Genomic DNA, 288358 nt, shown 5'->3' with positions numbered 1-288358 from the left:
TGTTGTATTATTGGAACTACATAAGTGTATCACTGAGAGAATTATGAATAAGTTAACTCTCCTATTTTCTTAATCTCTTGTATATTGTAGTAAAATGATAAGAATAATTTATAAAAATTAGTTGATATTTTTGACGTCTATTATGATTAGATTGTTTTAGAGTATATTGCTTGTTCGGCCTTTGGTTTGATGGACGGAGGGATTTTGAATGAAAACAATATTGGAAAGTCTTAATAAAACATTTTAGCAAAATAATAGATAAAAGTATGTCCTAGTCACGGATGTCACTAGTGCCAAAAATAATCCAGCAAACTTGGAAGAAAATTTTATCATAACTTTACAAAACTTCTTCTAAAATTCTTATTTTGAAGTTTTCGATCAAATTTTTGTGGTTATAATGAAAAAATGTTTTTTTCTTAGAATGAACTAATTATCCCTCCTATTAGCGAAATATTTTTGGGTGTATTAAAATCCTTTGAAATTATATTGTGTCGAACTTTAAATATTTTAATGATTTTATCTTGAGCCAACAAGGGAAAGTTACTACTTCTACAAAAAAGTGAGAACTAACTCACAAGTATGAAGAAACAAAAAAATTGAAATGTTGAAAGGTTTGAAGATTTCACATTATTTTCTCAATATTTTAAATCTATAGATTTTTTTTATTTCTATAGAAAATTTTATTTTTATAAATGTTACTAGTTTTTTTAAGCTTTTTTATTTTTATATTTTATAAATTTTCAAACTTTTATTTCTATAGAACATTTTTTCAAAATTCTATTTCTATAGAAAATATTTTCTATAGAAAATTTGGTAATTTTTTTTTCTATAGAAAAGTTTGCTAAAACTTTGTAAATAAATAAATTTCTCAAAATTTTATTTCCATAGAAAATTTTGTCAAAATTTTATTTATATAAAAAATTTTGTCAAAATTTTATTTCTATAAAAAGTTTTTTTTTTAATTTTATTTCTAAAGGAAGTTTTTTCAAAATTTTATTTCTATAGAAAAGTAGGTCAAAATTGTATTTCTATGGAAAATTTTCTCAATTTTTTTTCCCTATAGAAAATTTTCCCAAAATTTTATTTCTATGGAAATTTTTCTCTCTATAGAAAATTTACTCAAAATTTAATTACTATAGAAAAATAGGTCAAAATTTTTTTTCTATATAAAAGTTTATTAAAATTTTATTTCTATAGAAAATTTTTTCAAAATTTTATTTCTATAAAAGATTTTGTCAAAATTTTATCTCTGTATAAAAATAGGTAAACAATTTTTTCTATAGAAAAGTTTGTTCAAATTTTATTTCTACAGAAAATGTTTTCAAAATTTTATTTCTATAAAAAATTTGGTCAAAATTTTATTTCTATGGAAATTTTTCTCAATTTTTTTTCTCTATAGAAAATTTACTCAAAATTTTATTACTATAGAAAATCTTCTCAAAATATTATTTATATACAAAATTGAAATACCTCTTATTTGGAGAGGAATGTTTTGAAAAATCTACTAAAATAGCAAGATTTCTACCAATCTACAAAACAGTATAAAATCAACCATTTTGGGTAGAATTCTACCATCTGTGGCAACCTTGGTCCTAGTCATTAGGACAGTCTTTGGGTAAAGTCCAACGATTCAGAGTTGTAAATGGTACCCTACACAATAAATCCTATTAAAGAAATTCGAAATTCAAAGATTCGACTTATTTTTTACTAAATTTTGAAGAAACCAATTATTGCAAAACACGACTTTTCGCCTAGGGATTATAATTAGAATCAAAAAGTCGACTCTTCATCTTTACAACTTTTGAAATTTGGAAAATGCGTCTATTCAAGGTTTGGACCCATTCCACTGTTTCAAAAAATTGAAAAAGTCGATTTTACGACCTTTCGACTTTGAAATTATAAAAGTTGACTTATACATTTTTTTTTTGGAAATAATTCGATTTCATATTTCTCTCATATAGTCCTTGGGAACCACCGTGGTGCAATGGTTAGCATGCCCGCCTTGTGGGTTAAAACCCAGTTTCGACCAAACACCAAACAGTTTTTCAGCGATGGATTATCCCACCTCAGTAATGCTGGTGACATTTCTGAGGGTTTCAAAGTGGTTTCTCTAAGTGGTTTCACTGCAATGTGGACACCGTTCGGACTCGCCTATAAAAAGGAGGTCCCTTGTCATTGAGCTTAACATAGAATCGGGCAGCACTCAGTGATAAGAGAGAAGAATCGGGCAGCACTCAGTGATAAGAGAGAAGTTCACCACTGTGGTATCACAATGGACTGAGTAGTCTAAGTGAGCCTGAAATATCGGGCTGCCACTATACCTAACCTAACATCATATTGTCCTTTTAACCCAATATCGAGTTATCGATTTTTTCCCTTAAAAAATCGAGTAGTCGATTTTTGCCACCTTTAAGTATTCTTTAGATTCTATTTTCAAAATTATTTGTATTTATTTTATTTATATAAAATATTTTATATTTTTAAATCATTATGAGTATCCAGGGAATTTTTTATTTTTACAATAAAAATATTTTTTGTAGCCATGTCATTTTTTAATCCACATCCAATTTACGGAATGAACCATCAATACCAAATAGGCTATTAAAATCAATGGCATTGCCTTGGCGCAATTTTTCATCGGTACCATATTCAGCATTTTTCTTAAAATGATCTCTATAAAAGTCCAATTTTTTCTCCCAATCATCTAGAATTTCTGGTATAGAGCCATTTTCACCACCATATTCTTTAGGGAAATATTTCAAGGGAATTTCTGTTAATAAATCCAATTTAGTGCCATGGACAAACATCTGAAATTGTATTAAGAAAATAGAAATCTTTGTAGAAACAAATATACACGGGCGAAAGTTCGGCCAGGCCGAAGCTTATGTACCCTCCACCCCGGGATTGTGTACAAAGTTCCAATCATCCATAAACGAATTACTTGGGTTGTGGGTACAGGGTAGTTTAAACCTTCCCAATATTGTTTTCTTATTTATAAGTTAGTCCATATGGAGTTTATGTTGAGTCAAAAAGCCATATTGAATACCTAAACTAATAGAAAAAATTACGTTCAATAGTCGTGAACGGACGGTGACAAAATGAAACGGAAACGTTCACAAAAAATCAAAACAGAATGTTCACAATTTCGTCCACGGGCGTTCACGATTTCATGAACGGCATTCGTTTTTCTTTGGCAATGAAAAGTCTTAAAATAATGGTTAGACGTTATTATGGCAACTCCTCGATGGTGCAGTGTGCTAAGGCGACTGTAAACGCGTTTGGTGCAGAGAACACAGGTTCGAATCACGCTAGCGGTTTTTTTTTTAATTTTGTTTATAAAGTCGTACCACTATGTTTTCAGATCATGAACGCTGGTACTTGTTTTGACAAACGATGGTGGCATTTTATCTTCGACACCGCCTGTTCTCAGTTTGACACCACATGTGTGTTGATTCACTTTCATGAACGAATCGTTTTGAAATGAGCACGCCGTGCATGATTTTTTTCTATCAGTGTTTATAATCCCCTTTATTTGTTGATCACTTTATATAGAGGAGTCTACAAATAAATATGAAACAATATGAACCAATTTTCGCTTGGTAATTAGAGGGGAAAACTCCAATCAGATCGGATGAAATTTATTCCTCCGTGAGGCTTCAGAATTTAAATTTTTGGGGGTCTATATATAAATATGAAACATATGGATAATTTTTTGTATGATTGTTAGCATATTTTAACATCGTATTCCAAATTTCAACCAGATTGGATAAAATTTGCTCTTCCAAAAGGCTAAAATCTGGGAATTGATTTTTATGGAGACTATATAAAATTATTGACCGATATGGACCAAATTTTGCATGGTTGTTAGAAGGCTGTTATAGTAACATCACGTACCAAATTTCCACTAGATCGGATGAAATTTGCTATTGTAAGGTGCTATACCTAAACGTTTTAAGTTGATAGCTTGTTTCGTTCGGAAATTAGCGTGATTTCAACACAAAGAGGGACTGGCATCGCTAGATCGATTCAGAATTTCACCACGAAACAGAATTCAATTTAAAGAGGTAAAACCTAGTCACTAGTCTCTACTATTCCGAATTCTTTGGCTAGGTCAGACTCTTTGGCATGCTAAATAATTTTCGAATCATTCTCGTTAAATCTTTTTCGAGACATAACCTTTCTTGAGTTACAAGACAATAAAGTTTTCAAAAGAAAAAATTGGACACATCGAATTACATTTCAAAGTCCCTCACACGTGAGTCTGTACACGTGTACACCTCCATTAACTGGGCGAAGCTATAACCTACCCGATTGTTTGGCCGAAAATACAGGATTTAGCAAATTATAGATTTTCTCAAAACTCACGGGGGTATTAAAACATTGGTCACATATCGAACTAAATTTCAAAGTCCCTCACACGTGAGTCTCTACACGTGTACACCTCTATTAAGTGGGCTAAATCTAACATAACCTACCCGACTTTGTTGTTTGGCCGAAAATACAGGCTTTAGCAAATTATAGATTTTCTCAAAACTCCCGGGGGTATTAAAACATTGGTCACATATCGAATTAAATTTCAAAGTCCCTCACACGTGAGTATCTACACGTGTACACCTCTATTAAGTGGGCTAAATCTAACATAACCTACCCGACTTTGTTTAGCAAATTATAGATTTTCTCAAAACTCCCGGGGGTATTAAAACATTGGTCACATATCGAATTAATGTTCAAAGTCCCTTACACGTGTGTCTCTACACGTGTACATCTCCACTATACGGAGATGAATCTAACATTACCTACCCGACTTTGTTGTTTGGCCGAAAATACAGGCTTTAGCATATTATACATTTTCTCAAAACTTCCGGGAGTATTAATGAAGTGTGTGGCCTTGGGCCTTAAGGGAACTGCTTGCTCACTGAAAACCGTAAGTTTTTTAATCATGGCAGGGCTCATATATAAATAATGAGGCATGGTGACATTTTCCAAATCGTTAATAAGAATAAGTCCATTGAGGAGAGCTCTATCATCTTCCAGTAGTAAAATTTCCTGCAAAGCATAAACCACACGCATAACATCTTCACCTGGATACTTATCCACAGGAAATTTTTGAATACGCATTAAAGCAATACGAGGACCATTTTCATTAAGAGGATTTGGTAAGTAAAGCAAAATTCTGAAAGAATAAAAACAATGCAAACAAATGTTCGTCTTTTTTATGTAATCTACATACCCCAAACGAAATAACTCCCGAAATTTGGGATCATCTACGTCGAAAGTACAAAATAGTTCTGGAAATTTTGTCCTCAATGTATAGAATTTATCAATTTTTCCTTTGGCCTTTTCCAAACTGTATTTACATCCACGCAAAAATGCCACCAAAAACTGATCATCCATGTTAGCCTTTAAATGAGGCTGTTGTTGAATCCATTCCTTGAGAGCAGCCAAATCTTGGGACATACGTGAAGGCACCTCACCCAATTCAATAGCAGCCTTTTGCAATTCTTCACTTAGAGGTCTAATATTGGCCATGTTTAGGAAATGGTCAGTTAGCAAAAACTGAACTGTAAATCGATCATTTAGCTATACTTTAAAGTAAAATCAAATGTTATCGCCAATCCAAACTAATGTTTGGCCGATAGGTATGGGTTATAACATCGAGAGAGTGTAGTGTGCTGGCGATAAGGGCCTGAATGGTGGTAATCTATAGATAAGTTTTAGTAAGTTAAAAATATTCGAAATTGTTTGAAATTGATAAGCAAAATTGCTATTGCAATATCTTTTTGCATCGTAACAGATACAAAGATTTCTTGTCCATTTTTCTGATACAAAAGTTTTTATTTTTGACCAAAAGTCGAAATCGTTCTGTGCTAAGTTAAATTTATTTAACTACGGACTGTTTTTCAGTGTACACAGTTATAAAAATTTTATTCTTATTTCCTTTACCATAGGAATAGTGGGGCGAGGGAAGGTCATTAAAAAAAACAGCCCGTACTTGGACGAAAATTTATAGGGTAGTACTGGTATTATAAAAGAAGAGAAGGTGTCGAGTTGATGTTGCTAATAGGGTTGATCAGGCGAAATCCACAAGAAGGGCTAGGACCACAAGAGGATTGCCACAGGGAGGTGTAACATCACCTTTACTGTGGCTATTGGTGGTGAACGCAGTTTTGATTGGGCGGAGCAGCAAGGACATCAAAGTGGTGGTATACGCGGATGACATTGTGATACTGGTATCGGGAAAGTTCCTCGATACGATTTAAGATGTGCTATATGAGTATTTGCAGTATCTTTCGGAGTGGACTCGAGGATGTGGTTTAGGGGTGAACCCTGGGAAAACAGGGCTAGTACTTTTCACCAGGAAAAGAAAGATTATCGGATACAAGGATTCTGAGGACAGGGGACGAAGTTGAACCTCTCGAAATCAGTAAGGTACTTGGGCGTTCTCTTGGTCTCTAAACTGAACTGGGTGGAGAATACTACAGACATACTGTAAAGGTACTTGGCAGTTCTCTTGGGCTCCAAACTGAACTGGATGGAGAATACTGCAAAGAGGGCCTATGAGGCGTTGTACTCTTGTCAGAAATTGATCGTGGAAAGATGGGGAATGAAGCCTTTCCTTTTTGGTTGGCTTTATATCGCGATTGTAAGACCTGTGACCACATAAAGGGTGATACGGTCAAAATTTGGTCAATATAAACTTTCTTTCAACTTTGCATTTAGAAAACCTGAACACCCCTCATTTTGAAGGTGTGTGTGTGTGTGTGTAGAATGTTGCTCCTATTTTGATTTTGGAATTCACTCTTCAGTTATCAAAATGCCGTCCAAGCAAGAAGAGCAGCGTATCAAAATTTTGCTCCGCATCGCGAAAATCCGAGCTACTCGCACGCAAAGCTGGCAAAATCGCTAAAAGTTGCCAAATCTACCGTTACAAATGTAATTAAAGTGTTTGGGGAACGTTTGTCGACAGCCAGGAAGTCTGGATCGGGGGGAAATCGAAAACCGGAAGCCGCTGAGACGACAAAAAGAGTTGCCGGTAGTTTCAAGCGAAACCCTAACCTCTCTCTCCGAGATGCCGCAAATAAGCTGGGTGTATCGTCTACAACCGTGCATCGATCCAAAAAACGAGCCGGACTATCGACTTACAAGAAGGTAGTGACTCCAAATCAAGATGATAAACAAGGTAGCAGATATTTTCAAGCACATAAAACTGTCAAAGTTCGCAATGAAATATCTGGTTTGGCAAGCCATCTGTACCTGTGGCTTGAAAAGCAGCATTTTCATAGCTTCCGGGACTGTCAACCAAGAAATTTACGTGAAAGAGTGTTCGAATAAACGTCAGCTGCCTTTCCTGAAGAAACACGGTTGTTCCGTACTGTTTTGGCCGGATTTGGCATCTTGCCATTACGGTAAAAAGGCCATGGAGTGGTACGCCGCCAACAACGTGCAGGTGGTTCCCAAGGACAAGAACCCTCCCAACACGCCAGAGCTCCGCCCAATTGAGAAATGCTGGGCTATTGTCAAGCGGAACTTAAAGAAGACCAAAAAAACTGCTAAGGACGAGCAGCAGTTCAAGGCAAACTGGCTTTCTACGGCGAAGAAGGTGGACAAGGTGGCTGTATAAAATCTGATGGCAGGTGTCAAGCGTGAGGCCCGTCAATTCGGATTTGGAAGAGCGAAAGCCTAACTGAATATTTTTCCTGAATTTTATACTAATTGAACTTGAAAAAGAAATTTAATTTGAATTTTTAAATAAACGATTTCACCGATTTACACGCGTTTTCCCTTGACCAAATTTTGACCGTATCACCCTTTATAATAATTTTTTGAAATAAAGTACTGGTGGTTATAGAAATTGGACTTGTATTGTACGAATAATTCTTATGGCCATTTTCATGTAGCTCCGTTAGTGCTATGTTAGCTAACGAACTTTTAAATCGCACTATGGACATATGGAAAAAAATTTTCACAAAATTTTATAATTTTATATATATAATATATAGAAATAAAATTTTGACTAAAGTTTTTTAGAAATAAAATTTTGACAATTTTTTTTAGAAGTACTATTTTTCTATAGAAATAAAATTTTGACAAAAATTTTCTATAGAAATACAATTTTGACAAATTTTTTTTTAGAATATATAGAAATAAAATTTTGACAAAAGTTTTTTAGAAATAAAATTTTGACAAAAGTTTTTTAGAAATAAAATTTTGACAAATTTTTTTAGAAATACTATTTTGACAAAAATTTTCTATAGAAATAAAATTTTGACAAAAATTTTCTATAGAAATACAATTTTGACAAAATTTTTTTTAGAAATAAAATTTTGACAAAATTTTCTATAGAAATAACATTTTGACAAAATTTTCTATAGAAATAAAATTTGGACAAAATTTTCTATAGAAATAAAATTTTGACAAAATAAAATTTTTGCAAAATAAAATTGCAAAATATACCTCTCCAAATAAGAGGTACATCAATTTTCTATAGAAATACAATTTTGTCAATTTTTTTTAGAAATAAAATTTTGACAATTTTTTTTTAGAAATAAAATTTGACAAAATTTTCTATAGAAATAAATGTTGACAATAATTTTCTATAGAAATAAAATTTGAGAAAAATTTTCTATAGAAATAAATTTTGAGAAAAATTTTCTATAGAAATACAATTTTGACAAAAATTTTCTATAGAAATAAAATTTTGACAAAATTTTCTATAGCAATAAAATTTTGACAAAATTTTCTATTGAAATAAAATTTGGACAAAATTTTATATAGAAATAAAATTTGGACGAAATTTTCCATAGAAATCACATTTTAATTTTTTTAAGTTTAGTAGATTTATGGTAAATTTTTCTTCGAATTTTGACAGATTATTTTTGACACGAGTGGCAACCGTGGATGTAATACATGAACTAATTTATAAAGAAACAATGAACGTATCTAGACGGAAAAACCTTTTGACGCCAAATCATGGTCATTCTTATTTATTTATTTATTTTATTTATTTATGTGTGTCATTTTAGTACAACAAGACATAAAATCTTATAAATGACTGTACTAAAAAAAATAAAAAGAAAAAAATACATGATTGTGCAACAAGTAAACAATAATCAATTAAAATTTTAAAGTTTATAAAATATAAATAAATATGTAAGTTTTATAATTGTAATAAAACTGAAACATTTTTGTGTCTTTGTAATATTAGAATCTTTGAACTACGAATATAATTTGTAGAGCTCATTTTTAAATGCATTAGCATTGCTTAGTATTTGTATGTAATTTGGAAGAGAGTTCCAAAGACGTGTCGTAAAGATGAAAAATTGCCGTTCAGAGGAGAGTTTCTTAAACCGTGGTAAGATCAGTTTTTTACTATGGTTTAGTTAATTTTTCGTAAAAAATTAGTTCACTTTTTTTCGGTGTAGTGGTACTAAAGTTTTTTGACTTCACTTGAAAGAGATGCTATACCATCAAAAACAATTATTATATATAACAAATGTTATATATAACCTTGAAGGTAAATTAGTTCAAGAATGGTAACCACTTACTAAATACATTCTCTGCATTTCTCCTACACTGAAAAAAATATTGACCTAATATGGAAGATTATGCAACTTAAATTTTAGGACCCGAAATTTACGCAATGTTAAGGACAAAATTCTTTAAAATAATGTCATTTTAATTAAATGAAAGTTTATAATCCTTGCTTAAAAAATTTTTTTTCATTAAATTTAGGGCACAAATCTTGAAATTTTGCATCTCTCTGCTGAAGTTGTAGATCTTTGAAGTAAGGCAAATTTTCCTTGAAATAAAGAAAAACATTTTTAATTTAAAGAAATCGTCTTTAACTCAACTGACTCAACTGATATTGAATTTTTAAATTTAAGATAAAATCGCTTCAAATATAGGCTAACACGTACTTTAAGGATTTGCATCTTTGGTTTAAAGTTTTTTTTAGCATTAAGAAAACTGTCTTTACTTTGAAGTATTTATTTTGCATAATTTGGATTTTGAAATTGGAATTTGTTTGTACATAAATATCTGTATTAATATATCGCAAAAAGAGGATAAAAATTCGGTGAATGAGATCTGTATCCAATTTTAATTTTATTGGTCCTAGATTTAAAGCCAGGGAGGTCCGTCAAAAATGTCTTTATTTTAAAGAAGCCGCATCTTTGGCTCGGAATCAATACCAAAATCCTTAAATCTTTGGATCCAAGTAAACTTTTTTTTGAGTGTATATAATGAAAAGTGGTTTGGTCGCATTTGAGGAATACCAAAAGTCGATTTTCTTTTCTTTAAAGTCAATCAATGGAAATGAGTTCAAACTTTTATATCACTAATATATTTTCCGAAGTGTTGCCATTGGATCCGTGGACCTTAAAACCCGCTTGATATCCAATCATATTATAATTTCCCTGGTCATAGATACTCGTTTATAGTTTAGTGATCTGATTTGCTTAATAAATGTATTAATTGTAATGAGATTTTTCTTATAGAAAATTAATTCAATAATTTGTCATTATATCTAATGAACTTGCAAATCTATTAAAATGTTCACACGTTTCAATGGCAATTGCTGTCCCAGCAAAAAAAGCGTCGCCAAACAAGTAATGAAAATTTTCTTTTTGAATCCGGTAGTGGTACAAAATTGACGCAGAGGCGATAAATTTAACATGGGCTTGTCATAGGACGGAAGTCCTCCATTTCAACAGCCGTTGCACTGAATTTGCATCACTTCTTTAGGTGTGATCCGAATTCAATGTTTGGGTTGTAACAGGTTGGCTGATAAGTCCCCGGTCTGACACATAGATGGCGTCGCTAGTATTAAATGCATATTATTTATCGCGGCAAAACGGCCCCATATGAAGAAGAACAAGTATATACGGCCGTAAGTTCGGCCAGGCCGAATCTTATGTACCCTCCACCATGGATGCCGTAGAAACTTCTACGAAAGATGGACTTTTTGCACGATACGTAGAGAGCCAGAATTGAAATATGGGGGTCGCTTATATGGGGGCTATATACAATTATGAACTTGATATGGACCAATTTTTGTGTGATTGGGGATCGATTTATCTGAGGGCTATATATAACTATAGACCGATATGGACCTAGTTAGGCATGGTTGTTAACGGCCATATACTAGCGCAATGTACCAAATTTCAACTGATCGGATGAAATTTGCTCCTCCAAGAGGCTCCACAACCAAATCTCGGGATCGGTTTATATGGGGGCTATATATGATTATGGAGTGATATGGACCCCTTTTGGCATGGTTGTTAAATATAATACCACCACGTACCAAATTTCAACCAGATCGGATGAATTTTTCTTCTCCATAAGGCACCGGAGGTCAAATCTGGGAATCGGTTTATATGGGGACTATATATAATTATGGACCGATTTCAACCAATTTTTGCATGGGTGTTTGAGACCATATATTAACACCACGTACCAAATTTGAACTGAATCAGATGAATTTTGGTCTTCCAAGAGGCTCCGGAGGTCAAATCTGGTGATCGGTTTATATGGCGGCTATATATAATTATGGACCGATGTTGACCAATTTTTGCATGGTCATTAGAGACTAGAGCATTGCATGAGAACATTCATTCATAACGCACACAACTTCACTCATGAAACGGTTCGATAAGACTGAATAATCTTCGTTGATCGAATGAATAAAATGAGAACACTGGCTTGATCGAATCGGTTCGAATGAATGTAAATGTATGAATGAGACATGGTTTGAATCACACCCAATAATTCAGTATCGAGTGAATGTTGTTGTGACGTCACATCATTGAAGTTGTGCATTTGTTTCCATTCTCGGTCGCAAGCAAACATTCGATTGCATTTGGTGAAACGGGATAATCGAGAATACTCGAACATTTAGCGGGAGTTTCGGGATTTTGCAAAGTTCTCGAGTATGTTATGACAAAAAATGGAATCATGCTTAATGAGAAAAGAAGTCATACAGTTTGTGTTTCTTTAGATATAAGTGTGTAATTAATAGTTAAGCTTATTGACGATAAAATGAGTAATTCTAACAAGGTAAATGTTTAAATTTGTTATGTTTTTATATGTAAATAGCAAAAGTAAATTTATTTTTGTATTTTTTGTCTGTTTTTTATACCATCCACCCTAGGAAGGGGGTATATTAACTTTGTCATTCCATTTGTAATACATCGAAATATTGCTCTAAGACCTCATAAAGTATATATATTCTGGGTCGTGGTGAAATTCTGAGTCGATCTAAGCATGTCCGTCCGTCCGTCTGTTGAAATCACGCTAACTTCCGAACGAAACAAGCTATCGATTTGAAACATGGCATAAGTAGTTGTCATTGATGTAGGTTGGATGGTATTGCAAGTTGGCCATATTTTATCAAAATTTTTTTTGTATAGAAAATTTTATCAACATTGTATTTCTATAGAAAATTTTATCAAAATTTTATTTCTATAGAAAACTTTGTGAAAATTTTATTTCTATAAAAATTTTTATCAAATTTTTATTTCTATAGAAAATTTTATCAAAATTTTATTTCTATAAAAAATGTTGTCATAATTTTATTTCTATAGAAAATTTTGTCAAAATTTTATTTCTATAGAAAATGTTGTTAACATCTATAAAAAATTTTATCAAAATTCTATTTCTATAGACAATTCTATCGTATTGTATTGTATTTCTATAGAAAATTTTGTCAAAATTTTATTTCTATAGAAAATTTTGTCAAAATTTTATTTTTATAGAAAATTTTATCAACATTATATTTGTTTAATTCGGCTTGAGGTCATATGAATAAAAACAGATGTTGTTTTTTGGAGCTGTATTTTTATTTAATATTATCCAATATTTCGAAACATCTCCGATGTTCGTTTTCAGGGAATTTTTTTTAGAAGTAAAGAACAATGAACTTATTCGCAAACGAGTAAATCTATAAAAAATTTTATTTCTATAGAAAATTGTTAACATTTTATTTCTATAGAAAATTTTGTCAAAATTTTATTTCTATTGAAAATTTTGTCAACATCGTATTTCTATAAAAAATTTAATCAAAATTTTATTTCTTTAGAAAATTTTATCAAAAATTTTATTTCTATAGAAAATTTGGTCAAAATTTTATTTCTGTGGAAAATTTTATCAACATTTTATTTCTATAAAAAATTTTGTCAAAATTTTATTTCAATAGAAAATTTTGTCGACATTTTATTTCTATGGAAAATTTTGTCAAAATTTTATTTCTATAGAAAAAGACAAAATGTTTTATTTCCTTTAAATACGAATGCCCCTTATTTTTTATACGAAAAAGTGAATTGCATTTTTAACGATTACTTACTATAATGCCAAAAAATATCATCCCAAATGTTTCTCCTAAAAACTAGAGCAATATTTTGTTTTGCTGTTAATACCTTTTTACATAGAAATGCAGAAGGTTTTGTCCACTTTATGTTATTTTTTTTTTTTTACTTCATACACAAACGCCTTTCCATCAACTTACAACTAAACAAACGTACAATACATATAAAAGTTGTTGTTATTGTTACTACGTGAGGGCAAAAAAAGATTCGAAATCCTCGATTCCTTCACTATGTTTTCGAAAACAATTTGACTCGTTGTGTTTGATCCCGAAGACTGAAGTTGTTTGATTGACCGTTTCATACAACACAAACGAGAACGAGTTATGGTTGTATTCGAACTTACAAACATCGGTCCAAACGGGAACGACTACAAATCTCTACCTTACATGTTGGGCTTCGAGATGTTCTCGAACACAAAAATATATGACCGATGCAATGTTCTATTAGAGACCATATACTATGAAATTTGCTTCTCTTAGAGGCTCCGCAAGCCAAATCTGGGGATCGGTTTATATGGGGCCTATATATAATTATGGACCGATGTGGACCAATGTTTGCATGGTTGTTAGAGACCATATACTAACACCATGTACCAAATTTCAGCCGGATCGGACGAAATTTGCTTCTCGTAGAGAATTCGCAAGCCAAATTTGGGGGTCCGTTTATATGGGGGCTATACGTAAAAGTGGACCGATGGTATTGCAAATGGGCCATTTGCAATACCATCAGACCTACATCAATAACAACTACTTGTTCCAAGTTTCAAGTCGATAGCTTGTTTCTTTCGGAAGTTAGCGTGATTTCAACAGACGGACGGACGGACATGCTCAGATCGACTCAGAATTTCACCACGACCCAGAATATATATACTTTATGGGGTCTTAGAGCAATATTTCGATCCTATGGTGGAGGGTATAAAAAAGTGTAGTTCTACCAAGACAACGCACCGTGCCACAAGTCATTGAGAACGATGGCAAAAATTCATGAATTGGGCTTCGAATTGCTTCCCCACCCACCGTATTCTCCAGATCTGGCCCCCATCGACTTTTTCTTGTTCTCAGACCTCAAAGGATGCTCGCAGGGAAAAAATTTGGCTGCAATGAAGAGGTGATCGCCGAAACTGAGGCCTATTTTGAGGCAAAACCGAAGGAGTACTACCAAAATGGTATAAAAAAATTGGAAGGTCGTTATAATCGTTCTATCGCTCTTGAAGGGAACTATGTTGAATAATAAAAACGAATTTTGAAAAAAAAATGTGATTTTCTTTGTTAGACCGGGGACTTATCAGCCAACCTGTTAAATTACAAAATTCTGTGATATTTTGTCAAATAAATATTTTTGTATTATTTTTTTATAATTTTTAAGGGATGTAACGCTTTTCGGAAACGTTTGACCTCAAATATTTTCAAAAATTCACAATTTTTTCAGATTGGATTAAACATTTTTTTTCGACAAAATTTAAATAATTTGTTCCATTTTATGAATTCTTGCTCAGTTTTTAACCTATTTGAAACAAAAAAGTTAAAATTATCCATTAAAAGTATGAAAAACAAACAAGTTATAAAAAATTGAATTAAAAGAACTTACTGGGTAGTTAAAATAAGGAAGCTGTGCCTTTGGAAGAACTTCTAAATTTTTTTGCTGGGATAGTAAGCAGTTATTGAACTGTGCTACCTACTAAAAGCCATTTATTTAGATACTGGCTTCAAAAACGATCAGTTTATCTGTGAAACACTAATGCAAAAGATGGCAAAAATAACACCACTTGAACCACATTTACAAAAAATTGCCAATGAGGAATTAAACGAAGTGGAATCAAGAATCGAGCAAGATTTGAAGGATATACGAAAATGGTTGGAGCATCAACCTCATCTGAAAGTACGACAAGATGATCAATTTCTCATACAATTCTTGAGAGGATGTAAATACAGTTTGGAAAAGGCCAAAGAGAAATTGGATATGTATTATAGCTTGAAGTCGAAATTTCCGGAAATAATGAATGTAACCAATGTGGATGAGCCGGAGTTTAGAGAAATTCATCGTTTGGGGTAAGTAAGATTGGAAACAGAGGTTTTTTTTGGGGGGGGATTTTGATGATTTTCGCAATTCTTTTCTTTTAGATGTTTCCAAGATTTACCTTTACCTTTGAATGGAATTGGTCCCAGACTTATACTTTTACGTTTCAATTTCTCCACAAGCCAATATAAAATTGATGAAATCTGTAGACCTGGATGCGCCGCCCATGAAGTGATGTTAATTAATGATCCCTATGCTTGTATTTGTGGACTTTCCTATATAGTGGATATGGGTCAGGCCACTGCCAATCATTATTTACAAATGACACCGAATTTTTGCAAGAAAATGGTAACATTCCTGGAGAAATCATTGCCTTTTCGTATAAAATCGGTGTATTACGTTAATGTAACACCAGCTGCTCAGCAATTTTTTCGGATCCTTTTTCAATTTGTTTCGGAGAAACTTAAACAAAGAGTAAGCCGGTTGCAAGGACTATTGAACGATTAGATGATTGTTGATGTCTTATTAAAAATTTCAGATTAAAATTTTAGGCCATGATTTCAAAGAACTACATCAGTATGTAGCTCCCAAATATTTACCAAAGGACTATGGTGGCGAGCAACCTTCATTGAGTGAATTGGCATTGGAATACGATAAGATCTGGGATACTTATAGGCAATATTTCAAGGATAATGCCAACTATGGAAGTGATGAGAGCTTACGTCCTGGTAAACCTTTGGATATTGATGGCCTTTTTGGTGTTGGTGGATCTTTTAGAAAAATTGCTGTTGATTGATGATTCTCGGTATTTATATGATTTTCATGAAATTTCCCATACGTTATATTTTGAATAAATCAAAAACGTTTGAAGTGTAAATGTTAGCAATTGGAAACTTTTTGGCGATGCCTTTAAATGCTACTTTGCCACGTTTTGTTGTGACATATTTTCATTAAAATCTTCACAAATATGCACTCAAAAACAAAAGTTTACTTGGATCAAAAGATTCTGACATTCCCTAAAATATTTTGCTTTTGAATCCGAGCCAAAGGTGCAGCTTCTTTAAAATAAGGACATATTTTTGAGGAGCTATTTAGCTTTAAGACTACATAGAAAAAAAATATTGATCTAAAATGAAAGATTATGGAACCTAAATTTTAGGGCACGTACTTTCTTTCAAATAAAGAAATTTTAATTAAAAGAAAATTTAAAATCTTTGATTTAAAAAGACCCTTCTTTAAGTTTAGCATACGAATGTTTGAAATTCGCGTCCCTCTATCAAAATCGCATGTCTTTAAACTAAGGTAAATTTTTGTTAAAGTAAAGAAAATCAATTTTGATTTAAAGGAATAATCTCCCTAAAAACTGGATCGGTTTATCTGAGTGCTATATATAATTATAGACCGATATGGACCTAGTTAGGCATGGTTGTTAGCGACCATATACTAGCACAATGTGCCAAATCTCAACTAAATCGGATGAAATTTGCACATGGAGTTGAATAAAGGTTCTGAATATTCATGCTAATTTTGCTTGAAATCGGTTCAGATTTTGATATAGCTCCCATATATAACAGGTTGGCTGATAAGTCCCCGGTCTAACAAAGAAAAACACATTTTTTTGTCAAAATTCGTTTTTATTATTCAACATAGTTTCTTTCAAGAGCGATACAACGATTATGACGACCTTCCAATTTTTTGGTACCATTTTGGTAGTACTCCTTCGGTTTTGCATCAAAATAGGCCTCAGTTTCGGCGATCACCTCTTCATTGCAGCCAAATTTTTTCCCTGCGAGCATCCTTTTGAGGTCAGAGAAGAAGAAAAAGCCGCTGGGGGCCAGATCTGGAGAATACGGTGGGTGGGGAAGCAATTCGAAGCCCAATTCATGAATTTTTGCCATCGTTCTCAATGACTTGTGGCACGGTGCGTTGTCTTGGTGGAACAACACTTTTTTCTTCTTCATATGGGGCCGTTTTGCCGCGATTTCGACCTTCAAACGCTCCAATAACGCCATGTTATAGTCACTGTTGATGGTTTTTTCCGTCTCAAGATAATCAATAAAAATTATTCCATGCGCATCCCAAAAAACAGAGGCCATTACTTTGCCAGCGGACTTTTGAGTCTTTCCACGCTTCGGAGACGGTTCACCGGTCGTTGTCCACTCCCCGGGGACTTATCAGCCAACCTGTTATATAATTATAGTTAGGCATGTTTGTTAGCGGCCATATACTAGCACAATGTGCCAAATCTCAACTAAATCGGATGAAATTTGCACAGGGAGTTGAATTAGTGTTCTGAATAATCATGCTAATTTTGGTTGAAATCGGTTCAGATTTTGATATAGCCCCCATATATATTTCGCCCGATTTTCCGTCATATGACCGTAGAGGTCAAAGTTGTAATACGATTTACGGGAAATTTTGCACAGGGAGTAGAATTAACATAGTAACTATGCATGTGAAATTTTATTGAAATCGGTTCAGATTTCGATATAGCTTCCATATATATGTTTTTCCGATTTAGGCAAAAAATGGCAAAAATACCCTCATTTTCCTTATTAAATTGCCACTGCAAAGTCGAAAATTTGTAAAAATGACTCAAATTGTCCTATTACTCGAATACACATCTATCGACCGATAATCATAAATATACTTTTGCGAAGTTGCCTCAAAATTGGTTCTGATTTAAATGTACCTCCATATTTTTATACCTTCCACCATAGGAGGGGGGGGGGGGGTATATTAACTTTATCATTCCGTTTGTAACACATCGAAATATTGCTCTAAGACCCCATAAAGTATATATATTCTGGGTCGTGGTGAAATTCTGAGTCGATCTGAGCACGCCCGTCCGTCCGTCTGTTGAAATCACGCTAACTTCTGAACGAAACAAGCTATCGACTTGAAACTTGGCACAAGTAGTTGTTATTGATGTAGGTCGGATGGTATTGCAAATGGGCCATATCGGTCCACTTTTACGTATAGCCCCCATATAAACGGACCCCCAAATTTGGCTTGCGAGGCCTCTAAGAGAAGCAAATTTCATCCGATCCGGCTGAAATTTGGTACATGGTGTTAGTATATGGTCTCTAACAACCATGCAAAAATTGGTCCACATCGATCCATACTTATATATAGCCCCCATATAAACCGATTTCGATTGCGAGGCCGCTAAGAGAAGCAAATGTCATCCGATCCTGCTGAAATTTGGTACATGGTGTTAGTATATAGTCTGTAACAACCATGCAAAAATTGGTTCACATCGGTCCATAATTATATATAACCCGCATATAAACCGATCACCAGAGTTGACCTCCGGAGCCTCTTGGAAGACCAAAATTCATCTGATTCAGTTGAAATGTGGTACGTGGTGTTAATATATGACCTCAAACTCATATGCAAAAATTGGTCGATATCGGTCCATATTTATATATAGGCCCCATATAAACCGATCCCCAGATTTGACCTCCAGAGCCCCTTGGAAGAGCAAAATTCTTCCCATTCGGTTGAAATTTGATACGTGATGTTAATATATGGTATCCAACAACCATGCAGGAATTGGTTCATATCATTCCATAATTATTTATAGCTCCCATATAAACCGATCCCCAGATTTGACCTCCGGTGCTTTTTGGAGAAGCAAAATTCATCCGATCTGGTTGAAATTTGGTACGTGGTGGTAGTATATGATATTTAACAACCATGCCAAAAGTGGTCCATATCAGTCCATAATCATATATAGCCCCCATATAAACCGATCCCGAGATTTGGTTTTGGAGCCTCTTGGAGGAGCAAATTTCATCCGAGTGAGTTGAAATTTGGTACATTGTGCTAATATATGGCCGTTACCAACCATGCCTAACTAGGTCCATATCGGTCTATAGTTATATATAGCCCTCAGATAAATCGAACCCAATTACACAAAAATTGGTCCATATCAAGTTCATAATTGTATATAGCCCCCATATAAGCGATCCCCATATTTCAATTCTGGCTCTCTACGTACCGTGCAAAAAGTCCATATCGATTCGTAATTATTTGTAGACTTGAGTATATATACTTTTTGTCTAATATATACCACGTATGGACTAACTCACAATTTAGAAAACGATGTTAAGAAGGTTTAGGATACCACAACACCAGTAATTCGATTGTGAATGACAGTCTTTCGTAGAAGTGTCTACGCAATCTATGGTGGAGGGTACATAAGATTCGGCCTGACCGAACTTACGGTCGTATATACTTGTTTTTAGTAACATTGTGCTTCATCCCAGGGCATTAGCCGATTTAAATTTTAATTCTAGAGATTTTGTAGAAGTACAAAAAATCGGTTAAGATATATATATATTTGTATATGGGAATATAAACCTTCATGAAGGAGTTGTGATGGTAACACAAATTTTGGTCTACAAAGTGGTGAAGGGTATAATATAGTCGGCCCCGCCCGACTTTAGACTTTACATACTTGTTTTTTATTTCTGTCAAATATTTGCCCAGTGTGACCATACCGTTAATTAAATACACGAATCAAATGCATTTTGTACCTCTACGCTCTTTCATAACACTGAGCTGAGCTTACATAAAAAATCTTGAGGCAATCAGTTTTATACCACTGCTACTAGCACATCTATTAAAGCCAACTTGTATGAGACTCCATATCGTACACTAGTGAAAAACTTGTTTTATGGCAAATAAAATATTTTAAATTTCACGATAAATTATTGTGTGTTGTAAATATTATATATTATATATAAAATTGATTTCAAAAATTACTGTGATTACTCCACTACGATTGCGATGGACCTTAAAAGTGAACGCTGTGTTTCTGTATTGCCATATAAATCGATTAAATAAATTGATTACAAAAACAACGGTAGTAGTCCATCACACACGGCACGAATATGACTTTGTAGCATTTTGACCCATTCCCGGCAAAGCGCGGTCTTGAGATGACCGACACTTTGGTGCAATGGTTAGCAAGGCCACCTTTCCTATAAAGGGTCACGGGCTCTACTCTACTCTACAGTTTCTACTCTCATTAGTGCTGGTGATATTTCTGAGTGTTTTAAAGCTTCTCTAAGTGGTTTCACCGCAATGTGGAATGCCGTTCGGACTTGTCTATAAAAAGTAGGTCCCTTGGCATTTGGTTAACATAGAATTAAGAGAGAAGTTCACAGCTGTGCTATGGCCAAGCATATTTGGCGAGAAAAATTTTGTTTTCTCGCCAAATATAAAATGGTTACCGAAATCAGATTCATAATGCCCGAGAAAATAGCATGGTTGCGATAAACACGTTATGTTTACCGTACAAAAACATTTTGCTATAGAAGGTGATATGGACTGAATAGTCCATAGGTGATAATGGACTGAATAGTCTATGTGGGCCTGAAATAGCGGCTTGCCACTATACCTAACCTAACCTAACCTTGATATTTTTAGAGCTAATCTTATCACATCTAATCCACTGCGTCTTGGTCTCCAAAATGTCCAGGGCCAAAAGTCCAACATATTGAGATTCGGAGATTTTGGTGGCCATTGTCAAGGAACCTCCTTTTCAAGCCACTCTTTGCTGGAGAGTGCTGAGTGCCATGGTTCTCAGTCATCTTCTAAATTGTAAGTTAGTCCATGCGGGATATATAGTAGACAAAAGAAATGTCTATTAAATACGTATATATTCAGTTCTCGACCGCTATATATATTGGGAAAAAAATAATTACTAACACGAGTCTACCAAGACTGGCAGATTTTTTACTGTTTGGTAGATTGGTAGTATTCTTGATGTTTTGGAAGATTTTGCAAAATATTCCTCTTCAACTATGAAATGTTCATAAATTTTCTATAGAAATAACATTTTGATAAAATTTTCTACAGAAATAAAATTTTGACAAATTTTTCTATAGAAATAAAATTTTGACAAAATTTTCTATTGAAATAAATTTTTGACAAAATTTTGTATAGAAATTATATTTTGACAAAATTTCCTAAAGAAATAAAATTTGTACAAAATTTTCTATAGCAATAAAATGTTGGTAGATTATTTTTGGCTCGAGTGGCAATCGTGATTTTTCTGTGATTGGGGATCGGTTTATTTGGGGGCTATATATAATATAGATCGATACGGACCAATTTTGGTATGGTTGTTATCGGCCATACACCAGCGAAATGTACCAAATTTCAACCGGATCGGATGAATTTTGCTCCTTCAAGAGGCTCCGGTGGTCAAATGTGGGGATCGGTTTATATGGGGGCTATATATAATTATGAACCGATATGGACCAATTTTTGTATGGTTCTTAGAGACCATATACTAACACCACGTAGTAAGTTTCAACCGGCTCGGATGAAACTTAGTACGTGGAGTTTCAACTCTAAGAGAGGCTCCGCAAGCCAAATCTGGAGATCGGTTAATATATAATTATGAACCGATGTGGACCAATTTTTCCATAGTTGTTAAAGACTATATACCAACATCATGTACCAAATTTCAGCAAGCCAAATCTGGGGGTCCGTTTATATGAGGGCTATACGTAAACGTGAACCAATATGGCCCATTTCCAATACCATCCGACCTACATCAAGTCGATAGCTTGTTTCGTTCGGAAGTTAGCGTGATTTCAACAGACGGACGGACATGCTTAGATGGACTAAGAATTTCACCACGACCCAGAATATATATACTTTATGGGGTCTTAGAGCAATATTTCGATGTGTTACAAACGGAATGACAAAGTTAATATACCCCCCATCCTATGGTGGAGGGTATAAAAATGTTTTGTGGGTTGGGAGAAAACCAAATTTGGTAACTAGCCACTTTCGTGCATACGGAATAAATCTTTGACTCTTTCCAATATAACTTTTATTTCTGTATAACTTTTTTCTGTCAGTGGCTTTAGTCCAACATTATATATGTTCAGGTCTCGAGCACGGTTTCAACAATTGCGGCTTGGATTTCGATCAAATCTGGCCTTCACTTTTCGGATCATTTCTGCTGGTGTTACCGTTAGTTCATTTTATGGACGCAATGCAACACTGCCAGTATCACGGCAACGAGTGATGGTACAAAAAACCAAAGATTTATTCACAATTAAATGCTGGAGGGTCATTTTTGGTTTTCCAGCCAAGTATAAAGCAATGACAGCATTAAAATGCTTTAAAATTAACTGTCACTGGAATAAATCTGTCAGCTGTCGGTCAAGCGGTTCAGAAATGATAGTAACTTTAAATTGGTTACAATAAATATCAGCCACCCGGGAAATGTTGGAAGGTCTAATAAGGTCGGATACATTATATTTGCGACTATCCATATTTTTTTCATATCCAACCAGATTGTAGCAGTGTTAGGCTGTAGTAGTACAAAATATTCATAATTATTTTGCCAACTCAAACATAATTTATTACAACTTATTTTTAATGAAATTTTTTAATGAAAAATTTCGCTAATATAACGAAGGTTTTTATTATTTTCTATAGAAATAAAATTTTGACAAAATTTTCTATAGAAATGAAATTTTATCAAAATTTTCTATAGAAATAAAATGTTAACAAAATTTTCTTTAGAAATAAAATTTCGGAAAAATTTTCTATAGAAATAAAATTTTGAAAAAAAAAATCTATAGAAATAAAATTTTGGTAGATTATATTTGGCTCGAGTGGCAACCATGATTATGAACCGATATGGACCAATTTTTGTGTGATTGGAGATCGGCTATATATAACCATACACCGATATGGACCAATTTTGGTATGGTTGTTAGCGGCCATGTACTAACACCACGTTCCAAATTTGAACCGGATCGGATGAATTTTGCTCCTCCAAGAGGCTCCGGAGTTCAAATCTGGAGAACGGTTTATATGGGAGCTATATATAATTATGGACCGATATGAACCAATTCTGGCACGGTTGTTAGAGAGCATATACTAACACCATGTTCCAAATTTCAACCGGATTGGATGAAGTTTGCTTCTCTTAGAGAGTCCGCAAGCCAAATCTGGGGATCGGTTTATATGGGGGCTATATATAATTATGAACCTATGTGGACCAATTTTTGCATGGTTGTTAGAGACCATCTACCAACACCATGTACCAAATTTCAGCATAACATGGTTGCAGCAAACATGTTACATGATCACCATCCAAAAATAACATTTTCCTCTTGAAACATGTTTGGGGTGATCATATTCCTTCTTTGGGTATGCTTTTAAAGTTGTGCTTTTGGAACAACTTCCAAATTTTTTGCAGGGTATGTAAAATTCGGCGCTGAAAGGGTTAATATGAACTTATTTACACATATTTCACAATCCTCAATTACTGCCATGGCAAACAAGTTCATTGGTTCAATGAAAATCTTGGGTAATTCGTAATAACTTAACTATCGACGGCAGTTAAACTTTATTACATTCAGAGATAAGATGGCAAAAATATTCGCACTTAGTGAAGAGTTACAGAAAATTGCCAATAATGAATTGGGAGAAGTGCCATCGAGAATACCAGATGACTTACAAGCCTTAAAGACTTGGATACAATTACAACCTCATTTAAAAGTTCGTGATGATGACCAATTTATTATACAATTCTTAAGAGGAAGCAAATACAGTTTGGAAAAGGCTAAAGAGAAAATTGATTTATTTTTCTCTTTAAAAGGAAAATATCCTGAGCTGTGTAACATCACTAATGTGGATGATCCTAAATTTCGAGAAATGAATGGAATGGGGTAAAAGATTTTATAAAGAAAAAAAAATTAAAAAATGGTTTTAATTGCTTTCAACAAAAAGTTTCCAGTTATTGCCAAAACCGCTCAATGGCCTGGGTCCTAGGATAGTGGCTATACGTTACAATTTTTCTACCGATAAATATTCTATTGATGATATATTTCGTCAAAGTTGTGCACTTCATGAAGTCATGATGCTAAAGGATCCTTATGCCTGTATATGTGGCCTCATCTATATTGTGGATTTTAGTGAAGCCACTGCCAGTCATTTCTTGCAAATGACTCCAAGCTTTTGTAAAAAGATTGTTACTTTTCTAGAAAAATCTATGCCTTTACGTATAAAATCGGCCTATTATATACGAACTTCCGGAGCAGCTCAACAATTTTTTAAAATTTTATTACCTTTCTTTTCGGAAAAATTAAGACAAAGGGTATGTGTAGAAATACTGCAAAGATATAGAGTGAAATTGATAATATCCACATGTATTTACAGATTCATGTTATGGGTGATGACTTGGAGGATCTACTGAAGGATATACCTCCTGCATATTTGCCTAAAGATTTTGGTGGTGATCTTCCTTTATTGGATGAATTGGTTGATGATATGGATAAATTGTGGGATGAAAATCGTGGCTATTTTGAAACGAATGCCTTATGCGGTTGCGATGAGAGTTTAAGGCCTGGAAAACCTATGGATTTCGATGGCTTATTTGGTGTAGGTGGGTCATTTAGACAAATTGTTGTGGATTAATTATAAAGTGGATTTATTATATAAAAACTTGGATTTTTTTGGGGGGATCCTTATGATATATTTTTGTTTTGGATATATTTGGAAAAATTGTTCTATACTCGTATATACGATTTATAACTAAAACTGAATAACTAAAATTTTTGTATTGCAAAATATGTTCTTTTGTTAAATTTGTTTGTGATCCTTAGACTATTCAGTCCATTGTGATACCACAAGTGGTGAACTTCTATCTTATCAACGAGTGCTGCCCGATTCCATGTGTAGCCGAGTCCGAACGGCATTTCACATTATGTTGAAATCACTTAGAGAAGCTTTGAAACACTCAGCAATGTCACCAGCATTATAGAAATCAAAATTAAAATTTTGGATTTCTATAATGCTGGAATTTAATGTCGCAAAAACAAAAGAAAATCGCCAAAAAACAAAAAAAAAAATAAAAATAAAAATTAAAAAAAAATCACCCCGCGAGGATTTGAACTTGTGCCCGTAAATATATTCCATATTCTAGGACGCATATTTAAGGAGCTATGGTTGATTTTTTTCAGGATTTTCTTCGAAATTTTGATTTTTTGGGGGTGGTCATGAATTAAAGTCCTTTTGGCTCTAGGACGCATATTTAAGGAGTTATGGCCAAAATAACTTTTTCATATAAAAATTTGGAATTTTTCAAGATTTTCATCGAAATTTTGATTTTTTGGGGGGTGGTCACTAATTAAGGTCCTTTTGGCTCTAGGACGCATATATAAGGAGTTATGGCCAAAATAATTTTTATACCCTTCACCACTACTGTGGTACAGGGTATAATAAGTTTGTGCATTTGTATGTAACACCAAGAAGGAAAAGTCTGAGACCCATCGTTTAGTATACCGATCTTCTTAGAATTAAATTCTGAGTCGATTTAGCGATGTCCGTCTGTCTGTCTGTCTGTCTGTCTGTCTGTCTGTCCGTCTGTCTGTCTGTTGATGTATTTTTGTGTGCAAAGTACAGCTCGCAGTTTTAGTCCGATTGTCCTAAAATTTGGTATGGGGTCCTCTTTCGGCTCAAAGATGATCCCTATTGATTTTGGAAAAAAATCGGTTCAGATTTAGATATAGCTGCCATATATATTTTTCACCGATCTGGTCATAATTGGCGTGTATATCAACCGATCTTCCTCAAATTCCGTACATCCGAATATTTTATAAGTCTCGAAAACCCTGCAGAATATCAGCCAAATCGGTTCAGATTTAGATATAGCTCCCATATATAGCTTTCTGCCGATTTACACTCATTTGCCCACAGAAGTCAATTTTTTGCTCCGATTTAGTTGAAATTTTGCACAGGGAGTAGAATTAGCATTGTTGCTATGCGTGCCAAATTTGGTTGAAATCGGTTCAGATTTAGATATAGCTCCCATATATAGCTTTCGCCCGATTTACACTCATATGACCACAGAGGCCAATTTTTAACTCCGATTTAGTTGAAATTTTGCACAGGGAGTAGAATTAGCATTGTAGCTATACGTGCCAAATTTGGTTGAAATCGGTTTAGATTTAGATATAGCTCCCATATATAGCTTTCGCCCGATTTACACTCATATGACCACAGAGGCCAATTTTTAACTCCGATTTAGTTGAAATTTTGCACAGGGAGTAGAATCAGCATTGTAGATTTAGCTCCCATATATATGTTTTTCTGATTTCGACCAACATTTTCCTTGTAAAATCGCCACTGCTTAGTCGAAAAGTTGTAAAAATGACTCTAATTTTCCTAAACTTCTAATACATATATATCTAATACATATATATAGCGATAAATCATAAATAAACTTTTGCGAAGTTTCCTTAAAATTGCTTCAGATTTAAATGTTTCCCATATTTTTTTACTAAAATTGTGTTCCACCCTAGTGCATTAGCCAACTTAAATTTTGAGTCTATAGATATTGTAGAAGTCTATCAAATTCTGTCCAAATCGAGTGATATTTAAATGTATGTATTTGGGACAAACTTTTATATATAGCCCCCAACACATTTGACGGATGTGATGTGGTATCGAACATTGAGATCTACAAAGTTGTGCAGGGTATAATATAGTCGGCCCCGCCCGACTTTAGACTTTTCTTACTTGTTTAATATAAAAATTTGATTTTTTTTTAGGATTTTCATCGTAATTTTAATTTTTTGGGGATGGTCATGAATTAAGGTCCTTTTGGCTCTAGGACGCATATTTTAGGAGTTATGGCCAAAATAAGTTTTTCATATAAAAATTTGATTTTTTCAGGATTTTCATCGAAATTGTTATTTTTTGGGGTGGCCATGAATTAAGGTCCTTTTGGCTCTAGAACGCATATTTAAGGGGTTATGGCCAAAATATATTAATTTTTTTTTATTTTAGGATTTTCATCGAAATTTTGATTTTTTGGGGGTGGTCATGAATTAAGGTCCTTTTGGCTCTAGGACGCATATTTAAGGAGTTATGGCCAAATAAAGTTTTTCATATAAAAATTTTATTTTTTCACGAATACAAATACAAAAATTGGCAAAATACAAAAATTTGGAATTTTTCAAGATTTCCATCGAAATTTGATTTTTTGGGGGTGGTCACGAATTAAAGTCCTTTTGGCTCTAGGACTTTATTTGGTTTTCATCGAAATTTTGATTTTTTGGGGGTGGTCACGAATTAAAGTTCTTTTGGCTCTACATTCAAAAAAAAGTTTACTGGGATTCAAAGATTTTGGTATTGATTCCAAGCCAAAGATGTGGCTTCTTTAAACTAAAGAAATTTTTTAGTGACCTATCTGGCTTTAAATCTAGGACCAATAAAATTAAAACTAGGATACAGATCTCATTTATAAAATTTTCATTCTCTTTTCGCGGTTTAGCAATAAAGGTACTCATGTACAAACAAATGCCAGTTTAAAAATCCAAATTATAACGGATATTTCAAAGTAATAAATGTTTTCTTAATTCCAAAAAAAAAAACATTAAACCAAAGACGCTAAATCCTCAAAATAAGTCTTAGTCCATATTTGAAGCGTTTTTATCTTAAATTTAAAGTTTCAATATTTTTATATATAAGCCTTAGTTGAAAGACATGGGACTTTAACGGAGGGACGCCACCGTGGTGCAATGCCCGCCTTGCATACACAAGGTCGTGGGTTCGATTCCTGCTTCGACCGAACACCAAATAGTTTTTCAGCGGTGGATTATCCCACCTCAGTAATGCTGGTGACATTTCTGAGGGTTTCAAAGCTTCTCTAAGTGGTTTCACTGCAATGTGGAACGCCGTTCGGACTCGGCTATAAAAAGGAGGTCCCTTGTCATTGAGCTTAACATGGAATCGGGCAGCACTCAGTGATAAGAGAAAAGTTCACCAATGTGGTATTACAATGGACTGAATAGTCTAAGTGAGCCTGTTATATCTGGCTGCCACCTAACCTAAACCTAAACGGAGGGACGCAAATTTACAAAATTTGTGTCCTAAATTTAATGAAAAAATTTGAAGCAAAGGTTATAAACTTTATTTTAATTAAAATGTTATTATTAAAAAAAATTGTCTAATCCTAAAAATGAAACGATGTACAGCATAAAAACAACCTTGTGAAAAAATATTTGATAAACAAATTTGCTGCGAGAATTTCGGATAAATTCTGGTGTTGTTACCAGTTGCAACACTGCCAGTATTATGGTGAAGAGCAATGGTACGAAACACGAAAAATTTGTTTACATTCAAATTCTAGAGGGTCCTAGCGACTTATGGTTTTAAAACAATCACTCTCTCACGCTTAAATTCAATAACGAATTACTTTATTTCCGAATTCAATAGATCAAAATGTTTGTGCAAGCTTGTAATCAATAAATCAGTTGTCATTGGAATAAATCTGTCTCATAGCAACTTAAAGTTAGTTGCAATACATATAAATCCCACTGTATAAATACATAAAATAAAACATACACAGAAAAAAATATCACCAAAATATTTCCAATTAAAAAGTTAATTGAAGTTGAAAATTTTTTCAATTAATAAATTAATTGATACAATTAACTTTTTAATTATGATAGAAAACATTAAGTTCATTAAGTCAATGATTGAAAATTTTAAAATTTTTAATTAAAAAATTAATTGATACAATTAACTTTTTAATCAAATTCGGAAGACTAATTCAGTTAAAATAAATGCTGATTTTTTTTTTAATTTTTAATTAAAAATTTATTTCAAACAATCATTTGTTAATCCAAATAAAAACTCTAAGCCAATTCAGAAAGTAATTAAAAATAGTTACCTTTTTTAATTAATAAATTAATTGAGTTTTGCAATCAACATCAATTAAATTTTTAATTGAATCAATTAAAAAATTAATTGAAATTTGCTGAAAAAAATCAATTAATTTTTTAATCAAGAATTTTTTCTATGCCCAATTAAAACTGTGATTGATACTATCATCTTCGTGATTGAAGACATTTCAATTAAACAATTAATTGGATCAATTAATTTGGTGATTGAATCAGAAAAAAATTTTTTTGTGTGTACACGAAAAAATTGAACCCAAAACAAATTGATGCAACGAAACATTCGTTGTTTAACAGACATCTCATTATAATAATGAAAAATTTCATTATATTTAGGAAATTAATTCATTGCCTCAATTGTAATGATATATTTCGTTTATATAACAAAGCCTTTTCTATCAGTATGTATTGGAAAAATTCTACATTAACTTTTGTTTGTATAAAATGAGTAAGTTTAATAAAATTTTCTTCAAATTTCATGATTATTGTGAATACACAAAAAAAAATCTGATTCCATCACGAAATTAATTGATCCAATTAATTTTTTAATTGAAATGTCTTCAATCACGAAAATGATAGTATCAATCACAGTTTTAATTGGGCATAGAAAAAATTCTTGATTAAAAAATTAATTGATGTCATTAGCAATTTTCAATTAATTTTTTAATTGATTCAATTAAAAATTTAATTGATTTTGAATGCAAACCCCAATTATTTTTTTTTAATTTAAAAAGGTAACTCTTCTCAATTACTTTCTGAATTGGCTTAGAGTTTTTATTTGGATTAAGAAATGTGCATCACTTTTTTTAAGTGGCTTAGTCTTCCGAATTTGATTAAAAAGTTAATTGTATCAATTAATTTTTTGATTAAAAATTTTAAAATTTTCAATCATTGACTTAATTAACTTAATGTTTCTATCTTGATTAAAAAGTTAATTGTATCAATTAATTTATTAATTGAAAAAACATTCAACTCCAATTAACTTTTTAATTGGAAATATTTTGGTGATATTTTTTTCTGTGTGTTTACGTATTTATGAAGAATAAAGGAAAAAATCTTCGTAAAAATATTTCATAAAAAATTCGAACATTTCCGTACACATTATGAGGAAATAGCAACAATGAAATCAATTAATCGCCTCTATCACCAAATTTTCCAGATGGTCTATAGTAAAATTTATATAGCCGTATTTATGATAAACATTTTTATATAAAATCTTTATCTACCTTGAGGCTTTTTCACACAGTTCAGACCACTTTCGTTATTCAATTTATTATACCCTCCACCATAGGATAGGGGTATATTAACTTTGCCATTCCGTTTGTAACACATAAAGTATATATATTCTGGGTAGTTGTTATTGATGTAGGTCGGATGGTATTGCAAATGGGCCATATTGGGCCACTTTTACGTATAGCCCCCATATAAACAGACCCCTAGATTTGGCTTGCGGAGCCTCTTGGAGGAGCAAAATTCATCCGATTCGGTTGAAATTTGGTACGAGGTGTTAGTATATCATCTGTAACAACCAAGCAAAAATTGGTCCATATTGGTCCATAATTATATATAGCCCCCATATAAACCGATCCCCAGATTTGACCTCCGGAGCCTCTTTGAGAAGCAAAATTCATCCGATTCGGTTGAAATTTGGTACGAGGTGTTAGTATATCATCTGTAACAACCAAGCAAAAATTGGTCCATATTGGTCCATAATTATATATAGACCCCATATAAACCGATCCCCAGATTTGACCTCCAGAGCCCCTTGGAAGAGCAAAATTCTTCCCATTCGGTTGAAATTTTGTACGTGGTGTTAGTATATCATCTGTAACAACCAAGCAAAAATTGGTCCATATTGGTCCATAATTATATATAGACCCCATATAAACCGATCCCCAGATTTGACCTCCAGAGCCCCTTGGAAGAGCAAAATTCTTCCCATTCGGTTGAAATTTTGTACATGGTGTTAGTATATGGGTTCTAACAACCATTCAAAAATTGGTCCATATTGGTCCATAATTATATAACATATAGCCCCCAACTAAACCGATCCCCAGATTTGAACTCCCGAGCCTCTTGGAAGAGCAAAATTCATTCGATTCGGTTGAAATTTAGTACGAGGTGTTAGTAAATATATCCTCTGTAACAACCAAGCAAAAATTGGTCCATATTGGTCCATAATTATATAACATATAGCCCCCATACAGCGTTGCCAATTTAGCTTTTTTCCCGCTAGATTTGGCTTTTTTTGAAGACGTTTAGCGGGAAAAAAATGCATTTAGCGTTTAGCTTTTTTTCTGGTTTTTTTTCATGACCCTTTTAGCTATTTTTGGCTTTTTTTATTTTCGACATGTTTCTATTGAAATATGGATAAATCGACGTTTTTATCTAAGCCTTGCTGCAAGAATAAGGGTTTTCACATATTTCAAAGCTCAGTTGAAACATTAATAATGATTCCAGCCATTATGCGGGCATTTTTGCAGCAAATACACCTTGTTGTAAAGTTTTTTCATTATATACATAAAAGTTATCGTAAAATTTAAATCTACTATTACCATACAAATTTGTTAGATAGACTGTCAGTAAATTATTGGGAATATTATCATTTGACTCGTTTATCCTTTTTATGTTATTATAATATTCTAAAGTTATTACGATATTACTAAATTAAAATAGTAGATGTGAATCGCTTTGTGCACTGAAAAAGTATTGTCGTGAGGCCAAAGATTTCATCGCCTTAAAATGCGAACGAATTTTAGTTATAATAGCATTTGTGAATTTCTTTTATATAAACTGTTTTCCTTGTCCAAAAGACGATAAAGTCGTTTTGTCCTTATAATTAAGTGATTCAACTTAAAAATGGGTATGTTTTCATGAAAGAAGGAAGAATTAATGAAATAGTCTTTAAATGTGAGGAGTTTTTGCATCTTAACCACAAACCAAAATTGCGTTCAAAAATAGAAGATGTTTTTCAACACTTTATTTTAAAAACGTATATATACAATAATTTCTACTTGAAGTCGAGTCTGAATTTGGAAATTTAAGTTGGCGTTAGCACGTTTTTAAAGCACTTTGATAGCTCATGAAGAAAAGGAAAATGTTTTTACTGGGAAATGTAAACTATAGGTATTTTTTACAATTTAAATAATAGTAATGTATTTCGAATTTTTCACAATTTCAAAACCAAACTAAAATTTTATTTAAAAAAATGACAAATCATTTTTTTACCAAATCCAAAGCATGCTTAGATCATTTAATATTTTAAAATAACAAGTAAATAAAATAGAGATGTTGGGAAGGCAACTCCCACAAAACGAAGGACTTCCAGTAAAAAATTTGTGATAGTAATCAAAATGTATCGAATACGCAAACAGAGCTACTATGCCTTAGATATTGTTACAGTCTCACAGAAGTGGAATTAAAATGAAAATAATATGCATTGTAAGTGAAATAAAGCCTTTAAGTTTGTTAAATTTCAATCAAAAATGTGACTTTTGATACAAAAAACTTTAGCTTTTTTTCTAGCTATTTTTTAGAACTTTTTAGCTTTTTTTAGCTATTTTTTTGGGCAAATCTAGCGGTTTTTGGTGAAACAATTCTGGCAACGCTGCCCCCATATAAACCGATCCCCAGATTTGAACTCCCGAGCCTCTTGGAAGAGCAAAACTCATCCGATCCGGTTGTAATTTGGTACGTGGTGTTAGTATATGGTTTCTAATAACTATGATAAAATTGGTCCGTGTCGGTCCATAATTATATATAGCCCCCATAAAAACAGATCCCATGATTTGACCTCCGGAACCTCTTGCGCTAGTATATAGCCGCTAACAGCCAAGCCACAATTGGTCCATATCGGTTTATAGTTATATATAGCCGATCGACAATCACACAAATATTGGTCCATTTCGCCAAAAATAATATACCAACATTTTATTTCTATTGAAAATTTTATCAAAATTTTATTTCTATTGAAAATTTTGTCAAAATTTTATTTTTATAAAAAATTTTGTCAAAATTTTATTACTGTAAAAAATTTTGTCAAAATTTTATTTCTATAGAGAATTTTATCAAAATTTTATTTCTTTAGAAAATTTTGTCAAAATTTTATTTCTATAGGAAATTTTGTCAAAATTTTATTTTTATAGAAAATTTTGTCAAATTTTATTTCTATAGAAAATTTTGTCAAAATTTTATTTTTATAGAGAATTTTATCAAAGGTTTTTTTTTCAATAGAATATGTTGTCAAAATTTTATTTCTATAGAGAATTTTATCAATTTTTTTTTCCTATAGAAAATGTTGTCAAAATTTTATTTCTATAGAAAATTTTGACAAACCGAATTATACACGTATTTAATCGGTTTTTTGTTTGTTTAATATATACCCCGTATGGACTAGCTTACAATTTAGAAGACGGTGTTAAGAAGTTTTAAGATACCTTGTCATCAGTAAGTATTACCACAACCCAAGTAATTCGAGTATGGATGACAGTCTTTGGTAGAAGTTTCTAAGCAATCTAGTAGAGGGTATATAAGAATCGGCCTGGCCGATCTTACGGCCGTGTATACTTGTTTTTTTTTTTTTTTTATCACATTAACGAGCAAATTAAAGCAATATTTTGTCTTCAAATAAAAGAAGTAAACTAAAGAGATTTTGTCAACAAAAAATCATATCAGTTCTAATTGATCCGTTCACCATTACTCGTCGATCGGTATTTTAAAAAATTTCAGCATAAAAATGGTGTCGATAATACCTCTTAGTGAGCATTTGCAGAACATAGCCATAAATGAATTGGGCGAAGTTCCATCAAGATTATCCGACGATTTATTTGCCTTACGACAATGGCTGAAACACCAGCCTCATCTGAGAGCTAGAGATGATGATCAATTTTTAGTACAATTCTTAAGAGGTTGCAAGTACAGTTTAGAAATAGCTAAAGAAAAATTAGATTTATATTTTTCCTTGAAATCTAAGTATCCAGAAATGATGAATATGACCAACGTGGATGATCAGAAGTTTCGACAGGTGCATCGACTGGGGTGAGAATAATTGAATGTATATATAAATTATTTTTTTTTTAGCGATACTTTAGTAGCGATTTGCATAAGTTAATAGAGTTATCGCGTCGAAAGTGTATCGGTATCGCGTCGAAAGTGTATGAAAAAATATATCGGTCCATGAATAAGAAGGTCTGCCCTTGCTCATTTTGTTTTTCTTCAAGAATATATACACTAAAAAAATATACACCGTTCCAAAGATTGTTTTTTTTTTTGCCTAAATTATTTTGGTATTGACACTTTTAAATTTAGCTTTTGCGTATTTAATACTAAGACAAAAAATCGTAATTTATTAGTTTTTCGTTTGTAGAAATTCCGCAGAATTTAGATCATTGTTATGTTCTTCATAAACATGTTAACCGCAATTAAACAACAAAAAGGTAAAAATTATGAAATTTTTCAAGAGAAAAAATCTTTACAATAAAGTCACAGTGTGGCGCAAGGTATAATTTATGGGATCAATTTTATCACAATGGACTGAATAGTCTAAGTGAGCCTGAATCTTAATCGGGCTGCCACTTTAACCTAACCTATGGGATCAATTAATTTCGTGTTCGAAAAAAATATGTTTTTCTGTGTAAGAATACAGTGTCTGTCAAAAAGAGGACGAAAATTAAAAAAAAAATCATAGCTGTATCCTAATTTACGGCATTTACTAGAAGTCTTCCTAAAATATGTATTTATTAAGAAAAAAATCATATTTGGCTCAGAATAAACACGAAAATCATTAGAGGAAGGTTAAAATCGTTGTATACTAATTATCTTCTTTTAGGTGTGGTTTCAACTCTTTATTGCTTTTACAAAAAAAAAAAATAATCGAATAAAGGGCTGATTTCATTTATACTGATTTTTTTGTGATTTATTAAAACCAAATTTTCCTCAGTTCTATGGATTTTTTTAGTGTAAAGATACCCGTACTCAAGTCAAATCTAGCTAATAAAAACTCTACTCGTTTAAACGGACTTCAATGACAAGTTTTTCGAAATTTTAGAAGAAAAAATCTTTTTATTCGATGACATAAACTCCGTGTGCTTATTTTTATACCCTCCACCATAGGATGGAAAATCATTAGAGGAAGGTTAAAATCGTTGTATACTACTTATCTTCTTTTAGGTGTGGTTTCAACTCTTTATTGGTTTTACAAAAAAAAAAAAAATAATCGAATAAAAGGCTGATTTCATTTATATTGATTTTTTGTGATTTATTAAAACCAAATTTTCCTCAGTTCTATGGATTTTTTTAGTGTAAAGATATCCGTACTCAAGTCAAATCTTGCTAATAAAAACTCTACTCGTTTAAATGGACTTCAATGACAAGTTTTTCGAATTTTTAGACAGAAAAAATCTTTTTATTCGATGACATAAACTTCGTGTGTTTATTTTTATACCCTCCACCATAGGGTGGGGGGTATATTAACTTTGTCATTCCGTTTGTAACACATCGAAATATTGGTCTAAGACCCCTTAAATATATAAATTCTGGGTCGTGGTGAAATTCTGAGTCGATCTAAGCATGTCCGTCCGTCTGTTGAAATCACGCTAACTTCCGAACGAAACAAGCTATCGACTTGAAACTTGGCATAAGTAGTTGTTATTGATGTAGTTCGGATGGTATTGCAAATGGGCCATATTGGACCACTTTTATGTGTAGCCCCCATATAAACCGACGTACAGATTTGCCTTGCGGAGCCTCTTAAAGAAGCAAATTTTATCCGATCCGGTTGAAATTTGGAACGTGGTGTTAGTATATGGTCTCTAACAACCATGCAAAAATTGCTCCATATCGGTCCATAATTACATATAGCCTCCATGTGAACCGATCCCCGATTTGAACTCCGAAGCCTCTTGGAGGGGCAAAATTCATCCGATTGGATTAAAATTGGTACGTCGTGTAACTATATGGTCTCTAACAACCATTCAAAAATTGGTCCATATCGGTCCATAATTATATATAGCCCCCATATAAACCGATCCCAGATTTGACCTCCGGAGCCTCTTGGAGGAGCAAAATTCATCCGATCCGGTTGAAATTTGGAACGTGGTGTTAGTATATGGCCGCTAACAACCATGCCAAAATTGGTCCATATCGGTCTATAGTTATATATAGCCGATCCCCAATCACACAAAAATTGGTCCATATCGGTTCATAATCATGGTTTCCATTCGAGCCAAAAATAATCTACCAAAATTTTATTTCTATAGAAAATGTTGTCAAAATTTTATTTCTATAGAAAATTTTGTGAAAATTTTATTTCTATAGAAAATTTTGTGAAAATTTTATTTCTATAGAAAATTATGTCAAAATTTTATTTCTATAGAAACATTTTGTCAACATATTATTTCTATAGAAAATTTTGTCAAAATTTTATTTCTATAGAAAATTTTGTCAAAATTTTATTTCTATAGAAAATGCACGCAAAGAAAAAAACGTTTTGAAAACGTGTACCGAAAACGTTTTCCTTTTGTTAGAGTTTTTTGAATTGCTTCGAAAATTTTAAACTTTTATCACCAAAAAAATCGTTTGTTACAAAATTTTTATTTTTTCAATAAAAAAATTTATTTTTTAAAAATTTATTTTTGAAACAACAACACAGTCCATTTCGTTTATATCAAACACTGTTCTTTTCTGACTTTAGGTCTTTAATAAGACACATTTTACAGTTCAAAATTTAATATACTACAATGTAATGTTGAACATTTTTTCGGAATCTTCCGAACATATCTGGAATATATGTAAACAAAAAAAAAAAACTTTGGTCGGAGCAGGCATCGAACCCACGACCCTTGGCATGCAAGTCGGACGTAGCAACCACTGCTCCACGGTGCCAAACTAAATGTTTGTTTCTGTTAAATAAACTTTGTTTATTCGGTTCGTGGGCGCCGCAAGCTATGCTATATAAATATAACTTATATGGATATTTATTAACAGGTACATAGCTCAGTGGTTAGTGTGTTGGCTTACAAAGTGCATGGTCCGCGGTTCGATTCTCCTTCCAGGCGAAAGGTAAAAAAAATTTTAAAATTTATAAAATCGTATAATTTCTTCTACATTGTTGGTATTACAGGAACTAAGAACTAAAAACCATCGTGGGTGTGAGAAAGATGTGAGAGAAAATGCAATTTGCTAGAAAACAATGTTTTTTGTTTTTTGAGTTTGTCTTTATGAAATTGTTTTTACATCCTGGAAAAGAATAAACGTTTATCACAAAAAGTATATACTTTTCTTCCAAATACACTTCCTTACAGGGAAAAGCAAATGAGAAACGAACTTTGTTTGTCTAAAATTTCGTTTGGGATGAAAGAATTATTTTTTTGCGTGTGTTGACATAATTTGGTCCATATCGGTCAAAATATACGTACTTAACTGGCCTTTTGTTAGTTTAATATATACCTCGTATGGACTAACTTACAATTTAGAAGACGGTGTTAGGAAGTTTTAAGATACCTTGCCATCAACTAGTGTTACCGCAACCCAAGTAATTCGTTTATGGATGACAGCCATTAGTAGAAGTTTTTACGCAATCCATGGTGGAGTGTACACGGCCGTATATACTTGTTTCAGTGTACACTCCCAATTTGTTAAAGGTCGACGATATGTAGCCCATAGCAAAAGTTGCAAAGCAACAATTTTTGATTTTTATGACTCCCATATTGAATGCTTATTAATTAAATTGCTTATTATATGAAAAAAAAAAACAATATTTTATTACCTCAAACAATATGAAAATCATTGCAAGAAATCATTTGATTTCAAATAGGGTATTATCGTCTCTTTAAGCCTAATCCCCTCAATCTAAGCTCTTTCAGCTTAATATTGTGATGCGTAATAAATGGAATTTCTCTTGATACCCTCATCCAGAATTGAATTTTTGAATATTTGTATCAATTTGCGTCCGAATACAAATACTTTGTGTTTTGTTCCATCACAGCTTTGCTATCCAGTATCATAAGAAAAACAGGTCTATTACTACAAAAAAACAGGCACAATTTTTATTAAAGACTCAGTTAACCCAGTTAACATTTTCAATATTAAAATCGTTTATTGACATCACCTACTTATCTCTACTTAACAGAGAAGAAGTGTTGAATTATGAGCTGTTCGCTTAATAATAAAAGAAATCAAATGCCATATCAGAGAGATGAATATTAAATTTATTCTACCTCTCTTAAATGAGTAACTAAGAAAGAAAAATGAAATTTAAATTGATATGTTGTCTCAGACCATCGTCATACTTCAGCAATAAACATATACTGGCCGGAACTATGAGAAATGGATAATGAAAAAATCCCAGGCTGAAGAGAAACAGTTTTACTCTTGTAGTGGAAACCATATAAACCCAGTTTAAATTTTGAATATTCTTTCATTTATTAACGTAACTTCCTAATCATCTTAACGAAAGAGAGTTTTGAGTTGTTCTCCTAATAATAAGAACAATAAAATGTCATATCAGAGAGATGTCAATTGAATTTTTGCTACCTCTCTAAAATGAGTACTTCAGCAACAGCTGTGGAATGATAGAAAAATAAGAGAACTGAAATTTAAATCGTTATTGTCTCTCCATAAACATATACTGGTCGGAGATATGAGAAATCGACTACGAAGAAATCCGAAAAAGAAGATAAACAGTTTTGTTATTGTAGTGGATAAGATGACCTAATTGACATTCAGATATCGGAAGTATGGTAATTGTGTGTTCTTTTGGTAAGCAATGCATTGAATCTAGTTTATCAAAAGGACAGTTAGTCCCCTAGCCCCGCAATCCACAGCTAGATTCGTTTTTGCTTTTTTTGTTCCTTTGAACCGCCAGCAAAACCCACAATAAACACCTCTCGGGAACTATTACAATTCAAATAATTAACATCGACAAAGGAAATAAGAATTAATCATTGTGAATCTTTGTTATTTTTTATTTCATTAATAAAGAGAATTGTAACAATACTTTTACTTCTCTCCTCTCAGATGTTTCCAACCTCTTCCTAAGCCGCTTAATGAAACTGGTCCAAGAATTGTGGTTTTCCGATTTGATTATCCTGTAGACAAATATAGCATCGATGATATTCTACAGGCAGGTATTGCCATGCATGAAGTATTAATTATGGAGGATCCCTATGCCTGTATCCATGGACTTATCTATATTATAGATTATGACCATGCTACTGCTAGTCATTATCTACAATTAACACCCAATTTTTGTAAAAAGCTTGTATCGTTTTTGGAGAAATCTATGCCATTGAGGATAAAATCACTTTATTATATTAATACAGGCACAGCTGCTCAACAATTTTTTAAGATTCTTATACCATTCCTTTCGGAAAAAATGCAAAAGAGGGTAAGTATATATTTCTGTAGAAAATACATAAGTTCGTTACAAAAATACAAATTATTTGTGAAAAAAAAACGAAACGAGAGAGGTTACAATAAAAAAATAAAAAACTTTGAAAGAGCCATTTTCAGATTGGAAGTGGTTCAAAATCGGATCAGAAGCATTACAAAATTTTATATGCACGCATAGAAGGAATATGAACACCTCAAATATGTTTCAAAGGAAACATTTTTAAGATGATCACAATCCTTCTCAAATAACTGTTTAGAAAACTATATATAGCATATTGACTACATTTATTAATTAAATTTTTCATTTCAGCTTCATGTTATGGGCCACAATTTGGATAAGATGCGACAAGATTTACCTCCACAATATTTACCCAAGGATTATGGTGGTGAATTGCCTTCTGTACAGGAACTAGCTGCCGAGTATGATAAAACTTGGGATAAATATCGTGAATTCTTCAGAGCGAATGCCAATTATGGAACGGATGAGAAATTGAGACCCGGCAAACCTTTAGATATCGATGGTTTATTTGGTGTTGGAGGAACTTTTAGAAAGCTAAATGTTGACTAAGCCATGTAGTAAATTAGAATAAATTTTTGTAATTATGAACAGATATCTGTTTTATTTATATATAATAAACAAGTAAGGAAAGTCTAAAGTCGGGCGGGGCCGACTATATTATACCCTGCACCACTTTGTAGATCTAAATTTTTTATACCATATCACATCCGTCAAATGTGTTGGAGGCTATATTTAAAGGTTTGTCCCAAATACATACATTTAAATATCACTCGATCTGGACAGAATTTGATAGACTTCTACAAAATCTATAGACTCAAAATTTAAGTCGGCTAATGCACTAGGGTGGAACACAACGTTAGTAAAAAACAAGTAAGGAAAGTCTAAAGTCGGGCGGGGCCGACTATATAATACCCTGCATATCACATCCGTCAAATATGTTGGGGGCTATATATAAAGGTTTGTCCCAAATACATACATTTAAATATCACTCGATCTGAACAGAATTTGATAAACTTCTACAAAATCTATAGACTCAAAATTTAAGTCGGCTAATGCACTAGGGTGGAACACAATTTTAGTAAAAAAATATGGGAAACGTTTAAATCTGAAGCAATTTTAAGGAAACTTCGAAAAAGTTTATTTATGATTTATCGCTCGATATACATGTATTAGAAGTTTAGGAAAATTAGAGTCATTTTTCGACTAAGCAGTGGCGATTTTACAAGGAAAATGTTGGTATTTTGACCATTTTTGTCGAAATCAGAAAAACATATATATAGGAGCTATATCTAAATCTGAATCGATTTCAACCAAATTTGGCACGCATAGCTACAATGATAATTCTACTCCCTGTGCAAAATTTCAACTAAATCGGAGTTAACAATTGACCTCTGTGGTCATATGAGTGGAAATCGGGCGAAAGCTATATATGGGAGATATATCTAAATCTGAACCGATTTCAACCAAATTTGGCACGCATAGCCACAATGCTAATTCTACTCCCTGTGCAAAATTTCAACCAAATTGGGGTAAAACTCTGGCTTCTGGGACCGTATTAGTCCATATCGGGCGAAAGATATATATGGGAGCTATATCTAAATCTGAACCGATTTCAATAAAATTTGGCACACTTAACTATACTACTAATTGTTCTTCTTGTGCAAAATTTTAAGCAAATTAGGTTAAAACTCTGGCTTCTGGGGCCATATAAGTCCATATCGGGCGAAATATATATATGGGAGCTATATCTAAATCTGAACCGATTTCTTTCAAAATCAATAGGGATCTATTCTGAGCCAAAACACATACTTGTGCCAAATTTGAAGTCGATATGTACATATTATAAATGTACCTGCAGAAAGACGAATGAATTTTAAGACTGATACGGACCATTGTGCACATATTTATAGAAATATTGTACAAAAATATAGAAAGACAGATTAGCTTTTAGTTGTAAATATACTCCCTTGTAAAGAGGTTCACTGTTCTTTAAATTTAAATGTAATTATCTGTGTTTTTCATGTAATGATATATTTTTTTGTTAATGTGTTAAATGTTTTTTCTTTTTGTTTAAAGTAATTTCCCTGAAGACGAGCATCGGAGATGTCTCGAAATATTGGAAAATTTTAAATATAAAAATACAACTCAAAAAACAACAACATCTGTTTTTATTCACATGACCTCAAGCCGAACTAAGCAAATATCATTAAAAGTTTAAAGGTCAACTAATTAAAACAACGAAATAAAATTTTGACAAAATTTTCTATATATATAAAATTTAGAAAAAATTTTCTACATGTATAAAATTTAGACAAAATTTTCTATAGATATAAAATTTTGACAAAATTTTCTATAGAATTAAAATTTTGACAAAACATTCTATAGAAATAAAATTTTGGCAAAATTTTCTATGGAAATAAAATATTGACAAAAGTTTCTATAGAAATAAAATGTTGACAAAAGTTTCTATAGAAATAAAATGTTGACAAAAGTTTCTATAGAAATAAAATGTTGACAATATTTTCTATAGAAATAAAATTTTGACAAAATTTTCTATAGAAATACAATTTTGATAAAATTTCTATAGAAATAAAATTTTGACAAAATTTTCTACAGTAATAAAATTTTGACAAAATTTTCTATAGAAATAAAATTTTTACAAAATATTCTATAGAAATAAAATTTTGAGAAGAATAAAATTTTGAGAAAATTTTCTATATAAATAGCATTTTGACAAAATTTTCTATAGAAATAAAATTTTGACAAAATTTTCTATAGAAATAAAATTTTGACAAAATTTTCTATAGAAATAAAATTTTGACAAAAGTTTCTATAGAAATAAAATGTTGACAAAAGTTTCTATAGAAATAAAATGTTGCCAATATTTTCTATAGAAATAAAATTTTGACAAAATTTTCTATAGAAATACAATTTTGATAAAATTTCTATAGAAATAAAATTTTGACAAAATTTTCTATAGAAATACAATTTTGATAAAATTTCTATAGAAATAAAATGTTTACAAAATATTCTATAGAAATAAAATTTTGAGAAGATTTTCTATATAAATAAAATTTTGAGAAAGTTTTCTATATAAATAGCATTTTGACAAAATTTTCTATAGAAATAAAATTTTGACAAAATTTTCTATAGAAATAAAATTTTGACAAAATTTTATAGTTTTTTTTTCTATGAAATAAAACATTTTAAGGGAAAATAAAATAATGAATAGTTTCCTAAACTAGTTGCAAAGTTTACCGAATTGGCGAAAAATATTTGCTAGAAATAAAATTTAGACAAAAATTTCTACATATATAAAATTTAGACAAAATATTCTATAGATATAAAATTTTGACAAAATTTTCTATAGAATTAAAATGTTGACAAAATATTCTATAGAAATAAAATTTTGACAAAATTTTTCTATAGAAATAACATTTGTACAAAATTTTCTATAGAAATAAAATTTTGTCAAAATTTTCAATAGAAATAAAATTTTGTCAAAATTTTCTATAGAAATAAAATTATGCTAAAATATTCTATAAAATTAAAATTTTGACAAAATTTTTCTATAGAAATAAAATTTTGACAAAATTTTCTATAGAACTAAAATTTTGTCAAAATTTTCTATAGAAATAAAATTTTGACAAAATTTTCTATAGAAATAAAATATTGACAAAAGTTTCTATAGAAATAAAATTTTCACAAAAGTTTCTATAGAAATAAAATTTTCACTAAAGTTTCTATAGAAATAAAATTTGGCAACATTTTTCATTGCTTATTTGGCTACGCATTTTTTTCTATAGAAATAAAATTTTGACAAAATTTTGTATAGAAATAAAATTTTTAAAAAATTTTCTATAGAAATAAATTTTTGACAAAATTCTATAGAAATAAAATTTTCACAAAAGTTTCTATAGAAATAAAATTTTGAAATTTTTTTTATATCTGTTTAATTTAACGTCTATGTATATACGTCCAAATAACGTTTTTACACCTCACTGCCGTGAACTGAGCATATGTTTTTCATTGAGTAATATCGGCCTGCGACTGAGTGTCGTTGAATATATGCGCCTATATTTTTGATCAAAAACAAATGTTTAATCAGATAATATAGCCGTGTTAGATTGTTTCAGTTTAACGAACAGCTTGAATGAGGCTTAAAGAAAAGCCGGAGAGAATAAACCACATTGATTTCTCAAGTAAACAGATTAGAGGCAGCTGAAGCGATGTATATGTGACCTTCGACATTTTATAACAATAATTTATATAATATGAGCTACTATTAAACTGAAATAGAGACAAATCAGTTTGCTTTGGTTTTAATGATTTTTAGGATTAAATCTGATTCAAAAACTGAGAAAAATTTCTGTAAATATTTTAGATTCTTATTTCATTAATTTAGAATATTCAATAATTTTTATAATTAATTTAAAAGCCGTAAATTATATCAAACTACACTCAAAAAAAAATTGAACTCTCTATTTCACTAAAGTCAATTTTATTTTGTTTCAGTTCATGGAATTAATATGTTTGGAGAAAGTTTCCTTTACTCTAATATTTTTTTGCGTACGTTAATTAAATGAACTAAAAAATGGGGGAAAATTATACACAAATTAAGGATAAAAAATTACTAAATTCGTACTTCTCTCAAAATAATTCATTATTTCTTTAAATTTGTAAATTTTACTAAAAATGCGCCTTGATCTTGAACTTCGTATGGCACTAAAGACATTTTTGCAATTTTGAACTCCATTTTTTTTGCTTTAAACTACAAAATTTTCTTTAAGAAGCGAAAAAAAAATTAATTATGCCTAATAAATTTTCTTGAATTTGTCGAAAAATATTTACTTATTTTTGTGTGATATCGGCGTGAATTTTCTAAATTTTCTTAAATTAACCAAAATTTTTCTTCCTAGTGGGATCACTGTTTTCTCAGTGTAGGGATTGCCATGAGAATCAAAAATTTAACTTTTGACGTTTTCAAAATGTGGAAAAGAACATTTTTGACTTTTTGTTAGACGTACACTAATGATGGTTTTTTGAAATGAGCACTAATTATGGCGAACTTTACAAAACACCATAAATTGATTTCGAATGACCCTAATGCACAAACCTCGAGTGTCCATATTGTTTGAAAAAGAAAAAGTAAACATTGAAACATTTGTTTTAGTTTAATCATAGTATTAAGATCATGTTAAGCAAACAATTTTATTATTTTTCCAATAGATGGCGTTATATGCCTGTATTTTGCGTTGTATATGTTAATTCTCATCTTGAACACAATTTCTTATAGATCAATGGAACATTGAATCTATTCTTGTGTGTTGAAGTCAAATGTTAATGACAAGATTTTTACATTCTCTTGATAAGATTGAGACATACAGTAGAATGATGCAATTTTATTTTAATTATTATATTAATTCAGTTTTACTATTCTATGCTCAAAGTAAACATGGCAAATATAAAAGTTCTCGACGAAGAATTACAAAAAATTGCTAATAAAGAATTAGGCGAAGTTCTAACAAGAATTCCCGAAGATTTGGCCATATTGAGACAATGGCTACAAAAACAATCTCATCTTAAAGCCCGGCAAGATGATCAATTTCTTATACAATTCTTGAGAGGCTGTAAATATAGCCTGGAAAGAGCTAAGGAGAAGATCGAATTGTATTATACACTTAAAACAAAATATCCCAAGATGATGAACACCATTGATGTGAGAGAGAAGCGGTTTCGTGATATCCATCGATTGGGGTAAGTTAATTGATTATGAATATGATTATTCAGTTCGTACGCTCTTCACCAAAGGAAAGGGGGTATATTGACCTTCTTATTCCGTTTGTAACAGTCGATCTAACGATGTCCATCCGTCTGTTAAAATCACGTTAACTCCGAATAAAACAAGTTATTGACTTCAAACTTGACATAAGCAATTGTTATTGATATAGGTCGACCGGTTTATCTTCTTACATCGATTGTTGGTTTTCGTGAAAATCCCATTTTCGGTGGACCGGTGTTTTTAAGGCCTCAACAACCAGCTTTCGGTTTTTATATTTTCATTGTAAAATTGCCAATTTAATGCCAAATTTACGCAACTACATCTCGGTATTTTAATAAACTGCAATGCAAACACCTCCAAATAGATGAAACGTACATTACGCACGCAAAGAAAAAAAAAACGTTTGGAAAACGTGTACCGAAAACGTTTTTCTTTTGTTAGAGTTTTTTGAATTGCTTCGAAAATTTTAAACTTTTATCACCAAAAAAATTCGTTTGTTACAAAATTTTTATTTTTTCAATAAAAAAAGTTATTTTTGAAATAACAACACAGTCCATTTCGTTTATATCAAACACTGTTCTTTTCTGACTTTAGGTCTTTAATAAGACACATTTTACAGTTCAAAATTTAATATAGTACAATGTAATGTTGAACATTTTTTCGGAATCTTCCGAATATATCTGGAATATATGTAAAAAAAAAAAAAACAAAAGCAAAAAAAAAAAAAAAACTTTGGCCGAAGCAGGGATCGAACCCACGACCCTTGGCATGAGAGTCGGACGTAGCTACCACTGCTCCACGGTGCCAAACTAAATGTTTGTTTCTGTTAAATAAACTTTGTTTATTCGGTTCGTGGGCGCCGCAAGCTATGCTATATAAATATAACTTATATGGATATTTATTAACAGGTACATAGCTCAGTGGTTAGTGTGTTGGCTTACAATGTGCATGGTCCGCGGTTCGATTCTCCGTCCAGGCGAAAGGTAAAAAAAAAATTTTAAAATTTATAAAATCGTACAATTTCTTCTACATTGTTGGTATTACAGGAAAAGGTGTTAAGAACTAAAAATCCTCGTGGATGTGAGAAAGATGTGAGGGACAATGCAATTAGCAAGAAAATAATGTTTTTTGAGCTAGTCTTTATGAAATTGTTTTTACATCCTGGAAAAGAATAAACGTTTATCACAAAAAGTATATACTTTTCTTCCAAATACACTTCCTTACAGCGAAAAGCAAATGAGAAACGAACTTTGTTTGTCTAAAATTTCGTTTGGGAGGAAAGAATTATTTTTTTGCGAGCGAGTAGAATTAAAAACAAATGTAACTTTTAATAAATTATCGAATTTTTTGTGACAATAAAAAAAACGTGTTTTTATGAAAACCGGTTGAACCTGTTATGCCGGTTAATTGTTTAAAAAAATCCGTCCACTGGTTTTGAAAAAAGTCCGGGTTTTAAAACCGAGAAAACCCGGTTTTTTTATCACTTTAGTCCAATGGTATATAAAGTGGGTCATATCGGTCCAATTTAAGGACTAGCCCCTATATAAACGACTTCGCTACTTCATTTTTCGATGTATGGTCGGGGAGCGTAACCCCCCCTTTGCCTTTTTAAGTACAGAAAAAAAATATCTCCGATTAATTTGAAATTTACAGAGGGCGTTAGGGGAGATTATGAAGTTGCGAACCTAATTATTATACCCTCCACCATAGGATGGGGGGTATATTACCTTTGTCATTCCGTTTGTAACACATCGAAATATTGCTCTAAGACTCCATTAAGTATATATATTCTGGGTCGTGGTGAAATTCTGAGACGATCTAAGCATGTCCGTCCGTCCGTCCGTCCGTCCGTCGGTTGAACTCACGCTAACTTCCGGACGAAACAAGCTATCGGCTTGAAATTTGGCATAACTAGTTTTTATTGATGTAGGTCGGAGCCACCGTGGTGCAATGGTTAGCATGCCCGCCTTGCATTCACAAGGTCGTGGGTTCGATTCCTGCAAATTCCGAACACCAAAAAGTTTTTCAGTTGTGGATTATCCCACCTCAGTAATGCTGGTGACATTTCTGAGGGTTTCAAAGCTTCTCTAAGTGGTTTCACTGCAATGTGGAACGCCGTTCGGACTCTGCTAAAAAAAGGAGGTCCCTTGTCATTGAGCTTAACATGGAATCGGGCAGCACTCAGTGATAAGAGAGAAGTTCACCAATGTGGTATCACAATGGACTGAATAGTCTAAGTGAGCTTGATACATCGGGCTGCCACCTAACCTAACCTAACCTAACCATGTAGGTCGGATGGTATTGCAAATGGGCCATATCGGATCACTTTTACGTATAGCCCCCATATAAACCCATCCCCAGATTTGACCCCCGGAGCCTCTTGGAGGAGCAAAACTCATCCGATCCGGTTGAAATTTGGTGCGTGGTATTAGTATATGGTCTCTAACAAACATGCAAAAATTGGCCCATATCGGCCTATAATTATATATAGGCCTCATATAAACCCATCCCCAGATTTGAACTCCGGAGCCTCTTGGAGGAGCAAAATTCATCCGATCCAGTTGAAATTTGGTACGTGGTGTTAGTACATGCTCTCTAACAACCATGCAAAAATTGGTTCATATCGGTTCATAATTTATACAGCCCCATATAAACCGATCCCCAGATTTGACCCCCGGAGAAGCAAAATTCATCCGATCCAGTTGAAATTTGGTACGTGGTGTTAGTATATGGTCTCTAACAACCATTCAAAAATTGGTTCATATCGGTCTATAATTATATATAGCCCCCATATAAACCGATCCCCAGATTTGAACACCGGAGCGTCTTGGAGGAGCAAAATTCATCCGATCCAGTTGAAATTTGGTACGCGGCGATGATATATGGCCTCTAACATCCTTGCAAAATTGACCCCAATCGATTCATAATTATATATAGCCCCCATATAAACTGATCCCCAGATTTGACTAGATTGGTTAAAATTTGGTACGTGGAGTTAGTATATGTCTCTAACAACTTAATATTCTTAAGATTCGGCTTGGCCGAACTTACGGCCATATATACTTGTTTTCAATTGCCTGACTTTTTGAAAATTGGGCTAAAGTTATTCGATTTGCTTGAAATTTTCAGCGAGGGTTTTAGGAAACAATCAGCTTTTTTATTTTTCAAATCAACCTCCCCCCCTCCCATATTTTTTGGATATTTGGACGGGGCCCTCCCACTTACCCGACTTAATGAATGAAAATAGGGCTAAAGTTTTCCGATTTGCTAGAAGTGTTCAGGGTAGTTTGGATTTCAGAGTAGGTTAATGTGGCGTCAAGACAATCCGGTACTTTATTTTTCAACATTGGGTTGGGGATGAGGTACCTCTTCTTCTCCGACATTTTAAAATTTGAAGAAGACTGTCCCGATTTTCTTGAAATTTCCGAGAAGTTTAGGGTTGTCTTTAGACAAAACAAAACCCCTATTTGATTGTTCAATATTTAATCGAGAAAGGGAAATTCCATTTTCTAAACAAAAGAGCAAAGACTAAATTTTTCCGATTTTCTCAAAACGTACAGGGATTGTGGGTCCAGGCCGAATATTCGGCCGTATATACTTATTTTGTTTTCTCACTTTCTTCCTATTTTTTTTTAGCTGTTTTCAGGTTCTACCAAATTTATTTTATGAAAATGGTTTAAGGATTGCTATATTACGCTTCAATTTCCAACCCAATAAATACAACATAGAGGATATATCAAAAATCATTATTGCTTGGCTTGAACTATTAATGATTACTGATCCATATGCCTGCATCAAGGGCCTAGTATATGTGGTAGATTTTGGTTTAGCAACAGCCAAACATTATCTGCAATTGACACCAAGCTATTGTGAGCAAATTGTATCGTTTGTAGAGAAATCAATGCCATTGCGGATCAAATCGATTTATTTTATTAATAACTCGACAGCAGTACAAGCATTTCTAAAAATCCTAATACCTTTGTTATCACAAAAGCTAAGAAAGCGAGTGAGTTGTATAAATAAAAAAAAATTATTTAAAAATTATTATTAATGAAGTTTTGCTAATTTTTCAGCTGCATATTTTGGGATCAAATATGAAAGACCTTTACAAACATATACCACGTCAATATTTGCCCATTGACTATGGTGGATTGTTACCTTCTATGACCCAGCTTGCAGAAGATTTTGAAAAGACTTGGGATGATAATCATGAGTACTTTCAAGATAATGCCAATTATGGAGTCGACGAGAGTTTACGTATTGTCTCGGCGAAAAATCGTTGTGGCTTACTAGGCATTAGCGGATCTTTTAGAAAGATAGATATTGACTAAAAATTAAATGTAATGAATATATTATTTTGATTGATTTTTTTTTTGATTTTTAAATAAAACTAATTCTAATGTTTCTACTCAATTTTTAATAATTTAGTTTTTTGTTGTTTTTTTTTTGTTTTTTAATTTTTTATTCTATTAAAATTTTTTATTAGTAAAATTTTATTCAATTTATCTTAATTTTATTTAACCCTTTCACTACCGACATTTTCCTAATATTAAATTTTCTTCGTTTTTATACCCACCACAATAGAATGGTGGCGGAGGTATAATAAGTTTGTCATTCCGTTTGTAACAAATCGAAATATCGGTTTCCGACTATAGAAGGTATATATATATATATATATATATATATATATATATATATATATATATATATATATATATATATATATATATATATATATATATATATATATATATATATATATATATATATATATATATATATATATATATATATATATATATATATATATATATATATATATATATATATATATATATATATATATATATATATATATATATATATATATATATATATATATATATATATATATATATATATATATATATATATATATATATATATATATATATATATATATATATATATATATATATATATATATATATATATATGTATATATATATAATAAGTTTGTCATTCCGTTTGTAACAAATCGAAATATCGGTTTCCGACTATAGAAAGTATATATATATATATATATATATATGTATATATATATATATATATATATATATATATATATATATATATATATATATATATATATATATATATATATATATATATATATATATATATATATATATATATATATATATATATATATATATATATATATATATATATATATATATATATATATATATATATATATATATTCTTGATCTGGGAGAAATTCTAAGACAATATAGCCATGTCCGTCTGTCTGTTGTAATCACGCTACAGTTTCCAATTATGAAGTAATCGTGCTGAAATTTGAAACTCGTTTTTTGCCTATAGGCAGGTCAAAGTTCGAAGATGGGCTATATCGGTTCAGGTTTTTATATAGTCCCCATATAAACCAACCTCCCGATTTGGGGTCTTGGGCCGTACCGTAGTTTCTATCCAATTTGCCTGAAATTGGAAATCTAGAGGTATTTTAGGACCACAAAGAGGTGTGCCAAAAATTGTGAGTATCTTTGATATAGCCCCCATATAGACCGATCTCCAGATTATAATTCATGGGCTTATAGAAACTGTAGTTTTTATCCAATTTGCCTGAAATTGGAAATTTTACGACCACAAAGAAGTATGCCGAAAATGGTGAGTATCGGTCAATGTTTTGGTATAGCCCCGTAAAAAGGTGTGCCGAAAATGGCGTGTATTTTCTCATGCTTTGGTATATCGCCCATATAGACCGATCTCCCGATTTTATTTCTTGGGCTTATAGAATCCGTAGTTGTTGTCCAATTTGCCTGAAATTGAAAATTTGGAGGTTGTTTAGGACTATAAATAGGTGTGCATTTTCTTGCACACTTACAAGAGATGTTAATGATTCCTTTAAAACACAAGCAAAAAATTAGAGTAGTACATTGTAATTCGTTAATTTAGACTTTTAAAGGCTTTGAATTGCTTAAATAAATGGAAAAAAAATGGTTCTTAACAGGTTGGCTGATAAGTCCCCGGTCTGACACATAGATGGCGTCGCTAGTATTAAATGCATATTATTTTTATATAGTACCAACAAAAAAATGGAAAAAAAGGAATTTCGTGTTTTGATAAAATACTGTTTTCTGAAGAGAAAAAATACGGTGGAAGCAAAAACTTGGCTTGATAATGAGTTTCCGGACTCTGCCCCAGGGAAATCAACAATAATTGATTGGTATGCAAAATACAAGCGTGGTGAAATGAGCGCGGAGGACGGGCGTACGAAAGAGGTGGTTACCGACGAAAACATCAAAAAAATCCACAAAATGATTTTGTATGACCGTAAAATGAAGTTGATCGATAGCAGAGGCCTTAAAGATATCAAAGGAACGTGTTGGTCATATCATTCATCAATATTTGGATATGCGGAAGCTCTGTGCAAAATGGGTACCGCGCGAGCTCACATTTGACCAAAAACAACAACGTGTTGATGATTCTGAGCGGTGTTTGCAGCTGTTAACTCGTAATACACCCGAGTTTTTTCGTCGATATATGACAATGGATGAAACATAGCTCCATCACTCCTGAGTCCAATCGACAGTCGGCTGAGTGGACAACGACCGGTGAACCGTCTCCGGAAAGACTCAAAAGTCCGCTGGCAAACTAATGGCCTCTGTTTTTTGGGATGCGCATGGAATAATTTTTATCGATTATCTTGAGAAGGGAAAAACCATCAACAGTGACTATTATATGGCGTTATTGAAGCATTTGAAGGCCGAAATCGCGGCAAATCGGCCCCATATGAAGATGAACAAGTATATACAGCAGTAAGTTCGGCCGGGCCGAATCTTAAATACCCACCACCATGAACCAAATATTAGGGGTTCCTTTGAAATTTCAGGAGGGCTTGAGGACTTGAGGACACTTCCCGAAGATAAATTTAAAGATTTCACATATGAGGACTATATCAGATTCTGGATTTATAAGAACCATTTTTGTTTGAGTTTTAGAGGAATCATTAACATCTCTTGTAAGTGTGCAAGAAAATTATAAAATAACGTTTTGATTTGAAATCTTACATCTGTAGAAGTAAAATCTGGAAATTTTACATTGAGTTTCAATCAATTTTCATGATCAGTGCGCTTTCTACACCCTCAAGAAGTGAAGTCGGTCTATATGGAGGCATTACCAAATGGACCGATAAAAACTTAATCCGATACACATTTTTGTGAGCCTAAAATACCAGAATATTTACAATTTAAGGCAAATCAGATAAAAACTACGGTTTCTAGAAACACAAGGAGTTAAATCGGGAAATCGTTCTTATGGGGGCTATACTAAAATATGGACCGATACTCACCGTTTTCGGCATACCTCTTTATGACCCGAAAATACCTCTAGATTTCCAATTTCAGGCAAATAGGATAAAAACTTCGGATTCTAGAAGCCCAAGAAGTAAAATCGGGAAATCGGTCTATATAGAGGCTATATGAAAATATGGACCGATACTCACCATTTTCGGCACACTTCTTTATAGTCCTAAAATACCTCTAGATTTCCAATTTCAGACAAATTTGATAAAAACTACGGTTTCTATAAACCCAACACCCTAAATCGGGAGGTCGTTTTATATGGGGACCATACCAAAACATGGACCGATACTCACAATTTTTGGCGCACGTATTTGTGGTCCTACAATACCTCTAGATTTCCAATTTCAGGTAAATTTAATAAAAACTGCGCTTTCTATAAGCCCAAGAGTAAAATCGGGAGATCGGTCTATATGGGGGCTATACCAAAATATGGACCGATACTCACAATTTTTGGCACACATAATTGTGGTCCTACAATACCTCTAGATTTCCAATTTCAGGCAAATAAGATAAAAACTTCGGATTCTAGAAGCCCGAGAAGTAAAATCGGGAAATCGGTCTATATGGGGGCTATACCAAAATATGGACCGATACTCACCATTTTCGGCACACCACTTTATGGTCCTAAAATACCTCTAGATTTCCAATTTCAGACAAATTGGATAAAAACTACGGTTTCTATAAGCCCAAACCCCAAATCGGGAGGTCGTTTTATATGGGGACCATACCAAAACATGGACCGATACTCACAATTTTTGGCACACGTATTTGTGGTCCTACAATACCTCTAGATTTCCAATTTCAGGTAAATTGAATAAAAACTGCGGTTTCTATAAGCCCAAGAAGTAAAATCGGGAGATAGGTCTATATGGGGGTTATACCAAAATATGGACCGATACTCACAATTTTTGGCACACGTATTTGTGGTCCTACAATACCTCTAGATTTCCAACTTCAGGTAAATTGAATAAAAACTGCGGTTTCTATAAGCCCAAGAAGTAAAATCGGGAGATCGGTCTATATGGGGGCTATACCAAAACATGGACCGATACTCACTATTTTTGGCACACCTCTTTATGGTCATAAAATACCTCTAGATTTCAAATTTCAGGCAAATTGGATAAAAACTACGGTTTCTCTAAGCCCAAGACCCCAAATCAGGAGGTCGGTTTATATGGGGACTATATCAAAACCTGGACCGATATAGCCCATCTTCGAACTTGACCTGCCTGCAGACAAAAGACGAGTTTGTGCAAAATTTCAGCACGATTGCTTCATTATTGAAGACTGTAGCGTGATTACAACAGACAGACAGACAGACGGACAGACGGACATCGTTATATCGTCTTAGAATTTCTCCCTGATCAAGAATATATATACTTTATATAGTCGGAAATCGATATTTCGATGTGTTACAAACGGAATGACAAACTTATTATACCCCCGTCACCATTCTATGGTGGTGGGTATAAAAAAGTGTTGTTCCACCAAGACAACGCACCGTGCCACAAGTCATTGAGAACGATGGCAAAAATTCATGAATTGGGCTTCGAATTGCTTCCCCACCCACAGTATTCTCCAGATCTGGCCCCAGCGACTTTTTCTTGTTCTCAGACCTCAAAAGGATGCTCGCAGGGAAAAACCGAAGGAGTACTACCAAAATGGTATCAACAAATTGGAAGGTCGTTATAATCGGTGTATCGCTCTCGAAGGGAACTATGTTGAATAATAAAAACGAATTTTTACAAAAAAATGTGTTTTTCTTTGTTAGACCGGGGACTTATCAGCCAACCTTTTATTAATTTAATTTTAATTAAGTTTAAAATATTTTAAGAGCAACGTTAAAACTTTATCATTAACTTCTTTAATCTCAGGTTTATTGCCATCTCGGCTGTGCCACACATATTAAAAATAAAATTAATCCACATTAAGCTTTCTAAAGGTTCCTCCTATGCCCAGATCATCGTTAAAGTTCAATGGCTTGCCTATACGCAAACGTTCATCGGTGCCATATTTAAGATTTTCCCTAAGATACTCTCGATTATCATGCCATAGTTTCTCATTTGCTCCAGGGAATTGATCCACTGAACCATTTTCACCACCATATTCCTTGGGTAAATATTTTTTGGGTAGTTTATCCTCTATTTCATTAATATTCGATCCACATATAGTAATCTAAAATTGATTGAAGATTTTTAGTAAGCTTTTGGGGAGCCACTTGTGAGGGAAAACAATTTCTTACTTACTCTACATCGAATTTTTTCCGGTAAATGGGGAAGTACAAAATTCAGAAATTGTTGAACAAATTTCGGAACATTGATGAGCAAAATATGTTTCACACGTACTGGAAATGCCTTTTCATAAAATGTAGCAAATTGTTTGGCAACATTTAGAGAGACTTGCATTAAATGGCCAGTGGTTGCTTCGGTAAAATCGAGTACAATTATTACGCCATTGATAACGAAATAGGGATCATTCAGAAGATATAATTCAAACAGAGTTGCAGCATATCGAAACAATCCAACGGCATGATATTCTTCAGAGGAATAATTGTAACGAACCATAAAAATACGAGGTCCATTGTCATTTAAAGGTTCTACTAGGGCACTTATGCATCTGAAAGTAGATAAACAAGCTTTGAAATGAAATAGATCTTCAAGAAAAACCATTTCTTGGATGACAAGCAAGATTCAATGATTTTTCAGAGTCAAATAAACCTTAAGTTTATGACGAACATGACACTGATCACCACAACCGATTGGTTTTCACTATCCAAAAATTTAGACAAATACACGCAGAGAAGAAATATGATCACCTCAAACATGCTTCAAGAGCAAAATGTTATTTTTGGATGGTGACCATAAAACATTTTTGCCGCGAAAATGTTATATTCTCTGGAAAACTAAAAATTCTTTCCGATTTCAGATACATAACTTCCGAGACTATAACATTGATGCGACGTACATGTTACATTTTCGTCATTCAAAAATAACATTTTACTCTTGAAACATGTTTGAGGTTATCCTATTCCTCATATGTGTGTATTTGGAAAAATTTTTGATAATGAAAACGAATTGGTTTTGGTAACCATGTGTTATGTTTGTCATAAACTTAGCGCAGGCCAGGAGAAGTATGTCATTGGAGTTTGAACTTCCCTTGATATAGCGACAGGTCAAACCCAAGGAATATCAGATGCAGACACCGAATTTATTTGAATACAGTGAAACCTCTCAAATTTGAACACTCTGAAAACCGGACACCACTCAAAAGTGGACAATTGTCATGAGACATTTACTATATTATCACATTAATATTCACCTCTCAAACAGGACACATCCCAAGTGTGGACACAATTTAGGCGACCGTGGGTGTCCACATCTATATATATATTCTGGGTCGTGGTAAAATCCTGAGTCGATCTAAGCATGTCCTTCCATCCGTCCGTCTGTTGAAATCACGCTAAGTTCCCAACGAAACAAACTATCGAACTGAAACTTGGCATAAGTAGTTGTTATTAATGTAGGTCGGATGATATTGTAAATGGGCCATATTGGACCACTTTTACGTATAGCCCCCATATAAACCGACCCCCAGATTTGGCTTGCGGAGCCTTTTAGAGAAGCAAATTTCATCCGATTCGGTTGAAATTTGGTACGTGGTGTTAGTCTATGTTCTCTAACAATCATGCAAATTGATCCATATCGATCGACAATTCTACATAGCTCCCATATAAACCGATTCCCAGATTTGACCTCCGGAGCATCTTGGAGGCGCAAACTTCATCCGATCCGGTTGAAATTTGATACGTGGTGTTTACATGTAACATCCATGGCTTCTAACAAACATGCACAAATTGGTCCAAATCGATTCATAATTATAAATAGCCCCCATGTAAACCGATCCCCAGATTTTACCTCCGGAGCCTCTTGGAGGAGCAAAATTCATCCGATCTGGTTGAAATTCGGTACGTGGTGTTTGTATATGCCATCTAACATCCATGCAAAAATTGGTCCACATCGGTTCATAATTATATATAGCCCCCATATAAACCGATCCCCAGATTTGAACTCCGGAGCCTCTTGGAGGAGCAAAATTCATCCGATCCGGTTGAAATTTGGTAATTGGTGTATGTGTATGGTCTCTAACAACCATGCAAAAATTGGTCCATATCGGACATAATTATATATATCCCCCATATAAACCGATCCCCAGATATGACCTCCGGAGCATCTTGGAGGAGCAAAATCCATCCGATCCGGTTGAAATTTGGTAAGTGGTGTTAATATATGGTCTCTAACAACCATGCAAAACTTGGTTCATATCGGTCCATAATTATATATAGCCGATTCCCAATCACTCAAAAATTGGTCCATATCGATTCAAAATCATGGTTGCCACTGGAGCCAAAAATAATCTACCAAGATTTTATTTCTATAGAAAATTTCGAAAAAAAATTTATTTCTATAGAAAATTTTGTCAAAATTTTATTTCTATAGAAAAATTTTGTCAAAATTTTATATGTATAGAATATTTTGTCAAAATTTTATTTCTATAGAAAAATTTTGTCAAAATTTTATATCTATAGAAAATTTTATTTCTACAGAAAATTTTCTCAAAATTTTATTTCTATAGAAAATTTTGTCAACATTTTATTTCTAGAGCAAATTTTGTCAAAATTTCATTTCTATAGAAAATGTTGTCAAAATTTTATTTCAATAGAAAATTTTTTCAAAACTTTATTTCTATAGAAAATTTTGTCAAAATTTTATTTCTATAGAAAATTTTGTCAAAATTTTATTTCTATAGAAGTGAATTATTTAATCGGCTTTTTTTGTTTAATATATACCACGTATGGACTAACTTACAATTTAGAAGACGGTGTTAAGATGTTATAAGATACCTTGTTATCGGCAAGTGTTACCGCAACCCAAGTAATTCGATTGTGGACGGCAGTCTTTAGTAGAAGTTTCTTCGCAATCCATGGTGTAGGGTACATAAGATTCGGCCTGGCCGAACTTACGACCGTAGGTTAGGTTAGGTGGCAGCCCGATGTATCAGGCTCACTTAGACTATTCAGTCCATTGTGATACCACATTGGTGAACTTCTTTCACTCTTATCACTGAGTGCTGTCCGATTCCATGTTAAGCTCAATGACAAGCGACCTCTTTTTTATAGCCGAGCCCGAACGGCGTTCCAAATTGCAGGGAAACTACTTAGAGAAGCTTTGAAACCATCAGAAATGTCACCAGCATTACTGAGGTGGGATAATCCACCGCTGAAATACTTTTTGGTGTTCGGTCGAAGCAGGAATCGAATCCACGACCTTGTGTATGCAAGGCGGACATGCTAACCATTGCACCACGGTGGCTCCCTACGACCGTATATACTTATTGTTTAAATGATCAATTCATTTTTTAAACGGCCATCAATGAATTTTTTAATTGATGCTATCATTTCTGTGATTGAAGACATTTCAATTAAAAAATTAACTGGATCGTGATTGAAACAAAAAAATTTTTGCGTGTACAGGAAAAACTCAGTTTTTAAATAAATGCTAAAATTATATTATGCTTATAGCAAAAAAAAAACTATATTATTCTCTTTAGTTCAAAAAATTTTTGAGGCATACGCACAAAAAAAAATATTTTTCAATCCAAATCCAATTAATTTTTTATTTGAAATGTCTTCAATGACAGATATGATAGTATCAATTAAAAAATTAATTGAAAGTAACTTAAAATTGTAATTGATCCAATTAAAAAATTAATTAATTTTTATGATTGATTTTTGTTTCAATTAAACAATTTGTTCAATTTGTTGTTTTTTAATTGAATATTTTTTGAAACTCAATTAAGACTTTAATTGGAAAAATTTTCGAGAATTTTTTTTTCTGTGTACTTGAACCACACAAATGTATGGGTTTACATTTCGATGACCATACAAATAACTGCAATGCTTATTAAAGCGGAAGATTTTTTTAACTACGACGTAGTTCATATGGTAACGAATTGGCACCAATGAATTTTTTCTTTACTTTTCATTTCATTCATTTTTGTTTTTCTTTTTTTTTTGTTTTTTTTTTTTTTTTGAGAAGGTAGAATTTCGTAAATGGTAGCTCAAAAAGCTTAGTAAATTCTGTTTATTTTATCAACGCATTATGAAAATCTCTAAAAAAAATGCATACAATTTAGTTCAATTTTGGCACGTGGTAGTTCATTCTTCCCAGTTCACTTTTTTCTGTAGACATTTTAATGTACAATTGATTATTTATTTTCACTGCAAATGTTTCAATAAAGGTATTGGTTTTAGTCAAGCTCGAGGTCATAAATGAAAAAACTCTAGATGCTTTTTATTTGAGTTGTATTTTATTGAAGCCAATATTTCGATTTGTCAATCTTCATCAGGGCCAGTTAATTAAATAAAACAAGAGTGTATTGCACTTTACTGTTTTATGGCAATCAGTAATGTAAGTTATTTTAGATGTATAGAATTTTAAATACTTTAGAAAAAAAAAAAAAAATTCAGAAAATTTTTAATTTCAACATCCGCGGTTATTTTATTTTCATTTTAGGCACAATTTCATATAACGACAATCGAAAAGTAAACATCCTTAACCCACTGTGTGCACACTTCTCTTGGCCTGACCCATATATGCATGGTATATGGAAGATTTATTTATATACCACTTTCTTTTGGAAAAAGAAAATTTACATATTTATTTTATGTACATCCTGTTTTTTTACCCAATATGATGAATTTTCCGAAAATGCCCATCATCAGCATCGCTTGTAGCAAATAATTCCGGATATTTGGTTTTATAGGCGTAAAACATATCGATTTTCTTTTTAGCCTTTTCCATGCTGTATTTGGAACCTCTTAGAAATGTCACCAAAAACTCATCATCGGTACGTGCTCGCAGATGAGGCTGATGGCTGATCCATGTCTTGAATATTTCCAAATCTTCTGGTATCCTATCGGGAACTTCACCCAATTCTTCCTGGGCAATTTTTTGTAATTCTTTGGGAAGAGGTTTTATTGTAGTCATGACTTGCCGTTTCACTGGTTTACCAATGACTGAGTGTTTTTCTAAACAAGTTTCCCCATACCAGTAGTTTGTTTTACATTAACTTAGAATATTCAATGATCTAATACAATTGGTTCAATTGCACAGTAGTTTCGAAAGGCAAATTTGAAGTCGATTTCACTAAAACGGTGACCTAAACATTAATTACAAAAATTTGTTCACAGACAGACGGACTTAGTTGGATAGACTTAAGGGCCGGCCCTGAGCAATATTGCCAAAGACACCATGTATTTATCTAGTCTCCTTCCGGGTGTTGTAGACATATGCACTAACTTATAATACCCTGTTCCACAGAGTGGTTCAGGGTATACAAATTAAAAAAAAGTCCATAATTGTACACCAAAACCTTTGGGCTCACAAACCACATATTGAGACGTTTGAACCAATAGCTCTCCTATCAAGATTTTCGGCTTTAGAGTTGCGATCACGGAAGCCAATCGAACCCAAAATAATATACCAAATTTTGAGAAAATTTTACCAAAAAACTATCAAACAAAAAAATCTTTTTTTGTCAAAATTCTATTTCTATAGAAAATGTTGTAAAAATTTTGTTTCTATAGAAAATTTTGTCAAATTTTATTTCTTTAAAAAATGTTGTCAAAATTTTATTTCTATAGAAAATTTTTATCAAAGTTTTATTTATATAGTAAATTTTGTCAAAATTTTATTTCTATAGAAAATTTTGTCAAAAATTTATTTCTATAGAAAATTTTTCAAAATTTTATTTCTATAGAAAATTTTGTCAAAATTGTATTTCTATAGAAAATTTTTATCAATATTTTATTTTTATAAAAAATGTTGTCAAAATTTTATTTCTAGAGAAAGATTTTATCAATATTTTATTTCTATAGTAATTTTTTATCAAAATTCTATTTCTATAGAAAATTTTGTAAAAATTTCATTTCTATAGAAAATTGTGTCAAAATGTTATTTCTATAGAAAATTTTGTCAAGATTTTATTTCTATAGAAAATTTTGTCAAAACTTTATTTCTATAGATAATTTTGTCAAAATTGTATTTCTGTAGAAAATTTTGTCAAAATTGTATTTCTATAGAGAATTTTGTCAAAATTTTATTTTTATAGAAAATTTTGTCAAAATTTTTTATTTCTAGAGAATTTTGTCAAAATTTTATTTTTATAGAAAATTTTGTCAAAATTTTATTTTTATCGAAAATTTTGTCAAAATTTTATTTCTATTGAAAATTTTGTCAAAATTTTATTTCTATAGAAAATTTTGTCAAGATTTTATTTCTATAGACATTTTTTATCAAAATTTTATTTCTATAGAATATTTTGTGAAAATGTTATTTCTATAGAAAATTTTGTCAAAATTTTATTACTATAAAAAATTTTGTCAAAATTTTATTTCTATATCAAAATTTTATTTCTATAATTTTGTCAAAATTTTATTTCTATAGACATTTTTATCAAATTTTTACTTCTATAGAAAATTTTTATCAAAATTTTATTTCTACAGAAAATTTTTATCAAAGTTTCACACGTACTGGCAAGGCATTTACATAAAATGTGACAAATTGTTTGGCTGCATTTAGAGAGACTGGCATTATATGGCCAGTTGTTGCTTCGGCAAAATCCAATACAATTATTACTCCGTTGATACCTGAATATGGATCATTCATGATATACAATTCATATAATGTGGTTGAATATCGAAACAATTCATTAACGTTAAATTCTTCAGGCGAATAATTAAGTATTTCTATAGAAAATTTTGTCAAAATTGTATTTCTATAGAGAATATTGGCAAAATTTTATTTCTATAGAAAATTTTGTCAAAACTTTATTTCTATAGAAAAGTTTGTCAAAATTGTATTTCTATAGCAAATTTTGTCAAAATTTTATTTGTATAGAATATTTTTATCAAAATTTTATTTCTATAGAAAATTTTGTCAAAAATTTATTTCTATAGAAAATTTTGTCGAAATTTTATTTCTATAGAAAATTTTGTCAAAATTGTATTTCTATAGAAAATTTTTATCAATATTTTATTTTTATAAAAAATGTTGTCAAAATTTTATTTCTAGAGAAAGATTTTATCAATATTTTATTTCTATAGTAATTTTTTATCAAAATTCTATTTCTATAGAAAATTTTGTAAAAATTTTATTTCTATAGAAAATTGTGTCAAAATGTTATTTCTATAGAAAATTTTGTCAAGATTTTATTTCTATAGAAAATTTTGTCAAAATTTTATTTCTATAGAAAATTTTGTCAAAATTGTAGTTCTACAGATTTTTTTTAATTTTATTTCTATAGAAAATTTTGTCAAAATTTTATTTCTACAGATAAATTTTATCAATGTTTTATTTCTATAACAAATTTTGTCAAAATTTTATTTCTATAGAAAATTTTGTCAAAATTTTATTTCTATAGAAAATTTTGTCAAAATTTTATTTCTATAGAAAATTTTGTCAATATTTTATTTCTATAAACATTTTTTATCAAAATTTTATTTCTATAGAAAATTTTTACCAAAATTTTATTTCTATAGAAAATTTTTATCAAAGTTTTATTTCTATAGTAAATTTTGTCAAAATTTTATTTCTATACCAAATTTTGTCAAAACTTTATTTCTATAGAAAATCTTGTCAAAATTGTATTTATATAGAAAATTTTGTCAAAATTTTATTTCTATAGAATATTTTGTAAAAATGTTATTTCTATAGAAAATTTTGTCTAAATTTTATTTCTATAAAAAATTTTGTCAAAATTTTATTTCTATAGAAAATTTTGTAAAAATTTTATATTATAGAAAATCATGTCAAAATTTTATCTCTATATAAAATTTTGTAAAAATTTTATTTCTGTAGAAAAGTTTGTCAAAATTTTATTTCTTTAGAAAATTTTGTCAAAATTTTATTTCTATAGAAAATTTTGTCAAAATTTTATTTCTATAGAAAATTTTGTCAAGATTTTATTTCTATAGACATTTTTCATCAAAATTTTATTTCTATAAAAAATTTTGTCAAGATTTTATTTCTATATACATTTTTTATCCAAATTTTGTTTCTATAGAAAATTTTTATCAAAATTTTATTTCTATAGAATACTTTGTGAAAATGTTATTTCTATAGAAAATTTTATCAAAATTTTATTTCGTTTTGTTTGTTATTGTTGGCTTCTCTTCAATCGTTATTGTTATTTTTGATCTCAGCTTAAAGCCATGCATTGACTAAACTACATGTGTAGCTTAACCAAAAGAGGAAAAGTATGCTTGTCAAATTTATTTGGGCAAAGCCCTATCTTCATTCGGAAGGTTCCATTCGGAAGGTTACCATATACGCCGATCAAATGCAATGGAGAGAATTTATGAAAACCTTGAAGTCGACATAATTTTTTCATCTATCTAGAGTAATTGCAACAGAGTGACCGACGGTCATCGCTAGATCGTCTTCAAAAAATCATAATAATAAGCAAAACAATTCAAATATATTTCTTAAAAAATAAAATAAAATAGTAGCATATTTGTTTAATTGATTTAATTAATATGCAAATATTCTAATAACTCTATTAAATATACACCGTAATTGCTTTACCTTTCAGTTATTTCTATTTTAGATCGAAGCACTTAGTCTACGTTAAGTTTCCTGAAGGTTCCTCCCATGCCCAAATCATCGTTAAAATTGAAAGGTTTGCCTATACGCAAACTTTCATCAGAACCGTATTTAAGATTCTCCTTAAGATACTCTCGATTATCATTCCATAGCTTCTCATTGACCCTAGGGAATTGATCCACTGAACCATTTTCACCACCATATTCCTTGGGTAAATATTTTTTGGGTAGCTTATCGCCAAATTCATCAATATTCGATCCACATATTGTTACCTAAAATTGATTAACAAAAAATTTTAGGATATCATCAAATGACACTAAAAATAAAATCACTTACTCTACTTCGAATTTTTTCCGGTAAATGGGGAAGTAACAAATTAAGAAATTGTTGAACAAATTTCGGAACATTGATGAGCAAAATGTGTTTCACACGTACTGGCAAGGCATCTACATAAAATGTGACAAATTGTTTGGTTGCATTTAGAGAAACTGGCATTATATGGCCAGTTGTTGCTTCGGCAAAATCCAATACAATTATTACTCCGTTGATACCTGAATATGGATCATTCATGATATACAATTCATATAATGTGGTTGAATATCGAAACAATTCATCAACGTTAAATTCTTCAGGCGAATAATTAAGTCGAAACAGAAAAACACGGGGTCCAATGTCATTTGCAGGCTTTACGAGACCACTTAAGAAGCTGGAAAAAGATATAAAGACCTTGAAAAATGAAAAATATCTCCAAGGGAAAAATTTTGTTTGCACCAAAATTAAATGGAAGACAAACACAACTCAGTTGCTTCGAGGTCCTCTGTAAACCACATTTATGACATTAAAGAAAACTGTCACATATTTAGGTTTTTGGGGCTATAGTGCCTAAAAAAGTCGAGTAGTATGCTAATGGTCCCTGCTCGGACGAAAAAGACTGTTTTTCATATGTTTGGGTGTTAAAAATATATGTTTTGAACTCAATTTTTTTAACACAATATTTTTAAGTGCAAGCATATGATGTTCATAAACTAGCATAACATGTTTGGGACATATAACATATATGTTCTAACATATATGTTAGAACATATTATGTTTGGAACATAAAATGTTTGTAAATATAATATGCTTAGATGTAAACATATATTAATTTGGAAATATCCTATAAACATATATGTGTTTAGAAAGAGAGACCTAGAGAGTATGCTGCAAGTAAAATAATGGAAGTAACCAATTGGCGCCTTACAAATATATCCACACAAAGAAAATTTAATTTTTCATTTTTTTCTACCAGTGTATGCCCTAAGGTGAAACATAATATGTTTGAATAATACAAACAATATTTTATTTGGACCAATCCCGAAAATATATATGCTTGATGCAAAATGTGTTTGGGGTATATGTTACAGAAGCAATTTTTTTGAGGGTGTAGCAAAATGAGCCCCAATGCCCAAGTGTGAAAGCGAAACACAATCACATAAAGGAAATTGGAAGTAATTGGCATTATTTTTATAACGCAAACGAATAAAATGAAGTTATTTTCCAAAAAACATAATAATTTGGAGTTTTTGTTTTCCATATAATTTTTAGGGGTCATAGTGCCTGAAAAAGTCGGGCAGTATGCTCTATGTATGATCGGCCCTAGGAAAATGAGCCCCAATGCCCAAATGAAGCAGGGCCCAAAAGGCGAAAGCGAAGAAAAATCCCATAAAGGAAATTGGGGCGCATTTTCATTTGAAGTATTTGGGTTTATTTTTATAACGCAAACGGGCCCCAAAACTAAAATGAAGTTATTCCCCAAAAAACATAAAAATTTGGTGTGGTTGTTTTCCATATAATTTTTAGGGGTTATAGTGCCTGAAAATGTCGGGCAGTATGCTAATGGGACCTAGAAAACTGAACCCCAAAGCCCAAATGAAGCAGGGCCCGATCAGCCGATCCGCATGATGTCGGTATTCACCTTGAAGTGTAACCACACAACAATTGTTCCAATTCGATTCATAATTAAAGGCCCTATGAAATAGGTCTCCTTGAAATAAATCGCCAAAAATAAAAATGAAATATGTCCCCAATTTAGTCTTAGTCAGAGAAAAATAATAACGATTTTTGGGGAATTATTATGAAATAATTGGGGATTTATTTCATTTATAATTTGGGAAGCTTTTTTTCATTATGAAATATCTCCCCATAATGATACATCTCCCCATTAATGATAGTAAAAAAGCATAAGATAAATTATATTTGACTTCATTATTTATTTACCCAGGGTTATCAAGGAATGTATTGCGACTCTGGGACTGAACCATGGCAAATGGACTAATGATAGATCCAATCCATTCGATACACTATTTTTTTATTTAGGTTTTTTAGGAGATATTTCATGTTTTGGAAATAATTACAAAAATGACTTTGAAGATTTATTTCTTAATGAAAAATTCCCCAATTTTTTAGCCGTTCCACCTAAGAAATCACATGAAAATTATGAATGTTGGTCCAAAATCAAATGTAGTAATGCCTTTAAGTGCCACCCTTGTTAGTAGATTTTTGTATACAATCCGTGGTGGTGGGTAAATACAATTGCGCCAGTCCGAACTTCCGGCCCAATATATACACTTTGTTTTCTATTTTATGAACGAATGTTGTCAAAGACTTGAGGAAGCTTACCTTTAGAAGAAAGAGAAAAATATTTGTGTATACCAACATCCTTCACTTACCCTGTTTTATGAAGTTTACGAAAATTTTCCTCATCAGCATCGGTTGCAACAAATAATTCCGGATATTTCGTTTTATACGCGTAAAACATATCGATTTTCTGTTTGGCTTTTTCTATGCTGTATTTGGAGCCTCTTAGAAATTTCACCAAAAACTCATCATCGGTACGTGCTCGCAGATGGGGTTGCTGACTGATCCATGTTTTGAGTATTTCCAAATCATCTGATATCCTATCGGGAACTTCACCCAATTCTTTATAAGCAATTTTTTCTAATTCTTTGGGAAGAGGTTTTATAGCAGCCATAACTATTCTTTGAGCTTGTTCACCAATGACTGAATATTTCTCTAAGCTAATTTTCCATTATTAGTTACTCTTAATTAGGAGGGTTTCTACACTTTAAACTTTGAATATTAAATTATGGAATTCTAATAATGATATAATTAGTTCAATTACACGATGATTTAACTATGAATTGAAAATATGATATTATTAGCATATATCAGCAGGCCATTTTCCACGTTTGTTTAGAATATTTATTCCTTTTTGATACACTACGAATGAGCTTCTATCTTAGAAATGAGAGCTGGCCGATTCTATGTTTAGTTCAGTGATAGCGTTTCTCCATTATACTTTGAATTTTCGCCATGTGTCGTCTTTCCATTTGTTCTACTATCCTCCAGACATAGCGGTTTCACACCCATTGAACAAAAAACATAAACGGCGTACACGTTTCAAAACGATCCGTTCATGAAAGTAAATCAACAACACGGTTATTTACTACTCGTGACAAAACTAATCTACCAAAATTTGAAGAAAAATCTACCAAATTAAAAAAAATCTTATTTTGAAGTTGTTGATCAAATTTGCGTGGTTAGTGTAAAAATTTTGTTTTATTCGAAATGTTTTATATTGAATTTTGTCAAAATTTTCTTTCTGTAAAAAATTTTGTCTTTCTCTAGAAAATTTTATCAAAAGTTTATATCCATAGAAAAATTGTGTTTCTATAGAAAAATTTTGCAAAATTTTATTTCTGTTGAAATTTTTTTTCAAAATTTTATTTCTTTAGAAAATTTTGTCAAAATTTTATTTCTATAGAAAATTTTTCAGTGAGTGAATTACCGAATTTATTCTGATAATTGGTTGATAGTTTTGCTGCAAGTAGAGGATGGTAATGAGGAATGTGGTAATTCCGAAACAGCTGTACATCCAACCATCTTGCAGTATACAGGACTTTGTCCAAATAAATTTGACAAGCATACTTTTCCTCTGTTGGTTAAGTTACACTTGTAGTTTAGTCAATGCATGGTTTTAAGCTGAGATCAAAAACAACAATAATGATTGAAGAGAAACCAACAATAACAAACAAAACGAATGATGATAGGGAAGCACGCTCAAAAACAAACCCAGCCAACTACATTCAAATCGATGATTTGAGTTTGGCAATGGAAAATTGTTTAAATTTGTTTAGGCAGTAGCCGACTATCAAACCTTTTTTCGGAAGGTTCAACTGTAGTTCACTTTGGGTTGAGTGAATTACCCGAATTTATTCGGATAATTGGTTGATAGTTTTGCTGCAAGTAGAGAATGCTGATGAGGAATGTGGTAATTCCGAAACAGCTGTACATCCAACCATCTTGCAGTCTATAGGGTTTTGCCCAAATAAATTTGACAAGCATACTTTTCCTCTGTTGGTTAAGCTACACTTGTAGTTTAGTCAATGCATGGTTTTAAGCTGAGATCAAAAACAACAATAATGATTGAAAAGAAACCAACAATAACAAACAAAACAAATTTTATTTCTATAAGCAATTTTGTCAAAATTTTATTTCTATAAAAAATTTTGTCAAATATTTCTGTAGAACATGTTGTCAAAATGTTCTTTCTATAGAAAATTTTATCAAAAGTTTATATTCATAGAAAAATTGTGTTTCTATAGAAACATTGTGCAAAATTTTATTTCTATTGAAATTTTTTCAAAATTTTATTTCTATAGAAAATTTTATTTCTATTGAAATTTTTTCAAAATTTTATTTCTATAGAAAATTTTGTCAAAATTTTATTTCTATAGAAAATTTTATCCAATTTTTTTTTGTATCTATAGAAAATGTTATTAAAATTTTATTTCTGTAGAAAATTTGGTCAAAATTTTATTTCTATAGAAAATTTTGTCTAAATTTTACTTCTATAGAAAATTTTGTCAAAATTTTATTTCTATAGAAAATTTTGTCCGAATTTTAATTCTATAGAAAATTTTATCAAAAGTTTATATCCATAGAAAAATTGTGTTACTATAGAAAAATTTTGCAAAATTTTATTTCTATTGAATTTTTTTCAAAATTTTATTTCTATAGAAAATTTTGTCAATATTTTATTTCTATAGAAAATTTTGTCAAAATTCTATTTCTATAAAAAATTTTGTCAAAATTTTATTTCTATAAAAAATTTTGTCAAATATTTCTGTAGAAAATGTTGTCAAAATCTTCTTTTTATAGAAAATTTTATCAAAAGTTTATATCCATAGAAAAATTGTGTTACTATAGAAACATTGCGCAAAATTTTATTTCTATTGAAATTTTTTCAAAATTTTATTTCTATAGAAAATTTTGTCAAAATTTTATTTCTATAGAAAATTTTGTCAACATTTTATTTCTATAGAAAATTTTGTCAAAATTTTATTTCTATAGGAAATTTTGTCAAAATTTTATTTTTATAGAAAATTTTGTCCAAATTTTAATTCTATAGAAAATTTTATCAAAAGTTTATATCCATAGAAAAATTGTGTTTCTATAGAAAAATTTTGCAAAATTGTATTTCTGTTGAATTTTTTTCAAAATTTTATTTCTATAGAAAATTTTGTCAATATTTTATTTCTATAGAAAATTTTGTCAAAATTCTATTTTTATAAAAAATTTTGTCAAAACTTTATTTCTATAAAAAATTTTGTCAAAATTTTCTTTCTATAGAAAATTTTATCAAAAGTTTATATCCATAGAAAAAATTGTGTTTCTATAGAAAAATTTTGCAAAATTTTATTTCTATTGAAATTTTTTCAAAATTTTATTTCTATAGAAAATTTTATCAAAATTTTATTTCTATAGGAAATTTTGTTCAAATTTTATTTCTATAGAAAATGTTATCCAATTTTTATACCCTTCACCACTACTGTGGTACAGGGTATAATAAGTTTGTGCATTTGTATGTAACGCCAAGAAGGAAAAGTCTGAGACCCATCGTTTAGTATACCGATCGTCTTAGAATTAAATTCTGAGTCGATTTAGCGATGTCCGTCTGTCTGTCTGTCTGTCTGTCCGTCTGTCTGTCTGTTGATGTATTTTTGTGTGCAAAGTACAGCTCGCAGTTTTAGTCCGATTGTCCTAAAATTTGGTATAGGGTCCTGTTTCGGCTCAAAGACGATCCCTATTGATTTTGGAAAAAATCGGTTCAGATTTAGATATAGCTGCCATATATATTTTTCACCGATCTGATCATAATTGGCGTGTATATCAACCGATCTTCCTCAAATTCCGTACATCCAAATATTTTATGAGTCTCGAAAAACTTGCAAAATATCAGCCAAATCGGTTCAGATTTAGATATAGCTCCCATATATATCTTTCGCCCGATTTACACTCATTTGCCCACAGAGGCCAATTTTTTGCTCCGATTTAGTTGAAATTTTGCATAGGGAGTAGAATTAGCATTGTAACTATGCGTGTCAAATTTGGTTGAAATCAGAGGCCAATTTTTTGCTCCGATTTTGTTGAAATTTTGCACAGGGAGTAGAATTAGCATTGTTGCTATGCGTGCCAAATTTGGTTGAAATCGGTTCAGATTTAGATATAGCTCCCATATATAGCTTTCGCCCGATTTACACTCATATGACCATAGAGGCCAATTTTTAACTCCGATTTAGTTGAAATTTTGCACAAGGGGTTGAATTAGCATTGTTGCTATGCGTGCCAAATTTGGTTGAAATCGGTTCAGATTTAGATATAGCTCCACATATATATGGGCTGATTTCGACAAAAATGGTCAAAATACCAACATTTTCCATGTAAAATCGCCGCTGTTTAGTCGAAAAGTTGTAAAAATTACTCTATTTTTCCTTAACTTCTAATGCATATATATCGAGCGATAAATCATAAATAAACTTTTGCGAAGTTTTCTTAAAATTGCTCCAGATTTAAATGTTTCCCATATTTTTTACTAACATTGTGTTCAACCCTAGTGCATTAGCCGACTTAAATTTTGAGTCTATAGATTTTGTAGAAGTCTATCAAATTCTGTCCAGATCGAGTGATATTTAAATGTATGTATTTGGGACAAACCTTTATATATAGCCCCAACACATTTGACGGATGTGATATGGTATCGAAAATTTAGATCTACAAAGTGGTGCAGGGTATAATATAGTCGGCCCCGCCCGACTTTAGGCTTTCCTTACTGGTTTTATCTTAAAAGTGTTGGCAAAATTTTATTTCTGTAGAAAATTTTGTCAAAATTTTATTTCTATAGAAAATTTTGTTAAAAGTTTATTTCTATAGAAAATTTTGTCAAAATTTTATTTCTATAGAAAATTTTGTCCAAAATTTATTTCTATAGAAAATTTTGTCCAAATTTTATTTCAATAGAAAATTGAATCCAATTTTTTTAGTATTTCTATAGAAAATTTTGTCAAAATTTTATTTCTATAGAAAATTTTGCCAAAATTTTATTTTTGTAGAAAATTTTGTAAAAATTTTATTTCTATAGAAAATTTTGTCAAAATTTTATTTCTATAGAAAATGTTTTTAAAATTTTATTTTTGTAGAAAATTTTGTCAAAATTGTATTTTTATAGAAAATATGATCAAAATGTTTTTTCTATAGAAAATTTTGTCAAAATTTTATTTCTATAGCAAATGTTCTCAAAATTTTATTTCTATAGAAAATTTTGTTAAAATTTTTATATTATAGAAAATTTTTGCAAAATATCATTTCTATAGAAAATTTTGTCAAAATTTTATTTCTATTTGTAAAATTTTACCTCTTAATTGAATAGGAATAGTTTGCAAAATCGTAAACATTCCGTTTTGATTTTTCGTGAATTTTCCGTTTCACTTTGTTGCCGTCCATTTACTATACAGTCTATGCCACTGCTGAATATGTCGACTCATCTCAAATTTAGCCGTCAATCAATTAAATATGTTTATACACATCAGAAAAATTTATTTATAAATGTGGTATTTTCTGTTTAAAATTTGAACTTTACACCCTCAATCATTAAATATCAAATTGCAATAACAATTTTGCAATATTCTCCCTCAGGATAGATGAATGACATATTAATTTGATTGTACAACTATTCTCATAACCATTCTAATAACATAGAGTCGGGCAGCATTCAGTGACCAGGGAAAAGAACACCACTGTGGTATCACAATGGACTGAATAGACTAATGGTGATTTCGTTTGTGAAAAAAAGTGTTGCATACAAATGGTACAACATTTTATGGTGTTACCACAGTGTTGCCGAAACCCTTTGCAATGACAACACCGTTTGTGCGAACAAAAAAGGTGCAACACTGATATAAAATCAAAACAAAAGAAATTTGGCGGAAATATTTCGATTATTATTAACAAATATTATTGGAATCTCGCCTAACACGCAATTTTTTCTTGAACTAAGGGAAATTGTTAAAACTTTTGATTGTATATATTTTTAATGATCAGAGTACAAATTATTTACATCCTCAACATAGTTTTTAACTCGCCGTTGGTCATTTCGTCCAAGCAATGATGTTGTAACTTCTTCATCGTCGTCAGAAGAATTACTCTCCAATAGCGCATCTACAATGGTGTTGGCCAAAAAAAAAAAACGCATTTGCTTTTTGCTATTATATTAAAAATATTTAATAGCGAATTTTGTTGTCGCGGCACTAAACAACTGATAAGCTTCTTCTTGGTAAATTAATCTGCTGTGTTATGTGGCCAAAATAAATTACGGGCATGTCAAATGAATTTGGATCCATGATAAGGGAGTGATATTGAAATATTGATCGATGGAAAAAAGATTTGACATAGCTTCTTTTGGATTTAAAAAACTTGCAGATTTTAAAAACGAAACCGGAAAGTGAGCTTGTTGGATCGGTACACTGGCAATAATATTGACCTAATATGAACGAATATGCAACCTAAATTTTATGATACGCAATTTATGCAATATTCGGAACAAATTTCTTTAAAACAATGGAATTTTAATCAAAAGAAAGTATATAATCTTTGATTTAATTTAATTCAATAAATTTAGGACACGAATCTTGTAAATGTTCATCTCTCCAACTAAGGAAACTGTTTAAAGAAAAATATTTTTGATTTAAATAAATCATCTTTGGCTCGGAATCAATACCAAAATCCTTAAGGGAAGGTCCAAATCTTTGGATCCAAGTAAACTTTTTTTGTTTTGTTGACTGTAACCCAATATCATTATTCGTATTCGCTCATGAAGTCAAAACCAAAATCATAGTTTTTCACAAAAGCATTGCCGTAAATATAATTTAAATATAAAATAAAATGATAATTTTTTACATTCTAAAATACATAAACTGTCTGGGTTACTAAAATTTTGATTTTTGTTCTTTTTTTAATAAAATATTTTTTTCTATTATAAATACGTAAAAACAGTGATTTTTTTTATAATCACACCTTACCAATTTGTTCTAAAAGCATCCTTATTACCATAATACTATGATCTTATATTTATTTTTGGTGTCATATGTACAGTGAAACCTCTTAAATTTGGACACTCTAAAAGCCAGATATCTCTCTAAAGTCGCCAACTGTCGTGGGACGTTTGCTATATAAAGACATTAAGATAAACTTCTCGTAACTGGAGACCTCCACACAAATGTGGACAAAATTTAGGTGACCGGAGATATCCACTTCTGAGAGGTTTCACGGTGTAAAGCAAAGGAACTTAATCCACATTTAGTTTCCTAAAAGTTCCTCCCAATCCAACATCATCATTAAAATTCAAAGGTTCACCAATACGCAAACGTTCATCGGTGCCATATTTCAGATTTTCCTTAAGATACTCCCGATTATCATTCCATAATTTCTCATTGGCAATAGAGAATTGATCCATTGAACCATTTTCGCCACCATATTCCTTGGGTAAATATTTTTTTGGTAGTTTATCCTCTATTTCATTAATATTCGATCCACATATAGTAACCTAAAATTTATTTGAGATTTTTAGAAAACCATTCAGGGGGCTATTATGGAGTAAAAACCAAATTACTTACTCTACTTTTAATTTTTTCCGGTAAATGGGGAAATACGAAATTCAGAAATTGTTGAACAAATTTCGGAACATTGATGAGTAAAATGTGTTTCACACGTACTGGAAAAGCCTTTTCATAGAATATGGCAAATTGTTTGGCTGCATTTAGAGTGACTTGCATTATATGACCAGTGGTTGCTTCGGTATAATCCAAAACAATTATTACGCCATTGATAGCGAAATATGGATCATTCATAAGATATAATTCAAACATCGTTGCTGCATATCGAAATAATCCAACGACATGATATTCTTCAGGGGAATAATTGTAGCGAACCATAAAAATACGAGGTCCATTGTCATTTAAAGGTTGCACAAGACCACCTAAAAAGCTGCAAGAAGACATAAAGAATTTGAAGTGAAAATTATCTTAAAGGAAGGAATTTTTATACACTAAAACGCATAATGGTCAGGCTATAATAACATTGTTCTTCCGAAAAATGTATCGAACGATTTTGATGAAATTACGTGTATAGAGTTTATTTTTGGCACAAGGACGAATACTGTCGAATTTTGACAAAATCGCATCGAATTTAGATATAGTTCCCATATATATGCACGTTGACGGAAGCCACAATTGGTAGAATACTACCACAAGTGGTAGATTCTTTATTGTTTGGAAGATCGGTAGAATTCTTGATGTTTTGGTAGATTTCGCAAAGTAAGAGGTACTAAACAAATTTGTATAGAAATAAAATTTTTTAAAAATTTTCTATAGAAATAACATTTTTAGAAAATTTTGACAAAATTTCCTATACACACCAAAAAATTTGATTCAATCACTAGATTAATTGATCCAATTAATTTAATTTAATTGAAATCACAGAAATGATAGTATCAATTAAAAAATTAATTGGAAGTCAATTAAAAATTAATTGATCCAATTAAAACATTAATTGATACTGTTAATTTTTGTGATTGATTTATGTTTCAATTGAAAATTTTGTTGAATCAATTAAATTTTTAATATTTGTTAAAACTCAATTAAGACTTTAATTAAAAAATTTTTGGGAAAATTTTTACTGTGTAAAAATAAAATCTTGGCAAAATTTTCTATAGGAATAAAATCTTGGCAAAATCTTCTATAGAAATAAAATTTTGCCAAAATTTTCTATATAAAAATAAAATTTTGACAAAAATTTCTATAGAAATGAAATTTTGACAAAAATTTCTATAGAAATAAAATTTGGACAAAATTTTCTATAGAAATAAAATGAAGACAAAAATTTGTATCGAAATACAAGTTTGAAAAAATTTTTTAAGAAATAAAATTTTGACAACATTTCTATAGAAATAAAATTTTGAAAAAAAATCTATAGAAATAAAATTTTGACAAAATTTTCTATATAAATAAAATTTATACAAAATTTTCACAAAATTTTCCATAGAAATAAAGTTTTGACAAAATTTTCTATAGAAATAAAATTTTGACAAATTTTCTATAGAAATATAATTTTGACAAAATTTTCTATAAAAATAAAATTTTGACAAAATTTTCTATAGAAATCAATTTGACAAAAATTTCTATTGAAATAACATTTTGACAAAATTTTCTATAGAAATACAATTTTGACAAAATTTTCTATAAAAATAAAATTTCACAAAAAATTTTCTACAGAAATAAAATTTTGACAAAATTTTCTATAGAAATAAAATTTTGACAAAACTTTCTATAGAAATAAAATGTTGAGAAACATTTGTATAGAAATACAAGTTTGAGAAAATTTTCTAAGAAATAAAATTTTGACAACATTTTCTATAGAAATAAAATTTTGACAAAATTTTCTACAGAAATACAATTTTGACAAAATTTTCTATAAAAATAAAATTTTGACAAAATTTTCTATAAAAGTAAAATGTTGACAAAATTTTCTATAGAAATAAAATTTATACAAAATTTTCACAAAGATTTCTATAGAAATAAAGTTTTGACAAAATTTTCTATAGAAATAAAATTTTGACAAAAAATTCTATAGAACTAATATTTGGACAACATTTTCTATAAAAATAAAATTTTGACAAAATTTTCACAACATTTTCACAACATTTTCTATAGAAATAAAATTTTGCCAACATTTTCTATAGAAATACAATTTTGACAAATTTTTGTATAAAAATAAAATTTTGACAAAATTTCCTATAGAAATCAAATTTTGACAAAACTTTCTATAGAAATAACATTTTGACAAAATTTTCACACAATTTTCTATAAAAATACAATTTCGACAAAATTTTCTATAAAAATAAAATTTTGACAAAATTTTCTATAGAAATCAAATTTTGACAAAACTTACTATAGAAATAACATTTTGACAAAATTTTCACAAAATTTTCTATAGAAATAAAATTTTGACAAAATTTTCTATAGAAATCAAATTTTGACAAAACTTACTATAGAAATAACATTTTGACAAAATTTTCACAAAATTTTCTATAGAAATAAAATTTTGACAAAATTTTCTATAGAAATACAATTTTGACAAAAAATTCTATAGAACTAATATTTGGACAACATTTTCTATAAAAATAAAATTTTGACAAAATTTTGTAGAGAAATAACATTTTGACAAAATTTTCACAACATTTTCTATAGAAATAAAATTTTGCCAACATTTTCTATAGAAATACAATTTTGACTAAATTTTGTATAAAAATAAAATTTTGACAAAATTTCCTATAGAAATCAAATTTTGACAAAACTCTCTATAGAAATAACATTTTGACAAAATTTTCACACGATTTTCTATAAAAATACAATTTCGACAAAATTTACTATAAAAATAAAATTTTGACAAAATTTTCTATAGAAATCAAATTTTGACAAATCTTTCTATAGAAATAACATTTTGACAAAATTTTGTATAGAAATAAAATTTTGACAAAATTTTCTATAGAAATAAAATTTATACAAAAAAATTCTATAGAACTAATATTTGGACAAAATTTTCTATAGAAATAAAATTTTGACAAAATTTTCTATAAAAATAAAATTTTGACAAAAATTTCTATAGAAATAAAATTTGGACAACATTTTCTATAAAAATAAAATTTTTACAAAATTTTCTATAGAAATAAAATTTTGGCAAAATTTTCTATAGAAATAATTTTTTTTGTTTGGTAGTTTTTTGGTAAAATGTTCTCAAAATTTTGGTAGTTTTTTTTTTTTTTGCTCGAGTGGCAACCATTGTCATATTGTCCATCTTTACTAACCGTTCGGCGTCAAATTCGGCATAGCGTAATCTAATGTACCACCCTTTGTGGGTGCAAAATTTAATCGAAATAGTCTTACCGCCCAATTTTCCAGATTTTTGGTCATAAAACCTCTACATAACAAAAAAGAAAATCTTTTATACGCTGAAACAAAATATTTTCGTGAGGCCAAAGATTTCATGTCCTTGAAATACGGATGCGAATTGTGCTTAGCATAGAAGAGGCATTTCTCTAATAGAAAGTTTATTTCCTTGTCCAAAAGTCGATAATCTTTTCAATAGAGTCGTAGTGTTTTTATTATTAAGTAATTCGGTTCAATAATGGGTATCATGAAAGAAAAATTGTTAGTCTAAGTTCAACTTGACTTTAATAATTCAAAAAATTTCTTTAAATTTAATGGAATTGTCTTCGAAATATTGCATCTTGACTACAAACCAAAAAAGAGTTTAAAAATATAACATGTTTTTCAACATTTTATTTTAAATACGTTTTTACTTGAAACACAGCATAATTTCTACTGGAAGTCAAGTCTTAATTTGGAAATTAAAGTTGTCGTTAAAACGTTTTTAAAGGACTTTGATAGCATATGAAAAAAAAAAAACTGAAACTGAAATACATATAACCCAAATTTAAAAGAGAGTTGCGTCTCAAAAGTATCCTTACTTGAATTCCCCGCTTCTTTGGTTCAGAATCGGTGGACGATTGTTTATGTAGAAAAATTACTTCTGAATCCGAATGAGACACTCATTGCTAGCTATAACCAACATCAGCTAAGTCGGTCCTACTTTGAATGTCCATATTTCAATTTAATTAACATTTTGACAATATCTATAAGATTTCTGGCCCAGCAATCATGAAATTTAAGTTTCAGCTTTTGAGACCTAAATTTTATGACAACTATAGCTATGATTGCCACCACCGATTTGTTTTCTTCAACGACTAATCTTCCATAGATCTCATATTTCCATTTGGAAGGAGAAACATTTGTTCTGCATCTTCTTCACTTACCCAATTTGATGAATTTTTCGAAAATGACCCTCATCAGCATCGGTTGTAGCAAATAATTCCGGATATTTGGTTTTGTAGGCGAAAAACATATCGAGTTTCTTTTTAGCCTTTTCCATGCTGTATTTGGAACCTCTCAGAAATTTCACCAGAAATTCATCATCGGTACGTGCTCGCAGGTGAGGCTGATGTTTGATCCATGTTTTGAATATTTCCAAATCTTCTGGCAACCTATCGGGAACCTCTCCCAATTCTTCGATAGCAATCTTTTGTAATTCTCTGGGCAGAGATTTTATTGTAGTCATGACTTGCCGTTTCACTTGTCCACCTATGACTGAATATTTTTTCAATCCAACTATCCGATAATAGCTAACATATGCTATTTTTTTTTTTTTTTCATTTCCAAATATTCAATAAATTCCATACAATCTGATACAATTTATTCATTTGCACAGTGGTTTTGCAAAATGTACAATATAATATGATTGGATCATATCATAGAAAATGCAATAGAGGATGAATTGCAGCCCTTTGTTGAAATATGTCGAAAGATGTAGAATCTTGAAGTTTATCTAGAGACAATAACACATACACTGATAGAGAATATGGGCTTTATTGTTAAAAACATATATATTTGGGTGTAAACACAATGTTTTATAAGATTGGGTATAAAGATAATATGTTGACTACCCAAATATTTAACAGAATATATTTAGGTATAGCAAAATGATATATTTGGTTGTAACTACATTATATTATAAAGTTAATACATGTTATGTTTGGCCCTGTTAAGTTAATTGTTCCAATATAGTATTTATGATCCCAATTAAATTTAAAAATTAATAATATATGGATCTGATCATATCAATTTTAACAAATAATTATATATAGCCTCCATACATAAAAAAAATCTGATTCAATCACGAAATTAATTGATCCAATTAATTTTATAATTGAAATATCTTCAATCACAGAAATGATAGTACCAATTAAAAAATTAATTGATGCAAAATGAATTGATACTATTAATTCGTGTGATTTATTTATATTTCAATTAACAAATTTGTTGAATCAATTAAATTTTTAAGTGAATATTTTTTAAAACTCAATTAAGATTTTAATTGGAAAAATTTTCGTGAAATTTTTTCTGTGTATAAACCGATCCACAGATTTGGCTAGTGGAGATTCTAGGAAGAGAAAATTTCATCCGATTCAGTTGAAATTTAAATTCAACGGACTATTACGGAAATGTGTACCTGTTCCTATTAAATTAGTTTGAGGTACAATAGAAAATTGTACTATTAAGTGTAATAATACTACAAAAAGTACCAGTAAGTACTATATTTGGATTCATGATAATATTTAAGGGGAAAATGTATTAGTGTGTACTACAGTTAGATTCATGACAATTTTTCAAAAATATACATCCCTGTGTGTATATGTACTTTAGGAGAATTAAATGCTCTTGGGTACTAAAACTTTGAAAAAGTGTACTGAATAAATTCCAATTATATTAACCCTCTAATGCCCCAATTTTTTGGTCAGCTGATTAAATATTTAATGTTAACGACACAAAAGCACGAAAACTATACAAGAAAATTCTATACGGTAAAATTCAGTATATGCTGCAAAGCCTCTTGAACAGTTTCAACTAAGTTTTATTTTTCTTTTAGCCATTTTTGTTGTCTTAAGGTGTGTTTTACTAAAAGCTTCCTTATTTAATGAAGCACGCCTAAAGGCGGTATTGGGCATTAGAGGGTTAAACCACTGTGTTGGTGTGGGATTTCTTTTTTTTTTTGTACTATCCAATAATTACATTCAGCACTTTTCAGTAAGTCTAATGCTTTTACAGAATTACTGAAGCTAATAGAGGCTAATAACAGGGCTTGATACGAGATTAAAATAAGAATGAGACTCATGTAAGTTAAAAGCGAGTCGTTCACTATTAAGATGTAATCAATCATAAATTAATTTATGAATAGTTAGCTAGCGAGATATTTCTGCAAGTATAATTGCACAAAATTAGATATGGACATAGTTTGGATGATACTCAAAATTAGGGATTGTTATCAAAATAAAAAAGTAGACTTTTTGGAAAATTAGTAAAAATCGATTTTTCGACCTTTCGACTCTTTTAAAATTTGAGTGAAAACGACTTTTTGTTTTTTTTTTAAGTCACATAAATTTACACATTCATCTTCATCTCATGGCTGTATATATTAATCCATTTAGAATAACGGAATAACGTCGAAAGTGGACGTGAGTCAATATACTAAAATTTCAGAAGTCGATTAGTCGGATTTAATGACTCCGAGTTTTTTTTCACTACATCATAATTTAGACAAGAACAACTTCTTTTTTAATAAAGAAATTTCAACAAAAAATAATTTTCATAAAATTTGTTTCTAAATTTGTTTTTTTTTTAATCAAATTTAGAATACAAATCTTTTTACATTACTTTTTATGTAAATTAATTTAATTTAATGCTATTTTATTTAGCTTATGTTAATTTGTATACATTTAAATGTTTTTACTTAATTTATTTTATTTTTCAGATTCTACTTTAAGTAAAAAATCGGACATTTTAACCAAGAGAATTTTTTTCTAATCGTCGTGATCGATTTTGCTCGACTCCGACTCCAGCATTTTTCATCAGCTCGACTCCGACTCCGGAGTCGACTCCGGGTAATATAACTAAATCTAATTTTAATACCACTAATTTGTAGTTCTATTGTGGGGGTACCGTAAGTGGATCGATATAAAGTATCGTATTTATTTATGTGAGTATCAGTGAGCATACAATTTTGGAAAAATTTGTGTCTAGGAAATAAAATTTTGCAAAATTTTCTACGGAAACAAAATTTTGCAAAATTTTATATAGTAATAAAATTTTGCAAAATTTTCTACGGAAACAAAATGTTGACTAAATTTTCAATAGAAATACAATTTTGATCAAATATATAGAAATACAATTTTGAATAAAATTTGTATAGAAATAATATTTGGCAAAATTTTTTATAGAAATAAAAGTTTGAAAAAATTATAAATAGAAATACAATTAAAAAAAAAATTGTGTAGCAAACAAAATTTTACAAAATTTTCTATAGAAATAAAATTTTGCAAAATATTCTATAGAAACAAAATTTTGACTAAATATTCTATAGAAATAAAATTTTTGACTAAATTTTATATAGAAAAAAATATTTCTATAGTAACAAAATTTTGAATACATTTTTTATAGCAGTGAGTATTTTGAATACATTTTTTATAGCAGTGAGTAAATTGAGAAAATGTGCTATAGAAATAAAATTTGACAATTTTTTCTTATAGAAATAAAATTTTGGAAAAATTATCAATAAAAATATAATTTTAGAAAAATTTTTGTGTAGTAAATAAAATTCTGCAAAATATTCTACAGAAACAAAATTTTGACTAAATTTCTATAGAAATAAAATTTTGACAAAATTTTCTATGGAAATAAAATTTTGACCAAATTTTCTAATAAAAAAATCTATTACTATAAAATGTTGGCAAAATTTTTTATAGAAATAAAAGTTTGACCAAATTTTCTAATACAAAAATCTATTACTATAAAATTTTGGCAACATTTTCTATAGAAATAAAATGTTGACTTAAATTTTAATAGAAATAAAATTTACCAAAAGAAATAAAATTTTGAAAAAATATTTGTGTAACAAACAAAATTTTGCAAAATTTCTATAGAAATAAAATTTTGCAAAATATTCTATAGAAACAAAAAAATCTAAAATTCCATCCAAATCCTGCAAAAAAATCGAAATTTTTATATGAAAACTTGTTTTGCTCCCTCCCCTCCTCACTCCTAAACTATGCGTCGTAAAGTGAAAAAGAATCCAATTCGTAATCACTTCCAAAAACGAAATGTCAAATTCCATCCAAATCTTTAAAAATTCAAAATTTTTATACGAAAAATAATTTGCACATATCTTCTAAACTAAGCGTCATAGAGCGAAAGTCAGATTAATTCGTGATCACCAAACCACCCTAAAAATGTAAAATTCCAGCCAAATCTTGGAATTTTTTGAATTTTTGATATGAAAAACTTTTTTTATTTTATCTTCAAAACTACGCGTCGTAAGGCGAAAAAGAGCCTTATTCGTGATCACTCCCGAAAGCCTGAAAATTTATAAAAATCTTGAAAAAAAAATCGAAACTGATTTTGCTCATAACTCCTTAACTACTAAGCATCGTAGAATTCGTGATCACCTTCCCAACAAAAAAAAAAAAACTGGAAAATTCCATCCAAATCTTGAAAAATTCAAATTTTTATGTGCACATGGTATCTTCTTGCACATGGTATCTTCTTAACTAAACGTCATTGAAAAATACGAAATTTTTTATATTTAAAAGTTATTTTGCTCATATCTTCTAAACTAAATGCCGTAGAGAGAAAATGATCAATGGCATTTAGCCCCCCAAAATCTCGAAAATTTCGTCAACATCTTGATAAAAAAACAATTTTTATACCCTCCACCATAGGATGGGGGTATATTAACTTTGTCATTCCGTTTGTAACACATCGAAATATTGCTCTAAGACCCCCACAAATATATTCTGGGTCGTAGTGAAATTCTGAGTCGATCTGAGCATGTCCGTCCGTCCGTCCGTCCGTCTGTTGAAATCACGCTAACTTCCGAACGAAACAAGCTATCGACTTGAAACTTGGCACAAGTAGTTGTTATTGATGTAGGTCGCATGGTATTGCAAATGGCCCATATCGGTCCACTTGTAGGTATAGCCCCCATATAAAAGGACCCCCAAATTTGGCTTGCAGACCCTCTAAGAGAAGCAAATTTCATCCGACCCGGCTGAAATTTGGTACATTGTCTTAGTATATGTTCTCTAACAACCACGCAAAAATTGGTCCGCATCGGTCCATAATTATATATAGCCCCCATATAAACCGATCCCCCGATTTGGCTTTCGGAGCCTCTAAGAGAAGCAAATTTCATCCGATCCGGCTAAAATTTGGTACATGGTCTTAGTATATGGTCTCTAACAACTATGCAAAAATTGGTCCACATCGGTCCATAATTATATATAGCCCCCATATAAACCGATCCCCCGATTTGGGTTGCGGAGCCTTTAGAGAAGAAAGTTTCTTCCGATCCGGCTGAAATTTGGTACATGGTGTTAGTATATGGTCTCTAATAACTATACAAAAATTGGTCCACATCGGTCAATAATTATATATAGCCCCCATATAAACCGATCCCCCCATTTGGTTTGCGGAGCCTCTAAGAGAAGCAAATTTCATCCGATCCGGCTGAAATTTGGTACATGGTGTTAGTATATGGTCTCTAACAACTATGCAAAAATTGGTCCACATCGGTGGTCCATATATAGCCCCCATATAAACCGATCCCCCGATTTGGCTTACGGAGCCTCTAAGAGAAGCAAGTTTCATCCGATCCGGCTGAAATTTGGTTCATGGTGGTAGTATATGGTCTCTAATGGCCATGCAAAAATTGGTCGAAATCGGTCCATAATTATATATAGCCACCATATAAACCGATCCCCAGATTTGACCTCCGGAGCGCCTTGGAAGAACAAAATTCTTCCGATTCGTTTGAAATTTGGTACGTGATGTTAGTATATGGTATCCAACAACCATGCAGGAATTGGTCCATATCAGTCCATAATTATATGTAGCCCCCATATAAACCGATCCCCAGATTTGATCTCCGGTGCCTTTTGGAGAAGCAAAATTCATCCGATCTGGTTGAAATTTTGTACGTGGTGGTAGTATATGATATTTAACAACCATGCCAAAAGTTGTCCAATATATACCACGTATGGACTAACTCACAATTTAGAAAACGATTTAAGATACCACAACCCAAGTAATTCGATTGTGGATGACAGTCTTTCGTAGAAGTTTCTACGCAATCCATGGTGGAGGGTACATAAGATTCGGCCTGGCCGAACTTACGGCCGTTTATACTTGTTTTTCATAAAAACTTATTTTGCTCATATCTTTCAAACTAGTTCGTGATCACTCCTAAAACTCGAAATTTTGAAATGAAAAACTCATTTCATCTTCTGAACTAGAAATCGGAGAGTGAAAAAGATTCAAATTCATGATTACCTTAAAAAAAAATAAATTCCTTACAAATCCTGAAAAAAAAATTAAATTGTTTGTAAAAAAAAACTAATTTTACTCATATCTCCTAAAATAAGCTTCGTAGAAAATTTCATCCAATTCCTGAAAAAATAAAATTTTATATGAAAAACTTATTTTGCTCATATCTCCTAAGCTAGAGCGAAAAGGAGAAGTTCATTAACTTTCCCCTACCCCCCCCCCCCCAAAAAAACAAAATTGCATCCAAATCTTGAAAGAATCTAAATTTTGATATGAAAAACTGCTATTGCCCATATATTACAGCGAAAAAAATTTCACCAAAATATTTTTAATTAAAATTTTCATTGAATTTTCAAAAAGATTCAATTAAACATTTTATTGATGCAACAAATTGTTTAATTAAAACAAAAATCAATCACAAAACTTTATAATATCAATTAATTTTTAAATTGGATCAATTAATTAATTAATTAAGCGTCGTAGAGCAAAAGGGAACTCAATTGGATATCACCTCCCTAAAAAAACGAAAATTTCACAAGATCAAATTTTTTATAAAAAAAAAAACAAATTTCCCTCATATCTCCTAAACTAAGCGTTGTAGAGCGAAATGGATCTCCTTTCCAAACAATCGAAAACGCTTTCCTAATGGTTTCTTTCTTTCTAAATAAACTTCAACCTACAGACTACATAATTTAATTTTTGGTTATGTAAATTTAATTTTAAATATATTAAATCTAAATTAACTTAATTTTTTTACCTAAAATATTTAATTAAATATTTTTTTTTTTATTTTTTTTTCAAAATATTTTTTTTAACCTTAAAATAATTTCATTTTTATTTTATTTAATTAAGATGTAGTTAAGTAGCTAGTTTAATTTAATTGAAATTAAATTTATTTCAAGATTTCTATATAGCATCCCAGTAGTTACCGTACTACAAACACCCGTCCAGTTTATTCTATGTGGATGCTGAATGAGATGCATTCCAGTTGTACATACTTCTAGTATACTCGTTACTCTCTTACGTCGTTATTGGCCATATATAGTAAAAGTAATTTTATAGATTCAATTAAATTGAATAAAATAACTTTGAAAACTACATCTGAAGTGTGAAGTAATTGCCAGTTTCATTCAATTTCCTTTGTGAGTGTGGTGGGTAAACCAGTTTTATTTTTCAAATCAATCGTCACGAACCAGGCTTGTGACAAGCCTTAGCCAGTAGATGGGTAATGTCAACATATGTACATCGGATATAAACATCACATAGTGTGGGGCTAATCACTAAATACGGGGTATTTCAGTTACTATCTGCTACTATAATTAATCATTGGCAAGATAATCGACAATAGCTCAATTAAAAAAAAACTGTATGTAATATTTGAATCTATTGGAAATAAATTTTACAGTAAAGAAAAAGGTGGACTTTAGTACTAAAAAAGGGCGATCATTGGCACGGTGTCCCAATGCCGATGCAGAAACTTGCAGTCCAATAAAATTTTCCTTTTTCAAGTATGTCTCAAAGATTTTATGAACAAAACATGGTTATAAAATTCAATGACCGTACATATAAGTTCAATATGAACTAACACAAAAGAAAATGTTCGTATAATTCCCAAAAATAGTCAGAATGAAGGGAGGGTCCCCTTTTCATTTCTACTGCACAATACCCCCCAAAATATTCGGATCTCAATCCGTTGGACTTTTGCGCCTGGGGCATTTTGGAGAGTAAGGATGACACTAAAAAGTACCAAAATGTCGATCATCTCAAGACGGCGCTTCGCCGAGAATAGACCAAAATACCGCAGAGCAACTTTCGTATAGAGAGTGATTTGGGCGTTTGAAAGGCATAATTTGTGCACAATGTAGCAAATTCGAACCAATTTAAACTGACTATAAAATTTGATGTTATTTCCGACACTTCTTATACCCTCCACCATAGGATGGGGGGTATATTAACATTTTCATTCCGTTTGTAACACATCGAAATATTGGTCTAAGACCCCAAGTATATATATTCTGGGTCGTGGTGAAATTCTGAGTCGATCTAGCGATGTCCGTCCGTCCATCTGTTGAAAGCAAGCTAACTTCCGAACGAAACAAGCTATCGACTTGAAACTTGGCACAAGTAGTTGTTATCGATGTATTGCAAATGGGTCATATCGGTCCACTTTTACGCATAGCAGCCATATAAATGGACCCCCAGATTTGGGTTGCTGAGCCGCTTAGAGAAACAAATTTCATCCGACCCGATTGAAATTAGGTACGTGATGTTAGTATATTGTCCCTAACATACATGCAAAAATTGCTCTATATATATAGCCCCCAATACTTATATATAGCCTCCATATAAATCGATCCCCAGATTTTACATCAAGAACCTCTTGGAGGAATAAAATTTCCTCCGATTCGATTACAATTTTGTACGATGAGTTAGGTTTGGTTATGTTAGGTGGCAGTCCATTGTGATACCACATTGGTGAACTTCTCTCCTATCACTGAGTGCTGCCCGATTCCATGTTAAGCTCAATGACAAGGGACCTCCTTTTTATAGCCGAGTCCGAACGGCGTTCCACATTGCAGTGAAACCACTTAGAGAAGTTTTGAAACCCTCAGAAATGTCACCAACATTACTGAGGTGGGATAATCCACCATTGAAAAACTTTTTGGTGTTCGGTCGAAGCAGGAATCGAACCCACGACCATGTGTATGCAAGTTGGGCAAGCTAACCATTGCACCACGGTGGCTCCCAAGGGTCTCATAATTTAACACCTAAAATTTGTACACTGCAACCGCAGACGATTTAAACTTTTGGGCTCTTTGTGGCGAATAGTATATATATTTATAAATTTGATTTAAAAGATTTATACATTAAATTATTTTGTTTTACCTGCATTTTAAATTGATATACATATTGTATTATTATAAATTTTTATTAAATTTTAATTTTTAAAGGATTTTTTTCGCGAAATTTGGGAGCCCATTTCGTACTTTTTACATTCTTAAATTTTCGGAGGTTTTTGAAAATAGGCTAGACCAATTTAGGGGTTTTTTCCTTAAGATTTGGGGGGAAGATTCAAAAATGACCTGGCAACACTGCTGTAAATGACATATTTTCTATATGCTTAACAAAAAAAAAAACAATTTAAACCAGTTCAGATTTTAATATATAAGAATAACAAAATTTGAAGGGCTTCAGATGGTATCACAAGTGCAGGTCTACAGAATGGGCCAGTGTATAATATTGTCGGCCCCGAACTAAATTTGTATAAATATTGTTTTTATACCCACCACCATAGAATGGTGACGGGGGTATAATAAGTTTGTCATTCCGTTTGTAACACATCGAAATATCGCTATAAAGTATATATATTCTTGATCAGGAAGAAATTCTAAGACTATATAACCATGTCCGTCCGCCCGTTCGTCCGTCGGTCGGTCTGTCTGTCTGTTGTAATCACACTACAGTCTTCAATAATGTAGCAATCGTGCTGAAATTTTGCACAAACTCATTTTTTGTGTGCAGGCAGGACAAGTTCGAAGATGGGCTATATCGGTCCAGGTTTTGATATAGTCCCCATATAAATCGACCTCCCGATTTGGGGTCTTGGGCTTATACAAACCGTAGTTTTTATCCAATTCGCCTGAAATGGGAAAACTAGAGGTATTTTAGAACCAGAAAAAGGTGTGCCGAAAATGGTTATTATTGGACCATATTTTGATATAGCCCCTATATACACCCAGAGAAATGATTGGTTGGAATTCGATTAGGACAACAGTTTGATAGTGGAGACCCACAATTTTTAATTGTGTGGAATAATTGTTAGTTATTTCTCTTGTTTGATAGTTTATATAATCAATATAACGGTGGTGTGACCAAAAGTTGGTATACATGACCAAATATTGGTCGTTATTTATACATTGAAGTAACTAACCATTTCAATTTATTCCACCCTGTTGTGATAACTGATTTGTTTTGCCAATGTGTCACCAAACCCAACTGAAAGTCCGCCTAGCCAATAAGTTGGTTGTGTTAACAAATTGTATAGTTATAAAGGAATTTGTTGCTATGGACTACATAAATATGACAACAAATAAGTTGTTGTTTGATTTCATTAATTATAAACTCTAAATTCTCAAAATTTCAATACAATTAAAATTTTTCATGTCGAGTACCCAATATTAGAGAAAATTCTGGCCATAAAGACTTTCTGTGAATTAGGTATATATTCTTTTTAATTCGGTAGCTGCATTCTTAAGTGGTAAGTAACATAATCATCAAATGAAATTAATATCACTCACTCACTTACGTTCTTCCCTACTAGAGATATTTTAACAAATGTGACGATTTCCGAGGATGTGAATGGCTACCTCGCCATCGAACTTAAAATCGATCAGAACTGAAGAAAGATTCTGGTGCAAAGACATAACAACATTTCAAGGTCCATGCGTGAGTCACGATCGGGTAATTGTGAGTGGAGCATCAGCAGTATCTGCATCATTTCCATTCAGTTTTTAATCTCTGTTGGGGTTTTGGGTACATTGGGGTACTGCCACTCAAATCGAATGACATATATAATCATGTAAGGCGTGTTCTATTAGACAAACTTTGCCAACAGAACACGATCAAAGGTACATTTTTTCACGTTAACGCAATCTTTTTTTATATTATGTCTGCTTTTCTTCCAGAAATTTAAAAAAATATTTTGACCTCCTTGGACCTGAAAATTGTGTAGATTTCGCAACTCTTGCTATCTCATGGAGTTTCTTTTGCAGTTCATAAAAGGTTCTAAAGATGACGATTTCTTTTACGTTAATAGTCAATAAAAATATTAATATGTATTAAAATTAAATACAGACTAAAATTAATTCACCAAATGGTTTCTTTAATTTCTCAAGCATTGGTTGTCCGAAAATAATAAGTAGTTGTTTCAACAAACTAATAAAATCTTATTGGTTGGGATTACCAATTAGACTTATAATGTGCCCAAATTTTAGTTATCCAAACAATTTGATATACTGTTGTGCAAGACTTCAGTTGGTTGCTTTGACAAATTTTGTTAGTTATATTCTAGTAGTAGATGGGACCGAATAATTTGGTTGGCAAAAGAATTGGTTGTCACAACAAATTTGTTTTCTGTGTGTAGACCGATCTCCCAATTTTACTTCTTGGGCTTCTAGTTTCCATAGCTTTTATCCAATTCGTCTGAAATTGGAATTCTCGAGGTATTTTAGGATCATAAAGAGGTGTGCCGCAAATGGTGAGTAACGGTCCATATTTGGTAGATTCTGCATATAGACCGATATGCCGATTTTACTTCTTGGGTTGCTAGAAACCGTAGTTTCAATCCAAAATGCCTGAAATTGGAAATCCAAAAGTATTTAAGGACCACAATTAGGTGTGCTGAATATGGTGTGTATCGGTGATTTTTATTTTTATTTTATTTTTTTTTTTGAATAGCCCCTATATAGACCAATCTCACGGGCTTGTAGAAACCGTAGTTTTTACCCGATTAGCCTGAAATTGTAAGGCCTCCATATAGAGCGATTTCAATACTTTGAACTGAAAGTAAATTTTCATTACTCTTAATTATTTAAATAATGGCGGTAAAAATCTACGGATTTCAGATTTTAAATTAAGAGATTATTTCTTCATTTTCTTGTACAATTATACGAAGTGTTTATAATTCTGCTAAAACTCAATCAAAATTGGTTCTTATAAATCCTAAATCTGCTCTAATCTTCGTAGTTAGAATCTTTAAATTTTTCTTTGGAAAGCATACTGGTTGAACTGAACTTTCTTGGGAGAATATCTTTCATCAAACCACCCCCTGAAATTCTATATATTATTTAGTAAACCACTACGACGAAGAGTTTTCAAAGGAAACTATTATATTTCATTTTTCGTGGTGGGTATTAATGATTCGACCTGGCCGAACTTACTGCTTGTTTTACTTGTTTTTTCTCTTTAATTACACTAGTTTACAAAATAATTTTTTTTTTTCATGTACATTTGATGAAATGTGACTTTTGTATTTATTTTTATCTGCTGAATTCGAATAAAATTAAAAAAAAAAATCGAACAGTTTTTGAGATATCCCGTTATTTTTAGTTTTTCGGTCTTTTTTTCACTAAGCAAATTATATCTCGAGTTAGAAAAGGGTCACTGTAAAATATGATTTTTTTGAAAATTTGCTCTTTTAGAATATTTTTTGAACCACTAAACCTATCTAATTATACACGATTATTCATCATCTCAATAGCTTTTATTTAAGTACCAACAACGATATAATCTGACATTTCTAACTCGACATTTTTTTCGAATTCAGCAGATCAAAATACATAAAAAAGTCACCTCTCATCAAATGTATATTTTCAGTGTAAACTAGTGTTATTAAAGATTTGTATTAAAAACGAAGTTATTAGCAACTTTGTTTTTATTGCATATAATATAAATAACCGGCTGTGCAGCTTGTTGTCACATCCATTTGCTAGAAGAAACGAATAAAGTGTACATATCGGTATATTAGGTTCTCTACTATAAGATGGGAAAACAATATTAGTTTGTCATTACGTTTGTAGCGCATCGCTTACTATCACGCTCAGTATACATTTCCTCACGAAGAATGTTTCAAATGATACGGCAATTTCCTTCCCTGCGTCCGTCCTTACACTGAAAAAAAAGCACTGAAAAAAAGCATACACGGTTCCAAAGATTTTGTCTTTACTTTAAAAATTTTGGTATTGATTCCGAGCCAAAGAAGCGGAGAATACAAGTAAGGATACTTTTAAGACACAATTCTCTTTTAAATTCGGGTTTTGGGTACTTGCTTCTAGGAAGCAATTTTAATTTTTCGCTTTTTCAGCTTTTTTACTTCATATGCTATCAAAGTCCTTTAAAAACGAAATAACGACAACTTTATTTTCCAAATTAAGACACGACTTCCAGTAGAAATTATGCTGTGTTTCAAGTAAAAAACGTCTTTAAAATAAAGTGTTGAAAAACATGTCCTATATTTGAACGATTTTTTGCTTTGTAGTCAAGATGCAAAAAGACAACAAATTTAAAGACAATTTCATTAAATTTAAAGATTGTTTCTGAATTATTAAAGTCAAGTTGACCTTAGCCCAAACATTTTTTCTTTCATGTTATGATATCCATTTTTAAATCAAATCACTTAATTATAAGGACAATACGACTTCATTGAAAAGTTTATCGACTTTTGGTCAAGGAAAAAAACTTTATACTAAGCAAAAGTTGCATTCGTATTTTAAAGACATGAAATCTTTGACCTCACGACAATATTTTTTTCAATGTACGTATAAACTACGCTACACACAAAAAAATATTTCCGCCGAAACGAGATATGAGATATCCCGTTATTTTTATACCCTCCACCATAGGAGGGTATAAAATCCTAACTTTGTCATTCCGTTTGTAACACCTCGAAATATTGCTCTAAGACCCCATAACGTATATATATTCTGGGTCGTGGTGAAATTCTGAGTCAATCTAAGCATGTCCGTCCGTCTGTTGAAATCATGCTAACTTCCGAACGAAACAAGCTATCGACTTGAAACTTGACACAAGTAGTTGCTATTGATGTAAGTCGGATGGTATTGCAAATGGGCCATATCGGACCACTTTTACGTATAGCCCCCATATAAACCGACACTCAGATTTGGCTTGCGGAGCCTCTAAGATAAGCAAATTTCATCCGATCCGACTGAAATTTGGTATATGGTGTTGGTAACATATATGGTCTCTAACAACCATGCATCAATTGGTTCACATCGGTCCATAATTATATATAGCCCCCATATAAACCGATCTCCCGATTTGGCTTGCGGAGCCTCCACGAGAAGCAAATTTCATCCGATCCAGCTGAAATTTCGTAACAGGTTGGCTGATAAGTCCCCTGTCTGACACATAGATGGCGTTGCTAGTATTAAATGCATATTATTTTCATATAGTACCAACCTTCAAATGATTCGTGTCAAAATTTGACGTCTGTAAGTCAATTAGTTTGTGAGATAGAGCGTCTTTTGTGAAGCAACTTTTGTTATTGTAAAAAAAATGGAAAAAAAGGAATTTCGTGTTTTGATAAAATACTGTTTTCTGAAGGGAAAAAATACGGTTGAAGCAAAAACTTGGCTTGATAATGAGTTTCCAGACAATGCCCCAGGGAAATCAACAATAATTGATTGGTATGCAAAATTAAAGCGCGGAGGAAGGTGAACGCAGTGGACGCCCGAAATAGGTGGTTACCGACGAAAACATCAAAAAAAATCCACAAAATGATTTTGAATGACCATAAAACGAAGTTGATGGAGATAGCAGAGGCCTTAAAGATATCAAAGGAACGTGTTGGTCATATCATTCATCAATATTTGGATATGCGGAAGCTCTGTGCAAAATGGGTGCCGCGCGAGCTCACATTTGACCAAAAACAACAACGTGTTGAAGATTCTGAGCGGTGTTTGCAGCTGTTAACTCGTAATACACCCGAGTTTTTCCGTCGATATGTGACAATGGATGAAACATGGCTCCATCACTACACTCCTGAGTCCAATCGACAGTCGGCTGAGTGGACAGCCGATGTGAAAGTCCGCTGGCAAAGTAATGGCCTCTGTTTTTTGGGATGCGCATGGAATAATTTTGAAGGGAAAAACCATCAACAGTGACTATTATATGGCGTTATTGGAGCGTTTGAAGATCGAAATCGCGGCAAAACGGCCCTATATGTAGAAGAAAAAAGTGTTGTTCCACCAAGATAACGCACCGTGCCACAAGTCATTGAGAACGATGGCAAAAATTCATGAATTGGGCTTCGAATTGCTTCCCCACCCACCGTATTCTCCAGATCTGGCCCCCAGCGACTTTTTCTTCTTCTCAGACCTCAAAAGGATGCTCGCAGGGAAAAAATTTGGCTGCAATGAAGAGGTGATCGCCGAAACTGAAGCCTATTTTGAGGCAAAAACGAAGGAGTACTACCAAAATGGTATCTATGTTGAATAATAAAATCGAATTTTGACAAAAAAAAATGTGTTTTTCTTTGTTAGACCGGGGGCTTATCAGCCAACCTGTTACATGGTGTTGGTCTATGGTCTCTAACAACCATGCAAAAATTGGTCCACATCGGTCCATAATTATATATAGCCTCCATATAAATCCATCCCCAGATTTGACCTCCGGAGCCCCGTGAATAAGCAAAATTCATCCGATTCGGTGGAAATTTGTTAAGTGGTGTTAGTATATGGTCTCTAACAACCATGCAGGAATTGGTCCATATTGGTCCAGATTAAAACAATACAATTCCTTCCTCCAAAATTATATTTTACACCAACAAAGTATTGGTATAGTAGTCTCTTTAAACGCAACAAATTTTGTTTATCCAGAACGAAATTTGTTTAGCCTGAAAAAAAAAAACGTAAACAAGAAAACAAAACTTCGTTGCTGTAAATGTCGCTACCCAGAAAAGGAATAAATGTTGGCGTGTATTCCCTTAAAACATAATTCTTTCCTGCGAAACAAAATTTTAGGCCAACCAACATTTCTTTTATTGATAAGTTAGTATTTTAAAGGCAAATAAAACTTAGTTTAAAAGAACTTTTGTTGACCTCAAAAAAAAGAACAACTTTAATAGTAAACGAAATTTCATTTCCCAGAAAAAAAAATAATGTTTACGGGTAATGCATTAAAAAATCTTTCCTCCAAATTTATTTAGTTGGTTGTCAAATTTGATGACAAATAAATCATTGCTTGTGGCACCCGTTGCCACTTTTGTCCCGAACGAACGAAAACAACTTATCAATTAAAGAAAACTTTGTCGATATAGAATTTCAATCCCCACAACAACAACAACAAAAACAATTTTTGCATGTAATGCCTTCAAGAAATCCGTTTTCGAACTTTTTTTATTTTTTCGCATTGACTTTCAAAAAGTGGGTATATCGTGCTAAAATTTTATCCGGAAGATTACATACTACTATATTAAATTTTTACTATGAACTGTAGAATGTGTCTTATTAAAGTCTTAAAGTCAGAAATGAACAGTGCTTGATATAATCGAAATGGTCTGTGTTGTTGGTTCAAAAATAATTTTTGTATTGAAAAAATAAAAATTTTGTAACAAACGATGTTTTTTTGTGATAAAAGTTTAAAATTTTTGAAGCAATTCAAAAAAAAAACTCTAACAAACGAATATATTAATTTATAACACCAAATCTTAATATATACGAGATACGCCCCAAACGACAATTCTTACTTGTTTTTTTATTTTAGCATTTATTAGGCATATTAACTTAATTAGGCTATTGATTTTTTTTATCAAAATGGGTAAAGAAATTCTCGCAGCAAATTCATGTTTTGCAATCAGTTTATTAGAATAACGCTTGCATTGAAGATGGCAAATATTAAACCACTTAGTGCAGATTTGCAAAAAATTGTCATTGAAGAATTGGGTGAAGTACCTTCAAGGGTACCCGAAGATTTGGCAGCTCTACGAGATTGGCTTAAATTACAACCACATTTAAAGGTGCGTGATGAGGATCAATTCTTAATACAATTCTTGCGAGGATGTAAATATAGTTTGGAAAGAGCTAAGCAGAAAATTGATTTGTTCTATTCGTTGAAATCCAAATATCCTGAAATGATGAATGTCACCAATGTGGATGATCCAAAGTTTCGAGAAGTTTGCCGTTTGGGGTAAGTTTGAGAAATAGAAAGTTATATTTTAATATGGGGATTATAAGATCAACAAGTATATACGGTCGTAAGTTCGGCTAGGCCGAATCTTATGTACCCTCCACCATGGATTGCGTAGAAATTTCTACGTAAGACTGTCATCCACAATCGACTTACTTGGGGTGTGGTAATACTTACCGATGGTAAGGTATCTTAAAACTTCTTAACATCATCTTCTAAATTGTAAGTTACTCTATACGTGGTATATATTAGACAAAAAAGGTATGTATAGGTAAGTGTTCAAATAATTACGAATCGATATGGACTTTTGCACGGTACTTAGAGAGCCAGAATTGAAATATGGGGTCGCTTATATGGGGGCTATACGAGTATACAATTATGAGCATGATATGCATCTTTGTGTGATTGGGGATCGATTTATCTGAAGGCTATATATAACTATAGGCCGATATGGCGTGGTTATTAAAGGCCATATACTAGCACAATGTACCAAATTTCAACTGATTTGGATGAAATTTGTCCTCCAAGAGGATCCAAAACCAAATCTCGGAATCGGTTTACATGGGGGCTATATATGATTATGGACCGATATGGACCACTTTTGGCATGGTTGTTAAATATCATATACTAACACCACGTACCAAATTTCAACTGACTCGGATGAAATATGCTCCTCCAAAAGGCTCCAAAACCAAATCTCGGGATCGGTTTATATGGGGCTATCTATGATTATGGACCGATATGCACCACTTTTGGCATGGTAGTTAAATATCATATACACACAAAAAAACAAAATTTCTGATTCAATCACGAAATTAATTGATCCAATTAATTTTTTAATTGAAATGTCTTCAATCACGAAAATGATAGTATCAATCACAGTTTTAATTGGGCATAGAAAAAATTCTTGATTAAAAAATTAATTGATGTCATTAGTAATTTTCAATTAATTTTTTAATTGATTCAATTAAATATTTAATCGATTTTGAATGCAAACCCCAATTAATTTTTTATTTAAAAAGGTAACTATTTTCAATTACTTTCGGAATTGGCTTAGAGTTTTTATTCGGATTAAGAAATGTTCATCACTTTTTTTAACTGACTTAGTCTTCCGAATTTGATTAAAAAGTTAATTGTATCAATTAATTTTTTAATTTAAAATTTTCAATCATTGACTTAATTAATTTAATGTTTCTATTTTGATTAAAAAGTTAATTGTATCAATTAATTTATTAATTGAAAAAACATTCAACTTCAATTAACTTTTTAATCGGAAATATTTTGGTGATATTTTTTCTGTGTACTAACACCACGTACCAAATTTCAACCAGATCGAATGAGATTTGCTTCTCTTAGAGGCTTCGCAAGCCAAATCTGGGGATCGGTTTATATGGGGACTATATATAATTATGGACCGATGTAGGCCAATTTTTGCCTAGTTGTTAGAGACCATATACTTACACCATGTAATAGATTTCAACCGGATCGGATGAATTTTGCTCCTCCAAGAGGCTCCGCAAGCCAAATCTGAGCGTCGGTTTATATGGGGACTATATGTAAAATTGGTCCAATATGGTCCATTTGCAATACCATCCGACCTACATCAATAACAACTACTTGTGCCAAGTTTCTAGTCGATAGCTTTTTCGTTCGATATTTAGCGTGATTTCAAAAGACGGATGGACATGCTTAGATCAACTCAGAATTTCACCACCACCACCCAGAATATATAATTATGGACCGATGTGTCCCAATTTTTGCACGGTTGTTACAGACCATATACTAACACCATGTACCAAATTTCAACCGGATCGGATGAGATTTGCTCCTCCGAGAGGCTCCGCAAGCCAAATCTGGGGATCGGTTTATATGGGGGCTATATATAATTATTGACCGATGTGGGCCAATTTTTGCATGGTTGTAACAGATCATATACTAACACCATGTACCAAATTTCAACCAGATCGGATGAATTTTGCTCCTCCAAGAGGCTCCGCAAGCCAAATCTGAGCGTCGGTTTATATGGGGGCTATATATATAATTATGGACCGATGTGGGCCAATTTTTGCATGGTTATTACAGACCATTTACTAACACCATGTAACAAATTTCAACCGGATCGGATGAATTTTTCTCCTCCAAGAGGCTCCGCAAGCCAAATCTGAGCGTCGGTTTATATGGGGGCTATACGTAAAATTGGTCCGATATGGCCCATTTGCAATACCATCCGACCTACATCAATAACAACTACTTGTGCCAAGTTTCTAGTCGATAGCTTGTTTCATTCGGAATTTAGGGTGATTTCAAAAGACGGACGGACATGCTTAGATCGACTCAGAATTTCACCACCACCATCCAGAACATATATACTTTATGGGGTCTTGGAGCAATATTTCGATGTGTTACTATGGTGGAGAGTATAAAACCAGTGGAACTTCAAGGTCGTTCTTCAAGATGTGTTGCATCCGTTCTCGCGAATTGTTTAGCTCACGAGCAATTTTTCGTGCGGCTTGTATTAAGATCAAATCTGGCCTTCAGTTTTAGAATAATTTCTGGTGTTTTTAACTTGTTTTTTGTTCACTTTTTGGATGCAATACAACACTGCGTCCAAAAGATTTATTCACATTTAAATACAGGAGGCCTCTAGCGATAGCCACTTGGTGTTCTTCAGCCAACTATAAAGAAATCATATCATCACGCCTAAATTCCATAGATCAAAATGCTATTGTAAGCTTGTAACAAATAAACTGAACTCACTGGAATAAATCTATCAGACATGGAGTTTAGAAATGTCATCAACCTGAAGATGTCACAGCCACACTGTATATATTTCCTAGGAGATATGTATTCTAATTTCCAATACGATTTTTTTTTTTCAATCTATTCCTTTTACAGATGTTCCCTGGTAATGCCGAGGTCACTTAATCAAACTGGTCCCACCATCACTGTATTTCGTTTTAATTTCCCAACAAATAAATTCACCATCGATGATGTATTCCAATCCACAGTGGCCATACATGAAATAATGATGATGGAAGATCCCTATGCCAGTATCCATGGTATTGTTTATATTATTGACTATGCCCTAGCTACGGCAGGACATTATATGCAAATGTCACCGAGTTTCTGCAAAAAGCTAATTTCAGTCTTGGAAAAATCCATGCCATTGCGTATCAAGAAAGTTTACTATATAAATGCCTCAGTGGCAGCTCAACAATTTTTCAAAATTATTATACCATTCTGTTCACAAAAGCTGCAACAAAGGGTAAGTACAGATAATGGAAGGAAAATGGTTTAAAAGATTTTAGATATTTTGGGAATTTGTTATGGACATATAAGATCGTAAAAACTATATAAGGAAAGTCTAACTTTGGGCCGACTATATTATACCCTGCATCAAATTGTAGATCTGAATTTTCGATATCATCTCAAATCATTCAATGTTAATTCTTCTCCCTGTGCAAAATTTCACGTAAATCGGAGTAAAACATTAGCCTCTGTGGTCATATGTGCACCCAGAGAAGGAATATGATCACCTCAAACATGTTTTAAGAGCAATTTGTTATTTTTGGGTGGTGACCATGTAACATGGTTTTCGCAACCAAGTTATTTTCGCGGAAATCATGTATCTGATTTCGGCAAGCAAGGTTATATTTGGTGAGAAAATAACTTTTTAGTGACAAATATGTTACATGGTCACCATATAAAAATAACATTTTGCTCTTAAAACATGTTCGAGGTGATCATATTCCTTTTCTGCGTGTGTTAAAATCGTTCGAAAGATATATATGGGAGCTATATCTAAATCTGAACTAATTTCTTCAAGAATTAATAGGGTTCTATGTGATCCAAAATACCTAATTGTACCAAATTTTAAGTGGATTGGAATAAAACTGCGACTTGGACTTAGATGGAAAATGTGTTCACAGGCAGAAAAACGGATGGACCTGATCAGGGGCCGTCTATGAGAAATATTGTCAATAACACCATATCTATCTCGCCTCTTTATAGATGTTTTCAAGGTTATAAAACAGTAAATTATTAGCAAATTAATTAAAAAGTGGCACGAGTTAACGAAAAATTGTCAGAATATTGTAAAAAATATGGCAATGTTGCAAAAAAAAGTATAATCGCTTGAAAAAAGTGGGGGTATGAAGATATGACCTGCTGCCTAGTGCCACATTGACCATGTCAAGTCAATCATATATATCAATCAAACGAGGAGGCCTTTGCCCCGGAGATCTATTTTGCAGGCCTCTAGATAACGTATTTTCAGACGGAATAAAACTCTTAAGAAACATTTTTAAAAAAAAATTTGTTAAATATCCCTTTTCACTTATCGTACTACCTTCTTAATACAATATTGGTTAGGATTTCGAAAATTCAAGAATTTAAATTAATAAAATTATTATTATTTTATTTTAATTTAATTAATTTTTATATTTCTCCCCTCTTTTTTAGATTCACATTATGGGTGATAATTTGGATGAACTGCGCAATGAATTATCACCTAAAAATTTACCAAAAGACTATGGCGGTGAATTGCCTTCAATGGATAAAATTACTTCTGATTATCAGAGTACTTGGGATAGATACAGAGAATATTTCCAAGAGAATGCCAATTACGGCAGCAATGAAACTCTAAGACCGGGTAAACCTTTGGATATAGATGGTTTGTTTGGTGTTGGAGGTTCGTTTAGAAAACTTATCGTAGATTAAATTTGTAATTATCTTTGTGTTGTGTGAAACGATTCTGTATAAATTAATGAAACAAATCTTGAATTTTAGAATAAAATGATTAGCTTACAATGCAATACAAGAAAGTATAATTGTTAATAAATTGAATATTGATTAAATATTGGGTTAATGAACTTTTATGTAAATTTCTTCTATTTATCGATATAGGTAAAAAAAAACAAAACATTTTCAAGGTCTAAGCATTATGTGTTTGATTTTTATATTTGCGCTATAAATGAAGCGATTATAAAAAAGTCACTCCAATAAGTATCATATTTTCTTTCAATGATTCAGCCACTTTTTGGAGAGACGAAAAAATTACTTGAAGTCGCCATATCCTAATTTTTCATTTGCAACTGAAGCAACGAAGTCGTTATCTCGTTGCAAGGAATCAATGTTTACAGTTGCGCTATAAATCAAGTGATTATAAAAAGTGACTCCAATAAGTACCATATTTTCTTTCAATGATACAGCCGTTTGTGGAGAGACAAAAAAATTACTTCAAGTCGCCATACCCTAATTTTACATTTGCAACTGAAGCAACGAAGTCGTTATCTTGTTGCAAGTAATCAACAGTTCTACACCCAAAGATAAATACTTCTTTCCTCAACAAAATTTTAGACAAACGAAATTCCCCTTTATTGAAAAGTATTAAAAAAAACCCTGGACGTTTGTCTCTAATCATTTTACCCTCCACCATAGGATGGGAGGTATACTAAGTTTGTCACTCCGTTTGAAACTCCTAGTGAATCTACCAATGTCCGTCCGTCTGTAGAAACAAACAAAACAAGCTATCGACTTGAAACTAGAGGTGTGCACGTGACACGAAATTGTCGTGACTCACGAACATTTTCGTGACTCACGCGTGATTCGTGAGTCACGCTGACGGCTACGGCGTGAGTGTGCGTGAGCGTGATTAACCAATCAAATGTCGTGCGTGAGCGTGAGTCACGAAAATAATATCGTCGTGAGTGTGCGTGTGTAGCGAATTTCGGAAAAACACGCTCACGAAAATAACCCCGCTTACGAACATAAAATGCCTACGAGTTGAATTCATTTATAATTTTAGTGACATCCTAGGTGTTAACGTGTTTTATAACGCTCTCGATTTTAATATACTCATGTTTTTAGTCAGGTTCTATAGGTAAATTACTCATAAAATTATTCGTGAGTCACGAGGTTTTCCGTGAGTCACGACATTTAAAAGATTTTCGTGCGTGAGTACAAATTTTCTTTTCGTGAACGTGCGTGAGCGTTAGACCTACCAAAAAATATCGTGCGTGAGTGTGCGTGAATAAGATTTCTCCGTCGTGAGTGTGCGTGAGCAAAATATTACTCACGTGCACACCTCTACTTGAAACCAGGTCCAAGTAGCTATTATTGATGTAGGTATTGCAAATTAGACATTTCGGCCCGCTTTTAAGTATGTTAGTATATACACTTCAACATCCATGTCAAAATTGTTCGATATCGATTCATAATTATATATACCCCCCTATATAAAACGATGCCAGGCTTGACTTCCGGAGCCTTTTCGAGGAGCAAATTTCATCCGATCAGGTTATACAAATCCCCACATAAAACGATCCTTAGATTTGACTTCTGTAGCCTCATTGAACAAATTTCATCCATTAGGTTGAAATTTGGAACTGTAGTTCATAATTATTTTTAGACTACTCTATGTAAACAGATCAAGAACTTAAGTGGTTCATATAGGTATTTAATCTAAATTTTTTGTCTCACATACACTAAAAAAATATTGTCGTGAGGTCAAAGATTTCATGTCTTTAAAATACGAATGCAAATTTTGCTTAGCATAGAAGACGCACTTCTCTACTATAAAGTTTGTTTCCTTGTCCAAAATTCGATAAACTTTTCAATGAAGTTGTATTGTCCTTATAATTAAGTGATTTGACTTAAAAAGGGGTATCATAATATGAAAGAAAAAATGTTTGGGCTAAGGTCAACTTGACTTTAATAATTCAGAAAAAATCTTTAAATTAAATGAAATTGTCTTTAAATTTGTAGTGTTTTTGCATCTTGACTACAAAGCAAAAAATCGTTCAAATATAGTTCATGTTTTTCAGCACTTTATATTAATTATTAATTTCTTAATTTGGAAAATAAAGTTGGCGTTAACTCGTTATTAAAGGACTTTGATAGCATATGAAGAAAAAAGGCTGAAAAAAACTGAAAAAGCGAAAAATTAAAATTTGCTTCCTAGAAGCAAGTACACAAAACCCAAATTTAAAAGAGAATTGTGTCTTAAAAGTATCCTTACTTGTATTCTCCGTTTCTTTGGCTCGGATTCAATACCAAATTTTTTAAAGTAAAGACAAAATCGTTGGAACCGGGCATGTTTTTTTTTTTCAGTGTAGACTCCATATGGACTATCTTTAGAAGACTAACAATTTAGAAGAAAATGTTAAAAAGCCATCGTCAAGTGTTACCACTACCCAAGTAATTCGGTTGTAGGCAACAGTCAGCAGCAATTCGCTCTGACCGAACTTACGGCCGATATACTTGTTTATGGTGATTGAACTGCAAACATTCTTTAAATCTGGTCTCACTAATCCACCGAAAAAAAATTAAATATCTGTTGAATATAAATACTTCTCCAATGCTCTTCATCAATTTTGTAATTAGGCTTAGAATCAGGGCTGCCAATTTTGCCGATTTATCGGCATTTTGACGATTTTTTGCTCAAAAAATAACAAATGCGAATTTTCCGATTTTTGCCCCAAAAATGACGATATTAGCTCCGTTCAAAAATGTTGACTACACTGAAAAAAATATTGACCTAATATGGATGATTATGCAACTTAAATTTTAGGACTCGAAATTTACGCAATGCTAAGGACAAAATTCTTTAAAATAATGAAAGTTTATAATCCTTGCTTCAAAATTTTTTTTCATTAAATTTATGACCCAAATCCCTCTGTTGAAGTTGTAGATCTTTGAAGTAAGGCAAATATTCCTTAAAATAAAGAAAAACATTTTTAATTTAAAGAAATTGACTTTAACTCAACTGAAATATTGAATATTTAAATTTAAGATAAAAATGCTTCAAATGTAGGCTAAGACTTATTTTAAGGATTTGCATCTTTGGTTTATAGTTTTTTAGCATTAAAAAAACAGTTTTTACTTTGAAGTACTTGGCATAATTTGGATTTTGAAACTCGAATTTGTTTAAACAGAGAATAAAAATACGAGAACTGTATCAAATTTTAATTTCATCGATCCTAGATTGAAAGCCAGGGATGTCCCTAAAAAATGTATTTATTTTAAAGAAGCCGCATCTTTGGCTCGGAATCAATACCAAAATCCTTAAAAGAAGGTCAAAATCTTTGGATCCTAGTAAACTTTTTTTTGAGTGTAGAAGCCGTTTGTTTACACGTTTAGAGCCAGCAAAAAAGAGACTACATTTGATAGTTGTCAGGTAGAGAAATTGCAAGTTTTTGCTAGAAATTTCTTACATATAGGAGCTATTTTTAATTTTACATCCATAGAATTAGTATCACGGTTGCCACTCGTGCCAAAAATAATCCACCAAAATTTGAAGAAAATTTTACAAAAAAACTGCTATATGTATTATTTTATTTTATTTTGAAGTTGTTGATCAGATTTTGTGTGTGGTATAAAAACCATATTGTTTTATTCGAAAAAAATGTTTAATATTGAATTTATAGAAATTTTTGTCAAAATTTTATTTCTATGGAAAATTTTGTCAAAATTTTATTTCTAAGGAAAATTTAGTCAAAATTTTATTTCCATGGAAAATTTTGTCAAAATGTTATTTCTGTAGCAAACTTTCTCAAATTTTATTTCTGTCGAAAACTTTCTCATAATTTTCTATTTCTCTATACGTAACCTATAAAAATACTTTTTTCCCTGCAAAAAAGTCAAAAAATTGAATGGTCAGGTACATGATTTTCCCGAACATGTAATGGTCTCACATTCTATTATTTAAATAATAGAACATGTTTGCGGCATTTGAGAACCATTTAAATGCTTATTGCCAAATATATTTTTTACAATACATGGTTTTCACCACATTTACTTAATCTATATAAGCATTAAATGGATGCGGCAGCCATGTCCAAAAATGTTATTTCTGTGCATTCTTGCAATATTGTATTTCTATGAAAATTTGGTATAAACAAACATATTGCTTTATACGAAAGAAATGTTTAATATTGAATTTATAGAAACTTTTGTCAAAATTGTCAACATTTAATTTCAGTAGAAAATTTTGTCAAAATTTTATTTCTATGGAAACTTTCGTCAAAATGTTATTTCTATGGAAAATTTTGCCAAAATTTTATTTCTGTGGAATATTTTGTCAAAATTTTATTTCTATGGAAAATTTTGGCAAAATTTTATTTCTTTGGAAAATTTCGTCAAAACATTTTTGGCAAATTTTATTTCTAAAGTGAATTCTTGCAATATTGTATTTCTATGAAAATTTGGTATAAAAACATATTGTTTTATACGAAAGAAATGTTTAATATTGAATTTATAGAAATTTTTGTCAAAATTGTCAACATTTAATTTCAGTAGAAAATTTTGTCAAAATGTTATTTCTATGGAAAATTTCGTCAAAATTTTATTTCTGTGAAAAATTTTGTCAAAATTTTATTTCTATGGAAAATTTTGCAAAATTTTATTTCTATGGAAAATTTTGCAAAATTTTATTTCTATGGAAAATTTCGTCAAAATTTTATTTTTATGGAAAATATTATTTCTGTAGAAAATTTCGTCAAAAATTTTATTTCTATAGAAAATTTCGTTAACATGTTATTTCTATAGAAATTTTTATTACTATAGTAAATTGTGTCAAAATTTTAATTCTATAGAAAATTTTGTCAAAATTTTATTTTTGCAGAAAATTTTGTCAAAATATTATTTTTATAGAAAATTTTGTCAAAATTTCATTTTTATAGAAAACTATCGTAACCCGGCCCGCTTCGCTGCGCCTTCTGAAGCATATTTGGAGGAATATTTTGCGTTAACTTAGTCAACTATATCCTTCGTGCTGAAGACAAATTCGAAAAGATTTGAATTCTTTTAAACAAATCGGACTACTTGATTTTTCATTTATAGGTACAAATACGGCGGGAGAGTGTGTACTTTCTTCTATATTTCTTGTGAACTTTAAGTGTGGTTTGTCAAGGAAAGGTATCCTTCTCCTCAACATATCTGAAAATTAAGCACTATATTATAATAACATACAAAGAATTACTGTTTCCCATCCAATAAATCGGAAAAAGCAAAAATAGTAACAAATTTTACCACATTAACATTTGCTAAAATGTTGGAATGACTCCGACCTGATATCGGACTATCACGTACCCTATATTAATTTCGCAACTACTCAATGGTCCCTATAATCCCTATATCGAAGTAAATCGACAAAGTTTATTTCAATTTTCCCCTTCCCCAAACAGATATCGAAAAATCATATACTAATTTAAAAAATCATGTATAAATTTAATCACCTCATCCCACGTTCCCTGTAAATTTCAAGTAGATCGGCTATGTTTAAATTTTGCTCTATTGTTTTAAAGGGACGTCACTTTCCCCGATACAATATCGACAAACACCGTAGTGAATAGCACCCCTAACCTTCCCTGAAAATTCTTGAAACTTTCCTTCAAGTGTGGGGCAAGGAAGGTTGCCTCTTCGTTCATAACCTTCCCCCACTGCCTATGTAAATTTCAAGAAAACTTAAGAATTGTTGTTTTTTTTTTGAAGTTTTAGAGGAGGACCTCCTCCCCGACTAAATATCGAAAAGTGATGTAGCGTATCTTTTGTAAACGTCCCAGAAAATGTCAAGCAAATTATAAGCCTAAAAGGGCGGCCTCTCTTCCGTCCAAATATCACAAAATCAGGTATCAATTATTAATATCGTAACCTCTCCCCAGTCATCTGTAAATTTCAAGTAACTCGGTAAAAGTTTAATTGTTTCTCTGTATGTACTTAAGAGAAGCGGATGTCTCCCTATGCCCTTTTATTTTTATTAAAAAATCGAGGACCTGATATAAATTTCATAACCCATTTTTTCCGTAAAATTTCAGTCGGGGGAGTTTAGTTTTGTTTGTACTTTCAAACAAAAAAATTCGGGCAAAGGGGTGGTCCCCCTCCCCGACCAAATATCGAAAAATAACGTAGCGGATTTTTGTCTAGATGCCAACCCTAACATTCAATGAAAATTTCAAGCAAATCGCATAATTTTGTTCCAAGTTTCAAAAAGTAGGGCAAGGGGGAGGTCCCCCTCCCCATCCACATATGAAATCAGCGGGTACCCCATATTAATTCCATAACCTCACCACATGTTCTCTGTAAATCTCAGATAATTTTGAGAATTTTAGTTTTTTCACTGTACTATAAAAAAAGTCGAACAAAGGGGAGGTCCCCCTCCGCTACCAAGTATCGAAATAAAAAGTAGCGTATCTTTGTCTAGATGCCAACCCCAATCTTCAATGAAAATTTCAAGCAAATCTGTCAACTTTGGTCCAATTTTCAAAAAGTCCGAAAAGGGGAGGTCCCCCTCCGCGACCAGTTGTCAAAAAATGAGGTACCCTATTTTCACCACATGAACGCCTCCTACGATCTCTGAAAGTTTCACGTAAATCGGTTCAGCCGTTTCGGAGCCAACTCGGAACATACAAACAAACAAACAAATAAACAAACATAGATTGAATTTTATATATATAGATTTTGTCAAAATTTCATTGTTATAGAAAATTTTGTTAAAATTTTATTTCTGTAGAAAACTTTTTTCAAATTTTATTTCTGTAGAAAATATTTTCATAATTTTATATCTATAGAAAATTCATGCACATTTTTATTTCTATAGAACATTCGTGCAAAAATTTACTTCTATAGAACATTTTTGGCAAATTTTATTTCTAAGAAAATTTTTGCAAAATTTCATTTCTATATAATATTTTGTAAAAATTTTATTTCTATAGAAAATCGTACTTATTGATATAAGAATGGGTTTTAAATAAAGGTATTATGGTTAATTTTGGAAATATCGGACGACACATACATATATCTATGATTTTGTGCAGGTATAGTTTGTACCACAGAAGATCACATTGTGCCAACTTTGAGTAAGATCAGACAATAAATAAGAGTTTTATGGTCAAATTTTGGAAAATCGGGCAACACATACATACGTAAACATTAAAGATCTTTACTTAAATAAAAATATTACTGAATTAGTTAGGTTAAAGTGGCAGCCCGATTAAGTTTTAGGCTCACTATTCAGTCCATTGTGATACTGATTTAGTAACTATATTATAAAAAAAATTATTTGTATATTAATTTTTGAATTGCATAGCCTAGCATTGCATAAAAATGTTTTTTTAATGATATTTTTCTACGAAACTGAATTCATTAGGCTTTTGTTGTTGAAATGTATTAGCTGCGAATGTTAATTTTCTGTTCTTTATATGAAATAAATACTTTTGTTTTTAACCAAAAATATGTTTTGTTTTAATATTATGGAAGTGACGATTATGACGATTTTTCGGAAAAAAGTGATGATTTTTCTTGGAATTTTAATAGCAACCCTGCTTAGAACAACACTTTATAAGTTAGTTACTCTCCCTACTGGGGTCTAAGCAATTGAGGTAAATAAATATAATCAACACAAAACTGCGACCCTGTTCAGCTAGAGCTTAGTACGTTCAACAACCAATGTGGTGAGTATAGAGGTAGAGTGGTCAAATAGCCGATAAAAAGAATGTTGACAACAAAAACCGAATCTCCCAACAGTAATAAATACCGCATTTTGCGAGTAATTTCTATTTGTTTTGAATTGTTGAAATTTTTTTGCACATTTATCTGAGCTTTTTTTATCGCTCACTAATTGCCTACTTACACTCAAAAAAAAGTTTACTTGGATCCAAAGATTTTGACCTTCCTTTAAGGATTTTGGTATTGATTCCGAGCCAAAGATGCGTGTTCTTTAAAATAAGGAATTTTTTTTGCGACCTATCTGACTTTAAATGTAGGATCTATAAAATTAAAATTAGGATACAGATCTCATTTATCCAATTTTCATTCTATTTTTCCGGTATATTAACTTTCTTTTACTTAAATTTTCATTATTTTAAAGAAATTTGTCCTTAATAGTGTGTAAATTGTGCATCCTAAAATTGAGGTTGCGTAATCTTTAATATCACTTAAATATTTTTTTCAGTGTAATAAATCTTAACAAAAGCATTTCCTTAGAGCTTTGACTCCTTTTGCTACTCCTCTTTAATCCACTTCAATTCTCCTAAATGAGCCACCCACACCCAATTCATCAAAATCACTGAAAACCGATTTGCTCAAACGTAAGTGTTCATCAATGCCACATTTGGAATTCTCTTGAAAATAGTCTCGATGTTCATCCCAAACATGATTATATTCTGCACACAATTCATCCAAATTGCCATTTTCGCCACCATACTGATGAGGTAGATATTTTTTCGGTAAATGTTTTTCCAAAATGCTAACATCTTTGCCACATATGAAAATCTATAATGAATGAAAGAAAAAATGGCTGAGTTTTGAGCTCACAATAGAAATATTTGTTAACTCACCCTGTTGCGCAATTTTTCTGGCATAAATGTTAAGGCAACTTTCAGCAATTGTTCCTGATAGCCTTCCAAGTTGATGACATAGAGACCTTTAAAACGCATCGGTAGACATTTCTCCTTAACGGTTATAAGGAGTTTCATTATAGTGGGGTTCACTTCTTTTACATGCTCATAACCGCATTGAGAAAAATCCATAATATATATGAAACCATTGATACTGGCATAGGGATCATAGACTCCCAGAACCTCAAGTAAGGCAGACATATAGCGAATACTATCCATGACACGAAATTCTTTACCGGAGAAAGTAAAACGAACCATAATAAGACGGGGTCCATTGTCATTCAATGGAATGGGTAAAGGAATCATTGTCCTAGTAAAAATCGTAAATTTTAAAAACTACAAAATAGATATATCCTAGGCCACTTACCCTGTATTATGATAACTTCGAAACTTTGGATCATCGACATTAGTGATTAGAAAATATTCGGGGTATTTTGATTTTATTTCGTACATATATTCCATTTTCTTTTTCGCCTTTTCCAAACTATATTTACAGCCTCGAAGAAATTGTATTAGAATTCGGTCATCTGTGCGGGCTCTTAGGTGGGGTAATTGTTTTAACCAAGTCTTCAAAATTTCCAAATCCTGAGGTATTCTCGATGGCAATTCATTCAATTCTTCAATAGCAATTTTTTGCAATTCCTCGCTTAATTGAATTATCCCAGTTTGTTGGTCAACCATCGTGAGTTAATGCAAAATTTTTCTTTACGGCCTATCAACTCTAACAATGCCGGCCGACCATTAAACTTTGTTTTGCGTTCCGCTTCATAAGAGGTTGATCGAAATTGATATTGCCAAAAGAATTAATTTAGATTTTTTGAAATAAACAAAATCCAGTTCTTCTTTCGTTTTAATGTAAATTCATTAGATATTTAAATTATATTCAAAATGATACGAAACCTAATTAAACCTGATTGAATATCATTTTTCATTATCTACAGTTCTTTATTTTTTTTATTTTTTATGAATTTAAGTTTATTTAATACAAAATAATTTAATAAAATATTTTTATAATGTTTATATGCTAAATAGAACTGATGAGAATCTAAAAATTCTATACAGTTGTCTCACAACTTTGGACTGCATTTGTATAACCTTCACTATGGGCTGGAATGCATGCTAACTTAGTCAATCCGCATAGGAAAAATTTGGTTTCAGATCTCATAAAAACTAAAATATTCTCTTGGTCGTAGTGAAATTTTGAACCGACACACTATCGAATGGACAACAATAGAAGGATGTGTCGCAGGAAACATTAACAGGTTGGCTGATAAGTCCCCGGTCTGACACATAGGTGACGTCGCTAGTATTAAATTCATATTATTTTTATATAGTTCCAACCTTCAAATGATTCGTGTCAAAATTTGACGTCTGTAAGTCAATTAGTTTGTGAGATAGAGCGTCTTTTGTGAAGCAACTTTTGTTATTGTGAAAAAAAATGGAAAAAAAGGAATTTCGTTCGTTTTGATAAAATACTGTTTTCTGAAGGGGAAAAATACGGTGGAAGCAAAAACTTGGCTTGATAATGAGTTTCCGGACTCTGCCCCAGGGAAATCAACAATAATTGAATGGTATGCAAAATTCAAGCGTGGTGAAATGAGCACGGAGGACGGTGAACGCCCAAACGAGGTGGTTACCGACGAAAACATCAAAAAAATCCACAAAATGATTTTGAATGACCGTAAAATGAAGTTGATCGAGATAGCAGAGGCCTTAAAGATATCAAAGGAACGTGTTGGTCATATCATTCATCAATATTTGGATATGCGGAAGCTCTGTGCAAAATGGGTGCCGCGCGAGCTCACATTTGACCAAAAACAACAACGTGTTGATGATTCTGAGCGGTGTTTGCAGCTGTTAACTCGTACTGCACCCGAGTTTTTCCCTCAATATGTGACAATGGATGAAACATGACTCCATCACTACACTCTTGAGTCCAATCGACAGTCGGCTGAGTGGACAGCGACCGGTGAACCGTCTCCGAAGCGTGGAAAGACTCAAAAGTCCGCTGGCAAAGTAATGGCCTCTTTTTTTTGGGTTGCGCATGGAATAATTTTTATCGATTATCTTGAGAAGGGAAAAACCATCAACAGTGACTATTATATGGCGTTATTGGAGCGTTTGAAGGTCGAAATCGCGGCAAAACGGCCCCATATGAAGAAGAAAAAAGTGTTGTTCCACCAAGACAACGCACCGTGCCACAAGTCATTGAGAACGATGGCAAAAATTCATGAAGTGGGCTTCGAATTGCTTCCCCAACCACCGTATTCTCCAGATCTGGCCCCCAGCAACTTTTTTTTGTTCTCAGACCTCAAAAGGATGCTCGCAGGGAAAAAATTTGGCTGCAATGAAGAGGTCATCGCCGAAACTGAGGCCTATTTTGAGGCAAAACCGAAGGAGTACTACCAAAATGGTATCAACAAATTTGAAGGTCGTTATAATCGTTGTATCGCTCTTGAAGGGAACTATGTTGAATAATAAAAACGAATTTTGACAAAAAAAATGTGTTTTTCTTTGTTAGACCGGGGACTTATCAGCCAACCTGTTACATTTCCAAAATTAGCAAAATTTTATTTTTTTGAATGGAAGTACATGGCAAAAAACTCGTTGCTGTTATAAATGAGGTTTTTTTTTTACTAAAAGTAAAAATAGTTTTAAAGAAATATTGCAGAATTTTATTTTGTTATTCAATAATATACGCTATAATCAATTCAAAATATTGTGTGAGAATAAAATTGACATCCTTTTTGGGTAGAAAAATCCCAAAACTTAAAAAAAAAATGGCAAAATTTCAATTTGTTCAAATTTATTTATTTTTTGTTTTAGTTCAAAAATCATCACTAACATCTACACAAAAAATTGTGCGAGAACAAAATTGAGAGATATTATTTTCTTTGACGTCCTTTTTGGGTAGAAAAATCCCAAAATTTTAAAAAATTGGCAAAATTTTACTTTAAAAAATTGGCAAAATTTACCACAACCAATACCTACACAAAATATTTTACTTGACTTACATCGGACCATTCGTTCTATTACATCATCCACGTAATTTAAACCCATTTTCGATAAAAAAAAAACTTTAAAATTGAAATATTTTTTTAAAAATTGCAAAATTTTATTTTTGTATTCGAAGCTTGGTATCAAAGACTATTAAAAACAAAAATTAGAACAAAAATCGGCGCACATAATTTTTTTCGCTTTCGAAGCACTGTGCGACAAATTCTCTTTTTTATACCCTGCGCCACACTGTGCAACAGGGTATTATAAGTTAGTACATATGTTTGCAACACATAGAGGGAGACGAGATAGACATATGGTGTCTTTAGCAATATTGCTCAGTGCCGGCCCATGAGTCGATCTAGCAATGTCCGTTTGTCTGTGAACATATTTTGTGACAAAAATCTAGATCGCAATTTAAGTCCAATTGACTTCAAATTTGGCACAAGTATGTGTTTTGGGTCAGAATATTGATTTTGGAAGAAATCGGTTCAGTTTTAAACACAGCTCCCATACATATTTTTCTTCCGATATGAACTTATATGGCCACAGAAGCTGAAATTTGCTTCTCTTTGAGGGTCCGCAAGCCAAATCTGGGGATCGGTTTATATGGGGGCTATATATAATTATGGACCGATGTGGACCTGGTTGTTAGAGACCATATACCAACACCATGTACCAAATTTCAGCAGGATCGGATGAAATTTGCTTCTCTTTGAGGCTCCGCAAGCCAAATCTGGCGATCGGTTTATATGGGGGCTATATATATTATGGACCGATATGGACCAATTTTTGCACAGTTGTTAGAGACCATATACTTACACCATGTACCAAATTTCAGCCGGATCAAATGAAATTTGCTTCTCTTAGAGGCTCCGCAAGCCAAATCTGGGGATGGGTTTATATGGGGGCTATACGTAAAAGTGGTCGGATATGGCCCATTTTCAATACCATCTGACCTACATCAATAACAACTACTTGTGCCAAGTTTCAAGTCGATAGCTTGTTTCGTTCGGAAGTTAGCGAGATTTCAACAGACGGATGGACGGACGGACATGCTTAGATCGACTCAGAATTTCACCACGACCCAGAATATATATATACTTTATGGGGAAACGGAATGACAAAGTTAATATACCCCATCCTATGGTGGAGGGTATAAAAATTATAAAAGCCATGAACTAAAATAGGCTTAAATTGCCTTTAATGCCATATAGGATTAACTTTTTTGAGAGTAAATAGCGGGCTGCCACAATTTCTAACCTAAATTAATCCATTATGGTTGAAACGTACCCAAAAGAATTATAAAAGTCAACGAAATTTTCTCAAAACATAATAATTCCATGAACTAAAATAGACTTAAATTGGATTTAGTCCCATATAGGGTTCACTTTGTTGTATAGCGGGCTGCCACAATTCCTAGCCTAAACTTATCCAAAGTGGCGGAAAAGTTACATTAGTGTCGGCTTGTTGGAACTTTCGACCCTATATACTTGTTTGTAATTTAATTTATTTTAATAAATTTGATTTTAATTTATAATTTTAATTATTTTAATTCATTTGTTAATTAATTCATACAAATAAATTTGTCTAAAAAATCATATAAAATATTAAAATTGTTATTACATGTTATATTACAATAATCATAAACAATGATATAATCTCGCTTGGTATCACAAATACGTGTTTTACTACAGAGTAACTGCAGTCGACGCGTATTATAAACAAAAACGAACATCTGGAAGCAATAAACTCGTTAATGTTTCGGCAACTTTGACCGTTACAGACTTTAAGCTTGTGTCGCGTGCAGTGGTCAACGATTATTGAAGGGCAGGCAACATTAAGCTGGGTATCAAATTTCAACTTTAATTCTGTTTTCTTGTCTCTTTTCTATCGTCTGTAAAATGCAATTATATGTCCGTCCATCCGTACGTTGAAAGCACGTTAACTTCCGAACGAATCAAACTATCGACTTGGAACTTGGTACAAGTAGCTGCTATCGATGTAGGTCGGATGGTATTGCAAATAGACCATATCGAACCACTTTAAGTATAGTCTCCCACCCCCAGATTTGATATGCGGAGCCTCTTCGAGGAGCAAATTTCATCCCATTCGGTTTGAAATTTTTGAGATTTTCTTCGCCTTTTGTACATTTTCAAAAAAATCTTCTTTTCTAAAGTAACGACGAAGAAGCGAACATGGAAAAAGGGCACGACTTAAACTTGGACAACTTCCGGATCACAAATTTAGGATCCATTCAATTTTTTTAGAAGCTATTTTAATACGGGTAGGTTAAAATCTTTACAACCACTTGTGTTACCCTCCTTAATATACCTCATACTAATTACCCAAATGACAAATCTTATTACATGTTAATTATATTTAAAATGTACTAAATCTTCCATGTATTATTTTTCGTATAACAAATTAGTCATATTAAAAACTCTATTAATTTTTTGGGAAAAATATAGTCTCATTAATAGATCACATCATGATGGTTCAGTTGAAACCGCTCTCTGAAGAATTACAAAAAGTTGCAATTGAAGAATTGGGCGAAATACCATCTAGGATTCCGGAGGATTTGGAATATCTGAAGACATGGATAAATCAACAACCACATTTACGAGCACGCATGGATGATCAGTTTCTCATACAGTTCTTGAGAGGTTGTAAATATAGTCGAGAGAAAGCCAAAGAGAAATTGGATTATTTTCATTATTTGAGAACAAAAAAACCGGAGATTTGTCATATCACGAATGTCGATGAGAGGAAATTTCGTAATCTTCATAATTCGGGGTATGTCGTAGGCATATATATAGAAAATGAATTGATTTTTATTAGCTTTTCCACAGACTTGTTATACCCCTTCCCATCCCACTGAATGACACTGGGCCCCGTTTAATCATGATACGTGCTATATGGGAAACTCCCAAAAAATTTGGAATGGAATATGGTTTGCGTTACTTGAGTGCACTACATGAAGTCCTGATGGAGACCGATCCATATGCATGTATTCAGGGTCTGATCTATGTTTTTGATTTGCAGCATTTCAAAAAGCAGTCTTTGGTTGATATATCACCAATTTTATTGAAAAATCTTTTGGAAATGAAGGATAAAGCTTTACCCTTACGTATGAAGGGGGTTTATATTTTCAATATTCCCTCGTATTTGGAGCAATTCATAAAAGTTGCGATGACTTTTGTTCCAGAGAAATTGCAAAAAAGGGTAAGTGCTTATTTGGGATTTGGGATACACACAAAAAAATAAAATATTTTTGGTTCAAACACGAAATTAATTGATCCAATTATTTTTTTAATTGAAATGTCTTCAATCACGAAAATCATAGTATCAATTAAAAGATTAATAGATCCAATTAAAAAATTAATTGATACTACTAATTTTTATGCACAGAAAAAAGATTCACTAAAATTTTTCCAATTAAAATTTTAATTGAGTTTTAAAAAATATTCAATTAAAAATTTTATTGAATCAAGAAATTTTTTAATTGAAACAATAATCAATCACAAAAATTTATAGTATCAATTATTTTTTTAATTGGATCAATTAATTTTTAATTGACCTTCAATTAATTGTTTTATTGATAATATCATTGAAGACATTTCAATTAAAAAATTAATTGGACAAATTAATTTCGTGATTGAATCAAAAAAATTTTTTTTGTGTGTGAGTGATTTTTGTTTCAATTAAAAAATTTGTTGAATCAATTAAATTTTTAATTGAATATTTTTATAACCTCCACCATAGGAATGACAAAGTTAATATACCCCCAATTAACTTTGTCATTCCGTTTGTAACACATCGAAATATTGCTCTAAGACCCCATAAAGTATACATATTCTGGGTCGTGGTGAAATTCTGAGACGATCTAAGCATATCCGTCCGTCCGTCCGTCTGTTGAAATCACGCTAACTTTCGAACGAAAAAAGCTATCGACTTGAAACTTGGCACAAGTAGTTGTTATTGATGTTGGTCGGATGGTATTGCAAATGGGCCATATCGGTCCACTTTTACGTATAGCCCCCATATAAACGGACCCCCAAATTTCGGTTGCGATCGCTCTAAGAGAAGCAAATTTCATCCGATCCGGCTGAAACTTGGTACATGGTGTTTGTATATGGTCTCTAACAAACATGCAAAAATTGGCCAATATCGGTTCACTTTTACGTATAGGCCCCATATAAACGGACCCCCCAAAATTTGGTTGCGATCGCTCTATGAGAAGCAAATTTCATCCGATCCGGCTGAAATTTGGTACATGGTGTTAGTATATGGTCTCTAATGACCATGCAAAAATTGGTCCATATCGGTCCATAATTACATAAAGCCCCCATATAAACCGATCCCCGATTTGGCTTGCGGAGCCTCTAAGAGAACCAAATTTCATCCGATCCGGCTGAAATTTGGTACATGGTGTTAGTATATGGTATCTAACAACCATGCAAAAATTGGTCCACATCGGCCCATAATTATATATAGCCCCCATATAAACCGATCCCCCGATTTGGCTTGCGGAGCCTCTAAGTGAAGCAAATTTCATCCGATCTGGCTGAAATTTGGTACATGGTGTTAGTACACGGTCTCTAATAAGCATGCAAAAATTTATCCACATCGGTCCATAATTATATATAGCCCCCATATAAACTGATCACCAGATTTGACCTCCGGAGCCTCTTGGAAGACCAAACTTCATCTGATTCAGTTGAAATTTGGTACGTAGTGTTAATATATGGTATCCACCAACCATGCAGCAATTGGTTCATATCAGTTCATAATTATATATAGCCCCCATATAAGCCGATCCGCAGATTTGACCTCCGGTGCCTTTTGGTGAAGCAAAATTCATCCGATCTGGTTGAAATTTGGTACGTGGTGGTAATATATGATATTTAACAACCATGCCAAAAGTGGTCCATATCAGTCCATAATCATATATAGTCCCCATATAAACCGATCCCCAGATTTGGTTTTGGAGCCTCTTGGAGGAGCAAATTTCATCCGAGTCAGTTGAAATTTGGTACATTGTGCTAGTATATGGCCTAACTAGGTCCATATCGGTCTATAGTTATATATAGCCCTCAGATAAATCGATCCCCAATCACACAAAAATTGGTCCATATCAAGTTTATAATTCTATATAGCCCCCATATAAGCGACCCCCATATTTCAATTGTGGCTCTCTACGTACCGTGCAAAAGTCCATGTCAATTTTTAATAATTATATGTAGACTTACCTATACATAACTTTTTTGTCTAATATATACCACGTATGGACTAATTTAGAAAACGATGTTAAGAAGTTTTAAGATACCACAACCCAAGTAATTCGATTGTGGATGACAGTCTTTCGTAGAAGTTTCTACGCAATCCATGGTGGAGGGTACATAAGATTCGGCCTGGCGAACTTACGGCCGTGTATACTTGTTTAAACTCAATTAAGACTTGAATTGGAAAAATTTTAGGCAATATTTTTTTCTGTATACTTAGGACAAATTTCTTCAAAATAATGAAATTTTAATTAACATAAGGTTTATAAGTTTTGCTAAACATATTTTAAACATATTTTATTAAATTTATGAAACACATTTTTGAAATTTGCTTCCCTACGTCAAAGTCGTACGTCTTTTAACTAAGGCAAATTTTACTTAAACACACACACATTTTTGGTTTAAAGAAATCGTCTTTAAATCAACTGAAATATTCAATCGTTAGATTTAAGATAAAAACGCTTCAAACAATCTTAGCCTAGACTTATTTTGAGGATTTAGCATCTTTGGTATAAAGTTTTTTTATAATTAAAATAATTATTTACTTTGAAGTATCCGTTATAATTTATTTGTAAATGCATAGTTTTATTAATATAACGCAAAACGAGAATGAAAAAATTATAAATCTTAAGTATCTTAATTTTAATGTTGTTGATCATAGATTTAACGCCATAGGTCGCTAAACAATGTCTTTATTTTAAAGAAACCACATCTTTGGCTCGGAATCAATACCAAAATCCTTAATGGAAGGTCAAAATCTTTAGATCCAAGTACAATTTGTATGAGTGTAACTTTTGTGATTTTGGTGGTTATTTCGAAGTCAGAGTAAATAATAATAAACTATATAAATAATAATAATTATATTAGTAACTAATTTTCTATTAAATGGGCATCAAATACGCAAAACTCGCTATCAATACCACAGTCATTGGAGTTAAAACCAAACCGTTGGAGCTGGCGAAGTTTTTCAGTGTAAATATATTACGCTACATTTAGAAACTCGAATATCTCACTTTGTGAAAAATTGCGTATTTTAATACATGATCTACATTTTAAAATGTTAATAACAATTTAAAATAATTAATAATGCAAAACCTTAAACTTTCTAATTTTTTTCCATTTCTAGATTTTCGTTTGCGGCTCCAACATGGATTTACTATACAATCGTTTACCTCGTAAATATTTGCCACGAGAATATGGTGGAGAAAATGGATGTTTGGATGACATATGCAAAGAATATCATACAATTTGGGATGATCATAGAGAATTTTTCAAACAAAATGCTGAATACGGAACCGATGAACACTTACGCATAGGCGAGCCACTTCATTGTGACGATGCTGAGTTTGGACCTGGTGGTTCTTTTCGAAAAGTTGAAGTGGACTAGAATAGTTCAAAAGTTTAAACTGCAAAAAAAATGTTAAGTTTATTGTTAAGGAAACAAAATACCTTTGATGAATAAAATTTAATTGCAAAACTAATAAAAAGGTAAGCTGATACATAGTATTACAAATTCAGACGATCATATTTTGCTTCGTTTAAAAATAATTTCGATCGATATGACAACAATTTTGAACATTTTAAAAGTAGCGCTCTTATTCACATAGAATAGAAATAAATGCCAATTAATAAAACATTTGACTTCTTGAGAAAAGTTTTTATTGTTTATGTGTAAGCCATAGGGTTTGTGGAGTTTAGAATAATAAAAAGAGCATTTAGCTTCTGTGTACTATGACAGTTCTTCTTCGACTCAATAATAATAAAATAAAAAAATATAAATATAAAATAGTATTTAGCTTCTGTGTACTATGACAGTTCTTCTTCGATAATAAGCTTGTGCAATCAAGTTTTTTTCATAAGTCGTTTGTTTTGAAAATGAAGTTACAAAATCCATAATCTCCTATTGGCAAAATGCCGATCCATGATCTCCTGCTGACAAAGCGTCGTTGAGTGATAAAAGTCTCCTTTTTATTTTGACTTCAATTCCTGATCAACAAAACAGATATCATGCAGGTGTCGTTTTTATTTTAACAGTGCATACTTCGTAACATTTTTTATCAGAAATTACTCATAACAGCAATATCGGTCAATAGTTCGATTTTTTTTATAATCCCGCACTGATATCAAAGAGCATTTAGATGATGGGTATTATGATTGTACTTCTTCGACTGAATGAGCCTTAGCAATCTAGTTTGTGTCTTCCCTACGAGAAATTGATTAACCACAGGACCGGTACACGACTAGTCCCTGGTGTGTGTAGACCAATCCTAGTTCTGGTCAAGACTGGAAGGGACTGTTCACTTTAACATGGGTTTGTCATTGACGGGGTAAATGTACACTTTAGGACACATCTTGGAATCGTTCCTAAGGCCATATCCATGGACATTTTAGTAATAGCACTCCATAGACAGGTCCTCATGAACCAGTCCTGGACAAACACTTAGGAATCTGTTTCATTTTGCTTATCCGAATCGCACCAGAAATGAAAAATTTTTGAAATATGTTCAACAATAGGTTATTCTACTTCTCTAAATGTGTAGATCCAATAAGAATTTTATATCAAGCGAGTATGGAAATCATAAAATTATAACTATTTAAAAACTGCGACAAACTGGATCACCGGTACCAGTCCTGTGATAGGTCCGGCAGTGGCAATTTGCTCTACTTTGTATTTTTGCACTAATGTAGAGTTAAGTCTTTCGTTTTGAGAATGAAGTTACACATTTCAATGATTTCAAGTTTGTGTCTTAAGTCTTCTGTTTTGAAAATGAAGTTACACAAATGCATGATTTCATGTTTGTGTCTTAAGTCTTTCGTTTTGAGAATGAAGTTACACATTTCAATGATTTCCAGTTTGTGTCTTAAGTCTTTTGTTTTGAGAATGAAGTTACACATTTCAATGATTTCAAGTTTGTGTCTTAAGTCTTTTGTTTTGAAAATGAAGTTACACATATCCATGATTTCAAGTTTGTGTCTTAAGTCTTCTGTTTTGAAAATGAAGTTACACAAATCCATGATTTCAAGTTTATGTCTTAAGTCTTTTGTTTTGAGGATGGAATTACAAAAATCTAGAGAGAAAACTCCTATGATGACTGAGATATCTGAGGCAGCAAGCATTTTATAATAATTCTAGTCTCATAATTTAGTGTCTCGCAAACGTAATGTGACAGCCATCATGCCTAACCTATCCTATGGATCGAAACATTGGACTACACTCAGTCAGTTTTACCGTTGTGCGACTTTAGTCGCATTTTGCAACCTTTCTGACGTCATGTGACTTTTGTGCGACTTTTTTAAAATATGCGCACGCATATGAAACGCCGTTTGAACTCGGCTATAAAAAGGAGTTCACTTGTCATTGAGCTACCCATAAAAGCACTCATTAATAAGAGAGAAGTAAAACACGTATAGTATCACAATGGACACCAAACCTACGATACCTAACCTATACGGTGTTCTGGTTTGTTCAGTCGTCGTCTTATTGCATACCATTTCAACCACTAGATCCGTTCTAGTACCAAATAGTTTTTGATAATTATCACAAATTTTTACTGCAAGTCGTTCGTTTACTCCAAAAAGCCCGCAAAAGAGAGCCAGAGAGAGATCAAATGTGATATTTGAGAAATAGAGAATTTGCAAGTTTTTTCGCCAGTAATAACTTGCAAGAGTTTGTCATAAACAAATCATACGTGCAATATATTTCACAGAGTCAATTAGAAGTGTAGTATAAAAAATAAATATTTTTATAATTTTAATTAATTTAAAGGCTTTAAAATGGCTAATTGTCCGCGTGCATTTCTGCAAAGAGAAAAAAATCCATTTTTACTCTCTTACAAGTTACTTTTTACTGGATTTTAAGTTAAATAAAATATATTATGATAAAATATATTTTTGTGTTAAAGGGACTGTTCCTTTATTGTTTTTGTGTTGTTTTATATAATATTTTTTCTAAGAAAAAGACCTCACAAATGTAAGCGACTTTTTTATGCGATTTTTTTGCGACTTTTTCAAAAATTACAACGGTAGCGCTGCAGTCAGTTAATATGTTCCGAAGATGACTGAAAATCGTCCCATAGGCCGGGAATATGATGACGTCCGTTTTCGAGCAGTTATAAGGTATAATTTCCATTGTTTTCCTACACTGAAAAAAATATTGTCGTGAGACCAAAGATTTCATGTCCTTTAAATACGAATCCGAACTTTGCTTGCCATAGAAAATTCATTTCTCTGATATTTTTTTCTTGTCTGTTCGACTTAAAATGGGGTATCCTAACATGAAAGAACAATTTGTTTGCCTAAGATCAACTTGGCTTTAATAATGCGGAAAAATTCTTTCAAATTACTGAAATCATCTTTAAATTTGTTGACTTTTTCTACCTTGACAACAAAGCAAAAAGGCATTCCGGAAAAGGATACGTTTTCCAATTCTTTATTTTAAATACGTTTTTTATTAGAAATATAACATAATTTCTACTTGAAGTCGAATCTGGAAATATAAGTTGTCGTTAATACATTTTTTCAAGCTCTTTGATATCATATAAAGAAAAAAATCTACAGAAATAAATAAATTAAAATTTGTTTCCAAAAATCAAGTACGCAAAACTAAAATTTAACAGAGAATTGTGTCCAAAAAATATCCTTATCTCAATTCTCCGCTTCTTTAGCTCGGAATCAATACCGTGCTTGCTTGTTTTCAGTGTAAAGATGGTTAAAGCGATTAAATCGCTGTTTGCTAATTTTGGAACTATATGAAATTGTATTGAAGCACCATTCGATTTTTAACTATGAATTTCTAACCACTGTACGTCTTGCTATCTAATATATAAAATTATCATATAAAAAGGTCGATGACTCTCAATAGCTTGAATCATCACAATATGCCAAAAATTGTTAACGACTTTTAAGTCATAAATCCCCAACTTTTGTACTTTTTTATTTCCAATGGAAAGACTTCCGTCAACACATTTGCTAAGACATCGTATGTGCAAATTTGAATGTGATTAAGGGTCGTTATTACACTCTCTGAAGATGAAGATGATGGTGATGAAAATGAATATCATTAAAGATCATATTGAACTATGAAACCCTACCGCAAAACCAGTTCAAACGATCAAACTTTCAATCTCATTTAAATGAATGAAATCTGCAACAAGAAATCTTTAAATAAAGATTTTGATGTAGATATGTAAGAAATCTATTGGAATTGAATTCTCTGCTCGAGATGGGGTTATTCAAGTTCAAAGATACTATATGAGAAAAAAAAGAACAAAATATTAGAGAAGAGAGTTTTTTAAGCAAATACGAAGACTGAAGGGAATTTTCGTTACAGTCTCATTCAGTGGTTTTGAATTTGCATATTAGCCATTTGAATAACACTCAAGTAATCTTCATCTATGATATTCCTTAGTTCATATTGTTTGAGCTGTGGTAAACTTCTTAATCTTCTTGGCATTTCCCATAATACATAATCATCGTTGTATTAGGAAATCAGTTGTAAGTTATTAGTGAAACTTTAAAGATGTCCGCGGAATTAGCACCTCTTCCAAATGAATTGCAAAAAATAGCCATTTTAGAATTGGGTGAAGTATCATTGAGACTACCAGAGGACTTAAAAGCCCTAAAGGATTGGATTAAAAAGCAACCACATTTAAGAGCACGTACCGATGATCAATTTTTGGCACAATTTCTAAGAGGCTGCAAATACAGTGTGGAAAAAGCCAAACAAAAAATTGATTGTTTCTATAGTCTCAAGACAAAATGTCCAGAAATATTTATGATGACCAATGTTGATGACACCCAGTTCCGTCGTTTCCACAATACAGGGTAAGAAATTTGGAATAGGGAAAATCTAAGAATTTATCATAACTCTTATTTCATCAATATTTAGGTCTTATTGCATTTTACCTACACCCTTACATGAATGTGGTCCTCGTATCGTCTATAACGGTTTTAGATATGAAACCAATGAATACTCCATAGAACCGGTCATTCGAAATGCTATTGCTGCAAGTGAAATTCTCCTTATGAGTGATCCCTATGCCTGTATCTGTGGTTTGGTATTTTGTATAGATTTTGCCAAAGCCACAACTGCCCATATAATGTCTCTAACTCCAAGCATTATCAAAAAGTTGATTTTTTATTATGAGAAATCTTTACCGTTGCGTATTAAGGCCGTATACCTGATCAATTTGTCTAGCTATGCCCAGACAGTGATGAAGATGTTAATACAATATGCACCAGAAAAGTTGAAATCAAGGGTAAGTTAATTAAATAGTACACGATTTGGGGTATGCAGGAAAGTTATTTTATTTAAAACCTTAAAACCGTTGACCAATATATATCGTGACAATTTATTAGTTTTTTAGAATCAGTGTTAACTTCGAGCTCATTTAGGGGCAAATTCAGCTGACCTCTTTGGTTACTACTCGAGCACAAAATATCCTACCAAAATTTAAGGAGAATTTTACAAAGAACTTACCAGACAAAAATATTATTTTGCAAAATTTATTTTTATACGAAATGTTTTCAAAATTTTATTTTTATAGAAATTTTTGTCAAACATTTACTTTTATAGAAAATTTTGTACAAATTTTAGTTCTATAGAAAATTTTGTCAAAATCTTAGTTCTAGAGAAAATTTTGTCAAAATTTTAGTTCTAAAGAAAATTTTGTCAAAATTTTAATTCTATAGAAAATGTTGTCAAAAATTTATTTCTATAGAAAGTTTTGTCAAAATGTTCGTTCTATAGAAAATTTTGTCAAAATTTTATATCTAGAGAAAATTTTGTAAAAATGTTACTTCTATAGAAAATGTTATCAAAATTTTATATCTATAGAAAATGTTGTCAAAATTTTATCGCTCTAGAAAAGTCTGCCAACATTTTGTTTCTATTGAAAATTTTGCCAAAATTTTATTTCTACAGAAAATTTTACAAAAGTTTTATTTGTATAGAAAAGTTTGTCAAAATTTTATTTCTATAGAAAATTTTGTCACAATTTTATTTTTCTAGAAAATTCTGCCAAAATTTTGTTTCTATAGAAAATTTTGCCAAAAATTTTATTTTATAGAAAATTTTGTCAAAATTTTATTTCCATTGAAAATTTTGTCAAAATTTTATTTCTATAGAAAATTTTGCCAAAATTTTATTTCTATAGCAAATAATACCAAAATTTTATTTCTATAGAAAATTTTGTCAAAATTTTATTTCTATAGAAAATTTTGTCAAAAATTTATTTCTATAGAAAATTTTGTCAAAATTTTATTTCTATAGAAAATTTTGTCAAAATTTATTTCTATAGAAAATTTTGTCAAAATTTTATTTCTATAGAAATTTTTTTCAAAATTTTATTTGTATAGCAAATAATACCAAAATTTTATTTCTATAGAAAAATTCGTCAAAATTTTATTTCTATAGAAAATTTTGTCAAAATTTTATTTCTATAGAAAATTTTGTCAATTTTTTTTTCTATAGAAAATGTTGTCAAAATTTTATTTCTATAGAAAATTTTGTCAAAATTTTATTTCTATAGAAAATTTTGTCAAAATTTTATTTCCATAGAAAATTTTGCCAAAATTTTATTTCTAGAGAAATTTTGTCAAAATTTTATTTCTATAGAAAATTTTGCCAAAATTTTATTTCTATAGAAAATTTTGTCAAAATTTTATTTCTATAGAAAATTTTGTCAAAATTTTATTTCTATAGAAAATTTTGTCAAAATTTTATTTCTATAGAAAATTTTGTCAAAATTTTATTTCTATAGAAAATTTTGTCAAAATTTTATTTCTATAGAAAATTTTGTCAAAATTTTATTTCTATAGCAAATGTTGTCAAAATTTATTTCTATAGAAAATTTTGCCAAAATTTTATTTCTATAGAAATTGTTGTCAAAATGTTATTTCTATAGAAAATTTTGTCAAATTTTTTTTTCTGTAGAAAATTTTGTCAATTTTTTTTTTATAGAAAATTTTTTCAAAATTTTATTTCTATAGAAAATTTTGTCGAAATTGTATTTCTCTAGAAAAGTTTGCAAAAATTTTGTTTCTATAAAAAATTTTGCTAAAATTTTATTTCTATAGAAAATTTTGTCAAAATTTTATTTCTATAGAAAATTTTGTCAAAATTTTATTTCTATAGAAAATGTTATTAAAATTTTATTGCTGTAGAAAATTTTGTCGAAATTTTATTTCTATAGAAAGTTTTGCCAAAATTTTGTTTCTATAGAAAATTTTGCCAAAATTTTATTTCTATAGAAATTATTGTCTAAATGTTATTTCTATAGAAAATTTTGTCAAAATTTTATTTCTATAAAAAATTTTGTCAAAATTTTATTTCAATAGAAAATTTTGTCAAAATTTTATTTCTATAGAATATTTTGTCAAAATTTTATTTCTATAGAAAATTTTGTTAAAATTTTATTTCTATAAAAAATTTTGTCAAAATTTTATTTCAATAGAAAATTTTGCCAAAACTTTATTTCTATAGAAAGTTTTGTCAACATTTTATTTCTATAGAAAATCAAAATGTTATTTCTATAGATAACTTTGTCAAAATTTTATTTCTATTGATAACGTTGTCAAAATTTTATTTCTATAGAAAATATAGCCATCGTTCGATCGTTGTGTTATTTCACAAACTGTTTAATTTGGAATGGATTCCTATCGGAGAAAATCAAATTCGGTAGCTAGCCACTTTCGTGCAAGCGATGTAACTCCTTGGCTTTTTCCAGCATAACTTTTTTTACGTATCTTGAACTGCGTGGAACTTCAATGGCTTTAGCCCAAGCTCATGTTTCAATATGTGTTACATTCGTCCTCGCGATATGTTCAACTGAAGAGTAAGTTTTCTACCACAGTGGCATAGATTTCGATCAAATCTAGCCTTCATTTTTCGGATCATTTCTGATGTTGTTACGTTTTTTCTGGCCTTCATATTTCGGATCATTTCTGATGTTGTTACCGTTTTTTCGTCCGCTGTTTGGACGCAATTCAACACTGTCAGTACAAAAGATTTTCTCATACTAAAATTCTACTTCAAAATTCTCATTAAATTCATACCGCTAATCAAATTCACGTATATACACTGAAACAAATACTGTCATAAGTTGTAGATGACGTATTTATGTGATACACAAGTTTTTGATTTGAACAAAAGTCCAACGGTTTATCGACTTTTGTTTTGTCCTCCTTAAGGTTAGGTTATTCGACTTTAAAATAAAAGAAAAATCCATCGAGAATTGAGGCCAACTTTTCTTTAATAAATTAGAATCACTTCTTATATGTTATTGAAATCAAAATTCGACTATTTTTGTAAAAAGGCTATACATTTAAAAAGCATTCCATTGAAGCATTAGGAGATTTCTTTCAATATTTTATCTTATCTAAGTTTGAATTTGGAATTTTAAGTTGCGATTCCTGCTTCGACCGAACACCAAAAAGTTTTTCAGCGGTGGATTATCCCACCTCAGTAATGCTGGTGACATTTCTGAGGGTTTCAAAGCTTCTCTAAGTGGTTTCACTGCAATGTGGAACGCCGTTCGGACTCGGCTATAAAAAGGAGGTCCCTTGTCATTGAGCTTAACATGGAATCGGGCAGCACTCAGTGATAAGAGAGAAGTTCACCAATGAGGTATCACAATGGACTGAATAGTCTAAGTGAGCCTGATACATTGGGCTGCCACATAACCTAACCTAACCTAAGTTGCGACTATCTTGTTTATGCACCGACTTTAATTTTATACAATGACAAAATATGGAAAAATTCATAAAATTCGTTTCTGTGACTCTGTGGGAATCAGCACCAAAATAGGTGAAGTGAATATAAAATCTGGGTAAGCATTTTTTCAGTGTTCGATTTAGTTTTGTTTGCAGTAATACTAGATTTGCATGTTCTTCTTTAAATCAATAATCAATATTTAATATTCAGATTTTTATATAAAACCAGAATGCAACGAATTCCTTTCACAAATTTAGAAATGACTTTAGCTACAAAACTGGCAGGCAGTAGGGAGGTTATAGAAATCCATTAATCATAGGATATACGTCATATAATAACGTTAAAAGTTGTAAGACTTCTATTTTGAATTCGAAATAAAGCAAAATGCAGAGATATAATTTCGGCCGTTTAGGAATGTCCCAGTATTGTTTTCGATTTGAAGTTCTCAAGATGTTGCAAATTAAACCTTTAAGTGCGGAATTGCAAAATATTGCCAATGTCGAACTGAATGAAGTGCCATCAAGAATATTCCAAGATTTGCAAATGCTCAAAGATTGGATAAGAACACAGCCTCATCTAAAGGCTCGCACTGATGATCAATTTCTTATACAATTTCTTCGAGGCTGTAAATATAGCCTGGAGAAAGCAAAGCAAAAACTCGATTGTTATTTTACTTTGAAAAGTAAATGCAATAATTTCTTTTCCATCACCAATGTTGATGACTATAAATTTCGTGGTTTCCATAATACGAGGTGAGCCCCACTTTCTACACTAGGCTTGAAAAACAAAAACAATTAAAGAAAAAAATCTACTTACAGATCAATTTTTGTTTTACCCAAACCTATACATGAAAATGGTCCTCGCATTATCTTCATACGTATGAATTTTAAAACTGATGAATTCAATGCCAGCCATTTTTTGCAATATAACACTGCCCTGAATGAAATTCTACTCGTCGATGATCCTTATGCCTGTATTTATGGTATTTTATATGTTGTGGATTTATCCCAGGCCAAAATTGATCATATGCTGCTGATAACACCAACTGTGCTTAAAAAGGCAGTCACATTTTATGAAAATACCTTACCTTTACGCATTAAAGGTATATGTGCAATTAATATTCCAACTTTATTACTAACAATATGCGAGATGTTGGTGCAACATTTACCCAAAAAGCTGCAAAATTCTGTAAGTTTTAGATGAATTAAAAATATTAGCATAAAATCGGGTGGTGAAAAGTTATTCAAAACTGCATTAAGTGAAAAAGAAAATTAAAGTAAATTTTCGACAAATTGAAGATTATCTAGGATAATTGAAAAGATTAAAAATATCTTAAGTTTTCAAAGGAAATCTTAGAAGAAAACACCTTCAAAATCACGATCACGACGAGAAATCTGGACGCTCACGAATAAAATTCACCTCACAAAAATATTCTCTCTGACAATATAATTCTCGGTCACGTAAAATATAATTTGAGATAATATCGTCATTTTATTTTATACCCTCCACCATAGGAAGGGGGGGTATATTAACTTTGTCATTCCGTTTGTAATACATCGAAATATTGCTCTAAGACCCCCACAAATATATTCTGGGTCGTGGTGAAATTCTGGGTCGATCTAACCATATCCGTCCGTCCGTCTGTTGAAATCACGCTAACTTCCTAACGAAACAAGGTCGGATGGTATACGTGGTGTAAGTCTCTAACAACCAAAAAAAATTGATCCATATCGGTTATATTAAATATATTTAGCCCCATAACATATAAGCCGATCCCCGGATTTTAATTCCGGAGCTTCTTGAAGGAGCAAAATTTACCACATCCGGTTGAAATTTGGTACGTGGTGTCTCTAACAACGATGCAAAAATTGGTCCATAACCGTCCATAATTACCCAGCAAAAAATTTGGAAGTTTTTCTTAAAGCACAACTTTAAAAACACTTCCAAAAATGTCCTCCCAAAGATGTTCTTTATTTTAACCGCACAGTAAGTTCATTTGAGTCAATTTTTTATAACTCGCTTTTTCCACACTTTTAATGGGAAATTTAAAATTTTATTGTTTCAAATGGGTTAAAAGCAGATTAAAAATTAATAAAATAGTAAAAAAATATTTAAATTTTGCCGAAAAAATGCTAAATCCTTTCTAGAAAAATTGTGAATTTTTGAAAATATTTCATGTCAAACGTTCCAAACAAGCGTTATAATGCATTAAAAATCATAGAAAAATTTTAAAATTTATTTATTCGTAAAAAAATCACAAAATTTCTTTATTCACATCCAAATCACTGGATTCGCATCACACCTTAAGAAGTGATGCAAATACAGTGCAACGTCTGGACATCCGTCCTATGACAAGCCCATGTTAAAATCATCGCTTCTGCGCTAATTTTGCACCACTTCCGGATCCAAAAAGAACATTTTCACTACTTTTTTGGCGACGCTTTTTTTGCTGGGTATATATAACCCCCATATAAATTGATCCCCAGATTTGACCTGCGGAACCTCTTGGAGTAGCAAAATTCATCCGATTCGGCAGAAATTTAGTAAATTTCGCTAGTATATGACCGCTAACAAACATGCCAAGATTGGTCCATATCGGTCTATATTTATATATAGCCGATCCCCAATCACACAAAAATTGGTACATATCGGTTCTTAATCATGGTTGCCACTCGAGCCAAAAATAATCTACCAAAATATCATTTCTATAGAAAATTTTGTCAAAATTTTATTACTATAGATAATTTTGTTAAAATGTTATTTCTATAGAAAAGTTTGCAAAATTTTATTTCTAAATTTCATAATCATGGTTGCCACTCGAGCCAAAAATAATCTACCAAAATTTTTTTCCGACTATATAAAGTATATATATTCTTGATCAGGGAGAAATTCTAAGACGATATAACGATGTCCGTCTGTCCGTCTGTCTGTCTGGCTGTCTGTCTGTCTGTTGTAATCACGCTACAGTCTTTAATAATGAAGCAATCGTGCTGAAATTTTGCACAAACTCGTCTTTTGTCTGCAGGCAGGACAAGTTCGAAGATGGGCTATATCGATCCAGGTTTTGATATAGGCCCCATATAAACAGACCTCCCGATTTGGGATCTTGGCTTTTAGAAATCGTACTTTTTATCCAATTTGCCTGAAATTTGAAATCTAGAGGTATTTTATGACCATAAAAAGGTGTGCCAAAAATGGTGAGTATCGGTCCATGTTTTGGTATAGCCCCCATATAGACCGATCTCCCGATTTTACTTCTTGGGATTCTAGAATCCGCAGTTTTTATCTAGAGGTATTTTAGAACCATTAAGAAGTGTGCCAAAAATGGTGAGCATCGGTCCATGTTTTGGTATGGCCCCCATATAAACCGGCCTCCCGATTTGAGGTCTTGGTCTTATAAAAACCGTAGTTTTTATCCAATTTGCCTGAAATTGGAAATCTATAGGTATTGTAGGACCACAAATACGTGTGCCAAAAATTGTGAGTATCGGTTTATATTTTGGTATAGCCCCCATATAGACCGATCTCCAGATTTTACTTCTTGGGCTTATAGAAACCGCAGCTTTTATCCAATTTACTTGAAATTGGAAATCGAGAGGTACTTTAGAACCGTAAAGAGGTGTACCAAAAATGGTGAGCATCGATCCTTGTTTTGGTATGGTCCCCATATAAATCCACCTCCCGATTTGGGGTCTTGGGCTTATAGAAACCGTAGTTTTTATCCAATTTGCCTGAAATTGTAAATATTCTGGTATTTTAGGCTCACAAAAACGTGTATCGGATTAAGTTTTTATCGGTCCATTTGGTAATGCCTCCATATAGACCGACTTCACTTCTTGAGGGTATAGAAGGCGCACTGATCATGAAAATTGCTTGAAACTCAATGTAAAATTTCCAGGTTTTACTTCTCGGGTGAAAATCTACAGATTTAAGATTTCAAATCAAGACGTTATTTTATAATTTCCTTGCACACTTACAAGAGATGTTAATGATTCCTCTAAAACTCAAACAAAAATGGTTCTTATAAATCCAGAATCTGATATAGTTCTCATAGGTGTAAATTTATCTTCGGGAAGTGTCCTCAAGTCCTCCAGAAATTTCAAAGGAAACCCTAATATTTGGTTCATGCTGGTGGGTATTTAAGATTCGGCCCGGCCGAACTTACTGCTGTATATACTTGTTTTTCTATAGAATAGTTTGTCAAAATTTTATTACTATAGAAAATTTTGTTAAAATTTTATTTCTATCGAACATTTTGTCAAAATTTTATTTCTATAGAAAATTTTGTCAAAATTTTATTTTGTGAAAATTTTATTTCTATAGGAAATTTTGCCAACATTTTATTTCTATAAAAAATTATGTCAAAATTTTATTTCTATAGAAAATTTTGTCAAAATGTTATCTCTTTAGAAAATTTTGTCAAAATTTTATTTCTATAGAAAATGTTCGCAAAATTTTGTTTGTATAGAAAATTTTGTCAAAATCTTATTTCTATAGAAAATTTTTTCAAACTAAATTATATACGTGTTTAATCGTTTTTTTTTTGTTTGTTTAATAACATATATACCCCGTGTGGAGTAACTTACAATTTCGAAGACGGTGTTAAGAAATTTTAAGATACCTTGCCATCGGCAAGTGTTACCGCAACCCAAGTAATTCCATTGTGTGTTTAGTAGAAGCTTCTACGCAATCCATGGTGGAGGGTACTTAAGACTCAGCCTGGCCGAACTTACGGTCGTATATACTTGCATTGGTTTTAAATAGTTCTATGGTTGAAATCCAGATTTGACTTATGGAGAAATTCGAAGCTATATTTGTAGAGGTGTGCACGTGACACGAAATTGTCGTGAATCACGACAAATTTCGTGACTCACGCGTGAGCCACTGATGGCAACGGTGTGAGTGTGCGTGAGCGTGATTATCAACCCAAAAGTCGTGCGTGAGTCACGAAAATAATTTCTTCGTGAGTGTGCGTGAGTAACGAAATTCCGAAAAATACGCTCACGAAAAAAATTCCACCCACGGACATAAAACGCTTACGAGATGAATTCATTTAAAATTTTAGTGACACCTGAGATGTTAAGAGTTTAATAACGCTCTCTCATGCTCATGTTTTCAAATACGTCTCTAAGGTAAATTAGTCATAAAATTTTTCGTGAGTCACGGTATTTTTCGTGAGTTACGACATTTCGTGCGTGAGTGTGCCTGAGTACAATTTTTTTTTCGTGAGTGTGCGTGAGCGTGAGTCCTACCAAACAATATCGTGCGTGAGTAAGATTTTTGCGTCGTGAGTGTGCGTGAACGTGAGTAAAATATTACTCACGTGCTCACCTCTATATATTTGTAGCCGATTTTCCTGAAATTCGAATTACAGATTTGTTTTTGGTCCATATTGAACCCTATTCTCATATAGGCCCCATGTAATCCGATCTACCCATTTGACTTCTTGGGTTTATCTACGTAATTTGTACTCGATTTGAATGAAATATTAAAGTAATTCTTGCCCGTTTGCGTTGTGAAAATAAACCCCAATACAAAACACACATTGACGTAACAAAAATTAAGATTTGTTCGTACTCAGTAGCACATATTTACTTTTTATTTTTAATATAACATATTATATTTTTTCCATCATTTAGGGTTCATTTTCAGACAGTTGTTTAAATCAAAAGTGAAAAGTAGTAATTTTAGTAGTTTTGGATCGTTTTTCATTCTTTAGTTAGATTTTGTTGGGGCTCATTTTCATGGCATCTATTACGAAGGGAGGTATGAATAAGGCCCTCATGAAAATTAACCCCAAAACCTAAATGAAGTAGGCTCTCAAAAATTCTTTTGGAAAACAACAACACCAAACGTTTATGTTTTTGGAGAGTAAATTAATTTTATTTTTGGAGTCCCCATGCAGTATGAAAATAAACCCCAATATTTCAAATGAAAATGAACCCAAATTTCATATTGTATTTTGTTTTCAAATGGGATCTATACACACTTTTATTCCGAATAGCATTGTATCGCTGAAGAATTTTTATTTGAGTGTGGGGTTTAAGACTTTTTCTTATGGGCAAAGTCGAAAATAGGATAACGCTATTCCCAGTAGCACATATTTAATTTTTTTTTCGTAAAACTTCATATGTTTTCCAAAAGTTAGGGTTCATTTTCACACAATTCTTTAATTCAAAAGTGAAAATGAGCCTTAATTTTATTTTGTGGTCGATTTTCGTACTATTGTTACATTTTATTGGGGATATGGCCCCACTTTTTTGTCCATTTTCCATTTGAGTTTCGGGACTTATTTTTCTGGGGCTCATTTTCATACTGCTGTTACGAAACGTCGCCCCACTTTTGAGGCCCTGTTTCCGTAGGGTTTAATGACCCATTTTCATACGGCCGTTCAAAACTCCTTTTGGATAGCCAAATTTAAACAATTCGAGATAATTATTACACGAAAGTATAATCTCAAATGTCATTAATATATTTTTAGTTAAAAATGTAAAACTAATTAACAGAAAACCCCTATAAATAGTACAGTGACTAACAATATTTAACGTTGTATATATGCAATTTATAAACATTTACTGAATAAAGCTTTTACTACTAATTAAATACTATAATTGAGACCTTATTCAAAGCTGTTCATTGGATAAAGTAGCCAACAGGTGAAAAACACTCACAACTATACACAAAAGCGATTGTCTTTAAGCAAAAGTAAGATCCTATGCCAAATTTGAGGATGATCGGACTTAAACTGTGAGCTGCACTTTGCACACATAAATAAATGAACAGACAAACGGACATCGCTAAATCGACTCAGAATTAAATTCTAAGACGATCGGTAAACTAAAGGCAATTGAACTTTATTTATTATTAAAAAATATAGTTTGGTTAAAAGTTTCTAAAATTACCCTTAATTTTCTTTTCTTTTGCTATTCACTAAGCCATACAATGGTCAATGGTTTGACCTGCCAAAAAACGTGCCTACCAGAAATATTGATTTTAGACCCCATAAAATATATACCGATAGACTTAGAATCACCTCCTCAATCGATCTAGTCCTTGGTGTCCGTCCCTCTGTCCATGTATTTATTGTTCGCAGGATTCCGGTCGCAATTATTAACCGATTTTGATAAAATTTGGTACAGGGTGTTTTTTTGGGCACAAGGACGAAAGCTATTGAATTTGGAAATCGGACCAAATTTAGATATAGGTTAGGGTAGGTGGCAGCCCGATGTATCAGGCTCACTTAGACTATTCAGTCCATTGTGATACCACATTGGTGAACTTCTCTCTTATCTGCCCGATTCCATGTTAAGCTCAATGACAAGGGACCTCCTTTTTATAGCCGAGTCCGAACGGCGTTCCACATTGCAGTGAAACCACCAGCATTACTGAGGTGGGATAATCCACAGCTGAAAAACTTTTTAGTGTTCGGTCGAAGCAGGAATCGAACCCACGACCTAGTGTATGCAAGGCGGGCATGCTAACCATTGCACCACGGTGGCTCCCAAAATTTAGTTATAGCTCCCAAATATATGTATCGCCCGATTTTGACAAATGGCATTACGTTGCTTTTTTTTACCAAACGATCATCGTCAAATTTGGCAAAAAGTAACGTTTTTATCACTCTGCAAGTTTGCAAAATTTCATCGAAATCGGTTCAGATTTAGATATAGCTCTCATATACGAGTATATGTATCAAATTGAAATTGTGTATAGAGAAAGTGGCAACTCTTTGCTTTTCTCTTCAGGGAAAGCTTTCACTCAAATTCAATCTTAGCGGTATTCGTCCTTCTCTACCATTAAAATGAATTGCTGAATTAACTAATTTGTACAATTGATATGTCTGACTGCGGATAGGATGGGGGGTATATTAACTTTGTCATTCCCTTTGTAACACATCGAAATATTGCTTCAAGACCCCATAAAGTATATATATTCTGGGTGGTGGTGAAATTCTGAGTCGATCCATGTCCGTCCGTCTGTCTGTTGAAATCACGCTAACTTCCGAACGAAACAAGATATCGACTTGAAACTTGGCACAAGTAGTTGTTATTGATGTAGGTCGGATGGTATTGCAAATGGGCCATATCGGTCCACTTTTACCTATAGCCCCCATATAAACGGACCCCAGATTTGGCTTGCGGAGCCTCTAAGAGAAGCATATTTCATCCAATCCTGCTGAAATTTGGTACATGGTGTTAGTATATGGTCTCTAACAACCATGCAAAAATTGGTCCACATCGGCCCATAATTATATATAGCCCCCATATAAACCGATCGCCAGATTTGGCTTGCGGAGCCTTAAAGAGAAGCAAATTTTATCCGATCCGGCTGCAATTTGGTACATGGTGTTGGTATATGGTCTCTAACAACCGTGCAAAAATTGGTCCACATCGGTCCATAATTATATATAGCCCCCATATAAACCGATCGCCAGATTTGGCTTGCGGAGCCTCAAAGAGAAGCAAATTTCACCCGATCCGGCAGAAATTTGGTACATGGTTTTGGTATATGGTCTCTAATAACCATGCACAAATTGGTCCATATCGGTTCATAATTATATATAGCCCCCATATAAACCGATCGCCAGATTTGGCTTGCGGAGCCTCAAAGAGAAGCAAATTTCACCCGATCCGGTTGAAATTTGGTACATGATGTTGATATATGGTATCTAACAACCATGCAAAAATTGGTCCACATCGGTTCATAATTATATATAGCTCCCATATAAACCGATCCCTAGATTTGGCTTGCGGAGCCTCTAAGAGAAACAAATTTCATCCGATCCGGCTGAAATTTCGTACACGATGTTGATATATGGTCTCTAACAACCATGCAAAAATTGGTCCACATCGGTCCATAACTATATATATCCCCAATATAAACCGATCCCCAGATTTGGCTTGCGGAGCCTCTAAGAGAAGCAAATTTCATCCGATCCGATTGAAATTTGGAACATGGTGTTAGTATATGACCGCTAACAACTATACCAAAATTGGTCCATATCGGTTTATATTTATATATAGCCAATCTCCAATCACACAAAAATTGGTCCATATCGGTTCATAATCACGGTTGCCACTCGATCCAAAAATAATCTACCAAAATTTATAGAAAATGTTGTCAAAATTTTATTTCTATAGAAAATTTTGTCAAAATTTTATTTCTATAGAAAATTTTGTCAAAATTTTATTTCTATAAAAAATTTTGTCAAAATTTTATTTCTATAGAAAATTTTGTCAAACTTTTATTTCTATAGAAAATATTGTCAACATTTTTGTTCTATAGAAAATTTTGTAAAAATTTTATTTCTATAGAAAATTTTGTCAAAATTTTATTTCTATAAACAATTTTGTCAAAAATTTTTGTTCTATAGAAAATTTTGTCAAAATTTTATTTCTATAGAAAATTTTGTCAACATTTTTGTTCTATAGAAAATTTTGTCAAAATTTTATTTCTATAGAAAATTTTGTCAAAATTTTATATCTATAAAAATTTTTGTCAAAATTTTATTTCTATAGAAACTTTTGTCGAAATTTTATTTCTATAGAAAATTTTGTCCAAATATTACTTGTATAGAAAATTTTGTCAAACTTTTATTTCTATACAAAATTTTGTCAACATTTTTTTCTATAGAAAATTTTGTCAAAATTTTTGTTCTATAGAAAATTTTGTCAAAATTTTATTTCTATAAAAAATGTTGTCAAAATTTTTGTTCTATAGAAAAGTTTGTCAAAATTTTATTTCTATAGAAAATTTTTTCAACATTTTTGTTCTATAGAAAATTTTGTCAATAATTTATTTCTATAGAAAATATTGTCAAAATTTTATTTCTATAAAAAATTTTGTCAAAATTTCATTTCTATAGAAAAGTTTGTAAAAATTTTATTTTTATAGAAAATTTTGTTAAAATTTTATTTCTATAGAAAGTTTTGTTAAAATTTTATTTCTATAGAAAGTTTTGTTAAAATTTTATTTCTATAGAAAATGTTGTCAAACTGAATTATATACGTATTGAATCGGTCATTTTGTATTTAATATATACCACGTATGGACTTACTTACAATTTAGAAGACGGTGTTACGAGGTTTCAAGATACCTTGCCATCGGCAAGTGTTACCATAACTCAAGTAATTCCATTGTGGATGGCAGTGTTTGGAAGAAGTTTCTACGCAATCAATGGTGGAGGGTACATAAGCTTCGGCCTGGCCGAACTTACGGCCGTATATACTTGTTATACTTCACTTGTGCACCATCATCACGCTTGGTAAGCTGCCATCCCAATAAAGTTGCAGACAAAACCTAGAATCTTGCCTTTTCTTTATATTATCTCTTTTTGGTATTTACAATTCCTGGAGTCTCTTAAACTGCAATCGATTAACAGTAAACTATTCAAGGAGCTCATCCAGAATTGTACAATTACCTTGTGCTAAATATGAGTAAGATCGGTTAATAATTATTTTTTCCGAGTTTCACAAATTTCGATTAATTACCCACATTTATTGAGCGATTTCCTCTTTTTTAATAATGGGCTCAATATTAATGGTATACCTAACTCTGTAGATGCAAAATCAACTATAGCTTCTAATATCAGACATTTCTGTTCAGATTGTGATACAACTCCCAAAAACATGTACCCCTTAATGTTCTTAAATATGGAAATGCGGTCCATCTCCCAAACCTATACCATTGATACCCCACAAACAATGTTTACAAATTCAGTAGAGGTGGTTTAGGGTATGATATAGTCGTCTTCGCCCGACTATCTACTTTTCTCACATGTTTAAATAGTAATTTCGGTGACTTGAATTAAAAATTAATTGGATCAATTAATTTCGTAATTGAAAACAGAATATTTCAGCTCTAAATACTTCGGCTCCAAATCAGGATAACAATGTATTCCAAAATAATTAAATACACCAAACAAAATGAATGAAAATTAAGAAAAAAATAATTAATAAATGGTTCCAAAACATGGTTTTCTTTCAAACTTATGGTTCATGTATTTCTTAATGTTTTAGTTCATTATAACTCTGCTATGAGATAAATTTAGTTGTTATTCTCAGTGTACTCATATTTATCATCATAGCATTAAATGCTATGATGTTTCTATATTAAATAATATATTCCCCTCCTACCTCTTGGACAAATCGATCGAAATTGTCAATTAAAAAATAAAAACCAAAAAAAAAAACATTTAAATTATTTCAAAAGTAAAACAATGCTGGTTTATAAGTCTATAGTAATAAGTACATAAGTTAAACAAGTCATTCGTGTTATAGAAGTTAAACCTTTACGATGTCACAAATTAAACCACTCACAGCGGTAATGCAAAAAATTGCCATCGAAGAATTGGCTGAAGTACCACATAGAATTCCCGATGACATACAAACACTTAAAAACTGGATAAGGTTACAACCTCATTTAAAAGCTCGCACAGAAGATCAATTTCTCGTACAATTCTTACGGGGATCCAAATATAGTTTGGAAAAGGCTAAGAAAAAAATCGATTACTTTTTTGCTTTGAAAAGTAAATGTCCCGAACTATTTGGTCTTACCAATGTCGATGATCCTGATTTTCGGAGATTTCATAATGTTAAGTAAGCAATGATAGTGAAAAGGGCCAAGTTAATTTAAGTAAAATTTATATTTACATTTTTTACAGATCGGTTTTTGTATTGCCCAATCCTCTAAAGGGATGTGGTCCAAGAATATTTATGAGTCGTTTTACATTTGGACCGGAGGAGTTCTCCGCACCAGATGTCTTACGTTATGGAACGGCTCTTAATGAAATTGCTATTATGAGTGATCCCTATGCCTGTATTTATGGGACCATATTTTTATTGGATTTTGACAAAGCTACAATTGCGCATTTAATGATTTTTACTCCAAGTCTTGTGAAGAAAATTATCAAGTTCTTTGAAAGCTCCTTGCCGTTACGCATCAAAGGTGTCTTTATAATTAATCTGTCATCATATGCTCTTTCACTATTTACCATGTTGCTGCAGTATGCTCCGGAAAAATTGAGAAGCAGAGTAAGTTATACACTCAAAGAAAAACTGCTTTCGTACGGAATGAAATTTGAGACAAACGAAAATCCACTTTGTGATAAAGTAAATATTTTTTTGGGAACAATTAAACCCAAATTTATGATAAGCAATTGAACGATTGTCTTCAATCGTGTTTCTTTGCTTTTAAAGAGAATTTTGGTTTAGCGTCGTTCGTCAGCAAAGAAAACAATTCATTCAGTGTCCACTCTGTGGAACAGGGTAAGTCGATGTTTCAAGACCCAAAAGGAGACGAAATAGACTCACTGATGGTATCTTTAGCAAAATAATGATCAAAGCCGACACTGAGTCGATCTAGCCATGTTCGTTTGTCCGTCCATCTGTTCACGAGTGCATTTATATAAATCAAATTCGTTACCAAATTATGATACTTTCGTCCCCAAAAATCCCCAATACATTTTTCACAAGTTTTGTTTGAAAAACAAAAAAATAAAGAAAAATGCTCTGTTGTACAAAATCAGTAATAATTTCAAAATTTACAAAAAAAAAAATAATTTTGTCAAACTAACAGGTTGGCTGATAAGTCCCCGGTCTAACAAAGAAAAACACATTCGTTTTTATTATTCAACATAGTTCTCTTCAAGAGCGATACAACGATTATAACGACCTTCCAATTTTTTGATAACATTTTGGTAGTACTTCTTCGGTTTTGCCTCAAATTATGCCTCAGTTTCGGCGATCACATCTTCATTGCATCCAATTTTTATACCCTCCATCATAGGATGGGGGTATATTAACTTTGTCATTCCGTTTGTAACACATCGAAATATTGCTTCAAGACCCCATAATGTATATATATTCTGGGTCGTGGTGACATTCTGAGTCGATCTAAGCATGTCCGTCCGTCCGTCTGTTGAAATCACGCTAACTTCCGAACGAAACAAGCTATCGACTTGAAACTTGGCACAAGTAGTTGTTATCGATGTAGGTCAGATGGTATTAAAAATGGGCCATATCGGTCCACTTTTACGTATAGCCCCCATATAAAGGGACCCTCAGATTTGGCTTGTGGAGCCTCTAACAGAAGCATATTTCATCCGATCCGGCTGAAATTTGGTACATGGTGTTGGTATATGGTCTCTAATAATCATGCAAAAATTGGTCCACATCGGTCTATAATTATATATAGCCCCCATATAAACCGATCCCCAGATTTGGCTTGCGAAGCCTAAAAGAGAAGCAAATTTCATCCGATCCGGCTGAAATTCGGTACATGATGTTGGTATATGGTCTCTAACAACCATGCAAAAATTGGTCCATATCGGTTCATAATTATATATAGCCCCCATATAAACCGATCCCAAGATTTGGCTTGTGGAGCCTCTAAGAGAAGAAAATTTCATCCGATCCGGCTGAAATTCGGTACATGATGTTGGTATATGGTCTCTAACAACATGCAAAAATTGGTCCACATCGGTCCATAATTATGTATAGACCCCATATAAACCGATCTCCAGATTTGGATTGCGAAGCCTCAAAGAGAAGCAAATTTCATCCAATCCGGTTGTAATTTGGAACATGGTGTTAGTATATGATCTTTAACAAGCGTGCCAGAATTGGTCCCTATCGGTCCATAATTATATATAGCCCCCATATAAAACGTTCTCCAGATTTGACCTCCGGAGCCTCTTGGTGGAGCAAAATTCATCCGATCCGGTTCAAATTAGGAACGTGGTGTTAGTATATGGTCGCTAACAACCATACCAAAAATGGTCCAATCACACAAAACTTGGTCCATATCGGTTCATAATCATGGTTGCCACTAGAGCCAAAAATAGTCTACCAAAATTTTATTTCTATAGAAAATTTTGTCAAAATTTTATTTCTATAGAAAATTTTGTCAAAATTTTATTTCTATAGAAAATTTTGTCAAAATTTTATTTCTAGAGAAAATTTTGTTAAAATTTTATTCGGTTCATAATAAAATTTTCATCATTGTCAACATTTTATTTCTATAGAAAATTTTGTTCAAATTTTATTCGGTTCATAATCATGGTTGCCACTCGAGCCAAAAATAATCTACCAACACACAAAAAATTTTTTCTCTGATTCAATCACCAAATTAATTGATCCAATTAATTTTTTAATTGAAATGTCTTCAATCACGAAAATGATAGTATCAATCACAGTTTTAATTGGGCATAGAAAAAATTCTTGATTAAAAAATTAATTGATTTTTTCAGCAAAATTCAATTAATTTTTTAATTGATTCAATTAAAAAATTTAATTGATGTTGATTGCAAAACGCAATTAATTTATTAATTAAAAAAGGTAACTATTTAGTTATATTGGCTTAGTTATATTGGCTTAGAGTTTTTATTTGGATTAACAAATGATTGTTTGAAATACATTTTTAATTAAAAAAGTAAAAAAAAAATCAGCACTTTTTTTAACTGAATTAGTCTTCCGAATTTGATTAAAAAGTTAATTGTATCAATTAATTTTTTTATTAAACATTTTAAAAATTTCAATCATTGACTTAATTAACTTAATGTTTCTATCTTGATTAAAAAGTTAATTGTATCAATTAATTTATTAATTGAAAAAATGTTCAACTTCAATTAACTTTTTAATTGGAAATATTTTGGTGATATTTTTTTCTGTGAAGATTTTATTTCTATAGAAAATTTTGTCAAAAGTTTATTTCTATAGAAATTTTTGTTAAAATTTTATTTCTGTAGAAATTTTTGTCAAAATTTTCTTTCTATAGAAAATTTTGTCAAAATTTTTATTTCTATAGAAAATTTTATGAAAATTTTATTTCTGTAGAAAAACTTGTTAAAATTTTATTTCTGTAGAAAATTTTGCCAAAATTGTATGTCTACTTTGTCAAACTGAATTATATACGTATTGGATCGATATTTTTTGATTTAATATATACCACGTATGGACATACAATTTAGAAGATGGTGTTAGGAGGTTTTAAGATACCTTGCCATCGGCAAGCGTTACCGCAACTTAAGTAATTCGATTGTGGATGGCAGTGTTTAGAAGAAGTTTCTACGCAATCCATGATGGAGGGTACATAAGCTTCGGCCTGGCCGAACTTACGGCCGTATATACTTGTTTTAACTGACTTAGTCTTTCGAATTTGATTAAAAAATTAATTTTATCAATTAATTTTTTAATTAATAATTTTAAAATTTTCAAGCATTTACTTAATTAACTTAATGTTTCTACCTTGATTAAAAAGTTAATTGTATCAATTAATTTATTAATTGAAAACATTTTCAACTTCAATTAACTTTTTAATTGGAAATATTTTGGTGATATTTGTTTCTGTGTAGAAAAATATCTTAGCCAAACTGAGTAAAATTAAAAAAAAAAAGAACTTGAGCCCCCGAAATAAAATCCTGTGCCCGTTTCTAGTTCAACAGCTCAATTTGCACCCTTGCCGTGGAAAAACGAGCAGCATAGTTTCCTTTTTTAAATGTTGACGAACCACTGGACTTCTTTTGTAAAAAAATCTAGACATTTGATGTTAATTTATTATGATAAACCGATTTCGTAGAAATCCCTACAAAAATTCCCAAAATGTATGGAATTTCCCCACCAAATCCCCAAGTCCCCAAATCGAAAATTTCGTCTCTTTTCACGAAAAAATATCCTCAATTTAGGATAAATTCTCCAATACAGGCAACACTGCAAGAATAAAAACCCTTTTGATTTTCCAAGAAATAGGTTCAGATTTAGATATGGCTCCCATATATATCTTTTACCCGATATGTACTTATGTGGACCCTGCAGCAAGTTTTTTGCTTCAAACTTAGTACAAAGAGTACAATCGATAGTGTCGTTAAGTATGTTAAATCGGTTGAGATTTAGATATAGCTCCCAGATTCACCGGGAAAAGCCAAAATTTCGCAGAGCCACTTTCACTTTTCAGCGTGTAATGGTTTTGTGGCCATTTGCAGGACCATGATTTGTACCAAAGGTAGCCCATTCGAACAAATTCTAAAATTTGATTGTGATTTTAAAATTTGACGTTGTTTCCTACATTTTTTGAGCAATAAAATAAAAAAAATAAATAAAGCGTTTTACTTTGTTACATTACATATCAGTCGCTCTGTATTATTATTTATTTATCCTATTATCTCTATACTCAAAAAAAACAGTTTACTTGAATCCAAAGATTTTAGCATTGATTCCGAACCAAAGAAGCGGCATCTTTAAAATAAAGACAGTTTTTAGGGAACTCTCTGGCTTTAAATTTAGAACCAATAAAATTAAAATTAGGCTGCAGATCTCAATTATCGAATTTTCTTTCTTTTTGCGATATATTAATAAAAGGTATTCATGTACAAACAAACTCTCGTTTCAAGATCCAAATTATAAAATATACTTCACAGTAAAAATAATTTTCTTAATACAAAAATACACAAAAAAAAACTTTAAACCAAAGATGCAAATCCTTATAATAAATCTTAACCTATATTTGAAGCGTTTTTTATCTTACATCTAAATATTCAATATATTAGATGATTTAAAGCCGATTTGTTTAAATTAAAAATGTTTTTCTTTGTGTTAAGGAAAATTTTCCTTAATTAAAAAAAAATTGAAACTAAGATTATAAACTTCTTTTTTAATTAAAATGGCATTATTTTAAAGCAATTTATCCTTAACATTGAGTAAATTTCAAGTTTTAAAATTAAGGTGGCATAATCTTCCATATTAGGTCAATATTGTTTTTCAGTATAATTTAATATAAGAAGGTACAAATGTAACGTTTTTTTTGTTTTTTTTTTGTTCTGAGATCTAACATTAACTCTTGTATTTTCCTAATTTCAGATTTATTTGTGCGGCACTGATACTAGCGTCTTAGAAGAACAGTTACCCAGAAAATATTTCCCCGTAGAGTATGGTGGAGAAAATGGTTCATTGGATCAATTGTGCCAAGATTTCAATAAAGTTTGGGACGAATACAGAGAATATTTCAAACAGAATGCTGAATATGGAACAGATGAAAGTCTAAGGCTTGGCAAGAAAATTGATTTCGATGATGATTTAGGAATTGGAGGATCCTTCCGCAAATTAGATGTTGATTAATATGTATTTCTTTTTGTGTAAAATGTTATTGTATTTTTATTATTTAAATAAGTGGGTACATTTGTGTTAATAAATTATAAGTTTGTTTTTGTAAATTTTGTCTATGTAAGAATGTGCGTTTCCAACTTTATATTGGTTCATAAAAATTATAGATTGTGGTTAAATTTTCCTTAATTTCAGAAAGTTTTCTAGATTTTAATTAAGGTATACTTAAATTAATACACTTAAAAGAAGTACACAACATTTTTAAAATAGATAAATTTTATCTTATCTGTGTCCGTCTTGTAAGTTCGGCCAAGCCGAAACTTATGTACCCTCCACCATGGATTGCGTAGAAACTTTTACTAAAGACTGTCATCCACAATCGAATTACTTGGGTTGCGGTAACACTTGCCGATGGCAAGGTATCTTAAAAATTCCTAACACCGTCTTCTAAATTACAAGGTAGTCCATACGTAGTATATATTAAACTAAAAAAGGTCGATTAAATACGTATACAGTAATCCCTCGATTTACGTCGTGATTGGTTCCGGAATTTGACGACGTTAATCGAAACGACGTAAACCGAATTAAAAATTGCTCATACTTACTCCTAAGTCCATTTATGTATGTATGTTCGTGTACATAATAAAATGCTTAAAAAATAAAGGTAATTCAGTAATTTCGGTAAGAATTTCAGAAAAAATGTTTCGATGTCATCATCGTTGATGCTTATTTTTCTTATGGAAGGCGTTTCTGATAAAGTGGGCAAAAAATCGACGACGTAAAGCGAATGGCGACGTAAATGGAAGTTTGATGGAATAAAAAACTTGACGACGTAAATCGAAACAACGTAAACCGAGACGACGTAAATCGAGGGATTACTGTATAATTAAGTTTAAAGTTTCTATAGAAATAAAATTTTGACAAAATAAAATTTTGCCAACATTTTCTATAGAAGTAAAATTTGGAAAAAATTTTCTATAGAAATAAAATTTGGAAAAAAAAATTCTATAGAAATAAAATTTTGACAAAAATTTCTATAGAAATAAAATTTTGACAAAATTTTCTATAGAAATAAAATTTTGACAAAATTTTCTATAGAAATAAAATTTTGACAAAATTTTCTATAGGAATAACATTTTGACAATGTTTTCCATAAAAATAAAATTTTGGTAGATTATTTTTGGTTCGAGTGGCAACCATGAATATGAACCGATATGGACCAATTTTTGTGTGATTGGGGATCGGCTATATATAACTATAGACCGATATGGACCAATTTTGGCATGGATATTAGCGGCCTTATACTAACACCACGTTGCAAATTTCAACCGGATCGGATGAATTTTGCTCCCCCAAGAGGCTCCGGAGGACAAATCTGGGAATCGATTTATATGGGGGCTATATATACTTATGGACCGATATGGACCAATTTTGCATGGTCATTAGAGAACATATACCAACACCATGTACCAAATTTCAGTCGGATCGGATGAAATTTGCATCTCTTGGAGGCTCCGCAAGCCAAATCGGGGGATCGGTTTATATGGGGGCTATATATAATTATGGACCGATGTGGACCAATTTTTGCATGGTTGTTTGAGACCATATACTAACACCATGTACCAAATTTCAACCGGATCGGATGAAATTTGGTTCTCTTAGAGGCTCCGCAAACCAAATCGGGGGATCGGTTTATGTGGGGGCTATATGTAATCATGGACCGATATTGACCAATTTTTGCATGGTTGTTAGAGACCATATACTAACACCATGTACCAAATTTCAACCGGATCGGATGAAATTTGCTTCTCTTAGAGCGATCGCAAGCCAAATTTGGGGGTCCGTTTATATGGGGGCTATATGTAATTATGGACCGATATTGACCAATTTTTGCATGGTTGTTAGAGACCATATACTAACAACATGTACCAAATTTCAGCCGGATCGGATGAAATTTGCTTCTCTTAGAGCGATCGCAAGCCAAATTTGGGGGTCCGTTTATATGGGGGCTATATGTAAAAGTGGACTTAGAGACCATATACTAACACCATGTACCAAATTTCAGCTAGATAGGATGAAATTTGCTTCTCTTAGAGCAATCGCAAGCCAAATTTGAGGGTCCATTTATATGGGGGCTATACGTAAAAGTGGACCAATATGGCCCATTTGCAATACCATCCGACCTACATCAATAACAACTACTTGTGCCAAGTTTCAAGTCGATAGCTTGTTTCGTTCGGAAGTTAGCGTGATTTCAACAGACGGACGGACGGACGGACATGCTCAGATCGACTCAGAATTTCACCACGACCCAGAATATATATACTTTATGGGGTCTTAGAGCAATATTTCGATGTGTTCCAAACGGAATGACAAAGTTAATATACCCCCATCCTATGGTGAAGGGTATAAAAATTGTGTAGCAAACAAACTTTTGCAAAATTTTCTATAGAAATAAAATTTTGCAAAATATTCTATAGAAACAAAATTTTGACTCAATTTTCTATAGAAATAAAATTTTGACTAAATTTTATATAGAAAAATATATATCTATAGTAATACAATTTTGAATACATTTTTTATAGCAGTGAGCATCAGTGAGCATCAGTAAGAAAAAAAATTGAGAAAATTTGCTATAGAAATAAAATTTGACAATTTTTTCTTATAGAAATAAAATTTTGAAAAAATTATGAATAAAAATGCAATTTTAGAAAAATTTTTGTGTAGTAAATAAAATTCTGCAAAATATTTTACAGAAACAAAATGTTGACTAAATTTTCTATAGCAATAAAATTGTGACCAAATTTTCTAATAAAAAAATCTATTACTATAAAATTTTGACAAAATTTTCTAATAAAAAAATCTATTACTATAAAATTTTGGCAAAATTTTCTATAGAAATAAAATTTTTACTTAAATTTTTATAGAAATAAAATTTTGAAAAAATTTTTGTGTAACAAACAAAATCTTGCAAAATTTTCTATAGAAATAAAATTTTGCAAAATATTCTATAGAAACAAAATTTTGACTCAATTTGCTATAGAACTAAAATTTTGACACAACTTTTTATAGAAATAAAATTTTGACAAAATTTTCTATAAAAAACAATTTTTCTGTCAATATTCCACATATGTATATGGCCTTAAAAAAATAACTTCGATTGTTCGAAATATTTTAAATAAATTGATATGGGCATTAAAATGGATCGATCCAGCCCATCTGCTAGTCTAACATTCTAGGAAACATAAAAAGATAGCCGTAATTGGAAGTTGATTTTCATTTACAATCATGCTGTACATTGATCGAATGAATACCGCAATGGAAACTAATTTGCGTAAAAACTTGCTTAGTTACAAAAATGTGAAGTGTTTTAAAAAATTTGGTTTAGCCGGAGTCGAGCAAAATTTTTACGACTCCGACTCCAGCAAAATCTTCAGACTCCGACTCCAAGACTCCGACTCCGGCTCCACAGCCCTGATATGAAGTTCAATACAGGCAAAATTTAAGAAAAATTTACTCATAGAAGAAACTCATGAATGCAATTTAAATAAACTTCATCAATTTTATGAAAATATGAACAATTTTCAAATTTAGTAAATTTGTATACTTCATTTGTATAAAACTTCATGAAAGTTATGGTAAATCGACTATAAACATTTTTGTTAATTTTTTTCTGACGGTTGGCATCCCATAACCAACGGAATTTCACTAAACACTAACACTACTTTTTTAGAGAGCTTCCACGCTAATTAAAACCTTAGACCTTCTATATCCTCTAAGTCATAAATAATGTATTATTTCTGTTTAGTTCTGTTCTAGTTTGAAAAGCACAAACTTGAAATCCTTTACTTCATTTACCCAGAAATTAGTTCATTTTTCCTGTATACGTATAAATTTATGATATTAGCGGAATTTGTATACATTTAATTCTAAATGCTCTACTATCGAGTATAATTCTGCAATTAATGCAAACTATTTGTATGGCAATTTCCTAAACTTGATTTACTTGTATGGTATTATGCGTTTGTCTAATTAATTTTCAAAACTGATAGCAAATTGAATAATAAAATAAAAACTTTGGTAGGTAAATAAAACTAAACATATGATAATGAACCCGTCCACTTAATAGTTTAGTTGTTAAATTAAACTAAAAAGTGTTTATGACAAGAGTAAATGACACTATAAAGTACAACGAACTTCCTCACTGAATTATATACCTTCAGCCTTATGATGGAGGGCATGCTTACTTTGTCATTACGCTTGTATTGATTGAAATTGATTCAATTAATTATTAAGTTAAACTTTAATTCAATTTCCAATTAACTTTTTAACTCAATCAGTTAAACAATTAATTGAGTTTTGCAATCGACATCGATTATATTTTTTAATAAAATAGTTAATTGGAACAATTGATTGTTTAATAAAAACCGCGAAAATTTTCACTCATTTTCTTAAAGAACTTTGTGTTCTTAGTTTCTAGTTTGATTAAATAGTTAATTGAATCAATTAATTTTTTTAATTAAAAATTTAAAAAAAAATTCAATCATGACTTAATGTTTCGGGTTTGATTAAAAAGTTAACTGTATATTTTTTTTATAACTTGCGCCACACTGTGGAACAGGGAGATGGAGACGAGATAGACACTTGGTGTCTTTGGCAAAAATGATCAGGGTGGGTCCCTCAGTCGATCTAGCCATGTCCGCCTCTGGCTGTGAACACATTTTTGTGAACAAAGTGTAGCTCGCAGAAAACTGCGAGTCCAATCGACTTCAAATTTAGCACAAGTTTCTGTTTTGGGTCAGAATAGAACCCTATTGATTTTGGAAGAAATCGATTCAGATTTTGATATAGCTCCCATATATATCTTTCGCCCGATGTGGACTTATATGGCCCCAGAAGCCAGAGTTGTAGCCCAATTTGGTTTAAATTTTGCACAAGGAGAGCAATTAGTACTATAGTCAAGTGTGCCAAATTTGTTTGAAATCGGTTCAGATTTAGATATAGCTGTCATATATATCTTTTGTCCGATATGCACTTAAATGGCCCCAGAAGCCAGAGTTTTTAGCCAAATTTGGTTGAAATTTTGCACTAGGAACACAATTAGTAGTGCAGTCAAGTGTGCTAAATTTTATTGAAATCGGTTCAGATTTAGCTATAGCTCTCATATATATCTTTCGCCCGATTTTCCGTCATATGACCATAGAGGACAAAGTTGTAGTCCGATTTACATGAAATTTTGCATAGTGAGTAGAATTAAAATACTAAGTATGCATGTCAAATTTGGTCGAAATCGATTCAGATTTCTATATAGCTTCCATAACAGGTTGGCAGATAAGTCCCCGGTCTGAAACATAGATGGCCTCGCTAGTATTAAATGCATATTATTTTTATATAGTACCAACCTTCAAATGATTCGTGTCAAAATTTGACGTCTGTAAGTCAATTAGTTTGTGAGATAGAGCGTCTTTTGTGAAGCAACTTTTGTTATTGTGAAAAAATGGAAAAAAAGGAATTCGTGTTTTGATAAAATACTGGGAAAAAATACGGTGGAAGCAAAAACTTGGCTTGATAATGAGTTTCCGGACTCTGCCCCAGGGAAATCAACAATAATTGATTGGTATGCAAAATTCAAGCGTGGTGAAATGAGAACGGAGGACGGTGAACGCAGTAGACGCCCGAAAGAGGTGGTTACCGACGAAAACATCAAAAAATCCAGAAAATGATTTTGAATGACCGTAAAATGAAGTTGATTGAGATAGCAGAGGCCTTAAAGATATCAAAGGAACGTGTTGGTCATAACATTCATCAATATTTGGATATGCGGAAGCTCTGTGCAAAATGGGTGCCGCGCGTGTTGATGATTCTGAGTGGTGTTTGCAGCTGTTAACTCGTAAAACACCCGAGTTTTTCTGTCGATATGTGACAATGGATGAGTCCAATCGACAGTCGGCTGAATGGACAGCGACCGGTGAACCGTCTCCGAACCGTGGAAAGACTCAAAAGTCCGCTGGCAAAGTAATGGCCTCTGTTTTTTTGGGATGCGCATGGAATAATTTTTATCGATTATCTTGAGAAGGGAAAAACCATCAACAGTGACTATTATATGGCGTTATTGGAGCGTTTGAAGGTCGAAATCGCGGCAAAACGGCCCCATATGAAGAAGAAAAAAGTGTTGTTCCACCAAGACAACGCACCGTGCCACAAGTCATTGAGAACGATGGCAAAAATTCATGAATTGGGCTTCGAATTGCTTCCCCACCCACCCCCCAGCGACTTTTTCTTGTTCTCAGACCTCAAAAGGATGCTCGCAAGGAAAAAATTTGGCTGCAATGAAGAGGTAATCGCCGAAACTGAGGCCTATTTTGAGGCAAAACCAAAGGAGTACTACCAAAATGGTATCAAAAAATTGGAAGGTCGTTATAATCGTTGTATCGCTCTTGAAGGGAACTATGTTGAATAATAAAAACGAATTTTGACAAAAAAAATGTGTTTTTCTTTGTTAAACCGGGGACTTATCAGCCATCCTGTTATATATATTTTTCTGAATGGGGGAAAAATGGCCAAAATACCCTTATAAAATCGCCACTGCTACGTCGAAAACTTCTAAAAGTGACTCAAATTTTCATTTATTTCTAATACATATCTATCGACCGATAAATCATAAATACACTTTTGCGAAGTTGCCTCAAAATTGGTTCAGATTTAAATGGTTCCCATATTTTTGTACCCTCCACCATAGGATGGGGGGTATATTAACTTTGTCATTCCGTTTGTAACACTTCGAAATATTTGTCTAAGACCCCATAAAGTATATATATATATATATATATTCTGGGTCGCAGTGAAATTCTGAGTCGCTCTAAGCATGCCCGCCCGTCCGTTTGTTGAAATCACGCTAACTTTCGAACGAATCAAGCTATCGACTTGAAACTTGACACAAGTAGTTGTTATTGATGTAGGTCGGATGGTATTGACAACTTTTACGTATAGCCCCCATATAAACCGATCCCCAGATTTGGCTTGCGGAACCTCTAAAAGAAGCAAATTTCATTTGATCCGGCTGAAATTTGGTACATGGTGTAAGTATATGGTCTCTAACAACTGTGCAAAAATTGGTCCACATCGGTCCATAATTATATATAGCCCCCATATAAACCGATCCCCCGATTTGGCTTGCGGTGCCTCTAAGAGAAGCCAATTTTATCCGATCCGGCTGAAATTTGGTACATGGTATAAGTATATGGTCTCTAACCACCATGCAAAAATTGGTCCATATCGGTCCATAATTATATATAGCCCCCATATAAACCGATCCCCAGATTTGACCTCCGGAGCCACTTGTAGGAACAAAATTCATCCGATCCAGTTTAAATTTGGTACGTGGTGTTCGTATATGGTCTCTAACAACCATGCAAGAATTGTTCGATATCGGTCTATAGTTATACATTGCCGATCCCCAATCACACAAAAATTGATCCATATCGGTTCATAATCATGGTTGCCACTCGAGCCAAAAATAATCTACCAAAATTTTATTTCTATAGAAAATTTTGTCAAAATTGTATTTCTATAGAAAATTTTGACAAAACTTTATTTCTATACAAAATTTTTTCAAAATTGTATTTCTATAGAAAATTTTGTCAAAATTGTATTTCTATAGAAAATTTTGTCAAAATTTTATTTCTATAGAAAATTTTGTCAAAAAATTTATTTTGTCAAAATTTTATTTCTAATCTACCAAAATTTTATTTCTATAAAAAATTTTGTCAAAATTTTATTTCTATAGAAAATTTTGTCAATATTTTATTTCTATAGAAAATTTTGTCCAAATTTTACTTCTATAGAAAATGTTGTCAAAATTTTATTTCTATAAAAACTTTTGTCAAAATTTTATTTCTATAAAAAATTTTGTCAAATTTAATTATATACGTACTTAATCTGCCTTTTTTAGTTTAATATATACCACGCATGGACTACCTTGCAATATAGAAGACGGTGTTAGGAAGTTTTATGATACCTTGCCTTCGGCACGTGTTACCGCAACCCAAGTAATTCGATTGTAGATGACTGTCTTCAGTAGAAGTTTCTACGCAATCCATGGTGGAGGGTACATAAGCTTCGACCAGGCCGAACTTACTGCTGTATGTTATATACTTGTTATTTTTTTACTAACATTTGTTCCATCCCCGGGCATTAGGCGACTTATATTCAAAGTCTATAAATATTGTAGAACTCTGTCCAGATCTGCACATGACAACATAAACATTTATATTTAGCACCCAACACATTGGACGGATTTGATATGATATCGAAAATGTGGATCTACAAAGTGGTGCAGGGTATAATATAGTCGACTCCGCCCGACTTTAGATTTTCCTTACTTGTTAATTGTTAATTAAAAAAGTATTCTGCTACAGTTAACTTTTTTTATTTAGAAATATTTTATTGATATTTTTTTCTGTATACCATAGCCAAAATTCGTCCAGATCGTTTCATAATTATACGCAAGTCATGGTAGAGGATACATCAGATATGACTTGGCCAAACTTTTGGCTGTCTTTACTTGTTGTTTTGCGATTGAGTGTACAATCAAATCCATAGAAAACCGGTAACTTTAATATACTACTCGATCATCAAACGAGATGGACCATATAGCTTCAAATGAAACTGGAATTTTTTTCGTTCGCTAAATTCCGCTATTTCAGAGCCAACAGTCAGTTTCGAAAATCAGAATGTGAAAGATGGCACAAATTAAACCACTTAGTGCTGAATTGCAGAAGATAGCCTGTGATGAGTTGGGAGAAGTTCCTTCAAGGATTTCAGAGGATTTGGCCGCTCTTAAACTATGGATTAAACAGCAGCCCCATTTACATGCCCGTACTGATGATCAATTTCTAATACAATTCCTAAGAGGTTGTAAATACAGTTTGGAGAGAGCCAAAGAGAAATTGGATAATTTCAATGCTTTGAGAAGTAAATATCCAGAGTTGTTTCTAACCACAGATGTTGATGATCCTAAGTTTAAGGAAAATTATAGTCTAGGGTGAGTAAACGAAAACAAACATTTTTATATTTACCAGGAAATTTTATTCTTCTTTTTGCACAGAATTGTGGTCCCTCTACCCAGGCCACTAAATGATTGTGGACCACGAATAATAGTTTTCCGTTTTAATTTCACTGTGGATCATAGTATGGAGGATATAATTTTACCCATTAATGCTGTCAAGGAGACTCTCATGATGAATGATCCCTACGCCTGCATAAATGGGGTCGTCTACGTTACGGATTTATCAAAAGCCACCACTGGTCATTTATTGCAATTAACACCCAGTGTTGTAAAAAGAGTTATGACATTCTTTGAAAAATCCCTACCATTGCGCATAAAGGCCTTATGCTATATTAATGCCCCACCTGCAGCTGAACAATTCTTTAAACTTGTAATATCCTGTGTTTCGGAGAAACTTAAACAAAGAGTAAGACTTACAATTTGCCTTAAACATGAGAAAAACTCATTTAGTTTTTCGATTTTCAGATTATTATATGCAGTAAAGATATTACCAAAATATATGGTCAAATCCCTCAAAAATATTTACCTGAAGATTTTGGTGGTTCAAATGGATCATTGGATAAAGTTTGCATGAACTACTCGAAAGTGTTTGAGGAATATCGTGAATATTTTAAACAGAATGCCGAATTTGGAACAGATGAACGCCTGCGTCCTGGTAAACCTCTTGATTTTGATACTGTCTTTGGAACCGGAGGATCATTTCGAAAAATTAATGTTGATTAAGAAGAGGTCGTTTTAATATATATGCAAAAAAAAATAGGAAATAATGTTAAAGTTAGGAATATTTACGAATATGTGACGAAAAGTAATTTTGAATATAAATAATAGGGAAGTTTAAATTTGATATATTCTATTAATAATATTCTGTATGAAATATATAATATGGAATATTACACGCAAAAAAAAATAATTCTTTCCTCCCAAACGAAATTTTAGACAAACAAAGTTCGTTTCTCATTTGCTTTTCGCTGTCAGGAAGTGTATTTGGAAGAAAAGTATATACTTTTTGTGATAAACGTTTATTCTTTTCCAGGATGTAAAAACAATTTCATAAAGACTAGCTCAAAAAAAAACATTATTTCTTGCTAATTGCATTGTCCCTCACATCCACGAGGATTTTTAGTTCTTAACACCTTTTCCTGTAATACCAACAATGTAGAAGAAATTATACGATTTTATAAATTTTTAAAATTTTTTTTACCTTTCGCCTGGACGGAGAATCGAACCGCGGACCATGCACTTTGTAAGCCAACACACTAACCACTGAGCTATGTACCTGTTATGGTCATCAATAGATAATTATCCATATAAGTATATTTATATAGCATATCTTGCGGCGCCCACGAACCGAATAAACAAAGTTTATTTAACAGAAACAAACATTTAGTTTGGCACCGTGGAGCAGTGGTAGCTACGTCCGACTCTCATGCCAAGGGTCGTGGGTTCGATCCCTGCTTCGACCAAAGTTTTTTTTTGCTTTTGTTTTTTTTTTTTTACATATATTCCAGATATATTCGGAAGATTCCGAAAAAATGTTCAACATTACATTGTACTATATTAAATTTTGAACTGTAAAATGTGTCTTATTAAAGACATAAAGTCAGAAAAGAACAGTGTTTGATATAAACGAAATGGACTGTGTTGATGTTTCGAAAATAACTTTTTTTATTGAAAAAATAAAAATTTTGTAACAAACGAATTTTTTTGGTGATAAAAGTTTAAAATTTTCGAAGCAATTCAAAAAACTCTAACAAAAGAAAAACGTTTTCGGTACACGTTTTCCAAACGTTTTTTTTTCTTTGCGTGTATGCAACCTAAATTCTAAATATGTACAATATTAAGCACAAAATTCTTAAACAAATGAAATTCATATTAAAATAATTCTTATAATCTTCGCTTTACAAAAAATCAAGTATATACGGCCGTAAGTTCGGCCAGGCCGAATCTTATGTACCCTCCACCATGGATTGCGTAGAAACTTCTACTAAAGACGGTCATCCACAATTAAATTACTTGGATTGCGACCAATGGCAAGGCATCTTAAACTTTCTAAACATCATCTTCTAAATTGTAAGCTAGTCCAGGCGGGATATATAGTAAACAAAAGAAAGGTCGATTAAATACGTATATATTCAAATCTTTAGCGGTATATACTCGTATAGGGAAGAAATAATTACGAACCGATATGAACTTTTGTGCGGTAATTATAGAGCCAAAATTGAAATTGGGGGTCGATTTATATGGGGGCTATATACAATTATGAACACGAGTGTACCAAAAATGGCAGATTTTTTACTGTTTGGTAGATTGGTAGAATTCCAAATAATTTGGAAGATCATGTAAAATATTCATCTGCAACTATGAAATGCTTCAAAACATTTTCTATAGAAATAAATTTTTAAAATAAAAGAAGAAATAAAAGAAATAAAATGTTGACAAAATTTTCTATAGAAAAAAATTTTTGACAAAATTTTGTATAGAAATTATATTTTGAAAATTTCCTAAAGACAAAATATTGACTAAATTTTCTATAGAAATATAAAATTTTGACAACATTTTCAATGACAATAAAATTTTGGCAATCGTGATTTTTGTGTGATTGGGAATGGATTTATATGGGAGCTATATATAGTATAAATTGAAAAGGACCAATTTTGGGATGGTTGTTATCGGCCATACACTAGAGAAATGTACCAAATTTCAATCTGATCGGATGAATTTGGCTCCTCCAAGAGGCTCCGGAGGTCAAATCTGGAGATCGGTTTATATAAGGGCTATATATAATTATGGACCGATATGGACAAATTCTGGTATGGTTGTTAGAGACCATACATGTTACCATGTACCACATTTCAGCCAGATCGGATGAAATAAATATGCTTCTCTTAGAGGCTCCGCAAGCCAAATCTGGTCGATGTGGGCCAATTTTTCACGGTTGTTAGAGACCCTATACCAACACCATGTACCAAATTTCAGCCGGATCGGATGAAATATGATTCTCTTAGAGGCTCCGCAAGCCAAATCTGGGGATCGGTTTATATGGGGGCTATATATAATTATGGACGGATGTGGACCAATTTTTGCATGGTTGTTAGAAACCATATATCAACACCATGTACCACATTTCAGCCAGATCGGATGAAATATGCTTTTCTTAGAGGCTCCGCAAACCAAATCTGGGGATCGGTTTATATGGGGACTACATATTTATGGACCGATGTAGGCCAATTTTTGCACGGTTGTTAGAGACCCTATACCAACACCACGTACTAAATCTCAGCCGGATCGGATGAAATATGCTTCTCTTAGAGGCTCCGCAAGCCAAATCTGGGGATCGGTTTATATGGGGGTTATATATAATTATGGACCGATCTGGACCAATTTTTTCAAAGTGTTTAGAGACCATGTACTAAATTTCAGCCAGATCGGATGAAATATGCTTCTCTTAGAGGCTTCGCAAGCCAAATCTGGGGGTCCGTTTATATGGGGGCTACATATAACTATGGACGATGTGGGCTAATTTTTGTACGGTTGTTAGAGACCATATACCAACACCATGTATCAAATTTCAGCCGGATCGGATGAAATTTGCTTCTCTTAGAGGCTCCGCAAGCCAAATCTGGGGATCGGTTTATATGGGGGCTATATATAATTATGTACCGATATGGACCAATTTTTGCATGGTTGTTAGAGACCATACCCCAACACCATATACCAAATTTCAGCCGAATCGGATGAAATTTGCTTCTCTTAGAGGCTTCGCAAGCCAAATCTGGAGGTCCGTTTATATGGGGGCTATACGCAAAAGTGATCCGATATGGCCCATTTTCAATACCATCCGACCTACATCAATAACACCTTCTTGTGTCAAGTTTAAAGTCGATAGCTTGTTTCGTTCGGACGTTAGCGTGATGTCAACAGACGGACGGACATGCTTAGATCGACTCAGAATTTCACCACGACCCAGAATATATATACTTTAAGGGGTTACAAACGGAATGACAAAGTTAATATACCCCCATCCTATGGTGGAGACAGCTAACCCCCGTCTAAGAGACGTACGACTTTTTAGCCCTTCACCAAAGGATGGGGTGAAGGGCTACCTTTGTCATTCTGTTTGTAGCACATCGAAATATTGGTCACTGATCCCATAAAGTATGTAAATTTTGGAACGTAGTGAAATTTTGAGTCGATCTTGCGATGTCCGTCCATCCGTCTGTGCAAATCACGCTAGCTCTCGAACGAAACAAGCTATCAGCTGAACATTTGACACAAGTAGTTGTTATTGATGTAGGTCGACCATATCGGACCACTTTTACGTATAGCCCCCATATAAACGGACCCTCAGATTTGGCTTGCGGATCCTCTAAGAGAAGCAAATTTCATCCGATCAACTTTTAGGTATAGCCCACCATATAGATCGATTTCCAGATTTGACTTCCGCAGATTTGACAATTTGATACGTGATTCTCGTATATGATTCCTAATAACCTAGCCAAAAATTGGTCCATATCGGTCCATAATAAATATATCGACCCCATATAAACCGGTCCCCTGATTTGACTTCAGAAGCTTCCTAAAGAAGCAAATTTTATTCGATACGGTTATGTCAGCCACAGTGGTGCAATGCCCGCCGGTGGATTATCCCCTCTCAGTAATACTGGTAATATTTCTGAGTGTTTCATAGCTTCTCTAAGTGGTTTCACTGTAGTGCGGAACGCTGTACGGATTCGGCTATAAATATGAAGTCCTTGCCTTTGAGCTTAACATAGAATCGGCAGCATTCAGTGATAACACAAAAGTTCACCACTGTGGCATCACAATGACTGAATAGTCTAAGTCAGCCTGAAATATAGGGCGGCCACTATATCTAACCTAACCTAACTGATGCTTTCTACTAATCCTGCAAAAATTGATCCATATCTGTCCTTATTTATATATAACCCCCATATAAACCGATCCCCAGATTTGAGTTCAGGAGCTTCCTGGATATGCAAATTTTCTCCGATCCGGTTGATACTTGGCAGGTGGTATTAGTATATGGACTCTAACAACCTCCCAAATATTTGTCCATATGTTTCTAACTTCTTTCCATCGTATTTATGCTTCTTTTATTTCAGGAACTCTCTAACGACTTCCCCAATTGTTTCTCCAGTCTAATTTGTGATGGATCCGGTATCACCTCTTCACCGATATGATTAACTCGTTGCTTAGTAAAGACCAGGCAAATATAGTATTCCAAGGTCTCATCATCCTCAAAACCTGCATCATCCTCGGCTGTCCCTATTCGACATTTCCAAGCCAATTAACTATTTCTACGCCAATTAACACTTTCCATTATGGCACGCACTTCTGCCTGCAGGATTATGCTATGGCCCGATAATCGGAATAGGATACCGGTGTCTGGGTCCTCCACATATTCGCCCAGTCCCAGTTTTCTCACCCATCTTCGATCCATCGGTTTAGCAGTTATTTCCCTTTAGTATCTGTTCTAGGGTTCCAATTCTCCCAGGACCATCTTACTGACATCAGAAAGTCAATCTTGGCAGCTATGGCCACTTCAGGTATACGAAAATGGATTGTTGCGGCATCCGCCATTACACTCTGCTCTATTATTCTTTGATGGTTCCGCTATAGCACGCTCTTGTGCCTGCAAGATAGTGATGCGGTCCAGTATTCGCATTAAGATCTCGGCATCTGAGTCCTCCACATATTCTCCCAGTCTCGTCCTCTCACCCATATTCAATCAATCGTTAAAGCAGTTATTTCCCTCTGATATCTGTTCTGGGATCCCATTCTCCCAGGACCATCTTACTGGCATCTGAATGTCACATTCGGTAAATATAGCCAACTCATGTCTACTATAATGGATTGTTGCGGCATCGGCCATTTCACCCACCGTCTGCTCTATTTTTTTATGGTTCCCTTATGACATCCGCTTCTTCCTGAAGGATTGTCCTGTGGTTCGATAATCGGAATAGGATCCTGGTATCTAAGTCCTCCACATACATTCCCAATCCCGTCCTCTCACCCATATTTGATCAATCGGTGAAGCAGTTTTCCCTCTAGTATCTGTTCTGGGAGCCACCGTGGTGCAATTGTTAGCATGCCCGCCTTGCATACACAAGGTCGTGGGTTCGATTCCTGCTTCGACCGAACACCAACAAGTTTTTCAGCGGTGGATTATCCCAACTCAGTAATGCTGGTGACATTTCTGAAAGTTTCAACGCTTCTTTAAGAGGTTTCACTGCAATGTGGAACGCCGTTCGGACTCGGCTATAAAAAGGAGGTCCCTTGTCATTAAGCTTAACATGGAATCGAGCAGCACTCAGTGATAAGAGAGTAGTTCACCACTGTGGTATCACAATGGACTGAATAGTCTAGGTTAGGCTGCCACCTAACCTACTATCTGTTCTGGGATCCCATTCTCTCAGGACCTTCTTACTAGCTTCAGAATAACACATTCGGCAGCTATGTCCACCTCAGGTTTCCGCCATTCCACCTATTAATTATATTTTTCATTGCCTTAATGAAATAATTTCATTACTTTAACGAAGACTTTGCATTAGCTCAATTTTACTGAAATTTTCTTATATAAACCGATCTCCAGATTTGACTTCTTGAGCTTTCTGGAGAAGCTTTGTGCACAACTTTTCTGTTATCTTATGTATTTGGAAGAATGAGTTTTTGTTGTCATGCTCCTAATCAATTGTTTGAAAATTATTTATTGTTTCATTAACTCCCAAAACAAAAAATAATAAATGAATTTAAACCATTTAAATGAACGTCCGATAATTCAAAATGCATAACCAACGATTTTTAGTGACGCACCTTGTACATGTCTATTTTTTTATTAATTTATAAAGAATCTAATGATGTGTGTGTATGAATTTGACATGCAAAGAACCAGTTGCTTTCGTTGCGATTTCATCCCAATCCATTCGAGACCAAAACAAATTTAAAAATATTCTAAAATTCGTACAGTCGAAAAGTGATCGTAGAATCAATAACATGGCTCAAATTAAACCTCTAAGTGCTGAATTGCAAAAAGTTGCCTGTGAAGAATTGTGTGAGGTACCCTCAAGAATACCAGAGGATTTGGCTGCTCTTAAATTATGGATACAACAACAACCACACTTGAAGGCTCGCCTTGATGATCAATTTCTAATACAATTTCTTAGGGGTTGTAAATACAGCATTGAAAAGGCTAAGACAAAATTGGATCACTATCATGCAATGAAAACCAAATATCCGAAATTTTTCTCTCCCACAAATGTTGATGATCCCAAATTTCGTGAATGTCATAATTTAGGGTAAGTGTTGTGAATTTTGATATTCAAATTAGGACAAAGGTCATCACATATTGTTGGAAGGCAGAAAAAATGTCCCTTCCAGAAGAAGTCAACCTTGAGTATGCATTGAAAACAAACATGTCTGTTTTCAAAAAATTTTTTCTTTACACTAATGATTTTGGTTCTGATTCCGAGCCAAATAAGTGGAGAATTGAAGTAACGATAAGGACATTTGAATTTTGCATACTTGATTGTAGGAAAAACATTTTAATTTATTCAGGGTTTCAACTTGTTTCTTCGTGTGATATGTAAAAATCGGCTTAAAAAAAAAAGTGTTGCTTCATTGAAAAGTTTATTGACTTTTGCAAAGACACACGTCTATGATAAACAAAATTTCCGTTTAATTTTAATGGAAAATTTCGTCAATATATTATTTCTATAGAAAATTTCGTTAATATTTTATTTCTATAGAAAGTTTTGCCAAAATTTTTTTTTCTATAGAAAATTTTGTCAAAATTTTATTACTATAGAACATTTTTCCCAAATTTTATTTCTATAGAAAATTTTGTCAAAATTGTATTTCTATAGAAAATTTTCTCAACAGTTTATTTCTGTAGAATATTTTGTCAAAATTTTATTTCTATAAAAAATTTTGTCAAAATTTTATTTCTATAAAAAATTTTGTCAAAAATTTATTTCTATAGGAAATTTTGTCCAAATTTTATTACTATTGAAAATTTTGTCAAAATTTTATTTCTGTAGAAAATTTTGTCAAAATTATATTTCTATAGAAAAATTTTGTCAAAATTTTATTTCTATAGAAAATTTTGTCAAAATTTTATTTCTATAGAAAATTTTGTCAAAATTTTATTTCTATAGAAAATTTTGTCAAAATTTTATATCTATAGAAAATTTTGTGAAAATTTTATTTCTACAGAAAACTTTGTCAAAATTGTATTTCTATAGAAAACTTTGTCAAAATTGTATTTCTATAAAAGATTTCGTCTACATTTTTTTTAATATAGAAAATTTTGTGAAAATTTTATTTCTACAGAAAATTTGGCAAAATTTTATCTCTATAGAAAATTTTGTCGAAATTATATTTCTATAGAAAATTTTGTCAAAGTTATATTTCTATAGAAAATTTTGCTAAAGTTTTATTTCTATAAAAAATTTTGTCAAAATTTTATTTCTATAAAAAATTTTGCCAAACTTTTATTTCTATAGAAAATTTGGTCACAATTCTATTTCTATAGAATATTTTAGAAAATTTTGTCAAAATTTTATTTCTATAGAAAATTTTTTCAACATCTTAATTCTATAGAAAATTTTGTCAAAATTTTATTTCTATAAAAAATGTTGTCAAAAATGTGTTTTTATAGAAAATTTTGTCAAAATTTTATTTCTATAGAAAATTTTGTCAAAATTTTATTTCTACAGAAATTTTTATACAAATTTTATTTCTATAGAAGATTTTATCAAAATTATATTTCTATAGAAAATTTTGTCACAATTCTATTTCTATAGAAAATTTTCTCAAAATTTTATTTCTATAGAAAATTTTCTCAAAATTTTATTTCTATAGAATACTTTGTCAAAATTTTATTTTTATAGAAAATTTTGCCAAAATTTTATTTCTATCGAAAATTTTGTCAAAATTTTTTTTCTATACAAAATTTTGTAAAAATTTTATTTTTATTGAAAAGATTGTCAAAATTGTACTTCTCCAGAAAATCTTGTCAACAGTTTATTTTTATAGAACATTTTGTCAAAATGTTATTTCTATAGAAAATTTTGTCAAAATTTTATTTCTGTAGGAAATTTTGTCAATTTTTTTTATAGAAAATTTTGTCAAAATTTTATTTCTATAGAAAATTTTGTCAAAATTTTATTTCTATAGAAAATGTTGTCAAAATTTTATTTCTATAGAAAATTTTATCAAAATTTTATTCCTATAGAAAATTTTGTCACAATTCTATTTCTATAGAAATTTTTGTCAACATTTTATTTCTATAGAAAATTTTCTCAAAATTTTATTTCTATAGAATATTTTGTCAAAATTTTATTACTATAGAAAATTTTGTCAACATTTTATTTCTATAGAAAATTTTGTCAAAATTTTATTTCTAAACAAAATTTTGTAAAAATTTTATTTTTATTGAAAAGTTTGTCAAAATTGTACTTCTCCAGAAAATCTTGTCAACAGTTTATTTCTATAGAAAATTTTGTCAACAGTTTATTTCTATAGAATATTTTGTCAAAATTTTATTTATATAGAAAATTTTGTCAAAATTTTATTTCTATAGAAATTTTTATACAAATTTTATTTCTATAGAAGATTTTATCAAAATTATATTTCTATAGAAAATTTTGTCACAATTCTATTTCTATAGAAAATTTTCTCAAAATTTTATTTCTATAGAACATTTTCTCAAAATTTTATTTCTATAAAATATTTTGTCAAAATTTTATTTTTATAGAAAATTTTGCCAAAATTTTATTTCTATAGAAAATTTTGTCAAAATTTTTTTTTCTATACAAAATTTTGTAAAAATTTTATTTTTATTGAAAAGTTTGTCAAAATTGTACTTCTCCAGAAAATCTTGTCAACAGTTTATTTCTATAGAAAATTTTGTCAACAGTTTATTTTTATAGAACATTTTGTCAAAATGTTATTTCTATAGAAAATTTTGTCAAAATTTTATTTCTGTAGGAAATTTTGTCAATTTTTTTTTATAGAAAATTTTGTCAAAATTTTATTTCTATAGAAAATTTTGTCAAAATTTTATTTCTATAGAAAATTTTGTCAAAATTTTATTTCTGTAGAAAATTTTATCAAAATGTTATTCCTATAGAAAATTTTGTCACAATTCTATTTCTATAGAAAATTTTGTCAACATTTTATTTCTATAGAAAATTTTCTCAAAAGTTTATTTCTATAGAAAATTTTGCCAAAATTTTATTTCTATAGAAAATTTTGTCAAAATTTGTAAAAATTTTATTTTTATTGAAAAGTTTGTCAAAATTGTACTTCTCCAGAAAATCTTGTCAACAGTTTATTTCTATAGAAAATTTTGTCAACAGTTTATTTCTGTAGAATATTTTGTCAAAATTTTATTTATATAGAAAATTTTGTCAAAATTTTATTTCTATAGAAAATTTTGTAAAAATTGTATTTCTATAAATAATTTTGTCAACCATGCCTTGCTGTCCAAAAAAATCTAAAATAGTCTAACCCAACCTATGCATTTCTCAACTCTAAAAAATAATAATATATATCTTTTTTAATTATAGTATTATGGTTCCTCTGCCCATACCACTGAATGACAACGGTCCAAGGATTTTGCCCTATCGATTCTCTTATCCAACAAATAAATATAGCCTGGAAGAACTTTTGTTACCGCTGAATGCCTTACATGAAGTCCTATTGATGAGTGATCCTTATGCCTGTATTCATGGTATAATCTATATGATAGATTTGAGTCAAGCTACTAGCAGTCACTTCATGCAATTAGCTCCATCCGCTATGAAAAAATTGGTGAATTTCTATGAAAAGACAAACCCATTGCGCCTACGAGCCATATGTTATATTAATGCCTCGCCACTGGCGGAACAATTTTTCAAAGTTGTATTATCTTGTCTCTCGGAAAAAGTTCGACAAAAAGTAAGAGTTTCCATTGACGTAAATCAGCTGCGACCTGAATGTTTTGCTAACTTTTTCTGCTTCTTTGTAGGTCCTTATATGTGACAAGGATATAAGCAAATTATATGAACAAATACCACAAAAATATTTGCCTAAGGAATATGGAGGATCAAATGGTTGCTTGGAGCAATTAACTAAAGACTACAATAAAGTGTGGGATGAATATCGCGAGTATTTCAAAGAGAATGCACAATATGGTACCAATGAAAGTCTGCGACCTGGCAAGCCTTTGGATTTTGATGATGTTTTTGGTGTTGGTGGTACATTTAGAAAAATAAATGTCGATTGAAATGTAATAAATCATTGTAGTAAAGTCGTAAATTTTCTCATAACACAGTATATATTAATTTGAAGTTTGTTTACAAAATCAATACAGTTCGGCCAGGCCGAATCTAATGTACGCTTCACCATGGATTGTGTACACATTTCTACTAAAAGCTGTATTATTAAAGCCAAATTGACCTTAGTCCAACAATTTTTTTTTTTCGTATAAAGATGCTCATTTTTAACTCTTATCACTATAAAAATATTTTTTGCAGTGTACTTAAATTTTGGACAAAAATGTGGGAATAATGAAAGCAGAAAGAAAAGGAGATAGTACTTAGATGAGAAAAGGCAAAATCATTTTTAGAAGTTGAATACGCAACCGAGGAGAAAACAGAAAAAATATCACCAAAATATTTCCAATTAAAAATTTGATTGAAGTTGAAAATTTTTTCAATTAATAAATAAATTGATACAATCAAGTTTTTAATCAAGATAGAAATATTAAGCTAATTAAGTCAATTATTGAAATTTTTAAATTTCTTAATTAAAAAATTAATTAATACAATTAACTTTGTAATTAAACTCGGAAGACTAAGTCAATTAAAAATTTACGGATTTTTTTTTTAATTTTTAACTAAAAATTTATATCAAAACAATTTTTTAATCAAACTAAAAACACGCTTTTATTTAAAAAATTAATTGAGTTATGCAATCAACATCAATTAAGTTTTTAATTAAATCAATATAAAAATTAATTGATGTTTGCAAATGAAATCAATTAATTTTTTAATCAAGTATTTTTTGATGCCCAATAAAAACTGTGGTTAATACTATCATATTCACGATTGAAGACATTTCAATTAAAAATTAATTGGATCAATTAATTTCGTGATTGAATCCGAATAGAGCCTGTCTTTCAACACTTTATTTTAAAAACGATTTTTACTTGAAACATAGCATTATTTCTACTTGAAATCGAGTCTGAATTTTGAGTTAACATGAAGAAAAAAGCTGAAAAAACCCAATAAATGAAAACTTGTTTCCTACACTCAAAAAAGGTGGCGATAATACCAACTGAACTTTATTTTAGTTCATGAAGACTAATTAATTTTAGCTAAGTTTTGCCTAATGTGTGCAAATACACCCTCCATCATGGATTGCGTAGAAACTTCTACTAAAGACTGTCATCCACATTCGAATTACCTGGGTTGCGCTGACACTTGCCGATGACAAGGTATCTTAAAACTTGTTAACACCGTTTTCTAAATTGTAAGTTATTCCATACGGTGTATATATTAAATAAAACAACAGTGTATATATTAAATATAAACGATAAAATACGTATACACCCTCAAAAAAAATCGCTTCTTTAACATATGTTCCAAACATATTTTGCAGGAAGCACATATATTATTGGATACTGCCGAAACATTAATATGTTTGTTTTATGTGAACATATTATATGTTTGGAAGCATTTTGAGCCCAAAAATATTATGTGCTTGGAAGAATTTTTCCCGAAGACGATTGTGCTCATTCCCTAACATACTCGTTATTTTCACTTCCACGAAATATTTTAATTCTTGGCACCTTTTTCTGTAATACAAATAATGTTGAAAAAATTATTCACTTTTTTATTTTTTTTTTTAATTTTACCTTTCGCCTGCACGGAGAATCGAACCGAGTACCATACAGTTTGTAAGCCAACACACTATCCACTGGGCTACGTAGCTGTCATGGTCACCAGCAGATAATTATCGTTATAAGTTACATTTATATAGCATAGTTTGCAGCGCCCACGCGCCCATGCAAACATAACATTATTTAACAGAAACATACATTTGTTTGCCACGTGGAGCAGTGGTTAGCATGTCTGCCTTGCATGCAAAGGGTCGTGGGTTCAATCCCTGCTCCGACCGAACACTTTTTTTTTAATTTACATATTTATATTTATACTATATTAAATTTTTATAATGAAACTTCGAAATGTGGGTTATTAAAGATTTATAGTCATTAACAGTGTTTGATATAAACGAAATTGACTGATTTTTGGATAAAATATTGCAAAAATAACAATTTTGTAACAAAAAACTGTTTTTGGTACAAAACTTTAAAATTTGAAAGGAATTCAAAAACTAACAAAAGAAGAACGTGGAGTCGGGTATAAACATACATAAATAATTTTATAATATAAACATAAATTTATTCAGGCGTGACCAGTTTTTTACTAGCATTTAACACCATCGCTCTAAAATGCCTTTTATTTTTCTTTAATAATTCATTTTAAAGAAAATAAACTTTTTAAATTGTTTTAGCTGCAAAACTCGAACTTAATGCCCGCTTTTATATTTGAAGGTGTCCGTCAACTCCTCTTGGACTACTTATTAATAAAGAGGAACTAAACTTTGTTTTTATACATTTTACTGTGTAATTTTTCACTATTTCCTCCTTATTTCATTTTACTGTCCCAACTCTAAAAAGAGTATAGTGCCCTTTCGTTATTTTTATGAAGACCCCTGATTTCTTTTAACGAACCAAGAAAAAAATTGTACCCATAATGCCAAAATGATAAACAAAACACATGTCCACACATACATATTCTCTTGGTTCCGAATGTCCATTCTCTTTATTCAAATTAAATAATATTTAGACTTAAGCATATCAAATTTTTGGCCTTATCATAAAACAGTTTTCCGAAACAACATACCAGCGGCTTCACAGAAATTGTTCTCTTTTGATTCTTTCGCTGTGTTATGTTGATATCTTTCGTCAACTCTCCCGGTATCCATTTCTTTCTCTTACTCTCTCTGTCGCTTTGGATAAAATATCACAACATATGTATGTTTAGTCGAAATTTGTAAATTTATATATGTTTGCATTCACACATATGATTTTTATGAAACATTTATGCCCCAAACATAATATATTCTAACATATTAACATAGATGTCCCAAACATTTAGTGTTAGTTTAGGAACATTACATGTTTGCACTTAAATATATTGTGTTTTAAAATTGTGTCCGAAACACACTTTGTTTATATCGGAACATATGAAAAACATATTTTTCTAAGAGTGTATAATTCAGTTTGACCAAGTTTTCTATAATTTGGTCAAACTGAGAGAATTTGAGAAAATTTTCTATAGAAATGAAATTTTGACAATATGTTCTATAGAAACAAAATTTTGATAAAATTTTCTATAGAAATAAAATTTTGAAAACATTTTCTATAGAAATATAAATTGGACAAATTTTCTATAGAAATAAAATTTTGACAAAATTTTCTATAGAAATAAAATTCTGTCAAAATTTTCTATGGAAATGAAATTTTGACAAAATTTTCTATAAAATAAAATTTTCTATAGAAATAACACAATTTTGACACAATTTTCTATAGAAATAAAATTTTGAGAAAATTTTCTATAGAAATACACTTTTGACAAAATTTTCTATAAAATAAAATTTTCTATAGAAATAAAATTTTTACAAAATGATCTATAGAAATAAAATTTTGACAACATTTTCTATAGAAATAAAATTTTGAAAAAATTTTCTACAGAAATAAAATTTTGATAAAATGTTCTATAGAAATAAAATGTTGTCAAAATTTTCTATAGAACAAAAATGTTGACAAAATTTTCTATAGAAATAAAATGTTGCCAAAATTTTCTATAGAAATAAAATTTTGAGAAAATTTTCTATAAAAATAAAATTTTGAGAAAATTTTCTATAAAATAAAGTTTTGAGAAAATTTTCTATAGAAATAAACTTTTGACAAAATTTTCTATAAAATAACATTTTGACAAAATTTTCTATAAAATAAAATTTTAAGAAAATTTTTCTTTAGAAATAAAGTTTTGAAAACATTTTCTATAGAAATAAATATTGGACAAAATTTTCTATAGAAATAAAATTTTGACAAAATTTTCTATGGAAATGAAATTTTGACACAATTTTCTATAGAAATAAAATTTTGAGAAAATATTCTATAAAAATAAAATTTTGACAAAATTTTCTATAAAATAAAATTTTAAGAAAATTTTCTACAGAAATAAAGTTTTTAAACATTTTCTATAGAAATAAAAATTGGACAAAATTTTCTATAGAACAAAAATTTTGACAAAATTTTCTATACAAATACAATTTTGAGAAAATTTTCTATAGTAATAAAATTTTGACAAAATTTTCTATACAAATAAAATCTTGAGAAAATTTTCTATAGTAATAAACTTTGGACAAAATTTTCTATACAAATAAAATCTTGAGAAAATTTTCTATAGTAATAAAATTTTGACAAAATTTTCTATACAAATAAAATTTTGGTAGATTATTTTTGGTGATATGGACAAATTTTTGTGTGATTGGCGATCGGCTATATATAACTATAGACCGATATGGACCAATCTTTGCATGGCTGTTAGCGGTCATATAAAGGGTGATTCTTTTGAGGTTAGGATTTTCATGCATTAGTATTTGACAGATCACGTGGGATTTCAGATATGGTGTCAAAGAGAAAGATGCTCAGTATGCTTTGACATTTCATCATGAATAGACTTACTAACGAGCAACGCTTGCAAATCATTGAATTTTATTACCAAAATCAGTGTTCGGTTCGAAATGTGTTTCGCGCTTTACGTCCGATTTATGGTCTACATAATCGACCAAGTGAGCAAACAATTAATGCGATTGTGACCAAGTTTCGCACTCAGTTTACTTTATTGGACATTAAACCAACCACACGAATGCGTACAGTGCGTACAGAAGAGAATATTGCGTCTGTTTCTGAGAGTGTTGCTGAAGACCGTGAAATGTCGATTCGTCGCCGTTCGCAGCAATTGGGTTTGTGTTATTCGACCACATGGAAGATTTTACGCAAAGATCTTGGTGTAAAACCGTATAAAATACAGCTCGTGCAAGAACTGAAGCCGAACGATCTGCCACAACGTCGAATTTTCAGTGAATGGGCCCTAGAAAAGTTGGCAGAAAATCCGCTTTTTTATCGACAAATTTTGTTCAGCGATGAGGCTCATTTCTGGTTGAATGGCTACGTAAATAAGCAAAATTGCCGCATTTGGAGTGAAGAGCAACCAGAAGCCGTTCAAGAACTGCCCATGCATCCCGAAAAATGCACTGTTTGGTGTGGTTTGTGCGCTGGTGGAATCATTGGACCGTATTTTTTCAAAGATGTTGTTGGACGCAACGTTACGGTGAATGGCGATCGCTATCGTTCGATGCTAACAAACTTTTTGTTGCCAAAAATGGAAGAACTGAACTTGGTTGACATGTGGTTTCAACAAGATGGCGCTACATGCCACACAGCTCGCGATTCTATGGCCATTTTGAGGGAAAACTTCGGAGAACAATTCATCTCAAGAAATGGACCGGTAAGTTGGCCACCAAGATCATGCGATTTGACGCCTTTAGACTATTTTTTGTGGGGCTACGTCAAGTCTAAAGTCTACAGAAATAAGCCAGCAACTATTCCAGCTTTGGAAGACAACATTTCCGAAGAAATTCGGGCTATTCCGGCCGAAATGCTCGAAAAAGTTGCCCAAAATTGGACTTTCCGAATGGACCACCTAAGACGCAGCCGCGGTCAACATTTAAATGAAATTATCTTCAAAAAGTAAATGTCATGGACCAATCTAACGTTTCAAATAAAGAACCGATGAGATTTTGCAAATTTTATGCGTTTTTTTTTTAAAAAAAGTTATCAAGCTCTTAACAAATCACCCTTTACTAGCGCAATGTACAAAATTTCAACCGAATCGGATGAATTTTGCTCCTCCAAGAGGTTCCGGAGGTCAAATCTGAGGATCGGTTTATATGGGGGCTATATATAATTATGGACCGATTGGGATCATCTCGCCTACATCAATAAACACCACATATAGTGGTTTGATGTCCACCACAAACAAACAAAAAAATTATAAATATAAATTTCCATTTATTAAATTTCTTTGTTCTCATTCAATTTCTTTATTATTATAAATAAACCTACATAATAAAGCGATGTTTGTTCAATTTTTATCTTGTCGCTACAAAATCGATTAAGGCAATATAAACACACACTGACAAAAATATTGATACACAATTTGCACAATATGAAACTCTGAAATATAGTAAATCTTCTTTAAAAGTAAGGAAACCCCATTTTCTATCCACCACCATAAAATGATGATGGGGCTATAAAAAGTTTGCCATTGGTATGGAGTGGCCTATACAAATTGCCAAAGAGTGATTTTAATAGGATGCATATAAAAACGATACAAAAGCTTGTTATCTTCAGTTGGTACAGGTTTGGCCTTATCAAAGCTCGAATCGCTAATCTACTTTAGAAACTGCATATAATTTTATAATTATTTAGCGATATACACAGTCTTACAAAAGTTTACATACTGTTCAAGAATTTGTATTTTCTTTAAATAATAACATATATATGTTCATATGTTATATTATTTGTTTTTTTTTTTTTTTTTTGTAAATTAATTTGAAAAACAGAGTATTCGTTAATTTACAAGTTGGTGTTGTTTATAAAACAGAGCTGTGGATTCAAGCAAATTTTGCTTGGTCCTACATTTAATAAATAAAATAATGATATAAATACCAATTACAATATGATCTGATACCAGTCTTCAGTATATGTATTTATAGACTAGTAAAGAAATTTAAAAAAGAAATAAGAAAAGTCTGAAGTCGGGCGACTATAATATACTCTGCACAACTTTATATTTAGAACTATATTTCGATAAAATCTCAATTTTCTGTAGAAATAAAATTTTGACAAAATTTTCTATAAAAATAAGAGTTTGTCATTTCTATAGAAATAAATTTTTGAAAAACTTATCAACAGAAATAAAAATTTGACAAAATTTTCTATAGAAATAAGATTTTGACAAAATTTTCTATAGAAATAAAATTTAAAAATTTTTTTATAGAAATAATATTTTGATAAAATTTTCTACAGAAATAAAATTTTGAAAAATTTTCAATAGAAACTATAGAAATCAAAATTTGACCAAAATTTTCTATAGAAATAAATTTTTGAAAAACTTATCAATAGAAATAAAAATTTTACAAAATTTTCTATAGAAATAAGATTTTGACAAAATTTTCTATAGAAATAAAATTTAAAAAAAATTTTTTATAGAAAAAACATTTTAATAAAATTTTCTACAGAAATAAAATTTTGACAAAATTTTCTATAGAAAAAAAATTTTGAAAAAATTCTTTATAGAAATAAAATTTTGACAAAATTTTCTATAGAAATAAAATTTTGACAACATTTTCTATAGAAATAAAATTTTAACAAAATTTTCTATAGAAATAAAATTTTGACAATATTTTCTATAGAAATAAAATTGTTGACAAAATTTTCTATCGAAATAAAATTTTGACAAAAATGTTCTGTATAAATAAAACTTCAACTTAAACATATATATTTTTAAGGCGCCAATCCACTTTTTTTTACTTGCAGCAAAATGCCATAAACATACTTGTGTTGGATTAAAAATAAAAAAAAATCATTATGATATTATACTGCAAATATTTATTTATAAATCTATATATATATATATATATATATATATATATATATATATATATATATATATATATATATATATATATATATATATATATATATATATATATATATATATATATATATATATATATATATATATATATATATATATATATATATATATATATATATATATATATATATATATATATATATATATATATATATATATATATATATATATATATATATATATATATATATATATATATATATATATGTATATATATATATATATATATAATTCAATCTATGTTTGTTTATTTGTTTGTTTGTTTGTTTGTATGTTCCGAGTTGGCTCCGAAACGGATGAACCGATTTACTTGAAACTTTCAGAGATCGTAGGGGGCGTTCATGTGGTGAAAATAGGGTACCTCATTTTTTGACACCTGGTCGCGGAGGGGGACCTCCCCTTCGTCGGACTTTTTGAAAATTGGACCAAAGTTGACCGATTTGCTTGAAATTTTCATTGAAGATTGGGGTTGGCATCTAGACTAAGATCCGCTACTTTTTATTTCGATATTTGGTGGCGGAGGGGGGCCTCCCCTTTGTTCGACTTTTTTTTAAGTACAGCGAAAAAACTAAAATTCTCTAAATTATCTGAGATTTACAGAGAACATGTGGTAAGGTTATGGAATTAATATGGGGTACCCGATGATTTCATATGTGGATGGGGAGGGGGACCTCCCCCTTGCCTAACTTTTTGAAACTTAGAACAAAATTATGCGATTTGCTTGAAATTTTCATTGAATGTTAGGGTTGGCATCTAGACAAAAATCCGCTACATTATTTTTCGATATTTGGTCGGGGAGGGGGACCACCCCTTTGCCCGATTTTTTTTGTTTGAAAGTACAAACAAAACAAAACTCCCCCGACTGAAATTTTACGGAAAAAATGGGTTATGAAATTTATATCAGGTTCTCGATTTTTTAATAAAAATAAAAGGGCATATGGAGACATCCGCTTCTCTTAAGTACATACAGAGAAACAATTAAACTTTTACCGAGTTACTTGAAATTTACAGAGGACTGGGGAGAGGTTACGATATTAATAGTTGATACCTGATTTTATGATATTTGGACGGAAGAGAGGCCGCCCTTTTAGGCTTATAATTTGCTTGACATTTTCTGGGACGTTTACAAAAGATACGCTACATCACTTTTCGATATTTAGTCGGGGAGGAGGTCCTCCTCTAAAACTGCAAAAAAAAAAACAACAATTCTTAAGTTTTCTTGAAATTTACATAGGCAGTGGGGGAAGGTTATGAACGAAGAGGCAACCTTCCTTGCCCCACACTTGAAGTAAAGTTTCAAGAATTTTCAGGGAAGGTTAGGGGTGCTATTCACTGCGGTGTTTGTCGATATTGTATCGGGGAAAGTGACGTCCCTTTAAAACAATAGAGCAAAATTTAAACATCGCCGATCTACTTGAAATTTACAGGGAACGTGGGAGGAGGTGATTAAATTTATACATGATTTTTAAATTAGTGTATGATTTTTCGATATCTGGTTGGGGAAGTGGAAAATTGAAATAAACTTTGTCGATTTACTTCGATAGAATTTATAGGGACCATTGAGTAGTTGCGAAATTAATATAGGGTACGTGATAGTCCGATATCAGGTCGGAGTGGAGCGAAGGTGGGGGGGAGGGTTCCCTTTTGTCCGTTTTTTTTTTTTTTTTGTTCTTAAATTGAAAGTAGAGGGTTGTCCGTAAATGGGAACTCGGTACATAATTTTATGATTTTTGCACAGGCTTCTGCCAAACTTCTTTTTAGTAAAGAACTTAAATTTACATGAAATTGGCAGCCAACGTAGAGGGTGCATAATTTTCCAACATTTTAGCAAATGTTAATGTGGTAAATTTTTTTACTATTTTTGCTTTTTCCGATTTATTTGATGGGAAACAGTAATTCTTTGTATGTTATTATAATATAATGCTTAATTTTATGATATGTTGAGGAGAAGGATACCTTTCCTTGACAAACCACACTAAAAATTCACAAGAAATATAGAATAAGGTACACCCTCTCCCGCCGTTTTTGTACCTATAAACGAAAAATCAAGTAGACCGATTTGTTTAAAAGAATTCAAATCTTTTCGAATTTGTTTTCAGCACGAAGGATATAGTTGACTAAGTTAACGCAAAATATTCCTCCAAATATGCTTCGGAAGGCGCAGCGAAGCGGGCCGGGTTACGCTAGTAAAATATAAAAGTCAACAAGCAATCACGAATATTTACGTTTTACGTATTCCTTCATGTTGGACTTTTTGCATCCTGTGTTGTGTTGATGTCTTTCGTTATCTCTCTCATTCGTAATCTTTAGTTTTTCATTATAGTCTCTCGGTCTCTCTTTCTAAACACATATATGTTTATAGGCAATTTCTAAATTAATACATGTTGGCATCCACACATATTATATTTAAAAAATGTTATGTCCCAAACATAATATGTTCTAACATATTAACATATATGTTGCAAACATGTTATGCTAGTTTATGAACATTATATGATTGCACGTAAACATAATATGCTAAAAATTTGAGTTCCAAACATATAATTTTTACAACGAAACAGTCTCTTTTGTCCGTGTAGGTTATTGTAGGTCAATAATTACCAAGTTACATCACAACCATGTACAATAATCACACCATTCGATAGCCTATGAACTATAAATATAAAAGATTACGTCTAATGTAAATAGTATTTATTGTTATTAATTCCAATTTACCAATAATTGGATATATAAATGTCTGAGGTAATTAGTATTTCCCTATGTCATATATATATGGCTTGGTCGACCGTATCACACAGTATAAAAAATATATTAACAAATATTATCTGTCCCAATCATTAATATATTTTTATTTATATATTTATTTATTTTTTAATTTTCCATTTTACACTCAAAAACAGTGAACCCACCAGAAAGGAAAATTTCGGTTCTTTTAGAAAAATTTAACTAAACTGTATTACAAACGCCGATTTCACAAAAATAAATAAATATTTTTGAAAAAATTCAAGAAAATTTAATAGAAAATAGAAAATTTCACAATTACAAAAATGTCTTTAGTAGCACTTGAAGTTCAAAATGGCCGCATTATTGGTAAAATTTACAAATTTTAAAAAATTTAAAACTATTTTGTAGGAGACATAAATGTTTATGCCTCATTTTTGTATAATTTTTGTCCGTTTTTTAGGTAATTTAACTAACGTACACAAAAAAATTATTAAAGTAAAGGAAACTTTCTCAAAACATAATAATTCAATGGATTAAAATAGAATGGTAAATTGGCTTTAGTGCCATATAGGGTTCACTTTTTTGAGTGTGGTAATTTTTATTAATTTAATATTTTTCTAATTTTAATTGAATTTTAATGTATTTTATTTAGTTCATATTATATAACTTAATTTGAGTAAAATAAATCAATTCGAATTAATTTATATTAATTTAATATATTGCCAGTGCCAGCGGTATGACTAAATTAATATGCTTTCTACAAATTGTATAGCTCTAATCACTATCTTATATTAATACTATAAATAGTTTCATCTTGGCATTGCATTTCACAGTTTAACTTTTCAACAACTCTTATAATGTCTCACATTATATCATTACCGGAAGATTTACAAAAGGTTGCCATTGAGGAATTGAATGAGGATCCACAAAGAATAGACGAAGATTTGGAAATTCTCAAATTGTGGTTGAAAAAACAAAACCATTTAAGGGCTCGAACCGATGATCAATTTCTCATACAATTTCTTAGAGGCTGTAAATATAGTCTAGAGAAATGTAAGCAAAAATTGGATTCTTTTTATACCATGAAAACTAAATATCCTGAATTGTTTGCCATCACGGATTTGGATAATAAAGAATTTCGTGATTACCACCATACGGGGTAAGTAACACAATGAAAAACTAAGTCAGACACAATGTAAAGATTTTTTTCACTTTTGATAGAAGAGTCTGGATATATATATATAGAAATAAAATTTTGACAAAATTTTTTATAGAAATAAAATTTTGACAACATTTTCTATAGAAATAAAATTTTGACAAAAGTTTCTATAGAAATAAAACTGTGGCAAAATTTTCTATTGAAATATAACTTTGACAAAATTGTCTATAGAAGTAAAAATTCTGATAAAAAGAAATAAAATTTTAACAAATTTTTTAGAGAAATATAATTTTGACACATTTCCTATAGAAATAAAATGTTGACAAAAATGTCTATAGAAATAAACTTTTGACAAAATTTGCTTTCGAAATAAAATTTTGAAAAAATTGTCTATACTTATGTCTATAGAATTAATATTTTGACAAAATTTACTATAGAAATAAAATTTTTACAAATTTTTCTAAAGACTTAAAATTTTGACAAAATTTTCCACAGAAATAGAATTTTGACAAAATTCTCTATAAAAATAAAATTTTGACAAAAAATTTCTATAGAAATAAAATTTTGACAAAATTTACTATAGAAATAAAATTTTGACAAAATTTACTATAGAAATAAAATGTTGACAAAATATTCTATAGAAATAAAATTTTGACAAATTTTCTATAGAAATAAAATGTTGACAAATTTTCTATAGAAATAAAATGTTGACAAATTTTTCTATAGAATTAACATTTTGACACATTTTCTATAGAAATAAAATTTTTGCAAAGTTTGCTATAGAAATAAAATTTTGAAAAATAGAAATAAAATTTTGACAAAATATACTATAGAAATAAAATTTTGACAAAATTTACTATAGAAATAAAATTTTGACAAAATTTTCTACAGAAATAAAATTTTGACAACATTCTCTATAAACATAAAATTTTGACAAAAAATATCTATAGAAATAAAATTTTGACAAAAAATTTCTATAGAAATAAAATTTTGACAAAAAATTTCTATAGAAATAAAATTTGACACATTTTCTATAGAAATGAAATTTTGACAAAATTTTCTATAGAATTAACATTTTGACAAAATTGTCTATAGAAATAAAATTTTGACAACATTTACTATAGAAATAAAATTTTGACAACATTTACTATAGAAATAAATATTTGACAAAATTTTCTATAGACATGAAATTTTGAAAAATTTTCTATAGAATTAACATTTTGACAAAGCCATAATATCATTACATGTACTAGAGTACAATAATGTACTTCGTACAACAACAGTTTCGAATGCGCGCATCATAGCTGATCAATGCATTTTGAAACAAACACACTGAATAAAAACAAAACAAAAACAATGGAAGAAGGTAGCATATGGCCGTTGAATGTCATTACATGGCATTCATACTCTAGTAAATCAATTGTCGACGGCAATATACTAGACTAGAGTGGTGTTAATTGGAAGGCAAAAATGTTTCTACTATTTTTCTTTTTTTGGACATTTTGGATTGTTTGAAGCCCATTCTTTGCAACATAAGAAAGCTTTACCAATATTGTCTAATAATTGAAATGAGTAGATCGTCCAATAAAGGGAACTGATGAGGATGTGGAAATCCGAAACAGCTGTCTTCCCAACCATTTTGGACAACATTTTTGCTCTTCCATAACATCATAAAAAAATGAGTAATGATAGGCTCATATATATGAGCCATAATATCATTACAAGTACTAGAGTACAATAATGTACTTCGTACAACAAAAGTCTCGAATGTGCGCATCATAGCTGATCAATGCATTTTGACAAAGTTTACTATAGAAAAAAAATTTTGACAAAATTTACTATAGAAATAAAAATTTTGACAAAATTTACTATAGAAATAACATTTTGACAAAATTTACTATAGATATAAAATTTTGAAAAAAAATTACTATAGAAATAAAAATTTTGACCACATTTTCTATAGAAATAAAATGTTGACAATTTTTTTTATGGAATTAGAATTTTTACAAAATTTACTATAAAAATAAACTTTTTACAAAATTTTCTATAGAATTAACATTTTGACAAAATTTACTATAGAAATAAAATTTTGACCAAATTTACTCTAGAAATAAAATGTTGACACAATTTTCTATAGAAATAAAATTTTCACATAATTTTCTATAAAAATAAAATTTTGACAAACTTTCTATAGAATGTTGACAAAATTTTCTATAAAATTAAAATTTTGACAAAAGTAAATTCTATAGAAATAACATGTTTACACATTTTCTATAGAAATAAAATTTTGACAAAAATTTTCTATAGAAATAAAATTTTGACAAAATTTTCTATAGAAATAATATTTTGACAAAAGTTTCTATAGAAATAAAATTATGACAAAATTTTCTATTGAAATATAATTTTGACAAAATTGTCTATAGAAGTCAAAATTTTGATCAAAAAGAAATAAAATCTTGACAACATTTTCTACAGAAATGAACATTTTACACAAGTTTCTATAGGAGTAAAACTTTGACAAAATTTTATATAGAAATAAAATTTTTACAACATTTTCTATAGAAGTCAAAGTTTTGACAAATTTTCTATAGACAAAATTTTGATACAATATTCTATGAAAATAAAATTTTGACAAAATCTTCTATAGAACTAAATTTTTGACAACATTTTCTACAGAAGTAAGATTTTGACAAAATTTACTAAAGAAATAAAATTTTGACACATTTTCTATAAAAATAAAATTTTGACAAACGTTTCTATAAGAATAAAATGTTGACAAAATTTTCTATAGTAGTAAAATTTTGGCATTTTTTTCTATAGAAATAAATTTTTGACAAAATTTTCTATAGAAATAAAATTTTAACAAAATTTACTCTAGAAATAAAAATTTGACAAAATTTACTCTAGAAATAAAATTTTGACAAATTTTTCCACAGAAATGAAATTTTGACAACATTCTCTATAGAAATAAAATTTTGGCAACAAATTTCTATGGAAATAACATTTTGACACGTTTTTTATAGAACTAAAATTTTGACAACATTTTTTATAGAAATAAAATTTTGACAAAAATTTTCTGTAGAAATAATATTTTGACAAAATTTACTATAGAAATAAAGTTTTGACAAAATTTACTATAGAAATAAAATTTTGAAAAAATTTACTATAGAAATAAATTTTTGACAAAATTTTGAGAACATTCTCTATAGATACAAAATGTTGACAAAAAAATTTCTAGAGAAACAACATTTTGACACATCTTCTATAGATATAAAATTTTGACAAAATTTTCTTTTGAAATTAAATTTTTACAAAATTTTCTATAGAATAATATTTTGACAAAAGTTTCTATAGAAATAAAATTTTAACAAAATTGTCTATAGAAATAAAATCTTGATAAAATTTTCTCAGAAATAACACTTTGACAAAATTTTCTATAAAAATAAAATTTTAAAAAAATTTTCTAGAGAAATAAAATTTTGAAAAAATTTTTACAAAATTTATTTTTATTGTTTTGTAGTTTTTTTTTTGTAACACTTTCTCCAATTTTTGATAGATAATTTATGGCTTCAGTAGCAACAGTGGTTGCATCGCGCCCAAAGACTGCGGTAAATTTCGTACAGCGTATGATGGCTTTGTCGACTATTTGAAGACCATAATTCGTACCAAATCAAGCCAATTCGAACAAAACTAAACTGATTCTAAAAGTTGCGGTGTTATATCAAACAAATTTAAATGAAAATTGAAAAATATATAGCGCTTTACTAAATTTCTCATTCCAACCTTTTATTCCTGAGGTTGTATCTTTAAAAGCAAATTAATCTTTGTTTAAGTACCCGTTGCCTCGTTTGGTAACAACAAACTTTGTGTAGGCAGAAAGAAATAAATTTAACTACAAAAAAATCGTTGGTCCAAAATCTTTTTCCCAGAAAAGAAATTATTTTTTTATGTGATATTGTTGGAATAGAGTTGGCTAATTATCTAGCCATTTTTTGTGCGAGTCCCTATCACAATTGGCAGTGTTCGAAATTTTTTTTGGGAGGAAAGGGCTATTTGGAAAAGGCTTTGCTTAAAAGTTTGGGCATTCAAGAAATACCTCCGTTTTCGTATCTTTCAGCTCGACTTTGGTATTGCCCAGGCCCCTGAATGATAATGGACCACGCATTATATGGATCAAACATAATTATGATCCTTTTGAGTTTACAGTAAGCAACATTATTCAACATATAACAGCATTAGGCGAAATTTACATGTTAAGAGATCCCTATGCTTGCATTCAAGGTCTAGGCATTGTTTTTGATCTATCCAAATTTACTTTTAATCACTTAAAGCCTATAACACCATTGGACATTAAAAAAGGCATTAAGTTCTTCGAGAACACCTTGCCGCTGAGAGCGAAATTCTATTGTTTTATAAATATTTCGCCAGCCGGTGAACAAATGCATAAACTGTTTATGCATCTTCTACCGGAAAATATTAAGAAGCGGGTATGTTAGATTTTTTAATATAATGTATGTTTTTTTTTCTTTATTTAATTTTATTATCTTCACAGGTATTTATTATTGGTACAAATATGGACAAATTGTTCGAGCACATACCTAAGAGATATTTGCCCAAAGAGTATGGAGGAGAAAATGGCACAGCTGATGATATTATAATGGAACAAAATAAACTTTTCGATCAATATCGGGAATATTTTCAAGAAAATATCAAATACGGTACAGATGAACATTTACGCATTAATAAATCCAAGATGGATTTTGGTGATAATCTTGGCATTGGCGGATCTTTTCGAAAACTTTTAGTGGATTAGTAGATTAAGGGCAAATAGTTTAGGTATTAAACGTGTAATATATTGCTGTAATGTCTATAAAAAAAGATTGGTTAGACTTTCTTGTCGCAACTCCGTCGGTGATGCAATGTGCTAAGGCGACTGTTAACAACGGTTGTCACACGTGTTAAAAAATAATAAATAATATATAAACAAAAATAAATAATAAACATTTTACCAAAAATCTTATTTTTAAATTTTTGATCAAATTTTTGTGGTTAGTATAAGAAAAATGTTTTTGTTTGTTATTGGAAAGAAATGATTTATATTGAATTTATAGAAATTTTTGTTAAAATTTCATTTCTATTGAACTTTTTGTCAAAATTTTATTGCTATAGAAAATTTTGTCAAAATTTAATTTCTATAGAAAATTTGGCAAAATTTTATTGCTATAGAAAAATTTTTCTAAATTTTATTTCTATAGAAAATTTTGTCAAAATTTTATTTCTATATAAAATTTTGTTAGAATTTTATTTCTATAGAAATTTTTGTTAAAACTTTATTTCAATAGAAAATTTTTGCAAAAATTTTATTTCTATAGAAAATTTCGTTAAAATGTTATTACTATATAAAACTTTGTTAGGATTTTATTTATACAGAAAATTTTGTTAAAATTTTATTTCTATAGAAAATGTTTGCAAAAAGTTTTATATCTATAGAAAACTTTTGCAAAAAAATTATTTCTATAGAAAAATTTGTTAAAATGTTATTTCTATAGAAATCTTTTGCAATATTTTTTCTATAGAAATTTTTTGCTAAATTTTTTTCTATATAAATTTTTTGCAAAATGTTTTTATAGAAAATTTTTGCAATTTTTTTTTTTTTTTTTGTTTTATAGAAAATTTTGTTAACATTTTAGAAAATTGAAGTACTTTTTAGTTGGAAAGGAAAAAATCTTTCATTTTGGTTATGGGTGTAGGCAATTTATACTAAGAAATTTTAAGGTGATCTATATAATTTTTTTGCAAAATGTTTTTTATAGAAAATTTTCACAATTTTTTTTTTTTTATAGAAAATTTGTGTAAAATTTTTTCTATAGATTTTTTTTATACCCTGCTCCACACTGTGGAACAGGGTATTATAAGTTAGTGCATATGTTTGCAACACCCAGAAGGAGACGAGATAGACACATGGTGTCTTTGGCAAAAATGCTCAGGGTGGGTTCCTGAGTCGATATAGCGATCTCCGTCTGTCCGTGAACACATTTTTGTAATCAAAGTCTAGGTCGCAGTTTTAGCCCAATCGACTTCAAATTTGGCACAAGTATGTGTTTTGGCTCAGAATAGATCTCTATTGATTTTGAAAGAAATCGGTTCAGATTTAGATATAGCTCCCATATATAGCTTTCGCCCGATTTACACTCATATGACCACAGAGGCCAATTTTTTGCTCCGATTTAGTTGAAATTTTGCACAGGGAGTAGAATTAGAAAAATGGTCAAAATACAAACATTTTCCTTGTAAAATCGCCACTGCTTAGTCCAAAAGTTGTAAAAATGACTCTAATTTTCCTAAACTTCTAATACATATATATGGAGCGATAAATCATAAATAAACGTTTGCGAAGTTTCCTTAAAATTGCTTCAGATTTAAATATTTCCCATATTTTTTTCCTAACATTGTGTTCCACCCTAGTGCATTAGCCGACTTAAATTTTGAGTCTAAAGATTTTGTAGAAGTCTATCAAATTCTTCCAGATCGAGTGATATTTAAATGTATGTATTTGGGACAAACCTTTATATATAGCACCCAAGACATTTGACGGATGTGATATGGTATCGAAAATTTAGATCTACAAAGTGGTGCAGGGTATAATATAGTCGGCACCGCCCAACTTTGGACTTTCCTTACTTGTTTTTTTTTTTTTTTAATTTTAGAAAATTGAAGTAATTTTTAGTTGGAGAAGAAAAAATCTATCATTGTGGTTATGGGTGTAGGCTAATTATACTAAGATATTTTAAGGTGATCTAACGATGACCGTCCGTCCGTCGGTTGATCTGAAATTTAGAAAAGATTTGTCTTTTATCTACAAACCAGGTGAAGTTCGATCATAGGCTATATCGGTCCAACTTTTAATATAGACCCCACAAAAAACGTCCTTCGATTTGATTTCTTGAGCCTCAATTGGAAATCTAAAAGTATTTCAGATCTACAAATAAGTGCACCAAATTTTGTATGTATCGGTCCCTGGTTTGGTACAGCACCATCTCCCGATTTGACTTCTTGTGATTCTAAATTACGAATTTTTTATTCGATTTGCCTGAAGTTAGACATCTGAAGTCAACAACGTGGTACCGAATATGCATACAAAAAATAATTCTTTCCTACGGAATGAACTTTTAGAAATTATTATTATTTTTTGTTTTTTTTTTTTTTTTTTTGGGTGTGGTGCGTATCGGTCCATGTCGTCGTATAGCTCCCATATAGACCGATATGCCGATTTAATTTCTAAGGATACTAGATACCACAATTTGACGGAAATAGGAAATCTAGAGGTATTTATTGCATATTATATCCTTTATTACCGAATCAACACTACCGATATCATCATAACCATTTATAATATGATACACAGACAATGTGTTCACTTTGAAATATTTTAGAAATTCTGAGATAATCCAACGATCCGTCCATCCGTCTGTTGTTCTGAAATTTGGCACAGATTCGTTTTTTGTCGGCAAACAGTTGACCTGTTGATGAGCTATATCAGCCCAGGTTTTGGTATAGACCCCATAGCCTCAGGCTTATTAATATTGCCATTCTGGTTGTAATGAACTAAGGCGAAAAAGAAACCGAGAACTATATCGCCTAAATTTAAGTTTACGGTGTGCTCGCAGAGCAGGAATATCAACTTCTAGAGGAAAATGTTATTTTTTAATTGGGGAAAAAACAAAATTTTTACCACAAAAAAGGTTAGATTAGGTCGAAAAGAGGATTCATATTGTGGCTGACATACACCTATGCCAATAATCGGCTTGTTGAGTACATCAACTTCTCCTTCCCATCGTACCCTTCTTTTATTCTAGGAACTCTGTATCTCTAACGACTTCTCTAAATTTTCACCAGTTCCTGTTTCCAAGCTGGGACAGTTCCCGAATTACTTCTTCACCGATATGATTAACTTTTTGACTAGTAGAGGCAGGGCAGTGACAAAGGTAATATTCCCAGGTTCCATCATCCTCAAAACTTCCACACTTCATGCACCATCCTCTGGTGCTCCTATACGGAACAGATGTGTACTCAATTAGAGGTGTGCGCGTGGCACGCGTGATTCACGCGTAAATTACGTGAACCGTGAATAAAATCTGAAGCAACTCTTGTGAATGTGCGTGAATGGGACTAAAATAAATATGTCGTGCGTGAGTAATAAAATCGTCTCGTGAATGTGCGTGAATAAAATTTCTGCAAAATCACGCTCACGAAAAAATCAAGATTTAATTCTTAGGTTAGGTTAGGTGGTAGCCCGATGTATCAGGCTCACTTAGACTATTCAGTCCATTGTGTGATACCACATTGGTGAACTTCTCTCTTATCACTGAGTGCTGGCCGATTCCATGTTAAGCTCAATGACAAGGGACCTCCTTTTTATAGCCCAGTCCGAACGGCGTTCCACATTGCAGTGAAACCACTTAGAGAAGCTTTGAAACCCTCAGAAATGTCACCAGCATTACTGAGGTGGGATAATCCATCGCTGAAAAACTTTTTGGTGTTCGGTCGAAGCAGGAATCGAACCCACGACCTTGTGTATGCAAGGCGGGCATGCTAACCATTGCACCACGGTGGTGCAATGGTTACTCGTACGTTAAATGAAATTGATTTAGCTTTCGAACTATATTTTATTTATGAATTTTGTTACCTTTGCTCATTCCCGGATGGAAAATGTCGTGAGTGTCGTGAATTTGTCGTGAGTGTCGTGAATTGTCGTGGATCGTGCGTGAGCGTGAGTCTGTAAAAGTAGTTCGTGCGTGAGCTTACGTGAGTACTACTTTTTATTTCGTGAATGTGCGTGAGTGTGAGTGGCTACGACACTTATCGTGCGTGAATAAATATTTGACTTCGTGAATGTGCGTGAGTGTGAGTAAAATTTCACTCACGCGCACACCTCTACTCTCAATTTGAGGTGTGCGGCCATTATTCCTGCGGCCCTCCTGAATGTCGTCCTAGTCTCCTTGAGTAGTTGTCCAGACTTTTTTGTCGTCCTTCCGACCGTTGCATTGGTCCACATCGCTTTATGTGCCTCCAGCGCCGATTCATCCAACTCGGCCCACGTTGTTTCTATGGGATTTGCGTTCTGCAAGGGCACATCCCTATGCGTCCTAGCTCTTATCACCGGTTCATTTGCCTTTACGCGTCCTCTTATTTCGTCATATCCGGGCACCCATATGATACGGATCCTGCCATATTCCGAGTATACTTTGATCGTTTAATCGCAGACCCGTCATCTCACTCAAAAGCAGACAAGGCAAATGATAAACAAATAACAAGGACAAATTAAGGGCAAATTTCTTTGATCTAAAGAAATTGTAATCAAAAGAAAGTGCATAATCGTTGCTTTATAAATATATTCATTAGTCGTGCCTTCCTTTTTTCCAGAAACTCTGTGTCTCTAACGAATATCCTAATTTGTTTCCAGTCCCTGTTTCCAAACTGGGCCAGGTCCCGAATAATATGTTCATCGATATGGTTAACTCGATGCTTAGAAAGGCAAGTCGGTGACAAAGGTAATATTCCAAGGGTTCATCATCCTCAAAACCTGCATCCCACATGCACGATCCTCGGCTGCTTCTATTCGGCACATATATGCTCTTAATTCGAGATGCCCGGTCATTTATACCATGGTTATCCTGATTATCGTCGTACTCTCTTTGAATAATTCTCCAGTCTGTTTCTTATCTGGGTGACGTCATAGTATTTTTGTCGTCCTTCCAACCGTTGCATCGCTTTATGTGTCTTCCGTTTCCCCTTATTGCGGCATGTCCCGGTACCCATATGATGCAGATCCTACCGTATTGCGAGTATTCGTTCATCATTCTTTTGTATTCTAATACGGTTCACGATCGTACCGACATGTCTGCTATTGCCTTCATTATCCTCCGTCTGCATGACCTAGTGTTATTTCTGAGCCAGTTATAGCTAGAACTTCTGCTCGGTGTCGGGGTCCTACTCCACATATAGTCCCGTCCTCTCACGCATCTTCGATCCACCGGAGTAAATTATTCCCCCTGGTATTTGATTTACGTTTTAATCCACACATCTCATATCGTGGAGTGTCCCACATATATACAACAAAGTAGACAAGCGAAGTTATGTGTTCTTTCGATGCTTTAATACAACGTTAATGATAATGATTATGCATCAAAAAAATGATGGATTATCTGGACCAATGTTGTTTGCGGCAAGCAAACTTTCAACACTCATATTAGACTTTGGCGTCGTCCAATTAAGCACTTGTAATAAAACTTTGCAAAAAAATTTTTCTAACAGAAAATCTTTAAATCTGATCAACAAAATCAAACAAAACAAAGTACAAAGTGGCATAAATTGAATTTCCATATTTCGAGGCAAATTCTCGTAGTATCGTTTTTCGTTTGCTTGCATAAAGTATGGCTCAAATTAAACCGCTCGACGAGCATTTACAAAAAGTTGCCATTGAGGAATTGGGAGAAGTACCCAATAGACTTGTTGAGGATTTGGAAGCCTTAGTGTCATGGATAGAACAACAGCCGCATTTAAGAGCACGGACAGACCCTCAATTTTGGTACAATTTTTACGAGGATGCAAATTTAGTTTGGAAAAGGCCAAGAGCAAAATCGATACCTATTTCACTTTGAGGACAAAATATCCTGAAATGTTATGCCCCACAGATGTGGATGCAAAACGTTTTCAGGATTTATTTAAAAGGGGGTAAGATCAATTTATAAAATATGGATCGATTTTAAAATGATTTCTCCATAACTTCATTGTTTCCAGCTGTGTGGTTCCCCTACCCAGACCTTTGAATGATAATGGTCCACGTATTGTTGTCTATCGCCACTATGAACTTCTCCAGGATCAGAGTATTGAAGATTTGATTTTATTGGATGTTGCTATGCACGACATAATGTTGGTGGACGATCCATATGCCTGTATTCATGGTTTGTGCTATGTTGTGGACTTGTCATCATTGTCGCTGAATTTCCTTTCACGTATTGGCATAAGTGTTTTATCCAGATCCACTGCATTTCTTGAAAAGGCCATGCCTTTTCGTGCTGCCGCATTATGTATAATCAATATGCCAGAAGCTGCAGCACAGATATGCCAAATGATAACATCAGTTTTGCCACAAAAAATAAAAGAAAGGGTAAGTACAGTAGCACATTTGGAATATGAAACAAAACAATCAGAGCTTCAAGAAGTTAAGTAATAGGGTAAGGTGGGATTATAATCACAGTTGCCAAAAAAAATGTCCACCAAAATTTGAAGAAAATTTTACCAAAAATCTACAAAATTAAAAAAAAAACCTATTTTAGAAATCTAAATTTTATTTGTAGAGAAAATTTTATTTCTAGAGAAAATTCTGTCAAAATTTTATTTCTACAGAAATTTTGTCAAATTTTTATTTCTATAGAAAGTTTTGTCAAGATTTTATTTCTATAAAAAACGTTGTCAAAATTTTACTTATATAGAAAATGTTGTCAAAATTTTATTTTTACAGAAAATGTTGTCAAAATTTTATTTTTACAGAAAATGTTGTACAATTTTTATTTCTATAGAAGATTTTGTCAAAATTTTATTTCTATAGAAAATTTTGTCAAAATTTTATTTTTATAGAAAATGTTGTCAACATTTTATTTCAATAGAGAATTTTGTCGAAATGTTATTTTTATAGAGAATTTTGTCAAAGTTTTATTTCTATAGAGAATTTTGTCAAAAATTGTATTTCTATAGAAAATTTTGTCAAAATTTTATTTCTATAGAAATTTTGTCAAATTTTTATTTCTATAGAAAATTTTGTCAAAATTTTATTTTTACAGAAAATGTTGTCAAAATTTTATTTCTAAAGAAAATTTTGTCAACATTTTATTTCAATAGAGAATTTTGTCGAAATGTTATTTTTATAGGGAATTTTGTCAAAATTTTATTTCTATAGAGAATTTTGTGAAAATTTTATTTCTCTATAAAAAAAATTTGGTAAAATTTTTATTTCTATAGATATTTTGTCAAATTTTTATTTCTATAGTAAATTTTATCAAAATTTTATTTATATAGAAAATGTCAAAATTTTATTTTTACAGAAAATGTTGTCAAAATTTTATTTTTACAGAAAATGTTGTACAATTTTTATTTCTGTAGAAAATTTTGACAAAATTTTATTTCTATAGAAAATTTTGTCAAAATTTTATTTTTATAGAAAATGTTGTCAACATTTTATTTCAATAGAGAATTTTGTCGAAATGTTATTTTTATAGAGAATTTTGTCAAAATTTTATTTCTATAAAGAATTTTGTCAAAAATTTTATTTCTATAGAAAGTTTTGTTAAAATTTTATTTTTATAGAAATTTTGTCAAATTTTTACTTCTATAGAAAATTTTGTCAAAATTTAATTTTTACAGAAAATGTTGTCAAAATTTTATTTCTATAGAAAATTTTGCCAACATTTTATTTCAATAGAGAATTTTGTCGAAATGTTATTTTTATAGGGAATTTTGTCAAAATTTTATTTCCATAGAAAATTTTGTCAACATTTTATTTCTATAGAAAATTTTGTCAAAATTTTATTTCTATAGAAAATTTTTTCAAAATTTTATTTCTATAGAAAATTTTGTCAAAATTTTATTTCTATAGAAAATTTTGTCAAAATTTTATTTCTATAGAAAATTTTGTCAAAATTTTATTTCTGTAGAAAATTTTGTCAAAATTTTATTTCTATAGAAAATTTTGTCAAAATTTTATTTCTATAGAAAATTTTGTCAAAATTTTATTTCTATAGAAAATTTTGTCAAAATTTTATCTCTATAGAAAATCTTGTCAAAATTTTATTTCTATAGAAAATTTTGTCAAAATTTTATTTCTATAGAAAATTTTTTCAAAATTTTATTTCTGTAGAAAATTTTTTCAAAATTTTATTTCTATAGAAAATTTTGTCAAAATTTTATTTCTATAGAAAATTTTGTCAAAATTTTATTTCTATAGAAAATTTTTTCAAAATTTTATTTCTGTAGAAAATTTTTTCAAAATTTTATTTCTATAGATAATTTTATCAAAATTTTATTTCTATAGAAAATTTTGTCAAATTTTTATTTCTATAGATATTTTGTCAAAATTTTATTTCTATAGAAAATTTTGTTAAAATCTTATTTCTATAGAAAATTTTGTTAAAATTTTATTTCTATAGAGAATTTTTTCAAAATTTTATTTCTTTATAAAAAAATTTTGTAAAATGTTATTTCTATAGAAAATTTTGTCTAAATTTTATTTCTCTATAAAACAATTTTATCAAAATTTTATTTTTATAGAAAATTTTGTCAAAATTTTATTCTATAGATATATTGTCAAAATTTTATATCTACAGAAAATTTTATCAAAATTTTATTTCTATAGAAAATTTTGTAAAATTTTTATTCCTATAGAAAATGTTGTCATTTATTTTTTCAGCAGTTATTCCCGCTTTTATTATCATGTTTGGCCCGATTCTCTAAACATCTAATCTCTACCATTGCAGCCTCGTTCTTGATCTAAAGCTCAGTGCAGTTTCCAAAACTCTAGTTTACATTTCCCTCATAAGACCTCATAAGAGTATTCCATTTACAGCAACAAAGCCTTGGGCAGACAATCATTTCAGCCTCGGACCATGGACATTTCAAGAGGACTCAACACCATCGCACTTAAGAAGGAGGTTGCTCCCATCATTTTCACCTTTACTTTACATAACAGCCACCAAGTAAAAAGGTTTACAGTTAAGCCTCTCAAACTTGGACACTCTAAAAAGCGGAAATCCTTCAAAAGCGGAGAGTTTTTGTGAGACGTTTATCACATTGGTTGACACCTTTCAAACGTAGACAAAATCAAGACTACCGTGGATGTCCACTTCTGAGACTTGAGGACCTTGTGTCTACTGCGGAGCTTGTCACAAAATGCAGTGGCATGGGCCGACGACTTGAAGAGGGTGTCGAATGTGACCCCGAAAACCTTGCGGTAATTTATAGTCGGAATTGTTTCGCCGTCGACTCTGACATTCAACTATAGTGGGTGCAAAGCTGTCATTGTGCTATGCACTTTACGGAATCCATGTTGATAGTTGGCAGCTGAAAAATTCTCCACATGGCTGGGGAGGAGTATAGCCTCTAGTGTCTTTGTTACTAGCGAAAGAAGGGAAATCGGTCACCCTTTCTCGAGTCTTTGTCTGGTTTCAGTATTGAAATCATTATACCCCCACCCAATGAGTGATTTCAGAGACAAATTGAGAAGCCTGGTCAAATACTCAACTACGAGTATTCCCAGATGCTTCAGCATTAGCAACGGGGCCCAGCGCCTTGGATGGTTTCGCACTGACATTGGTAACTTCAAATACTCAACTCCGAGTATTTCCAGATGCTTCAGCATTAGCAACGGGGCCCAGCGCCTTGGATGGTTTCGCACTGACATTGGTAACTTCGGCTTATGTAAATTGTGTATCGCTGGCTCGGAGACCACGAATGCGACGAATGACTCTCCTTTTCGGTCTATCACTTTCGGGAAGCTAGACTGTCGATTGAAAAATTTAGCGCATCTCTTCGGATCAGTCACCGTCACTTCTGACTGAGATCCCTTCATCCCTTGTGGAGGGGGTTTGAGAGTGCTCTCACTGTTGATCACAACGTACCTGTTCCTGTGCCTAGGTTACATTGCTTCAGATGCTCTAGCCATGTGTAAAGCTTGTGCTTGTCGATTATCTTACTAATCTCTATATTCAGTTCTCTGATTATTATTTTTTAATCGATCTAACATTAATTTTCTCTTTTTTCTATTTTTTAGGTTTTCTTTTGTGGCCACAAATTGGACAATCTCCTGCAGCATATACCTCTAGAGTTTTTACCAGAAGAATATGGTGGATCCAATGGTTCCTTGACTCAGATATGTGCTGACTATTTAAAAGTTTGGGAAACTCATCGTGACTTCTTTAAAGAAAATTCCAAATATGGTACCGATGAACATCTACGCTTGGGAAAGCCAATTGATTTCGATAGTGTTTATGGTCTAAGTGGCTCATTTAGAAAATTGGAGGTAGATTAAAAGGTTCATGAATAATCTAAAATAAATTATAATCATAAACAAAGGTTTGCATTGTTGAGTGTGTGTATGTGTACTATTGTCAAATTTATTTTAAGTTGAAAATTACTACTGTATATTGGGTCTATGGAATTGTGAAAGGTCTATGCAGAAAGAGAAAAACTAAGTCAATTAAATATAATATTTTATAAATTTATTTCACATTCTATTGTTTTATTTATTGAGTTACCGCAAATATTGATCTTCGTAATAGGTACTCGTTATGGGTACTTCTCAGGAATTTCAATAACAGCATGCATCATAATCAACGGTGGCTTACTTCTGTTAGCAATGTTGGTAACATTTGGATGTCACCTTGCCATGGAGAAATATACTACTATATGACGTAGTCTATTTCTCCATGTCGTCTATTTACCCATGTCCTGGAATTAGGTCTGGTATATCTTCCGTATCTTTTACTACACCAGCAGTTCCGCCATTTTTGGATAGACTTATGTCTTATTTCCTTAACTGTCGTCGAATTAAGTCTATTTTAGGATGAAAATTGTATCTCTTTCCTCTGCTTATAGGTCGGTGGGCATTATGCCGATGGGAGAACTGCAGAGGTTGCAACTACACCATTTAAACTTAAGCCGTGTTATGGAGCCACCGTGGTGCAATGGTTAGGTTAGGTTAGGTGGCAGCCCGATGTATCAGGCTCACTTAAACTATTCAGTCCATTGTGATACCACATTGGTGAATTTCTCTCTTATCACTGAGTGCTGCCCGATTCCATGTTAAGCTCAATGACAAGGGACCTCCTTTTTATAGCCGAGTCCGAACGGCGTTCCACATTGCAGTGAAACCACTTAGAGAAGTTTTGAGACACTTAGAAATGTCACCAGCATTACTGAGGTGAGATAATCCACCGCTGAAAAACTTTTTGGTGTTCGGTCGAAGCAGGACTCGAACCCACGACCTTATGTATTCCAAATTTTGGTCAATATAAACTTGACGTATTTCTTTCAATTTTGCATTTAAAAAACCTGAACACCCCTCATTTTGAAGGTGTGTGTGTGTAGAATGTTGCTTCTATTTTGATTTTGTAATTCAATCTTCAGTTGTCAAAATGCCGTCCAAGCAAGAAGAGCAGCGTATCAAAATTTGGCTCGCGCATCGCGAAAATCCGAGCTACTCGCACGCAAAGCTAGCAAAATCGCTAAAAGTTGCCAAATCAACCGTTACAAATGTATTAAAGTGTTTGGGGAACGTTTGTCGACAGCCAGGAAGTCTGGATCGGGGGGAAATCGAAAACCGGAATCCGCAGAGACGACAAAGAGAATTGCCGGTAGTTTCAAGCGAAACCCTAACCTCTCTCTCCGATATGCCGCAAATAAGCTGGGTGTATCGTCTACAACCGTGCATCGAGCCAAAAAACGAGCCGGACTATCGACTTACAAGAAGGTAGTGACTCCAAATCGCGATGATAAACAAAATACGACGGCCAAAGCGCGATCCCGGAGGCTGTACACGACGATGCTGACGAAGTTTGACTGCGTGGTAATGGACGACGAAACCTACGTCAAAGCCGACTACAAGCAGCTTCCGGGACAGGAGTTTTATACGGTAAAAGGAAGGGGAAAGGTAGCAGATATTTTCAAGCACATAAAACTGTCAAAGTTCGCAAAGAAATATCTGGTTTGGCAAGCCATCTGTACCTGTGGCTTGAAAAACAGCATTTTTATAGCTTCCGGGACTGTCAACCAAGAAATTTACGTGAAAGAGTGTTTGAATAAACGTCTGCTGCCTTTCCTGAAGAAACACGGTTGTTCTGTATTGTTTTGGCCGGATTTGGCATCTTGCCATTACGGTAAAAAGGCCATGGAGTGGTACGCCGCCAACAACGTGCAGGTGGTTCCCAAGTACAAGAACCCTCCCAACACGCCAGAGCTCCACCCAATTGAGAAATACTGGGCTATTGTCAAGCGGAACCTAAAGAAGACCAAAAATCTGCTAAGGACGAGCAGCAGTTCAAGGCAAACTGGCTTTCTGCGGCGAAGAAGGTGGACAAGGTGGCTGTACAAAATCTGATGGCAGGTGTCAAGCGTGAGGCCCGGCAATTCGGATTTGGAAAAGCGAAAGCCTAACTGAATATTTTTCCTGAATTTTATACTAATTGAACTTGAAAAAGAAATTTAATTTGATTTTTTAAATAAACGATTTCACCGATTTACACGCGTTTTCCCTTGACCAAATTTTGACCGTATCACCCTTTAAGCTGTCATGATGAGGAGGAAAAAGGAATCGATAAAACACCTCTTGTGTGAGTGTCCTGCATTTAGGGTATAGGTAGGTACTATGTTCGGTTTTCGAGTTGAAAATCACTTTATTTTCGCGATTACTTTTCCAGAAATAATCAAAATTATAAATGAAAACAAGCATATTCCTGTAAAGTCTTGTCGAAATCTGGAAGAACATGAAACTGCGCATCAATTGAGTTAATTTATCTGCTTTATATTGAACTGTCTTAATAAAGTAACCGCGAAAAGCTAAACTAGTACTGACCTTCAGGCGTAAACGAATTTTAGGAGCATATAGCATTAAATTCTTGGAGGAGCTGGAAAACCTTAACTTAAGTAGCCTGCGAATGTTTTTGGAACAATCAGGTGGTTTAAGAGAAGAAAATAATTGGGTGGGCTCAACGGTAAAAACTAGAAGTGCACATATGTAATAGGTACTTTTAGTTAATGTGGTACCACAATGGACTGAATAGTCTAAGTGAGCCTCAATCAAACCGGGCTGCCACTTTAATCTAACCTAGCGGTCTTACACCATATCTCGCTTCCGTAGAGATGGCATTGCATGTCGTCTATTTACCCATGTCCTTCCGTACTTTTTCGTTATCCCAGCGGTTCTGCCATTTTTTGATAGAAAATCGTATTTTCTACCTCTGGAAGGTTACGCGTAATGTGGCTAGCCGTTGTACTGATAAGATGCTTCCATAGGATAAGATGCCGTTGCATGCCTCCATTGTGGAGTTAAAATGTTCAAGAAAATTCTACATATGGCACCGATGAACTCTTTACACGCTTGGACAAGCCAATGAATCTCAAAACTGCTTTTCCGGCCTGGGTGGTTCATTTAATAAATTAAAAGTAGATTAGTTGAGGGATAGAGCCTTACTCGTATTTTATAAAATTATTTAAAACAAAATCTAAAAATCAAATAACAAACAAAAGCTAATGGATCTGTTAAAAAAAAATAAACCAAGTTAAGAAATCTAATCTTTAACGATTTCGATATTCAGTGCTAACTTGGTTTATTCTATAATTCTGTTACCAAAGGTTGTCTGGATCAAATTCTATTTCTAAACACTTCTTTTGAATGCACTTTAGTTGATATTAAAAACAAAACACGTTTACCGAAAAAAACATAATCGCTTATTGAACACTTTAAATTTTCATTTGCTCTGATGAACTTATCATTTATCACCAACAACTAGGGCGAAACTCTTATCTTATCCATTTGCCATGTTTTAAAATATTCCGAAAATGTTACCTATTAAACAAAACCACATTCAAACGCATTCATATTAGTTTAGTCTTTCCATTTGTTGAGGTATCAGTGGCCGGTGTACTTATTTTTGCTGTAAATATGCCCAACATACGTCCCCTACCTGAGGCTCTGCAGAAAATAGCCTGTGATGAATTACATGAAGTGCCCGAAAGAATTGAAGAGGATTTGAAAGATTTTCGCGATTGGATTGAAAAGCAACCTCATTTAAGAGCTCGTACAGATGATCAATTTCTGATAAGCTTCTTAAGAGGTTGTAAATACAGCATGGAAAAAGCCAAATCAAAAATTGATAAATATTATACGTTAAGAACTAAATATCCCGATTTCTATACCATACAAGATGTTGATGATCCAAAGACGATTGAACTTTTTAAAATGGGGTAAGTATAACTATGAAACAGGGAAGTGAAATTCTCTTATGGAAATTCATATAAAATTCACAGAACTATCATCGAAAGGGTGGCAAATTCTCTCATATCTCTCATGGCGTGCTACCCATTCTCATCAGTGGGGCGCTGTTTTATTGAGAATTCGATATTACCGGACGGGATTCGATGTGATGGGGATTGTCAGAGTTAGGCACTGCAAAAACTGGGCAAATAATTGAGGTGAAAAACTGCTTACCAAGAGCATTAGTAACATACCGCCAGCAGTACCGTTTGCTTAAGAATAATGACTTAACATATCTTGACGGTACAACCATGTATCTCACACATTTGCTTTTTATTCTTCGCAAATTACATGGTTTGCTCAAACAGGGTGGCTGATATGTATTGCACCCATCATCTCATTTCTAGACCACTTCTTCTTTTCACGACCACTCGTCTGACAGCTGACTGACTTATTCCAATGACAATTGATTTTATTGTTTACAAGCTTGGAAAAACATTTTGATCTAATGCATTCAGAAATAAAGTTATTCGTGAAGGAATTCAAGCGTGATAGTGTGATTGCTATACATTAGGCTGGAAAACGGCAAAGTGACTATTGTTATAGACCTGCAACGTTTAAATATGAATAAAGCTTTTGTTTCGGACCATTGCTTGATACATTCAGTCTTTCATCGAGCCAAAAAGTTGGGGAAAGCCCGGTTACAACACAGAAACGAAGGATATATGAACACGGTTGCCAATCGATCCAAAAATAATCTACCACCATTTGGAGAACATTTTATAAAAACTATCTCATTTTGTAAAATTTTATTCTATAAAAAATTTTGTAAAAATTTTATTTCTACAGAAAATTTTGTCAACAATTTTATTTCTCATGGCGTACAAATACAAAATTTTTTCAAAATTTTATTTCTATGGAAAATTTTTTTTTTAGAAAATTTTGTCAAAATTTTATTTCAATAAAAAATTTTGTCAAAACTTGATTTCTATAAAAAATTTTGTCAAAATTTTATTTCTATGGAAAATTTTGTCAAAATTTTATTTCTATAGAAAATTTTGTCTACATTTTATTTCTATAGAAAATTTTGTCAAACTTTTATTTCTATAGAAAATTTTGTCTAAATTTTATTTCTATAGAAAATTTTGTCAAAATTTTATTCCTCTAGAAAATTTTGTTAAAATTTTATTTCTATAGGAAATTTTGTCAAAATTTTATTTCTATAGGAAATTTTGTCAAAATTTTATTTCTATAGGAAATTTTGTCAAAATTTTATTTCTATAGAAAATTTTGTCAAAATTTTATTTGTATAGAAGATTTTGTCAAAATTTTATTTCTGTAGAAAATTTTGCCAAAAATTTAATTTTTGTAGAAAATTTTGCAAAAATTTAATTTTTGTAGAAAACTTTGTCAAATTTTTAATTCTATAGAAAATTTTGTCAAAATGTGATTTCTGTAGAAAATGTTGTCAAAATGTGATTTCTATAGAAAATTTTGTTTAAATTTTATTTCTATAGAAAATTTTGTCAAAATTTTATTTCTATAGAAAATTTTGTCAAAGTTTTACTTTTTATAGAAAATGTTGTCAACATTTTATTTCTATAGGAAATTTTGTCAAAATTTTATTTCTATAGAAAATTTTGTAAAAATTTTATTTCTATAGAAGATTTTGTCAAAATTTTATTTCTGTAGAAAATTTTGCCAAAACTTTAATTTTTGTAGAAAATTTTGTCAAAAATTTAATTTTTGTAGAAAATTTAGTCAAAATTTTAATTCTATAGAAAATGTTGTCAAAATGTGATTTCTGTAGAATATTTTATCATATATTTCTATAGAAAATTTTGTCAAAATCGTATTTCTGTAGAAAATTTTGTCAACAATTTAATTTCTAAAGAATATTTTATCAAAATTTTATTTCTATAGATAATTTTGTCAAACTTTTATTTCTATAGAAAATCTTGTCAATTTTTGTTTTATTCCTGTAGAAAATTTTGTCAGTATTTGATTTCTATTGAAAATTTTGTCAAAATTTTATTTCTATGGAACATTTTGTCAAAATTTTATTTCTATGGAATATTTTGTCAAAATTTTATTTCTATAGAAAATTTTGTCAAAATCGTATTTCTATAGAAAATTTTGTCAAAATTTTATTTCTATAGAAAATTTTGTAAAAATTTTATTTCTGAAGAAAATTTTGTCAAAATCGTATTTCTATAGAAAATTTTATCAAAATTTTATTTCTATAGGAATTTTTTTTGATCTCAGCTTAAAGCCATGCATTGACTAAACTACAAGTGTAGCTTAACCAAAAGAGGAAAAGTATGCTTGTCAAATTTATTTGGGCAAAGCTACACTTGTAGTTTAGTCAATGCATGGCTTTAAGCTGAGATCACAAACAACAAAATAAAAAATTTTGTAAAAATTTTATTATTTTTTACCAACCGTGTATGTAAAGCCCACATTCGATCGAAATCCCCGCCGAAGCGGTAGAAAACTTGCTCGTGAGGTGAACATATCGCGAGAATGTAAATAAAGAAATTTAAACTGGAAAGAGCCAATGAGTTGCTTGTCCTGCACGGAAGTGGCCAATTATCAAATTTTTCTCCAAATTGAGAAGTTAGTGAACAAACAAAATGATGGAGTTTACCAGATCGGGTCAGCTGAAAATTTAGTGGCCACCAGGACTCACACGACTTCGATGGTAATGTTGTGGGCCGTAATAATTATCGAGAAAATGTTCTAAAGACAGTATTGAAGCGCTGTCTTTAGAACATTTCGGTGGCAGACCATGGACATTCCAACAGCATTCAGCACCATCGCACTCAGCGCGCTTCAACCAAGAATGGTTTAAAGAACGAGGTTCATTTCTACCGCATAATGGTCACAAAAATCGCAATCCGTTGGGCTTATGCGCTTGTGTCATTTTAGGTAAGGTTGGACATTCCAACAGGACTCAATTAAAAGGAGGACTGGATTAAAAAGGAGTTTCACCCAGAGGAGGAATATGATCAAGAGCAAAATGTTACTTTTGGACGAGAAACATGTAATATATCGCAAGCAAAGGGGGCGCTAATGCCAACTTAACTTTAGTTTAGTTAAAATGTCCCTTATTTGAATAATTTTTTGCTTAATTTATTGACTTGAACTAAAAAATATGAGAGAAAAAGTTTTATACAAATATACAAACATAATTTTACTAAAAAATAAAATTGTTAATATTTCCTTGAAATGGGAAAAGTTTGCTTAAATTGAGTTCATAAGTGTTTCAAATGAGTTTCAAATTTAACTAAAATTGTACCTGTATTGAACTTCGTATAGTGCTAAAGATATTTTAACAATTTTTAAATCCAATGTTTTTTGGAGAGGAAGGACTTTATAAGGAGATTCACCGCTTTAGCACTCATTTTAACATTTTTAAATCCAATGGTTTTTGCAGAGTAAGTTTGCACATTCCAATAGGACTCAACAAGTGCCAACCAAGAATGACTTAAAAAGGAGGTTTACCGGTTCATTTCTACCGCATAATGGCCACCGAAATCTCCGGATCTCAAGTTTAGGGAAGTACTTTCTTCATAGGATATGCCCATGCAAAAGTAATTACAATTTCGATTTAATAGTATGTTAATTAGTTAGAAATTTTGGACCAAGTTTATTTGGTAATGAGAGTGTTTGCTGGGTGGGGACTATAGGCATATCGACCCATTTAAAAAAAGAGTTATAAATTCCGAAGATGTAGACACGGCCTAGGTTCGCTATTATGGTGTAAGGCCCAGCGAAGTCTCGTCCAACAGAACTTTCGGTGGTATATACTTTTTCACAACTAAGGCGAACAATTTCTCCCATAGATTCACAAATCAAATAATATTATTATTATGTTGATTAACACAATCCTAAATTATCTAAAATATTTATCACCTTTGCTTTCAGAATTGGCTTAAATTTACCCACACCCTTAAATGAGACGGGACCACGTATTCAATATATACGAACTGCCCTGTATCCCACAGAAAAATTCAGTTTCGCTGACATTATGTGTTTGGCCAATGGTACTCAGGAAATCACAATGCGCAATGATGATTATACAGTGGTCAATGGATTTGTACAAATTTTAGATATGGCCAATTATACCACCGGTCACATGTTACAGATGACACCAACTGTCATTAAGAAAATGTCCACATTTGCTGAAGATGCAACGCCATTGCGTCAGAGAGCGGTCCATGTAATAAATGCTCCAGCAAGTTTGGAAAAACTGTTTGCAATGGTCAAATCTTTTATACCGGAAAAACAAAAGGAAAGGGTAAATATTGAGCATAAGAAAAAAATTAAAAAATAGGACTTTTAACAAATGTTTTCTTATCTTTTTATAAAGCTACGAATTCATGGCACCAATTGGCAATCCACTTTGTTTGAGCATGTACCCCAGAAATATCTACCCAAGGAATTGGGTGGTGAAAATGGCTCCATAGAAGAAATTACACAAAATCATTGGGAAATCTTTGCCCAACATCGTGATTACTTTAAGGAAGATCATAAATATGGTGTGGATGAAAAACTACGAGTTGGACCTTCAGTCGATTACGATCAAATATTTGGGATGGAGGGTTCATTCCGAAAATTGCAAGTGGATTAATATTCGAAGATCCTACGAGTATCTATAGAATTGTTAGCAATTTATATGAATTTAATAAAAAAAACGATGTTCCTGAAGATTTTACTTTAAATTGTGTTTTACTCACCTTGCATATTTTTGAGAAGAATGTTGTTGGAGACCATTTATAGAAAGGAGGTCGAAGCAACGCCAATTTTATTTCCTTAACAAATAACTCACGTAAAACAGGTCTTAAATTCTCGAATATTTGAAACTTTTGGAACACGGGGAAACTGTACACACACTGAAAAAAATAATTACGTGATATTAAAGATTACCCAACCTAAATTTGAGGAAGCGCAATTTACAAAATATTAAGGACAAATTTCTTTAAAATAATGAAATTTTAATTAAAAAAGTTCATAATCTTTGCTTCAAAAAATTTTTTCATTAAATTTAGGACACAACTTTTGTAAATTTGCATCTCTCCGTTAAAGTCGCATGTCTTTGAACTAAGGCAAATTTTCCTTAAAGTAGGAAATTGTTCTACAATTGTGCGTGTTATTGTAGGACTCGGGTCAAAATGTTGCCCACTCATCTGTGTACACCACTAATTTGGAAAATATATCTCATACATATAGAATTGATCTATCACCCAATTTTACTTCTTCACTATTTATAACTAAATTTTGATTCATAAATACACATAGTGACCTAACTCCCATTTACGAGTATAACAGTTTGGCTGATAAGTCCCCGGTCTAAAAAAGAAAAACACATTTTTTTGTCAAAATTCGTTTTTATTGTCCAACATAGTTCCCTTCAAGAGCGATACAACGATTATAACGACCTTCCAATTTTTTGATACCATTTTGGTAGTACTCCTTCGGTTTTGCCTCAAAATAGGCCTCAGTTTCGGCGATCACCTCTTCATTGCAGCAAAATTTTTTCCCTGCGAGCATCCTTTTGAGGTCTGAGAACAAGAAAAAGTCACTGGGGGCCAGATCTGGAGAATACGGTGGGTGGGGAAGCAATTCGAAGCCCAATTCATGAATTTTTGCCATCGTTCTCAATGACTTGTGGCACGGTGCGTTGTCTTGGTGGAACAACACTTTTTTCTTCTTCATATGGGGCCGTTTTGCCGCGATTTCGACCTTCAAACGCTCCAATAACGCCATATAATAGTCACTGTTGATGGTTTTTCCCTTCTCAAGATAATCGATAAAAATTATTCCATGCGCCTCCCAAAAAACAGAGGCCATTACTTTGCCAGCGGAGTTTTGAGTCTTTCCACGCTTCGGAGACGGTTCACCGGTCGCTGTCCACTCAGCCGACTGTCGATTGGACTAGTGAGTGTAGTGATGGAGCCATGTTTCATCCATTGTCACATATGGACGGAAAAACTCGGGTGTATTACAAGTAACAGCTGCAAACACCGCTCAGAATCATCAACACGTTATTGTTTTTGGTCAAATGTGAGCTCGCGCGGCACCCATTTTGCACAGAGCTTCCGAATATCCAAATATTAATGATATGACCAACACGTTCCTTTTGATATCTTTAAGGCCTCTGCTATATCGATCAACTTCATTTTACGGTCATTCAAAATCATTTTGTGGATTTTTTGATGCTTTCGTCGGTAACCACCTCGTTCGGGCGTTCACCGTCCTCCGTGCTCATTTCACCACACTTGAATTTTGCATACCAATCAATTATTGTTGATTTCCCTGGGACAGAGTCCGGAAACTCATTATCAAGCCTAGTTTTTGCTTGCACCGTATTTTTTCCCTTCAGAAAACAGTATTTTATCAAAACACGAAATTCCTTTTTTCCATTTTTTTGGTACTATATAAAAATAATATGCATTTAATACTAGCGACGCCATCTATGTGTCAGACCGGGGATTTATCAGCCAACCTGTTATTTCTCGAGCATTTAGAAGAGCAGTTCCATAAGATAAAAATTCGATGACGCTTTATAGCAATAATTAATTCTGATGAGGGCTTGTATCGGATGACATTTTGAACACCCGTCTCCGGATTTTGTGTTTGGCAATCTTCATATTATTGTAACTTACAAACTGACATAATAAAAATTGCATATTTTATAATTATTACGGATTTTCAACAGCTGAGTCTAATCCTGGTAGATTCCCCCAACGGCAAGGTTCTCTACTAAAAGTAAATCCAATATAATGCATTAACCTTATCTTTTTAAAATAAATAATCATTGAAGTAAACATAACATCTATATTTTACTGTTATTTTCAATAAAAAATTCCCAACCAGTCTTACATTACACAGAGAAAAAATTAAAAAATTTAGTTGAAAACAAAATGAGTTAAAAATGTAATTGAAACAATTGAACCAAATTCAAAAAGTCTCAAATTTAGCAAATGATTGCAAATATTGACGTTTTCAATTTAAAATTTTAATTCATATAATTTCACTTAAAAAATAAAATAAATCCATTAGATTTATAAACAATTTTTTAAATGTTTCAAATTGAAAACTTAATTGAAAATTTTACCGTTCTGAATTAAAAAAAAAATTGATTTAATTTTAATTAAATTTGCCGTAAACTTACACTTTTTGGCACTCAAAAAAAGCAAACATCAATCATAGAGTACGTAATAGTCACAGTGTTACCATTGTGCCATTTTAGTGACAAATTTGCCACTTTGTTTAAGCGGTGATAATTTTGTGACACTAAATGCAATACTTTTTACATTTTTGCGCCACATTTTTGTCATATTGTGCCAGTTTTGTTACATTTGTGCCAATTTTTTCAAGCAGTGATAATTTTGTGACACGAAATATACTTTTACATAGGTTTTACTTTTATGTTATATTGTGCCACTTTTGTTGCCATTGCTCCACTTTTTTCAAGCAGCGATAATTTTACGACACTAAATGGCATATTTTTGCATTTTTGTGCCACATTTTTATGATATTGTGCCACTTTTGTTACTATTGATCCACTTTTTTGAAGCAGGGATAATTGTTTGACACTAAATGCCATACTTTTTACATTTTTGTGCCACTTTTGTTGCCATTGTTAATTTTGTGACACTAAATGCCATACTTTTTACATTTTTGCGCCACATTTTTATCCCATGTTTTTTACATTTATGTTATATTGTGCCACTTTTGTTACCATTGTCCCACTTTTTTCAAGCAATGATAATTTTACGACACTAAATGTCATACCTTTTTACATTTTTGTGCCACATTTTTATGATATTGTGCCACTTTTGTTACCATTGATCCACTTTTTTTGAAGCAGTGATAATTTTTTGACATTAAATACCATACGTTTTACATTTTTGCGCCACATTTTTGTCATATCATGCCATTTTGGTTACATTTGTGACAATTTTTTTTAAGCAGTGATAATTTTGTGACACTAAATGCCATACTTTTTACATTTTTGGGCCACATTTGTTACCATTGTGCCACTTTTTTCAACCCGTGACACCACCAAATAACATACTTTTTACATTTTTGTACCACGTTTTTGTCATATTAAGCCACCCTTTAATTTACATTCATTTATACAGTAATATTTTTGTGTTTTTATACCCACCACCATAGAATGGTGATGGGGGTATAATAAGTTTGTTGCACATCGAAATATAAATTTCCGACTATATAAAGTATATATATCCTTGCTCAGGGAAAAATTCTAAGACCATATAACCATGTCCATCTATCTATATGTTGTAATCCCGCTCCAGTCTTCAATAATGAAGCAATCGTGCTGAAATTTTGCACAAACTCGTCTTTTGTCTGCAGGCAGGTCAAGTTCAAAGATGGGCTATATCGGTCCAGGTTTTGATATAAAAAATCTAGAGGTATTTTAGGACCATAAAGTGGTGTGCCGAAAATGGTGAGTATCGGTCCATGTTTTGATATAGCACAAGAACTAAAATCTCCCGATTTCAGTTTTTGTGCTTCTAGAATCCGTAGTTTTTTCTTCCAATTTGCCTGAAATTGGAAACCTAGAAGTATTTTGGGACCATAAACAGGTGTTGCGAAAATGGTGAGTATCGGTCCATGTTTGGGTATAGCCCCTTTTTAGACCGATCTCCCGATTTTATTTCTTAGGCCAATTTGCCTGAAATTGGAAATCTAAATTTTTTAGGGCCCTAAATAGGTGTGCCGAATATATTGTGTAACGGTACAGTTTTTGACCCAGTAAAAAATACTTCAGCAGTAAGAGTTTAGTTTGCGCTTTTTGGTATACAATAATGTAGGCAGTGCATCCACACTGCATGTATGTATCAGTGGCAATAACGTAAACGAGTAATCCAACTAGTTTATGATCATTCGTTTACGTTATTGCAATCAATTCATGCAGTATAGATGCATGAAAGGTAGTGCTGTTTTCCCTCATACCAACAATGCTATAAAATGGGAAACTCAAAATTATATATCACTTCTGTAGAAGCTGCTCTAAATCGCAACATCGCCTACAAAAATCAACGCTGATTCGATTGTTTTGTAAGCAGATGGTACTGCCTCTCTCCCTTAAAATCCTGCTGAAATAGTGCACCATTTTTATCTAGGTATATAGTCCTCTTATAAACCGGCTCTCCGATTTGGGGTCTAGATTCTAGAACTACAATTAGATGTGCTGAATATTGTGTGTATCCGTACATGTTTTTGGCATAGCCCCCCTTAAGACTGATCTCCCGATTTAACTCCTTGGGTTTCTAGAAACCGTCCTCCGTCTGTTGAAATCACGCTAATTTCCGAACGAAACAAGCTATCGACTTGAAACGTGGCACAAGTAGTTTTTATTGATGTAGGTCAGATGGTATTGCAAATGGGCCATATCGGACCACTTTTACGTATAGCCCCCATATAAACGGACCCTCAGATTCGGCTTGCGGAGCCTCTTGGAGGAGCAAAATTCATCCGATCCGGTTGAAATGTGGTACATGGTGTTAGTATATGGTCTCTAACAATCATGCCAAAATTGGCCTACATCGGTCCATAATTATATATAGCCCTCATATAAACCGATCCCCAGATTTGGATTGCCGAGCCTCTAAGAGAAGCAAATTTCATCCGATCCGCCTGAAATTTGGTACATGGTGTTAGTATATGGTCTCTAACAACCATGCAAAAATTTGTCCACATCGGTCCATAATTATATATATAGCCCCCTTATAAACCGTTCCCAAGATTTGACCTTCGGAGCCCCTTAGAAGAACAAAATTCATCCGATTCGGTTGACATTTGGTACGTGGTGTTAGTATAGGGTCTCTAACAACCATGCGGGAATTGGTCCATATCGGTCCATAATTATATGTAGCCCCCATATAAACCGATCCCCAGATTTGACCTCCAGAGCCCCTTGAAGGAGCAAAATTCATCCGATCCGGTTTGAAATTTGGTACATTGCGCTTGTATATGGCCGCATACAACCATGCCAAACTTGGTCCATATCAGTCTATAGTTATATATAGCCGATCCCCAAAAAAAATCTACCAAAATTTTATTTCTATAGGAAATTTTTTCAAAATTTTATTCTATAGAAAATTTTGCCAAAATTTTATTTCTATACAAAATTTTTTCAAGATTTTATTTCTATGGAAAATTTTGCCAAAATTTTATTTCTATAGAAAATGTTGTCAAAATTGTATTGCTATAGATTTTTTGTCAAAATTTTCGGCCTTTTTTTTGTGTAATATATACCCCGTATGGACTAACTTACAATTGAGAAGACGGTGCTAAGAAGTTTTAAGATACCTTCCCATCGGCAAGTGTTACCCCAACACAAGTAATTCGATTGTGGATGACAGTCTTTAGTACAAGTTTCTATGCAATCCATGGTGGAGGGTACATAAGATTCGGCCTGGCCGAACTTACGGCCGTATATACTTGTTTCTTTTTACCGTAGTATTCTTAGTGGAAAATATGCAAAAAAAATATGTTAGTTAATATACTGAATATTAAAGTCATTTCAAGCACAAATGCCTTTAATTTTCTTTTTTTTTTTGTATGAAAGAAAGTGCCACCTTTTAAGAATTTTTAGAACTGCACAACAGTAACTCTGCATTATTGTAATAATTATGAACAGATATCGACCAATTTTTGCATGGTTGTTAGAAAGCATATACTGATATCACGTACTAAATTTCAACCGGATCGGATGAAATTAGCTCTTCCAACGGGCTGTGGAATTTAAATCTGGGGGTTGGTTTATATGGGGGCTAAAAGTGATCTGATGTAGCCCATTTGTCCATACGACCTATACCAATAACAGCTACTTGTGCCAAGTTTCAAGGTGATAGTTTTTTTTTTTTTGTTAGGAAATTTGAGTGATTTAAACATACGGACTGATGGACATCGCTAAACCGACTCAAAATTCCGCCACCATCCAGAATATATCCACTAAATGAGGTCTGAGATGAATATTAAGATGTATTGCAAATGGAATGACAAGGTTAGGGGGTATACTAACTTTGTCATTCCCAGGGTGTAGAGTTTAAAAATATATATGATTAACCCTTAAATGAGTACTGTATCTTTTAAGATAAAACCAGAAAAATGCTCACGTCTTAAAATTTTCGCCGAATTCTATGAAATCGAGTTTATTGTATTTAAAACAAAATAACGCTACTATTAAAATTTTCCGGAAAATTTGTTTAATGTGCACTGTAATTTTTAAGTTAAAACCACTATTAAAAAAAAAAAAAAACATATAAAATATTTTTCTGAAACAAAAAAGTGGCAAGTCGTTTTTTACCATTTTGCACATTATATATTTTTTCGGAGGAATCGGTGATCTTGTGCATTTCATTAAATTATTTGTTTAATTAACAATTAATTGATTTTGATCGCAAAACTCATTTAAAATTTCAATTGAGGCATTCAATTATGTATTGTATTCTTATCTCATTATAATTATTTCAATATTGAAAATTGTTATTTATTTAATTGAAATGTTTAATTGATTACGTTTTCAACTTCAACCAAAAATTTTTAATTGGAAATATTTTGGTGATCTTGTTTTTAGAACGTTCCAACTAAAATGATGTTTGAACTAATAATTTCGTTATTGACCAAGTTTAAATTAAAAAATCAATATCGTGATTGAATCAAAAAAAAACTATTTTCTGTGTAGCTAATGGAGGAAATCCTTCGCTACACATATATTTATGATTTTCTCTTCGATTCAAAAATAAATACACAAGCTATAGGAAAAGCTAAAGAAATAAGCAATAAACATTGATCCATGATCTGGAGGTGGAAATACAAAATGTAATTATTAATATTTTACACCGAACCGGTTTGTTAATCGACAACCAATATCAACTAAATAATCAATAATTTTTAATGAGCTTTTCTCAACTCAGTCTCCTAGTGATCATTGTAGTTGAAAGATGGCCCACATAAAACCACTGCCTGAGATATTACAAAAAATTGCAATTGATGAATTGGGTGAAGTACCAGCCAGGATACCACAGGATTTAGACACATTGAGAACATGGATTGATCAACAACCTCATCTGAAGGCTTCCGACGATGATCAATTTCTCATACAAGTTCTGAGAGGAAGCAAATATAGCATAGAGAAGGCGAAACAGAAAATCGATATGTTCTATGCCATGAAGACCAAATATTCACATCTCTTTGCTATGACCAATGTCGATGATGAGAAATTTCGTAAACTTCATCGGACAGGGTAAGACAAAAGATCCATTGCATAAATTAAATATATTCATCATCTCTATTTCCAAATAGATTTTATGCTATACTACCAACACCTCTGCATGGCAATGGAGCTCGTGTTGTTGTGTTTACTTTTAAATTCTCCTCAAAGGACTTCAATATAGCGGAAATATTTCAATATTCTGTATCCATTGTTGAATATTTGCTAATGAATGATCCTTATGCCTGTATCAATGGTATTGTTTGTTTGTGCGATTTTGCTGATGCTACAGCGGCTCATTTGATGCAAATCACACCTACGATTGCCAAACAATTTGCCAATTTCTATGAGAAAGCTCTTCCGGTGCGTGTGAAAAATTTCTTTTTCATAAATCTAGAGAAACATGTTCAACAATTTCTTAGTGTGATACTTCCACTTTTGCCTGAAAAATTCCGGAATCGAGTAAGTATATAAATAACTACAAAAGAATTGTCAATTAAATTAGGAAAGTTTATCATTGATAGCATGAAAACAAGTTTATACGGCCGTAAGTTCGGCCAGGCCGAATCTTATGTACCCTCCACCATAGATTGCATAGAAACTTGTACTAAAGACTGTCATCCCCAAACGAATTACTTGGGTTGTGGTAACACTTGCCGATGGCAAGGTACCTTAAAACTTCTTAACACCGTCTTCTCAATTGTAAGTTAGTCCATACGGAGTATATATTAAACAAAAATAAAAAAATGCCTATTAAATACGTATATAATTCAGTTTGACAAAATTTTCTATAGAAATAAAATTTTGACAAAATTTTCTATAGAAATAAAATTTTGACAAAATTTTCTATAGAAATAAAATTTTGCCAAAATTTTCTATAGAAATAAAATTTTGACAAAATTTTCTATAGAAATAAAATTTTCACAAAATTTTCTATAGAAATAAAATTTTCACAAAATTTTCTATAGACACAAAATTTTGCCAAAATTTTCTATAGAAATAAAATCGTGACAAAATTTTGTATAGTAATAAAACTTTGACAAAATTTTCTATAGAAATAAAATTTTGGTAGATTATTTTTGGGGATCGGCTATATATAACTATAGACAAATATGGACCAATTTTGGCATAGTTGTTAACGACCATATACAAGCGCAATGTACCAAATTTCACCACGTATCAAATTTCAACCGGATCGGATGAATTTTGCTCCTCCAAGAGCTCCGAAGGTCAAATCTGGGGATCGGTTTATATGGGGGCTACATATAATTATGGACCGATATGGACCAATTCCTGCATGGTTGTTAGAGACCATATACTAACACCACGTACCAAATTTCAACCAAATCGAATGAATTTTGCTCATCCATGAGTCTCCAGAGGTCAAATCTGGGGATCGGTTTATATGGGGGCTATATATAATTATGGACCGATATGTACCAATTTTTGCATGATTGTTGCAGACCATATATTAACACCACGTACCAAATTTCAACCAAATCAGATGAATTTTGCTCATCCGTGAGTTTCCGGAGGTCAAATGTGGGAATCGGTTTATATGGGGGCTATATATAATTATGGACCGATATGGACCAATTCCTGCATGGTTGTTAGAGACCATATACTAACACCATTTACCAAATTTCAACCGGATCGGGTGAATTTTGCTCTTCCAGGGGGCTCCGGAGGTCAAATGTGGGGACCGGTTTATATGGGGGCTACATATAATTATGGACTGATATGGACCAATTCCTGCATGGTTGTTAGAGACCATATATTAACACCACGTACTTAATTTCAACCAAATCGGATGAATTTTGCTCATCCATGAGTCTCCGGAGGTCAAATCTGGGGATCGGTTTATATGGGGGCTATATATAATTATGGACCGATGTGAACCAATTTTTGCATGGTTGTTAGAGACCATATACCAACATCATGTACCAAATTTTAACCGGATCGGATGAAATTTGCTTCTCGTAGAGGCTCCGCAAGCCAAATCTGGGGATCGGTTTATATGGGGGCTATATATAATTATGGACCGATGTGGACCAATTTTTGCATGGTTGTTAGAGACCATATACCAACACCATGTACCAAATTTCAGGCGGATCGGATGAAATTTGCTTCTCTTTTAGGCTCCGCAAGCCAAATCTGGGGATCGGTTTATATGGGGGCTATATATAATTATGGACCGATGTGGACCAATTCTTGCATGGTTGTTAGGGACCATATACAAACACCATATACCAAATTTCAGCCGGATCGGATGAAATATGCTTCTGTTAGAGCCTCCACAAGCCAAATCTGAGGGTCCCGTTATATGGGGGCTATACGTAAAAGTGGACCGATATGGCCCATTTTCAATACCATCCGACCTACATCGATAACAACTACTTGTGCCAAGTTTCAAGTCGATAGCTTGTTTCGTTCGGAAGTTAGCGTGATTTCAACAGACGGACGGACGGACGGACGGACATGCTTAGATCGACTCAGAATTTCACCACGACCCAGAATATATATACTTTATGGGGTCTTAGAGCAATATTTCGATGTGTTACAAACGGAATGACAAAGTTAATATACCCCCATCCTATGATGGAGGGTTAAAAAAGGCCGATTAAATACGTATATAATTCAGTTTGACAAAATTTTCTATAGAAATAAAATTTTGACAAAATTTTCTATAGAAATAAAATTTTGACAAAATTTTCTATAGAAATAAAATTTTGACAAAATTTTCTATAGCAATAAAATTTTGACAAAATTTACCATAGAAATAAAATTGTGACAAAATTTTGTATGGTAATAAAATTTTGACAAAATTTTCTATAGAAATAAAATTGTGACAAAATTTTCTATAGAAATAAAATTTTGCCAAATTTTGTATAGTAATAACATTTTGGCAAAAGTTTCTATAGTAATAAAATTTTGACAAAATTTTCCATAGAAATAACATTCTGGTAGATTATTTTTGGGGATCGGCTATATAAACTATAGACCGATATGGACCAATTTTGACATGGTTGTTAGCGACCATATACTAGCGCAATGTACCAAATTTCACCACGTATCGAATTTCAACCGGATCGGACGAATTTTGCTCCTCCAACAGCTCCGAAGGTTTATATGGAGGCTACATATAATTATGGACCGATATGGACCAATTCCTGCATGGTTGTTAGAGACCATATACTAACACCATTTACCAAATTTCAACCGGATCGGGTGAATTTTGCTCTTCCAAGGGGCTCCGGAGGTCAAATCCGGGGACCGGTTTATATGGAGGCTACATATAATTATGGACTGATATGGACCAATTCCTGCATGGTTGTTAAGGACCATATACTAACACCACGTACCAAATTTCAACCAAATCGGATGAATTTTGCTCATCCATGAGTCTCCGGAGGTCAAATCTGGGGATCGGTTTATATGCGGGCTATATATAATTATGGACCGATATGGACCAATTCCTGCGTGGTTATTAGAGACCATATACTAACACCATTTACCAAATTTCAACCGGATCGGGTGAACTTTGCTCTTCGAAGGGGCTCCGAAGGTCAAATCTGGGGACCGGTTTATATGGGGGCTACATATAATTATGGACTGATATGGACCAATTCCTGCATGGTTGTTAGAGACCCTATATTAACACCACGTACTTAATTTCAACCAAATCGGATGAATTTTGCTCATCCATGAGTCTCCGGAGGTCAAATCCGGGGATCGGTTTATATGGGGGCTATATATAATTATGGACCGATGTGGACCACTTTTTGCATGGTCGTTAGAGATCATATACTAATACCATGTAACATACCCAGATCTTAATTCCGGAGCCTCTTAGAGAAGCAAAATTCATCCGATCCGGTTGAAATTTGGTACGTGGTGTTAATATATGGTCTGCAACAATCATGCAAAAATTGGTCCATATCGGTTCATAATTATATATAGCCCCCATATAAAGCGATCCCCAGATTTGACTTCCGGAGTCTATTGGAGGCGCAAAATTCATCCGATCTGGTTGAAATTGGGCACGTGGTGTTAGTATAAGGTCTCAAATGAATAATTGCAAAAAATTTAAACTTAATTTTATGAAATATTACATTGTTTATTAGAAAAGTATTATATTCGGAATTTCATTATATTTAATTAAGTTCCATTGGCTTAATTTTAATGAGAAATTTTGTTAATTTTTTAAAAAGATTTTTTTCTACTTTTTTTCTAATTTTTTTTTCCAGACAAAGTTGCGTGAGAGTACAAAAAAAGATATTTCTAAATCCTCGCAAATTTTTAATTAATTTTGTTTGAAGAAAGTTTGAATGATACATTGTAAAACAAAATTATTTCGATGGAGCTAATGAAGACTTTAATAATATAAACAATTACATTAGAAAATTACTTCATTCGGAATTTCATTCAATTTTTATATTCTAATCAAGAATTTAGTTTCATTGGCTGGCTGATTTAAAAATTTAATTATTTTTACAATTTTTTTTTTTGTTTTTCTACCACAGCGGATGCAATGACTTATTATTTTTTATTTTCTAATTTTTTACCAAAAAAAATTGTCAAGCTTTATCCAATAATTTTGTGTGGAGAAAATTTGAAAATGAAAACTTTAATAAAAATTATGTAAATTGAAATATGTTCATTGTCAGTAATTATATGATTATTACCTTTTGATTTAGACAATTACTTAATTCGCAATTTCAAAATTTCAGTAGAATCATGAATTTAGTTTCATTACTGGCTTAATTTAAATAAAAATTTTGTTAATTTTACTACGTTTTTTCTACCAGAGCGACTACAATGATTTATTTTTTATTTATTTAACAGACAAAGTTTTTTTTACTAAACCGAACACAAAAAACCTGAATTTCTAAAATTTTATAGGTTTTATCAAATATTTTTGTGTGGAGAAAATTTGAATGAAAAATTTAAGAAAAAAAATATTTAAATTAAGCTAATGATAACTTTAGTGAAATATGTTCATTTTCATTAGTTATATTAAATGGTTTATATGGTAATTTTCTATTTCATTCGGAATTTCAAAATTTTTAATTTTATTGAATTAAGTTTAGTGAAAAACATTTTTATTTTTGCAATTTTTTTTTCTACTAGAATGAATAAAATGACTTATTTTTTTCTAATGTTTCACAAAAAATAGAACTATTTCTAAAATTGACAAGATTTATCAAATAATTTTAGAGAATATTTGGAGAAAAATTGCAAAAAAAATATTAAAATTGCAAAAAAAATATTTATTTTCATTAATTATATTTAATTTTTTTATTCTTATTTTTTATTTATTACGTGGTTTATTAGAAAATTACTTCGTTCAGAATTTCAAAATTTCATTACAACTACGAATTTAGTTTCATTAATTGGTTTAATTTCAATGAGAAATTTTGTTATTTTTTTAAATTTAGTTTTTCCGCCATAGCATAAATACCTTTTATTTTCTAATTTTTTTCCAGATAATTTTGTGTGGAGAAAATTTAAATGAATTATTATTTTTTTTTTTTTTTAACCATTTTTTTCTTTATTTAATTTTTTGTTCTGCCAGAGCATAAATACTTTTATTTTATATTTTTGTTTTTTTGCAGATAATTTTGTGTGGAGAAAATTTAAATGAATTAGGTGAAAAATTACCCAAGAAATATTTGCCCATTGAATATGGTGGAGAAAATGGTTCAGTCAAAAAATGGCATATTGAAAATGAGAAAATTTGGGATGACAGCCGTGAATATTTCAAGCAGAATTCCAACTATGGTACCGATGAAAGTTTGCGTATTGGTAAAGCACTAAACTTCAATGATGATTTAGGAATTGGAGGAACTTTCAGGAAACTTGATGTTGATTAATCGAACATTATTTAGAGTCTACAAAAATTTTTTTATCCAAATTGTAAAAGAAGTATCTTAATAAAATGTCATAAACGTTATTTCAAAATATTTTCTAGTTGGGGCAACATTAATTAGTATTTTTAGGGCATAGAATGAAATATAAACATGTAAAAATACGGCCGTAAATTCGCTGGACCGTATATTAAATATCCACCATCGTTCAAAACATATCGTTTTCAAATACAACTATCCAAATTAATAAAAAAAAAACATTTCTACAATACCCTTATTTATTAAACGATCTTATTATTAAGATTTAGCACAAGGTAATACTTTGAAACATCTCTTGAATGTGAAAAATATCGACATTTTGCTTCAGATTTAGATAAAGCTCAGAAATAAGAAAATGCGATGCTTCCGGCAAATCGTCTTAGATTTAGGTTTATCACCCAACTTTATTTTAATAATACCCCTCATAAGGATACACTGAAAGAAACGTTTTCTTTTCTGAGGAACGAAAATTTGGATAAGCAAAGTTTTCTTTTGACACTAAAAAATTTTCTTTGAAAGCAAATAGAAACAAGTATATACGGCCGTAAGTTCGGTCAGGCCGAATCTTATGTACCCTCCACCATGGATTGCGTAGAAACTTCTACGAAAGACTGTCATCCACAAATTTCAACTGACCCGGATGAAATTTGCTCCTCCAAGAGGCTCCAAAACCAAATCTCGGGATCGGTTTATATGGGGGCTATATATAATTATGGGCTGATATGAACCAATTCCTGCATGGTTGTTGGATACAATATACTAACATCACGTACCAAATTTCAGACGAATCGGATGGATTTTGCTCTTCCAAGGGGCTCCGGAGGTAAAATCTGGGGATTGGTTTATATAGGGGCTATATATAATTATTGACCGATTTCGACCAATTTTTGCATGGGTGTTTGAGGCCATATATTAACACCACGTTCCAAATTTCAACTGAATCAGATGAATTTTGGTCTTCCAAGAGGCTCCGAAGGTCAAATCTGGTGATCGGTTTATATGGGGGCTATATATAATTATGGACCGATGTGGACCAATTTTTGCATGGTCATTAGAGACCATATACTAACACCATGTACCAAATTGCAGCCGGATCGGATGAAATTTGCTTCTCTTAGAGACTCCACAAGCCAAATCGGGAGATCGGTTTATATGGGGGCTATATATAATTATTGACCGCTGTGGACCAATTTTTACATGGTTGTTAGAGATCATATGCTGACACCATGTACCAAATTTCAGCCCGATTAGATGAAATTTGCTTTTCTTAGAGGTTCGGCAAGCCAAATCTGGGGATCGGTTTATACGGGGACTAAATGTAATTATGGACCGATATGGACCAATTTTTGCATGGTTGTCAGAGACCATATGCTAACACCATGTACCAAATTTCAGCCGGATCCGATGAAAGTTGCTTCTCTTAGAGCAATCGCAAGCCAAATTTGGGGGTCCGTTTATATGGGGGCTATACGTAAAAGTGGACCGATATGGCCCATATGCAATACCATCCGACCTACATCAATAACAACTACTTGTGCCAAGTTTCAAGTCGATAGCTTGTTTCGTTCGGAAGTTAGCGTGATTTCAACAGACGGGCGGACGGACATGCTCAGATCGACTCAGAATTTCACCACGACCCAGAATATATATATATATATATATATATATATATATATATATATATATATATATATATATATATATATATATATATATATATATATATATATATATATATATATATATATATATATATATATACTTTTTGGGGATCTTAGATCAATATTTCGATGTGTTACATACGGAATGACAAAGTTAATATACCCCCCCTCCTATGGTGGAGGGTATAAAAATGGAGACAATCGTTGTCTCACTTATCGTAAATTCGAATTTGTTCGATTTAAAAGAAAATACTTTTCGATTGTCTAAAATTTCATTCCGGAGGAAAGTATTTTTTCTTTGGGTGTAGTTTTAATAATTTATTATGGATAGTTCAGGGTATGGGTTTCTACTTTACTCATTTGTTTATTTATCAAGTTTTTAATATGCTACTCACAGATATGGACTGTAACAAAATTCAGTACCTGTAACTGGTTTCAGTTTTCTAGAGACAAGTTCACTTGTTCACATTGTATATCATGATAATGTTGTGCCCACGTTTGCAAATACCGAAGGTACTTTTGAGTAAATTCTATTAAATCTACATGGCAATATAACAAAATCTTATGTTAAGCATAAAGACTAGGAACTGAGTATTGTAGTTGAGTAGATACACTGAAAAAAAAAAAACAGTCAAACCACCAGGAAGAAAAATTTTGGTTAATTTTAGAAAATTTTAGAAATTCTTCTGGGAGCCACCGTGGTGCAGTGGTTAGCATGCACGCCTTGCATACACAAGGTCGTGGGTTCGATTCCTGCTTCGACCAAACACCAAAAATTTTTTCAGCGGTGGATTATCCCACCTCAGTAATGTTGGTGACTTTTTTGAGTGTTTCAAAGTTTCTCTAAGTGGTTTCACTGCAATGTGGAACGCCGTTCGGACTCGGCTATAAAAAGGAGGTCCCTTGTCATTGAGCTTAACATGGAATCGGGCAGCACTTAGTGATAAGAGAGAAGTTCACGACTGTGGTATCACAATGGACTGAATAGCCTAAGTGAGCCTTATACATCGGACTGCCACCCAACCTAGCATAACCTAACCTACTATTATTTTTAGAAAATTTTAACTAAACATTATTACAAACGCTGGCATCACGCCGATATCATAAAAATAAGTAAATATTTTTTTTGAAAAATTCGAGAGAATTTACAAAACATAATTAATTTTTTTTCACTTCTTAAAGAAAATTTTGTTGTTTGAAGGAAAAAAAATTGAAGTTCAAAATTGCAAGAATGTCTTTAGTGCCATACGAAGTTCAAGATGGGCGCATTTGTAGTAAAATTTAAAAATTTTAAAGAAATAATGAATTATCTTGTGAGAAGTACAAATTTATTAAATCTTTTTGCTTCATTTGTGTGTATCTTTTCCGGTTTTTTAATTAATTTAACAAACATACGCAAAAAATTATTAGAGTAAAGGAATCTTTCTCCAAACATAATAACTCCATGAACTAAAATAAAGTTAAATTGACTTTAGTGAAATAGAGGGTTCACTTTTTTTGAGTGTAACCACTGAAAGCAGAGTTTTCTTTTGTTACAATTTTTTTTAAAGCAAGTACTAAAATTAGAGACAACCCAGCAAAAAAATGGAAGTTCTTCTAAAGGCACAACTTTAAAAGCACTTCCAAAAATACCCTCCCAAAGAAGTTCTTTATTTTAACTACACAGGAAGTTCTTTTGATTCAATTTTTTTAAATCTGGCTTTTTTTTCATATTTTTAATAAGAAATTTTAAATTATTTTGTTTCAAATAAGTTAAAACGAATTTTGGTTTCAGATTGAAGAGAAGTACTATAGATTTTTCGGAAAAACGGATTTTTTTAAACGCGTTATGATATTTCAAATACAACAAACATGATTTCGTAGAATTCGATCAAAATTTTAAGACGTATGAATTTTTTTCTAGTTGTATCTTAAAAGATACAGTGCGCATTTAAGGGTTAAATAAGTTGGATCAACGCAGTGCCAAAAGTATGAGAGACTATAAATGGTAACTCGTCAAATAATAGTTCTTATTTTTTGGTTTTTTTGCTAAATACTTTTCGAGTCATCCTCGTATATCAATAATTGTAATGAAAAAAATGCATTAGTAATAGTATTTTGATATACGCTATTCAAAAGATCAAAGTTCCATTAATGAAGTCTACAGCTATACTTAATTCTGAGACATAATTGTGAGCACACTTCTATATCTCCTCTAACCGGAACTTAAAGATTTCCTTTTATTAAGCAATTATTTAAAATTTTTAATAGGATACAATTGGAATTAAATAATTAAGGGGAAAATATTTAAAAGTAATTGGAATAGAGAAATAAAGTGCAGAAACGAATATAAGCACAGAACGAATATTTTATACCCTGCTTAGGTTATGTATTCTACGACCTGTTCAGCCCATTCTGGTACTCCGACCCTGTATATACAAGGCGGGCATGCAAACCATTGCATCAGGGTTTTTTCTTATCATAGTCTTCTAAATTGCAAATTAGTCCATATAAAGACAAAACAAAATGCTACAAATAATTTTAAACCGATATGAACCAATTTTCGCACGGTAGTTTGAGGGCCAAATTTCAACAGCATCAAATGAAATTTACTCCTTCAAGAGACTCCGGAGTTCTGCCGCCGAAAAGACAAATTTATATCGGCTTAGTCGTCAAGCCGTCGCCGCCGGAGGCAAAAAATTAGTGTCAGCCTCCGCCGACAAAAATGGGTCGGCTTCATTCTCTGCTTTGGCATAAGTAGTTGCTATTGATGTAGGTCGCATGGTATTGCAATCGGGCCATATTGGACCACTTTTACGTATAGCCCCTATATTAACCGCCCCCAGATTTGGCTTGTGGAGCCTCTTAGAGAAGCTATTTTCATCCGATCTGGTTAAAATTTGGTACGTGGTGTTTATATATGGCCTCTAACAACCATGCAAAAATTGGTCGATATCGGTCCATAATTATATATAGCCCTCATATAAACCGATCCCCAGATTTGACCTCCGGAGCCTCTTGGAAGAGCAAAATTCACCCAATCCGATTGAAATTTGGTGCTTCGCATTAGTATATGGTCTACAATAACCATGCAAAAATTGGTCCATATCGGTCCATAATTATATATAGCCCCCATATAAATCGATCCCCAAATTTGACTTCCGGAGCCACTTGGAGGAGCAAAATTCATCCGACTCGATTGAAATTCGGTACATTACGCTAGTATATGACAGCTAACAACCATGACAAAATTGGTCCATATCGGTCTATAGTTATATATAGCCGATCCCCAATCACACAAAAATTGGTCCATATCGCCAAAAATAATTTAATCTATGGGAAATTTTGTCAAAATTTTAATTCTATACAAAATTTTGTCAAGATTTTATTTCTATAGAAAATTTTGTCAAAATTGTATTTCTATAGAAAATTTTATTGCTATAGAAAATTTTGTTAAAATTTTATTTCTATAGAAAATTTTATTGCTATAGAAAATTTTGTCAAAATTATATTTCTATAGAAAATTTGATCAAAATTTTATTTCTTTAGAAAATTTTATCAAAATTTTATTTCTATAGAAAATTTTGTCAAAATTTTATTTCTATAGAAAATTTTATCAAAACTTTATTTCTATAGAAAATTTTGTCAAATTTGTTATACCCTGCGCCACACTGTGGAACAGGGTATTATAAGTTACTGCATATGTTTGCAACACCCAGAAGGAGACGAGATAGACACATGGTGTGTCTGACAAAAATGCTTAGGGTGGGCTCCTGAGTCGATATAGCCATGTCCGTCTGTCCGTGAACACATTTTTGTAACCAAGGGATTTGGTAGTAATTTAAGCCCAAGTATGTGTTTTGGGTCAAAATAGAACCCTATTGATTTTGGAAGAAATCGGTTCAGATTTAGATATAGCTCCCATATATATCTTTCGCCCGATATGCACTTATACGGCCCTAGAAGCCTGAGTATTACCCCAATTTGGTTGAAATTTTGCACTAGGAGTTCAATTAGTAGTGTAGTCTAGTGTGCCAAATTTGGTTGAAATCGGTTCAGATTTTGATATAGCTCCCATATATATCGTTCGCCCGATTTACACTCATATGACCACAGAGGCTAATTTTTTGCTCCGATTTAGTTGAAATTTTACACAGGGAGTAGAATTAGCATTGTAGCTATGCGTGCCAAATTTGGTTGAAATCGGTTCAGATTTTGATATAGCTCCCATATATATCGTTCGCCCGATTTACACTCATATGACCACAGAGGCTAATTTTTTGCTCCGATTTAGTTGAAATTTTGCACAGGGAGTAGAATTAGCATTGTAGCTATGCGTGCCAAATTTGGTTGAAATCGGTTCAGATTTAGATATAGCTCCCATATATAGCTTTCGCCCGATTTACACTCATATGACCACAGAGGCCAATTTTTACCTCCGATTTAGTCGAAATTTTGCACAGGGAGTAGAATTAGCATTGTAGCTATGCGTGCCAAATTTGGTTGAAATCGGTTCAGATTTAGATATAGCTCCCATATATATGTTTTCCTGATTTCGACAAAAATAGTCAAAATACCAACATTTCTCTTGTAAAATCGCCACTGCTTAGTCGAAAAGCTGTAAAAATGACTCTAATTTTCCTAAACTTCTATTACATATATATCGAGCGATAAATCATAAATAAATTTTTGCGAAGTTTCCTTAAAATTGCTTCAGATTTAAATGTTTCCCATGTTTTTTTACTAACATTGTGTTCCACCCTAGTGCATTAGCCGACTTAAATTTTGAGTCTATAGATTTTGTAGAAGTCTATCAAATTCTGTCCATATCGCGTGATATTTAAATGTATGTATTTGGGACAAACCTTTATATATAGCCCCCCCAACACATTTGACGGATGTGATATGGTATCGAAAATTTAGATCTACAGAGTGGTGCAGGGTATAATATAGTCGGCCCCGCCCGACTTTAGACTTTCCTTACTTGTTCTATAGAAAATTTTGTCAAGATTTTATTTCTATAAAAAAGTTTTTCAAAATTATATTTCTATAGAAAATTTTGTCATTTGGTTAAGCTACACTTGTAGTTTAGTCAATGCATGGCTTTAAGCTGAGATCAAAAACAACAATAACGATTGAAGAGAAGCCAACAATAACAAACAAAACAAAATTTTATTTCTATAGAAAATTTTGTCAAAAGTTTATTTCTATAGAAAATTTTGTCAATTTTTTTCCAAATAGAAAATTTTGTCAAAATTTTATTTCTATAGAAAATTTTGTCAAAATTTTATTTCTATAGAAAATTTTGTCAAAATTTTATTTCTATAGAAAATTTTGTCAAAATTTTATTTCTATAGAATATTTTTGTCAATGTTGTATTTCTATAGAAAATTTTGTAAAAATTGTATTTCTATAGAGTTTTGTTAAAATTGTATTTCTATAGAAATTTTGTCAAAATTGTATTTCTATAGAAAATTTTGTCAAAACTTTATTTCTATAGAAAATTTTGTCAAAATTTTATTTCTATAGAAATCTTTATCATAATTTTATTTTTACAGAAAATTTTGTCAAAATTTTATTTCTATAGAAAATTTTGTCAAAATTGTATTCTTATAGAAAACTTTGTCAACAATTTATTCTATACAAAATTTTTTTCAAAATTTTATTTCTATAGATAATTTTGTCAAAATTTTAATGCCATAGAAAATTTTATGAAGTACCTCTTAAGAAAATTTTATAAAGAAATACCTCTTTGCAAAATGTACCAAAATCAAGAATTTTACCAATCTTCAAAACAGTAAAAAATTTACCATTTTTGTAGAATTCCACCACCTGTGGCAACCGGCTCATGGGCCGGCTCTAAGCAATAAGTGTGGCGGAAAAAAATCATATTTCACGATTCACATTTGCGGACAAATGTGGTATAGACAATATTTGGTACATTACGCTAATATATGGCCGCTAACAACCATGCCAAAATTGGTCCATATCGGTCTATAGTTATATATAGCAGATCCCCAATCACACAAAAATTGATTCATATCGCCAAAAATAACCTAATCTATAGAAAATTTTGTCAAGATTTTATTTCTCTAGAAAATTTTGTCAAAATTTTATTTCTATAGAAAATTTTGTCAAAATTTTATTTCTATAGAAAATTTTGTCAAAATTTTATTTCTATAGAAAATTTTGTCAAAATTTTATTTCTATAGAAAATTTTGGCAAGATTTTATTTCTACAGAAAATTTTGTCAAAATTGTATTTCTTTAGAAAATTTTATCAAAATTTTATTTCTTTAGAAAATTTTATCAAAATTTTATTTCTATACAAAATTTTGTCAAAATTTTATTTCTATAGAAAATTTTGTCAAAATTTTATTTCTATAGAAAATTTTGTCAAAATTTTATTTCTATAGAAAATTTTGTCAAAATTTTATTTCTATAGAAAATTTTGTCAAAATTTTATTTCTATAGAAATTTTTTTCAAAATTTTATTTATATAGAAAATTTTGTCAAAATTTTATTTCTATAGAAAATTTTGTCAAAATTTTATTTCTATAGAAAATTTTGTCAAAATTTTATTTCTAACTTACAATTTAGAAGATGGTGTTAACAAGTTTTAAGATACCTTGCTATCGGCAATTGTTACCGCAACCCAAATAATTCGATTGTGTATGACAGTCTTTAGTAGAAGTTTCTATGCAATCCATGGTGGAGGGTACATAAGATTCGACCTGGCCGAACTTACGGCCGTATATACTTCTTTAATCCTATTCTGCTTATTTATTAAAATCATCAAGCATAATCTAACTGGTACAGTTTACCATTGTATATTGTTACCTATAAAGTAAATAGAATAGGTTTATCAATAATTATAGAAATCATATTAATAAATGCAATTACATTTAATCTACATATAAACGGCGGAAACATTGTTGACCCACTCCGTATATAGCTCTGGGCTGAGTATACCAGAAACATAAAACCGTAAACTGCAATCAGTTTCAATTTCCGAAAGAAAAGCAAAACATGGCCCAAATTAAACCTCTTTCGGAAGAATTACAACGTGTAGCCATTAATGAATTAGGCGAAGTTCCCTCTAGAATACCACAGGATCTGGAAATATTTAAGACATGGATCGAACAACAACCCCATCTCAAAGCACGGATGGATGATCAATTTCTCATACAATTCCTGCGGGGTAGCAAATATAGTATCGAGAAGGCTAAACAAAAACTCGATATGTTCTATGCCATGAGAACAAAATATCCGGATATGTTTGCTTTTACCAATGTGGATGATGAAAGATTTCTTCGACTTCATCGTTCTGGGTAAGATGTTATCATCAGTTCTGTTTAACTCTGCATTTAGAAAACAATATTGCCTTAGGAAGGGCAATAGAAGTCACACACAAATAGCATTCCCAGAAATTAGTAACAATTTGTCCAAAAAGGCGGAATAATTTTGGCATAGTTCAGCCATAGAAAAAATCATGAATGGCTCGCACGTTTCAAAACGATCTGTTCATGAAAGTGAATCAAATCTGACAACGATAAAATTACAACAACCAGCGTTCATCATGTCAAAATGTAATGGTTACGAATAGCATCGAATATGTAAATAAATAATTTCTAAAAAATAAAAAAAAACATCTAAAAAAAGCAGCTACCATGACTTGAACCTGGATTGTCGGCTCCACACGCGTTAACAGTCGCCTTAGCACGTTGCACCACCAACGGAGTTGCCACAAGAACGTCTAACGAATATTTTATGGCCAAAGAAAAACGAAAGCCGTTCAAGAAATCGTAAACATTCCGTTTTGATTTTTTTGTTACCGTCAGTTCACGATTTTTAAACGTAATTTTGTTTGTTTTGTAATGCCTCTCTACCTTGTCTGAATTTAGTTTTCTTAAACTTTGATACAAAATTTTATAGGAAATTCTTTCTGTTTCAGTTTTTTCGCTGTCCTCCCCACACCTTTACATGAGAACGGACCTCGCATTATACTCGTCAGCATAAGACAGTCTGCCGAAAATTATACACTCGAAGATGTCCTTCGTTACTCAGCAGCAATGCTTGAACTTGCCGTAAGGAATGATCCACATGCCTGTATCAATGGCATAACATGTGTCATTGATTATGAACATGCCACGGTCGGTCATTTCATGCAATTTACACCAACTATGGCCAAAATAATCGCGGCATTTCATGAGAAAGCCCTACCGATTCGTGGAAAAAAATTCGTTCTTATTAATTTAACGAAAACTATTCATCAATTTGTTAATGCTTTACTGCCATATTATCCGGAGAAATTTAGGAATCGGGTAAGTGTCAATCAAACATTGTAACCGTAAGAACTCTGTACACTGAAAGAAAATGAATGTGATCAAAAATAATCCGTTGGAACATAAGGGAGAACTGAGATGTGTTCTATTAAGACACCTGTAGTATTAAAGAAAAATACGCCAGGTGCTTAAAGTCTAAAAACGGTGTTTGCTTTTTCCTAATCTGCTCCGGGAAATATTCGGCCATCCACGACCATGCTAGCAAATGTCTAAACTTTTTAAACACACTTGCTCTTTCTCCCAGTGTATATACAAATTTTTAACCTTCTATTGCATTTTTATATCTGATTAAAGGTTCTTGTATGTGGAACAAATCTCGATGATTTGGGTAAAGAATTTCCTAGAAAATATTTCCCCATTGAATTTGGTGGCACCAATGGTTCCATGAATGAATGGCATGTGGAAACTGAAAAGTTATTCGAAGAGTATAGAGAATACTTCAAGGAGAACGATCAATATGGTACAGATGAACGTTTGCGTATTGGCAAACCTATGAACTTTGGTGATAATGTTGGAATAAATGGAACATTTAGAAAACTTGATGTGGATTAAAAAAAAACAACATATGGTGAAATTGTTCCTCAAAAACTTGAACTTAATTCGTGCTTGGTATTGCCTTTGAATTAACGTTTATTTAATTTCTAATATATCCAAATATTTATACATTGACAATAAATTTTATTCAATTATATTTATTTAGGACACAATTTATGAGACAATTTTCTGATAATTTGATGACACATATATATGGGAGCTAACATATACCCAGCAAAAAAAGCGTCGCCAAAAAAGTAGTGTAAATTTTCTTATTGGATCCGAAAGTAGTGCAAAATTGGCGCAGAAGCGATGAATTTAACATGGGCTTGTCATAAGACAGATTTTCACCATTTCAACAGCCGCTGCACTCAATTTGAATCACTTTTTAGGGTGTGATCTGAATTCAGTGTTTTGGATGTGAATTAAAAAATTTTGTGATATTTTGCCAAAAAAAAAATTTATTATTTTTTTTTTTTTTATAATTGTTAATGCATTCTAAAGTTTGTCTGTAACGTTTGACCTCAAATATTTTCAAAAATTCACAATTTTTCTAGTATGAATTTAGCATTTTTAGCGACAAAATTTGAATAAGTTGTACCATTTTATTAATTCTTTTTCTGTTTTTAATCTATTTGAAACAAAAAAAGTTAAAATTGCCCATTAAAAATATGAAAACAAGCGAGTTATAACAAATTGAATTAAAAGAACTTACTGTGTCGTTAAAATAAAAAAACATCTGTAGGAGGACATTTTTGTATCTGCTTTTAAAGTTGTGCCTTTTGAAGAACTTCCAAATTTTTTGTTGGGTATCTAAATTTCATCCGATTATTTTTTTTAATTCAATAGCCAAAAAATACTCTGTACCAAATTTCATTAAAATCGGTTAATAATTGATACCGGAATCCTACGAACAACGGACTTAGGGAGATACTGACGGATGGATGGACATGAAGGGCCAGATAAACTCAAGAGGTCATTGGGAGTCGATCAGTACATATATTATGGATCTAAAATCTGGTAGGCACCGATTTTCAGATTAAAGTTATTATACCCTAATAATTAATTGGTACACAAATAAAACTGAATCCACCAGGGAGGAGAATAAAGGTTAATTTTGAATAAATTTAAAATTCAGAATATTTAAACATATTGCGAAAATTGCGCAAAACAATTTTTTTTTTATATATCACCTCAGAAGAGGTGATGAAGTAAAAAACACTAAAACAAAAGTATACTTGAATTCAACGATATTGACCTTCCCATCGATATTAATTCCTAGCCACATATGATGCTTCTTTAAAGAAATTTGTGCTCAATATTTCTATAGAAATAACATTTTGACAAAATTTCCTATAGAAATAAAATTTTGACAAAATTTTCTATAGAAATAAAATTTTGACAAAATTTTCTACAGAAATAAAAATTTTGACAAAATTTTCTAAAGAAATAAAATTTGCACAAAATTTTCTATAGAAATAAAATTTGCACAAAATTTTCTATAGAAATAATATATGCACAGAATTTTCTATAGAAATAAAATTTGCACAACATTTTCTATAGAAATAATATGTGCACAAAATTTTCTATAGAAATAAAATTTGTTCAAAATTTTCTATAGAACTAAAACTTTCAGAAATTTTTCTATAGAAAAAAAATTTTGACAAAATTTTCTATAGAAATAAAATTTTGACAAAATTTTCTATTCAAAATAAAATTTTGACAAAATTTTCTATTCAAAATAAAATTTTGACAAAATATTCTATTCAACATAAAATTTTGACAAAATTTTCTAAAGAAATAAAATTAGCACAAATTTTTCTATAGAAATAAAATTTGCACAAAATTTTCTATAGAAATAATATGTGCACAAAATTTTCTATAGATATAACATTTTGGCAAAATTTTCGATAGAAATGAAATTTTGACAAAATTTTCTATAGAAATAAAATTTTTATTCTGATTATTTTGACAAAATTTTCTATAGAAATAAAAATTTTGACAAAATTTTCTATAGAAATAAAATTTGCACAAAATTTTCTATAGAAATAAAATTTGTTCAAAATTTTCTATAGAACTAAAACTTTGAGAAATTTTTCTATAGAAAAAAAATTTTGACAAAATTTTCTATAGAAATAAAATTTTGACAAAATTTTCTATTCAAAATAAAATTTTGACAAAATTTTCTATTCAAAATAAAATTTTGACAAAATATTCTATTCAACATAAAATTTTGACAAAATTTTCTAAAGAAATAAAATTAGCACAAATTTTTCTATAGAAATAAAATTTGCACAAAATTTTCTATAGAAATAATATGTGCACAAAATTTTCTATAGATATAACATTTTGGCAAAATTTTCGATAGAAATGAAATTTTGACAAAATTTTCTATAGAAATAAAATTTTGACAAAATTTTCTATAGAAATAAAAATTTTGACAAAATTTTCTATAGAAATAAAATTTGCACAAAATTTTCTATAGAAATAAAAGTTGCACAAAATTGTCTATAGAAATAAAATTTGCACAAAATTTTCTATAGAAATAATATGTGCACAAAATTTTCTATAGAAATAATATGTGCACAAAATTTTTTATAGAAATAAAATTTTGACAAAGTTCTCTATAGAAATAGAATTTTTATAACATTTTCGATAGAAATAAAATTTTGACAAAATATACTATAGAAAACAAATTTGACAAAATTTTCTATGGAAATAAAATTTTGACAAAATTTTCTATAGAAATAAAAATTTTGACAAAATTATCTATAGAAATAAAATTTGCACAAAATTTTCTATAGAAATAAAAGTTGCACAAAATTGTCTATAGAAATAAAATTTGCACAAAATTTTCTATAGAAATAATATGTGCACAAAATTTTCTATAGAAATAATATGTGCACAAAATTTTTTATAGAAATAAAATTTTGACAAAGTTCTCTATAGAAATAGAATTTTTATAACATTTTCTATAGAAATAAAAATTTTCACAAAATTTTCTATAGATATAAAATGTTGCCAACATTTTCTATAGAAATAAAATTTTGACAAAATTTTCTATAGAAATAAAATTTTGACAAAATTTTCTATAGAAATAAAATTTTGACAAAGTTCTCTATAGAAATAGAATTTTTATAACATTTTCGATAGAAATAAAATCTTGACAAAATATACTATAGAAAACAAATTTGAGAAAATTTTCTATAGAAATAAAATTTTGACAAAAGTTTCTATAGAAATAAAATTTTGACTAAATTGTCTAAAAAAAAATTGAGAAAATTTTCTATAGAAATAAAAATTTTCACAAATTTTTCTATAGAAATAAAATTTTGACAACATATTCTATAGAAATAAAATTTTGACAAAATTTTCTGTAGAAATAAAATTTTGACAAAATTTTCTATAGAATTAAAATTTTGACAAAATTTTCTATAGAAATAAAATTTTGACGACATTTTCTATAGAAATAAGAATTTGACAAAATTTTCTATAGAAATAAAACTTTGACAAAATTTTCGATAGAAATAAAATTTTGACAAAATATTCATAAAAAAAATTGAGAAAATTTTCTAGAGAAAAAAAATTTGCACAAAATTTTCTATATAAATAAAATTTGCACAAAATTTTCTATAGATATAATATGCGCACAAAATGTTCTATAGATATAACATTTGATCCAAATTTTGTCAAAATTTTATTCTATAGAAATAAAATTTTGACAAAATTTTCTATAGAAATAAAAATTTTGACAAAATTTTTATTAGAAAAATTGAGAAAATTAGCTATAGAAATAAAAATATTTACAAAACTTTCAATAGAAATAATATGTGCACAAAATTTTCTATAGAAATAAAATTTTTACAAAATTTTCTATAGAAATAAAATGTTGCCAAATTTTCTATAGAAATAAGATTTTGACAAAATTTTCTATAAAAATAAAATTTTGACAAAATTTTCTATAGAAATAAAATTTTGACAAAATTTTCTATAGAAATAAAATTTTGACAAAGTTTTCTATAGAAATAAAATTTTGACAAAATTTTCTATTGAAATAAAATTTTGACAAAATTGTCTATTGAAATAAAATTTTGACAAAATTTTCTATTGAAATAAAATTTTGACAAAATTTTCTATAGAAATAAAATTTTGACAAAATTTTCTATAGAAATAAAATTTTGTCAAAATTTTCTATAGAAATAAAATTTTGACAAAATTTTCTAAAGAAATACAATTTTGACAAAACTTTCTATAGAAATAAAATTTTGACAAAATTTTCTATAGAAATAAAAATTTTGACAAAATTTTCTATAGAAATAAAATTTGCACAAAATTTTTTATAGAAATAATATGTGCACAAAATTTGATCCAACTTTTCTATAGAAATAAAATTTTGATAAACTTTTCTATAGAAAATGTTGACTAAATTTTTTATAGAAATAAAATTTTGACAAAATTTTATATAGAAATAAATTTAAAATAAAATTGTGCTTGGTAAATGTGTGACAAATTGTGCTTGGTAAAATTTTCTCCAAATTTTGGTAGATTATTTTTTACTTGGATTTTTACTGGTAATTACGGGGCTAATTTTTTGCTCATATATGTCGATCAAGGTTATTGTTCTTTATGTTAAATAAAATGTATTACATTTATTGTAATATGAAGTCGACATTAATTAAAATGTTGACAAGAAATCCAGTTTTGATAGCATTGTGTTCAGTCGCACAATAACCCTTGATATTGAATCATGGCTGGCTTAAAACCTCTCCCAGAAGAACTGCAAAGAATTGTAATCAAAGAACTGGGTGAAGTACCCAATAGAATATCGGAAGATTTGCAAACTTTCAAAACATGGATCAAACAACAGCCTCATTTAAAGGCGCGCATGGATGATCAGTTTCTCATACAATTTCTGCGTGGATGCAAATATAGTCTAGAAAAGGCTAAACAGAAAATCGATATGTTCTATACCATGAAGACAAGATATCCAGAATTTTTCAATGGCACCGATGTAGATAGTGAACAATTTCGAAAACTTCACAATACCAGGTTAATTGCAAAATATATTATTTACTCATACATATATATTCATATTGTTTTATTATTGTAATTAGATTTTATACCGTGCTGCCAACTCCTTTAAATGAAACCGGTTCACGTATTGTTGTGGTGCGTTTTAATTATGCCTATCAAGACTTTAATGCCTTGGAGATATTTCGTTATGGAGAAGCTATTGTTGAAGTGATGTTAATGCATGATCCATATGCCTGTGTAAATGGCATAACTGCTATTATTGATATGGCCGATGCCTCGGCAAATCATCTAATGCAATTTTCCATAACTTCGGTTCGAAAATTTGCCACTTTCCATGAGAAAGTTTTCCCTGTTCGATCGAAGTTAGTGGTCTTCATAAATCTATCGAAATATTCCTACAAATTTTTTAATATGATACTTCCTCATTTACCGGAAAAACTTAGGAAACGGGTATGTGTCATAATAATTTCCACTATTATCCCAATTATTTATTTGAAATTTTCTAGACGATATTTTGTGAAACAAATACAGATGAAATAGTTCAACATCTACCTCGGAAATATTTACCCCAAGAATATGGAGGATTAAATGGATCTATCGATCACTTAGGTTTAGAGTATAACAAAGTATGGGATGAGAATCGAGAGTTTTTTAAAGAAAATCTCAAATATGGTACAGATGAAAGTTTGCGTACTGGTAAACCCCCCATAAACTTCGATGGAGATCTTGGAATGGCTGGAAATTTTAGAAAACTCGATGTTGATTGAATCAAATTGAAATAAAATTGGATTGTTAAACAAACAAGTATATACAGCAGTAAGTTCGGCCGAGCCGAATCGTAAATACCCACTACCATGAATCAAATATAATAGTTTACTTTGAAAACTCATCGTCGTAGCGGGTTACTTGATAATATATAGCATTTTAGGGGGTTTGATGGCAAATCTTCTCCCAAGCAAATCAGTTCAACCAGTACGCTTCCCGAAGAAAAAATTAAAGATTCTACCTATGAAGACCAGCTCAGATTCTGGATTTATGAGAACCAATTTTGTTTGAGTTTTAGAGAAATCATAAACATATCGTGTATATGATGAAATAACGCCTTGATTTGAAGTCCTAGAAATAAATCCGGGAGTTAGGTCTATATGGGGCCTATACCAAAACAGGGACCAATACTCACCACCTCAAATACCTCTAGAATTCCACTTTCAGACGAATTGGTGAAAACTACGAATTCTAGAAGCCCAAGAAGTAAAATCGAGAGATCAGTCTATATAGGGGCTATAACAAAACATGGACCGATACGGACCATTTTCGACACACCTCTTTATGGTCCTAAGATACGTCTATATTTCAAATTTCCGCCAATTTTGATAAAAACTACGGATTCTAGAAGCCCAAGAAATAAAGTCGGGAGATCGGTCTATATGGGGGCTATACCAAAATATGGACCAATACGCACCATTTGCGGCACACCTATTTGTGATCTTAAAATACCTGTAGATTTTCAATTTCAAGCAAATGGGCTAGAAAATATAGTCTCTAGACGCCCAAGAAGTAAAACCGAGAGATCGGTCTATATGGGGGTTATACCAAAAAATGCACCGATACACCTCAATTTCGGCACACATATTTGGGGTCCAAAAATACCTCTAGATTTCCAATTTCAGGCAAATCGGGTAATAAATACAGTTTTAGATTTTCAATTTCAAGCAAATCGGCTAGAAAATATAGTCTCTAGAGGCCCAAGAAGGAAAACCGAGAGATCGGTCTATATGGGGGTTATACCAAAAATGGGCCGATACACCTCAATTTCGGCACACATATTTGGGGTCCCAAAATACCTCTAGATTTCCAATTTCAGGCAAATCGGGTAATAAATATAGTTTATAGAAGCCAAAGAATAAAAATCGGGAGATCGGTCCATTTTGCGACTATAAAAAAACATGGACCGATACGGACCATTTTCGACACACCTCTTTATGGTCCTAAAATACCTCTAGATTTTCAATTTCAGGCAAATCGGATAGAAAATACAGTTTCTAGACGCCCAAGAAACATAATCGAGAGATCGGTCTATATGGGGGCTATAGCAAAACATGGTCCGATGGGCACCATTTTCAGCACACCTTTTTATGGTCCTCAAGTACCTCTAGATTTTCAATTTCAGGCTAATTGGACAAAAACTACGTTTTTTATAAGCCCAAGACCCCAAATCGAGAAATCGGTTTATATGGGGACTATATCAAAAATTGGGCCGATATAGCCCATCTTCGAACTTGACCTGCCTGCAACCAAAAAACGTGCTTATATCGTCTTAGAATTTCTCCCTGATCAAGAATATATATACTTTATATAGTCGGAAGTCGACTATATAAAGTCGACAAAATTTTCTGTAGAAATAAAATGTTGACAAAATTTTCTATAGAATTAAAATTTTGACGACATTTTCTATAGAAATAAAATTTTGACAAAATTTTCTATAGAAATAAAATTTTGACAAAATTTTCTATAGAAATAAAATTTTGACAAAATTTTCTATAGAAATGAAATTTTGACAAAATTTTCTATAGAAATGAAATTTTGACAAAATTTTCTATAGAAAAAAAATTTTGACAAAATTTTCTATAGAAAAAAAATTTTGACAAAATTTTCTATAGAAATAAAATTTTGACAAAATTTCCTCTAGAAATAAAATTTTGACAAAATTTTCTCTAGAAATAAAATTTTGACAAAATTTTCTATAGAAATAAAATTTTGCCAAAATTTTTTGTAGAAATACAATTTTAATAAAATTTTCTTTGTAAATAAAATGTTGGCAAAACTTTATATAGAAATAAAATTTTGACAAAATTTTCTATAGAAATAAAATTTTGACGACATTTTCTATAGAAATAAGAATTTGACAAAATTTTCTATGGAAATAAAATTTTGACAAAATTTTCTATGGAAATAAAATTTTGACAAAATTTTCTATGGAAATAAAATTTTGACAAAATTTGCTATAGAAATAAAATTTTGACAAAATTTTCTATAGAAATAAAATTTTGACAAAATTTTCTATAGAAATAAAATTTTGACAAAATTTTCTACAGAAATAAAATTTTGACAAAATTTTCTATAGAAATAAAATTTTGACAAAATTTTCTATAGAAATAAAATTTTGACAAAATTTTCTATAGAAATAAAATTTTGACAAAATTTTCTATAGAAATAAAATTTTGACAAAATTTTCTATAGAAATAAAATTTTGACAAAATTTTCTATAGAAATGAAATTTTGACAAAATTTTCTATAGAAATGAAATTTTGACAAAATTTTCTATAGAAATGAAATTTTGACAAAATTTTCTATAGAAAAAAAAATTTGACAAAATTTTCTATAGAAAAAAAATTTTGACAAAATTTTCTATAGAAATAAAATTTTGACAAAATTTCCTCTAGAAATAAAATTTTGACAAAATTTTCTCTAGAAATAAAATTTTGACAAAATTTTCTATAGAAATAAAATTTTGACAAAATTTTCTGTAGAAATACAATTTTAATAAAATTTTCTTTGTAAATAAAATGTTGGCAAAACTTTATATAGAAATAAAATTTTGACAAAGTTTTCTATAGAAATAAAATGTTGACAAAATTTTCTGTAGAAATACAATTTTAATAAAATTTTCTTTATAAATAAAATTTTGGCAAAACTTTATATAGAAATAAAATTTTGACAAAATTTTCTATAGAAATAAAATTTTGATAAAATTTTCTATAGTAATAAAATTTTGGCAAATGGCAAATAGAAGTAAAATTTTCATAGAATCCACGAAGACAAAATTTGGTTACTATTATATATTATATTTTAGAAAAGCCCTATATAGAGATCTCTCGTTTTCAATTCTTGGACATTTTAAGACCGAAATTTTTATCCGATTGTCCTGAAATTGTAAATCTAGAGGTATGCTCTAGAACTCTCAAAAAAGTCAAATTTGGTTTATATCTGTAAGTGTTTAATATAATCATCCAGTCTCCCGACCATACTTATTGAGGGGAGCACTGAACACTGACCATTCAAATTTCAGAAGGACAAAAGTCGTAGAAGAAAAAATTCCACGCTTCTAATAAGTCGCATTTACTTCGATATCAGACTCAGTTGAAACGATTTAAGAAAGACTATCGGTGGTACCAGCTCTCCATGCCATTCCTTATCATGGAAAATTACTTCTCTTGGCCGTTCGCAGCTTGCGGGCTTACGAATTTATTTTATTGGGAAAATGTTCTCGCAAAGTCGAGGCGATAAAGAGCCTCCTTGGGGATTTTCTGCAACTATTTGCAACGTTAGGATAAATAAAACAAATATTAAAATTAAAATTACAAAACTGATTCAACGATCTTCTTTATTTTCAATTATTTACACAAACATGAACTGGTACAAAACAAAATATTTAATACAGAAAATATTTATGAGTTCTTTTGGGCCATCTTCACAATGACGCTCTTAACTTCGGTATAATTTTGCAATGCGTATTCACCATTCTCACGTCCATGACCAGACATTTTATAACCGCCGAATGGAACTTGAGCACACAAAGCATTATATGTATTAACCCAAACGGTACCAGCTCTCAAACCTTGAACAATGTAATTGGCCTTGTCAATGTCCTTTGTGAAGACAGCTGCTGCCAAACCATAATCGGAATTATTGGCTCTTTCGATAACTTCATCCAATTTCTTAAAACGAATAATTTGTTGGACGGGGCCAAAAATTTCCTCACGGGCAATGGTCATGTCATCCTTGACATCGGCAAAGACAGTGGGCTCCACAAAATAACCGGGTAAGCCCTGGGGACGATTACCGCCGGCTACCAATTTGGCACCTTGTTTCTTACCACTATCAATTAGGCCCAAAATTTTTTGCATTTGCTCTTCATTGACTTGGGGACCTTGTTCCACATTCATATCGAAGGGATTGCCTACAGTGCGTTTCTTGGCACGCTCAGCACTACGCTCAACAAATTCATCATAGATTTTATCCTCAACAAATGTTCGTGAACCGGCACAGCAACATTGACCCATGTTGAAGAATAAACCAAAATGAGAAGTTTCCACAGCATAACTCATATCGGTATCGGCTAAAACAATATTAGGACTCTTGCCTCCCAATTCCAGGGTAACGCGTTTCAGATTAGTATTACCAGAGGCTTGCTGAATTAGTTTTCCCACCTCAGTCGAGCCGGTGAAAGCAACTTTATCGACATCGCTGTGATTGGCCAAAGCGGCCCCGGTGTCACCAAAACCAGGCAAAATATTAACAACACCCTCCGGGAAACCAGCCTCCTTAATCAGTTGGGCAATATAAAGAGCTGTCAAACTGGTTTGTTCGGCTGGTTTCAGGACGATGGTGTTGCCAGTGGCCAAAGCAGGACCCAATTTCCAGGCCATCATTAAAATGGGGAAATTCCAGGGGATGATTTGAGCGCATACACCCACGGGTTCATGACGAGTGTAAGCGAAGAAATCACCATCCATGGGTATGGTTTTGCCATGGTTTTTATCGGCCCAACCAGCGAAATAACGCAAATTCTTAATGGACATGGGTAAATCAACATTGTAGGACATAGCAAATGGCTTGCCGTTATCCAAAGTTTCCAAACTCTGAGAAAACAAGTATATTTACCAAATAGTAAAGCGTATATAAAAATAATACTTACGGCCAAATAGACCATATCGCGTTCCAAAAGATCAGCCAAGCGATTGAGCAAAACACCACGTTGCGAAGCATCCATGCGACGCCATGGAGATCCCAATCTGAAATATATGCAATGAAATAACAACCATATTCTGGGAGTTCTTTTTGTGTAACTTACTTAAATGCATTTCTAGCTGCTTTTACTGCAATATCCACATCTTCTTTACCAGCACATTGAATATCGGCAATAGATTTCTCGGTGGCGGGATTTATGGTTTCGAAAGTTTTGCCAGATTTACTTTTGTGCCACTCATTGTTGATAAAAAGCTGTAAATTACAATAATTAAAAATATAAATTAATTAAAAAGGGATAAGTACATTAAAGCTTAGAGAACACATCTCTTTCTTAAAGATTGAAATATTCGTTTACAGCCCTATAAATTCTAAAATACTTGGATGTTCTGATGATGTCTGCGAAGTTGTTCACATGCCTGCCTATTTAACACAAATTATTTTTTTGTGGCCAAATTCGAACATGGCTATATTGGTCCTATTTATGCCCATCTTGTTTTTAGGTTATGAACCTAAAACTAAAAATAGAATCTGCAGAACATGGTCCGAATTGGTCATACTGGGGACTACAAGAAATTTGTTAGCAGACACAGCAAAAAAAAATTTCTAAACAACAACAAGCGGTTTGCAGAAAAATGGCAAGCTCGGGACGTACGTTAATAGGACAAGCATTTACTTCTATTTTTATACCCTGCGCCACACTGTGGAACAGGGTATTATAAGTTAGTGCATATGTTTGCAACACCCAGAAGGAGACGAGATAGACACATGGTGTCTTTGGCAAAAATGATCAGGGTGGGCTAGGTCGCAGTTTTAGTCGCATCGACTTCAAATTTGGCACAAGTATGTGTTTTGGCTCAGAATAGAACCCTATTGATTTTGGAAGAAATCGGTTCAGATTTATATATAGCTCCCATATATATATTTCGCCCGATATGGACTTATATGGCCCCAGAAGTCAGAGTTTTACCCTAATTTGCTTAAAATTTTGCACAAGAAGGACAATTAGGACTATAGTCAACTGTGCCAAATTTTATTGACATCGGTTGAGATTTAGATATAGCTCCCATATATATCTTTCGCCCGATATGGACTAATACGGTCCCAGAAGCCAGAGTTTTACCCCAATTTGGTTGAAATTTTGCATTAGGAGTACAATTAGTAGTGTAGACAAGTGTGCACAATTTTATTGAAATCGGTTCAAATTTTATTGACATCAGTTGAGATTTAGATATAGCTCCCATATATATATTTCGCCCGATATGGACTTATTTGGCCCCAGAAGTCAGAGTTTTACCCTAATTTGCTTAAAATTTTGCACAAGAAGGACAATTAGGACTATAGTCAAGTGTGCACAATTTTATTGAAATCGGTTCAGATTTAGATATAGCTCCCATATATATCGTTCGCACGATTTACACTCATATGACCACAGTGGCCAATATTTTACTCCGATTTAATTGAAATTTTGAACAGGGAGCAGAATGAGCATTGTAGCTATGCGTGCCAAATTTGGTTGAAATAGGTTCAGATTTAGATATAGCTCTCATATATATTGCTTTCGGCCGATTTACACTCATAGGACCACAGAGGCCAATTTTTTGCTCCGATTTAGTTGAAATTTTGCACAGGGAGTAGAATTAGCATTGTAGCTATGCGTGCCAAATTTGGTTGAAATCGGTTCAGATTTAGATATATCTCCCATATATAGCTTTCGCCCGATTTACACTCATATGACCACAGGGGTCAATTTTTATCTCCGATTTAATTGAAATTTTGAACAGGGAGCAGAATAAGCATTGTAGCTATGCCTGCCAAATTTGGTTGAAATCGGTTCAGATTTAGATATAGCTCCCATATATATGTTTTTTTCTGATTTCGACAAAAATGGTCAAAATACCAACATTTTCCCTGTAAAATCGCCACTGCGTAGTCGAAAAAAATTACTCTAATTTTCTTAAACTTCTAATACATATATATCGAGCAATAAATCATAAATAAACTTTTGCAAAGTTTCCTTAAAATTTCTTCAGATTTAAATGTTTCACATATTTTTTTTACTAACATGGTGTTCCACCCAAGTGCATTAGCCGACTCAGCGCATAAAGAAACTAAATAGAAAATACAGCGAAGTTAATGAAAGAGTCTTTATCGATTCATACATCAGTCCAAAAATGTTTTATATAAAATAATAATAAGTGAATAATTGCTTAAAGCGTTTTGTACCATCATAATACTATAGACAAATTCCAGTAAAAATGTTTCCTTTATATTTAGGAATAATCCCTATAAATGCAATTTTTGTAAATAAAATATAGCGTTCATGTATACCGCTTAATATATGCTATATTTAATCTTATTGATAAAGAGTGTTATAGGCTTCGTATATATGTACGTACAACGCTTTTTCGATACTCCAAAATGTGGTCAATTTGCATGTACGATGAATAATTTAATATTTCAGATAAGGAAGGGACAAATATAAAATAAAAATATTATCAGGTTATACGAAAAGCGCTGATAGCGTTCACTAGAACAAATGCTAAAAAAGCGATAAAAATAAAGAAGTTTAGCCACTCTTGGGCCTAGCAGATAATCAAAATTTCGTAATTACGGTAATATTAGACAACGCATATGACATCAAAGATATTTATTCTCGCTGCATAATTTCATCATAAGGAAACCGAAGAAAAAAACTAGGAGTAAATCTTTCAAAGACAAAATTAGTCATTTTGTGCATGGAATGTAAAATCTTCAAATTAAAAATTGCACACTTTATGAGATCGTGGATATATTAAAATCGTTTGAAAGATTGTGTAAAGAATATTAATTTTCTCGGACATATGGGCATATGGGGGCTATTGTAGAAAAGTCCTATATATATGGATCATTTTAACACTATTCATCTATAATATGATGATAATGAATCGGTATATACGTGGGCTATATTAAAATATCGACCGATACACAGTGGTTTCAAATCGTTTTTTTTTTTGTTTTTTATAATGGTGTAACTTTTGAATGGATAAAAATATCAACATAAGTTTTTCTTTGTGTAAGGTTAGGTGTTTTCCTTTAAGTTAGCAAGTTTGTGGGCTCCTAATGGGTTCACGGACTGATCTTTAGGTGGTGAAATTTGGTCCCTCGGGTGTATGAAATTTTGTGTTAGCAGCCAAATCCTCAATTATGAGCCGATTTCAATGATTATTTTGTGGAGTCTAAAACTTGTATAAGGAATGAAGTTTAAAAAAGCAAGAATGCGAACAAAAACATTCTCTCAAGGCCAAAAATACTGACCCCACTTTATTAAAATTTTGGAACAAAAAATTTTAAGGCGTATATCTCGTAAATAGGATGGAAACTGTTCTTTGTGGACCCAAAATAAGCCAACAATTCAAGTTTTATTCAAATCGAATGCATAATGAATAGATTATATGCTCTTAAGAAATATTTTTTTAGTAGTGCTGCCTTGTTGTGCTTGGTTTAGTAAATAATCTTTTCTTATTTTGCCTTTTTTTTTCAATTATAATGGGAACATAAAATGTTTCATATTTCATTTTTTTATCATATTAATAATTAATCTATTTTCTACCATCTTATATACATATTTATACTTTTTACATACTCGCATATATTTTCACATTGTCGTAACTTGAATTGTACTTTATTCATGGTTAGTAGTCCATTGTAATTTACATAAATTGGCCGCTATGTGGCTTCAAATTACATAATGAAAAAAAAATAAAAATAAATCGCAGATCGGTTTACATAGGGCTATAATAAAATCAGGACCGATTGTAGCAAATTCAATTTATGACTAGGAAAAATAATTTAAGCTAACCTACGGCATCAAAAAGCTAAAACAAGATTTTACTTCTTCCTATATAAACAAATTTTCCGGTATGAACCCATCTTCGAACCTTACATGCCTACCAAAATTTCAGAACGATAGCTTCATTAAGGAAACCGTGGCGTGATTTCCACTTACAGATGGGTATCGCTATATCATCTTTCTTTACCTTTTTACTCCGGCTCCACAGCATAAGCAAGTTCATATTAAACTCTTTTACAATTTTTCTTCTTTTTCCCGATCCGTCTTTCTGTGTGATTAGGACGGACAGAGTTAACATCCTAATCACTGAGAAAGACGGTTCTACCACAACCTTATATCGTTATCATGTTGTAATTTCAAACTCGATTATCTAGTTTGACTTATAGGTGACTCCCTAAATATTTCAACTTAATTCCGTTAGTAAATCTATACAAAACTCGTTCAAGAGTTAAAATCCTAGTTGTTGTGATCCAACCCCGAAGTGCTCTATTCGTTATTTGAGAAACGCTTGTGTAGAATGATCAAATAATAGACAATGGTATAAAGGAAAGAAGCCCAACATAAAAAACATTGCGGAGAAGCGATGAATACAAAAATCTATTCAAGGTCACAGAACCCAGAACCACAATGTACTACTCAACTGAAAGTATTTGTGCATTGAATATACAAACACATGTATGCCCGTAGATATACATATATATGCACGTAATAACACTAAAATACCCAACAATTTGATAACACAAAAAGGTATGAAACAATGCAGCAACAATAATTAAATTTGCATATTTCCTGAAATATTTCGATAATTATACAATCGAATCATTATTGAACAACTACTTATAAACCTACACCAACAACTTACTCCGGTATATAAGATTTCTGGATTTGTTTTGGGTTCCGGCATCGCTGCAAAATTTGCCTTGGCTCCAATTGTGGAGCAACTAGGCAAATTAAGGGATAAAATTCTTTCGGAATTTTTCACAAGATTAGTTGACTTTAATAAGCGCAACATTTTATCAATTGGTTATTTTGGAAAGACTGATAACTGAATAAGCAAATGCACCAACACTCCTTTACCACCGGCCGGCAAACTTTTAAATGATTGAGGTATAAAGCGTCGAACTAAATTCGCACTGAACTCACAACTGTCACTTTTAACCAACAACAATTGCACGCAGCTGTTTTTCTGCCTGTTCTAATTAGAATGTGTGAAAATTGCAACACTGTACATCAATAGTGAGCGTTCAGTTGAGGCCGTACTATGTTTTCGAACTGATAAAGTCATAATAGTTATGTTCCTTAACTTTACTCCTAGAAAAGTATTAAATAAGAGAAGTTTTAATTTTTCGAGATTAGTAAATCACATTTCCATACAAAAACCAGATTTCAAATGTTAAAAAGCTTCTTTAGTTTTTAGTGCGTATGGAGCCTAAATTTAAACAGAAAATTGTTATCTGTAGATGTGAAGTATTATCAAATCAATTATTTTATGTCAAACGTAGACCAAAGTAAGTTGGATAGCTTTTATTTCCAATTATTTTGGTGAATATGAAATGAAAACTGAACATTTAGTACTTTTAGGGCCAGTTTCTCAATGTCTTGTTATTATTTATCGTGTCGATAAAACAGCTGATCCCATACAAAAATTTTACTAACCGGAGGTCTATCCTCCGGTTAAAATTAATCGGAGGATGAGAAACTGGCCATTAGAATGGGAACTGACCCGATGGTTTCGGCTCATCGGCCACAGACTTAAAGCTACTTTAGTACAAGTGGTCCGATTGGTGCACTTTTTGTCGGAAAGACCTATTTCCGGAGTTACGGGCCCCTAAAGTTTTCTTTATCACGTATATTGTATTTAGTATCCATCGTACATTATTATCCTAAAAGTAATATATTTAGAACAACATGGACCCGGAAAGGTCCTGGGTTCGCGTTAGCCCACTTTGGACTCTGTCATAGGAGAAAGTCTCAAACCCCGGCCGAATGACCGCCACTTATCCCCTTTGGGTTCGCATTAGCCCACTTTGGACCCTGTCCGTAGAAGAATGTCTCAAACCCAGGCCGAAGGCCGCCAACTCTTTTTCGAGATACCGATTGGCGAATTTTCGAGGGCCGGTATCTCGAAAACTACGCTCTTCCGACAAAATTTTTACTTAATATTTTCTCTTTAAAAATTTACTATTTCACCAAACGCTAAAAAAACGTAATTTCATTCATTTTAAGAAAAATTGCTGTCAGAATTAGCAAAAATATAAAGGAAAATACCGATTTTCAGATGTCGATATCTCGAAAACTAGGCTTTTCCGACAAAATTTTTAATTAAAATTTTCGCTTTAAAATCCCTTCTCTTACACTCAAAAAAATTGTTTATTTTTAACAACTTTTGCTAAAGTAGATTTGTTTCATGATTTGATATGAAGCAGTATTAAATTTAATGGTAACGTAAGTCAACCTATAGCCCGCACATTGAGTTCTGTTGTGCCTATTTCATTCTTTCCTGATTAATGATCAAGGCTTATATGTTATGTTATGATGTGGCCAAGATGTGGGATTTGTGTCAAAAAATCAAAGGTGGCACTATTGCACGAATAAAATTATAGTAGAAACTCATCTGTCACGCAAAATTTTAGAGGTCACCAATTTGTAGTGGTTAGTAGAAAATATTTCAATTAAAACACACGACAATTAATTTTTTATAAAAAACAAAAAAACAACTCCTTTATTTTCAGTATCAGAACACGAATGAAAAAAAGATTACAGAAATCAAAGCTAACTTGACTAAACAAATATTATTTTCTTTCAAGTGAAATTCAAAAAATCTATATAATGCAAAAACAAATTTGCCATGCCTAATAAAGGGTGATTCTTTTGAGGTTAGGATTTTCATGCATTAGTATTTGACAGATCACGTGGGATTTCAGACATGGTGTCAAAGAGAAAGATGCTCAGTATGCTTTGACATTTCATCATGAATAGACTTACTAACGAGCAACGCTTGCAAATCATTGAATTTTATTACCAAAATCAGTTGGCAGAAAATCCGCTTTTTTATCGACAAATTTTGTTCAGCGATGAGGCTCATTTCTGGTTGAATGGCTACGTAAATAAGCAAAATTGCCGCATTTGGAGTGAAGAGCAACCAGAAGCCGTTCAAGAACTGCCCATGCATCCCGAAAAATGCACTGTTTGGTGTGGTTTGTACGCTGGTGGAATCATTGGACCGTATTTTTTCAAAGATGCTGTTGGACGCAACGTTACGGTGAATGGCGATCGCTATCGTTCGATGCTAACAAACTTTTTGTTGCCAAAAATGGAAGAACTGAACTTGGTTGACATGTGGTTTCAACAAGATGGCGCTACATGCCACACAGCTCGCGATTCTATGGCCATTTTGAGGGAAAACTTCGGAGAACAATTCATCTCAAGAAATCGACCGGTAAGTTGGCCACCAAGATCATGCGATTTGACGCCTTTAGACTATTTTTTGTGGGGCTACGTCAAGTCTAAAGTCTACAGAAATAAGCCAGCAACTATTCCAGCTTTGGAAGACAACATTTCCGAAGAAATTCGGGCTATTCCGGCCGAAATGCTCGAAAAAGTTGCCCAAAATTGGACTTTCCGAATGGACCACCTAAGACGCAGCCGCGGTCAACATTTAAATGAAATTATCTTCAAAAAGTAAATGTCATGGACCAATCTAACGTTTCAAATAAAGAACCGATGAGATTTTGCAAATTTTATGCGTTTTTTTTTTTAAAAAAAAGTTATCAAGCTCTTAACAAATCACCCTTTACAATGTAAAAAATGAAAAATTCAAAAATTGAAATTAAAAATTAAATATGAAAAACTATGGCAGCTAGATTTGAAAGTTAAATATATTTGAAAAGTGAATTTTTATCGACTAGCTAAGGGTCACAAAAGGTTATATTTCTATTTCTTTTTTTAATTTAACGAATTGAAGTTTAGTTAAAAACGTGAATTTAAGTTGACTTTATACAAAATTTTATTTGCGATCATTTTACTTGTTACCTTTTTATATATAAATAAATGTATCATCCCATTAAGTTTAGTCAACATTAAGTTTTCGGAATGAACCCTCCATACCAAAGAGATTTTCAAAATCGATTGGCTTTCCTGGTCTCAAGTGTTCGTCAGTACCGTATTTAGCATCATCCACGAAATAATCGCGATACTCTAAAAATTTCTTTTCCCAATGAGCTATAATATCTGGAATTGAGCCATTTTCTCCACCATATTCCTTAGGTAGATATTTTTGGGGTACTGTTGAGTACAGCTTTTCACTATTGGAACCATAGATAACCATCTGGAAATAATTAAAATATTTATTTAGGATGACTGATATGTTATCCCAAAATTTTAGAACTTACTCTATTAACTTGTTTTTCCGACATCATGGGTTTCAGCATATTGAATACTGACTCAAAAATAGATGGTGCGTTTATGCAATGTGAAGATTTTAATCGAAGAGGCATAGCATCTTCCGAGTATACTGCCATTTTCTTCATTAGACTTGGAGTTACTTGAAAGAAATGCTCTTTGGTCCAACCTTTTAAATCCATAACATGAACGAAGCCATTAACTATCGCATAATCATCTTCCCACATGAGAATTTCATTACAGGCCTGCGCAACACGCATTATGTCAGCAAAATTACATTTGTTTGGTTCGTAACAACCATTTCTGATAAGCAATATTCGTTGTCCGTTTTCATTCAAAGGCGTGGGTAATACTAATCCAATTCTATTATAAATAAAAAATTTTCCATACAATCACTCATTAAAATATATTTATGTAAATGTACCCCAATTTAATAATCTCATGAATTTTTGGGTTGTCCACATCTCTCAAAGAAAACAGTTCGGGATATTTCGATCTCAAGGTGTAATATTTGTCAATTTTCGATTTAGCCTTCTCCAAACTGTACTTCGAGCCACGCAGAAATGATAGCAAAAACTGATCTTCTGTACGAGCTCTAAGATGTGGTTGTTGGTTAATCCATGTCTTCAATGCTTCTATATCGTCTGCAACGCGTGAAGGATCCTCATTAAGTTCCTTGACGGCAATATCTTGCAGAGACGGCGGCAGTGGTCGAACCATGTTTTTTGTTTTTACCGAGTCGTAAAGATTACCCAAGAGACGCGAGACCAAATAGGTTTGGTTCGCTACTAGCTCTTTTAAACAATATTTAGTTACTCACCACATTTTGATATGGATACTAATATTGATAAGGCAATTGAAAACCTTTTGACCATTCTACTTGAACATAAATAGACTTTCCAGATAAGATAGGCATTGTTAGTTAAAATAATGCAGAAACCTCTATTTTATGTGGACAACATTGATAATTTTTGTTTTTGTTAAGAAGATTTAAATCAAAAAAAGAGAGTTTTGGAAATCGTCATGAACTCAAAATACACTCTTAGACAAAAAAAAACACTGGTGATAGTGGTAATCAGTAATTTTTGATTTTCAGGAACCATTTGAACTATAAAATGTAAGTTGAAAGGTTTATATCGTCCCATTTTTTTTTTTTTTTGATAATTATATTTCTTCTGGTTCTAAGTCTACTTTGCCTTTTTAATATTATTTAATATTATCATATTTAACATAACTCAACCTTAAATCGTACGACCAACCCTAAAATCAAATGTATATTATATTAATATCTGTTGTGCAAAATTTTGATAAATTAATATAAAACGTATTGAATTAGTTTGTATGAAAAATTCATTTTTTTTTGAAGGAAATGTGTATTGATTGACTGGCATCTACATTTCAGTCGTGATGTGCCGACAGGCCAAAAATCGTCAGCCGATAACATTGTTTGGTGCTATTAGGCCAAATTGTTCTCTCATTAATTGTAGTTTGTTTTGCCAGACAGTGTATGTCACACAACCCCATAAAAGCATGTTCCTTAAAATGTCATAATATAGGTTGGCAGCATTGGGTGATCATATGTCAAAGTGACAAATTCTACTTTCACTTCAATTGTATTGTTTTCTTTTATTTTGGGTGTTATTATTTTTATTGGGACATATTTCCGCTTGGAAAAGATAATTCGAACTATCTTAATCTCATATATACGACTTAGGCGCATCAAATACAAGCATATAACTAGAGTGGTTTGGTAGTAAATGTCCACAATTGCATCATATCTTTGAAGGAAAGGTCTCACAAGAGTTGAAATGGGCGATATGTGTCAGAGTTTAATAGATTGGTTTCAGACCCTCAAATTATCAGCCCCGCATTCCAATGCTGAAGAATTATCTGATGGGGTTGCTTTGGCCCAAGCTCTTCATCAATTTTCCCCGGAGACATTTACAGCTGTATGGCTATCCAAAATAAAGGCCGATGTTGGAGTCAACTGGCGTCTAAAAATGAGCAACTTAAAGAAGGTAGTCGAAGCATTGTATGACTACTACACCGATGTTTTGAATTATTCGCTAGCTGAATTTCCAAGGCCAGACACAATGCGCATTGCAGAGAAACATGATGCTACCGAATTGGAGCGATTGCTACAGCTTATATTGGGCTGTGCCGTCAATTGTGCCACGAAACAAGATTACATTAGAGACATTATGCTGTTGGAAGAATCTCTGCAAGCTAATATAATGAAAGCTTTGCAAGACCTCGAATCCTCTTGTCAGGGTGCCTCTATGTCCCGCAACCCTTTGAGTATTGTAAATTTCGACAGTAAAATATTACAAGAGGAAAGGGACAGATTGGCACAGAAGTGTTTTGATTTGGAAAAGAAAAATGTCCTCCTGGTAGAAGAAAAGGCAAATTTAACTGCTGAAGTGGCTAAACTTCAAGAAGATATTAGAAAACTAGAAACTGCTTCTACAATCGGTGATGATGGTGTGTCACTGGGTCCAGTAATGGCGGGATCAACCAGATACCTTGATATGCGCAAGCAATTGGATGAACTCAAGGAGGAGCTTATGCAATCGGAAACAAGTCGGGAAGACTTAAGGCTAAAATCACAACAACAGGAAACCGAAATCCAAGTATTACAGCAACGCATAGAAGAGTTGAACAAAACTGCTACCGAATTCCTAAAGTTGAAGGATGAAATTGATGTCTTAAGAGAGACAAATGAGAAGCTAAAAGTTTGTGAAACCCAAGTAAAGACATATAAGAAAAAATTGGAAGACTACACGGATTTGAAGAAACAACTTAAACTTTTGGATGAGAGAAGTGCAGAGTATTTGCAACAGAATGTGCAATTTGAGGAAGATGCCAAAAAATGTGCCACCCTAAGGGGCCAGATAGAGCAATACAAGAAGGAAGTTCAAGATCTCCATATGAAATTGGACAAAGAAATGAGTAACAATCTGAAGCTAGAGTTCGAAAGTAAAACCATGGAGGAGACTATATTTTCTTTGCAACAAGCAAAGGAGGGGTTGGCCAAAGAAAGAGACAACTTAAGAGAGGCCTTGGATGAATTGAAATGTGGTCAATTATCGAATAGCTCTGAAGATGTAGCTACAGCAATGTCCAAGGAATTACAACCAACGGCTATCACTGAACGTCTTAGAAGGCTTGAACTGGAGAACAAGGCATTACGTGAGGGTCAAGGTGGCCAGACGGCTTTAATGCAATTACTCGATGATGCCAATAAACGTAATACTAATTTACGAGAACAATTGAAAGCAGCCACTGAGAGAATTATGTCACTAACTCATGCAGCATCGGCCAACGATGACGGCACTACCAAGGCAACTGATATTTCCAAACAAATGAAACATTTTGTTGATCTCAATGAACAAAAAGCTATGCAACTGGATGAGTACATCAGTCAAACTGCTGCTTTACAAGGTAAAATAACACAACTGGAGACCACTTTGGCGACAAGGGAACAAGAGTTATTGAGTCTTGATACCAAATATCGCAAATGCGTTGAAAGGGCAAAGGATATCATTAAAAATATGGACCCTCGTGGTATAAATGCTTCGGAGGCTACTTTATTGGAAAATATGCAAGAGATAGCTGACTACAAAAAGCAGGAGTTTTCTTCGTTGGAGGAGAATTTAATGGCTACTGCTTTCTATAGATTAAGTGCAAATTCTCAAAGGGATATAATCGATTCGAAATTAGCTATGCTTTTGGGTCCGGGTCAAACGTTTCTATCACGTCAACGTCAATCGGGTCCAAGAAAAGCTATGGCAGCGGTTAAGGGTAAATAAATTTTGCAAAAATCTTAGCTTGCCGCCAACGCTAAACAATTTATAGGGTCTTAAGAAACGTAATATACGTTCACATATGGCTCGAAAGTATTTCTATTTTTTTTATTAGTAATCCTGGACAACCAAAAATAATGACTTGTACAATATTATATGTAATAATATTAGAATATCGATTTAATTACTCACCACAATCTTATATTTTAAGATAAAATCTTATTATATTAAATTTTTTTCCAAAATATATAAAAAAAAACATTAGTTCATAAGAGTGTTTTGGAGGTCTATTTGTATGTAATGTTGTATTGTATTTATGCATAACAAAAATTTATGTTTATAAAAAATAATAAAAAATAATAACTAGCACAAAAAAAACTAATTTTAAAATTTTATTTTTCGTTTAGAAACGCAGTTGCCACAGTTGGTAGAATTCTACCAAAACATGATAGATTGTTTACTGCTTCATAAATTGGTAAAATTCTTGATGCTTTGGTAGATTTCAATTCTTTATAGAAATAAAATTTTGGACAAATGATTTATTGAAAAAAAAAATTTGGAAAAATTCTCTCTTCAAATAAAATTTTAGAAAAATTTTGACAAATTTTTCTATAGAAATAAAATTTTGACAAAATTTTCTATAGAAATAAATTTTTGACAAAATTTTCTATAAAAATAAAAATTCGACAAAATTTTCTATAAAAAAAATTTTTGACAAAATTTTCTATAGAAAACAATTTTGCAAAATTTTCTATAGAAATAAATTTTTGACAAAATTTTCTATAAAAAATAAAATTTTGACAAAATTTTCTATAAAAATAAAATTTTGACAAAATTTTCTATAAAAATAAATTTTTTACAAAATCTTCTTTAAAAATACAATTTTGCCAAATTTTCTTTAAAAATAAAATGTTGACAAAAGTTTCTATAAAAATAAAATTTTCTATAGAAATAAAATTCTAACAAAATTTTCTATAGAAATAAAATTATTGTCAAAATTTTTTATATAAACAAAATTTTGACATAGTTTTCTATAGAAATAGAATTTTAACAAAATTTTCTATAGAAAAAAAGTTTTGACAAACTTTTCTATAGAAAAAAAAATTGGTAAAATTTTCTAAGAAAAAAAATTGACAAACTTTCTATAGAAATAAAATTTTGACAATACTTTCTATAGAAATAAAATTTTGACAAAATTTCCTATAGAAATAAAATTTTGACAAAATTTCCTATAGAAATAAAATTTTGACAAAATTTTCTATTAAAATACAATTTTGCAAAATTTTCTATTAAAATACAATTTTGCAAAATTTTCTATAGAAATAAAATTTTGACAAAATTTTCTATAGAAATAAAATTTGGACAAAATCTACTATAAAAATAAAATTTTGACAAAAATTTCTGTACAAATAAAATTTTCTGTAGAAATAAAATTTTTGTCAACATATTTTATAGAAACAAAATTTTGACAGTTTTCTATAGAAATAGAATTTTAACAAAATTTTCTATGGAAAAAAATTGGTAAAATTTTCTATAAAAAATAGGTAGAATTCTTGATGTTTCGGTAGATTTTGCTAAACATTCCTCTCCAACTAAGAGGCATTTCAATTCTCTATAGAAATAAAATTTTGGAGAAATGATTTATTGAAAAAAAAAATTTTGGAAAAATTCTCTCTTCAAATAAAATTTAGACAAAATTTTCTATAAAAATAAAATTTTGACAAAATTTTCTATAAAAATAAATTTTTTACAAAATTTTCTATAAAAATACAATTTTGCAAAATTTTCTTTAAAAATAAAATGTTGACAAAATTTTCTATAAAATTTTCTATAGAAATAAAATTTTAACAAAATTTTCTATAGAAATAAATTTTTGTCAAAATTTTTTATAGAAAGAAAATTTTGACATAGTTTTCTATAGAAATAGAATTTTAACAAATTTTTCTATAGAAAAAAAGTTTTGACAAAATTTTCTATAGAAAAAAGTTGATAAAATTTTCTAAGAAGAAACAATTGACAAACTTTCTATAGAAATAAAATTTTGACAAAATTTTCTATAGAAATAAAATTTTGACAAAATTTTCTATTAAAATACAAGTTTGCAAAATTTTCTATAGAAATAAAATTTTGACAAAATTTTCTATAAAAAGGAAATTTTGACAAAAATTTCTGTAAAAATAAAATTTTTTATAGAAAAAATAAAATTTGGACAAAATTTTCTATAGAAATAAAATTTTTGTCAAAATTTTGACATAGTTTTCTATAGAAATAGAATTTTAACAAAATTTTCTATAGAAATAAAGTTTTGACAAAATTTTCTACAGAAAAAAAAATTGGTAAAATTTTCTAAGAAAAAAAATTGACAAACTTTCTATAGAAATACAATTTTGACAAAATTTTCTATAGAAATAAAATTTTGACAAAATTTCCTATAGAAATAAAATTTTGACAAAATTTTCTATAGAAATAAAATTTTGACAAAATTTTCTATTAAAATACAATTTTGCAAAATTTTCTATAGAAATAAAATTTTGACAAAATTTTCTATAAAAATAAAATTTTGACAAAAATTTCTGTACAAATAAAATTTTCTATAGAAATAAAATTTTTGTCACAAAATTTTTTATAGAAACAAAATTTTGACAGTTTTCTATAGAAATAGAATTTTAACAAAATTTTCTATAGAAAAAAATTGGTAAAATTTTCTATAGAAAAAAATTTACAAAATATTCTGTAGAAATAAAATTTTGACAAAATTTCCTATAGAAATAAAATTTTGACAAAATTTTTCTATAGAAATATTATTTGGGATTTCTAAATTTGGTAGGCTTGTGGTAAAATTTCATTCAAATTTTAGTAGTGGCTATTTTTGGCAGAGGCCCAAGAGGATGTTCGGAAAACAGGCTATATTCATTTCGTCGGAGACAATTTTTTATACTAATCAATTTTTGCTTCTAAGCCAAATATTATTCATCACACATTTTACTGGTTTAGCATATTTTACTTTGTGCCCACAAAAAATCTAAAAGTTGTAGGGGATATCGCTTTTATATATTTTATTAAATTAATCTACATTCAATTTACGGAACGAACCTTCCATACCAAAGAGATTTTCAAAATCTATAGGTTTTCCCGGTCTCAAATGCTCATCTGTGCCATATTTGGCATCATCCTTAAAGTAATCACGATATTCGAAAAATTTCTTTTCCCATGCATCAATGATTTCTTGAATAGAACTATTTTCACCTCCATATTCCTTGGGTAAATATTTTAGAGGAACTTTTTCATAGAATTTATCTAGATTGGCGCCATAGATAATCATCTGTAAGTGAAATTTGTTAATTTAGACTTGTATGCATTACAAATTCCGAAAAATATTAATTCTTACCCTATTGAGTTGTTTCTCAGACATCATTGGTTTTACCATATTAAATAGCGATTCAAATATCGATGGTGCGTTAATCATATGCGAAGCTTTAGGTCTCAAGGGCATGGCTTCTTCCGAGTAGACGGTCATTTTTTTCATTAACCCCGGTGTTATTTGAAAGAAATGTTTCTTCGACCAATCTTTAAGATCAGCAATGTGGACAAAACCATTCACAATAGCATAATCATCCTCCCACAGGAGAATTTCATTCAATGCCTGAAATACGCGCATCATATCGGCAAAATTATATTTTTCGGGATCATAACAGCCGTTACGAACGAGCATAATACGGGGACCTGTTTCGTTGACTGGTGTTGGCAGTACTACAAGAACACTACAAGGAAAGTTTATATGAATTGTTATAAATATAATTTTTAATTTATTATTCAATTTAAAGCTATGATACATTAAACCCCAAATAATAAAAAAAATAGTAAAATTAAGATGTGTACATATTGTTGAGAATTTGGGCATTCATTATTTTTTAATTATAGTTTAATTTTAGTGCACACAAAGAGTTTTACCACAATATAGAATCTCTGTGTAAAAATCAAGTGAATTGTAATAAAGTCCCGTTGAAAATGGGTCAAAGTCACGGTTGCCACAGTTGGTAGATTTCTACAAAAAATAGCAGATTTTTTACTGTTTGGTAGAATCATTTAGGTTTTTGTAGATTTTGCAAATTATTCCTCTCCAACTAATAGGTACTTCACAACTTTTGAATAGAAATAAAATTTTGACAAAATTTTCTATAGAAATAAAATTTTAGCTAAAATTTCTTTAGAAATAAAATTTTGGCAAAATTTTCTATAGAAATAAAATTTTAGCAAAATTTTCTTTAGAAATAAAATTTTGGCAAAATTTTGACAAAATTTTCTATAAAAACAAAAATTTCTATAGAATTAAAATGTTGACAAAACTTTCTATAGAAATAAAATTTTGACAAAACTTTCTATAGAAATAAATTTTTGACAAAATTTTCTATAGAAATAAAATTTTGACAAAACTTTCTATAGAAATAAAACGTTGACAAAATTTTCTATAGAAATAAAATGTTGACAAAATTTTCTATAGAAATAAAATTCACAACTTTTTATTAGAAATAAAATGTTGACAAAATTTTCTATAGAAATAAAATTCACAACTTTTTATTAGAAATAAAATTTTGACAAAATTTTCTATATAATAAAATGTTGACAAAATTTTCTCTAGAAATAAAATTTTGACAAAATTTTCTATAGAAATAAAATTTTAACAAAATTTTCTATAGAAATAAAATTTTTGTCAAAATTTTCTATAGAAATAAAATTTTGACAAAATGTTCTAACGAAATAAAATTTTGACAAAATTTTCTATAAAAATAAAATTTTGATAAAATTTTCTATAAAAATAAAATTTTGATAAAATTTTCTATAGAAGTAAAATTTTTGACAAAATTTTCTATAGAAATACAATTTTGACAAAATTTTCTATAGAAATAACATTTTAGCAAAAATTTTTTAAAAATAAAATTTTGGAAAAATTTTCTTTAGAAATAAAATTTTGGTAAAATTTTCTATAGTAATAAAATTTTGGCAAAATGTTCTATATAAATAAAATTTTGACAAAATTTTCTATAGAAATAAAATTTTGACAAAATTTTCCTTAGAAATAAAATTTTGACAAAATTTTCTCTAGAAATAAAATTTTGACAAAATTTTCTCTAGAAATAAAATTTTGACAAAATTTTCTTTAGAAATAAAATTTTAGCAAAATTTTCTTTAGAAATAAAATTTTTGTAAAATTTTCTATAGTAATAAAATTTTGGTAAAATATTCTATATAAATAAAATTTTGACAAAATTTTCTATAGAAATAAAATTTTGACAAAATTTTCTCGAGAAATAAAATTTTGACAAAATTTTCTCTAGAAATAAAATTTTGACAAAATTTTCTATAGAAATAAAAATTTTGACAAAATTTTCTATACAAATAAAATTTTGACAAAAGTTTCTATACAAATAAAATTTTGACAAAATTTTCTATAGAAATAAAATTATGACAAAATTTTCTATAGAAATAAAATTTTGACAAAACTTTCTATAGAAATAAAATTTTGACAAAATGTTCTAAAGAAATAAAATTTTGACATAATTTTCTATAGAAATAAAATTTTGAAAAAATTTCTATAGAAATAAAATTCTAGCAAAATTTTCTATAAAAATAAAATTCTAGCAAAATTTTCTACAGAAATAAAATTTTGACAAAATTTTCTATAGAAATAAAATTTTGACAAAATCTTCTTAGAAATAAAATTTTGACAAAAACTTCTTAGAAATAAAATTTTGACAACATATTCTATAGAAATAAAATGTTGACAAAATTTTCTAAGAAATAAAATTTTCACAAAATTTTCTATAGAAATAAAATTTTGACATAATGAAATAAAATTTTGACAAAACTTTCTATAGAAATATAATTTTTTTTTGTTTTTTAATAAAATTTTTTGTTTGGTAGGTCTTTAGTAAAATGACAGTTATATCTGAATATGCACCGATTTACACCAAAATCAATAGGAATCGATTCTGTGGCAAAGCATATACTTGTGTCAAAATTGAATTTGTTCACAGACAGACGGACATCACTAAATCGAAACTGGGAATGGTCCTATTCATATTTGCCAAAGGCACCATTTGTCTATCACGTCGCACTAACTTGGTTTGTTCATTATTCATACCGAATGCTATTGATTTGAGCATTAATGTTATTAACTTTTCTCTGTGTGTAGCCTTCTGTATTATAAGTCACTGTTTATTTCTTACCCTAGCCTTAAAATTTCCCGAATTTTTGGATCATCAATGTCTCTCAGGGAAAATAATTCGGGGAATTTCGATCTTAACATGAAATATTTATCAATTTTCGATTTGGTTTTTTCCATACTGTATTTACAGCCACGCAAAAATGCCAATAGGAATTGATCATCTGTGCGAGCCCTTAGATGAGGCTGTTGACTTATCCATGTTTTTAAAGCCTGTATATCATCGGCTACTCTGGCAGGATCTTCATGGAGTTCTTCTGTGGCAATTTTTTGCAAGGATGGTGGCAATGGTCGTACCATGATCACAGATAGGAAGGAATGTTGCTTAGAACCGTTTGATTAATACTAAGACTAGTAAACCGGACTACACCTAGTCACCATGAAAAAGTTCATTTATTAAAATTATCGACGATATCAATTTATAGAAGAATAATCATATAAAATTCTATTTTGGCCAGAAAAATTGTTTACAAGCGTATAATTGATAAGATTAGAACATTTTGGGTGATCACGTTGATATTTATTTGGCAAGTGTTTTGTTAATATGTAGTCAATGACCGACCTCCTAAAAAAGGTGAACTAATTTGTTCAACAATTAAATATTTAAATTTCATAATTTAATTGATTAATTGGTATAGAAATTGCTTCCTTAGAAAAATGTCAATGAAAATTTCTATAGACTTTCTTCTAGTTCATGAACATTAAATTAAAAAGGTTTATACAAATAACTTCGTATAGCATTGAAGACATTTTAACAATTTCTACACCGAAAAATAGCACCAAACTATTTCCAATTAGAATAAAATGTTGATTTGTGTTGAAAAGTCAATTAAACAATTAACTTTTATCAAATTTAAAGTCACTAAAGAAAATAATTGAATCGACATTTTTAATAAAAATATTATAAATAAATTTTAATGAAATAAAAAAAAAAATTCCTATTATAAATGTAATTGAAAAAAAATTCGGAAATAATAAGATTTTATAAACTCACAGTGGTGCGGGAAATTTATAATAAATTACAAACTCTTATAAAATTACAAGAAAATAATTTGATGTAAATATGAAATAATTGTAAATAAATTGATCGCCATAGTTAAAAAATAAATAAATAATAAAAAATAATAAATACAAATTCTGACCGCAAATATTTTGTACGGAGTATGAAGTAAATTCGTCATATACAGTCTTGGAGATTTATCAGGGCAATGACGTCTCTATTTATTATATTAACCAAAACAAAGCTAATTCTAAAAAAATAACACCTACATGACGATGTCTTAACTCCATTGATATTGATTTTCAAAACAATTACCCCATTTGCCATCCTCATTTTCTACTTATTGCCTTCGTCGTCTAAGTGTCCTGCAGCGATTTTTGGTACTGGCTTTGTTCAGGATCTCATATATTTACTGAGTTTCGCTACACTTTCTCCACACCAATGGACCTTAACCCTATGCGCACCATCAGTAGCATGACGGTCCTGCAGATGAGGGAAGGTAAAGGCCGAGTTAGAACACACGTCGAGCAGGACACTGCCTCAATTGTATAACAGTCGAAATTAGGGTGGGTTATCTTGTCCCCTTTTTATACCCCCAACCATAAGGAGCGTGGTATACGAACTTCATTTGTAACTCAACGAAATATTGGTCCCAGACCGCACAAAGTACTTCTTGGTTGTGGGGAATTTTATTATTGTTTTCATATTTAATACATATTCTCTAATCTACATTAAGTTTACGGAATGAACCCTCTAAGCCAAAGAGATTTTCAAAATCGATAGGTTTTCCTGGACGTAAATGTTCATCGGTTCCATATTTAGAGTCTTCTTTAAAATAATCACGGTATTCCAAAAACTTCTTTTCCCACTCTGCAATAATCTCAGGTATAGAACCGTTCTCGCCACCATATTCTTTGGGTAAATATTTTAAAGGAACTTTTTCATAGAACTTATCCAAGTTTGACGAATATATAACCATCTATAAAAGAAATTCAAAATATTGTATAAATAAAGCTCAAATAAACAATTGTGAAAGGGAAATATTATAAATATGTATGTTAATATTATTGCTTTGACTAACCTACGAGGATAGCTTAACCAATAGAGAAAAATGTTGGCGAAATGTTATTTCTATAGAAAATTTTGTCAAAATTTTATTTCTATAGAAAATTTTGTCAAAATTTAATTTCTATAGAAAATTTTGTCAAAATTTTATTTCTATAGAAAATTTTATCAAAATTTCATTTCTATAGAAAATTTTGTCAAAATTTTATTTCTATAGAAAATTTTGTCAAAATTTTATTACTATAGAAAATTTTGTCAAAATTTTATTTCTATAGAAAATTTTAACAAATTTTTATTTCTATAGAAAATGTTATCAAATTTTTATTTCTGTAGAATTTTTTTTTTTCAAAATTTTATTTCTAAGAAAATTTTGTCAAAATTTTATTTCTATAGAAAATTTTGTCAAAATTTTATTTCTATAGAAAATTTTACCAAACTTTTATTTCTGTTGAAAATTTTATCAAAATTTTATTTCTATAGACAATTTTACCAAACTTTTATTTCTGTTGAAAATTTTATCAAAATTTTATTTCTATAGAAAATTTGGCAAAATTTTATTTCTATAGAAAATTTTGTGAAAATTTTATTCCTATAGAAAATTTTGTCAAAATTTAATTTTTTTTTTAAATTTATTTCTATAGAAAATTTTGTCAAAAGTTTATTTCTATAGAAAATTTTATCAAAATTGTATTTCTATAGAAAATGTTATTCCTATAGAAAATTTTATCAAAATTTTATTTCTACAGAAAATTTTGTCGACATTTTATTTCTATAGAAAATTTTGCCAAAATTTTATTCCTATAGAAAACTTTGTCAAAATTTTATTTCTATAGAAAATTTTATTTCTATAGAAAATTTTGTCAAAAGTTTATTCTATAGAAAATTTTGTCAAATTTTTATTTCAAAAAAAAGTTTTGCAAAATTTTATTTCTATAAAAAAAAGTTTGTCAAAATTTTATTTCTATAGAAAATTTTGTCAAAATTTTATTTCTACAGAAAATTTTGTCAAAATTTTATTTCTACAGAAAATTTTACTAGACTTTTATTTATACAGAAAATTTTATTAGACTTTTATTTCTATAGAAAATGTTGTCAAATTTTTATTTGTACACTCAAAAAAAAGTGAACTCTCTAGGTCACTAAAGCCAATTTAACTTTCGTTTAGTTCATGGTATTATTATGTTTGGAGAAAGTTTCCTCTACTCTAATAATTTTTTGTGTACGTTAGTTAAATTAACTTAAAACGAGGAAAAAAATATACACAAAAGAAGGATAAAGATTAACTAAATTCGTGTCTTCCACAAAATAGTTCAATATTTCTTTAAATTTGTAAATTTTACTACAAATGCGTTCATCATGAACTTCGTATGTCACTAAAGACATTCTTGCAATTTTGAACTCCAATTTGTTCCTTCAAACTACAAAATTTTTTTAAACAAGTGCAAAAACTTAATTAAGTCTAATAAATTTTCTTGAATTTGTAGAAAAATATTTACTTATTTTTATGACATCGGCGTGATGCCAGCGTTTGTTATACTGTTTAGTTAAAATTTTGTAAAAATATTTAAAATTTTCTAAAACTAACCGAAATTTTTCTTCCTGGTGGGTACACTGTTTTTTCAGTGTATAGAAAATTTTGTCAATATTTTATTTCTATAGAAAACTTAATCAAATGTTTATTTCTTACTGATGCTCACTGCTAAGTCGAAAACTTGTAAAAATGACTCAAATTTTCCTATACCTTTAATACATATCTACCGACTGATGAGTCATAAGTGCATTTTTGCGAAGTTGCTTAAAAATTTAGAAATATTTCTCATATTTATGCCCTGCGACACTCTGTGCCCAAGGCATTTGTCTGTAGAAGTAGACAAAAGTAGAAGTCTGACAAAATATTGTTCAAATCGGATCAGATTATATAAAGCACTCAACAAATTAGAAGGGATTGAGATTTTATCGAAATGTAGGTGTAATACATTTGTCTTCAGACATTCCTTATTTGTTATACCCTCCACCATAGGATGGGGGTATATTAACTTTGTCATTCCGTTTGTAACACATCGAAATATTGCTCTAAGACCCCATAAAGTATATATATATTCTGGGTCGTGGTGAAATTCTGAGTCGATCTGAGCATGTCCGTTTGTCCGTCCGTACGTCCGTCTGTCCGTCCATCCGTCTGTTGAAATCACGCTAACTTCCGAACGAAACAAGCTATCGACTTGAAACTTGGCACAAGTAGTTGTTATTGATGTAGGTCGGATGGTATTGCAAATGGGCTATATCGGTCCACTTTTACGTATAGCCCCCATATAAACGGACCCCCAAATTTGGCTTGCAGACCCTCTAACAGAAGCAAATTTCATCCGATCCGGCTGAAATTTGGTACATGATTTTAGTATATGGTCTCTAACAACCATGCAAAAATTGGTCCACATCGGTCCATAATTATATATAGCCCCCATATAAACCGATCCCCCGATTTGGCTTTCGGAGCCTCTAAGAGAAGCAAATTTCATCCGATCCGGCTGAAATTTGGTACATGGTGTTAGTATATGGTCTTTAACAACCATGCAAGAATTGGTCCACATCGGTCCATAATTATATATAGCCCCATATAAACCGATCCCCAGATTTGGCTTGCGGAGCCTCTAAGAGCAGAAAATTTCATCCGATCCGGTTGAATTTTGTTACGTGGTGTTAATATATGGCTTCAAACACCCATGCAAAAAGTGGTCGAAATCGGTCCATAATTATATATAGCCCCACATATAAACCGATCCCCAGATTTGACCTCCGGAGCCCCTTGGAACAGCAAAATTCATCCGATTCGGTTGAAACTTGGTACGTGATGTTAGTATATGGTATCCAACAACCAACATCGGTTCACATTCAAATTCAGGCATATGGGAATATAGACCTTTAAAGGATTTGAGATGGTATCAATAATTTTGGTCAACAATGTGTTGAAGGCTATAATACAATGAGCCCCATCCGACTTTCTTTACTTGTCTAAAAATACTTACCCTATTAACTTGTTTTTCCGACATCATTGGTTTCATCATATTGAAAATGGATTCAAATATTGATGGAGCATTTATCATATGTGCTGACTTAGGTCTTAAGGGCATAGCTTCCTCCGAGTACACAGTCATTTTCTTCATTAAACTTGGTGTGACTTGAAAGAAATGTTGCTTTGTCCAATCTTTCAAATCGCCAATGTGGACAAACCCATTGATAATGGCAAAATCATCTTCCCACATTAGAATTTCATTGAAGGCTTGACCCACACGCATTATATCGAACATTGTGTATTTATTGGGATCATAACAACCATTGCGGATCAACATAATTCTCGGTCCAGTTTCGTTTAAAGGTGTCGGCAACATCATACCCACACTTAGAAAAAAAAATGTTTATACTCTTGACAAATTTTATTTCCAAGAAAATAAAATCACTTTTCTTACCCTAATTTAATAATTTCCCGTACTTTGGGATCATCAATATCACGCAATGAAAATAAATCGGGAAATTTTGATCGCAACATATAGTATTTGTCAATTTTCGATTTGGCCTTTTCCAAACTGTATTTACAACCACGTAAAAATGCTACCAAAAATTGATCATCTGTTCTGGCTCTTAGATGAGGTTGTTGTTCGATCCATGTTTTTAGGGCTTGAATATCATCTGCAACTCTTGCGGGATCCTCATTAAGCTCTTCAATGGCAACTTTTTGCAAACCCGGAGGTAATGGACGAATATTTGCCATATTTCTAAAAACGAATGGAATGTGGACGCTTCAAGTAATTTTCAATGAATGTCAGTCCATCCTATTCTAATGCAAAATGCCAACATAGTTGGCATTGTACTATGGATATCTAATCGTATACCATTACCAAAAAATATTTATGTTTAGTGAATGGCACAGATAAGAAACGAAGCGTAATAATGACCAGAGAAACACCCGACACCCATATAATAATAACATGCCATATAAAAATTGGTGGATCTGACCAGATATTATTGGATCTGCTGCAATATCTGATTAGATATTATAGTATATTTACACACAAAAAAAATATTTTTTGTCTTCAATCACGAAATTAATTGATCCAATTAATTTTTAATTTAATTTAAAGCGTAATCCGGCCTGCTGCGCCTCCCGAAGCATATTTTCATTAAGTTAGTCAACCATATCCTTCGATCTAAAAACAAATCTGATAAGTCCCCGGTCTAACAATGAAAAACACATTTTTTTTTTGTCAAAATTGGTTTTTATTATTCAACATAGTTCCCTTCAAGAGCGATACAACGATTATAACGACCTTCCAATTTTTTGATAACATTTTGGTAGTACTCCTTCGGTTTGCCTCAAAATAGGTCTCAGTTTCGGCGATCACCTCTTCATAGCAGTCAAATTTTTTCCCTGGGACCATCCTTTTGAGGTCTGAGAACAAGAAAAAGTCGCTGGGGCCAGATCTGGAGAATACGGTGGGTGGGGAAGCAATTCGAAGCCCAATTTATGAATTTTTGCCATCGTTCTCAATGACTTGTGGCGCGGTGCGTTGTTTGGGTGGAACAACACTTTTTTCTTCTTCATTTGGGGCCGTTTTGACGCGATTGCGACCTTCAAACGCTCCAATAACGCCATATAATAGTCACTGTTGATGGTTTTTCCCTTCTCAAGATAATCGATAAAAATTATTCCATGCGCATCCCAAAAAACAGAGGCCATTACTTTGCCAGCGGACTTTTGAGTCTTTCCACGCTTCGGAGACGGTTCACCGGTCGCTGTCCACTCAGCCGACTGTCGATTGGACTCAGGAGTGTAGAGATGGAGCCATGTTTCATCCATTGTCACATATCGACGGAAAAACTTGGGTATATTACGAGTTAACAGCTGTAAACACCGCTTAGAATCATCAACACGTTGTTGTTTTTGAGCTCGCGCGGCACCCGTTTAAATACAGCGCACATTACAAGAATTTATAATTTGAATTCATCGCAGTTGCTTTTGTTATAAAATAATTTTATTTTTTCACATGAAAATTATTCGGAGAACGTACACGCTCACAAAAAATCGCTTCTGTAACATATACTCCCAAACATATTTTGCTTCAAGCATATACATTTTTGGGTATTGCCCAAACATTTATATGTTTGATCTCTACCAATATATAATATGTTTGAAAGCATATTGGTCTAAACAATATATGTTTGGGTAGTCTAAGTTCCAAACATTTTGTATTTTTGCATCCAAATTCAATAATGTTGTCTTCCAAAAAACAATATGTTATTATGTGACCATATAATATGTTTGGAAGCATTGTGCACCCAAAAATATTATATGCTTAAAAAAAATTCTCCCAAACAATATTGTGCTCAAAATTTTATTTATTTATTTATATATTTACAATCATAATGAATTATGAAAATAAACAGGTAATATAGGTGCTAACAACATAGGTTTTCGACCTGAATGCTGAAAATTTTGTTTCTGCCCAATTGTATATTCCCCGACATCTTTCTCACTTCCACGATATTTTTTAGTTCTTAGCACCTTTTTCTGTAATACAAACATTGTAGAAGAAATTATTCAATTTTATGATTTTTTTATGTTAATTTTGTAATAACAAGCAACAACCACCAACTTAATTCAATATCGCTCCCTGTTAAATAGCGCTCCAAGCTACTAAACACATATATGTTTATAGGCTATTTCTAAATTAATATATGTTTGCATCCAAGCATATTATATTTACAAACATTTTATGTCCCAAACATAATATGTTCTAACATATTAACATATATGTCTCAAACATGTTATGCTAGTTTATGAACATTATATGCTTGCACTCAAAAATATTGTGTTTAAAAATTTGTGTTCCAAACATATAATGTTTATAGCCAAACATATGAAAAACTCATATATGTTTATAGGCTATTTCTAAATTAATATATGTTTGCATCCAAGCATATTATATTTACAAACATTTTATGTCCCAAACATAATATGTTCTAACATATTAACATATATGTCTCAAACATGTTATGCTAGTTTATGAACATTATATGCTTGCACTCAAAAATATTGTGTTTAAAAATTTGTGTTCCAAACATATAATGTTTATAGCCAAACATATGAAAAACAGTCTTTTTCATCCGTGTAGCTGGCATATGGAATATATAGGCAAGATGACAGATATGTCCATAGTAGGGTTTAAAAGTCCGTTAGCTAACGTATCACTAACCGAGCTTCATGAAAATGGGGGTTAATTAAACAAACAAAAAAATTAAATCAAAGATGCAAAATCCTCGAAAAAAGTCTTAGCCTATATTTGAAGCATTTTTATACCCTCCACCATAGGATGGGGGTATATTAACTTTGTCATTCCGTTTGTAACACATCGAAATATTGCTCTTAGACCCCATAAAGTATATTTATTCTGGTCGTGGTGAAATTCTGAGTCGATCTGAGCATGTCCGTCCGTCCGTCCGTCCGTCTGTCTGTTGAAATCACGCTAACTTCCGAACGAAACAAGCTATCGAATTGAAACTTGGCACAAGTAGTTGTTATTGATGTAGGTCGGATGGTATTGCAAATGGACTATATCGGTCCACTTTTACGTGTAGCCCCCATATTAACGGACACCCAAATTTGGCTTGCGGGGACTCTAAGAGAAGCAAATTTCATCCGATCCGGCTGAAATTTGGTACATGGTGTTAGTATATGGTCTCTAACAACTATGCAAAAATTGGTCCACATCGGTCAATAATTATATATATAGCCCCCATATAAACCGATCCCCCCGATTTGGCTTGCGGAGCCTCTAAGCGAAGCAAATTTCATCCGATCCGGCTGAAATTTGGTACATGGAGTAAGTATATGGTCTCTAACAACTATGCAAAAATTGGTCCACATCGGTCAATAATTATATATAGCCCCCATATAAACCGATCCCCCGATTTGGCTTGCGGAGCCTCTAAGAGAAGCAAATTTGATCCGATCCGGCTGACATTTGGTACATGGTGTTAGTATATGGTCTCTAATGACCATGCAAAAAATGGTCCACATCGGTCCATACTTATATATAGCTCCCATATAAACCGATCACCAGATTTGAACTCCGGAGCCTCTTGGAAGAGCAAAATTCATATGATTCAGTTGAAATTTGGTACGTGGTGTTAATATATGGCCTCAAACACCCATGCGAAATCGGCCCATAATTATATATAGCCCCCGTATAAACCGATCCCCAGATTTGACCTCCGGAGCCCCTTGGAAGAGCAAATTCATCCGAATCGGTTGAGATTTGGTACGTGAATTGAAATTGGTTCATATCAGTCCATAATTATATATAGCCCCCATATAAACTGATCCCCAGATTTGACCTCCGGTGCCTTTTGGAGAAGCAAAATTCATCCGATCTGGTTCAAATTTGGTACGTGGTGGTAGTGTATGACATTTAACAACCATGCCAAAAGTGGTCCATATCAGTCCATAATCATATATAGCCCCCATATAAACCGATCCCGACATTTGGTTTTGGAGCCTTTTGGAGGAGCAAATTTCATCCGAGTCAGTTGAAATTTGGTACATTGTGCTATTATATGGCCGTTAAAAACCATGCCCAACTAGGTCCATATCGGTCTATAGTTATATATAGAGCCCTCAGATAAATCGATCCCCAATCACACAAAAATTGGTCCATATCAAGTTCATAAGTCACAATTCAGAAAACGTCACAATTTAGAAAACGATGTTAAGAAGTTTTAAGATACCACAACCCAAGTAATTCGATTGTGGATGACAGTCTTTCGTAGATGTTTCTACGCAATCCATGGTAGAGGGTACATAAGATTCGGCCTGGCCGAACTTACGGCCGTATATACTTGTTTATCATAAATCTAAAGATTCAATTCATCATTTAATTTAAACGACGATTTCTTTAAATTAAAAATGTTTTTCTTTACTTTAAATAATAATTGCCTTACTTCCAAACTCTACAACTTTAACGGAGGGACGCTAATTTCCGAGATTTGTGTCCCCAGTTTAATGAAAAAAAAAAACGTATTTTAATTAAAATTTCATTATTTTAAAGATATTTGCTTTGATATTGTATAAAATTCGCGTTAGGTTGCATAATCTTTCATATTAAATATATATTTTATATATCATAACAGCAGACATACCGCTTGCACTATATAGGCAAGATGTAATAAAAAGGTGCCATCTCTAAATCATTGAGGTAATTGGGCGAGCATGGACAAAGGCCTTACTCGCGAGGTTATTATTTGGGGATTACTGTTATCATTTAATAAACAATATGCGAAGAACTAACCATAGGTGTTTCAATATTTCGTAAAATTGAAATATTAACAAATATTAAAATATTGCCAGAAGATTTCTATTTTGTTTCACCTTACGATGAGCTATAATAGTCATCGATCATATTAAAATGAGTACCATTGTATATAAAAATATTTTAAACAATAACATAATTTTTCATTGACTAATCTAATCGAATTGTTTGTGCAATATAGGTCTCCTTCCAAACCAAACCATAACTGTTTATCCCTCACACTCTTAGGTGTAGGAGGTTAGGTTGAAATAGATAATATATACAACCGAAAGTTCAGCCAGGCCGGATGTTATATACCCTCTACCATGGATTACGTACAATATTGTCTTGTCATCCACAATCGAATTACTTGGATTGTGTAAGTAAGTCCATATGGAGTCTTAAATGGCAGATAAAAATGACAGATTGAGCACACGTTTTTGGTTAGTATTATAAATAGAGAGCTCTCATTCACATTGCCCGGATAAATCCCAAGAGAAATTTACTTTTTACTCCGCAAAAAAAAAAAATTTAATTCTTCATCCCATGTACGGAGGAAAGGGAAAACTCGCCCTATATTAGTTCAAAATATGTATAGCCATAGACATTGGTTAGTAGGGAGCCACAGTGGGCAATGGTTAGCATGCCCGCCTTGCATACAGAAGATCGTGGGATCGATTCCTGCTTCGACCGAACACCAAAAAGTTTTTCAATGGTGGATTATCCCACCTCAGTAATGCTGGTGACATTTCTGAGGGTCTCAAAACTTCTCTAAGTGGTTTCACTGCAATGTGGAACGCCGTTCGGACTCGGCTATAAGACGGAGGTCCCTTGTCATTGAGCTTAACATGGAATCGGGCAGCACTCAGTGATAAGGGAGAAGTTCACCAATGTGGCATCACAATGGACTGAATAGTCTAAGTGAGCCTGCCACCTAACCTATTGGTTAGTAGACACATCAGAAAAATCTGCTAAAACAACAAAAAGTCTGCTGAAAAAGGGAAACTAGAAAAAGGGAAACAGACGGTTTGCGGAAATGATACTCTTAGCTATTTAGTTTGACTGAAACAAACAAAGAAAGAAATTTGTTAGTAGACACAGCAGAAAAATCTGCTAACACAGGAGAAGAAGTCTGCTGGAAAAGGAAAGCAATCAATGCTTGCTGAAATAGCAAATATTGTCTGCTAATTTTTTAACTCTATTGGCCATAAAAAGTTGGCTGAAACAAATTAAAAAAATTAAACTAGGGGCTTTGGTAACAGAATAAAAATAGTATTTTAAGAATATTTCTACTAAAAATCTTAATTTTTTCTCACAACCAAATGTTTGCTGATTGCAACGAAGCTCCTGTTTATAGTAGCATTTTTTTATACCCTGCGCCACACTGTGGAACAGGGTATTACAAGTTAGTGCATATGTTTGTAACACCCAGAAGGAGACGAGATAGACACATGGTGTCTTTGGCAATAATGCTCAGTGTGGGTCCCTGAGTCGATATAACCACGTCCGTCTGTCCGTCCGTCTGTCTGTGAACACATTTTTGTGATCAAAGTCTAGGTCGCAATTTAAGTTCAATCGCCTTCAAATTTGGCACATGTTCCTAATTTGGTTCAGAATAGGATCCTATTGATTTTGGAAGAAATCGGTTCAGATTTAGATATAGCTCCCATATATATCTTTCGCCCGATATGGACTTATATGGCCCCAGAAGCCAGATTTTTGGCCGAATTTGGTTGAAATTTTTCACTAGGAGTACAATTAGTAGTATAGTCAAGTCTGCAAAATTTGATTGAAATCGGTTCAGATTTAGATATAGCTCCCATATATATCCTTGGCCCGATATGGACTAATATGGTCCTAAAAGCCAGAGTTTTGGCCCAATTTGGTTGAAATTTTGCACAGGGAGTAGATTTAGCACTGTAGGGAGTAGATTTAGCACTGCGTGTCAAATTTGGTCAAAATCGATTCAGATTTAGATATAGCTCCCATGTTACATATGAGTACGCCAGAGTTGGGGAAATAAGGTAGAATGTTTCATATTTTAATCCAATTTTTAATGGCATTTTCCTCCAATTGACTTGATAGTTTCTACAGAGAATTTAAGTGTGATCTAATTTGGTTCACATGTAAACAAATGCTCAATATAGTTGTTCTTCCGGTTTATACAAATATTACCAAAATACCCACATTTTACACAAAATTCTGTGATGATTTCCCAATATCGTAATCATATCCTACAAACTGTAATACCAGACTTTACACATAATGGCCGAGTTTTAAATAAGGCTCCGACTTGTGGAAATATCGCCCGACTTGGCCAAATAATATATCATAACCCACAATAGACCACATATTTTAAATCGGTTAAGATATAGATATTTGAATAAGGGAATAGAAACCTTAATAATAACTCCAAACAAATTTGAAGGAGTTGAGATGGTAACACAAATTTTGGTGTACATAGTGGTGAAGGGTATAATATAGTCAGCCCCGCCCGACTTTAGACTTTACTTACTTGTTTTTTTTTTAGTGCAGTGACCATGAATATCTTTTTGGATTATCAGTTGATTATGGGTTGAAATATAATGCAACTGTACGAAATTTTGGATTTGTTTTTGAATTAACCGAATAAAAGAAAGTAAGCTCAATGAATTTTTAACAATAATCTAATCATCTGATAACCGAATAACAAAGATTGGTATGCATAAAAATAAAACTTAAATTTAAAATCTCCATTGTGACCAGTTCTTTTTTAAACAACTACTGCTACGGTTCACAGAGAGTTAGGCAAACATCAAAATGTCCTCCCCCTCATTAGAGATACGACCACTTTCACAAGCTTTACAAAAGAAAGCCATAGCGGAATTAAACGAAAATCCCTCCAGAATAGCTGATGATTTGAAAATTTTTAAAGAATGGATTCAAATGCAACCACATATTAGATCTCGCATGAATGATCAATTTTTGATAGCATTTTTGCGTGGATGTAAATATAGTCTGGAAAAGGCTAAAAAGAAATTGGACACTTACTATACAATGCGTACGAATCTTCCCGATTTATTGTATTCAATGTATAATGAACAAAAAATGCGAGCTATAATGAGAATGAGGTAAGCCATGAATTTAGGCTACTCTAGTATAGGTAACGAAGTTTCCAAATTACAGATATCAGTACACCCAAAGAAATTTGTTAGTAGGGACAGCAGAAAAGTCTGCTAAAACAACAGAAAGTCTGCTGAAAAAGGGACAGCAGTCACTGTTTGCTGAAATAGCAAACATTTTCTGCTATTTTTTTAAGCTCGATTACACTAAAACATGTTTTATTTTGGCTAAAACAAAAAAAAAATGTCAACTTAGGAGCTATCCTAACATAATTAAAACAATATTTTTTGAACATCTATAGAATTTTACCAAAAATCTGAATATTTATGGAATTGAGACATAACAGCAAACAAAATGTTTGCTGATCGTATTTAGGAGCTTGTAAGTATATTACAGTGCAAACATATACCAAAAACTACTTTTGGTTCTTAAATATGCTTTGGGGAAAATTTATAACCTAAAAATTTTATAAATTGTTGTTCATTAGGCCCTGAAGTACAAAAATATAACAGCAGACATCGACTGCTGTTTTTAGCAGACTTTTTTCTATGAGTGTAGGGATAGTTGGCGTCTTGAGAACACAGAAAATAAAGTCCGATTTTAAACTAATGCTAAAATTCTATGGAAAAAAAGTGTAGCCATATTGTGAAAAGGAACTAGGAATTGAAATTTCAGTTAATTAATTTTTAAGGGATATTATTTTTACTAGAGTAAAAATTTAGAAGTAATTGTTCCTGATTAAGATCATGATCTTAATTTCTTACTTAGTTTGATAAAGATATATAGATCGAAAAGCAATTAATTGATTAATTAAATTTTTGGGAAAATTCCAATTCTTTATGTTCAAAATTTTCTGTCCACTGAAAGATTTTGGAGTAGTGCTATAGTATACATACACTGAAATAAATATTTACGTTATATTAAAGATTATGCCACCTAAAATGTAGGATGCGCAATTTACAGAATATGAAGGACAAGTTTCTTTAAAATAATTAAATCCGATTCGATTGAAATTTGGTACGTGGTGTTAGTATATGGTCCCTAACATTCATGCTAAGATTGATCCATATCGGCCCAAATTTTGCTTGCGGACCCTATATATATTCGGCCCGGCCGTATATATATAGGACAGACATTTTGGAAATTTGCGTCCCTCCGTTAAAGTCGTATATAATTGAATTAGAGCAATTTGTTTAAGTAAAGAAGCACTTTTTTGTTTTAAAGAAATCGTTAACTGGAATATTGAATCTTTAGATTTAAGACAGAAACGCTTCAAATATAGACTAAGATTTATTTTAAAGATTTAGCATCTTTGATTTAAAGTTTTTTTACAATTAAGAATCTTTTTTTTTTTTTACTTTGAAATATACGGTATAATTTGGATTTATAATATTTTTTTTTTTTTGATGTGAATAGCTTTATTAATATACACCGAAAAGAGAATTAAAATTCTATAAATAAAATTACCCTAATTTAAATTTTATTGATCCTAGATTTAAAAACAGATAGGTCTTCAAAAATTGCTTTATTTTAATGAAGTCGCATCTTTGACTCGCAATCAATACCAAACTCCTTATGGGAAGGTAAAAATCGTTGGATCCAAGTAAACGTTTTTTTTTGTGTAACATTTATATAACCTCGAAATTTCATTCTAGTATGGGTGCCTATTTGCCATTGCCTCTCGGCGAGGATGGACCTCGCATTGTTCTCATGCGACCTGGAAACTTTGACCCTGATATTATTTCAATATTTGATATAATTAAATTAGATGTTTTGGTCCACGATATACTGATGTTGGAAGATGATAACTGTGTGGTTAGTGGTTTTATTCATATGGTCGACATGGCGGGTTTCACCACAAAGCAAATGATGCAATTGCAACCAACTCGAATGAAACGTATTATCTATTACATGGAAGGAGCCTTGCCGGTTCGTACGAGATCTTCGCATATGTTTAATACGGGTTCAACGTTTGAGACAATTTTTAATATGATGAAACCAATGTTGCCTGATAAAGTCAAAGAAAGGGTAGGTAATTACATCGCTTAAACAGCTGACTATAAATTTTACCGAAGTGCTCTCTAAATGTCAAATTAGTGAATTTGTTTTGTTACGCCTCATGCGAATATGTTTCTTCCCATATGAAATGTATTGCTATTTATGCTAACAAAATTTTCGGTAGCCTTAAATTCCACAAGCGCTAGCATAAAAATGATATATTGGAGAGATGTTGACAACTCATGGCAGCAACAATTTTATTGTTTTCAAATGTTCTGCATGTAACAGTTTTAAATATTTATGAGCAAAAACTTAAGAGATCTATAAAAAATTGACAATCTATTTGAGGAATATTTGGAACAAATATTGACCATTTTGAATAGTGATCGGTACATTATGTTATGTTTTTCTACACTGTTTACACAAACTAGTTTTTGCCGGAGACTTAATTAGACTTTTTGCTACCGAAAATTTCGCAAGAGCTGCATACTGACCTTGAAAAGGCAAAACTTCGTTTATATTCGTTTGAATGTAGTGTCATTTCGACAGGCATAACATTTTGTTCTATATATATATACATATATATGTATATATATATATATATATATATATATATATATATATATATATATATATATATATATATATATATATATATATATATATATATATATATATATATATATATATATATATATATATATATATATATATATATATATATATATATATAGAACAAAATGTTATGCTTGTCGAAATGACACTACATTCAATATTTTATTTTATCACGGGTAATTTCACGTTTCACGTTTGCGACAATGAAGTGCAGCAAAACTATTCGCTTAACTTACGAAAAACACGATTTTATTGACATCACATTAGATTTTGTTTAATAACTTTACCTATTTCTAGATGGTTGTACATCCCACTATGGAATCAGTTTATGAAAAAATACCATTGAAATATTTTCCCAAAGAATATGGCGGTGAAAATGGTAGTATTGAAGAGATTATTGCCGCAGGCGAGGAAATGCTTATGAAATATCGAGAATTTATCACAGAAGAAAAACATTATGGAACCGACGAGAAATTACGTCCTGGAAAACCAATCGATTTTGAATCTATGTTTGGGTTAGATGGTTCATTCCGTAAATTGGAAGTGGATTAAAGACTTTTTTCTAAAAGAAAACAAAAATTATGTATAAAATTTTAAATTAAAATAATATACTAACTAATAAAATTTGTTACCCAACGATTTTTCCCGTTCACGAGAAAACTAAAACTATGATCCATTTGCAATACCATCTCGGTTGCCACTCGTGCCATAAATAATTTTATTAATATAGAAAATTTTGAAAACAATTTTATTTCTATAAAAGATTTTGTCAAAATTTTATTTCTATAGAAAATTTTGTCAAAATTTTATTTCTATAGAATTTTTTTTTAGAATTTTATTTATATAGAAAATGTTTAAAACAATTTTATTTCTATAGAAGATTTTGTCAAAATTTAATCTCTACAGAAAATTTTGTTAAAATTTTATTTCTATAGAAAATTTTGTCAAAATTTTATTTCTATAGAAAATTTTGTCAAAATTTTATTTCTATAGAAAATTTTGTCAAAATTTTATTTCTATAGAAAATTTTATAAAAATTTGTTTCTAAAGAAAATTTTATCAATATTTTATTTCATTTTGTTGTTTTTTGTTTCAGCTTAAAACCATACAAACATTCTTTTCCTCTGTTGGTTAAGCTACACTTGTAGGATGCTGATGAGGAATGTGGTAATTCCGAAACGTGCGTCCATCCACCCATCTTGCCGTATATAAGGCTTTGCCCAAATAAATTTGACAAAATTTTATTTCTATAGAAAATTTTATGTCTATAGAAAATTTTATGTCTATAGAAAATTTTGTAAAAATTTTCATTTCTATAGAAAATTTTGTTAAAATTTTATTTCTATAGAAAATTTTTCAAAATTTTATTTCTATAGAAAATTTTATTTCTATAGAAAAATTTTCTGAAAATTTTATTTCTATAGAAAATTTTGTTAAAAATTTATTTCTATAGAAAATTTTGTCAAAAATTGCATTTCTATAGAAAATTTTGTTAAAATTTTATTTCTATAGAAAATTTTGTCAAAATTTTATTTCTATAGAAAAATTTTCTGAAAATTTTATTTCTATAGAAAATTTTGTTAAAATTTTATTTCTATAGGAAATTTTGTCAAAATTTGCATTTCTATAGAAAATTTTGTCCAAATTTTATTTCTAAATATTTTCTAATAGAAATGAAAATTTGACAAAATTTTCTATAGAAATAAAATTTTGATAAAATTTTCTATAGAACTAAAATTGTGATAAAATTTTTAATAGAAATAAAATTTTGACAAATATAAAATATATATATATATATATATATATATATATATATATATATATATATATATATATATTCTATATTTGTCTATATTTTGTCAAATTTTCATTTCTATAGAAAATTTTGTTAACATTTTATTTCTATAGAAAATTTTGTCAAAATTTTCATTTCTATAGCAAATTTTGTCAAAATTTTATTTCTATAGAAAATTTTGTCAAAATTTTATTTCTATTGAAAATTTTATTTCTATAGAAAAGTTTGTCAAAATTTTATTTCTATAGAAAATTTTGTCAAAGTTTTATTTCTATAGAAAATTTTGTCAAAATTTGCATTTCTATAAAAATTTTGTCAAAATTTTATTTCTATAGAAAATTTTGTCAAAATTTTATTTCTATAGAAAATTTTGTCAAAATTTTATATCTATTGAAATTTTGTCATAATTGTATTTCTATAGAAAATTTTGTCAAAATTTTATTTCTATAGAAAATTTTGTCAAAATGTTCATTTCTATAGAAACTTTTGTCAAAATTTTATTTCTATAGAAAATTTTGTCAAAATTTTATTTCTATAGAAAATTTTGTTAAAATTTTATTTCTATAGAAAACTTTGTTAAAATTTTATTTCTATAGAAAATTTTGTCAAAATTTTATTTCTATTTTTATTTAATTTTATCACAATTTTAGTTCTATAGAAAATTTTATCAAAATTTTATTTCTATAGAAAATTTTGTCAAAATTTCATTTCTATAGAAAATTTTGTCAAAATTTTCATTTCTATAGCAAATTTTGTCAAAATTTTATTTCTATAGAAAATTTTGTCAAAATTTTATTTCTATTGAAAATTTTATCAAAATTTTATTTCTATAGAAAAGTTTGTCAAAATTTTATTTCTATAGAAAATTTTGTCAAAATTTTATTTCTATAGAAAATTTTGTCAAAGTTTTATTTCTATAGAAAACTTTGTCAAAATTTTCATTTCTATAGAAAATTTTGTCAAAATTTTATTTCTATAGAAAATTTTGTCAAAATTTTATTTCTATAGAAATTTTGTCAAAATTTTATTTCTATTGAAAATTTTGTCATAATTGTATTTCTATAGAAAATTTTGTCAAAATTTTATTTCTATAGAAAATTTTGTCAAAATGTTCATTTCTATAGAAAATTTTGTCGAAATTTTATTTCTATAGAAAATTTTGTCAAAATTTTTTTTTTTTCTATAGAAAATTTTATGTCTATAGAAAATTTTGTCAAAATTATCATTTCTATAGAAAATTTTGTCAAAATTGTATTTCTATAGAAATTTTTGTTAGAATTTTATTTATATAGAAAATTTTGAAAACAATTTTATTTCTATAGTAGATTTTGTCAAAATTTTATTTCTATAGAAAATTTTGTCAAAATTTTATTTCTATAGAAAATTTTGTCAAAATTTTATTTCTATAGAAAATTTTGTCAAAATTTTATTTCTATAGAAAATTTTGTCACAATTTTATTTTTATAGAATATTTTGTCAAAATTTTATTTCTATTGAAAATTTTATTTCTATAAAAAAAATTTGTCAAAATTTTATTTCTATAGAAAATTTTGTCAAAATTTTATTTCTAATGAAAATTTTGTCAAAATTTTATTTTTATTGAAAATTTTATCAAAATTTAATTTCTATAGAAAATTTTGTCAAAATTTTATTTTTGTAGAATATTTTGTCAAAATTTTATTTCTATAGAAAATTTTGTCAAAATTTTATTTCTATAGAAAATTTGTGAAGTTCCTCTTAGTTGTAAAGGAATATTCTGCAAAATCTACCAATGCATCAAGAATTCTACCAATCCACCAAACAGTAAAAAATCTACCATTTTTGGTAGCATTCTACCAGCTGTGGCAACCGTGAATATCATCCGACCTACAACAATAACAACTGTTTGTGCCACGTTTTAAGTCGATAGCTTGTTTGGTTCGGAAGTTACCGTGATTTCAACAGAAGGAAAGATAGGCGTACATCGATAGAGCGACTCAAAATTTTATAACGACCCAGACTGTATATACCTTATGGGGTTTGAGACCAATATTCTGATGTTTTACAAACTGAATAGCAAAGTTAGTATACCCTGTGAATATCGATAACAGCATATTGATAACACAGTTATCGATTATTATTTTTTATTTTCGTTAACAAACCTCAACAATGGAACAAATGATCAGATTATATTCATACACATACATTTTTGAACAAATTAAAGTGTAGTCTGAACAGTCAATAAATCAGTTTATAGGATTGGTTGTACAACTAATCTTAAAACCGCTGGGAGTTCAATTATTTTAAACTTAATTAGACAACTATTCGCCGTTTGCTAGAGAAATTTATGTTGATTCAGCAGAAAAGCCTCCACATAGATGGTAAACATTTATGCAACAAACAATGAAATCAGCTGATTTCTGCATCAAATGCAATTTTACCCATATACTGCCAATAAAAAGGTAAGAATAATATACCCTATCTAATCAAGAAAACACTAAAAGTTTATATACAGTAATCAATAATCATTTATAGGTTGCAATGAGTTTTTTTAACAAATATACTCTTTATGAACGTAAATTAGTGACATTTATAAAAAATCAATATGCAATTTTTTTTGTTTTGTTGCTTTATTTTATTTATGGGATAATGACACAGCTGTTATAAGAACAATGGAAGATAATCCATATATTCAAATTGTCGGGCGCAAACTCTATTGTGGGAACACTTAATTAGGCATTATCAGTGGATACCTTTAGTATCTTTATGTTTAATGTTACACTTGCAATTATCTTATCGCGGTTATGATTGTATATTAATGAAGATTTTTAAACAACTAGTTTTTTATAATGCTGGAGTGATTCATGATGGGTTTGATTTTTTTTTTTTTGCATAGCGACGGACATTGAAAAGAAGATGAATAGGCAAAAATAGATAAGACGTCAAACAAAAATTTCAAATGAAGCTTCAAATTAAAATAGTAAATTTACTAAATATTGTCAGCAATTCGTACACACCACTACAGGTAGTGGAAAGCCACCAGCTGATTAGTAGATTGAAATTTTTATATTGCATTCACGCTCATTCAAATTTCTTTTATATAAATAATTCATCATTTTACAGTTTCTTTTTGTTGTACGAAAAGTATGAAAAATAGAAAATCATTAAAAAATAATTAGTGGAATTTTATGATCATGAAAATTTTACATTTCACCAATGAGGTCGATTGAGTTGACAAACCAACGGCTACTAAAATTTTCGTAAGCTATCAGCTGTTTTACTACATCTTTATGACAAATAATAGCCAGAGTTGTCGAAATGAGCCATTGAATTTCATTTTTATCGAAATTTGCAGATATACAAACAATTTGTATCTCCATCCTACACAGAAAAAATATTTACCCACTACTCTCAAAGATTATGTAAAGTAAATTTAAGGACACGCCAACGTTAAGAACAGATATCTTTAAAATAATAAAATTTTAATCAAAAGATGGTTCATAATTTTTGCTTAATTTTTTTAAATAAAATTTAGGACACGGTTCTTCATTTGAAGTAAAACGAATTTTCTTTATTTCGCCTTACTTCATGAAATAGACTTTAAAAAACTTCAATTATATTTTTTAGGATTTTGAATCTTTGGTTTAGTTTTTTTTTTGGAAATCAACAATAATTGATCGATATAGCAGTGGCCTTAAAGATATCAAAGGAAGGTGTTGGTCATATCATTCATCAATATTTGAATATGCGGAAGCTCTGTGCAAAATGGGTGCCGCGCGAGCTCACATTTGAAAAAAACAACAACGTGTTGATGATTCTGAGCGGTGTTTGCAGCTGTTAACTCGTAATACACCCGAGTTTTTCCGTCGATATGTGACAATGGATGAAACATGGCTCCATCACTACACTCTTGAGTTCAATCGACAGTCGGCTGAGTGGAAATCGACCGGTGAACCGTCTCCGAAGGGTGGAAAGACTCAAAAGTCCGCTGGCAAAGTAATGGCCTCTGTTTTTTGGGGTGCGCATGGAATAATTTTTATCGATTAACTTGAGAAGGGAAAAACCATCAACAGTGACTATTATATGGCGTTATTGGAGCGTTTGAAGGTCAAAATCGCGGCAAAACGGCCCCATATGAAGAAGAAAAAAGTGTTGTTCCGAAAGAGGTGGTTACCGACGAAAACATCAAAAAATCCACAAAATGATTTTGAATAACCGTAAAATGAAGTTGATCGAGATAGCAGAGGCCTTAAAGATATCAAAGGAACTTGTTGGTCATATTATTCATCAATATTTGGATATGCGGAAGCTCTGTGCAAAATGGGTGCCGCGCGAGCTCACATTTGACCAAAAACAAAAACGTGTTGATGATTCTAAGCGGTGTTTGCAGCTGTTAACTCGTAATACACCCGAGTTTTTCCGTTGATATGTGACAATGGATGAAAAATGGCTCAATCGCTACACTCCTGAGTCCAATCGACAGTCGGCTGAGTGGACAACAACCGGTGAATCGTCTCCGAAGCGTGGAAAGACCCAAAAGTCCGCTGGCAAAGTAATGGCCTCTGTTTTTTTGGGATGCGCATGGAATAATTTTTATCGATTATCTTGAGAAGGGAAAAACCATCAACAGTGACTATTATATGGCGTTATTGGAGCGTTTGAAGGTCGAAATCGCGGCAAATGGCCCCATATGAAGAAGAAGAAAGTGTTGTTCCACCAACACAACGCACCGTGCCACAAGTCATTGAGAACGGTGGCAAAAATTCATGAATTGGGCTTCGAATTGCTTCCCCACCGACCGTATTCTCCAGATGTGGCCCCCAGCGACTTTTGCTTGTTCTCAGACCTCAAAAGGATGCTCGCAGGGAAAAAATTTGGCTGCAATGAAGAGGTGATTGCAGAAACTGAGGCCTACTTTGAGGCAAAACCGAAAGAGTACTACCAAAATGGTATCAAAAAATTGAAAGGTCGTTATAATCATTGTATCGCTCTGGAAGGGAACTATGTTGAACAATAAAAACGAATTTTGACAAAAAAAATGTGTTTTTCTTTGTTAGACCGGGGACTTATCAGCCAACCTGTTATATGACGAAAATGTAATGAAAATTCATTGATCAATTTCCAAATCTTAATTTTAAAGAGCTTCGGTATAAAGCTGAATAACTCCCTACACTGAAAAAATTTTTAAAGTGACATTAAAGATTACGCAACCTAAATTTTAAGATGCGAAATTACAAAATATTAAGGACAAATTTCTTTAAAATATTGACATTTTTATTAATATAAAGTTTATAATCTTTACTTCAAATATTTTTTCCATTAAAAATAGGACAAAATTTTTTTAAATTTGTGCCCCTCCGTTAAAGTCCTTTGAATGTCTTTGAACTAGGTTTAATTTTCCTTAAAGTAAAGATTTTTGATTTAAAGAAATTGTCCTTAAATTAACTGAAATATTGAACTTTAGATTTAAGATAAAAACGCTTCAAATATAGGCCAAGACTTATTTTGAGGATTTAGCGTCTTTGGTTTAAAGTTTTTTTTTTGGAATTAAGAAAACATTTTTAACTTTGAAGTATCCGTTATAATTTGGATTTTTAAACTGGAATTTGTTGTACGTGAGTACCTTTATTAATAAACTTCGAAAAGAGAATGAAAATTCGATAAATGAGATCTGCATCCTCATTTTAATTTTATTGGTCCTACACTCAAAAAAAAAAAGTTTACTTGAATTCAAAACTTTTGACCTTCACTTAAGAATTTTGGTATTGATTCCGAACCAAAGTTGCGGCTTCTTTAAACTAAAGAAATTTTTTAGCGACCCATCTGGCTTTAAATCAAATTATAACGGATACTTCAAAGTAAAAAATGTTTTCTTAATTCTAAAAAAAAAACTTTAAACCAAAGACGCTAAATCCTCAAAATAAGTCTTAGCCTATATTTGAAGCGTTTTTATCTTAAATCTAAAGTTTCAATATTTCATTTAATTTCATGACAATTTGTTTAAATCAAAAATGTGTTTCTTTACTTTAAGGAAAATTAGCCTTAGTTCAATGGCACGCGACTTTAACGGAGGGACACAAATTTATAAAATTTGTGTCCTAAATTTAATGAAAAAAATTTTTGAATCATAGATTATAAACTTTATTTTAATTAAAATTTCATTATCTTAAAGAAATTTGTCCTTAATAGTGTGTAAATTTCGCATCCTTAAATTTAGGTTGCGTAATCTTTAATATCACGAAAATATTTAAAGATTTAAAGCCAGATAGGTCGTTAAAAAATTCATTATTTTAGAGAAGCCGCATCTTTGGCTCGCAACCAATACCAAAATCCTCAAGGGAAGGTAAAAATCTTTGGATTCAAGTAAACTTTTTTTGTTGAGTGTAGAATCTCTAGAAGCCAAATCTTTGACTCGAAATCATAACCAAAATCACTGAGGGAAGGTCAAACTCTTTGGATTCATGTAAATGTTTTTTTTTTAGTGTATGGAGGTGGAAATAGAACAGTATTTCGATGAGATGATAGTTGAGTTGAAGGAATTGCTCTTATGGAAATGTTGTTTTTTTTCTGGACTTTTAAAGTTAACGTCAGTATTTGGTATTGAATTGCAAATTACATGTTTAAGTTGCAAAATGAATGAATAATTTCTTCTGAGATGACGATGGCCCTTAAATATTTTTTAACTCGAAGAAAACGTAAGGCTTATTTCGATGGGGCTAGATGACCATGGGACACAATCAATAATCTCTCCAGATTAATGATATGGAGCTATAGGACTAAAAATCATACATACTTTATGTAAAACAAGAGAATATGCACTAAAAAAATATATGAAATACTACACAGAAAAAAATTCACGAACATTTTGTACAAATAAAGTCTTAATTGAGTTTTAAAAAACTATTCAATTAAACATTTAATTGATTCAACAATTTTTTTTAATTGAATCCAAAATCAATCATAAAAATTAATAGTATCAATTAATTTTTTAATTGGATCAATAAATTTTTTAATTGATACTAACATTTCTGTGATTGAAGACATTTCAATTAAAAAATTAATTGGATCAATTAATTTCTTGATTGAATCAGAAAACAATTTTTTGGTGTGTATGCAAACCACATTTTTTGGGACACGCAATTTACACAATATTCAGACCAATTTTTTTTAAATAATGCATTTTAATTAAATAAAATTTTCGTATCTGCTTCATAAATTTTTTCATTAAATTTACATACATCTGTTAAAGTTTTATGCCATTGTTGTAGGGAAAATTTTCCTTCAAGTAAAGAAATAATCTTTAAATCAATTGATATATTGATTTTTTAGATTAAAGATAAAAAGGCTTCAAATATTGGCTAAAACTTATTCTGAGGATTTTTCATCTTTGGTTTAAAGTTCCCTTTTTTTTAATTAAGAAAACCCTTTTTACTTTGTATCTGTTAGCTTCCTAAAAAATGTCTTTATTTATAAGAGATCTCATCTTTGGCTCGAATTCAAACTCAAAATCTTTAAGGGAAGATCAAAACTTGTTAATCCCAGAAAACTTTTTGTGAAGGGGGTACCGTAACATATTTGAGGAGGAGTTCAGTCAGTATGAAGTAATTTGCTTGTTTATTGTATTATTCGAATGTTCGTGCATATTTTCAACAATCATCGTTAAATAGCTAGTAAACTGCACTGTGAACGTATATTTATGTATGTACATTTCATCAGGGATGGCAATCATGTGTGGTTTTTGTGAATCGCTTCACTCGATTTAATCACAGTTACGAAGACCGTATATGGTTACGTGTCCGGAAGTTTGCGAAGAGTTTTGAGATGAATTGTATATCATAATTTGAATATACTGAAAATATAGATAAAGTATTGACCTAACATAACAAGATTTTACACTCATAAAAACGAACACTAAAATAATTAATTTTCCAGATTAATTCAAATTTATGGAAATTACTATGTTTTAGTTAAAAACTATCCTATATGAGAAAGTTTCCTTAATTTCTATATTTTTTGTTCACTTTATTTGCATGAACTTAAAACAGAAAGGAAGTTATACACAAATGAAGCTCACACTAAGTTAAAATTTCGCATAGATTAGTTCAGATATGAGTAAATTTTACAAAAAAATTTAGGGAGATTTTTACAAATTCTAACTGAAAATATTTTCTTCAAAATACGAACGTTTTTTAAACAAGAGAAAAACATAATTATGTCTCATATTTTTTTTTTAATATGCCGAAAAATATTTAATTAATCCTATCATATCTGCGTTTGTAATACAGTTTAGTAAAAAACAAGTATATACGGCCGTAAGTTCGGCCAGGCCGAAGCTTATGTACCCTCCATCATGGATTGCGTAGAAACTTCATCTAAACACTGCCATCCACAATCGAATTACTTAAGTTGCGGTAACACTTGCCGATGGCAAGGTATCTTAAAACCTCCTAACACCATCTTCTAAATTGTATGTAAGTCCATACGTGGTATATATTAAATCAAAAAAGATCGATTCAATACGTATATAATTCAGTTTGACAAAGTAGACATACAATTTTGACAAAATTTTCTAAAGAAATAAAATTTTAACAAAATTTTCTATAGAAATAAAATTTTCACAAAATTTTCTATAGAAATAAAATTTTGATAAAATTGTCTATAGAAATAAAATTTTGACAATGATGAACATTTTATTATGAACCGAATAAAATTTTAACAAAAATTTCTCTAGAAATAAAATTTTGACAAAATTTTCTATAGAAATAAAATTTTGACAAAATTTTCTATAGAAATAAAATTTTGGTAGATTATTTTTGGCTCTAGTGGCAACCATGATTATGAACCGATATGGACCAATTTTTGTGTGATTGGACCAATTTTGGTATGGTTGTTAGCGACCATATACTAACACCACGTGCCTAATTTGAACCGGATCGGATGAATTTTGCTCCTCCAAGAGGCTCCGGAGGTCAAATCTGGAGAATGTTTTATATGGGGGCTATATATAATTATGGACCGATATGGACCAATTCTGGCACGGTTGTTAAATATCATATACTAACACCATGTTCCACATTACAACCGGATTGGATGAAATTTGCTTCTCTTGGAGACTTCGCAAGCCAAATCTGGGGATCGGTTTATATGGGGGCTATATATAATTATGAACCGATGTGGACCAATTTTTGCATGGTTGTTAGAGACCATATACCAACACCATGTACCAAATTTCAGCCGGATCGGATGAAATTTGCTTATCTTTTAGGCTCCGCAAGCCAAATCTGGGGATCGGTTTATATGAGGGCTATATATAATTATGGACCAATTTTTGCATGGTTGTTAGAGACCATATACCAACACCAGATACCAAATGTCAACCGGATCGGATGAAATATGCTTCTGTTAGAGGCTCCACAAGCCAAATCTGAGGGTCCCTTTATATGGGGGCTATACGTAAAAGTGGAGAAATGGGTCATTTTCAATACCATCCGACCTACATCGATAACAACTACTTGTGCCAAGTTTCAAGTCGATAGCTAGTTTCGTTCGGAAGTTAGCGTGATTTCAACAGACGGACGGACGGACGGACAGACATGCTTAGATCGACTCAGAATTTCACCACGACCCAGAATATATATACTTTATGGGGTCTTGTCGGAATGACAAAGTTAATATACCCCCATCCTATGATGGAGGGTATAAAAAATTCTAAAATTAGCCCAAACTTCCTTTCCCAGTTAGAGATGTGCACGTGACACGAAATTGTCGTTGTGATTCACGAGGTTTTTCGTGAGTCACGACATTTTTTGTGAGTCACGATATTTTTCGTGAGTCGCGACATTTAAATGATTTTCGTGCGTGAGTGTGCGTGAATAAAAATTTTCTTTTCGTGAGCGTGAGTCCTACCAAAAAATATCGTGCGTGAGTGTGTGTGAATAAGATTTCTCCGTCGTGAGTGAGCGTGAGCAAAATATTACTCACATGCACACCTCTATTCTGTGATTTCACTTTTTTCAGTGCACTCTGCAAAAACTATGCAATTTACACAATATTAAGGAGAAATTCCTTTAAAATAATAAAACTTTAATAAAAAAAAGGGAGTTGAAAACCTTTGCCTTACTACTTGTTTTCTTTAAATTTGGTACACAAATCTTTGAGATTTGCGATCATTCTTTATAAATAATCTTGAATCTTTGTATAAAAGTATAAAAATAAAGCTTCAAAAATAGGCTAATAATTATTTTGAACGAAACAAGCTATCGACTTCGGAACGAAACAAGCTATCGACTTGAAACTTGACATAAGTAGTTTATATTGATGTAGGTCGGATGGTATTGCAAATGGGCCATATCGGACCACTTTTACGTATAGCCGCCATATAGAACGATCCCCAGATTTGGTTTGGGGAGCCTCTTGGAGGAGCAAAATTCATCCGATCCGGTACGTGGTGTAAGTATATGGTCTCTAACAACCATGCAAAAATTGCTCCATATCGGTCCATAATTATATATAGCCCCCATATAAACCGATCCCCAGAAAGAATATGATCAGCTCCTAAAACAAAATTTACTTTTTAAATGGTGAACATATAACATGTTTGTCGCAAACATGTTTTTTTTACATTATGTTTCCACAACCATTTTATGTTTGGCGAGAAAACAACATTATTTTGGCAAAAATTTTGTTTTCTCCCTATCCAAAAATAAGATTTTCTGGAAGGTGATCGATCATATTCTTTCTATGCGTGTAGTTTAAATAAGTTAACCAAAATCAAATGGAGGATAATTTTTTAATAAATTCTCTACAATTTGACAAACGTATTATCTTATTGTTATCAGATTGCAATTACTAAAATATTTTAGATAAAAAATTTGTAAAATAAATCTGCATTTTCTTTAATGGGTATATATTTATGGCATCCTGAATATCGCTAATGGCATCCCTATCTTGTACGTAGATGTATTTATGATATTAGTGTATGTCGGTTTTATCTATAACAGGCAGACACCCGTTTTCATATGGACACATACTTGGATGTGAATGTTTAACTATCCGCCAAAACCATATAATATATGTAGTTGAGGGGTCTAATGTTTTCCGAATAGACCTCTATCATGTCAGTTCAACATCTACAGCGTATGGGATTGCTCGTATTATTTTACACCTCCTGTGATCGTGAAAGTTTATTGTAAAGAATTATTATTACTATACTATAAGGATTAAAAAATGTATGTGACTAAATAATCAAAAATATAATCATCATCAAAATATCTAATAATAATAAAAAAAAAGATTTTATCAAATTTATAAAAAGTTTAAAATTAAAAAAAAATGTTACATATATGTATTCTAAAAAAATATTGAGAAGTGCTCTAAATTATATACCTTGGGTGTAATACTGCAGGATAGCCGCACGAAGTGTTATCAATTCAAACGACTTTTTTGTGCAAAACATTTTTTATTGGCCAAAATGACAAGAATGGATGAAATTAATTTAAATATCAGAACCCATTATCTTGTGCTTGATATGACTACCCTTTTTCCTTGAATATAGTTTTGTGCAAAACCGAGTTGAAACCCGCATAAATGCTTTGCCGGTATTTTACCCCATACTTGTGCAAGGGGATTTTTCAATGCTTCCATACTATTAACAAATTATTAAATTTTACGTGTAGAAAACAATATGAATGAGCACTCTCTTTTTTTCACTACAGAAACACACACGTGTACCGCCTGAAAGTATGCAAATATATTAATAAAATTTTATATAGTATGTTAGGGCCGTTACTCCCCTAGAGAATCACTTTCAATGTTTGACTTTTATTGAATTTTAGTCACTTTTTATTGCCATTGACATCTTTTGCACAATTTGTTTACTTCGTTACAATGGAAACGATTGCACAGTGGTCACAGCCAGAGAATGAAGCCGCCGAGTCCCTCCGCCGATTGCCAGTCGACCCCGCCGCCGAATATGTCGACCCATCTCGACTAAAATTTAGCCGCAAATTAATCAAAAATATCGGTTTAAATCAGAAAAAAATATTAATAAATGTCATATTTTTGCCAAAATGTTGAACCTTTCCAAAAATTGGGAAAAATTTAGCTCAGAAAATTTGAATGAAATGTTAATTTGATTGTAAGATTGGTTGTACAACTAATCTCATTACCATTCGAATAACTTCAAATTGATTTTATAATGGATAATTGTCCGCCGACGAATAGACATATTTATATCGGCTTAGCCGTCAAGCCGCCGCCGACAAAAACAACTCGACTAGTTTCTTGTTACGGTGTAGCCCCCATAAAATCCGATTTGACTTCTTCTATAGCTCCTGATATGACTTCTTCGGCTTCTAGACACCGCGATTTTTATCCGATTTGCCTGAAACTCAAAATCTGGAAGGTCCATAAATAAGTGTGTATCAGTCCATGGTTTGGTATAGCCCCCATATAATCCGATCTCCCGATTTAACTTCTAGGGCTTTTACACTCAATTTTTATCCGATTTGCCTGAAATTCAAAATCTAGAGGTATTTTGGATCCACACATAAGTAAGCCGAATATGAGACTTACCGGTCCACATTTTGATCTATACACCTCCCCCCCATATAGACCGGTCTCCCGATTTGACTTCTTGGGTCTCCCGATTTGCCTGAATGGCTTAAAAAGTTGGTTCATTCGCACAATGATCGCTTCATTCGCACAATGATCACCAAAATCTTCGGTTCTCAATTCAATGGACTTTTGCGCTTGAGGCATTTTGGAGAGTAAGGTTGAAAATTCCAACGGGACCCACCACCACCATCGCATTCAGTACGCGTCAGTTAAAAATTGCTTGAAAAGAAGGTTTCTTCCGCTTCATTTCTACCGCACAATGGTCACCAAAATCTCCGGATTTTAAATCCGTTAGATTTTTACGACTGGACTTTCGGACATTTTTTTGATTTTGAACAATAAAATTAAAAAAAGATAGAGCTTTACGTTGTTCCATTACATGTCAATCACCCTATAGACCGATCTCCACATTTCACTTCTTGAGTACATTTATTTGTTTAATAATACCCACACAACAAGAATACAAAATTCTTATAATTTTGGAGGTGAATATTCTATATTTTTAATCTTATAAATATTACAGTTATATAAAATATAAAAAAAGAACCAATTTTAAATCAAAAATTTTAAATTTAACGAAAAACGTAATATAACAAAGTAATAAATAAAGGATATCCCATATTTTTTAACAGTATAACAAATGCAATTTTATAAAATAAATTGAAACACAGAATATTTTTCAATTAAAAATATTTGTATTTTTGAACATTTTAAGGTGTCCATGGTATTTTCTAAGGCATATTTAGGAAGGTATTTTCCTTTAACTAAAAAATTTATTTGTGATCAGAAGAATATCAGTTAATGCCTTTCTCAGTGCATAGATAAAAAAAATAATTGAATAATATGTAAACAAGAGCATTTTAATTGGAACCAAAATTTGAAAATGGTAGCTTCATTAATTATTTTTTATCCACAATACCCCACTTTTTCCACTCAATCAATACGAATTGCATTTAGACCAGCAAAGAATAGGTAGGTGGTGGAGGCATTAGCCATGCCATGTGAACTAGGACAATTGTACGGTGGGTGGGTAAATGCTCTAATTTTACCTCCGCTATTTAGATAAGTCCAAGTTTTATCAGTTGTATGGCAAAAATGTGTATGTAGTGTGTACGTAAAGTGCTAACAATGACAGGTCTGTTGTATTTTTTTCCATGAAATTGATTCATATGGCATGACGCTTCAAAAACAACAAGTAAAAAATAAAATATATCCGAACATAACTGATATCGCATAGAGGACGTTAAAATATCTGGGATTTTTTAAGTATGTATAACTATTCGTAAAAAGTGACAAGGGCAATGCTTTATACAAAAAAAAAACCTTGCCAAGAGTACGTTACATTACTTATAACGATTAATATTATTTTACAATACCAATAGAATATATATAAAATGGCATTTTCATTATTCTACCCACTTAGCCTTCCCATTCCCAATTTGTAAGCCCCAATCGATCATAATTTATTAAAAAGACGTAATATTGTTTATTTATTTATTTTTTTTTGCAGTTCCAATATGTCAAAAATCCGCCCTTTATCTGAGAAATTAGCTGAAAATGCTCAAAGAGAATTGGGTGAAGTGCCGGATCGCATAGATTCAGATATTGCTATGCTCCGCGAATGGATCTCAAAACAACCACATTTAAAAGCCCGCACAGATGATCAATTATTGGTGGCATTTTTGCGTGGGTGTAAATACAGTCTAGAAAAGGCCAAACACAAAATCGATTGTTTCTATGCCATGCGTAAAGCAGTTCCAGAATTATATAAAGATCGTTTTGTGAATGATAAATCGATAGCCATACTAAGACAAGGGTAAGCATGACGGAATACATTGTTTAAACTCAAAAAAAAACTTAATTGCTTCGTAGATTTGACGATTTTTTACTCAAAAAATAGCAAATGCCGATTTTTGCCCTAAAAATTACGATATTAGCAATTTCTATAAAAATTTTTGTCAAAATTTTCATTTCTATAGAAAATTTTGTCCCAATTTTATTTCTATAGGAAATTCTGTCAAAATTTTATTTCTATAGAAAATTTTGTCAAAATTTTATTTCCAAAGAAAATTTTGTCAAAATTTCATTCGTTTTGTTTTGTTATTGTTGGTTTTTTTCTTTATTCATTGTTGTTGTTTTTTTGATTTCAGCTTAAAACCATGCATTGACTAAACTACTAGTGTAGCTTAACCAACAGAGGAAAAGAATGTTTGTCAAATTTATTTGGGCAAAGCCCTATAGACTGCAATATGGTTGGATGAACGCACGTTTCGGAATTACCACATTCCTCATCAGCATCCTCTACTTGCAGCAAAACTATCAACCAATGATCAGAATAAATTCAAGCAGTTCATTAAACCGAACAATGAACCACACTTGGACCTTCCGAAAAAAGGTTTTACATGATAGCCGGCTTATGCCGAAATAAATTCGTACAAACATAACTCTTTTCCTTTGTCATCGATTTGAGTGCAGTTGGCTGCGTTTATTTTTGAGCATGCTTCCTCTTTTTTCATTCGTTTTGTTTTGTTATTGTTGGTTTTTTTTTTCTTCTTTAATCATTGTTGTTGTTTTTTTGATTTCAGCTTAAAACCATGTATTTACTAAACTACAAGTGTAGCTTAACCAACAGAATTTCTATAGAAACTTTTGTCAAAATTTTATTTCTATAGAAAATGTATAAATGCCATAATTTAATTTCTATAGAAACTTTTGTCAAAATTTTATTTCTACAGAAAATTTTATCAAAATTTTATTTCTACAGAAAATTTTGTCAAAATTTTATTTGCTCTTCCAAGAAGCTCCGGAAATCAAATCTGTAATTTATATAGGGACGATAGTTTCAATTAGAATTTGGGTGGAGGATATAAAAATGTTTGCTAGTTCAGCAAACTGTGACTGCTTACGCGTTTTCAGCAAACTTTCTCCTACTTTAGCAAGGCTTTCTGCTGTGTAAACTAACATAATTCTTTGGGTGTAGCTATAACCTCCATATGTACAGATTGTTTTACGCTAAGACAAGTGTAAAAGTAAACACCAAGTTCCTTTTTAACTAACTTTTGTTCTATGGGAATAAAATCGTTTAGTAGTGAAACATGGATATAGAAATGTTCTCGGTTCATTATAAAATTTAAAAATATTAACCTTCAACATTTTTTTTTTTCGCAGATGTCTATTGCGTCTCCCCAAACCACTGTCAGAGGCTGGCCCTCGTATTCACATATCCCGTTATGGTTACTATGATACCGACAAATTTGGTTTAGCCGATGTTGTCAAATTGAGTACAATGATGGGTGAAATACAATTTCGCGAAGATGATAATGCCATGGTAATGGGTTTTGTGGAAATAATCGATCTTAAAGATGTAACCGCAAGTCATATCTTTCAATTTGATGCTGTACTTGTGAAAAAACTAGCGGTTTTGGGCGATAAAGCTTGGCCCTATAGGCCCAAGGGCTTTCATTTTGTGAACGCACCCTCCGGAACGGAAAAGTTATTAGCCATTGCCAAAAGTTTAATGAGCGAAAAAATTAAAAAGAGAGTAAGTCCAGACGTTTTAGACTTAACATCAGTTTCTAATACTTCCTTTTTAATTTCAGTTCTATATTCATTCCAAATATGAATCCTTGTATGAACATATACCACAAGATTGTTTACCTGTAGAATATGGTGGAAGCAATGGTACAATTGCCGATGTAGTTAATACTTGGGAAAAGAAATTGTTAGAATACAAATCATACTTCGATGAAGAAGTACAATATTGTACCAATGAAAAACTACGTCCTGGTCGACCTATAAATTCGGAGTCACTCTTTGGCATTGATGGATCATTTAGAAAGTTGGACATTGATTAAAATTTAGTGAAGACACTGGTATATAATTTTTTTTCATTTTATTTTATTCAAAAGATTTTAGTAGTTTACATTTTTGGCTATGCCATATACATGACACAAATTATTTTATAAAATTAGTTTAATAAATGTTTTAAAATTATTGTTATTTGCAACAAATGGTTAGGGTGGACAAATATCCGTTAGTTGAAAAAGCAAACATTTTCCTTTGCGCATTATAAGTTAAGTCCGAAGTCATAATCGATACTGCTGCATGGTTATGGGATCGATAACACATTAACCGATTATTTAGTCTTCGCCGACAAATCGTATCGATGCGACACACCGTAAGATTCTTTACAAATAGTCTGTAAAGCGCATTATCTACAATCATGGTACACATATGCCTGATGTTGACCACACTATAAGTTATGTTCACACACACATTCCGTTCGGATAAACTTATACTCTGAATGGCACATAAAAGAATGTATAATAAGAATGTGGAGTAATTTAAAATATGGTATTCATTATTAGAAAATTATCTTTTGTGGAATTTTTCCGGTAAAAAAGGCAATAAACTATTTCAGCAATGCTATCAAATTATTACATTATGGATCCGAACTAGAGGCGTGTGCGTAACACGAAATTGTGTCGTGAGTCACGCTGCATTTTAAGGTAGTTGTAAAAGAATCATTGTGGTCAAGTAAAACACGATGTTTATTTTTTCATTAAACATTTATAAATTCTTATAAATATAACACTTATACGACTATCACTTCACATTTAACATAATTTTTTGAATTAATAAAAGAATGATGTTGAGTTATAACCCTGCCAGCATTTCAAAGTTCCATTTCATCCTCATCGCTACCACAGACTCGTAAGTGACACTTCGACAATCGCTAATGCGCTTTACAGACTATCAGTTATTCCGGACGGAATGTCGGTGTTTGTAAAGAATCTTACCGTGTGTCTGATCGATACGACTTGTCGGCGATAACTAAATAATCGGTAAATGTGTTATCGATCACATAAACATGCAGCAGTATCGATTATGACTTCGGACTTAACTTATAATGTGCACAATATATGGGATATGTTCGACACGAGCACTCTCGTCCGGAATAACTGATAATCTGTAAAGCGCATAACTGTGATGGGGGAAGCGTAAGAACAAATATGAAATGTACATCACTATTGTTACAAGAGCCGTTTTATATTTTGTGAAACACCAAGCGCAACTAGCTTCTTATAATTTATTTAAATAAAATCGATAATGAAGTACTGAAAACATAGTTATTTCAATTAAAATTGTAAAAGGTATATTGGTGAACAATTTTTGACTTTCCAAATGCAATAAAGTGATTGTTTTTCAGATATTTTACAGACACGCTGCCTCCAACGAGAATAAAAACAATGGTTGATATACGCTGCAACATGTAACTTGGCACTTGTAAATCAACATCATTCTATTAGTAATGAAAAAATAATGTTAAATGTGTTGTGATAGTGGTATAAATGTTATATTTATAAAAATGTATAAATATTTAATCAAATTAATAAACATCTACACAATCGTATTTTACTTGACCACAATGATTCTTTTAGAACTATCTTAAAATGCACTTTTTCTGATTGTTTGAAGGGGCTCTTATTGGCGGTGTTCTAAATTTATTTAAAAAGGCACCTAATAATTTCACTCATGCGATACTTTTTTGTAGTAACTTCCCTGCCAACATTTTTTGAATTTGACGGCGCTTCTGAGAATCCCCACCACGTCGAAAACAATCGTATACGACATCAAAAACTCGCCGGAAAAGCGCCGTCACTATTGAGAAGTTGTACCACGCCAAGTTACTACAAAAAAGTATCGCATGAGTGCAATTATTAGGTACCTTTTCTAATAAATTTAGAACGACGCCAATAAGAACCCCTTCAAACAATCAGACAAAGTGCATTTTAAGATAGTTTTAAAAGAATCATTGTGGTCAAGTAAAACACGATTGTATATATGTTTATTAATTTTATTAAACATTTATAAATTCTCATAAATATAACATTTATACGACTATCACATCACATTTAACATATTTTTATGCATTAATAAAAGATTGATGGTGAGTTACAAGTTGCAAGTTACATGTTGTAGCGTCAGCCAGTGCTTTTATTCCCAATGGAGGCAACGTGTCTGGAAAAATATTTGAAAAACTATCACTTTATTCCATTTGGAAAGTCAAAAATTGTTCCCCAATATACCTTTCACAATTTTAAGCGAAATAACTAGGTTTTCAGCACTTCATTATCAATTTTATTTAAATAAATTATAAGAAGCTAGTTGTGCTTGGTGTTTCACAAAATATAAAATGGCTCTTGTAACAATAGTGATGGCAAAATACTTTCATGCGAATAGTGATGGCAAAATACTATCAAAGTTGACGATTGTTGCAGAGTCACTTACGAGTCTGTGGTAGCGATGAGGATGAAATAGAACTTTGAAATGCTGGCAGGGTTGGCGTGGTACAACTTCTCAATAGTGACGGTGCTTTTCCGACGAGTTTTGGATGTCGTATACGATTGTTTTCGACGTGGTGGGGATTC

General features: G+C 31.3%; 27 protein-coding genes, 2 long non-coding RNA genes and 1 pseudogene across 34 annotated transcripts; 20 read left to right on the top strand and 10 right to left on the bottom strand.

The window, feature by feature from the left end:
- Window positions 1–2425: 2425 nt before the first annotated feature.
- LOC142237526 (alpha-tocopherol transfer protein-like) lies at window positions 2426–5565 on the bottom strand. Its single transcript, XM_075308882.1, has 3 exons — window positions 5231–5565; window positions 4801–5173; window positions 2426–2807 (listed from the first exon to the last, which is right to left on the bottom strand). Exons 1-3 carry the CDS (start codon window positions 5527–5529, stop codon window positions 2553–2555), a joined length of 927 nt encoding a protein of 308 aa, XP_075164997.1. The 5' UTR covers window positions 5530–5565; the 3' UTR covers window positions 2426–2552.
- Window positions 5566–15023: 9458 nt separating this feature from the next.
- On the top strand, window positions 15024–16254 carry LOC142237519 (clavesin-2-like). The gene is made up of 3 exons (XM_075308877.1): window positions 15024–15409; window positions 15482–15851; window positions 15916–16254. The coding sequence occupies exons 1-3, from the start codon at window positions 15099–15101 to the stop codon at window positions 16171–16173; spliced, it is 939 nt and encodes a 312-aa protein (XP_075164992.1). The 5' UTR covers window positions 15024–15098; the 3' UTR covers window positions 16174–16254.
- A 7438-nt stretch (window positions 16255–23692) lies between these two features.
- On the top strand, window positions 23693–24860 carry LOC142237527 (clavesin-2-like). Its single transcript, XM_075308884.1, has 3 exons — window positions 23693–24085; window positions 24147–24513; window positions 24576–24860. Exons 1-3 carry the CDS (start codon window positions 23784–23786, stop codon window positions 24831–24833), a joined length of 927 nt encoding a protein of 308 aa, XP_075164999.1. The 5' UTR covers window positions 23693–23783; the 3' UTR covers window positions 24834–24860.
- Window positions 24861–33826: 8966 nt separating this feature from the next.
- LOC142239581 (alpha-tocopherol transfer protein-like) lies at window positions 33827–34211 on the top strand. Its single transcript, XM_075311373.1, has 2 exons — window positions 33827–34138; window positions 34181–34211. The coding sequence occupies exons 1-2, from the start codon at window positions 33837–33839 to the stop codon at window positions 34209–34211; spliced, it is 333 nt and encodes a 110-aa protein (XP_075167488.1). The 5' UTR covers window positions 33827–33836.
- Window positions 34212–34508: 297 nt separating this feature from the next.
- Window positions 34509–40058, top strand: LOC142239580 (clavesin-2-like). Its single transcript, XM_075311372.1, has 4 exons — window positions 34509–34536; window positions 38085–38136; window positions 39116–39485; window positions 39801–40058. The coding sequence occupies exons 1-4, from the start codon at window positions 34509–34511 to the stop codon at window positions 40056–40058; spliced, it is 708 nt and encodes a 235-aa protein (XP_075167487.1).
- Window positions 40059–44953: 4895 nt separating this feature from the next.
- LOC142237524 (clavesin-2-like) lies at window positions 44954–49704 on the top strand. The gene is made up of 3 exons (XM_075308880.1): window positions 44954–45266; window positions 48928–49297; window positions 49365–49704. The coding sequence occupies exons 1-3, from the start codon at window positions 44965–44967 to the stop codon at window positions 49620–49622; spliced, it is 930 nt and encodes a 309-aa protein (XP_075164995.1). The 5' UTR covers window positions 44954–44964; the 3' UTR covers window positions 49623–49704.
- A 4706-nt stretch (window positions 49705–54410) lies between these two features.
- On the bottom strand, window positions 54411–59737 carry LOC142240581 (clavesin-2-like). The gene is made up of 3 exons (XM_075312272.1): window positions 59400–59737; window positions 54902–55271; window positions 54411–54830 (listed from the first exon to the last, which is right to left on the bottom strand). The coding sequence occupies exons 1-3, from the start codon at window positions 59699–59701 to the stop codon at window positions 54573–54575; spliced, it is 930 nt and encodes a 309-aa protein (XP_075168387.1). The 5' UTR covers window positions 59702–59737; the 3' UTR covers window positions 54411–54572.
- A 3489-nt stretch (window positions 59738–63226) lies between these two features.
- Window positions 63227–66361, bottom strand: LOC142237521 (alpha-tocopherol transfer protein-like). The gene is made up of 3 exons (XM_075308879.1): window positions 66025–66361; window positions 63653–64022; window positions 63227–63588 (listed from the first exon to the last, which is right to left on the bottom strand). Exons 1-3 carry the CDS (start codon window positions 66324–66326, stop codon window positions 63331–63333), a joined length of 930 nt encoding a protein of 309 aa, XP_075164994.1. The 5' UTR covers window positions 66327–66361; the 3' UTR covers window positions 63227–63330.
- Window positions 66362–72524: 6163 nt separating this feature from the next.
- On the bottom strand, window positions 72525–79522 carry LOC142239579 (clavesin-2-like). Its single transcript, XM_075311371.1, has 4 exons — window positions 79375–79522; window positions 77562–77937; window positions 73306–73675; window positions 72525–73235 (listed from the first exon to the last, which is right to left on the bottom strand). The coding sequence occupies exons 1-4, from the start codon at window positions 79520–79522 to the stop codon at window positions 72978–72980; spliced, it is 1152 nt and encodes a 383-aa protein (XP_075167486.1). The 3' UTR covers window positions 72525–72977.
- Window positions 79523–87618: 8096 nt separating this feature from the next.
- Window positions 87619–88467, top strand: LOC142241312 (uncharacterized). The gene is made up of 3 exons (XR_012723569.1): window positions 87619–87937; window positions 88001–88307; window positions 88365–88467. It is a non-coding gene; the product is annotated as an uncharacterized LOC142241312 (long non-coding RNA).
- Window positions 88468–93982: 5515 nt separating this feature from the next.
- On the top strand, window positions 93983–99206 carry LOC142237517 (alpha-tocopherol transfer protein-like). Its single transcript, XM_075308875.1, has 3 exons — window positions 93983–94383; window positions 97279–97648; window positions 98845–99206. Exons 1-3 carry the CDS (start codon window positions 94040–94042, stop codon window positions 99100–99102), a joined length of 972 nt encoding a protein of 323 aa, XP_075164990.1. The 5' UTR covers window positions 93983–94039; the 3' UTR covers window positions 99103–99206.
- Window positions 99207–107216: 8010 nt separating this feature from the next.
- Window positions 107217–108614, bottom strand: LOC142240379 (alpha-tocopherol transfer protein-like). Its single transcript, XM_075312086.1, has 3 exons — window positions 108145–108614; window positions 107718–108087; window positions 107217–107652 (listed from the first exon to the last, which is right to left on the bottom strand). Exons 1-3 carry the CDS (start codon window positions 108456–108458, stop codon window positions 107392–107394), a joined length of 945 nt encoding a protein of 314 aa, XP_075168201.1. The 5' UTR covers window positions 108459–108614; the 3' UTR covers window positions 107217–107391.
- Window positions 108615–113244: 4630 nt separating this feature from the next.
- LOC142238576 (alpha-tocopherol transfer protein-like) lies at window positions 113245–117446 on the top strand. The gene is made up of 3 exons (XM_075310269.1): window positions 113245–113570; window positions 113627–113999; window positions 117186–117446. Exons 1-3 carry the CDS (start codon window positions 113266–113268, stop codon window positions 117444–117446), a joined length of 939 nt encoding a protein of 312 aa, XP_075166384.1. The 5' UTR covers window positions 113245–113265.
- On the bottom strand, window positions 116736–198587 carry LOC142238586 (uncharacterized). Its single transcript, XR_012722765.1, has 2 exons — window positions 198438–198587; window positions 116736–117465 (listed from the first exon to the last, which is right to left on the bottom strand). It is a non-coding gene; the product is annotated as an uncharacterized LOC142238586 (long non-coding RNA).
- LOC142241142 (alpha-tocopherol transfer protein-like) lies at window positions 121532–142977 on the top strand. Of its 3 annotated transcripts, none has more exons than XM_075312894.1 (3): window positions 121532–121882; window positions 121947–122316; window positions 142625–142977. In XM_075312894.1, exons 1-3 carry the CDS (start codon window positions 121578–121580, stop codon window positions 142880–142882), a joined length of 933 nt encoding a protein of 310 aa, XP_075169009.1. In that variant the 5' UTR covers window positions 121532–121577; the 3' UTR covers window positions 142883–142977. The 3 variants fall into 3 exon arrangements, with proteins under 3 accessions (XP_075169009.1, XP_075169008.1, XP_075169010.1); XM_075312893.1 differs by lacking the exons at window positions 121532–121882; window positions 121947–122316 and adding exons at window positions 126160–126523; window positions 126590–126959; XM_075312895.1 differs by lacking the exons at window positions 121532–121882; window positions 121947–122316 and adding exons at window positions 137077–137368; window positions 137434–137803.
- LOC142239220 (alpha-tocopherol transfer protein-like) lies at window positions 151506–152864 on the top strand. The gene is made up of 3 exons (XM_075310993.1): window positions 151506–151910; window positions 151974–152340; window positions 152400–152864. Exons 1-3 carry the CDS (start codon window positions 151609–151611, stop codon window positions 152655–152657), a joined length of 927 nt encoding a protein of 308 aa, XP_075167108.1. The 5' UTR covers window positions 151506–151608; the 3' UTR covers window positions 152658–152864.
- LOC142237676 (alpha-tocopherol transfer protein-like) lies at window positions 158946–163266 on the top strand. Its single transcript, XM_075309070.1, has 3 exons — window positions 158946–159247; window positions 162521–162890; window positions 162961–163266. The coding sequence occupies exons 1-3, from the start codon at window positions 158946–158948 to the stop codon at window positions 163216–163218; spliced, it is 930 nt and encodes a 309-aa protein (XP_075165185.1). The 3' UTR covers window positions 163219–163266.
- On the top strand, window positions 174343–179694 carry LOC142238744 (alpha-tocopherol transfer protein-like). 2 transcript variants are annotated; one of them, XM_075310471.1, is made up of 4 exons: window positions 174343–174674; window positions 178792–178879; window positions 179006–179161; window positions 179227–179694. In XM_075310471.1, exons 1-4 carry the CDS (start codon window positions 174373–174375, stop codon window positions 179485–179487), a joined length of 807 nt encoding a protein of 268 aa, XP_075166586.1. In that variant the 5' UTR covers window positions 174343–174372; the 3' UTR covers window positions 179488–179694. The 2 variants fall into 2 exon arrangements, with proteins under 2 accessions (XP_075166586.1, XP_075166585.1); XM_075310470.1 differs by having other exon boundaries at window positions 178792–179161.
- LOC142238745 (alpha-tocopherol transfer protein-like) lies at window positions 183221–189954 on the top strand (annotated as a pseudogene).
- On the top strand, window positions 193342–198422 carry LOC142238578 (alpha-tocopherol transfer protein-like). Its single transcript, XM_075310270.1, has 3 exons — window positions 193342–193688; window positions 197626–197998; window positions 198071–198422. Exons 1-3 carry the CDS (start codon window positions 193387–193389, stop codon window positions 198329–198331), a joined length of 936 nt encoding a protein of 311 aa, XP_075166385.1. The 5' UTR covers window positions 193342–193386; the 3' UTR covers window positions 198332–198422.
- Window positions 198588–205655: 7068 nt separating the features above from the next.
- Window positions 205656–211904, top strand: LOC142238581 (alpha-tocopherol transfer protein-like). Its single transcript, XM_075310273.1, has 3 exons — window positions 205656–205984; window positions 206044–206413; window positions 211567–211904. Exons 1-3 carry the CDS (start codon window positions 205683–205685, stop codon window positions 211822–211824), a joined length of 930 nt encoding a protein of 309 aa, XP_075166388.1. The 5' UTR covers window positions 205656–205682; the 3' UTR covers window positions 211825–211904.
- An 8535-nt stretch (window positions 211905–220439) lies between these two features.
- LOC142238582 (alpha-tocopherol transfer protein-like) lies at window positions 220440–222532 on the top strand. Its single transcript, XM_075310274.1, has 3 exons — window positions 220440–220827; window positions 221451–221820; window positions 222136–222532. Exons 1-3 carry the CDS (start codon window positions 220526–220528, stop codon window positions 222391–222393), a joined length of 930 nt encoding a protein of 309 aa, XP_075166389.1. The 5' UTR covers window positions 220440–220525; the 3' UTR covers window positions 222394–222532.
- A 4563-nt stretch (window positions 222533–227095) lies between these two features.
- LOC142238579 (retinol-binding protein pinta-like) lies at window positions 227096–228213 on the top strand. The gene is made up of 3 exons (XM_075310271.1): window positions 227096–227424; window positions 227490–227859; window positions 227916–228213. The coding sequence occupies exons 1-3, from the start codon at window positions 227123–227125 to the stop codon at window positions 228174–228176; spliced, it is 933 nt and encodes a 310-aa protein (XP_075166386.1). The 5' UTR covers window positions 227096–227122; the 3' UTR covers window positions 228177–228213.
- Window positions 228214–231761: 3548 nt separating this feature from the next.
- On the bottom strand, window positions 231762–238158 carry Aldh (Aldehyde dehydrogenase). Its single transcript, XM_075310265.1, has 4 exons — window positions 237852–238158; window positions 233264–233412; window positions 233108–233204; window positions 231762–233051 (listed from the first exon to the last, which is right to left on the bottom strand). Exons 1-4 carry the CDS (start codon window positions 237999–238001, stop codon window positions 231858–231860), a joined length of 1590 nt encoding a protein of 529 aa, XP_075166380.1. The 5' UTR covers window positions 238002–238158; the 3' UTR covers window positions 231762–231857.
- Window positions 238159–240971: 2813 nt separating this feature from the next.
- On the bottom strand, window positions 240972–242200 carry LOC142238583 (alpha-tocopherol transfer protein-like). The gene is made up of 3 exons (XM_075310275.1): window positions 241815–242200; window positions 241381–241753; window positions 240972–241316 (listed from the first exon to the last, which is right to left on the bottom strand). Exons 1-3 carry the CDS (start codon window positions 242108–242110, stop codon window positions 241059–241061), a joined length of 927 nt encoding a protein of 308 aa, XP_075166390.1. The 5' UTR covers window positions 242111–242200; the 3' UTR covers window positions 240972–241058.
- Window positions 242201–242969: 769 nt separating this feature from the next.
- On the top strand, window positions 242970–245575 carry hook (hook microtubule tethering protein). The gene has a single exon (XM_075310264.1). It carries the CDS (start codon window positions 243199–243201, stop codon window positions 245197–245199), a length of 2001 nt encoding a protein of 666 aa, XP_075166379.1. The 5' UTR covers window positions 242970–243198; the 3' UTR covers window positions 245200–245575.
- Window positions 245576–248222: 2647 nt separating this feature from the next.
- LOC142238584 (alpha-tocopherol transfer protein-like) lies at window positions 248223–251762 on the bottom strand. Its single transcript, XM_075310276.1, has 3 exons — window positions 251421–251762; window positions 248582–248954; window positions 248223–248515 (listed from the first exon to the last, which is right to left on the bottom strand). Exons 1-3 carry the CDS (start codon window positions 251714–251716, stop codon window positions 248258–248260), a joined length of 927 nt encoding a protein of 308 aa, XP_075166391.1. The 5' UTR covers window positions 251717–251762; the 3' UTR covers window positions 248223–248257.
- Window positions 251763–253086: 1324 nt separating this feature from the next.
- Window positions 253087–257323, bottom strand: LOC142238580 (alpha-tocopherol transfer protein-like). The gene is made up of 3 exons (XM_075310272.1): window positions 256949–257323; window positions 256508–256880; window positions 253087–253395 (listed from the first exon to the last, which is right to left on the bottom strand). The coding sequence occupies exons 1-3, from the start codon at window positions 257248–257250 to the stop codon at window positions 253138–253140; spliced, it is 933 nt and encodes a 310-aa protein (XP_075166387.1). The 5' UTR covers window positions 257251–257323; the 3' UTR covers window positions 253087–253137.
- Window positions 257324–264622: 7299 nt separating this feature from the next.
- LOC142239578 (alpha-tocopherol transfer protein-like) lies at window positions 264623–268170 on the top strand. Its single transcript, XM_075311370.1, has 3 exons — window positions 264623–264933; window positions 266581–266953; window positions 267836–268170. Exons 1-3 carry the CDS (start codon window positions 264623–264625, stop codon window positions 268088–268090), a joined length of 939 nt encoding a protein of 312 aa, XP_075167485.1. The 3' UTR covers window positions 268091–268170.
- Window positions 268171–280373: 12203 nt separating this feature from the next.
- On the top strand, window positions 280374–285920 carry LOC142238575 (alpha-tocopherol transfer protein-like). Of its 3 annotated transcripts, none has more exons than XM_075310266.1 (4): window positions 280374–280500; window positions 283438–283743; window positions 285096–285468; window positions 285527–285920. In XM_075310266.1, the coding sequence occupies exons 1-4, from the start codon at window positions 280427–280429 to the stop codon at window positions 285779–285781; spliced, it is 1008 nt and encodes a 335-aa protein (XP_075166381.1). In that variant the 5' UTR covers window positions 280374–280426; the 3' UTR covers window positions 285782–285920. The 3 variants fall into 3 exon arrangements, with proteins under 3 accessions (XP_075166381.1, XP_075166382.1, XP_075166383.1); XM_075310267.1 differs by having other exon boundaries at window positions 280401–280540; XM_075310268.1 differs by lacking the exon at window positions 280374–280500 and adding an exon at window positions 283065–283193.
- The last annotated feature ends 2438 nt before the right edge of the window (window positions 285921–288358 follow it).

Source organism: Haematobia irritans, chromosome 5 (genome assembly GCF_050003625.1).
Source record: "Haematobia irritans isolate KBUSLIRL chromosome 5, ASM5000362v1, whole genome shotgun sequence".
Classification (NCBI taxonomy): Eukaryota; Metazoa; Arthropoda; class Insecta; order Diptera; family Muscidae; genus Haematobia; species Haematobia irritans.
This window is presented reverse-complemented; position numbering and strand designations above follow the sequence as displayed.

Bases quoted from the DNA above. Each gene is read 5' to 3' on its own strand.
- LOC142238579 (XM_075310271.1), top strand. From the start codon at position 227,123: ATGGCTGGCTTAAAACCTCTCCCAGAAGAACTGCAAAGAATTGTAATC. The intron at 227,425-227,489 runs GTTAATTGCAAA...TATTGTAATTAG, and splicing joins CGAAAACTTCACAATACCAG to ATTTTATACCGTGCTGCCAA. The intron at 227,860-227,915 runs GTATGTGTCATA...GAAATTTTCTAG, and splicing joins CGGAAAAACTTAGGAAACGG to ACGATATTTTGTGAAACAAA.
- LOC142239580 (XM_075311372.1), top strand. From the start codon at position 34,509: ATGTTAACCGCAATTAAACAACAAAAAG. The intron at 34,537-38,084 runs GTAAAAATTATG...GTTCCATCACAG, and splicing joins CGCAATTAAACAACAAAAAG to CTTTGCTATCCAGTATCATA. The intron at 38,137-39,115 runs GCACAATTTTTA...CTCTCCTCTCAG, and splicing joins CTATTACTACAAAAAAACAG to ATGTTTCCAACCTCTTCCTA.
- LOC142241142 (XM_075312893.1), top strand. From the start codon at position 126,186: ATGTCCCAGTATTGTTTTCGATTTGAAGTTCTCAAGATGTTGCAAATT. The intron at 126,524-126,589 runs GTGAGCCCCACT...ATCTACTTACAG, and splicing joins CGTGGTTTCCATAATACGAG to ATCAATTTTTGTTTTACCCA. The intron at 126,960-142,624 runs GTAAGTTTTAGA...TCCTAATTTCAG, and splicing joins CCAAAAAGCTGCAAAATTCT to ATTTATTTGTGCGGCACTGA.
- LOC142238744 (XM_075310470.1), top strand. From the start codon at position 174,373: ATGTCTCACATTATATCATTACCGGAAGATTTACAAAAGGTTGCCATT. The intron at 174,675-178,791 runs GTAAGTAACACA...CGTATCTTTCAG, and splicing joins CGTGATTACCACCATACGGG to CTCGACTTTGGTATTGCCCA. The intron at 179,162-179,226 runs GTATGTTAGATT...TTATCTTCACAG, and splicing joins CGGAAAATATTAAGAAGCGG to GTATTTATTATTGGTACAAA.
- LOC142237676 (XM_075309070.1), top strand. From the start codon at position 158,946: ATGGCTCAAATTAAACCTCTAAGTGCTGAATTGCAAAAAGTTGCCTGT. The intron at 159,248-162,520 runs GTAAGTGTTGTG...TTTTAATTATAG, and splicing joins CGTGAATGTCATAATTTAGG to TATTATGGTTCCTCTGCCCA. The intron at 162,891-162,960 runs GTAAGAGTTTCC...GCTTCTTTGTAG, and splicing joins CGGAAAAAGTTCGACAAAAA to GTCCTTATATGTGACAAGGA.
- LOC142237519 (XM_075308877.1), top strand. From the start codon at position 15,099: ATGCAAAAGATGGCAAAAATAACACCACTTGAACCACATTTACAAAAA. The intron at 15,410-15,481 runs GTAAGTAAGATT...CTTTTCTTTTAG, and splicing joins AGAGAAATTCATCGTTTGGG to ATGTTTCCAAGATTTACCTT. The intron at 15,852-15,915 runs GTAAGCCGGTTG...TAAAAATTTCAG, and splicing joins CGGAGAAACTTAAACAAAGA to ATTAAAATTTTAGGCCATGA.
- LOC142238575 (XM_075310266.1), top strand. From the start codon at position 280,427: ATGTCAGTTCAACATCTACAGCGTATGGGATTGCTCGTATTATTTTAC. The intron at 280,501-283,437 runs GTAAAGAATTAT...TTTTTTTTGCAG, and splicing joins TGTGATCGTGAAAGTTTATT to TTCCAATATGTCAAAAATCC. The intron at 283,744-285,095 runs GTAAGCATGACG...TTTTTTTCGCAG, and splicing joins ATAGCCATACTAAGACAAGG to ATGTCTATTGCGTCTCCCCA.
- LOC142239579 (XM_075311371.1), bottom strand. From the start codon at position 79,522: ATGATTGATTACATCTTAATAGTGAACGACTCGCTTTTAACTTACATG. The intron at 73,676-77,561 runs GTAAGTGAAGAA...GTCTTCTTGCAG, and splicing joins CGAAAAATTCATCAAATTGG to CTTTTTAGGTGGTCTTGTGC. The intron at 73,236-73,305 runs GTAAGTAATTTG...AATAAATTTTAG, and splicing joins CGGAAAAAATTAAAAGTAGA to GTTACTATATGTGGATCGAA.
- LOC142238583 (XM_075310275.1), bottom strand. From the start codon at position 242,110: ATGGTTCGACCACTGCCGCCGTCTCTGCAAGATATTGCCGTCAAGGAA. The intron at 241,754-241,814 runs GTACATTTACAT...TATTTATAATAG, and splicing joins CATGAGATTATTAAATTGGG to AATTGGATTAGTATTACCCA. The intron at 241,317-241,380 runs GTAAGTTCTAAA...AATTATTTCCAG, and splicing joins CGGAAAAACAAGTTAATAGA to ATGGTTATCTATGGTTCCAA.
- LOC142239578 (XM_075311370.1), top strand. From the start codon at position 264,623: ATGTCCTCCCCCTCATTAGAGATACGACCACTTTCACAAGCTTTACAA. The intron at 264,934-266,580 runs GTAAGCCATGAA...ATTTCATTCTAG, and splicing joins CGAGCTATAATGAGAATGAG to TATGGGTGCCTATTTGCCAT. The intron at 266,954-267,835 runs GTAGGTAATTAC...ACCTATTTCTAG, and splicing joins CTGATAAAGTCAAAGAAAGG to ATGGTTGTACATCCCACTAT.
- LOC142238578 (XM_075310270.1), top strand. From the start codon at position 193,387: ATGCCCAACATACGTCCCCTACCTGAGGCTCTGCAGAAAATAGCCTGT. The intron at 193,689-197,625 runs GTAAGTATAACT...CTTTGCTTTCAG, and splicing joins ATTGAACTTTTTAAAATGGG to AATTGGCTTAAATTTACCCA. The intron at 197,999-198,070 runs GTAAATATTGAG...CTTTTTATAAAG, and splicing joins CGGAAAAACAAAAGGAAAGG to CTACGAATTCATGGCACCAA.
- LOC142237521 (XM_075308879.1), bottom strand. From the start codon at position 66,326: ATGGCTGCTATAAAACCTCTTCCCAAAGAATTAGAAAAAATTGCTTAT. The intron at 64,023-66,024 runs GTAAGTGAAGGA...ATCTTTTTCCAG, and splicing joins CGTAAACTTCATAAAACAGG to CTTCTTAAGTGGTCTCGTAA. The intron at 63,589-63,652 runs GTAAGTGATTTT...AATCAATTTTAG, and splicing joins CGGAAAAAATTCGAAGTAGA to GTAACAATATGTGGATCGAA.
- LOC142238582 (XM_075310274.1), top strand. From the start codon at position 220,526: ATGGCCCAAATTAAACCTCTTTCGGAAGAATTACAACGTGTAGCCATT. The intron at 220,828-221,450 runs GTAAGATGTTAT...TTTCTGTTTCAG, and splicing joins CTTCGACTTCATCGTTCTGG to TTTTTTCGCTGTCCTCCCCA. The intron at 221,821-222,135 runs GTAAGTGTCAAT...ATCTGATTAAAG, and splicing joins CGGAGAAATTTAGGAATCGG to GTTCTTGTATGTGGAACAAA.
- LOC142239581 (XM_075311373.1), top strand. From the start codon at position 33,837: ATGGTGTCGATAATACCTCTTAGTGAGCATTTGCAGAACATAGCCATA. The intron at 34,139-34,180 runs GTGAGAATAATT...TTTTTTTTTTAG, and splicing joins CGACAGGTGCATCGACTGGG to CGATACTTTAGTAGCGATTT.
- Aldh (XM_075310265.1), bottom strand. From the start codon at position 238,001: ATGTTGCGCTTATTAAAGTCAACTAATCTTGTGAAAAATTCCGAAAGA. The intron at 233,205-233,263 runs GTAAGTTACACA...CATATATTTCAG, and splicing joins GCAGCTAGAAATGCATTTAA to ATTGGGATCTCCATGGCGTC. The intron at 233,052-233,107 runs GTAAGTATTATT...TTGTTTTCTCAG, and splicing joins GCGATATGGTCTATTTGGCC to AGTTTGGAAACTTTGGATAA.
- LOC142239220 (XM_075310993.1), top strand. From the start codon at position 151,609: ATGGCACAAATTAAACCACTTAGTGCTGAATTGCAGAAGATAGCCTGT. The intron at 151,911-151,973 runs GTGAGTAAACGA...CTTTTTGCACAG, and splicing joins AAGGAAAATTATAGTCTAGG to AATTGTGGTCCCTCTACCCA. The intron at 152,341-152,399 runs GTAAGACTTACA...TTCGATTTTCAG, and splicing joins CGGAGAAACTTAAACAAAGA to ATTATTATATGCAGTAAAGA.
- LOC142238581 (XM_075310273.1), top strand. From the start codon at position 205,683: ATGGCCCACATAAAACCACTGCCTGAGATATTACAAAAAATTGCAATT. The intron at 205,985-206,043 runs GTAAGACAAAAG...ATTTCCAAATAG, and splicing joins CGTAAACTTCATCGGACAGG to ATTTTATGCTATACTACCAA. The intron at 206,414-211,566 runs GTAAGTATATAA...GTTTTTTTGCAG, and splicing joins CTGAAAAATTCCGGAATCGA to ATAATTTTGTGTGGAGAAAA.
- LOC142238576 (XM_075310269.1), top strand. From the start codon at position 113,266: ATGATGGTTCAGTTGAAACCGCTCTCTGAAGAATTACAAAAAGTTGCA. The intron at 113,571-113,626 runs GTATGTCGTAGG...GCTTTTCCACAG, and splicing joins CGTAATCTTCATAATTCGGG to ACTTGTTATACCCCTTCCCA. The intron at 114,000-117,185 runs GTAAGTGCTTAT...TTCCATTTCTAG, and splicing joins CAGAGAAATTGCAAAAAAGG to ATTTTCGTTTGCGGCTCCAA.
- LOC142237527 (XM_075308884.1), top strand. From the start codon at position 23,784: ATGGCAAAAATATTCGCACTTAGTGAAGAGTTACAGAAAATTGCCAAT. The intron at 24,086-24,146 runs GTAAAAGATTTT...TTCAACAAAAAG, and splicing joins CGAGAAATGAATGGAATGGG to TTTCCAGTTATTGCCAAAAC. The intron at 24,514-24,575 runs GTATGTGTAGAA...ATGTATTTACAG, and splicing joins CGGAAAAATTAAGACAAAGG to ATTCATGTTATGGGTGATGA.
- LOC142238580 (XM_075310272.1), bottom strand. From the start codon at position 257,250: ATGGCAAATATTCGTCCATTACCTCCGGGTTTGCAAAAAGTTGCCATT. The intron at 256,881-256,948 runs GTAAGAAAAGTG...TTTTTTTCTAAG, and splicing joins CGGGAAATTATTAAATTAGG to TGTGGGTATGATGTTGCCGA. The intron at 253,396-256,507 runs GTAAGTATTTTT...TTTCTTTTATAG, and splicing joins CGGAAAAACAAGTTAATAGG to ATGGTTATATATTCGTCAAA.
- LOC142237524 (XM_075308880.1), top strand. From the start codon at position 44,965: ATGGCAAATATAAAAGTTCTCGACGAAGAATTACAAAAAATTGCTAAT. The intron at 45,267-48,927 runs GTAAGTTAATTG...ATTTTTTTTTAG, and splicing joins CGTGATATCCATCGATTGGG to CTGTTTTCAGGTTCTACCAA. The intron at 49,298-49,364 runs GTGAGTTGTATA...CTAATTTTTCAG, and splicing joins CACAAAAGCTAAGAAAGCGA to CTGCATATTTTGGGATCAAA.
- hook (XM_075310264.1), top strand. From the start codon at position 243,199: ATGGGCGATATGTGTCAGAGTTTAATAGATTGGTTTCAGACCCTCAAA.
- LOC142240379 (XM_075312086.1), bottom strand. From the start codon at position 108,458: ATGGTTGACCAACAAACTGGGATAATTCAATTAAGCGAGGAATTGCAA. The intron at 108,088-108,144 runs GTAAGTGGCCTA...GATTTTTACTAG, and splicing joins CGAAGTTATCATAATACAGG to GACAATGATTCCTTTACCCA. The intron at 107,653-107,717 runs GTGAGTTAACAA...CATTCATTATAG, and splicing joins CAGAAAAATTGCGCAACAGG to ATTTTCATATGTGGCAAAGA.
- LOC142237517 (XM_075308875.1), top strand. From the start codon at position 94,040: ATGTTTTGCAATCAGTTTATTAGAATAACGCTTGCATTGAAGATGGCA. The intron at 94,384-97,278 runs GTAAGTTTGAGA...TTCCTTTTACAG, and splicing joins CGAGAAGTTTGCCGTTTGGG to ATGTTCCCTGGTAATGCCGA. The intron at 97,649-98,844 runs GTAAGTACAGAT...CCTCTTTTTTAG, and splicing joins CACAAAAGCTGCAACAAAGG to ATTCACATTATGGGTGATAA.
- LOC142240581 (XM_075312272.1), bottom strand. From the start codon at position 59,701: ATGACTACAATAAAACCTCTTCCCAAAGAATTACAAAAAATTGCCCAG. The intron at 55,272-59,399 runs GTAAAAAAACAG...ATCTACTTTCAG, and splicing joins CGGAAAATTCATCATATTGG to ATGCATAAGTGCCCTAGTAG. The intron at 54,831-54,901 runs GTAAGTAAGAAA...AATCAATTTTAG, and splicing joins CGGAAAAAATTCGATGTAGA to ATTACTATATGTGGATCGAA.
- LOC142238584 (XM_075310276.1), bottom strand. From the start codon at position 251,716: ATGGTACGACCATTGCCACCATCCTTGCAAAAAATTGCCACAGAAGAA. The intron at 248,955-251,420 runs GTAAGAAATAAA...CTTTCCTTGTAG, and splicing joins CGGGAAATTTTAAGGCTAGG to TGTTCTTGTAGTACTGCCAA. The intron at 248,516-248,581 runs GTAAGAATTAAT...TTTCACTTACAG, and splicing joins CTGAGAAACAACTCAATAGG to ATGATTATCTATGGCGCCAA.
- LOC142237526 (XM_075308882.1), bottom strand. From the start codon at position 5,529: ATGGCCAATATTAGACCTCTAAGTGAAGAATTGCAAAAGGCTGCTATT. The intron at 5,174-5,230 runs GTATGTAGATTA...TTATTCTTTCAG, and splicing joins CGGGAGTTATTTCGTTTGGG to AATTTTGCTTTACTTACCAA. The intron at 2,808-4,800 runs GTAGGTAATGTT...ATACAATTTCAG, and splicing joins CGGCCAAACAACAAAGTCGG to ATGTTTGTCCATGGCACTAA.